Source organism: Emys orbicularis, chromosome 16, assembly GCF_028017835.1.
Source record: "Emys orbicularis isolate rEmyOrb1 chromosome 16, rEmyOrb1.hap1, whole genome shotgun sequence".
Classification (NCBI taxonomy): domain Eukaryota; kingdom Metazoa; phylum Chordata; order Testudines; family Emydidae; genus Emys; species Emys orbicularis.
The window spans coordinates 3,131,793-3,401,659 of record NC_088698.1 but is presented as its reverse complement, the minus strand read 5'-3'; the positions used below and the strand labels follow the sequence as shown (position 1 = coordinate 3,401,659).

Genomic DNA, 269,867 nt, shown 5'->3' with positions numbered 1-269,867 from the left:
CAGGAAGGACTGGCAGGGGAGAAAAGGTGGAGGAGTTGCACTGTATGTAAGAGAGCAGTATGATTGCTCAGAGCTCCAGTATGAAACTGGAGAAAAGCCTGTTGAGAGTCTTTGGGTTAAGTTTAGAGGCAAGAGCAACAAGGGTGATGTCGTGGTGGGCGTCTGCTATAGACCACCAGACCAGGAGGATGAGGTAGATGACGATTTTTTGGACAACTAACAGAAGTTTCCAGATCACAGGCCCTGGTTCTCATGGGGGAATTCAATCACCCTGACATCTGCTGGGAGAGTAATACAGGGGTGCACGGACAATCCAGGAAGTTTCTGGAGAGTGTTGGGGACAACTTCCGGGTGCAAGTGCTGGAGGAGCCAACTAGGGGCCGTGCTCCTCTTGACCAGCTGCTCATTGTTAGAGGGCTGTCCATTCACTCTCCCACTTCCCTGGTTCTTGTCACGCAGACAGCAAGTAGCAAAAGACCAGAAGTCTGAAGCGCAGACAATGTGATGTTTATTGGGGTTAGTTTCCAAGCAAGCATAATCCGAAGCCCTTCACACCAGTCGGGCTTATCTCTATTCGCCCATAGAGTCTGTTCCCCAGTGTTCTGTTCCCGGCTCCAACGCCACAGCGCGTTTACCCCGCGTCCCCATTCCCGGCTTCAACGCCGCAGCGCGTTTACCCCGCGTGCCCCTTCCCGGCTCCAATGCCGCAGCACGTTTACCCCGCGTCCCCCTTCCCAGCTCTGACACCGCAGAGCGTTTACCCTGCATCCCTGTTCCCGGCTCCAACGCCGCAGCGCGTTTACCCCGCGTGCCCCTTCCCGGCTCCAATGCCACAGCACATTTACCCCGCATCCCCCTTCCCAGCGCTGACGCCGCAGAGCGTTTACCCCGCGTCCCCGTTCCCGGCTTCAACGCCGCAGCGCGTTTACCCCGCGTGCCCCTTCCCGGCTCCAATGCCGCAGCACGTTTACCCCGCATCCCCCTTCCCAGCGCTGACGCCGCAGCGCGTTTACCCCGCGTGCCCCTTCCCAGCTCCAACGCCGCAGCACATTTACCCCGTGTCCCCATTCCCAGCTCTGACACCGCAGAGCGTTTACCCTGCATCCCTGTTCCCGGCTCCAACGCCGCAGCGCGTTTACCCCGCGTGCCCCTTCCCGGCTCCAATGCCGCAGCACGTTTACCCCGCATCCCCCTTCCCAGCGCTGACGCCGCAGAGCGTTTACCCCGTGTCCCCCTTCCCGGCTCCGACGCCGCAGAGCCTTGCCTATGTCCCTGTTCCCCATTCCCTGTTCCAGTTCCCCCCCCCTTAGCAAACATGATTCCAATTTCCCTTCCCCCCACTTCCTGTTTGACCCCATTTTATATAGTAATATTCTCAGCTATACCTTAACCAATCATTTTACTGAAATTTAACTAACCAATCCTAACATATTGTAACATAATTCTCTAACCAATTATATCCCACGACCCTAATTAACTTACACCTAGCAAAATTAATTATAAAGCAGACAGAAACAATTAGAGAACCAGACAGATTAACAATAAAAAAGTGGGGGCCATAAAGATAAAACAATACAAAAATGAGGTTTCACAACCACAGCCATTGATAAGTGATTTCTTGCCAGACAGGATGCTATCAAACCAAGTTTTCTTTAACCATCTGAAGATCTGTTTCGTTATCTGGTGGTGATGGGCACTATCAGGACAGGATCGTCTTCCTAACAGCCCACTACCACCTTATTTCAGTGTAATTGGTTTGGGATGTGAGGATGCGACTGGTCGCTTCCCAGCTTATCGCTGCCCCTGCTGCTTAGCCAAAGGCCTGAGTCTTAAGAACAAGGCCTCAGACTCTCCTAGGGAGAGAAGGCCCAGACACAAGGCCGACTGTGATTTTGATTCTTTGTTTTACACCCCTGTAACTAGCTAAGTGATAAAAATACACCTAAGTTCTTAAAGTCTAGGCTTTACAGGCAGGCCTGAATATCTATATCCTAACACTCACAAACAGGGAAGACTTGGTAAAGGAAGTAGAAGTGGGTGGCAACCTGGGCAGCAGTGACCATGAGATTGTCAAGTTCAGGATCCTGACAAAAGGAAGAAAGGAGAGCAGCAGAATACAGACCCTGGACTTCAGAAAAGCAGACTTTGACTCCCTCAGGGAACTGATGGGCAGGATCCCCTGGGAGGCAAATGTGAGTGGGAAAGGAGTCCAGGAGAGCTGGCTGTATTTTAAAGAAGCCTTATTGAGGGTGCAGGAACAAGCCATCCCAAAGTGCAGAAAGAATAGCAAATATGGGAGGCGACCAGCTTGGCTTAACAGAGAAATCTTCGGTGAGTTTAAACTCAAAAAGGAAGCTTATAAGAAGTGGAAATTTGGATAGAGGACTGGGAGGAGTATAAAAATATTGCTAGAGCATGCAGGGGTGTAATCAGGAAGGCCAAAACACAACTGGAGTTTCAGCTAGCAAGCAATGTGAAGGGTAACACGAAGGGTTTCTACAGGTATGTTAGCAACAAGAAGGTGGTCAGGGAAAGTGTGGGACCCTTACTGAATGGGGGAGGCAACCTAGTGACAGATGATGTGGAGAAAGCTGAAGTACTCGGTGCTTTTTTTTGCCTCGGTCTTCACAGACAAGGTCAGCTCCGAGACTGCTGCACTGGGCAGCACAGTATGGGGAGGAGGTGAGCAGCCCTCTGTGGTGAAAGAACAGGTTAAGGACTATTTAGAAAAACTGGACATGCACAAGTCCATGGGGCCGGATACAATGCATCCGAGGGTGCTGAGGGAGTTGGCTGATGTGATTGCAGAGCCATTGGCCATTATCTTTGAAAACTCGTGGCAAACGGGGGAGGTCCCGGACGATTGGAAAAAGGCAAATATAGTGCCCATCTTTAAAAGAGGGAAGAAGGAGAATCCAGAGAACTACAGACCTGTCAGCCTCACCTCAGTCCCTGGAAAAATCATGGAGCAGGTCCTCAAGGGCCTTTAAATAGCCGCCGGAGCCCTGGGATAGTGGCGGTGGGGCTCCAGCGGCTATTTAAAGGGCCGGGGTGGTAGAAGCAGCGGGAGCCCCGGACTTTTTAAATAGCCCCCGGAGCCCCGCAGCCCTACCCCAGGGCTCCAGCAGTGGGGCTCTGGTGGCAATTTAAAGGGCCTGGGGCTCCATCCCCTGCTGGGAGCCCCAGGCCCTTTAAATTGCCCCCTGGGGAAACCGGGCCACCCCGGTACGGCGCACTGGCTCTTGCCGGTACGCCAAACCGGGGCGTACTAGCTTACTTTCACCTCTGGGTAAGGGGGTGAGGCTGCAAGCTCCAGTGGCTGCGTGGCATCCTTACACAGCAGCATGGTAAGGGGGCCGGGCCGGGGCTGGGAGGAGGGGTTGGATAAGGGGCAGGGAGCGGTTGGAGGGGGCAGAGGTTATGGGGGGGGCGGTCAGGAGACAGGAAAGGGGGGGTTGGGTAGGCACGGGAGTCCTGGGTGTCTGTCGGGGTGGTGGTGGATGGGGTTGGGGCAGTCAGGGGACAGAGTGGGGCAAGTTGGGTAGGGGTGGGGTCCTGGGGGGCAGTTAGGGTGGGAGGTCTTGGGAGGGAGTGGTCAGGGGACAAGGAGGGAGAGTTGATGGGTTGCAGGTTCTGAGGGGGGCAGGACGTGGGTTGGGGTCGGATGGGTGGGTGGCGGGGGGGAGACAGGCACGTGGGGCTTGTACTCACTGCACGGTTCTCTACCGGGTCTTCGGCGGCACTTCAGCGGCGGGTCCTTCACTCGCTCCGGGTGAAGGACCTGCCGCCGAAAACCCAGAGCGAGTGAAGACCCTCCTGCCGCCAAAGTGCCACCGAGGACCCGGTAGGGAACTGGTTCTTAGGATTTGGGGAGCTCATCACTGAGTATTGCATCCAGTTTTGCCCCCAGAAAGGGTGTGGACAAATTGGAGAGAGTCCAGCGGAGGGCAACGAAAATGATTAGGGGGCTGGGGCACATGTTTTACAAGAAGAGGCTGAGGGAACTGGGGTTATTTAGTCTGCAGAAAAAAAAAGTGAGGGGGGATTTGATAGCAGCCTTCAACTACCTGAAGGGGGGGGGGGTGTCCAAAGAGGGTGGAGCTAGGCTGTTCTCAGTGGTACTAGATGACAGAACAAGGAGTAATGGTCTCAATAATGTAGTTATTCTTACAATATAAGGGCCTTACAATAACAGTCTTCAAATACATAAAAAGTTGTTAGAAGGAGGAGGGGGGAAATTTGTTCTCTTTAACCTCTGAGGACAGGACAAGAAGCAATAGGCTTAAATTGCAGGAAGGGAGGTTTAGGTTGGTGTCGTGGGGTAGATACACCCCATTGAGGGGTGTTGGGTCGAGGCAGACAATTGAAGGGTTAGCTCAAGCAGTGAGAGTCACTAGGGTGTCCCGTCTTTAGGGTAGTGTGGCCTAGTGGCCAGGGTCCTTAAAGCTGCCCTTGCTCTCAGGATAGCGTGACCTACCAGCCAGTCACACAGTAGCCCAGATTCCCTGCGGAGTCAAGCTATTGTCGCCACCAGGAACTCTGGGCCCCTACACGGTGTGAAACAAATGGACTGTCTATAGTCCCTCGGCCTCCTGGCGGGGGCAAACAATAGCCATTCAGGGGCCCTGACCCCCTTGGGCTGGGCAGAGCAAACAGTCGATAGCCTCTTGCTCTCTCTATGGAAGGAACCATAGACTGTAACTAGGGCCCTTTGTTTTCGGTTTTTATTTTATTTGTTTTTCCCAGGAATGTATTGGTGCTTATTACTACAGCAGCAACAACAGCTGAAAATCAGTGCAAAACTCAATTAATAATTTTTCTGGGTAAATATCGTGGTTTATCTTGGTGGATAGAAGGACAAGCGGAAAAACTATTCAGTAGATTAATGCTTTGATTAATGGAATTCGATGTGGTTTGCTGCAGAACTAAAACAGAACTCAGAACACAATGCAAACAGCGTGAGATTCACAGATTGCATGAGTGCCTGTTTGTTTACTGGGTGTATCTTACAGATTAATATATAGTCTTACTTCAACAAGCTACTTCGCATATACACAGAGACTATTATCATAATGCATAGGAAAATACAATACATTGCATGAGACATAATAAAACAAGTTCTTTTTTATATATTTGAATGATATAAAAGTAAGGTGAAAATTGGAAAAACACAAATAATATTTTTGTAAAACCTGGGATTCTTTTTGGTAAAAATTGGTTTAAACTGAAAATGAAGGGGCTTAACAGTAACTCATTTGTGTATATACGTTGCCTGCTCTAACCTGTAAATAACTCATCTCTTTTTCCTAGTTAATAAATCCTTAGTTTACTATAGGATGGGCTACAAGCGTTGTCTTTGGTGTGAGATCTGAGGTACAAATTGACCTGGGATAAGTGACTGGTCTCTTGGTACTGGACACAACCTGAATACTTGTGATTTTTGGAGTAAAGCGACTATCATCACAGAGTTGAGCTTGCCTGGGTGGCAGATAGACTGGAATGCCCACGGGGACTGTCTGTGACTCCGGGGTAAGGCTGTTACAGTGCTTTGGGAGTTCACATTTGTTACTGGGCTGGTGAAATATAATTATAGACCATACAGCCAGTTTGGGGTCTCTGCCCTGCTTCTTGTCAGTCTGCCCTGAGGTTGGCTCTCACGCTCATGAATCACTCCAGACAGCCTCAAAAATAACAGGAGTACTTGTGGCACCTTAGAGACTAACAAATTTATTAGAGCATAAGCTTTCGTGGGCTACAACCCACTTCTTCGGATGCATATAGAGTGAAACATATATTGAGGAGATATATATACACACATACAGAGAGCATGAACAGGTGGGAGTTGTCTTACCAAGTCTGAGAGGCCAATTAAGTAAGAGAAAAAAAAAAAAAAAAAACTTTTGAAGTGATAATCAAGATAGCCCAGTACAGACAGTTTGATAAGAAGCAAGTGTGAGAATACTTACAAGGGGAGATAGATTCAATGTTTGTAATGGCTCAGCCATTCCCAATCCCTATTTAGCCCTGAGTTGATTGTGTCTAGTTTGCATATCAATTCCAGCTCAGCAGTCTCTCGTTGGAGTCTGTTTTTGAAGTTTTTCTGTTTTAAGATAGCCACCCGCAGGTCTGTCAAAGAATGGCCAGACAGGTTAAAGTGTTCTCCCACTGGTTTTTGAGTATTATGATTCCTGATGTCAGATTTGTGTCCATTAATTCTTTTGCGTAGAGACTGTCCGGTTTGGCCAATGTACATGGCAGAGGGGCATTGCTGGCACATGATGGCATATATCACATTGGTAGATGTGCAGGTGAACGAGCCCCTGATGGTATAGCTGATGTGATTAGGCCCTATGATGGTGTCACTTGAATAGATATGTGGACAGAGTTGGCATCGGGCTTTGTTACAAGGATAGGTTCCTGGGTCAGTGTTTTTGTTCAGTGATGTGTGGTTGCTGGTGAGTATTTGCTTTAGGTTGGGGGGTTGTCTGTAAGCAAGGACAGGTCTGTCTCCCAAGATCTGTGAGAGTAAAGGGTCATCTTTCAGGATAGGTTGTAGATCTCTGATGATGCGCTGGAGAGGTTGGCCTCTCAGACTTGGTAAGACAACTCCCACCTGTTCATGCTCTCTGTATGTGTGTATATATATCTCCTCAATATATGGTTCACTCTATATGCATCCGAAGAAGTGGGTTGTAGCCCACGAAAGCTTATGCTCTAATAAATTTGTTAGTCTCTAAGGTGCCACAAGTACTCCTGTTATTTTTGAGGATACAGACTAACACGGCTGCTACTCTGAAACCTGTCATTATGCAAGGCACTGCATTTAGCCGTATGGAGTGGAAATCCATCAACTTCATGAAAAAACTCGTACAGATACAGACAGACATCATCTTCCTTTCCAAATGCAAACAGATGGACATCATACCAAAAGGACTAAAGGTAAAAAATCCATTACAATCTACATATCACACAGACTATGCTGAGAGACTGTGTCACACACTCTCAAAGAAACTGCGAAACCACCTGATCAGCATCCTATACAACAAACAGGGAAAGATTAAGAATGAGCTCTCAAAACTGGATACTCTCATAAGAAACCAACGTTCCACACAAACTTCCTCATGGATAGACTTTACAAAAACTAGACAAGCCATTTACAAGACAAACTTTGCCTCTCTACAAAGGAAAAAGGACACTAAACTATCTAAACTGCTACATGCCACAAGGAGCCACAACAGTAGTTCCCTTAACCCACCCAGCAATATTGTTAACCTTTCCAGCTATACTCTTAGCCCAGCAGAAGAGTCTGTCCTATCTCGGGGCCTCCTACAAGACAGGGCCAACAAAGAAAATAACAGAACACCACTAGCTGTCACCTTCAGCCCCCAACTAAAACCTCTCCAGCGCATCATCAGAGATCTACAACCTATCCTGAAAGATGACCCTTTACTCTCACAGATCTTGGGAGACAGACCTGTCCTTGCTTACAGACAACCCCCCAACCTAAAGCAAATACTCACCAGCAACCACACATCACTGAACAAAAACACTGACCCAGGAACCTATCCTTGTAACAAAGCCCGATGCCAACTCTGTCCACATATCTATTCAAGTGACACCATCATAGGGCCTAATCACATCAGCTATACCATCAGGGGCTCGTTCACCTGCACATCTACCAATGTGATATATGCCATCATGTGCCAGCAATGCCCCTCTGCCATGTACATTGGCCAAACCGGACAGTCTCTACGCAAAAGAATTAATGGACACAAATCTGACATCAGGAATCATAATACTCAAAAACCAGTGGGAGAACACTTTAACCTGTCTGGCCATTCTTTAACAGACCTGCGGGTGGCTATCTTAAAACAGAAAAACTTCAAAAACAGACTCCAACGAGAGACTGCTGAGCTGGAATTGATATGCAAACTAGACACAATCAACTCAGGGCTAAATAGGGATTGGGAATGGCTGAGCCATTACAAACATTGAATCTATCTCCCCTTGTAAGTATTCTCACACTTGCTTCTTATCAAACTGTCTGTATTGGGCTATCTTGATTATCACTTCAAAAGTTTTTTTTTTTTTTTTTTCTCTTACTTAATAGGCCTCTCAGACTTGGTAAGACAACTCCCACCTGTTCATGCTCTCTGTATGTGTGTATATATATCTCCTCAATATATGGTTCACTCTATATGCATCCGAAGAAGTGGGTTGTAGCCCACGAAAGCTTATGCTCTAATAAATTTGTTAGTCTCTAAGGTGCCACAAGTACTCCTGTTATTTTTGAGGATACAGACTAACACGGCTGCTACTCTGAATCCAGACAGCCTGACACTGGCCATAGTCTTTCCGCTAGGTGTCAAGCCCCACTACAAAATGGCTGCTCTAGTCCCCAGAGGAGGTTGCAGTACGACGGTTACAATACAAAGGGGCGGCTGTAGCGGGGTGGTCACCCCGCTCTGGCCCGGAGGGGGTTAAAGCAGCCCTGGAGAGGGCTGCAGCGGAGAAAGCTGGGCTGATTGGGAAAGCAGCCACAGCTGTGGTCAGCTTAATCAGGGCCCAGCTGGGCCTTATAAGAGGGCTGGGGCCAGAAGCTGAAGACAGACACTCTCTCTCTAACTTCTGAGAGAGAAGGACCCGGCTGTCTGGGAAGCTGAGGAGGGTACCTAGGGTGGAGCAGGGCTGGGGAAGGGCAGAGGGAGCTGGGGACCTCCAGCCTAGCAAAGCCCCAGGCTGCAGGCCAAGCTAAGGGCCCACAAGAGGGTACTGGGGCTGCAGAGGGGCAGCCCAGATATAGGCAGAGGCAGCTGGTCCAACCTCCCTTGCCGATGAGGAGTGGTTTATAGACTGCGTCCGCCCCAGTGAGCCGGGGCTAGACGACGACTGGCACTAGCCACTGAGGCAAGGTGGGGATAGAGGGTTGGGGGTTCTCCTAGATGGGGAGACCCAGATTGGGGGTTGCTGCTGGGGGCAAAACCTGGAAGTAAAGGGCACCAGGGTCTGGGAGGGACACGGGGGCCAGTGGCAGGCGAGGCACCGGCCTGCAGAGGGCGCTCCGGGCTGGAAGAGCTAATTCCCAGGACGACCAGCAGGAGATGCCGTGCCGGTGAGTTGTCGCCCCGCCACAGGACCCCTGAAGCCAAATGGCATTTACAAAACAATTCGTGACACAGACATATCCCCACTCGGTCACAGCCTCACACGTCCCCCAACCCCACACCACAAAGCTGAGAGATGCAGCAGCAGCAAGATGCCCTCTAGCACAGGGGTTCTCACAACAAATGTTTTGGTGGCCACAGAGTGCGGCCACCAACTCTTGCTGGTGGCGGCTCTGACAATTTTTTCTAAAATATTTAATTAACTTTAGGAAAAACAAATAAATATGCAAATATCCATGTCCAAATCATTGTCATTTATTTGTGTAGGGTTTTTTGCAGAGTCAATAATAAAAATAATGTACAGCTGTATTTTGGTGTCCTCGGCCCCCACTGCCTCCCCTGGCTCCGCGCCCATCGCCTCTGGCTCCTGATGCCTCTTCCTACCCCCCACAGATCCCCCACTGCCTCTCCATCATCCCCAGGACCCCATTGCTTCCCCCACCCATTGCTTCGAGCTCCCTTCCGTGGCCTCGCACCTCAGGCTCACCCCATTCCTTGCCTTTTGACCACGGCACTCAGTAACGCCAGCGCTGCTGAAGCCCAGAGCCAGAGCCCCACAGCTGGATCTGGGGTGGGGATGGGGGGCTGTAGCCTGGAGCCCTTCAGCTGAAGCTGGGGGAGAGCACTGAAGCATGGATCCCACTGCCAGAATCCTGTCTACTGCGACCACTGTGAATAGGAAACATAGGGTAGTGGTGGTCGGAGACTCTCTTCTGAGGGGGACGGAGGCCCCCATCTGTCGCCCTGACATTTCATCTCGGGAGGTATGCTGCCTGCCGGGGGCCTGTATCCGAGACATTATGGAGGCATTGTCGAGGATTATCCAGCCCTCTGACTACTACCCCATGCTATTCATCCATGTGGGCACAAATGATACTGGGAGGTATGACACTGAGCGGATCAAGAGTGACTACAGGGCTCTGGGAGTACGGGTGAAGGAGTTTGGAGCGCAGGAGGTATTCTCTTAGATTCTTCCTGTCAAAGGTAGGGGCCCGGGCAGAGACAGGTGCATCATGGAAGTGAATGCCTGCCTGCGAGGATGGTGTCGCCAGGAAGGCTTTGGCTTCCTCGACCACGGGATGCTTTTCCAGGAAGGACTGCTAGGCAGAGATGGCGTTCAACTTTCGAGGAGGGGAAGGACCTTATTTGGACACAGACTGGCTAACCTAGTGAGGAGGGCTTTAAACTAAGTTCGACGGGGACAGGTGAGCAAAGCCCACAGGTAAGTGGGGAACATGGAGACCTGGGAGATGGGTCGGAAACAAGAGGGAGTGTGGGCTATATCGGCAGAGAGAAAGGGGGGTCAGAGCAAAACTGGGAGGCAAGATCAAATCAGTATCTTAGATGCCTATATACAAATGCGAGAAGTATGGGTAATAAGCAGGAAGAACTGGAAGTGCTAGTAAATAAATACAACTATGACATTGTTGGCATCACTGAAACTTGGTGGGATAATACACATGATTGGAATGTTGGTGTGGATGGGTACAGCTTGCTCAGGAAGGATAGAAAGGGGAAAAAGGGAGGAGGTGTTGCCTTATATATTAAAAATGTACACACTTGGACTGAGGTTGAGATGGACATAGGAGACGGAAGTGTTGAGTCTCTCGGGTTAGGCTAAAAGGGGTAAAAACAAGGGTGATGTCATGCTAGGAGTCTACTACAGGCCACCTAACCAGGTGGAAGAGGTGGAGGAGGCTTTTTTTAAACAACTAACAAAATCATCCAAAGCCCAAGATTTGGTGGTGATGGGGGATTTCAACTATCCAAATATATGTTGGGAAAATAACACAGCGGGGCACAGACTATCCAATAAGCTCTTGGACTGCATTGCAGACAACTTTTTATTTCAGAAGGTTGAAAAAACTACTAGGGGGGAAGCTGTTCTAGACTTGATTTTAACAAATAGGGAGGAACTCATTGAGAATTTGAAAGTAGAAGGCAGCTCGGGTGAAAGTGATCATGAAATCATAGAGTTCACAATTCTAAGGAAGGGTAGAAGGGAGTACAGCAAAATAGAGACAATGGATTTCAGGAAGGCGGATTTTGGGAAGCTCAGAGAGCTGATAGGTAAGGTCCCATGGGAATCAAGACTGAGGGGAAAAACAACTGAGGAGCATTGGCAGTTTTTCAAAGGGACACTATTAAAGGCCCAAAAGCAAGCTATTCCACTGGGTAGGTGTGACGTTATTGATATAATCTGGAACCATATAGATCATTGTTGCAACCAAGGTCCTGTAGTGGCACCCAAATCTTGTATAAAGGGGGTCAAATGGGGTGTCTAAGACAAGGTTATGGATTACTGGTTATAATTATGCTGTCTATATGTGTGTATCAGTGTTATAGTTGAAGTTATGAATATTGGCTCTATACTGTCTGTATTGCAAACTTATGCTATGCTTCTGGGTGACATCCCAGACAAGCTGGTGTTAGCTCTGCCTAGCCTGCTTGATGGCCCATTAAGAACCATCAGCTATACAATGGACTCATTGAGAAAAGGCAAATATGCCTCGAGACTCAGCAAAGTATGCAGGGACTGGCCCATGTGACTCCAGACTCCATTTTGCTGTAATTTTCCACAGTAAGAACAAAGGGGTGTTCCTACACCTGGAAAAGACTATATAAGGCTGATGCCTCATCTCCATTTGGTCTTCAATCCTGCTTCATACCTCTGGAGGAACTTTGCTACAAGCTGAAGCTTTGAACAAAGGACTGAGGACCCATCCCAGCGGGGGATGTACTCCAGAGACTTGATTGGAACCTGCAGTTTATTCTATCGCTGCTGCAAGCCTGAACCAAGAACTTTGCCATTACTGTATGTAATTGATTCCATTTAACCAATTCTAACTCCCATCCCTATCTTTTTCCTTTTATGATTAAACCTTTAGATTTTAGATTCTAAAGGATTGGCAACAGCGTGATTTGTGGGTAAGATCTGATTTGTATATTGACCTGGGTCTGGGGCTTGGTCCTTTGGGATCAGGAGAACCTTTTTCTTTTACTGGGGTCTTGGTTTTCATAACCATTTGTCCCCATAACGAGTGGCACTGGTGGTAATCTGGGAAACTGGAGTGTCCAAGGAGATTGCTTATGAGACTTGCGGTTAGCCAGTGGGGTGAGACCGAAGTCCTCTTAGTCTGGTTGGTTTGGATTGCCTTAGAGGTGGGAAAACCCCAGCCTTGGACGGTAACTGCCCTGTTTGAGCAATTTGTCCTGAGTTGGCACTCTCAGTTGGGTTCCGCCAGAACCGCATTGTCACAGTGGCGTAGTCGTGCTTGGATCCACAGAACCAGGTCAATTAAGCTTTGGGTCAGAACCCCACGCTATCCAAATTTGAATTTTGGGATTGAGAGTTTGGTTGGTTAAAGAACAGTTGCAATGGCTGAGCAAAGAGCATATGAGGCCTTGACAAAAAAGCCCTGGAAGATTTGTGTTCAGAAAAGGGGATAAGCTTTAGAAAGAAAGCTACAAACCAAGAACTGAGAGAGCTGTTAATGGCCAGTGATCAGAGGGCAGGAGATGCCACAGAAGCTGCAGAAGCAATTGAAATGCAAAAGGCAGCAAGTAAACTGCAACTTGAGCATGAACAAAGACTGGCAGAAATTCGATGGCAGGAACTAGAAGCTGAGGCAAAAGTGCAAAGACTTCAGCTCCAAGTCCAAAAAGCAAGGGAAGAAAAGCAGAAATTGTATCCTCTTGAAAGTCCAGTTTATAACAATGTTGGTATGTTGTATAACTCGGAGCAGTTGTCTGGGTGTAACCAAATGTACCCCAGCGCTGCCACCTTTTATGTAAATGCTTTTACTGTGTGTTCAGTAGAGGGTGGCTCCACAACTTGTGCCAATGCTCTGTATGGGAGTGGTAGTGAAAAATTCACAGAGAATGTAAAAGTCAATGGGAAAAGCTGTTTAGGGCAAATTATGGCTTCTAACATCACTCTTGTTAAAGCAGATCTTGTCAAAGAGGAAGATTATTTACCAAATCAGAGTGTGAATGTTGTAGTCCTCTATGAGTTTACTGTAAGTGTGCCTTTAGCCAGAATCCACCTTGAATGGAATGGTGCTAAGCATGAGGTTATAGCTGGCGTAAGGAAGTTATTGCCTAAAGATCTTTTGATTGGGGAAAATGTTAAAGCTTTGTTCAGTCCAGGTAGTCAGTCACAGGACAGGAATGATCTTAAACCTCTGTCTATTGTGGGCAATGATTTGCCTGGGGAGGGTTGCTCCAAAGGTTTGTCTGAGAAGAGCTATTTGTCTGTAAATGAAGTTTCTGAATGTCGGTCTAGTGTCTCAGAAGTGAATCTGGAGTTAAATCAAGAGCAGCAAAATCTTATTGGGCAGGAAAATGTTTCTCTGGAGCAGATTAAAGTGGATGGTCAGGTGGAAGCCCTAACTGAGGAAGGAAAGGGTGGATTTTTGATGGGTGATGCATTGGTGGCTAGTACAGCTTGTAAAAGTGAACCTGAAAAGGGTAACTGTGATTTGCTGGCCGTGGCTCAGTGTAGTAAAAAGAGCAGTTTATCTGTTGGGAGTGGCAAGGTGCCTGGTAAGGAAGCTGCCCCACTCTCCCAGTCTTTGTCTGTAATCAGCCCTGTGTGCTGGGACAAAGGAGAGGAAGGCAGGAAAAGTTTGGAGGAGCCAAGGCAGCCTTGTGAGCTGATGGCTTTGTCTAGTCAGCAGTTTGGGAAGGCAGGGATAGTGGAAGATGAATGTCCCTATACCTTACCTGTTTCCTGTGTGGAGAATACTGATAGTGAAGGAAATGTGCCTGTATCTGTCAGGGGTATTGACTTGCCTATGGAGGAAGCTACCTCAGTCTCCAAGCAGTTGTCTGTGAACAGCCCTGTGTGCTGGGACAAGGGAAATGAAATCCCGAGCTGTGTGTCTGGTAAAAAAGGTGTCTCCAGCTCTTTTTTGTCTGTGGAGCAGACCGAAGGTGCCTTTCAGCCTGTGATGGTTGAGAATAGTGCAGTTGTCTCAGAGTTGGTTCTGAGTTCAACTAAAGCCCAGGAAGGGAATGGTCCTAAGTCTGTATCTGCTGGGGAGAATGGCACTGTAACTAAGTTGCATCCAGTTAGTGTCTTAGCAAAATCCCAGAGACCAGACAATTCTGGTGCTTATATTTTGCCTATTGCTAGTGTGTGGTTGGTAAAGGATGTAGCAACTCTGTCTGATCAGGGTAATATCCTAGCCAGGGCACAAGGAGAGCATGAAGGTGATTCGGTTGTGTTACCTACTGATGGTGTGGAAACTTGTAGCAAGAAGGAAAAGATTCCTGAACTTGTGTGTGGCAAAGGGAAGGGAAATGTTTCTAACCTTTTATCTAGGAAGTCTATGGGTTGGCCTGAAAGGGGATTGTGTAGAAATCTGCCTGATGGGCCAAAGGTGATCCTGGATGTAAGTAAGACCCAGAAAAAGTCTGTTGTTGCTCAGGGAAGTGTTCCTTTAGAGCAAGCCCTAGGTGAAGAGGGTAAGGGCAAAATTTCTGTGAGGGGTGATTTGCTGCTTAGAAAAGCTCCTGGGGAAAGGAATCCTCATGGTAATCTGTGCAAGCAGTTCCCTGCAACTGAAGGGTGTGAGAGTGATTTAATCAAGGAAGTTTCAGTTCCTAACAGCCAGAAATTTTCTGTTGTGAATGGATCCACTGACTTTCCTTTTGAAAGATCCAGTGTGGGTAGCTTTGAGAAGGTCTCAGATGGAGTAAGAGCTGTTAAGAAAGTTAAGCAGCCCTATAACCAAGTGGCTGTGTGTGGCCAGCTTGTTGGGAAGACAATGGTGTTGGGACAGGACTGTCTCCATGCTAATTCGTTAAGTGAGCAGTCTGTGCCTCAGGGTCTGAGGACAGATTTGGTTATTGGTGTTTCAAAGCAGAACAGTCTTATGGCCGAATGCTTGAGGATGCAGGGGGGAGCAAGCAAACTCTCACCCTCAGACTCTTTGGATTTGTGTGGTATCTCTTTAAGACAGAGTCCAGCCTTGGAAATGATAGCAGTTAAGGATATGAAAACTGGTGGACTGGCTCCTGTCTGTGGTAATGCAAATTACTTGTCTGGCTGGGAGAGGAAGGACTTGCTAATAGCTGTTAGCACAGAGAGCCCACCCCATCAGCCAGTGAATTCTGTTAAGCAAGAGAAATCAGGGTTTGATCCTGCAGGACAAGGAGGAAAGAGAAAACTGAATTTTGCAAAGGGAAGCAACAGGTTAACCCTAAAATGCCCAAATTCCAATGGTATTGAGCCAAAGCTGTGGCATGACAACCATGATTGTAGATGGACACTTGCAATGGATTTGTTGTTAATGCTAATGGTGATTTTGTAACTAATGTGTTGCTATTACCAAGAACTGTAAGAATGTACAATGTTCCTAATCTGTTGGAAAATCCCTTGAACATGTTAAAAGGAATACATGAGAACACACTTTATGTTAAAAGGCCTTGTTATACTGATGTTTCACAGTTGATGCCTGTAAACAGTATTGGAACTTTTCACAGGAGAAAAGACATTCCAGACCTAATGTGCTGTATGAAAAGGGAAACTGAGGCACACTACCATATTGCTTTCACGGCTAAATGCCAAGATTCCTGAACTATGAACATCATTAATATCTACATTGATTTAATGTTAATTGGGTTCCAAACATTTGCCAGAGCTTGTATGGATAAAGTAGCTGTTTTCTTTAGCTCTTGGCAAGATCACATGAGACATACAGGAACCATGCTGCAAGAGCAGATCCAATCCACTATTGTTCTAACCAAGTTTTACCTTGAGTTTGTAAAGAGGTTCAATCATGTTGTTGAACATAATTTTGATAAACCATTTCTGTTATACTCTGATATTGCTTCTAACCCCAATACTAGCTGTAGTGAGACAAACCCAAGGATGGGGAGCTCTTGGGATGCAGTCAGGGATGTTTGTGTCATCCCTTCCTGCATCAATTTTGCGTTGGGGGTGTGACGTTATTGATATAATCTGGAACCATATAGATCATTGTTGCAACCAAGGTCCTGTAGTGGCACCCAAATCTTGTATAAAGGGGGTCAAATGGGGTGTCTAAGACAAGGTTATGGATTACTGGTTATAATTATGCTGTCTATATGTGTGTATCAGTGTTATAGTTGAAGTTATGAATATTGGCTCTATACTGTCTGTATTGCAAACTTATGCTATGCTTCTGGGTGACATCCCAGACAAGCTGGTGTTAGCTCTGCCTAGCCTGCTTGATGGCCCATTAAGAACCATCAGCTATACAATGGACTCATTGAGAAAAGGCAAATATGCCTTGAGACTCAGCAAAGTATGCAGGGACTGGCCCATGTGACTCCAGACTCCATTTTGCTGTAATTTTCCACAGTAAGAACAAAGGGGTGTTCCTACACCTGGAAAAGACTATATAAGGCTGATGCCTCATCTCCATTTGGTCTTCAATCCTGCTTCATACCTCTGGAGGAACTTTGCTACAAGCTGAAGCTTTGAACAAAGGACTGAGGACCCATCCCAGCGGGGGATGTACTCCAGAGACTTGATTGGAACCTGCAGTTTATTCTATCGCTGCTGCAAGCCTGAACCAAGAACTTTGCCATTACTGTATGTAATTGATTCCATTTAACCAATTCTAACTCCCATCCCTATCTTTTTCCTTTTATGATTAAACCTTTAGATTTTAGATTCTAAAGGATTGGCAACAGCGTGATTTGTGGGTAAGATCTGATTTGTATATTGACCTGGGTCTGGGGCTTGGTCCTTTGGGATCAGGAGAACCTTTTTCTTTTACTGGGGTCTTGGTTTTCATAACCATTTGTCCCCATAACGAGTGGCACTGGTGGTAATCTGGGAAACTGGAGTGTCCAAGGAGATTGCTTATGAGACTTGCGGTTAGCCAGTGGGGTGAGACCGAAGTCCTCTTAGTCTGGTTGGTTTGGATTGCCTTAGAGGTGGGAAAACCCCAGCCTTGGACGGTAACTGCCCTGTTTGAGCAATTTGTCCTGAGTTGGCACTCTCAGTTGGGTTCCGCCAGAACCGCATTGTCACAGTGGCGTAGTCGTGCTTGGATCCACAGAACCAGGTCAATTAAGCTTTGGGTCAGAACCCCACGCTATCCAAATTTGAATTTTGGGATTGAGAGTTTGGTTGGTTAAAGAACAGTTGCAATGGCTGAGCAAAGAGCATATGAGGCCTTGACAAAAAAGCCCTGGAAGATTTGTGTTCAGAAAAGGGGATAAGCTTTAGAAAGAAAGCTACAAACCAAGAACTGAGAGAGCTGTTAATGGCCAGTGATCAGAGGGCAGGAGATGCCACAGAAGCTGCAGAAGCAATTGAAATGCAAAAGGCAGCAAGTAAACTGCAACTTGAGCATGAACAAAGACTGGCAGAAATTCGATGGCAGGAACTAGAAGCTGAGGCAAAAGTGCAAAGACTTCAGCTCCAAGTCCAAAAAGCAAGGGAAGAAAAGCAGAAATTGTATCCTCTTGAAAGTCCAGTTTATAACAATGTTGGTATGTTGTATAACTCGGAGCAGTTGTCTGGGTGTAACCAAATGTACCCCAGCGCTGCCACCTTTTATGTAAATGCTTTTACTGTGTGTTCAGTAGAGGGTGGCTCCACAACTTGTGCCAATGCTCTGTATGGGAGTGGTAGTGAAAAATTCACAGAGAATGTAAAAGTCAATGGGAAAAGCTGTTTAGGGCAAATTATGGCTTCTAACATCACTCTTGTTAAAGCAGATCTTGTCAAAGAGGAAGATTATTTACCAAATCAGAGTGTGAATGTTGTAGTCCTCTATGAGTTTACTGTAAGTGTGCCTTTAGCCAGAATCCACCTTGAATGGAATGGTGCTAAGCATGAGGTTATAGCTGGCGTAAGGAAGTTATTGCCTAAAGATCTTTTGATTGGGGAAAATGTTAAAGCTTTGTTCAGTCCAGGTAGTCAGTCACAGGACAGGAATGATCTTAAACCTCTGTCTATTGTGGGCAATGATTTGCCTGGGGAGGGTTGCTCCAAAGGTTTGTCTGAGAAGAGCTATTTGTCTGTAAATGAAGTTTCTGAATGTCGGTCTAGTGTCTCAGAAGTGAATCTGGAGTTAAATCAAGAGCAGCAAAATCTTATTGGGCAGGAAAATGTTTCTCTGGAGCAGATTAAAGTGGATGGTCAGGTGGAAGCCCTAACTGAGGAAGGAAAGGGTGGATTTTTGATGGGTGATGCATTGGTGGCTAGTACAGCTTGTAAAAGTGAACCTGAAAAGGGTAACTGTGATTTGCTGGCCGTGGCTCAGTGTAGTAAAAAGAGCAGTTTATCTGTTGGGAGTGGCAAGGTGCCTGGTAAGGAAGCTGCCCCACTCTCCCAGTCTTTGTCTGTAATCAGCCCTGTGTGCTGGGACAAAGGAGAGGAAGGCAGGAAAAGTTTGGAGGAGCCAAGGCAGCCTTGTGAGCTGATGGCTTTGTCTAGTCAGCAGTTTGGGAAGGCAGGGATAGTGGAAGATGAATGTCCCTATACCTTACCTGTTTCCTGTGTGGAGAATACTGATAGTGAAGGAAATGTGCCTGTATCTGTCAGGGGTATTGACTTGCCTATGGAGGAAGCTACCTCAGTCTCCAAGCAGTTGTCTGTGAACAGCCCTGTGTGCTGGGACAAGGGAAATGAAATCCCGAGCTGTGTGTCTGGTAAAAAAGGTGTCTCCAGCTCTTTTTTGTCTGTGGAGCAGACCGAAGGTGCCTTTCAGCCTGTGATGGTTGAGAATAGTGCAGTTGTCTCAGAGTTGGTTCTGAGTTCAACTAAAGCCCAGGAAGGGAATGGTCCTAAGTCTGTATCTGCTGGGGAGAATGGCACTGTAACTAAGTTGCATCCAGTTAGTGTCTTAGCAAAATCCCAGAGACCAGACAATTCTGGTGCTTATATTTTGCCTATTGCTAGTGTGTGGTTGGTAAAGGATGTAGCAACTCTGTCTGATCAGGGTAATATCCTAGCCAGGGCACAAGGAGAGCATGAAGGTGATTCGGTTGTGTTACCTACTGATGGTGTGGAAACTTGTAGCAAGAAGGAAAAGATTCCTGAACTTGTGTGTGGCAAAGGGAAGGGAAATGTTTCTAACCTTTTATCTAGGAAGTCTATGGGTTGGCCTGAAAGGGGATTGTGTAGAAATCTGCCTGATGGGCCAAAGGTGATCCTGGATGTAAGTAAGACCCAGAAAAAGTCTGTTGTTGCTCAGGGAAGTGTTCCTTTAGAGCAAGCCCTAGGTGAAGAGGGTAAGGGCAAAATTTCTGTGAGGGGTGATTTGCTGCTTAGAAAAGCTCCTGGGGAAAGGAATCCTCATGGTAATCTGTGCAAGCAGTTCCCTGCAACTGAAGGGTGTGAGAGTGATTTAATCAAGGAAGTTTCAGTTCCTAACAGCCAGAAATTTTCTGTTGTGAATGGATCCACTGACTTTCCTTTTGAAAGATCCAGTGTGGGTAGCTTTGAGAAGGTCTCAGATGGAGTAAGAGCTGTTAAGAAAGTTAAGCAGCCCTATAACCAAGTGGCTGTGTGTGGCCAGCTTGTTGGGAAGACAATGGTGTTGGGACAGGACTGTCTCCATGCTAATTCGTTAAGTGAGCAGTCTGTGCCTCAGGGTCTGAGGACAGATTTGGTTATTGGTGTTTCAAAGCAGAACAGTCTTATGGCCGAATGCTTGAGGATGCAGGGGGGAGCAAGCAAACTCTCACCCTCAGACTCTTTGGATTTGTGTGGTATCTCTTTAAGACAGAGTCCAGCCTTGGAAATGATAGCAGTTAAGGATATGAAAACTGGTGGACTGGCTCCTGTCTGTGGTAATGCAAATTACTTGTCTGGCTGGGAGAGGAAGGACTTGCTAATAGCTGTTAGCACAGAGAGCCCACCCCATCAGCCAGTGAATTCTGTTAAGCAAGAGAAATCAGGGTTTGATCCTGCAGGACAAGGAGGAAAGAGAAAACTGAATTTTGCAAAGGGAAGCAACAGGTTAACCCTAAAATGCCCAAATTCCAATGGTATTGAGCCAAAGCTGTGGCATGACAACCATGATTGTAGATGGACACTTGCAATGGATTTGTTGTTAATGCTAATGGTGATTTTGTAACTAATGTGTTGCTATTACCAAGAACTGTAAGAATGTACAATGTTCCTAATCTGTTGGAAAATCCCTTGAACATGTTAAAAGGAATACATGAGAACACACTTTATGTTAAAAGGCCTTGTTATACTGATGTTTCACAGTTGATGCCTGTAAACAGTATTGGAACTTTTCACAGGAGAAAAGACATTCCAGACCTAATGTGCTGTATGAAAAGGGAAACTGAGGCACACTACCATATTGCTTTCACGGCTAAATGCCAAGATTCCTGAACTATGAACATCATTAATATCTACATTGATTTAATGTTAATTGGGTTCCAAACATTTGCCAGAGCTTGTATGGATAAAGTAGCTGTTTTCTTTAGCTCTTGGCAAGATCACATGAGACATACAGGAACCATGCTGCAAGAGCAGATCCAATCCACTATTGTTCTAACCAAGTTTTACCTTGAGTTTGTAAAGAGGTTCAATCATGTTGTTGAACATAATTTTGATAAACCATTTCTGTTATACTCTGATATGGCTTCTAACCCCAATACTAGCTGTAGTGAGACAAACCCAAGGATGGGGAGCTCTTGGGATGCAGTCAGGGATGTTTGTGTCATCCCTTCCTGCATCAATTTTGCGTTGGGGGTGTGACGTTATTGATATAATCTGGAACCATATAGATCATTGTTGCAACCAAGGTCCTGTAGTGGCACCCAAATCTTGTATAAAGGGGGTCAAATGGGGTGTCTAAGACAAGGTTATGGATTACTGGTTATAATTATGCTGTCTATATGTGTGTATCAGTGTTATAGTTGAAGTTATGAATATTGGCTCTATACTGTCTGTATTGCAAACTTATGCTATGCTTCTGGGTGACATCCCAGACAAGCTGGTGTTAGCTCTGCCTAGCCTGCTTGATGGCCCATTAAGAACCATCAGCTATACAATGGACTCATTGAGAAAAGGCAAATATGCCTTGAGACTCAGCAAAGTATGCAGGGACTGGCCCATGTGACTCCAGACTCCATTTTGCTGTAATTTTCCACAGTAAGAACAAAGGGGTGTTCCTACACCTGGAAAAGACTATATAAGGCTGATGCCTCATCTCCATTTGGTCTTCAATCCTGCTTCATACCTCTGGAGGAACTTTGCTACAAGCTGAAGCTTTGAACAAAGGACTGAGGACCCATCCCAGCGGGGGATGTACTCCAGAGACTTGATTGGAACCTGCAGTTTATTCTATCGCTGCTGCAAGCCTGAACCAAGAACTTTGCCATTACTGTATGTAATTGATTCCATTTAACCAATTCTAACTCCCATCCCTATCTTTTTCCTTTTATGATTAAACCTTTAGATTTTAGATTCTAAAGGATTGGCAACAGCGTGATTTGTGGGTAAGATCTGATTTGTATATTGACCTGGGTCTGGGGCTTGGTCCTTTGGGATCAGGAGAACCTTTTTCTTTTACTGGGGTCTTGGTTTTCATAACCATTTGTCCCCATAACGAGTGGCACTGGTGGTAATCTGGGAAACTGGAGTGTCCAAGGAGATTGCTTATGAGACTTGCGGTTAGCCAGTGGGGTGAGACCGAAGTCCTCTTAGTCTGGTTGGTTTGGATTGCCTTAGAGGTGGGAAAACCCCAGCCTTGGACGGTAACTGCCCTGTTTGAGCAATTTGTCCTGAGTTGGCACTCTCAGTTGGGTTCCGCCAGAACCGCATTGTCACAGTAGGAAAGATAGAAAATGTGGCAAAAGACCAGCTTGGATTAACCACGAGATCTTGCATGATCTAAAAAATAAAAAGGAGTCATATAAAAAATGGAAACTAGGACAAATTACAAAGGATGAATATAGGCAAACAACACAGGAATGCAGGGGCAAGATTAGAAAGGCAAAGGCATAAAATGAGCTCAAACTAGCTACAGGAATAAAGGGCAACAAGAAGACTTTTCATCAATACATTAGAAGCAAGAGGAAGACCAAGGACAGGGTAGGCCCACTGCTCAGTGAGGAGGGAGAAACAGTAACAGGAAACTTGGAAATGGCAGAGATGCTTAATGACTTCTTTGTTTCGGTCTTCACCGAGAAGTCTGAAGGAATGCCTAACATAGTGAATGCTAATGGGAAGGGTGTAGGTTTAGCAGATAAAATAAAAAAAGAACAAGTTAAAAATCACTTAGAAAAGTTAGATGCCTGCAAGTCACCAGGGCCTGATGAAATGCATCCTAGAATACTCAAGGAGCTAATAGAGGAGGTATCTGAGCCTCTAGCTATTATCTTTGGAAAATCATGGGAGACAGAAGAGATTCCATAAGACTGGAAAAGGGCAAATATAGTGCCCATCTATAAAAAGGGAAATAAAAACAACCCAGGAAACTACAGACCAGTTAGTTTAACTTCTGTGCCAGAGAAGATAATGTAGCAAGTCATCTGCAAACACTTGGAGGGTGGCAAGGTGATAGGGAATAGCCAGCATGGATTTGTAAAGAACAAATCATATCAAACCAAGCTGATAGCTTTCTTTGGTAGGATAATAAGTCTTGTGGATAAAGGAGAAGCGGTGGATGTGGTATACCTAGACTTTAGTAAGGCATTTGATACGGTCTCGCATGATATTCTTATCGATAAACTAGGCAAATACAATTTAGATGGGGCTACTATAAGGTGGGTGCATAACTGGCTGGATAACCATACTCAGAGTAGTTATTAATGGTTCCCAATCCTACTGGAAAGGTATAACAAGTGGGGTTCCGCAGGGGTCTGTTTTGGGACCGGCTCTGTTCAATATCTTCATCAACGACTTAGATATGGGCATAGAAAGTACGCTTATTAAGTTTGCAGATGATACCAAACTGGGACGGATTGCTACTGCTTTGGAGGATAGGGTCATAATTCAACAGAATGGGAAGAGACTGTCTAGGACGGAGTACGGCAGAAAGGGATCTAGGGGTTATAGTGGACCACAAGCTAAATATGAGTCAACAGCAGAGGCGTAGCGAGCGCCCTCCGTACCCTCCGACCGGAGGGGGCCCCTCAAGGAAGGGGGCCCCTAAACGTGGCAAAATAAATACCGCATTCCAGTTTCTGCATTGTAAGGGGCCCCGCCCGGACATATGTTCGGAGGGGGCCACCGTTCGGAGGGGGCCACGTTCTTTGTTGCTACGGCCCTGGTCAACAGTGTGATGCTGTTGCAAAAAAAGCAAACATGATTCTGGGATGCATTAAGCAGGTGTGTTGTGAGCAAGACACGAGAAGTCATTCTTCCGCTCTACTCTGCACTGGTTAGGCCTCAACTGGAGTATTGTGTCCAGTTCTGGGCACCGCATTTCAAGAAAGATGTGGAGAAATTGGAGAGGGTCCAGAGAAGAGCAACAAAAATGATTAAAGGTCTAGAGAACATGACCTATGAAGGAAGGCTGAAAGAATTGGGTTTGTTTAGTTTGGAAAAGAGAAGACTGAGAGGGGACATGATAGCAGTTTTCAGGTATCTAAAAGGGTGTCATAAGGAGGAGGGAGAAAACTTGTTCACCTTAGCCTCTAAGGATAGAACAAGAAGCAATGGGCTTAAACTGCAGCAAGGGAGGTTTAGGATGGACATCAGGAAAAAGTTCCTAACTGTCAGGGTGGTTAAACACTGGAATAAATTGCCTAAGGAGGTTGTGGAATCTTCATCTCTGGAGATATTTAAGAGTAGGTTAGATAAATGTCTATCAGGGATGGTCTAGACAGTATTTGGTCCTGCCATGCGGGCAGGGGACTGGAGTCGATGACCTCTCGAGGTCCCTTCCAGTCCTAGAATCTATGAATGCACCCCTGGACTCTGGGACGTCACTAACCTCTGACAGCAAACCCTGAGTGGGGTGCATGCAGCAGAGGATGGGGGAAGTGATGTGTTAAAGGGATATTTGTCCATGGGACTTGCACACCAGCTGCTGGGGAAACTGAGGCAAAGGAGTACTGCCCAAGACACTGTGGGATTGGTGATTTACTATTTGCATACTTTTGAGCAACTGTTGCTGTGTTTTCCCAAATTATTGCTGTATTTCCCCCCCCACACACACACACACACACTCACACCCCTTAATAGAAGTTTTCTTTGTGTTATATACAAGCGCAGTGCTGGCGAGTGGGGAAGGCACCCTGGGGAAGTATTTAATTTTTCCTGGGTTTCTGTGGGGGGACTTGGGATGGTTTTGGTTTGTTATTTTCAGAGGATCCCCTCAAGCTTCAACCTGGTCCTTGTAGCTGCCGACACCACCGGGCAGAAGAATTAGGTGAGGGATCCAGTACAAGCCCTGGGCCTAATCCTGGAGACCTGGCTCAAGCAAACGCCGCAGAAGTCAATGGGTCTGGGTGGCAGGATTTGGCCCCAGCATGGAAAGTTTACCGAACTTTAATGAAGTGTCCAAAATCCTATACAGCTGATGGAGAATTAATGTCACTGGGGCCTTCCCTCTCCTGCCCCTGAGCCAGAGGTGTCTGCAGAGCGCCCTGGGGTCCCCTCTGGTAGCCAGAGCTTCAGCATGATTGTGCCACACCAGTGTCCAGGATACAGCCTCTGGCAGACTCTTATTCCTTGCAGTGCTCAGAAGGGCGGAGTAGGAGTGGGGGAACCAGCGCTAACTAGGGGAGGGTGGGCTGAAGTCTGTGGGGTTACTGGAGTGAACTCGGGTGAGGTCACTATGGCGGGTCTGACTCCTATTAGCCTGTCGCCACGTTACACTGAACATTCACGGAGCTGTGTTCCTTGTAGGCTGTATCTACCCTGCCAGCAGAGGTGTCATTTTCAGCTCATGTAGACAGGCCCATGCTAGCTTTAATCTCGCTAGCTCACTAACCATAGCAGCGGAGCCATCAGTGGGGGCTAGCAATGCGAGTACATATGCAGCGGGCCGGTGGGGGCTAGTACAAAACAGATCAGAAACCTGTGTCACCTCACCCTCTCTGCTATGGTTAATGATCTAGCTAGTTTGAAGCTAGCACAGGCATGTCTGCAAATCTCACCTCTGCTCACCGTGTCGACATAGCCCTAAATACAGTTCTTAAGGGGCGCGCTCGAGATGTGTCCATGTGGACATCCCCCTTTTCCAAAATCACATGGGACCAGTACTGGTATCAACCCTTCACCCGCAAGGGCACCCTCCAAACACTGAGTGTAATAGCTCCTTCCCTCTCTGCATCACAGCTCAAACAAAAACCCTGGGCCAGTTCACATGCCACTTACCTTAGGAGCTAAAAGACCCAGAGAGAAGTGGAGGCTGATTCCCTGACTGCACCTTGTCACCAGAGTTCTAGTCTCCTGGGGATTTCTGAGCCCGCCCTGTGTATCTACCCCCAAAACAAACATTTGCAAGGTCATTGGGAGAAGGCTGCATTCCAGATGTTAACCACAGCAATCCCAACGGGTGTGGCCGGGGGAAACACTTAACCCTTAAATCCCTCCATTCCATAAGAACATAAGAACGGCCATACTGGGTGATCCATCCTGTCCAGTATCCTGTCTGCCGACAGTGACCAATGCTAGGTGTCCTAGAGGGAGTGAACTAACAGGTAATGATCAAGTGATCTCTCTCCTGCCATCCATCTCCACCCTCTGACAAACAGAGGCTAGGGACACCATTACCCAGAGGCCAGCCAAGTGCTAACCTAACAAACACAATACCTGCTGGGCTGGCTGGCATACAAGGGATCCAGTGTCACAGATGCTATGAGGAAACCCATAATATTGCTCAACAGTCTTTGCTCCAGGATATGGTGTTGCCACGTGAGAATTTCCCTATTTCCTCATTGAGGATGGGGAGGGGCACCCGGGGAGGGAAGGTTGCTCAGTCTGAGGCTGTGCTTGAGCTATAAAAGCCCCTGGACTGCCCCAGCGCAGCCACTGGGAGAGCTCCCATTGTCGAAGTTGTGCCGAGAAGATGATGCTCTGGGAGTTCCTGCTGCTGCTGCCCCTGCTTGCAGGGAGCTCAGGTACGTGGGAACAGAGATTCTGTCAAAGGGTTTGCAGACGGCTCTGTGGGTCTCTCAGCCCCACTGCAGGACTGAGTTTGGATTCACTGCCACATTTTGGGGAATTGTTTTCAGGCAGATGCTCGTGGGTTGGGGACCAGATTTTCCTCTGCACGTGGCCTGCACCTCGCACATTCTGGCCCCTGCAGTCTGAACCAATGACAGTAACACAAACACTGATCATCTGGTTTTTGAAAGGGTCTCACTGAGTTGTCTGTTGCCCGTCCATTCTGCAGGAGCTCTGTGCCCTGACTGAGCCCGCTCCCTGCTCCCACCTTCCCAGCCCTGCCCCCAGGCTCAGCCCAGCCGGGTAGTTTGACTTCTATATTTGGGGGGCGGCTCCAGTCAAACCAACGGGGCCATGCATGGGCGGGGGGGGGGGGGGGAGGGGGCAAATTCTGTGCCGGCTCACAGGGGCACCATTTCAGATTTGGGGGCGGCGGGGGGGACTTTAACCGTGATTCCAGGGGCTACTTAGGCAACTGAAAACTCTCATTTTTTTTCCAGATAATAACTTAGAAATCTCTGACAGGAGCATTGTATCTAATTTCTATATCTAGAAAGAAAATTAAATAAATATTCGACCCACTCAGCTCTAATACTAATGTGTTCTGACATCTTGTGGCAAGTCACTTATGGGACACTGGTTGGGTTTCAAATTGTAATGTACCTTCTTACTCAGAGACGCTTACTAAAGTCAGAAGGGACCATCGTGATCATCTAGTCTGACCCCCTGCAGCCACAGAACCTCCCCCACCCACTCCTGTACTAGACCCCTGAGCTCTGGCTGAGTCACTGAAGTCCTCAAATTATGTTTTAAAGACTTCAAGTTACAGAGAATTCACCATTTACACTAGTTTAAACCTGCACATGACCAATGCCCCATGCTGCAGAGGAAGCGAAAAACCACCAGGGTCTCAGTCAATCTGACCCGGGGGAAAATTCCTTCCCAACCACTAATATGGTGATCAGTTAGACCCTGAGCATGTGGGCAAGATCCACCAGGAAGATACCGGGGAAAGAATTCTCTGTAGTAACTCAGAGCCCTCCCCATCTAGTGTCCCGTCTGCAGTCGTTGGGGATTTTTGCTCCAGGCAATCGCCAATGCGCCATTCACCATTATAGGCAGTCCTGTCATACCATCCCCTCCATAAACTTATCAAGCTCAGTCTTGAAGCCCGTTTTGTTTTTTGACCCCACTGCTCCCCTTGGGAGGCTGCTCCAGAACTTCGCTCCTCTGATGGTTAGAAACGTTCACTTAATTTCAAGCCTAAACTTGTTGATGGCCAGTTTATATCAATTTGTACCTTAAATAACTCCTCTCCCTCCCTGGTATTTATCTCTCTGATGTATTTATAGAGAGAAGTCATATAGCCTTCCTTTGGTTAGACTAAACAAGCCGAGCTCTTTGAGTCTCCTCTCATAAGACAGGTTTTCCATTCCTCGGATCATCCTAGTAGCCCTTCTCTGCACCTGTTCCCGTTTGAATTCATCTTTCTTAAACATGGGAGATCAGAACTGCGCACAGTACCCCAGAGCGTGAGCCCTTTGGGCTCTGGGGCTGACAGAAGCCACGACACACAGGGTGGGGCAGGAGGCCGGGCCCATGGGGACAGAGCACGGTGTTGCCCAGCCTGCCGGTGGAGAGGTCGGGGGTGAAGGGAGACAAAGCCATGGGCTCCTCAGTCCTGCTGCCCAGACACCATGAGCTGCCAGGTCCTGTGGGCACTGCAGCACCCCCGCCCCATGCAGGCACGCCCAGGCCTGCTCCCTGGCCCTCGTTGAGCCCAGCCTTGCTGCCCCGGGGCTGTGGGAAGGAGCGGGATGGTGATGATCCTAGTGCTGGCCCTGGTTGGCTGAAAGGCACCAGCTACCTACTCTCTAAGCCAATCAGAATCCAGCAGATCCAGAGCCATCCATAGACAAGGCACCATTGTCCCTCCCCTGCTCCAGTGCCCCCCAAGTGGCTGGAGCTAGGTCTGAGCCACCCGACCGGCCCCTGGGACAGCACACCCTGGGGACAGTGCACCCACTGACGGCCCCTTTAGTGCAGCCCCAGGGCAGAGCTGACACATTACCAGCAGGAGAAGCACCAGTGCGTGCTGATGGCCCATGGCTCCTTCACCAGGGACCCCCACAGAAATGGACTCCTTCCGGTGGGGCAAAAAGCGCACACTTAGTTACCCAGCTCTCAGACCCGCTCCCACCCTGCCGAGGCAGCATCCCCCTGCACCGGCTCACAGGGCCTGGATCCCCCTGCACCGGCTCACAGGGACTGGCAATCTATTTAGCTCACCAAAAGAAGCTTAAGGGGTGACTTGATTAGTACCTACATGGGGAACAAACATTGGATAATGGACTCTTCAATCAAGGAGAATTAACAGGGACGGTAATTAACCATTGGAACAATTTACCCGGGGTCATGGTGGATTCTCCATCACTGACAATTTTCAAATCAAGACTGAATATTATTCTAAAAGCTCTGCTCTAGGGATTATTTTGGGGCAGTTCTTTGGCTTGTGTGATACAGGAGGTCAGACTAGATGATCACAATGGTTCCTTCTGGCCTTGGAATCTATGAATCTATGAAACTGGGTCTGCCTGCAGCTGCTGTGAACATTTAAATTGCAGGCAGCTTCTTGATGGGTACAGTTTGAGACCTTCCTGAGCAACACATGGGGTTTCCATATGGAGCAGAATGGAAGAGCCCCCCTCACTTCTAAACAAAGGTGTTATGGAAAAAGCTCTCAGGCTATCTCAAATACCCCCAGAGAGGAGATCTGCTCTTGTGACCCCATAACTGACTTACACAACTTCGTGGGTGGCTCTTCGGACTGTTCTCTCTAGGGGATGTATCCCGTAGGAACAGAACAGAAATCCCAACAGAAGCAGGAGGGCCTTTTCCATCTTGAACCCTGAGCATTTGTTTATGTGACGTCAGCTCTGGTGAAAGATCCCCAGCTCTGGAGCCATAAGCCCTCTGTTAATCCCCAGTGCTGTCTGGGTAGGGGCAGGGGCAAGGGCAGGGGAAGCTTCCCCCATAATGTGGCTCAGCTCTGACCAGGAGGGACCACCTGTAGTGGTGAGACTGGAGCTCCGTCTCTGTGGTCGATATAATCCTTGGCCTTTCTGTTGCGGATGGCAACAGGGAGCTAATTAGCACCAGCTGTGATTCTAATACTTTGGGAACTAGAATAGGACACCCAAACTCATTTCACATGGGCCTCCAAGCAGATATTAGGTGGTAAGAACATTGGGCCACCACCCTCATATTCTGGATTCAGACCAGTGAGGGACGTGTAAGCAAAGGTCTCTACATTAATGATCTGGAGGATGGCGTGGACTGCACTCTCAGCAAGTTTGCAGATGACACTAAACTGGGAGGAGTGGTAGATACGCTGGAGGGTAGGGATAGGATACAGAGGGACCTAGACAAATTAGAGGATTGGGCCAAAAGAAACCTGAGGAGGTTCAACAAGGACAAGTGCAGAGTCCTGCACTTAGGACGGAAGAATCCCATGCACTGTTACAGACTAGGGACCGAATGGCTAGGAAGCAGTTCTGCAGAAAAGGACCTAGGGGTTACAGTGGACGAGCCCAGCGCTGGGGCGGCAGGGGGTGCGGGTGGGGGGGACAGTCCAGGGCTGGGGCGGCAGGGGAGTGCAGGGGGAGCCCAGGGCTGGGGTGGGGGGCAGCCAAAATTTTTTTTGCTTGGGACGGCAAAAAACCTAGAGCCGGCCCTGTCAGGCACCCAGACCCCAAGCTCTCTCTCTTTTGTGGCTATTTCTCCTGCTTGCTAACAAGTCCACGTGCATGAACATTCTCAGTCTGCTTTTCAGCTCTGGACTGCATTGAGATACCGGGGTCATTAAAGCAGATTGATGCCAGTAATGGGCATGTGTTTGGAGTGAACAGCGCAGGCAACATTTACACGCTGTATGGAGACAGCTGGGCCCAGCTGCCAGGCTCCTTGAAACACGTCACGGTTGGTCCTGCCGGAGTCTGGGGTGTGAACAACAACAACAACATCTACAAGCTGGTGGGAGGAAGCTGGCAACAGGTCACAGGTAACGTATGAGCTTTGATATGTCGTGGGGACGACAAAATTAGCCTCTGTTAGGATCCTGTGCCCAGTTCCAAACTCCGACCCCATGTGGTTGTCAGAATTCCCACCAGATGGGCCACTCTTAGGGTCTGACTACAGCTTGCCTGTATCGTTACATTGGTACCGGTTTTGTACCATGAACTCTATAGGGAAGCTGATCTAGTTGAATTGGTGCAACCTCCGAGTGTAGATGCAGTTGCACAGGTATGAAGGTGCTTATGTCCATACAGATTATTTTGGGAAATGTAGTGAAATAAGCGATGCTGATATGAGCCCCTTGTTACTGGTCCAATTGTGTGTTCACTGGGGGGTGGCATTGCTTTCATTCTATGTGTTTCCAGACTGATACAAAGCAGTACAAAAACACGCGTAGTCCAGTCCTTAAACTGAAATCAGAATGTTCACACAGGCCTGTCTGCACATGGTTTGTACACCAGTCTGACTATGTTGGATAGGAGTGTGATTTTCTACCAAAATAGCTACATCCATATAACTTTCTACACTTGGTGTTATATCCATATAAAGGTGCCTTTTACCGCATATCCTCTGGGTATAAGCACCTTCAGACCGGTGCTAGTAGCTGAAAGCCCAGGCTATCACACAGGTGTGGCAGTAGGACCAAGTAATCTGTGCAGTCTAGATGTTCTACGCTTCAGAGTGACACATTGAGAGGTGACAATCCTGAAATCTTATTATATAGATAACTGAGCCCACAGTAGAGGCTTTGTACTACAGGGGTTTACACTGGCTTCACACCATTGGTTAAAGCAGTGCAACCTTCTTGTGTAGACAAGGCCTAATCGACTTAAGGGAAATGAAATCAGATACTCTTAAAGCAAACTAAATGTCCTCACAGGCTTTGGCAGCAGTTGAATTAAATTAGGGACATTTAAACTGGTGCAATGTAGTGTGTACACACACCCTGACACTCACAAGCCCCCTGTAAGGCGGGAACATTTATTGGCCCCATATTCCGGGCACTGAGAGATTAACGTCCATGTTTCCAAACCTGAGTGCACAAATGTTAGCACCTAACTAAGACGTCCTGATTTCCAGGGGTGCTAAGCACTGACGACTCCCACTGGTGTCAATGGGAGCTCTCGGTGCTCAGTACCTCTTAAAATCAGGCACTTGTTGCCCTAAGTGACTTTCCAAGGGCCATTAATCAAGTTGGGAGAGGACTGGCAACCAAACCCAGGAATCCTGATCTCAGGCCACTGCTCCAAACACTAGACCCCACGTCTTTGACTGATTTCTCTCTCTCCTCTCACCCCTGGTGTCTAGTTATATTTCTGGCTGAGTTCTCAATAGGTGGTTTACTTCCTTATTTTCTCCATGCTGCTCCAGCCCTGCTCTTTCCTCTGAACATTGTTTTTCCCTTGTTTGTTTTTAGGGCTGCTCAAGCAAATTGACGCAGGTGGAGACATGTTTGTCGCTGGTGTCAACACGAATGATGACATCTACTGTCTGTCTCGTCCAGCAGTGGTCTCTGCGAACGGTGCCTCTGCCTTGCCCTGGGTCAATATTGCAGGAAAGCTGAAGTACTACAGCTGTGGTTTGTGGGGCTGCTGGGGAGTTAACTCAGCTGATGATATCTATTTCCGGTTTGATGTCACCCCGGATCCTTGTGCAGGATCCAGGTGGGAGCAGATTCCAGGCAAGCTGTCCATGATTGAGGTCGGGACCGAAGGCTCTGTCTACGGCGTGAACAGTGCAGGACAAATATATCGCAGGTACAGTGGTACAATGAGGGATCAGTGCCATTCATACCCGTCACTAAGAGCACAGAGAGAACAGGATGTTGCCTGATGCTGTGGAGCAAGCCGACTCCAGTGCCTGATGTTCGCTGATTGCCTAATGAGCTGATTCCAGGGCTCTCCAGCATCCCAATGACCACACAATGCGGCACCCACTGTTGCCTAATTGAGAGGACTCCAATGCTAACTAGCAGGGAATCAAAAAAGGGAGTGAGGCACACTGCAGAGGTTCTGCTGTCTTGGGGAACTCTTGGAAGCCTGAGCTCTGCATATTATAGGTAGCACAGATAGTCCTGCTCATTCCCGTCACAGCGCCTCTGCGCACCCAAACTGCGCATGTGCCATCCCCACAGAGTGATGGAGCATCCTCCACCCTAGGGTTGAGAACATAAGAATGGCCAGAATGGGTCAGACCAAAGGTCCATTTAGCCCAGTATCCTGTCTTCCAACTGTGGCCAATGCCAGATGCCCCAGAGGGAATGAACAGAACAGGTAATCATCAAGTGATCCATCCCCTTGTCACCCCTTCCCAGCTTCTGGCAAACAGGGGCTAGGGACACCATCCCTGCCCAGCCTGGCTAATAGCCATTGATGGACCTATCCCCTATGAATTTATCTAGTTCTTTTTTTAACCCTCTTATAGTCGTTTTGGCCTTCACAACATCCTCTGGCAAAGAGTTCCACAGGTTGACTGTGCGTTGTGTGAAGAAACACTTCCTTTTGTTTGTTTTAAACCTGCTGCCTATTCATTTCATTTGGTGACCTCTAGTTCTTGTTTTATGAGACGGAGTAAATAACACTTCCTTATTTACTTTCTCCACACCAGTCATGATTTTATAGACCTCAATCATATCCCCCCTTAATTGTCTCTTTTCTAAGCTGAAAAGTCCCGGTCTTATTAATCTCTCCCCATATAGAAGCTGTTCCAGACCCCTAATCATTTTTGTTGCCCTTTTCTGAACCTTTTCCAATTCCAGTATATATTTTTTTGAGATGGGGCAACCACATCTGCACGCAGTATTCAAGATGTGGGCGTACCAGGGATTTATATAGCGGCAATGTGATATTTTCTGTCTTATTATCTAGCCCTTTCTTAACGATGCCCAACATTCTGTTTGCTTTTTTGGCTGCTGCTGCACATTGAGTGGATGTTTTCAGAGAACTATCCACAGTGACTCCAAGATCTCTTTCTTTAGTGGTAACAGCTCATTTAGACCCCATCATTTTAAATGTATAGTTGAGATTATGTTTTCCAATGTGCATTACTTTGCATTTATCATCATTGAATTTCATCTGCCATTTTGTTGCCCAGTCACCCAATTCTGAAAGATCCTTTTGTAGCTCTGCCTGGGACTTAACTATCTTGAGTAGTTTTGTATCATCTGCAAATTTTGTCACCTCACTGTTTACCCTTTTTTCCAGATCATTTATGAATATGTTGAATGGGATTGGTCCCAGTAGAGACCCCTGGAGGACACCACTATTTACCTCTCTCTATTCTGAAAATTTATTTATTCCTACCATTTGTTTCCTATCTTTTAACCAGTTACCAGTCCATGAGAGGACCTTCCTTCTTATCCCATGCAGGGCCGGCTCTAGGCACCAGCCCTCCAAGCATGTGCTTGGGGCGGCACCTGGAGGGGGGCGGCGCTCACCCGGGGAGAGCGGGGCCGCAGCCGGGCTCGCCGCCCTCCCCCGGCGCTCTGGCCGGTCGGGGAGAGCGGGGCCGCCCTCCTCCGGCGCTCTGGCCGGCCGGGGAGAGCGGGGCCGCAGCCGGACTCGCCGCCCTCCCCCCGGCGCTCCGGCCGGCCGGGAAGAGCGGGGCCGCCCTCCCCCGGCGCTCCAGCAGGCCAGGGAGAGCGGGGCCGCGGCCGGACTCTCCGCCCTCCTCCCAGCGCTTCGGCCGGTCGGGGAGAGCGGGGCCGCGGCCGGGCTCGCCGCCCTCCCCCCGGCGCTCCGGCCACCGGGGAGAGTGGAGCCGCGGCGGGCTCGCCGCCCTCCCCCGGCGCTCTGGCCGGCCGGGGAGAGTGGGGCCGCCCTCCTCCGGCGCTCTGGCCGGCCGGGGAGAGCGGGGCCGCAGCCGGACTCGCCGCCCTCCCCCCGGCGCTCCGGCCGGCCGGGAAGAGCGGGGCCGCCCTCCCCCGGCGCTCCAGCAGGCCGGGGAGAGCGGGGCCGCGGCCGGACTCTCCGCCCTCCTCCCAGCGCTTCGGCCGGTCGGGGAGAGCGGGGCCGCGACCCGGCTCGCCGCCCTCCCCCCGGCGCTCCGGCTGGCCGGGGAGAGCGGGGCTGCGGCCGGGCTCAGCGCCCTCCCCTGCCACGCTCCCCGCCGAGGGGCGGGGGGCGGCGGGAGGCTTTTTTGCCTGGGGCGGCAAAAAAGCCAGAGCCGGCCCTGATCCCATGACAGCTTACTTTGCTTAAGAGCCTTTGTTGAGGGACCTTGTCAAAGGCTTTCTGAAAATCTAAGTACTCTATATCTGCTGGATCCCCCTTGTCCACATGCTTTTTGACCCCCCTCAAAGAATTCTAGTAGATTGGTGAGGCATGATTTCCCTTTACAAAAAACATTTTGACTCTTTCCCAACAAATTATGTTCATCTATGTGTCTGACAATTTTGTTTTTTACTATAGTTTCAACCAGTTTGCTCGGTACTGAAGTCAGGCTTACCGGCCTCTAATTGCCAGGATCACCTCTGGAGCCTTTTTTAAAAATTGGCATCACATTAGCTATCCTCCACTCATTTGGTACAGAAGCTGATTTAAATGATAGGTTACAGACTACAGTTCGTAGTTCTGCAAGTTCACATTTGAGTTCCTTCAGAACTGTTGGGTGAATACAATCTGGTCCTGGTGACTTATTACTGTTTAGATTGCAATTGCTCCACCTGGCAGCAGGGGTTCCTGTGGAGCCAAGCACAGGAACTCAATGTCCCCCCGTGGGCCCAGGCAGGTGGAGGAAGACACTTCCAGACTGGAATGGAGTGGGAGCAGGGGAGGGAAGAGAACTGCCATTCCCGGGGGGAGCTCTGGCATTTCCCCCTGCAGCGCTGTGGGATTCCCTTGGTGTTCTCTAGACCGCTCTCTCACTGGCTTTCATTCCATGTCACCTGCCAAGACAGAGGAAAGGCCCCATGTAGTTTTGAAGCAGGAATGTTTCCCTGGAGAGGATGTTCCCTGCCCTTCTGCCCTCAGCCCACACCGCAGGGAGATGAAGCTTGCAATGCTCAGCTCTGATCCTGCCATCTTAATAGGGTCTAGCCAGACACTCGTGTAGGAGGATGGGTGCTGCAATGCAGGGCCGTGAGTGGACAGCAAGGAGAAACATGTGCTGGGGCTACCCTCTGGGCTGCACTGAGAAGCTGCTCTCCACAGGCTGGGATAGAGGCAGAGTCCTTCTCTTAGCAGATCCGTATTAACACCAGTCCTGTCAACTTCCTTTCAGGGATGGAATCACTAAAAGCAACCCCATCGGCACCACCTGGACCCAGATGGCCGGTTTCATCTGCAACTGCAAACATGTGTCCTATGACCTGGGCCAGCTGTGGCTTATCACTGACCAGGACAAGATTGTGAAATGCCGGACCTAAATGAGACTCCCACCATCTCAGCCTCACAGTGATTAACAGTATCCATTTAATCTCTCTCTCTCTCTCTTCCCTCTCTCCCCTCCTCCCCCCCCCCCCCCAGTGCTTAATTTGTACCAGCGTCAGCTGAGCCCCGGCACCTCTGGGCTTGGCAGTTCATAGTCCCGGCACCTCTGGGTTTGCCGTATCAGTTATGAAAGTAACAAATTGCTTGAGCCGCAGCACCTCTTTCATTACAAATTAAGCCCTGCTCCACTGCCTTGTCCAGATTTTCTACATTCCTTCTCCAGCCAGTGGTATGAAGCTTTTGTTTGAAGGGTAAAATCGAATCCCACAAAATAGAGCCACGAAGGTTCATCATTACCTGCTCCTTCGCTGCCTCTGCTGCCCCCGCCCCCACCCCCGGACGCACATACTTCTCTGATAAAATTCAATGGCTGGAAACTGAACACAGCAAGGTCCAAGCTGAAAACAAAGGGCAGTGTTTTTAGCTATGAGGGAAGTCAACCATACGAACAGATCCTCAAGGGATGTGGTAAATTCTCCATCCCTTGGAGTCTTTCAATCAAGACTGGATGTCTGTGTAAATGCTCTGATATACTCTGTATCAACTGCATGCTGTTGGGTGCGATGCAAACGTCACTGCATGTCATCTGTGGCCTGTGTTCTGTAGGCAATCAGACTAGACGGTCATAATTGCCCCCTTCTGGACGTTATAGTTATGACTCTAACGGAGCCCATTGCATTAGCAACACACAAAACTGAGCTAGGGCATAGGAAGAACTTCCAAGAGAACCAGAAAGAAAAACATAATTGAAGGAACCCCCAAGTAGGTAATTTTCTCTGCCTTTCTGCAAACTTCACCGTCACCAACTGCCTGGTACAAGGTTCTCCCTCAGTTAGCCTGATTTCAGCCTCTCCACTTCAGAAGGTCCCGGCATGATCAGCTCAGAATAAGGAACCAGGGCCAAGTTATTACACACACGCTGTCCTGAGTTCGGTGCCAGAAGCTCTGCATATCCAGCCCTCTCCCCCTGCATTTCCATTCTGATAAATCCCAACTACCTGCATCACCAGATAAGAAAGAAGAGAGGCCACATGTATCCAACAGGATGGCTGTGGAGCCAGAGCTGCTCTCTCTAGGCTGAGCAGGAAAGGGCTGGTAAAGGTTTGAAGTTTCTGTCTTGCTCACTCTTGTTGGGGGAGCAGCTGGGATTCCCCTCTGCTTGGGGCTGTGTTTGTGCCAATAAAGTCTTGCAGCATCTCGTGCGCTCTCCTTGTCATTTTGTGCTCACTGGAATCGATACAACTGAAGTTTGGGGGAGTGCTGTGGTGCTGGGGATTCCACAGCCCAGAAACCAAGCGTGTTTTGTGGAAAGAGAAACAGTCTGAGCTCCACAACACACTAGCGCTGGTGTGTGCGACATCATTATCTCCACTGGCCTCTCAACCCTCCCACTCAGCTAGTCTTCCCCCTGCTCCCCCACAATGCTCACTCGAGCAGTCTATGTTGCCCTGCTAATCTGTTCCTCTCCTTCCCTCACCTCTGACACACGCTGCCAGGGAGAGGAGACAAGGGCGATCAAGGGTGAGCTAGTCATTCTGCCTCACACTGGTCCCCCTCTCCCTTGCCATGTGCCCCATGTACAGTCAGGAGTCCTGATGAGTCGCCTGACTGAGCAGGCGGCGTTCTGCAGGTGGGCAGAGCTCCCACCTTGCCATCGCAGTCAGAGAGACGGGCAAGTGAGAACCAAAATCCACCTCGCTACAGTCTGTGCAATCCTCCCCAACACTGAGAACACAGCCTCGGGCTGGGCTTTGTAGCCAAACTCGCCCCTTTAGCCTGAATCGGAACAATGAACCATGGCTAACTGAGAGGTCTCAATAAGAAGTCGGTCCAATAAAAGATATTACCTCACCCACCTTGTCTCTGATATCCTGGGACCGATCCAGCTACAACAACCCTGCTGCTCTCAAAATGTAACTGTAACTGGGGAATCTTCATCGAATGGGTGGGTTTCTAGTGGGACTCCGCAGGGACTGGGTTTTGGCCCGACACTATTTAACATTTTTATCAATGACCTGGAAGAAAACATAAAATCATCACTGATAAAGTCTGCAGATGACACAAATCAGGGGAGTGGTAAATAATGAAGAGGACAGGTCATGTATTTCATTTTCAGTTCCTCTTCGGAGATGTTCACTCATCACTGTGTCAAATGAAAAAAAGCGCGGGTCGGGTCGGGTCTGGCCCGGTCGGCGCGGCTCGGGTCGGCTCTGGCCCGGTCCGGTCCCCGCGGCGCGGCTCCGGCCCGGCCCAGTCCCCGCAGCGCGGCTCCGGCCCGGCCCGGTCCCCACGGCGCTGCTCGGGTCCAGCCCGGCCCCGGCCCGGCCCCCGCGGCGCGGCCCTGCTCCGGCTCGGCCCGGCCCCCGCGGCTCGGGTCTGGCCCGCGCCCCGGCGCGGCCCCCGCAGCGCGGCTCGGGTCCGGCCCGGCCCCGGCGCGGCTCCCGCGGCGCGGCTCCGGCCCGGCCCCCGCGGCGCGGCTCCGGGTCGGACCCAAGCCCGGCAACCCCGGCCAGAGCACGGCTCGATTCCTGGGGGCGGGGCTTGCAGCAAGCCCCGCCCCCAGGAATCGGGCCCCGCTCTTGCTAAAGCCGGCCCTGCACGCTGACTCTTCTGCTCTTGCCAAACCTGGGCTTGTCTCCCTGCCTCCACTGTCTCCCCATTGCCCTGAGCAACAACTTCAGTCCCTTTCTCCTCCCTTCAGGCCCTGCAGCCCTCTGCCCATCCTACATCTCGGACTTTGGCTCCTGACGTTTTGGCCCTTCCAGCTCCACTCAACCATCCAGACTGGCCTTGACACCTTTGTTCCATTCCCGCTCCCAGCTCTGACTTGTCCATGCTGGTCCCTCTGCATGGTACGTCTTCCCCATCCTCGTCTAACACTGTCTCCTCCTATACACCCACTTCTGCAGGGCGCCTACAAGCAGTGAGTTAATTCACCCCATTCCAAACAATTCCCAGTTATATGGAATGGGGCCATCGAGATGGGCAGTTGCTAAAACTGAGCACCTGTGCCAGCTGCTCACTGGAACCTTTGTCTTTGCTCACCCCAATTTCCCCCTCCCCCATTGCATCACATCTGCAATCAGGGGTCAGCAATCAGGAGCAGAGACCATGTCATGCCATGATTTGCTCAGTAAAGCACCTCCAACATGTGAGCGCTGTGTGTTAGGAGACAAGGCTTGTGTGGGGATCTCGCTCTCATTTCTCAGCTATTTGATAGACATCAGCTTCCTTGATCCCCCGGATCTCACCTTTTCCTGCTGGAGCACAATACTGCCAAGGCTTCGCAGACTGAGCCTACGTATAATAGGATTTGCGTCTTTGGTCCATTCCATGAGCTGCACCCAGAGGTCTGATTCAGTCAGTGTCGTGGTAATGGAAGGACTCTGGAGAAACTGGAAAGAGACAAATTAACATCAGGTTGAGGAGCAGAGGTCTTACTGTGGGGTCTGTTCCCTGGACAGTCATCTTTACCAAATGGCCACTTACTCCCGTACAAAGTCTCTGGTGTGGAAGGTGGTGGCTGGCTGCAGGCTGCAGCCCAAGCAACAGGGGCTGGATTGGAATGCTCACACACAGCTGGCTGGGCTGGGGATAGGGTGACCAGGTAGCATGTGTGAAAAATCAGGACAGGGGGTTGGGGTAGGGTGAGCAGATGTCCCACTTTTATAGGGACAGTCCCAATTTTTGGGTCTTTTTCTTATATAGGCTCCTATTACCCCCCACCCCCTGTCCTGATTTGTCACACTTGCTGTCTGGTCACCCTAGCTGGGGAGCGCGTCTCTCCCCCGGGCTGGCAGCGATCCCTCTCATCCGGGGGGAGCTGCACAGGGCAGGATGAGCTGCGGTGGCTCCGTGGGTGCCCCGTCCCTGAGATCAGATGCTGGGCTAACTTCACCATGGTCCGGTGGTGCCACGCTGCACCCCAAGAGGTGGATTTTGGGGTCCTGCAGCTTTCCACCTATCTGCTCCTCTACTGCAGCTGTGGGTCCAGCAGGCTGGGGGTGAGCCAAGCATGAAAGCAGGACTGTGTTGCCATTTAGACTGTCATTTAACAACTTTGTTTGCCAAAAATGCTTGCTAACAATCCTGAATCCAATTTCAATACTTTAAAAAAATATATCAATATCTTAGCCAAAAACAGACAATTAAGTTGTTGACAATTATTTGTGACAAGTTTGGTTTGGGGCAGGGAGTGGGCCAGTTTTCATTAGAGAAACAAAAAAAGGTTGACTGGCTTTCCTATAGCCCTGTTACTGCTAAATAGAGCCCTCCAACAACTGTAATATGCTCATCTCCTTACTAGCGTATAGAGTGACCATATGTTGTACTAAGATTCTCTTGCTTTTTTTCCCAGTTAGTCAGTATAGCGTTTGCCAGCCCAGAGGTTGGGCAGTCAATGTCTTACGTTTTCACAATGTTTTGTCCAACTTTCATAAAGTAAATACATGGTTAATATGAGTTAAAAAGGCCAGGGACACTTCCTTGTGAAGAATCTGTGCAGCAGATCATGCTGGAGCTGTGAAAATGTCAGTTTTTGATGGAACTTTAGAGGCAGTGATTTATCATGTATTTCTGGCAGTGCCCAAAATGTGCTGCTATTGCTAACGTCTTTCCAAACAAAAATAAGGCTGTAGCGGGGTGGTTACCCTGCTCCTGCCCTAAAGGGCTTAAAACAGCCAGGGAGCAGGGCTGGGGCAAAGGAAAAGCTACTAGGCTGATTGGGGAAGCAGCCGCAGCTGGGCCACGCCCCAATCAGGCCTCAGCTGGCCCTATATAAGAGGCTGGGAGCCAGGTGCTCAACAGTCTCTTTCTGCGTTCAGAGAGAGACGGGCCTGGCTGCAGGGAGCTGGAGACAGGGTACGCGAGTGGAGCAGGGCTGGGGAATGGCAGAGGAGCTGGGGAGCTCCAGCCTGGAAAGCCCCAGGCTGCGGCCTAGCAGAAGGCCAAACAGGTACTGGGGATTGCAGAGGGCAGCCCAGGGGTAGGCCAAGGCAGCAGGTCCAAACCCTCCTTGCCAGTGATGAGTGGCTGATACTGCAGTCTGCCCCAGGCGTGGGGCTAGACGATGACTGGCAGTAGCCTGATACTGAGGCGAGGTGGGGATAGTGGGTGGGGGTTACCTGGGGAGGGGAGACCCTAAGACTGAGGGGTTACTGCCAGGGGCAGCACCCCAGGTACAAGGGCACTGGGGTCCAGGGCGGGACATGGGGGCCAGAGGACAGGCGGACCACCGGCCGGACGCTGGAAGAGCTAATTCCCTAAAGTCACCAGCAGGAGGTGCCGCAGGGGTGAGTCTGCTCCTCTACACAGGCACAATAGGACTTCTGTAACATTTCTGTGCTACCTTAATCTATATGAGATGATTCTGTGCTGACTTCATTTTGGTCACTTTGTGCTTTACCTAGGAATAAAACTAGGGTTATATTTTCCCACTGCTTGGAAACCCAGCTTATTAAACTGGATAATGCCATTGATCTATTTACAGTATAAGGTTGATATAGAGTTGTAACTAACATTAAGACTGATGCCCACTATACATTTAAAACTAAAAAGTGGCTTGGTAAAAATGACCTGGGTTTCCAACTCTACTGTGTCTCAGTCAGGGTGGAGCACCTTGTGAGGTGTCTTCACACTAACTCAAGGTCACAGGCTCACGGCTATCCTATATTAGTTATTTTAAATAATATTTCTGATAATCTGACAATAATGTAAACAGTTATTTCTTTAAAAAACACCCTTATAAGTTATGTCGTATCGAAAACAACTTTCCGGGTCACAAAAAAGTAAACGGAAAGATGAAATAGGATTAGCTATACAAGCACAGAAGGGTTCTATACTTAAGTTTGTACGTCATGAAAACAACAAAGTTGATCAAGACCATCAAGTAACTGCCTAAGAAAATTTTTATGCAGACGAAGCTCAAGAAACGCAACAACACACAGAACAATCATTTGAAACAGATGCAGACACAAAACAAGAAATTACAACAGTTGAAACTGTACTAGCATGAGATATAGATGACATTGGCACATGGCCGCAATCTTTAAACAACGAATTGCGTGCCATTATACTTGAGACAGGCCCTGTGAGAATAAAAGGTCTTGAATATCCTAAAGACATTAGAGGTAGGAAATTCACAGAAAACAGTTACTACAAAAGGCTTTCTAACGGTGAAATTGTCAACAGACGGTGGCTCGTGTACTCTAAATGCAAGGATGCTGTATTTTGTTTCCCATGCAAGATTTTCAATAGTTGCAATTTTAAGATAGCAACTCTGGGTATTAATGATTGGAAAAATCTTAGTCACATATTACCGCAACATGAAAAGGCACAACACCACATTGAATGTATGCACACCAAATGGTGTGAGCTGAGTGTAAGGTTAAAAAATCAGACAACTCTTGATGCCGAAAATCAAAGATTGTTGGAGTCAGAGAAGCAGCATTGGCGTTGTGTTCTTGAACGTCTATTATCTATTGTTGAATATCTATCAACAAACAATCTTGCTTTTAGAGGAAGCATTGAGAAATTATTCCAGCCCAAAAATGGCAATTTTTTATCCTTGTACAACTGCTGGGAAAATTTGACACAGTGATGAGTGAACATCTCCGAAGAGGAACTGAAAATGAAATACATGACCACTATTTGGGATCAAGAATTCAAAATGAACTGATCATGCTAATGAATGATAAAGTGAAAGACAAAATTGTTTTATTGGTTACTTTGGCAAAATATTTTGCCGTAATTCTAGATTGCACTCCGGACATAAGTCATCAAGAACAGATGTCGTTAGTAGTGAGATTTGTTGACATTAGTGATTCAGCACAGATTACAGTTAAAGAATCGTTTATCACATTTTTAGAAATCATAGAATCATAGAATATCAGGGTTGAAAGGGACCTCAGGAGGTCATCTAGTCCAACCCCCTGCTCAAAGCAGGACCAACCCCAACTAAATCATCCCTCAAAGCAGGACCAATCCCCAACTAAATCATCCCTCAAAGCAGGACCAATCCCCAACTAAATCATCCCAGCCAGGGCTTTGTCAAGCCGGGCCTTAAAAACCTCCAAGGAAGGAGACTCCACCACCTCCCTAGGTAACGCATTCCAGTTCTTCACCACCCTCCTAGTGAAATAGTGTTTCCTAATATCCAACCTAGACCTCCCCCACTGCAACTTGAGACCATTGCTCCTTGTTCTGTCATCTGCCACCATTGAAAACAGCCGAGTTCCATCTTCTTTGGAACCCCTCTTCAGGTAGTTGAAGGCTGCTATCAAATCCCCCCTCATTCTTCTCTTCTGGAGACTAAACAATCCCAGTTCCCTCAGCCTCTCCTCATAAGTCATGCGCTCCAGACCCCTAATCATTTTTGTTGCCCTCCGCTGGACTCTTTCCAATTTTTCCACATCCTTCTTGTAGTGTGGGGCCCAAAACTGGACACAGTACTCCAGATGAGGCCTCACCAATGTCGAATAAAGGGGAACGATCACGTCCCTCGATCTGCTGGCAATGCCCCTACTTATACAGCCCAAAATGCCGTTAGCCTTCTGGGCAACAAGAGCACACTGTTGACTCATATCCAGCTTCTCGTCCACTGTGACCCCTAGGTCCTTTTCTGCAGAACTGCTACCTAGCCATTCGGTCCCTAGTCTGTAGCTGTGCATGGGATTCTTCCGTCCTAAGTGCAGGACTCTGCACTTGTCCTTGTTGAACCTCATCAGGTTTCTTTTGGCCCAATCCTCTAATTTGTCTAGGTCCCTCTGTATCCGATCCCTACCCTCTAGTGTATCTACCACTCCTCCCAGTTTAGTGTCATCTGCAAACTTGCTGAGAGTGCAGTCCACACCATCCTCCAGATCATTAATAAAGATATTAAACAAAACCGGCCCCAGGACCGACCCTTGGGGCACTCCGCTTGAAACCGGCTGCCAACTAGACATGGAGCCATTGATCACTACCCGTTGAGCCTGACGAACTAGCCAGCTTTCTATCCACCTTACAGTCCATTCATCCAGCCCATACTTCTTTAACTTGGCAGCAAGAATACTGTGGGAGACCGTATCAAAAGCTTTGCTAAAGTCAAGGAATAACACATCCACTGCTTTCCCCTCATCCACAGAGCCAGTTATCTCCTCATAGAAGGCAATTAGGTTAGTCAGGCATGACTTCCCCTTGGTGAATCCATGCTGACTGTTCCTGATCACTTTCCTCTCCTCTAAGTGTTTCATAATTGATTCCTTGAGGACCTGCTCCATGATTTTTCCAGGGACTGAGGTGAGGCTGACTGGCCTGTAGTTCCCCGGATCCTCCTTCTTCCCTTTTTTAAAGATGGGCACTACATTAGCCTTTTTCCAGTCATCCAGGACCTCCCCCGATCGCCATGAGTTTTCAAAAATAATGGCCAATGGCTCTGCAATCTCATCCACCAACTCCTTTAGCACCCTCGGATGCAGCGCATCCGGCCCCATGGACTTGTGCACGTCCAGTTTTTCTAAATAGTCCCGAACCACTTCTTTCTCCACAGAGGGCTGGTCACCTTCTCCCCATATTGTGCTGCCCAGTGCAGCAGTCTGGGAGCTGACCTTGTTTGTGAAGACAGAGGCAAAAAAAGCATTGAGTACATTAGCTTTTTCCACATCCTCGGTCACTAGGTTGCCTCCCTCATTCAGTAAGGGGCCCACACTTTCCTTGACTTTCTTCTTGTTGCCAACATACCTGAAGAAACCCTTCTTGTTACTCTTAACGTCTCTTGCTAGCTGCAACTCCAAGTGTGATTTGGCCTTCCTGATTTCACTCCTGCATGCCTGAGCAATATTTTTATACTCCTCCCTGGTCATTTGTCCAATCTTCCACTTCTTGACACTACAGGTTTTGGACTTCTTCAAGTTCTCCTTGATGAACTAAAACAAATGGGATTGTCCGTAATGAACATTAGAGGACAAGGCTATGATAATGGTGCCAATATGAGAGGATGCATTTCTGGCGTGCAAGCTAGATTGCTGGCAGAAAATCCACGAGCCTTTTTTGTTCCGTGTGCATGCCACAGCCTTAATTTGATTTTGTGTGATATGCCCAAGTCTTCTGTAGAAGCTATATCTTTTTTTGGTTTGCTGCAATGCATTTACGTGCTCTTTTCAGCTTCCACTCAACAATGGCAAATATTCAAAGCACATGTCAATGGTATTACCGTTAAGCCTCTATCTGAGACACGCTGGGAAAGCAGAGTAGAAAGTGCAAAAACATTGAGATACCAATCTGAGGAAGTTTACGAAGCACTGGTTGCTATTTCGGAAGAAGCCAGAGATCCAAAAGCTAAAAGTGAAGCATAGTCATTGGCCTCTGAAATATCCAGCTTCAAGTTTCTAACATCTGTCATAATCTGGTATGACATTCTTGTTAAAATCTCAAGTGTAAGCAAAATAATGCAGAGTCCAATGATGCAGCTTGATTCAACACTTACCTTACTAAACAACACACAAGACTTTTTAGTGAAATACGGAGAAAATGGATTCAAAGAAGCACAGGTTACAGCAAGAGAGTTTGCACAGGCACTCGGTGTAGAACCAAAATTTCCATGTCTGAACGTGACACGAGTTTCTAGGAGAAAACGGCAAGCGGAATATGAAGGAGCAGATGAGCCCAGATGATCCAGAAAAGAAATTTGAGGTTGAATTTTTTAATGTTGTGATGGATAAAGCAATATCTGCCGTTGATGAAAGGTTTAATACCTTATGAGTACACCATGAACAGTTTGGATTTTTATATGACATAACTAAATTCAACGAAATAGGAAAACAAGAGCAGCAAATGACAAAGTGCAAGAACCTAGAGAGCCTCCTGAAGCATGGTAATAGTTTTGATTTAAATGGACTTGAGCTGTACAAAGAATTGACTACATTGTCATCAATGTTGCCACATGCAAAATCGGTGAGACTAAACAATCCCAGTTCCCTCAGCCTCTCCTCATAAGTCATGCGCTCCAGACCCCTAATCATTTTTGTTGCTGGATAGCAGCTATCCAGATGAGCTGACGTACCCCCTGGAAGACTCTGCGTACCCTTGGTTGAGAACTACTGATCTAAGTTATAAGCACCTAGTACAAGCCCTCTCCACCAGTGCCCATTCATAGCCAGGAGGTGGCGTCTTTGAGTTCCGCGGGGTAAGGCTGGTGGAGGCAGCAGTGTATTCCTGTGCTCTGAGCAATACGGGGTGACAGCCAGGGGCTGCCCCCGGGCAATATCCCACCGCAGCCCCGAGCAGGGGGGCAGCAGCGTCTCTTGGCTGGGCGAGCTAAGGAGAGAGAGTGCCTTTCATCTCGTGAGACAAGAAAAAGGATCTGCCTCTTTCAGAGTCTAAAAAAAATAAGGGGGTGGGAGGGTTAAAACTTCTTTTCTTGTCCGGTGAACAAAGCGAAACACCATCTCTCTGCAATTTCTCTCGTTCACACACAGCCGACTTTGTCTGAAGGGTTTTTTTAAAAACCCTCCCATCATATTATCAGAGCTTCTAAATGATTCAGGCAAACCATGTAAAGTCTTTTAACTCCCATATTAGTTAACTCCGAATTCCAAACAAACACACAAGGTTCTGTAGCTAAAATCAGAAGAGATTGGAAAATCTATAAGAAGGAAAGACCTCTCTGAATCACCTATAAAACATTTCCCCATTCAGTTCGTTTCTTTGCCCACAAGGGGGCGCTGATGTATCAATTGATACACGCAGTGTTGGGTCCAGGATATTATGGAGCCATGGTGGGTGAGGTTGTATCTTTTATTGGACCAACTTCTGCTGGTGAGAGAGACGAGCTTTCCAGTAAGATGGATTGACCAGCAGAAATCCTTGTAGCAGATATATTCTATTTAGACTCATTTGGGGAAGGTGGTATTGTTGTTATTATTAATAATGTGTTATTTGAATTACCAGAGCACCTTGGAGCCCAAGTCATGGACTATAACCCCATTGTGCCAGGCTTTCTACAGACAGAACAAAAATAGAGTTTACAATCCAAGAGACAAGTGGATACAGATAGACAGAGCGGGAGTACAACAAAATAGAGACATGATCATCAGTGGCCTCAGCAGTAGCCTACCCCTTGCCAAGTTTTGTGTGGGCAGCACAACACAGGAGAGTTTTAAGGAGGGATTCGAAGGAGAACAATGAGGCTGTTTGTGGAAATATTTGTGGGGAGTTCCTCCCAAGAGTGGGGGACGGAATGCTAGAAAGCTTGAAGATACTGTTTTTTAGATCAAGATATGCAGGTTCATAGAAGGAAGTCATCAGGGATATACCCAACATTAACAAATGACATAGCCGTCAGGGACATTCCCTTTCATAGAGAGAGGTATTTTGTCCCTTCCCCCACAGAGCTAAACTGTTTTTGGAGTGCCTGAAAACACCAAGCTGGAAAGAAGTCAGACCCCCTTAATTGCTGAGGGTTGCCCAGCTATGCCTGAGGCCTGGTCTACACTACGAGTTTAGGTCGACTTTAGCAGCGTTAAATCGAATTAAGCCTGGACACGTCCACATGACAAAGACCTTTTTTTCGACTTAAAGGGCCCTTTAAACCGGTTTCTTTACTCCACCTCCGACGGGGGGATTAGCGCTAAAATCGACCTTTGCGGGTCGGATTTGGGGTAGTGTGGACGGAATTCGACGTTATTGGCCTCCGGGAGCTATCCCACAGTGCTTCATTGTGACCACTCTGGACAGCGCTCTCAACTCAGATGCACTGACGAGGTAGACAGGAAAAGCCCCGCAAACTTTTGAATTTCATTTCCTGTTTGCCCAGCGTGGAGAGCACAGGTGACCAGGCAGAGCTCATCAGCACAGGTAACCATGATGGAGTCCCAGGATCGCAAAGGAGCTCCAGCATGGACCGAACGGGAGGTACGGGATCTGCTCGCCATATGGGGAGACGAATCAGTGCTAGCTGAACTCCGTAGCAGTAAACGAAATGGCAAAATATTAGAAAAAGTCTCAAAGGCCATGAAGGACAGAGGCCATAACAGGGACGCACAGCAGTGCCGCGTGAAAATTAAGGAGCTAAGGCAAGACCTTTCTGGCTTCAAGATTAGGCTTGATAAGTTTATGGAGGGAATGGTTTGAAGGGATAACGTGATTTTAGTCAATTAGGCATTAACGTGCCATCGCGGATAAAATGAGGGTCCGGCTGTAGAATCTTGCCTGTATGCTCGGGGTTCTGCTGATCGCCATATTTGGGGTCGGGAAGGAATTTTCCTCCAGGGTAGATTGGCAGAGGCCCTGGAGGTTTTTCGCCTTCCTCCGCAGCATAGGGCAGGGGTCACAGGCTGGAAGATTCTGTTGTGGGTGGGTCAGCTTTTGTGGCCTGCATCATGCGGGAGGTCAGACTAGATGACCATATTGGTCCCTTCTGACCTTAAAGTCTATGAGTCTATGAGTCTATAAGCCTACCACAAAGCCAGAGAGGCAAATGGAAGGTCCGGGGCAGAGCCGCAAACATGCCGCTTCTACGCGGAGCTGCATGCCATGCTAGGGGGTGCAGCCACCACTACCCCAACCCTGTGCTTTGACTCCATCAATGGAGAATCACGCAACACGGAAGCGGGTTCGGGGTACGCGGAAGATGATGATGATGAAGATAGCTCACAGCAAGGAAGCGGAGAAACTGGTTTCCCCAACAGCCAGGATATGTTTATCACCCTGGACCTGGAACCAGTAACCCCCGAAGTGGGGAGGGGAGGGTGGTTAGCTTACAGGGAAGTAGAGTGAACTGGGGGGTGGGAGGGTTCAACAAGGAGAAACAAACAGAACTTTCACACCGTAGCCTGGCCAGTCACAAAACTGGTTTTCAAAGCTTCTCTGATGCGCACCGCATCCTGCTGTACTCTTCTAACCGCCCTGGTGTCTGGCTGCGCGTAATCAGCGGCCAGGCGATTTGCCTCAACCTCCCACCCCGCCATAAATGTCTCCCCCTTACTCTCACAGATATTGTGGAGCGCACAGCAAGCAGCAATAACAATTGGAATATTGGCTTCGCTGAGGTCTATCCGAGTCAGTAAACTGCACCAGCGCGCTTTTAAACGTCCAAATGCACATTCCACCACCATTCGGCACTTGCTCAGCCTATAGTTGAACAGGTCCTGACTCGTGTCCAGGCTGCCTGTGTACGGCTTCATGAGCCATGGCATTAAGGGGTAGGCTGGGTCCCCAAGGATAACGATAGGCATTTCAACATCCCCAACGGTTATTTTCTGGTCCGGGAAGAAAGTCCCTTCCTCCAGTTTCTGGTCCAACAGACCAGAGTTCCTGAAGACGCGAGCATCATGTACCTTTCCCGGCCATCCCACATTGATGTTAGTGAAACATCCCTTGTGATCCACCAGGGCTTGCAGCAGCATTGAAAAGTACCCCTTGCGGTTTATGTACTCGGTGGCTTGGTGCTCCAGTGACAAGATAGGGATATGGGTTCCGTCTATCGCCCCACCACAGTTTGGGAATCCCATTGCAGCAAAGCCATCCACTATGACCTGCACGTTTCCCAGAGTCACTACCCTTGATATCAGCAGGTCTTTGATTGCCCTGGCAACTTGGATCACAGCAGCCCCCACAGTAGATTTGCCCACTCCAAATTGATTCCCGACTGACCGGTACCTGTCTGGCGTTGCAAGCTTCCACAGGGCTATCGCCACTCGCTTCTCAACTGTGAGGGCTGCTCTCATCCTGGTATTCTGGCGCTTCAGGGCAGGGGAAAGCAAGTCACAAAGTTCCATGAAAGTGCCCTTACGCATGTGAAAGTTTCGCAGCCACTGGGAATCGTCCCACACCTGCAACACGATGCGGTCCCACCAGTCTGTGCTTGTTTCCCGGGCCCAGAATCGGCGTTCCACGTCATGAACCTCCCCCAGTAACACCATGATTTGCACATTGCTGGGGCCTGTACTTTGTGAGAGGACTATGTCCATGTCAATTTCCTCATCACTCTCATCGCCGCGCTGCAATCGCTGCAATCGCCTCCTCGCCTGGTTTTGCTTTGGCATGTTCTGGCTCTGCATATACTCCAGGACAATGCGTGTGGTGTTCATAGTGCTCATAATTGCCGCGGTGATCTGAGCGGGCTCCATGATCCCAGTGCTATGGCGTCTGGGCTGAAAAAAGGGCGAAACTATTGTCTGACGGAGGAAGGGAGGGAGGGAGGGAGGGGCGAGTGAGGAGATGGCTTACAGGTACAGGGAATTAAAATCAACAAAGGTGGCTGTGCATCAGGGAGAAACAAAAACAACTGTCACACAGAATGCCCCCCCCCCCAAAGATTGAACTCAAAACCCTGGGTTTAGCAGGCCATTGATTTCACGGAGGGAGGGGGAAGCAAATGAATACAGAACAAATCTGGTCCAACTATTTTTTACATCTTAAGCTGGCAGCAGACGGTGCAGCATGACTGATAGCCATTGGCATCTTCTGGGTGCTTGGCAGAAAATGATGTACTACGACTGCTAGCCATCATCGTCAAGACGGTTCAATAGGCCAGGAGACAAAACATGTCTGCCCAGGTGCCTCTGATTGAACTCACTGAGGAATACGACGATGACGGATACCAGTCGTAATACACCATCCACTGCCAAAAGGCAAGGAGCTGCTGCTGTGTAGCAATGCAGCCCCACGTCTGCCAGCACCCAGATAGCCGATGACGGCTACCAGTCATACTGCACCGTCTACTGCCAAAAGGCAAGGAGCTGCTGCTGTGTAGCAATGCAGTACCACGTCTGCCGGCACCCAGATGACATATGGTGACGGTGAGCTGAGCTGAGCAGAGCGGGCTCCATGCTTACTGTGGTATGTTGTCTGCACAGGTAACCCAGGTAACCCAAGTAAAAAGGCGCGAATCGATTGTCTGCCGTTGCTCTGACGGAGGGGGAGGGGCCTGACGACATGTACCCAGAACCCCCCGCGACACTGTTTTTGCATCATCAGGCATTGGGACCTCAACCCAGAATTCCAATGGGCGGCGGAGACTGCGGGAACTATGGGATAGCTACCCCCAGTGCAACGCTCCGGAAGTCGACGCTAGCCTCGGTACTGTGTACACGGTCCGCCGACTTCATGCACTTAGAGCATTTTATGTGGGGACACACACAATCGACTGTATAAAACCAATTTCTATAAAACCGGCTTCTATAAATTCGACCTAATTTCGTAGTGCAGACGTACCCTGAGAGTCTACAGTGATGAGTGCAATAGAGGAGCCTGTATAGAAGAGAAAAAGACACACGCAACCCCTTCTCCAGATACTATAATCTCACATCAAGGCTGAGATTTTTCAAGCTGCCTGAGGGATTTGGATGCCTACTCCTGATATACTGTTTAATGAGGCTTGGACATCCAATCCTGCCATTAGGAACTAGCAGGACACCCAGCCAGATCTACATGTATTTTAAAATTTTCCTTTTCTAATTTTCCAGTGGATTAAGTGCCATCCAGCACTCAATCACTCTTTCAAATGGGACCTAGGTTCTTCAGTAACTAAGGTGGCTTCTGAAAATTTTACTCTTAGGTCAATTTGATTCCCAGACTAAGTGATTTGTCCAAGATCACACAGAGAGACTGTGGTAAAGCCAGGAACTTACCTCTTAAGTCTCATGAGTTTCAGTCCAGGGTCGTAAGCACAAGATCATCCTTCTCCTTGCTTTTAATTTTAAAAAGGGAGAGGAAAATATTGAGGATGTCCTATGTTTCTCTCCATCTCCTTTGGCACGACAATGAACACAATGTACCAGAATGACTTCAATGGAGCTTTGCCAATATACAGCAACTGAAGGTGTGGCCCAATCGACTCTCCAACAAACCTCAGACCTCCAACTGGGCGCCTGCTCTCGCTTTTCATTCATGGGCTTTTCTCTTGTGATTTCAACCTCTCAGGCTTTCTCTGTCAATGCTCACTGAGCTGGTAGTAAACGCCTTGAGAGTGGGGTCCCAGTCTCTTCCCCAGAAAATGTCTCTCATGAGGGGAGTGACTTTGCTGCTGACATTATGTGAGTTTCCGTATTCGAACTATTTAGGAATCTGGAAGAGAGATGGTGAGACCAGACCCCGGTGGTTTGCCTCTTACCTCACTCAGTTGGGATGTGTACTCTGTGCTGGGCCAGAGGGAGAGATTTATGTTTGCTGTTAGTGGAATGTGATACTAAGACACGCTGGGGATGGGTGAGTGTTGTAAAAAAACCCTAAAGATAAGGTTGCTAGCTAGCAAGCTCCAATCAAAGCTAGCCAGGGTAGCTTTGCTGTAAGTGGAAATCACACCTTCCACATCCAATGGAGACATACACATAGATAGACGGATAGAGAGGTTGTGGAATCTCCACCACTGAAGGTTTTTAAGAGCATATGGTGGGGCGGTGCCCCACCCCCTGAGGAAAAGGGCTGAACCAGGCCCGAGAGGCTGCGCAGACCAGCACCCAATCAGCCAAGGCTTGGGGAGAGCCAATCAGGGCAGGGAAAGAGGCAGCCAATCAGGGCCGGGCTAGGTCCTATATAAAGGCTGTCTAGCAGAGGAGTAGTCAGTCATTCCCTGACTAGGAGGGAGAAGGACTGGCTCCTGAGCTAAGGAGCAGCACCTTGGACAGAGCAGTGCTGGGCAGGCCTGGGGGAGCGGAGCGGAGCGGAGCAGAGCAGAGCGGAGCAGAGCAGACCAGAGCAGAGCTCCGGCCCAGATACCTGCCAGGCTGCAGCACTTGCTAGAAGGGGTCGAGAAGGTGCATAGGGCCAAAGGGGATGTGACCCAGGGAAACTAGGCAGATGAGAGGGGAGAGAAGGAGGACAGAGGGAGGCTGCCGCTAGAGGGTCCCTGGGTCGGGACCCAGAATAGCGGGTGGGCCTGGGTCCCCCCTTTTCCCCCTTGCATTGCCACTGGCCACGAAGGAGAGAGGCCGAGACAGGCCACAACCGGCCCCTGAGACGAGGGGCTAGACCAGGGGTAGGCAACCTATGGCACGCATACCGAAGGCAGCACGCGAGCTGATTTTCAGTGGCACTCGCACTGCCCGGGTCCTGGCCACCGGTCCGGGGGGCTCTGCATTTTAATTTAATTTTAAATGAAGCTTCTTAAACATTTTAAAAACCTTATTTACTTTACATACAACAATAGTTTAGTTCTATATTATCGACTTATAGAAAGAGACCTTCTAAAAATGTTAAAATATATTACTGGCACACGAAACCTTAAATTAGAGTGAATAAATGAAGACTCGGCACACCACTTCTGAAAGGTTGCCGACCCCTGGGCTAGACGCTAGGGTTGTGGTTGGCCACCGAGGCTGGGATAAACAGAGGGACTGCTGTTAACAACGGCCCCCCGGAAGCGGGTGAGACCAGAGTAGTGGGCACTGCCGGAGGGCAAAGTCCTGAAGCGGATGAAGATTGTCCTGAAGAGGACACCGCTGAGCAGGGAGCAACACGGGTCCCAGGGCAGCAGAATGGAGACAACGGGCGAGCTACCACGCGGCGAGGACGCCCCGGAGCAGTCAAGAGCTAATTCCCGGAGCGACTGGCAGGGGGCACCAGCGGTGGTGAGTTGGACCCCGTAACAGAGCAGGTCAGACAAACCCGGTCAGGGGTGGTGAAGACGATACTTAGTCCGGTCATCAGTACAGGGGACTGCACTAGAAGACCTCACGAGGTCCCCTCCAGTCCTATGATAGAATCTCCAGTGTTCCCATGCCACAGTATGAAACTGGAAGCAGGACCCAATGACTATGGAATGAGCTCTCTGAAATTATTCCTCTCTCTGTTAAGCTGCTTAGTAGGGATCTTTGTGTGGTTAATGAGAGCTACCTAAAGGATGAGGAGAAGGGTCTGGGGTGTTCACACTAAGGTCCCTTATACATTACATGCCCATGAAATGCATTCTCTGCCTTGTCTCCTTTCCTACGTGCCCTGGGCAGAACTGATATCAATCAGCCAGTCTCTGCAGAAATGTCTGATGGAGACCTGAACCTGAGTAGCACTCACCCTTCAGTTACAGATGACTGGATTTTCTGGTACCAGCAACTCCCTAGGCAGCGACTTCAGTTTATAGTTATGGGATACAGCTAAACAAGTCCAAGCCCCGAGCCTGAGGGAGCTTTGCACATCCCCGAGGACAGAAAATCCAGCCCCCTGTCCCTGCGCAGGGTGAGGCTGGCAGACACAGCTGTGCATTACTGTGGTCTGAGAGACCGTGTGACAGCCAGGGGCTGTCCCCAGGCAATTCATATCCCACTCCGGGGCTGAGCAGTGAGGAGCAGAGAGGGGCAGAGGGATCCCGGCGACAGAGGTGAAATGACTCAGGTATTTAAGGAACAGAAGCAACAAGGAGTCTGGTGGCACCTTAAAATCTAACAGATTTATTTGGGCATAAGCTTTCGTGGGTAAAAACCTCACTTCTTCAGATGCATCTGAAGAAGTGAGGTTTTTACCCACGAAAGCTTATGCCCAAATAAATCTGTTAGTCTTTAAGGTGCCACCAGACTCCTTGTTGTTTTTGTAGATACAGACTAACACGGCTACCCCCTGACACATAAGGAACAGAAGGACACTTACAAAATCCACATATAGATACACAAACTCTCCCCCCCCCCCACAGCCAATCCATTGCTGAGTCAAGCTCTCAAATCTTCAGCCCTGCAGATGGAAGTCTGCCCGTATCCTGATGGGTACAATACACTCAGGCCGTATCAACACCAGGAAGTATTATTAGTTTCACCACAGGTGTTATTTTTTAAGCGATTTAGTTAAACCAGTGCAGGTGTGTGAAGATACTAAAGGTGGCTACGCAACACAATTCTCACACTAAGATATATTGTATACGCCATTCCCCACAAATCTACCCGCATTTCCCATCAATACACCCTATTTCATATCACTATATCCAATTTTTCCCATCACCACAACACTATTTCCCATCAATATACACCTACTGCCCATCAATTTACCCTATTTCTGAACAATATATCTTATTACCATCAGTACCCTCATGTTTCCCACAAATATACTCCTATTTCCCATCAATATACTCTATATCCAATCAATGTATTCCCATTTCTTATCAATGCATTTCCCCCCAACAAAATACCCTATTTTCCTAGCGATAGACTCAATTCCCACAAATATCTCCTATTTATGATCAATATATCCCATTCCCATCAATATAAGCCTATTCCATCATGACACCCCTGTTCAGTGGATGCCTTCAACCACAAGGAGTATCTGTTTCATCTTCACAATAAGATTTCATTTCTGCATGACCCACCCTTTCTTCTATCCTTTGGTGTCTTATGAACCCAGCCTCTTGCAGTCCAACTCCTCCTCTTTCTGTTCAAGCCCTGTTTAAAATACTGTCATTGCAGCTCAAGGAAAAGGTCAGCTCTGAAGGAACCACTCACTCAGGAGGCTGTTAGCACCCACACAGGCAGCTGAACGGAAACTGTAGAGAACCACCCCGTGATTTTAGGGCTTTACTCTGAAACAGACACAGTTTGGTAGCTGTGGGAGATAAAAAGGCAGATCCCTTCCTCATAATTGTTTTTTTGGGGGGAGGGGTGTGATAAGAGCAGTTTGGACCAAGAACCATTGATTTCCTACCATGTTCTTCACCTCGGGGTCAATTATTTTGTTGGCTGCGATTTCAAGTGAGTAGCATTTTCATTTGTCCAGCTTGAAATACTTTCTATTGTCATTTTGCAAAATCCAACCACTCTTAAAAAACCTAGGCTCAGAAAGGGGCTGGATGCAATTAAGGTTAGGATTACCCCAGATAATGGGGTATAGGCATCTAAATCACTTAGGCACCTTTAAATATTCTCACCCTAAGATTATAGTGTTTAGAATAAATATCTGTTCTTTTTTCCCCCCATAAGGGACCTTTGGAGACTTGGTCACACAAACTGAAGGCACAGCTATTGTCAAAGAAGGAGCACCTTTGGTTATTGAGTGTACCGATGAGTCTACCCTATTCCCTTATCTCTGGTGCTTTATTGGGGTGTTGACTATACCAGAGAAGTTTTGGCTGAGAGATAAAACAACAGGGGGTGGCCAAGATGAAGGGGACAAGCAGGGTTTTTTTGCTGACCATGTCCAAGACAAGAAATCCTTCCATTCGAAGAAAAGCTCCAGTGAAATGAACGACTCTGAGGTCTATTACTGCGCCGTCAGAGACACAGTGATTGCAACCAGCAGGGGAGCTGAACAAAAATCCACTGAAGCACAGAAAGTCCAAGACTTCTGTCTTTGGGGGGAAAAAACATGTTATATTTTCATAACTTGACTTCATTGTGGTATATAAGTACTGCACCTTTTGGGGATATGGTACAGTATATTAAATATATATATTAAATATAAATCCTTGTATTGCATATTTTTGATTATTTCTCCCATGTCTGCTTTAATGCAGGCTTTTCTCTGGTTTTTAAAATGATGTTTAAGGTCATAACCCCCCCCCCCACACACACACACACACACTTTAAATAAAATTAGGGAATGGCTTAAACTGGTTTAAATGCACATGCCTGCATGGTAGAGTCAACGGATCTGCAACACTCCACACTAGCTGAGGATTTAGCCCATAAACATGGCAGTTCTGGAAGGGACCCATAGTCCATTTGTGACATTAAACATCATTTTAAAACCAAAGGAAAGTCTGCATTAAAGCAGGCAGAGGGAAGAAATAATCAAAAATATGCAATACGAGTGGAAGAGGAGGCAGCCTGTGGGTACTGTCAAGGTTCCTTCCCCACTCTGAACTTTAGAGTACAGATATGGGGACCTGCACGTGAACCTCTAAACTGAATTACCAGCTTAGATCTGGTTTTGCTGCCACCACTCCCAAGTACTAACTCCCTTCCCTGGGTAGCCTTGAGAGACTTCTTCACCAATTTCCTGGTGAACACCGATCCAAACCCTTGGATCTTAAAACAAGGAAAAATCAATCAGGTTCTTAAAAAGAAGGCTTTTAATTAAAGAAAGAAAGGTAAAAATCATCTCTGTAAAATCAGGATGGAAAATAACTTTACAGGGTAATCAGATTCAAAGAGCCCAGAGGAACCCCCTCTAGCCTTAAGTTCAAAGTTACAGCAAACAGAGGTAAACCCTCTAGCAAAAGGTACATTTACAAGTTGAGAAAACAAAGATAAACCTAACACACCTTGCCTGGCTGTTACTTACAAGTTTGAAATATGAGAGACTTGTTCAGAAAGATTTGGAGAGCATGGATTGATGTCAGGTCCCTCTTAGTTCCAAGAGCGAACAACCCCCAAAACAAAGAGCACAAACAAAAGCCTTCCCCCCACCAAGATTTGAAAGTATCTTGTCCCCTTATTGGTCCTTTGGGTCAGGTGTCAGCCAGGTTACCTGAGCTTCTTAACCCTTTACAGGTAAAAGGATTTTGGAGTCTCTGGCCAGGAGGGATTTTATAGTATTGTACACAGGAGGGCTGTTATCCTTCCCTTTATAGTTATGACAGGTACCGATCAATAGAGGGAGGATACAAAGGAAACAATGAAAGGATATTGGGAAAGAATTTGGTCTCAGCACAACAGCTGCCTAACCCGGCTCAACAGCACATCAGGCAGGTTTTACAGTTGGCTACTATAGCTGGAGCGTTGTAAAAGAAACCGTGGCAGCGGCAGCGGCAGAGGGGAACTGCCTCAGCGGCATCTGAGGCAGTTCCCCTGCAGATGTACCACAAGAGGGCTCTGTTTTACCAGCCACTCACCCAAATGCAGAGCGGTCATTTCACAGCCTGCTGCTTCATGTGGTCTCGGATTCCCCCCGCAATTTCTCCTCCCCCTTCCTCTCAGACACCGTGCAGAAGCCAGGGAGCCTAGTTCAAGGGCAGTAGCAGGCTGCTGTGTGGTTGGCACCCTAGGCACTCAGCAGAGGAGAACAGCGCCGCAAAGAAACCGGGTGGATCTATATTTTTAAGACATCTTTCCCCACTCTTCCTCCTCACGGCTGGGGAAGGCAAGGGAGAAGCTTCCCTCTGCATGTTGGGGACAAGGTTCTAGCCCACCTGATCCCCGGAAGATGTTCCTCACCTGGGCTTCAGTTGTTGAGATATTTTCCACGCTCGGTGAGCAAGATTTCAGGTCTACTGGGCCAGATCCTCAGCTGGTGTGAATTGTCACAACTCCAGGGAAGGCAGTGGAGTTACATGTCCCATGAGATGTGGAGTTAGCTCTAATTTCGGATTTACAATCCACCCGTTTATAAACCTTCATCCCCCTACCCCCAGGTTTTAGAAGTTTGGAAGTTTGATTAACATCCCAGGTTCAAGCCAAGAGCCGTCTGTATGCATGTGATATTTTATTTTTTCCAGAAAGGGCTGATGGAGAGCCAGTGACCCAACCTGATGACAGAGTGACTGTATCCAAAGGGGAACCAGTGCTTCTGAAATGCATCTATGACCCAACCCAGTATCCAACGCGCTGGTGGTGCACTACCCAGTGCAATCTGCAAGGATGGGCCTTATGTTGTCCAAGGTAAATGAACACACAGTAAATGTAGCACTTCAATGACCAGATTCAGTCATATTCCTACATAAAAATGGTTAACCTTGTCTAAAGAGAAAAATACTTTATATATTTCAAACCGTAATTATCCCATATTTAACTGGTGTCCAAGTGGGCCTTAAAACAGGTCTTTGAATAAAAAAGGTTGTCCAAAAATTGTGTAATTGTATAAACATTAGAGAGCTTTGCTTATTGCTTAAAAACAAGTTCAATTTGAAATGAACTTTATAAACAATTTACTAATAATTTGGAGCTTCCCTGAAAGTTTTATTACTGGGGGCATGAATAATTAACCATCAAACCCAGGGTCTTCACTTTAAAGTGTTTGTTTCCACATTATTCTGAATACTGGGGATTTTCGGCCACATATTTATATATTTACTATGAAACAAGCGATTTTTGTCCTTATGGAGCATTTGTGAGCTTTGCCATAGGGATAAAGCTATTGAAAAAGAAAAGCAAACAGGGTGAGGCAGTGAAGTAGCTGTCTACTCTGTAAAGCCTCCATCACATACACCTGCTGGTATATGGCGACTGGAAAAAAAATCTGTTTCCAAGTTTGGAAGTGAAGACGCTCCGGTAAGCGCTCTATTAGAGTCCAACCGGGAACAGTGAGCAGAAGTTAAGTTACCTCCCATTCTATAACTGATGGGGTGGGATGGGGTGGAGGCAGGGACTAGAGGCATTGAGAATGGGGGTGCCTGACAGGCGTTGGGTGTGGGGTTCCCTGCTGCAGCTCCGCAGGCTGGAGCCTGCACCTCCTGTGACAGGCAGGGGCTGGTGCAGAGGGTGGCACAGCAGGGAGACGACACCTCCCATAACAGGGGGGCCCTTTCACAGCAAGGACGGCACCTCCCTGCGGAAGCACGGACCCCACCTGCTCCTCCTGCTTTCTCCTGACACCAGCACCACCCTTCCTGGCACCGCTTCATGGCAACTTCTGCTTCCGGACTCGCACCGGAAATGGGAAGTCTGGGCCGGGCCTGGCAGCGTCTGACAGGAAATCAAGGCAGGAGACACGACCACTCCCTTGGTGCCACGGGGCCTGCCGTGGCTGAGCAGAGATAGAGGCAGTGGGGGGGAGGGATAGCTCAGTGGTTTGAGCATTGGCCTGCTAAACCTAGGGTTGTGAGTTCAATCCTTGAGGGGGCCATTTAGGGAACTGGGGTAAAAATCTGTCTGGGGATTGGTCCTGCTTTGAGCAGGGGGTTGGACCAGATGACCTCCTGAAGTCCCTTCCAACCCTATAATAGTCTATGATTCCTCTATGATACTACATCTCCCACGGGGCCCGCCGTGGCTGAGGGGAGATGGACCCCCGGGGAGATGCTACATCTCCCACCGTGCATTGCTTTACTCTTCTCTCCCCGCCCACCCTGCTTCTCATTGCAGGGGCAGCCTCAACCCCGTTACTGAGTTTGTGGACCCAGGATTTCTGCTCCCCTCCCCGGAGCAGGCCACCCCCCAGGCTCCGTAGGGTTTGCAGGTGGCAGGTGGGGTGCCCCCCGAAGGGTTGGGGTAAGGGTCCAGGGGAGGTTTGGCAGATGAAGGGACCTGGTGGGGTTTTGCCTGGGTGGTTTGGAGAGCAACAGCGAAGGGGAAGTTGGACACTTGCCAGAATACCAGGGCGACAAAACAGGTGAGGTAATACCTGTTATTGGACCAGCTTTGGAGCCACACAGGGCTCTTCTTCATGTCGGGGAAAGGTGCCCAGAGCATCACAGTTCAATACAAGGTGGAGCGCTCTGCCCCGAGCACCAGACATTCCCGTACATCCTGGAACACTGGGAGCTTATCCCCACTGGCCTATAGACAGCCCCACTGTCTAACCCAGAGGTAGCTGCATCTTAGCACCAAGACACCAGTGGTCACTGCTCCAGTGAAGATGGTACACACAGGCCACTGCCCTATATGGCCACCAGAGGTCACAGGCTCCCTTAGCTGCCCACCACAGGTTACTGCCCCAAGAGGTGAGGTACACACAGGCTAATACTCAAACTAGGCACCAGGGGGTCACTGTAGCAATGGCTGGGGAGAATACATGCAGAGCACTGCCTCACCTGGCCAGCAGGGGTCACTGCTGCAATGCTGGTGGTGGTGGGGGAATGATAAACAGGCCACTACCTGAAGTGGCCACTACCACAATGGTGTGTGTGTGGGGGTGGGGGGAATACAAATAGGGCACTGCCACACCAGGCCACCACAGGGATGTCACTGCCCCAATTAGTAGAGATACACATTGGGTAGTGCCCCAACTGGCCAGCAGGGGGCACTACCTTAGAGAGAGACAGAGAGAGAGAGAGAGTGTGTGTATGGAGAGAAGAGGAAATCAAAGGCCACTGCCTCACTTAGCCAGCAGGGGTCACTACCCCAATAGGGGACACACACACACAGGGCACTGCCCCAGTTGGGGGATATACAGAGGGTATTGCCCCACATGGATGCCAGGGATAAGTGCCTGCCATACCTGGCCACAGGGGGTAAGGGTGGGGGGGGGCTACCCACAGGGCACTGCCCCACTTGGCCACCAGTGCACATTCCTAGTGGGGGAGTGACACACACCAGGAGCAGGGCTCACGGCCACAAAGGGGTTGGAACATACCCAGGGCACTGCCTGACCCGGCCACCCAGGCCCCCTGCCACCTTGGGGGAGGTGAAGAACACACATAGGGCACTGACTCATCTGGCTACCAGTGGTCACTGGCCCAATGCAGGGGTTGGGGGGAGTAAATACACACAGGGGACTGCCCCACCTGGGCAACACGAGTCACCAAGATGAGAGTGGGATACACAGAGGGCACTGCCCCAATGGCTGATATACATACAGGACCCTGCCTCACCCAGCCACCAGCGCTCACAGTCGCAATGGTAGTGGTGGGGTCCCATAGGCAGCTGCCCTCAGTGGCCACCAGGGATCGCTGCAGCAACGCTGGGGGGGGATACATGCCAGGCAGTGCCGCACCTGGCCACCAGGAGACACTGCTCCAACAAGAAGGCACTGACAGGGCACTCCTGTGCCTGGCCAGCAGGGGTCACTATCACAGAGTTGGGGGGTTACACATATGGCACTGCCACACCTGGCCTCGAGATGATACACTTAGGGCACTATCCCACCTGGCCACCAGGGGTCAGTGCCCCAAAAGGAACAATAATCACCATGCACTGCCCCACCTGGTCCCCAGGGGGCCCTGCACCCTGACACCTACCCACACATATCCCCGGTGAGCAGGAGTGTGCCTGTGTGTTATTCTGCACTGTAAGAAATGAGGCAAAGGCTAATTTTACTTAAATTTCTGCTGAAGAAAGCTCTAAGTTACAACCCTACCTTGCCAAGCACCTGCCCAAAGCCAGAGCAGTATCCCTGCTGACAGCAGAGACCCCAGAACACAAAGCAGCTTTTAAGTGAAGCAATGACAGACTCCGGGGAGGGGCTATGGGGAAGCAGAGAAAGAGCAACTAACTGCAGTGGGGAAAATCATAATCTACCGGGGAGAAAGAACGGACTCCGCTAGGATATCACACCAACTCCAGCCAGGCTGGATACCAGCAATTCAGGGCTGGAGCAGCTCCAGCTAGAGGCTGGGCGGAGGCAGGTGACCTCAGTCTCTGTGCTGAGCAGGCTGCTTTGGCTGCGAGGAGGGACAAGGAACCCCCCGGCCAGGGTCTTGCTGCCCAAGGGGGGGAGATCTGTGGCAGTCTTTGGAGTAGCTGGTTCAGCAGCCATGAGCCCGCCCGGTTGGCCATGCCTGGACACATTATGCACAGGTGTACGCACTGGATGTAGGCACCAGTGTAACGACAGGGCCAGACTCTGCTGAGTGCTGCCTGCAAGAGACAGGGGCAGAGTCAGACGGGCATATGGGGGCAGCAGATGACAGGGCCAGCGGCCATGAGCTGAACCCATCACACTTCCAGCCTTTGACATCACCATCCATCCCTGCAGCCCTCCACCTGTCCCGCTGTCCATCCAACCCTCAAGCCCCCCATCCATCACCACTATATGCCACACACACCCCTTCATCCATCTGCCTCACACACTCATCTATCTCCTCATACATCCCGCTCTCCCTCTGGTTGTCCATGCAGTGCCCAGCACAAGGAGGCATGGACCCTGAGCGAAGCTTTGGGTGATGCAGTAATGGAGCTAGGGGGATCATAAGGGGGGTTCTAGGCATCTCTAATGCCACCCCACTTCTCCTGTGCCCAAAGCCATGGCCGTGAGCCCACCCCTCTCAGTCTCAGACCCCACAGCCCCAAAGACATGACTGGCCACTCACGCTGTGACCCAGTTACAGGAATGAAGTCTCCGAAACTCTCTAGGAAGATAGGGGTGGGAGGAGCAACCCCTTAGCCTGGTAGGCAGTAGTACGCATCCTTCCCAGTATGGCAGAGACCATGCCCATAGGCAGATAGACCCAGCCTAGCCCATAGGAGACTGGGGGAGGGGGAGCAGAGGAAGAGGATGCAGGCAACTGAACATAACAGGTGTTCATGAAAGGAGAGAGAGAGTGTGAGAGTGTGAGTTGGCCAACACAGTAGAGAAAACAGAGAGAGAGAGAGAGAGAGAGAAACCTAGGAGGAAGGAAAGAAACTCAGAACAGGGAGTCACCCTCATGGATCCAACATTCTGCTAGGAGCTGGCCAGAGAGATGAGCAGCCCCGCAAATGGCAACATCATCTCCCTTGAAGCCACAGCTAGTCAGGAAACTTTTTTTTCTTGTTTTGTTTTTTTTAAACAAACCCACACGCAGCTAATGGGATGTCCCTGCCTGGAGCCAGGGGGACCGTGACCAGAGCCCTCACCAAACCAGACACTTATCTCACTGACAGAGACAGCTACTCTCATCCCAGCTGGACAGGTCTTGCTTGGCATCAGCAGTATTCATGCTGTCACTGCTCTCGCTCACTTTCCATCTCACTTCGGGGCTGGACTCTGTCCTCACGACTTCTTTCCCCTTGGTATTAAACACAACACAAGAGGAAAAGAAAAAGCAATGGTGGCGAGGCTCTTCTTCTTGCTACTCCCGCACCCCAGGGCTCTGGCTTCAACCCTCCTCCCATTATGCCATCACAGCTACAATTAGAAATCACCCCTTTGCACCTGCACCCAAAGGAGTCACTCTGCACAGGAGCCTATTGTCTCTTCCCCTGGACTTAATACCACAGAGCTCCATGCCCAGCTTGCTCAAGTCCTCTGAAGAAAACTAAACTGGGAAGAGCTGAGGAAGTGAGTGCCATCACCGCTGACTCACACCCAGTGCTGTGAAAGGCAGAAAGCTCAGGACTGTTCACCTCTGCTTAGATGGATGTCCAGGCTGCTCAGGTCCACTTCTTCCCACTTCTCCTCTGGCTGGGGCTCCTTGACGATTCATCTGAAAGCGCAGGAAATAACTGATGAGTGAGCATCACTGCCCACAGCTCTATTGGTGCATGAGAGCTCACCCTCCCTCCATCTCCCACAGGCTCTAGAGCAGCCCCACTCGATGAAGAGACAGAGCCAATGGGTTGCTTGGCCAGTCACCCCACCTCCACCACTGTAGTATCCAGTACGATTCTCTTTCCTCCTGCTAGATGGTGCAGGCTCTCGAGACCAAGCCTGTGGGGATGAATGCACACTTCACCTGCCCATGTCCTATGGTAGGAGACAGTACAAAGAGAGAGAGAAGGTGTGTTGGCCAACACAGTAGAGAAGACCGAGAGAGAGAGAGAGAGAGAGGCATAGGAGAAATTAAAGTAACTCAGCGCCTGGAGTCACCCTCCTGGATCCAACCTTCTGCTGGGGTTGGACACACCACTGCCACCAAGAGAGATGAGCAGTCCCCAAACCAGACACTTATCTCACAGACAGTGACAGCTGCTCTGCTCCCAGCTGGACAGGTCTTGCCTGGCATCAACAGTGCTTGTGCTCTCGCTCGCTTTCCATCTCACCACCGAGACGGACTCTGTCCCCGCCCCCCTCGCCCCCCAACACACACACACACACACACACACACACACACACACACACTTCTTTTCCCTTGGTGCCAAACACACCGCAAGAAGGAAAATTATCATCACAATCTGCCGTGATGGCCAGGCTCTCCTTCTCGCATCTCACACACCCCAGGGCTCTACCCTGAACCCCCTTCCCATTATGTTGTCAGAGCTACAATTAGAAAACACCCCACTGCACCTGCACCCAAAATAGTCACTCTGCACAGGAGACTCTTGTCCCCTTGGGCCCAGCTTTTTTTTCTTTAGTACTGGGGCTCTCGTCCTCTCCTTCCTATCCCTCTTGGACTCCATCTGTGAGAGAGGACAGGGAAGTGTTACAAACACAGACACCCTCCCTCTGTGTGCTGGGCTCACACCTGGTTGTCTCCCCAATCCTTGGCGTTGTCCAGCATGTCTCCCTCCACAGAAGTCACCTGGCCTCGTCTTAGATTCCATCTTCATATCGCTCTTCTCCCTCCCAGAGCTCCTGCTCTGCTCCTCAGACCTGTCTGTCCTCAGCTCTGCAAGCAGAGGGGAAGGGGCATCATGGGAACACACACGCCCCATTCCAGACACCACACAGCATCCACAGGGCTACCAAACCATGTCACCTTCAGCAGGGAACGGGCGTGCCCTGCATTCACTGGGCGGGGGGAAGTGGAGCGACCCAGACCCAGCCCACTCCGCGTCTCCGGTGAGTGCTGGGGGTTTCCCCCCTGCCCCCCAAGCCTGGGGAGGAGATGGGGCAGTGGGGAAGGGGCATGGGATGGGGAAGAGAAGGGGATGGGGGAAGTGGGGGCAGGGGAGAAGAGGCAGTGGGGAAGGAAGGGGGTGGGGTGGGGAGGAGATGGGGCAGTGGGGAAGGGGCATGGGATGGGGAAGAAAAGGAGATGGAGGAAGTGGGGGCAGGGGAGAAGAGGCAGTGGGGAAGGAAGGGTTTACGATCAATTAGCTCAAATTATAACAGGACCACCAACTCTAGTCTAGACAAAGCCGAAGCATGAGTCCCCCAGGCTAGACAGGACATGGATTTTTAATATAAAAGGAGGCAACATAAATGTATCTTCTCTCCCCAAAACAAACAAAAACAAACATACAAACAAACAAAAAAACACCTAGGCCCCCAAATCTTCATGCCTTCTTTACACATCCGAAGAAAATCAAACAAAGGCACAGTATCAGATATTGCCCCTTTACAGATCAACTTTAAAAATGAAATTATCCTTTCCATTCCCAATTCCCCAAAATCAGGGTAACTGCTGACTTTGTGAGGGCTGAAAGACTGGATCTGGTGAAAATTTGTCCCTTTCCACCGTTGCAAGTACATATAGAACAGAGTGCTGGGAGCACAGCAGAATAGGGTAGGGTAAGAGAAAGCTGCTTAGGGGGAAGAGGCCCTCAGAAAAATCTTGTCTTGAAAATAGCCACAGGATTGGTTTAGTTGTCAAGATTTTTGAGGTTGTTTAAGTGAGATACAGTCCCACTAAAATAATCACGTAACGTCCACATTTTATACTACTTATGACTTTTTTTTTTTTTTTTTTACATACTTGGGGCTCAAACTATGGCTCTAGTCCTGATATTACTCTCTCAGGATCAATTGTGGATAATTTCCACCACCACTTCCCTTTTGGGGAAGCAATAATTAAAAAGCTATTCAGGGACTGGGGTAGAATTTATGGTGCAAATTTAGGTCATTTGATCAAGAGGTTCCCAATATATAATGATTTAGTTGGGGATTGGTCCTGCTTTGAGGGATGATTTAGTTGGGGTTGGTCCTGCTTTGAGCAGGGGGTTGGACTAGATACCTCCTGAGGTCCCTTCCAACCCTGAGATTCTATGATTCTATGATTCCCCCTGCATTATGAGCTGCTTTTAATTTTCAAAGTATTCTAAAATCCACATGCATAATGAGATTATCTAAGATATTGGTATGCCACAACAGGGGCAGTGGTGCAAGTTTGGAATAATTTGGTTCAGGCGTTCCTCGCATACTGTCCCCTCTCCCCCAATAAGAAAATGTTAATATTCCAGTTGCTCTAAAACTGACCTGCATAGTGAGATTACCTTGAACAGTGGTATTCCACAACTGAAACTGAGGTAGAGGGGAACTGCCATTGAGATGAATGGGTCATTTCACACCACCCAGAGCTATTGGGTTAGGGCTTGGCTACACTTGCGAGTTACAGCGCAAAAAAGGAGCCCTGAGCACACTAGCTCACTACCTGTCCACACTGGCAAGGCACGTAGAGCGCTCTGACTCCACGGCTACAGCGCTGCTGGTTCTCCACCTCGGCGAGAGGAATAACGTTTGCTGCACCTCGGCTACAATGCCCGGGCATCAGTGTGAACGAGGTGTTGCATTACTGCGCTCTGATCGGCCTCCAGAAACGTCCCATAATCCCGTTAAGTCAAGTGGCCACTCTTGTCATTGTTTTGAACTCCTGTAGGAATGCGGAAATGCCCTTTCAAAGCTCCGTTTCTGACAGCCGACATGCAAACCATTACTGTGGAATGCTGTGTGTGTGTGTGTGTGTGTGTGTGTGTGTGTGTGTGTGTGTGTGTGTGTGTGTGTGTGTGTGTGAGAGAGAGAGAGAGAGAGAGAGAGAGAGATGGGGGGAGGGGGAAGTCTGCTGCTGTCTGAACTTACAAGACAGCATGCTGACATCCTCTTAGCCCCCCAAAAACCCACTCTCTCTCCCCCCACATACACACAACACACTTCCTGTCACACTCCCCCCCCCCCCCATTTGAAAAGCATGTTGCAGTTACTTGCATGTTGGGATAGCTACCCATAATGCATCGCTCCCAATGCCGCTGCAAGTGCCGCAAATGTGGCCACACCAGTGCACAAGCAGCTGTCAGTGTGGACAGACTGCAGGGCTTTCGCTACTGCGCTCTCCGAAGGCGGGTTTAACTCACAGCACTCTACATCTGCAAGTATAGCCATGCCCTTAGACTATTCATCTCTCTGGAGCATCTTAATTCATCTGAGCACATCCCACTGAGATGAATGGGCCATTCCACACATCAACAGCACTCCTGTACTGCAGAGGGCTGTACAGAGCCCCTTCCTTTGCACTAGCTCCCTGAAGTAGATACAAAGTCTGGGGCTCCCTGCTATTCATCTTGCTGCCTCCAGCTGGTGGATGTGCTCATCACAGCCCATCAGTTACCATCCTCCTTTCTTCCCATGGCCCTTCCAGCCCTACAGGGGGCATGGTGGGCCAGGAGGAGGGCAGAGCTGGTAGTTAAAGTGGCAGATCATTCCTCTCCCAGAGGTGCCCTCCAATCATGCCCCCTCACTAACACCTCTTCCTCAGGAAACAAGGGAAACTAACTGCCCAAAACCATGGTTAATGCAGGTCTTGTTTACACTACAGTGCCTTTGCCAGTATAGCTATGCCAGCTAGACTCACCCCTTAGTACCTGTGACGATGCGGTTCTGGCGGGACACAACTGAGAGTGCCAATTCAGGACAAATTGCTAAAACAGGGCAGTTACAGCCCAAGGCTGGGGTTTCTCCACCTCTAAGGCAAACCAAACCAGCCAGACAAAGAGGACTTTGGTTTCACCCCACTGGCTAACCACAAGTCACACAAACAATTCCCTTAGACACTCCAGTTTCCCAGTATCACCACCAGTGCCACTCGTTATGGGGACAAATGGTTATGAAAACCAATATCCCAATATACACAAAAAAGGTTCTCTCGATCCCAAAGGACCAAGCCCCAGACCCAGGTCAATATACAACTCAGATCTTTCCCACAAATCACGCTGTTGCCAATCCTTTAGAATCTAAAATCTAAAGGTTTATTCATAAAGGGAAAAAGATAGAGATGACAGTTAGAATTGGTTAAACGGAATCAATTACATACAGTAATGGCAAAGTTCTTGGTTCAGGCTTGCAGCAGAGATAGAATAAACTGCAGGTTCAAATCAAGTCTCTGGAATACATCCCCAGCTGGGATGGGTCCTCAGTCCTTTGTTCAGAGCTTCAGTTTGTAGCAAAGTCCCTCCAGAGGTAAGAAGCAGGATTGAAGACAAAATGGAGATGAGGCATCAGCCTTTTTATAGTTTTTCCAGGTGAAAGAACACCTCTTTGTTCTTACTGTGGAAAATTACAGCAAAATGGAGTCTGGAGTCACATGGGCAAGTTCCTGCATACTTTGCTGAGTTACAAGGCGTCTCTCCATGGGTCAACTGCATAGCTGATGGTCCTTAATGGGCCATCAAGCAAGCTAGACAGAGCTAACACCCACCTGTCTGGGAGGTTTCCCAGAAGCACAGCATAAGTTTGAAATACAGACAGTACAGAGCCAATATTTATAACTTCAACTACAAAAATGATACACATATCTAGGCAGCATAATCATAACCAGCAAACCATAACCCTGTCTTTGACACCTCATTTGACCCCCCTTTATACAAGATTTGGTGCCACTACAGGACTTTGGTTGCAACCATGTTCTATATGGTTCCAGATTAAATCAATAACGTCACAGTACCCTCTTCAACTCAAGAAGTATGTTTCAGATTCCTGCTGGCACTGCCAGTCTGACATGCCTTCTCTGGCCTGTCAGATTGGGTTTATATCTGCTGGTGATATATTAGGCTGCTTCATTAGTTTTATATCAGTATAACTCCACTGATTTCCTTGGGGTTGCTCCTGATTTATACTGCTACAAGTGAGGAGAGAATCAGGAATAGGCACTGACTCTGCAGGTGCTCCAGGGCTTCAACACCCATGGAAAAAAATAGTGGGGGTGGTCAACTCCCACCAGCCACAACTGTTCAGCTGTTCGGCACTTGGCATGGGGCCTCGGGGGGAGAAGGCGGAGCAGGGACAGGAAGAGGCAGAGCAAGGATGGGGCGGTGGGGGTGCGGTGGGGCAGAGCACCCACTGGGAAAAATAAAAGTCAGCGCCTATGCTGGGGGGAGTCCTTTCTCCCCACCACAGCCCTAGGGCAGCCTGCACCCCAAACCCCTCATCCCTGGCCCCACCCCAGAGCGGGTACCCCCAGCTGGAGCACTCACCCCAACCCTCTGCCCCAGCCCTGAGCCCCCTTCTGCACCCTGAACTCTGCCCCATCCCAGAGCCTGCACCCCCAGTTGGAACACCCCCCCCGCATCCTGAACCCCTCATCCCCAGCCCCACCCCCGAGCCTGCACCCCCAGCTGCAGCCCTCACCCCCTGCACCCAATCCTCTGCCCCATTACTAAGCCCCCTCCCACCCTCCGAACCTCAGCCCCTCTCTAGCCACACTTCACCTCCATATTGGTGCACATAACAAAAGTCATTCCACACATGGATGGGAAAAATGAGAGGGAACGTTGCCCTTCACAGAGGAGGATGTAGGTTAACACTGAGGAGAAATGAGCTACTGGGGAGGGGAGATGAGCCACCAGTGAGGAGATTCTGAGGCCTGGTCTACACTAGGAGGTTATGTCGAATTTAGCAGCGTTAAATCGAATTAACCCTGCACCCGTCCATACAACAAAGCTATTTAGTTCGACATAGAGGTCTCTTAAATTCATAGATTCATAGATTCATAGATTCTAGGACTGGAAGGGACCTCGAGAGGTCATCGAGTCCAGTCCCCTGCCCGCATGGCAGGACCAAATACTGTCTAGACCATCCCTGATAGACATTTATCTAACCTACTCTTAAATATCTCCAGAGATGGAGATTCCACAACCTCCCTAGGCAATTTATTCCAGTGTTTAACCACCCTGACAGTTAGGAACTTTTTCCTAATGTCCAACCTAGACCTCCCTTGCTGCAGTTTAAGCCCATTGCTTCTTGTTCTATCCTCAGAGGCTAAGGTGAACAAGTTTTCTCCCTCCTCCTTATGACACCCTTTTAGATACCTGAAAACTGCTATCATGTCCCCTCTCAGTCTTCTCTTTTCCAAACTAAACAAACCCAATTCTTTCAGCCTTCCTTCATAGGTCATGTTCTCAAGACCTTTAATCATTCTTGTTGCTCTTCTCTGGACCCTTTCCAATTTCTCCACATCTTTCTTGAAATGAGGTGCCCAGAACTGGACACAATACTCCAGCTGAGGCCTAACCAGAGCAGAGTAGAGTGGAAGAATGACTTCTCGTGTCTTGCTCACAACACACCTGTTAATACATCCCAGAATCATGTTTGCTTTTTTTGCAACAGCATCACACTGTTGACTCATATTTAGCTTGTGATCCACTATAACCCCTAGATCCCTTTCTGCCGTACTCCTTCCTAGACTGTCTCTTCCCATTCTGTATGTGTGAAACTGATTTTTTCTTCCTAAGTGGAGCACTTTGCATTTGTCTTTGTTAAACTTCATCCTGTTTAACTCAGACCATTTCTCCAATTTGTCCAGATCATTTTGAATTATGACTCTGTCCTCCAAAGCAGTTGCAATCCCTCCCAGTTTGGTATCATCCGCAAACTTAATAAGCGTACTTTCTATGCCAATATCTAAGTCGTTAATGAAGATATTGAACAGAGCCGGTCCCAAAACAGACCCCTGCGGAACCCCACTCGTTATGCCTTTCCAGCAGGATTGGGAACCATTAATAACAACTCTCTGAGTATGGTTATCCAGCCAGTTATGCACCCACCTTATAGTAGCCCCATCTAAATTGTATTTGCCTAGTTTGTCGATAAGAATATCATGCGAGACCGTATCAAATGCCTTACTAAAGTCTAGGTATACCACATCCACAGCTTCTCCCTTATCCACAAGACTCGTTATCCTATCAAAGAAAGCTATCAGATTGGTTTGACATGATTTGTTCTTTACAAATCCATGCTGGCTGTTCCCTATCACCTTACCACCTTCCAAGTGTTTGCAGATGATTTCCTTAATTACTTGCTCCATTATCTTCCCTGGCACAGAAGTTAAACTAACTGGTCTGTAGTTTCCTGGGTTGTTTTTATTTCCCTTTTTATAGATGGGCACTATATTTGCCCTTTTCCAGTCTTCTGGAATCTCTCCCGTCTCCCATGATTTTCCAAAGATAATAGCTAGAGGCTCAGATACCTCCTCTATTAGCTCCTTGAGTATTCTAGGATGCATTTCATCAGGCCCTGGTGACTTGCAGGCATCTAACTTTTCTAAGTGATTTTTAACTTGTTCTTTTTTTATTTTATCTGCTAAACCTACCCCCTTCCCATTAGCATTCACTATGTTAGGCATTCCTTCAGACTTCTCGGTGAAGACCGAAACAAAGAAGTCATTAAGCATCTCTGCCATTTCCAAGTTTCCTGTTACTATTTCTCCCTCTTCACTAAGCAGTGGGCCTACCCTGTCTTTGGTCTTCCTCTTGCTTCTAATGTATTGATAAAAAGTCTTCTTGTTCCCCTTTATTCCCGTAGCTAGTTTGAGCTCATTTTGTGCCTTTGCCTTTCTAATCTTGCCCCTGCATTCCTGTGTTGTTTGCCTATATTCATCCTTTGTAATCTGTCCTAGTTTCCATTTTTTGTATGACTCCTTTTTATTTTTTAGATCATGCAAAATCTCGTGGTTAAGCCAAGGTGGTCTTTTGCCACATTTTCTATCTTTCCTAACCAGCGGAATAGCTTGCTTTTGGGCCCTTAATAGTGTCCCTTTGAAAAACTGCCAACTCTCCTCAGTTGTTTTTCCCCTCAGTCTTGATTCCCATGGGACCTTACCTATCAGCTCTCTGAGCTTACCAAAATCCGCCTTCCTGAAATCCATTGTCTCTATTTTGCTGTTCTCCCTTCTACCCTTCCTTAGAATTGCAAACTCTATGATTTCATGATCACTTTCACCCGAGCTGCCTTCTACTTTCAAATCCTCAACGAGTTCCTCCCTATTTGTTAAAATCAAGTCTAGAACAGCTTCCCCCCAGTAGCTTTTTCAACCTTCTGAAATAAAAAGTTGTCTGCAATGCAGTCCAAGAATTTGTTGGATAGTCTGTGCCCCGCTGTGTTATTTTCCCAACATATATCCGGATAGTTGAAGTCCCCCATCACCACCAAATCTTGGGCTTTGGATGATTTTGTTAGTTGTTTAAAAAAAGCCTCCTCCACCTCCTCCACCTGGTTAGGTGGCCTGTAGTAGACACCTAGCATGACATCACCCTTGTTTTTTACCCCTTTTAGCCTAACCCAGAGACTCTCAACACTTCCATCTCCTATGTCCATCTCTACCTCAGTCCAAGTGTGTACATTTTTAATATATAAGGCAACACCTCCTCCCTTTTCCCCCTGTCTATCCTTCCTGAGCAAGCTGTATCCATCCACACCAACATTCCAATCATGTGTATTATCCCACCAAGTTTCAGTGATGCCAACAATGTCATAGTTGTCCAGTTCTTCCTGCTTATTACCCATACTTCTCGCATTTGTATATAGGCATCTAAGATACTGGTTTGATCTTTCCTCCCAGTTTTGTCCTGACCCTCCTTTCTCTCTGCCAATATAGCCCACACTCCCTCTCTCTACAGAAATTCGATTTCTGTACTCCTCCCCAACGAGGGGAGTAGCGCTAAATTCGACATGGCCATGTCGAATTAGGGTAGGTGTGGATGGAAATCGACGCTAATAGCTCCAGGAGCTATCCCACAGTGCACCACTCTGTTGACGCTCTGGACAGCAGTCCGAGCTCGGATGCTCTGACCAGCCACACAGGAAAAGCCCCGGGAAAATTTGAATTCCTTTTCCTGTCTGGGCAGTTTGAATCTCATTTCCTGTTTGGACATCGTGGCGAGCTCATCAGCACTGGCAACGATGCAGAGTTCTCCAGCAGAGGTGACCATGCAATCCCAGAATAGAAAGAGGGCCCCAGCATGGACTGATCGGGAAGTCTTGGATCTGATCGCTGTGTGGGGCGATGAGTCCGTGCTTTCGGAGCTGCGCTCGAAAAGACGGAATGCAAAGATCTACGAGAAGATCTCAAAAGCCATGACAGAGAGAGGATACAGCCGGGATGCAACGCGGTGCCGCGTGAAAATCAAGGAGCTGAGACAAGGCTACCAGAAGACCAAAGAGGCAAACGGACGCTCCGGATCCCATCCCCAGACATGCCGTTTCTACGAGGCACTGCATTCCATTTTAGGTGCGGCCGCCACCACTACCCCACCACTGACCGTGGACTCTGAGGATGGGATATTGTCGAGGGCCGCTTCCTCGGAGATGTTAGCGGACGGGGAAGATGAGGAAGGAGATGAGGAGGACGAGGCAGTCGACAGCGCTTACAACGCTGATTTCCCCGACAGCCAGGATCTCTTCATCACCCTCACAGAGATCCCCTACCAACCGTCCCCAGGCGTTAACCCGGAGCCAGAATCAGGGGAAGGATCAGTCGGTAAGTGTTTAAAACATGTAAACATTTATTTTGAACAGAACAGGAATATTAACAATATTAACAATGGGTTTTTCATGATTAGTTTGCCCTAGGCGCTTAACGTTTTAGTCCTTGGCAGTGCAACTACTGCAAAAGAATCAAACAATGTCCGGTTTATGATTAGTTTGCCCTAGGCACTCTACTTTTTAGTCCTTGCCAGTGCAGCTACTGGAAAAGAAGGTCTATATGTCCGGGGATAGAGCTAAAATCCTCATGGGACATCTCCACGAAGCTTTCCTGGAGGTAATTGGAAAGCCTTTGCATGAGGTTCCTGGGGAGAGCGGCCTTATTGGGTCCTCCGTGGTAGGAAGCTTTTCCACTCCAGGCTATCATCAAGTACTCCGGGATCATTGCCTTGCAGAGCATGGCGGCATACGGCCCTGGTTTTTGCTGGCTTTCACGCAGCATGCGGTCTTTCTCTGTCCCAGAAATCCTCAGCAGAGTGATGTCGCTCATGGTGACCTGCTTTGAATTAGGGGAATGTTACTGTTGGGACTGCTTGAATGTTCCTTTACAGAACTGTAACCGGCGGTTTACAGCCACGCGGTGGAGGCGGGAGAGGGGCAGCATACAGGGATCTTTCCCGGGGACAGCCGTGAGGGGGTGGGACAGGGGCAGAGTTCATGCTTGCCGGATTGCCGGCAGCAGGAACTGGCCAACGTTAGGAGCATTGCTTTGAACGTGAAAGGAGGGCACTGCTATAATTTAAGTTTTAAGCAGCCAAAAGTCTACGGCTTACCATGTCAGCCTGCTACCCGAATTCCGCTGTCCTGCCCCGCTTGTCTGATCTCCACTGCAAGACCCCAGGCACTGAATGCGAAGGCCGAAAATTCGACCTTGTCCTGAGTGCGCATGTGATAGGTGCTGTGCATGGTCTTCTTCACAGAGAAAGACTATGTTCATTGTTCACAAAAAATTATCTTTGTGAGGAATTCACTCCCTTTTTCACATCCCACAGCTGCGACTGTCTCCCGACCTACCTTGGCATCCCCCTCCCAGAGGCTGGCGCAGATTAGGCGGAGAAAGAAAAGGACACAGGACGACATGTTCTCAGAACTTATGGGCTGCTCCCGAGCCGAGGCAGCCCAGCAGACCCAGTGGAGGGAGAACATGTCCCAAATCCATCGATCACACATTGAACGGGAGGAGAGGCGTCAGGAAGACCAGCAGGCGACTCAAACGCTGCTTGGACTAATGAGGGAGCAAACGGACATGCTCCGGCGCCTTGTGGATGTTCTGCAGAACTGGAGGCAGGAGGACAGAGCCCCGCTGCAGTCTCTCTCTAACCGCCCTCCCCCGCCACAAAGTCCCATACCCCCCTCACCCAAAGTCCCAAGAAGGAGGGGCGGCAGGGGCCGTGAACACTGTCACTCCACCCCTGCAGACTGCTCAAGTAACAGAAGGCTCTCATTCCCCAAAATTTGATAAGTCCTTTCCTTCCCACCTCACCCAAGCCCCCGGCCCAGTTTCATCCCCTGTTTAGTTGCTAATAAAAAATATGTTTCTTTTAATTACTGTTTCCATCATGTTCTTTTAGAGGACAGTGTGTTTGAAGGGGGGGAAGGGGATTGGTAATTGGACAGGACAGTCACCTTTACCAGGGTACAGACAGGGGGGCATGTTCAGCAGCAGGTCACACACACATTGCAGTCACTAGGCACCCTGGTCAGTCTGGGAGGTGGTTTTTATGTTCTGTGTGGGGGGGGGCTATGTGAGTTTGTGGCGGGGGAGGGCGGTTAGAGATCTTATGCAGCGGTCCTTATCCTGGATCACAGAGCCACACAGCAGCGTCCTCCCCCGCCACAAAGTGACATAGCTCCCACACACAGAGTCCCGAAAAGGAGGGGTGGCAGGCTCCGTTGAAACAACCAGTCCAGCACTGCGGACCGCTCTAGGAGCAGGAGCCTGTCATTCCTCGAGTTTATAAGCGTTCTTTCCATCACTACGCCCGCTCCCCACCACAGTCTGCGTCCCAGTTTCAACCCTTTACCGCGAAACCCGTAATAAAGACTACAGTGTTCATTAACAAAGTTCCATGTATTTTATTTTTAAACGTGTGTTGGAAGGGGGGTGACGGGGTGAACGGGGTATGTAGCTGCAGAGGATAGTCAACATAAACTGGGTAAAGAAACGGGGGCAGGTTCAGCTTCTCTTTAAACAAAGTTAATAGTCACAGGTTACCCTGCTCACTGAGGAACCTAGCTTTCAAAGCCTCCTGGATGCACAGTGCGTCCCGCTGGGCTCTTCTAATCGCACGGCTGTCTGGCTGGGCGTAATCAGCAGCCAGGCTATTTGCCTCAACCTCCCACCCCGCCATAAAGGTCTCCCCCTTGCTCTCACACAGATTGTGGAGCACACAGCAAGCTGCAATAACAATGGGGATATTGGTTTCGCTGAGATCAGAGCGAGTCAGTAAGCTTCTCCATCTCCCCTTGAGACGTCCAAAAGCACACTCCACCACCATTCTGCACTTGCTGAGACGGTAGCTGAAGAGTTCTTTTTCAGTGTCTAGGGCACCTGTATAGGGCTTCATGAGCCAGGGCATTAGCGGGTAGGCTGGGTCCCCGAGGATCACTATAGGCATCTCCACATCCCCAACAGTTATTTTGTGGTCCGGGAAGTAAATACCTTCCTGCAGCCATCTAAACAGACCAGAGTTCCTGAAAACACGAGCGTCATGAACCTTGCCCGGCCATCCGACGTTGATGTTTGTAAAACGTCCCCTATGGTCCACCAGTGCTTGCAGCACCATTGAAAAGTAACCCTTTCGGTTAATGTACTGCCTGGCCTGGTGGTCCGGTCCCAGGATAGGGATGTGAGTTCCATCTATAGCCCCACCGCAGTTTGGGAATCCCATCGCGGCGAAGCCATCTATGATGACGTGCACGTTTCCAAGGGTCACTACCTTTGACAGCAGTAGCTCAACGATTGCGTTGGCTACTTGCATCACAGCAACCCCCACGGTAGATTTGCCCACGCCAAAGTGGTTCGCGACTGACCGGTAGCTGTCTGGCGTTGCAAGCTTCCAGAGGGCTATGGCCACTTGCTTCTGGACAGTCAGGGCTGCTCGCATCCGGGTGTCCTTGTGCTTCAGGGCAGGGGACAGCAGCTCACAAAGTTCCAGGAAAGTTCCCTTCCGCATGCGAAAGTTTCGCAGCCACTGTGATTCATCCCAGACCTGCAGCACTATGCGGTCCCACCAGTCCGTGCTTGTTTCCCGGGCCCAGAATCGCCGTTCCACAGCATCAACATGACCCATTGCCACCATGATGTTCACGGCGCGGGGTCCCGTGCTTTGTGACAGGTCTGTGCCACTCTCAGACTTCATGTCCTCACCGCGATGCCGTAACCTCCTCGCCCGATTTCTCAGCATCTGCCTCTGGAAAAGGTGGACGATGAGGTGCGAGGTGTTGACAACAGCCATAACTGCAGCGACGGTCGCAGCGGGCTCCATGCTCGCAGTGCTGTGGCGTCCGCGCTGTCACTCACCAGAAAAGCGCGCGAAATGAAATGATTGCCCGCCGGCGCTTTCAGGTAGGGAGGGCGGGACTGACGGTTGGATGACGACAGTTACCCAAAACCACCCTCGACACATTTTTTCCCCCAGCAGGCATTGGGGGCTCGACCCAGAATTCCAATGGGCAGAGGGGACTGCGGGAACTGTGGGATAGCTGCCCACAGTGCACCGTTTCCAATGTTGACGCTTGCCCCGTTACTGTGGACTCACAAAGTCGAATTACTGCCCTTAGTGTGGATACACACGTTCGACTTTGTAATATCGATTCCACATATTCGATTTAAGTAAAATCGAACTACTCTCATAGTGTAGACATACCCTGAGACTGTTACCCAGGCGTCTGTGAGATTTGAGCTGGCAACCCCTGTATTCTGACACTACTGCTCTAACCCTGGGAGCTCCAGAACTTGGCAGATGGAGGCAGTAGGTTAACGCTGAGGAGAGACGAGCTACCTAGGAAGGGGAGATGAGGCACCAGTGAGGAGATTCTGAGTCCAAGACGGCTACCCAGGCCCCTGCGACGTTTGAACTGGCGTTCCCTGCAGTCTGAGCCAACTGCTCTCACCCCCTGCGCTATGGCGCTGGGCCCCAGGTGCTCTTGGCAGAGGGAGAAGGTAGGTTAACACTGAGGAGTGATGAGACCTCTGCTCTAACCCCCTGAGCACATGCAGCTGGCTGGGTCCCCACTGGGCTGCCAAACAAGGTCTCAGCCACATAGGATGGGCTGGCCTTGACCTTGTAGCTACTCTGGCCCTTGCGTAGGAGCTGAATAGCCTGGATTCCAGCTCCATCCAGGGCTTCATTGCCAAGCTGACTCCGCAAAGCATCTCGGGCCAGGGTCCATGTCCAGCAATGAACCCTGCCTGAAGTCCAGGAGAGTCCGGTAAGGACCTGCAGAGAGGAGCAGCAGGGCCAGCTCCCTGGGGGTTCCTGTGACGTGGGGCAGACGAGGTGTCCAAGCTGCAGACTCAGGTGTAGACGCGAAGGAGAACCGAGCAGAGAAGATGAGAAGGACAAGAGAGAAGATCCGATACAGGAGATCCCTGGGGCGGAGACGGGAGAAGGTAGCACACGCACAGGGTATTTTTAGGGCTGGGGATTTGCCATTGTTGGGGCTCTGAGGGATCCTTCCGCAGGGAGGGGAATTGTCAAAGGCAAAAAACCCCAGTGTCTCTTGGCTGTGACCCGGGCCACCTAGGAGCTGGGCCCGCAGCCTGGAGCCCGCGGGAGAGGGTCAGACCGCCCCGCCCCCATCGCCCACCCCCGCCAGAAAGCGCCTCCCCCTCCAGCTCCGCGCGGCACCCAAAGTGCCCAGGGCCCCTCCCACTGAGCCGCGCTCCACCCCGCCCCGCCCCGCCCCGCCCCGCGAGCCCCGCCCCGCGCTCTCCGGCCGTCTCCCGCGCAGGGCTCTGCGGGCCATACCATCTCTCCAGCCGGGGGGGACGGGAAGTGCAGCCCTGTGTTCCCCGCTAGAGGTCGCGGTGGTTCAATCCGTCCCAGGGGCGGGGCCCCACGGCGTGTCGGAGTCCGTCGCGTGCTCTGCCCTCAGCCCGACCCATAGCCATGGCGCTGCGCCGCCGCCGGCCCCCTCGGGGCCGCGAGCCCGAGCCCGAGCCGGGCGAGCTCCGCCCGGGGCCTACGGAGGGGAGCCCGGAGCGGCCGGTGAGCGGGGCGGGGGGGGCGAGCGGCCCGAGCCCCGGCAGGCGGGGGGGGGTCCGGAGAGGGGCCCGGCCGGGCGCTGCCTGCACGTGGTGCCCGGCCCCGGTGCAAGGGGGGCCCGACAGGCCGAGGGCGGCGGGGGGAGGTTACGGGACACCTGCGGCTTTGCCGAGTGACCAAGTCACGGACCCAAAACGTCCGTTGGCCTCTGGGCCAGGCCCGAAGGACGGACCGCCCCGCCCCGCCCCGGAGGAATGAGATTGTAAATGCTCTGGGGCTCCCCCCGCCCCGGTACAGGGCCCAGCACGGCGGGTCCCGGTCCTGCCTGGATCTCCTGCAGCACAAATACCGAGTAATGCTCGCGGGTAGCGACGCCGAGGAGTTCCGTGTGCCAGGCAGGGAACGACTGGAGTTGGCTGGGGGTTGGTCTCCCAAGGCAGGAGTGGAAACCCCTCTCTAGGGCAGTGGTTTGCAAACTGCCGGTCACGACCCAGTACTGGGTCGCAGCATGTCAGGCACTGCGTCGCTCGGGTCAGCCGACCGGGCTGTTAAAAGTCCCGTCAGTGCTGCTGCCTGGCTAAGGCAGGCTAGTGCCTACTTGCCCTGGCACCACACTGCACCCTGGAAGCAGCCAACAGCAGGTCCGGCTCCTAGGCGGGGGGACCACGGGGCCCTGTGCGCTGCCCTGCCCCGAGCACCAGCTCCGCACTCGCATTGGCCAGAAACCAGCCAATGGGAGCTGGGGGGGCAGTGGCTGCAGCTGAGAGCCGCGTGGAGTCACTTGCACGACTCTGCCTAGGAGCCAGACCTGCTGCTGGCCACTTCCGGGGTGCGGTCCATGGTGCCAGGACAAGCAGAAAGCCTGCCTTAGCGCCACCGCTGACCGAGAGCCCCCCAAGCTAAACCTGTGCCCCAACCAGTGATGAGCTCCCAAAATCCTAAGAACCAGTTCCCTACCGGGTCCACTCGCTCCAGGTTTTCGGCGGCAGGTCCTTCAGCCAGAGCGAGTGAAGGACCCGTCGCCGAAGATCCGGTAGGGAACCGTGCGGTGAGTACAAGCCCCACGTGCCTGTCTCCCCTCCCCCCCCATCTGACCCCAACCCACGTCCTGCCCCCGACTGCCCCCCTCAGAACCGGCAAGTTTCTCCTCCCTCCCTCCGCCACTGGGGTAGCAGCAGCAGCCCTGGGCTCTGGGGGCTATCTAAAGGGCCGGGGCTCCCCTGCTTCTACCGCCCCAGTCCTTTAAATAGCTGGGAAAGCAGCGGGGCTCCAGTGGCTATTTAAAGGGCCGGGGCGGTAGAAGCAGTGGGAGCCCTGGACTTTTTAAATAGCCCCCAGAGCCCCGCAGCCACTACCCCAGGGCTCCAGCAGTGGGGCTCTGGTGGCAATTTAAAGGGCCTGGGGCTCCAGCCACTGCTGGGAGCCCCAGACCCTTTAAATTGCCCCCTGGGGAAACTGGGCCACCCCGGTACGGCACATCGGCTCTTGCCGGTATGCCAAACCGGGGCGTACCAGCTTCATCTCTGCCCGACCCCATCCACCACCACCCCGACAGACCCCCGGAACTCCCACCCTACCCAACCCCCTCATTCCCCGGCCCCTGACCGCCCCCCCAGAACCTCCGCCCCCTCCAACCGCTCCCTGCCTTATCCAACCCCTCCTCCCAGCCCCGGGCTGGGCAGTGTGTAAGGATGCCGGGTCATGCCGCGGGGCTCGCTGGAGCTCGCAGCCCCCCCTCCCTCCCTCCCTCCCCCGCTTACCTTGCCGCTCAAAGTGGCAGAAGCTGAGCTGCTCAGAGCGCTGGCGCAGGCGGCTCAGCACGCTGTGGCTCGGGGGGGGGGGGAGCCTCGGCCTCCCCAGCTGGGAGCTCAGGCGGGGGACAGGATGGTCCTGCGGGCCAGAGTTGTTTGTCCACCTGCCCGCCCCTTTAACAGCCGGTTCTACACTGGCTTCTAAATTTAACAACCGGTGGGAACCGGCTCCAGCTCACCACTGGCCCCAACCCCACGCCCCAATCTCGTGCCCCAGCCCTGAGCACCCCCCCCAACCCGGAGCCCCTTCCTGCACCCAAAACCCCTCATCCCCAGCCCCACCCCAGAGCCTGCACCCCCACCCCAGAGCCCTGACCCCTTCTCACACCCCAACCCCCTGCACCAGCCCCCCCAAACCTGGAGCTCCCTGCACCCCAAACCCAGAGCTCCCCTGCACCCCAAGCCCCTCATCCCTGGCCCCACCCCAGAGCCTGTACCCCCACCCCAGAGCCCTGACCCCCTCCCGCACCTCAACCCCCTCCCACACCCCAAACCCCTCATCTCCCATCTCCGTTGGGTCGTGGGCATCAACAGTTTTCTTCAACTGGGTCGCCAGAAAAGAAGTTTGAAAACCACCAATCTAGGGAGTTCTAAAATAAGACTGGACAGATCAGGGAAAATAGGCTGTAAGGACCACTCCTGTCCTGATTGGGCTGGATGATCTTTTGCATGTGTGCCCTTTCTCCATCGTCAGCAGGCATCCAGTAAGATCTTACCAGCCTTTCCAACGCCTGATTACTCCTCTGACATGGAGCCAGACACTAGAGAGATGGTACGAGCACAGAACAAAAAGAAGAAGAAATCTGGGGGCTTCCAGTCTATGGGTGAGTGAAATGGGTGGTCATAAATCTGAGGGCAGAAATTGAATTTTGATTAACATGGGGTGCTCAAACTTAGCTCGACTCAGGGCCACCTCAGCAGCTGGTCAAGGCCTGAGTACCAGGCAGAGGAGCACATTGCAGGTGTATTCAGAAGAAATCGCGTGTACCAGCATGCATTGAGGCTCATGCTTGGATCAAAATTGGGGTTCTTTTTCTTTGCCTTCTGGAATTTGAACCTCTAAGTCACATTTTTGAGCTTTTTATCTGCAACTATTAGAGTAAGAAACTTTTTTAATGAAAGCTGAGGTTATTCTCTAATCACATGACTCCAGAAGGTGGGATTTTAAGTAAAAAACAATAATATTGTGAGACTTGCACTAAAATAGTTGGTAACACTGCACCCTTGTTATCCAAGGGCCATTTAATATTGTGATCATATTTGTCTTTTCTCGTAGGCTTGAGTTATCCTGTATTCAAAGGGGTCATGAAGAAAGGCTACAAAGTGCCTACGCCAATCCAGCGAAGGGTAATGGACAGGCTCTCATTGCTCCAGTGTAATTTTTATGGGGTGTATGTTTGTTAAAGGTCATGGGGGGGTTCCATAGGTAATTTCTGCAGTGCTTTGTGGGGTTGAGGTGGGAGGTGAATCTCACTGTGCTGGTGAGCCTTAGCCACGTCTGGCATGTGGATTCCACAAGGCCCAGTGTTAGCAAAGTTTCCCGAACACCCCTGTAACCTACCTGTGGAACTCATTGCCACAAGATACCATTTAAGCTAAGAATTGTAGCAGGGTTCCCAAAAGATGTGGATGTTTATGTGGATTATGAGAACATCCATGGATACCCCAGTGATTGGCACAGGATAAGAATCCTCCAGCTGGATTGGAGCAGCATCTGTTCTTGTCTTGCAGACCATCCCTGTGATCCTGGATGGGAAAGACATCGTGGCCATGGCAAGGACCGGCAGTGGGAAGACGGCTTGTTTCCTCATCCCCATGTTTGAGAAGCTGAAGGCGCACAGTGCCCAGACGGGAGCACGAGCCCTCATCCTCTCGCCAACCCGCGAGCTTGCCTTGCAGACTATGAAATTCACAAAGGAGGTAGGGAGTCGAGGAAGCAGCATCAGCTGATCAAGGAGACACTGGGACTGGAGTAGCTGGGAGCTCTCTCACAGATGTGACTTGAGAGCATGGTACATGGAGCTTGTGTTGATATGGAGAGGCAATATAGTGCAGTAATTGCTAAGGGACAGTTTCTTGCATGACATAACTAACCTGTGGAACTCATTGCCACAAGGTATCTTTAAAGCTAAGAATTGTAGCAGGGTTCCAAAAAGATGTGGATGTTTATGTGGATTATGAGAACGTCCGTGGATACCACAGTGATGGGCACAGAATTCTTGTCCTTCTTGAATAAGAATCTGAATAGAATAGAACTAGACATGGTAAAAAAATGAGGGTGAGATCATCAGGCTTCAGGACATAAGCCAACTGGCTGAGGTTAGGCAGATGATGTGCTTGTAGGCAGGTTATTCCATACTTGTCCACTAGAAGGTTCTTCACACCTACCTTTGAAATATTTGGTCCTGGCAAGAGACTAGACTGGGGTGGGCAAACTTTTTGGCCCAAGGGCCACATCTGGTTTGGAAAATTGTATGCAGGGCCATGAATGTAGGGCTGGGGCAGGGGGTTGGAGTGTGGGAGAGGGTGCAGTGTGCAGGAAGGGGCTCAGGGCAAGGGGTTGGGATGCAGGAGGGGTGCAGAGGCCGCAGGGACGTGGTGCCAGCCGCTTCCGGGAGCAGCGTGGGGCCAGGGCAGGCAGGGAGCCTGCCTTAGCTCTGCTGCACCATGGGGCTGGCAATCCCACGGGCTGGATTGAAAGCCCTGAGAGGCCGGATCCGGCCCACGGGCCATAGTTTGCACTCCCCTGGACTAGACAAAGAGCAGATGGATCTTGGGTGTGATCCAGTCTGGCTGCACTCCTGTGGTTTAGCTCACAAGGACAGAGCTTCAAACAGAGCTGTGGTCTGTGCATGGGTACTTTCCGTAACGCTGCAGGTTGAACAAGTAGCAGCAGCTGCTGCACTCTGTCTTTTGAGCGCTGATGGCTGGGTTGCTATGTGGGCCTCCTGCTGCCCCTATGGAGAGCCCCCGACATCACTGGTATTGCGGGGTTAAAAACGGAGGCAGGTTGTACAAAGGGAGAAGCAGCCGGATCCAAAGTCTTAGCAGCTTCAATGTGTTCATCCCTCCTGAGACAGCCAGGCCTCTTGCGCTGGGGTAGCCCTGGCAGTTGAGGTGAAGGGTCCCATGGTTGGGAATGAGGGGAGTGGGGAGCTGGAGGCAAGATTAGGATTGACAGTAGATGCGGTGTGTTTTGTCCTGCAGCTGGGCAAGTTCACAGGCCTGAAGACTGCGTTGATTCTGGGAGGAGAGAGGTAAGCCAGTTGCAGTCTGCCCCTAAAGTGCCGGCGGCTGCAGCAGATTGCAAACCCTTGTGAACGTTTTGTCAAATGTATTTTTCCCTAGAATGAGTCAATGACAGTAGAAACTTGTGAAATATTGGCTAGCTTAATGCCCAGATGAAATATTGACCTGGCTCAGTGACACTGCAGTGGGTGGAAACATCACACCTGGGTCTAGAGCCAGATTGCCAGGACTGAGTCTGGGCCCTTCAGGGGGTTCCGTAAATTTTAAATGAATTTTTATAAAAGTATATTGGCTCCTTTCAGCATCGGGACCTAGTCCCAGCTTTTGGCCCAGCTACTTGTATTTATGCTCCCCCGGCGGGCTGGTGCGCGGCGGGTGGTTACCGAGACGGGGGTGGGTTGGTGGGCGGTTACTGAGACGTGCGCGGCAGGCGGTTACTGAGACGTGCGCACATGGCGGGTTGGTGCGCGGCGGGCGGTTACCGAGACGGGGGTGGGTTGGTGGGCGGTTACTGAGACATGCGCACATGGCAGGTTGGTGCGCGGCGGGCGGTTACTGAGCCGTGCGCACATGGCGGGTTGGTGCGCGGCGGGCGGTTACCGAGACGGGGGTGGGTTGGTGGGCGGTTACTGAGACGTGCGCGGCGGGCGGTTACCGAGACGGGGGTGGGTTGGTGGGCGGTTACTGATCCGTGCGCACATGGCGGGTTGGTGCGCGGCGGGCGGTTACCGAGACGGGGGTGGGTTGGTGGGCGGTTACTGAGACGTGCGCGGCGGGCGGTTACCGAGACGGGGGTGGGTTGGTGGGCGGTTACTGAGACGTGCGCGGCGGGCGGTTACCGAGACGGGGGTGGGTTGGTGGGCGGTTACTGAGACGTGCGCACATGGCAGGTTGGTGCGCGGCGGGCGGTTACCGAGACGGGGGCGCGGCTGCTGTGCATTGGGCTCAGGAAGGGTTTCAGAAGCATGGCGCAGATGAAGGCCCCCATTGGGCAGCTTGCTGCTCTCTGGCCAACCTGTTCCTTTAGAACGATCCCTGGGAAGCTGGGCTCAAGGATCAGGCTCCGTCTCAGCCTCTTTTGCAGAAACCAGGTTGAGGGCATGAGGTGCTTGGCAAAGTGCATGTGGCTCAGTGACTTACCTTGGAGCTTGTTGTCACAAGGGCTGTGTTATGGCTCCCCCTGCTGATCATTATTACCAGCACCTCCGATTCTCTTTCTCCCCTAGGATGGAAGACCAATTTGCAGCTCTGCATGAGAACCCTGATATGTGAGTCTTAATGCTGAGGGGCAGCGACTGTGTTCTCCAGATGTGGGCAGGGGGGGAAGGGTCACAACAGGGGATGGGGCTCATGGGTGGGTTTTTTCTTCTTTCTTTGGAGCATTGAGACCCAAGACACATCCCACACAATCCATCCTCTAGGACTGCCCTGCTGCCTTTTTCTCTTCTGTAACTGACCTGGAGTATCTGTGATTGGGAGAGTTGGGTTAAGCTGTCATGACTTTCCTTTCCCACCCCCCAGGCAGCATAGTCTCACCTGTATTATTTCATAGACTCATAGTCTTTAAGGTCAGAAGGGACCATTATGATCGTCCAGTCTGACCTGCACAACGCAGGCCACAGAGTCTCACCCACCCACTCCTGTAACAAACCCCTAACCTATGTCTGAGCTATTGAAGTCCTTAAATCATGGTTTAAAGACTTCAAGGTGCAGAGAATCCTCCAACAAGTGACTAGTGCCCCACGCTGCAGAGGAAGGCGAAAAACCCCCAGGGCCTCTGCCAATCTGCCCTGGAGGAAAATTCCTTCCCGACCCCAAATATGGTGATCAGCTAAACCCTGAGCATGTGGGTAAGACTCACCAGCCAGACACCCAGGAAAGAATTCTCTGTAGTAACTCAGATCCCACCCCATCTAACATCCCATCACAGGCCATTGGGCATATTTGCCGCTAATAGTCAAAGATCAATTAATTGCCCAAATTAGGCTATCCCATCATACCATCCCCTCCATAAACTTATCAAGCTTAGTCTTGAAGCCAGATATGTCTTTTGCCCCCACTACTCCCCTTGGAAGGCTGTTCCAGAACTTCACTCCTCTGATGGTTAGAAACCTTCGTCTAATTTCAAGTCTAAACTTCCTGATGGGCAGTTTATATCCATTTGTTCTTGTGTCCACATTGGTACTGAGCTTAAATAATTCCTCTCCCTCCCTGGTATTTATCCTTCTGATATATTTGTAGAGAGCAATCATATCTCCCCTCAGCCTTCTTTTGGTTAGGCTAAACAAGCTGAGCTCTTTGAGTCTGCTTTCATAAGACAGGTTTTCCATTCCTCTGATCATCCTAGTAGCCCTTCTCTGTACCTGTTCCAGTTTGAATTCATCCTTCTTAAACATGGGAGACCAGAACTGCACACAGTATTCCAGATGAGGTCTCACCAGTGCCTTGTATAACGGTACTAACACCTCCTTATCTCTACTGGAAATACCTCGCCTGATGCATCCCAAGACCGCATTAGCTTTTTTCTCGGCCATATCACATTGGCAGCTCATAGTCATCCTGTGATCAACCAATACTCCAAGGTCCTTCTCCTCCTCTGTTACTTCCAACTGATGCGTCCCCAGCGTATAACAAAAATTCTTGTTATTAATCCCTAAATGCATGACCTTGCACTTTTCACTATTACATTTCATCCTGTCAAGTATCAGAGGGGTAGCCGTGTTAGTCTGAATCTGTAAAAAGCAACAGAGGGTCCTGTGGCACCTTTAAGACTAACAGAAGTATTGGGAGCATAAGCTTTCGTGGGTAAGAACCTCACTTCTTCAGATGTAAGTCATCTGAAGAAGTGAGGTTCTTACCCACGAAAGCTTATGCTCCCAATACTTCTGTTAGTCTTAAAGGTGCCACAGGACCCTCTGTTGCTTTTTACATTTCATCCTATTACTATTACTCCAGTTTACAAGGTCATCCAGATCTTCCTGTATGATATCCCGGTCCTTCTCTGTATTGGCAATACCTCCCAGCTTTGTGTCATCCGCAAACTTTATTAGCACACTCCCACTTTTTGTGCCAAGGTCAGTAATAAAAAGCTTAAATAATATTAGTCCCGAAACTGATCTCTGAGGAACTCTACTAGTAACCTCCTTCCAGCCTGACAGTTCACCTTTCAGTATGACCCGTTGTAGTCTCCCCTTTAACCAGTTCCTTATCCACCTTTAAATTTTCATATTGATCCCCATCTTTTCCAATTTAGCTAATAATTCCCCATGTGGAACCGTATCAAATGCCTTACTGAAATCGAGGTAAATTAGATCCACTGCGTTTCCTTTGTCTAAAAAATCTGTTACCTTCTCAAAGAAGGAGATCAGGTTGGTTTGCACAATCTACCTTTTGAAAAACCATGTTGTATTTTGTCCCAATTACCATTGACCTCAATGTCCTTAACTACTTTCTCCTTCAAAAAATTTTGTAAGACCTTGCATACAACAGATGTCAAACTAACAGGCCTGTAGTTATCCAGATCACTTTTTTTTTCCTTTCTTAAAAATAGGAACTATGTTAGCAATTCTCCAGTCATATGGTACCACCCCCGAGTTTACAGATTCATTAAAAATTCTTGCTAATGGGCTTGCAATTTCATGTGCCAGTTCCTTTAATATTCTTGGATGAAGATTATCTGGGCCCCCCGATTTAGTCCCATTACCTTGGATGTAGTAATATCTGCCTCCATATCCTCATTCCCATTTGTCATCCTACCATTATCCCTAAGCTCCTCATTAAAGACTGAGGCAAAGTATTTGTTTAGATATTGGGCCATGCCTAGATTATCCTTAACCTCCACTCCATCCTCAGTGTTTAGCGGTCCCACTTCTTTCTTCTTTGTTTTCTTCTTATTTATATGGCTATAGAACCTTTTACTATTGGTTTTAATTCCCTTTGAAAGGTCCAACTCTACAAGGCTTTTGGCCATTCTCACTTTATCCCTACATTTTCTGACCTCAATAAGGTAGCTTTCCTTGCTGATCCCTCCCATCTTCCACTCCTTGTAGGCTGTCTGCTTTTTCTTAATCACCTCTCTGAGATGCTTGGTCTACAACTCCTGCCTATGAATTTTTTCCTCTTTCTTGGGATGCAGGCTTCTGATAGTTTCTGCAACTTTGACTTGAAGTAATTCCAGGCCTCTTCCGCCTTTAGATCCACAAGTTCTTCAGTCCAGTCCAATCCACTCCCCTGACTAATTTCCTTAATTTTTTTAAGTTAGCCATTTTGAAATCAAAAACCCTAGTCCCAGATCTATTTTTGTTTATCCTTCCATTAGTTTGAACTGAATTAGCTCATGGTCGCTCGAACCAAGGTTGTCCCTTACAACCATTTCTTCTATGAGGTCCTCACTACTCCCCAAAACCAAATCTAAAATGGAATCCCCTCTTGTTGGTTCAGCAACTACACCTCTAACCTGATATAACACTGTCCTCGGGAGCCAAAAAATCTTACCATGTTATAGGTGAAACCGCATTATATCGAACTTGCTTTGGTCCGTCAGAGTGTGCAGCCCCACCCGCCCGGAGCACTGCTTTACCGTGTTATATTCGAATTCGTGTTGTATCGGGTCGCGTTGTATTGGGGTAGAGGTATTTGATGAAGGAATCCATCAGCTATCACATCCAGGAAAATCTGAGCCCTATTATTATTACTAGCACTTGTTCTCCAGTCTATATTTGTATTGTGGTAACACTCAGGAGCTCTCGTCAAAGAGCAGAGCCCTATCCACTGGGCACTGCACACACGCAGAACAGGCTCGCAGGTGCTGCACACAGTGGGTCTGATTCTGCACTCGCGATGTAAATGGGAAGTGACGCCACTGAAGCTGATAGAGTCACAACCTGTAAATCCTGTGTGCTGAGCAGAGTCAGACCCAGAGCCTCTGGGTGTTTCAGTGAGCATCAAGAATAGCATCCAATGGGGGCTGCCTGCTACTCCACACCTCTTAAGAGCATCTTCCTATGTGTATTTCTGGGGGGAGAGCAGAGACTGGAGATGGGTCTTCCTGGAGTGGACCTGTCATCTGAATGTCCTTCTTGGCCTGGCAGATTTGGGCTGGAGAGGCAAGTGGGATGGGAGGGGGTTGGTTGGGAAGAGCTGCCTTGTCCTATTTTTCACCAGAGTGGAGAGCTGCAGCTTCCCCAGCTCCATCTCTCTCCACCAGGACAGGTGGGTGCCTGGGTGTGGGTAGCACCTTGGCCCTGGCATGGAGTTGTGGGCAGCTGGGTGCCTGCTGCCCATTGGTGTCTGTCATTCCAGAATCATTGGCACCCCGGGGCGCCTGATGCACGTGGCTGTGGAAATGAACCTGAAGCTGCACAGTGTGGAGTATGTGGTGTTTGACGAAGCTGACAGGTCAGTTCATGACATTGCCGTAGCTGAGATTTCACCTTGGGGCATTTGTCAGCCCCTCTGTTCCCAGGGGCTCCCAGTAGGACCCTCTGTCAGCCAAGTGTGACAGCTGCACCACCAGGGAGGAGATGGGGCTTGGTGCCGTGGCTGCATCCCGTGGACACAGAGGTGTGAGTGTGGATTCCCAGTGCCACAGATGGGGAGAGCACTCAGCTACGACAGGCTCTGAGCGCCTGATGAGTGAGATGTGAGGCCAGTGGGGGAAAACAGACCAGGTCAAGGATCTTGGAAAAGCAACCAATTGGTGCAATGATGCCCTTTCTTATCGGCTGATGCTGGGCTAGATCTTCTACTTGCAGGGCCAGCACAGGAGCTGGCATGTGGGATTCTAGGGCTCCTGGGTGTTGGATTTAAGGGCTCGTCCTGGGAGGAAGCAGCTTGTCCCTGTGCATGGGGATATGCAGTCCCCATGCGAACACTGCTTTCCTGGGTGCTGCGTGGGATGGTAGGGCCCCAGCTGTGGGGGTGGGGTGGCTTGCTAGGTTGTGTGGCTGCTGACTTTGGTGGTGTTGGCCCCCCTCAGGCTCTTTGAGATGGGGTTTGCGGAGCAGCTGCAGGAGATCATCGCCCGGCTCCCCGAGAGCCGCCAGACCCTGCTTTTCTCTGCCACGCTCCCCAAACTGCTCGTGGAGTTTGCTCGGGCCGGTAAGGAACATCACCCACCCAGCCCCACGCGAGAGAGATGGGGGGCTAGATGGACAGGGGGTAACAGGCTGAATGGCAGGTGAGCTGAGTAGTTTTAGCTGTGCTGACCTGTCCTTTTGGGGGAAGGGAAGGGTTACCCACCTGCTGTTGCCCCGTTCGCCCCAGGCCAGGTGCATCCACGCTGCCTGTGTCCCACCTACTCCTTTCCTCTTCAGTTCAGGGGACCTTGCCCTGTCTCTTGCAAAATGCATTTTAGTGCTTGTGAGAGCAGGCAGCTAATTAAAGCTGGGGCATGGCATGCGGGCAGGGCTCCAGCTCCTCCGCCTTGGCTCCACTGGCACATCCCCCCTGCTGCCCAGTCCAGTATGCCTTTCAGAAGCTGTGATTGCCCCACTGTACGTGTCTACCCGTGAGTCTGCTACCTTGGCCTGTTCTTATCCAGTGTGAATTCAGGCGCCCCTTGCCCTGGGCTCATGTTCTCCTGCCTCATTCACAGGTCTCACTGAGCCAGTCTTGATCCGGTTGGACGTGGAGACCAAGCTCAGTGAGCAGCTCAAGGTGAGATGCGCTTGGGGGTCTTCAAGGCTATTGAGTTTGGGAGGGCTGGGGTAGAGGATATTGGGGCCGTCTCTTGGTTCTGGGCCTGTACAGCACCTAGCAACATGGGTTCCTGGTCCATGTCTGGGCCCTAGGCTGTAGTGCAATACAAATAACAACTCCCCGTTTGTCTGAGCTCATCCCAGCAGAGCTCTCAAGCTCCAAAGAGCACTGCTGTCGGCTGGCACTGGGGAAGGAGGTGGAGGACCAGCAGTATGAGTTGTATGGCCCTTCCTCCTCAGCCCCTGCTGGGAGGGCCCTGTGTGTATATGCGCCTGCCCTTCTCTGGACTGCTGCATTTCACAGCTGCAGGCAGTGTGCAGCGCCCCCTCCTGGGGCTAGTAACTGACGCGAGGGTGGATGAGGTGCTACCGTGAGCCTGATCCCATCAGGAGCCTCAGTTAAGTGTGATCCTGACAGCATTAGCTGGTGTTGGCACCTGTAGGCAGACTCGGGTAGAACTTGAGCCCAGGTGAGGCAGACGGACTTTCAGGGTGGTTCCCCCAAGCCTCCAGGGAACCAGTTTAGATTGGAGGGCAGGGGAAACCTTCCATCCCTTCCCATTAGCCCCAAGAGGTGCTTTCCAGACAGGGCCAAAGAGCTGCCCAGCCAGAGATGCCAGACAAACCGAGGGTGCTGGGCTGCAGCACAGGGCTGTGTTATTTCACTGGTAGCCTCTAGAAGCCTCGGTGGTGGATCAGGACACCGTGGTGCTGGGCGCTTTACAGCACCTGCCTCAGTCAGATTGAAGAGAAAGCACAGCCTGCGTTGTTAGCCCCAGCGTCTCTGGCTTGTGAAGCTTCCAGGGGGGTCATTGAGGGGGCAGAGAGGGACTTCCCACCTCACCCCTCTCTCCGCTGGCAGCTGGCCTTCTTCCATGTGCGCGCAGATGACAAGCCGGCCGTGCTGCTGCACCTGCTGAGGAGCGTGGTGAGGCCTCAGGATCAGACAGTCGTCTTCGTGGCCACCAAACACCATGCGGAGTACCTCAAGGAGGCAAGTCGGGGAGCCAACACGCCATGGGCCCGGCCCTACCAGTGTTGTGCAGGCTGCTGGGCAGGGGGTGGGGATACATGCAGTGCTGAGACCAAGGCAGAAGGGGCATCTCTCACTAAACCCTGGCAGAGAAGGGGGAGCTACTGGGGGTGCTGCTTCCCCAAGGCAGGGAGGAGGGGAAAGGAGCACTCTGCTTCTGTGGCTGCTACAGGCCTCTGGCTGAACTGGTGCCTGAGCAGCATACAGCAAGGTTGGTGTGCTGGGGGGCCCCTCCTGCCATGCACCAGGTGGCAGGGGAGAGCTGGGGGCTCATCACCTGGGTCTAGTTCTCTGTGTGTGTGGTCGGAGTCGAGCCAAAGTTTCCTTCCCAAGACAGGCCCCTGCCTGAGCTTCCACTGATTGACTCCTGTGTCCAGGAGATGCCAGGGAGTGTCGGAGGCTGGTGTTGGGCTGCCAGAAGGAGGGGCATTGCCGATGGACATTACAGTTCTCCAGGAGGGTGGCGTGGAGAGGTCTAGCATGCTGCTGCTTGGCCAGCCTAGTACATGGAGGAGGCAGGGATGCCGAGGGGAGGGAGGGGCAGCCTATCCTGAAGCTGCCAGATGGAATCGCTCCTTCCTTGGCTCTGACTTACGTTGAGGTCCCCTGGTCTCTGGGGTTGTTCTCCCCTGCTGGGGGCCCGGGCGCTGACCTCTGCTCCACCCTCCTCCTCCCTCCAGTTGCTGACAGCGCAGGGCGTGAACTGCACCCATATCTACAGCTCCCTGGACCAGGCAGCCCGGAAAATCAACATCGCCAAGTTCGTGCACGGCCAGTGCGCAGTGCTGATTGTTACCGACGTGGCTGCCCGCGGCATTGATATCCCCATGCTGGACAATGTCATCAACTACAGCTTCCCTGCCAAGCCCAAGCTGTTCCTGCACCGTGTCGGTGGGTCTCTGGGGCTGGCTGGGCCGCGGGAGGGAGCTGGGCTCTAGGGCACAGCCACCTCTCCTGCTTCAACTGATCTGCTCCCTCCCGCCCTGGTCACAGCTCCGCCAGGCTGGTAAATGCCATGGAAGAGGGAAGCCTCTCCGCCCCCAAAAATCCTCCCCACTGCCCCCGCTGGGCAGCCACGTGCCATTGCCGGGAGCCATTGCTGCAGGGCGTGGTGTTAACACCTGTCCCAGCCTGGACTCCCTGCTGCTGAATGCTGTCTGGGCTGGAGCCCTCGTCCCGGGGCTGGGCCCTGCCCAGGACACTGGGGGAACGCAGCATTTCAGGGAGGGGCACAGGAAGGTCTCAAATCTCAATCTGCGGGGCAAGGCCCAGGTAGCCAGCTAGGCCAGGCCCAGTGGGAGGGGGTGTGCAGTTTGGGGGCTATTCCCATTAGTGGCACGGGCACCATTTGCCGGATCCCTTGAGAGCAGCGGAGTACATGCTGAGATTCACCATCTGCAGTGGGCACGAGAGGGCGAGAACACCGTGCCGTCGTCCAGCCCTCCCCCGGATGAACAGCGTGATCCCTGCTGAGCGTGGGGGCCAAGCTTGGCTTCTTGGCCTCAGTCCCCTTAGCAGCTTCCCTGCCCCCAACCAGAGTAGGCACATTAGCCAAACCCTGAGTCGGTGGCTGTGGTTCCTAAGAGTGGCTCCACACTGGCTGAGCCAGGGCCAGCAGCCCTGGAGTTAACACAGAGCTATTCTGCCTTGCTTTCCCTCCCAGGCCGTGTGGCCCGCGCTGGCCGCAGTGGCACCGCCTACTCCCTGGTGGCATCGGATGAGACCCCATATGTCTTTGACTTGCACCTGTTCCTGGGGCGCCCGCTCACCCTCGCCAGCCCCCACGAGAAACCCTCAGGTAAGGTCCATCTGGGCACTGGCCCCTCGTCCCCAGTGGGGGGGGGGGGAGCTCTCCCTTGGCATTCCTGCTGGGGCCGGGCTTGCCTGGGGAGAGCCACGCCATGGCTATGGTGATGATACGGCCAACCTCGCAGGAGGGCTGGGTCTCACTCCCCAGGCTGGGGTGAGGAAGCACCTTGTCTCTTACAGGCCTAGATGTCTGTGCTGGCTAACAAAGGGGTGATGGGGAGCTCTGGCAGCGACACCGAGCTCCCCTGCATGGCAGGATGTGCTGATGGGAGGGTGACTCTTGCTGCCAGAGGCCCTGTCTGCAGATACTCCACCCTGGCACAGGAGTGGGAAATCTGGGACTTGGAGACCATAGGCAGGAGATGCTGTGGGTGGAGGCAGGGTGTGGAGAAGAGATCAGCTGTGTATGTCTTTAAAGGTTCCAATTGCTCCACCCCTCTTAGCCTGTGCCTTGTCCCAGTGGGGCCCAGCCCCCCCATTGCAGAGTGCTGCTGCAAAGGCCACTCTCCAGGTCCCTGAACTGGGTGCAATCTCCGTTCTCCCCATCCCAAGTGGACACATGGGATGGGCTGACGCATGGGACCCCTGGGGAGAAGCTGCAGGTCCCGAACCCCTTCTGTCCTGTTGCAGACGGGGATGGGGTGTTTGGCAGAGTCCCCCAGAGCGTCATCGACGACGAGGAGTGTCTGCTGTTCACTGACCATGAGAGCTCGCTGGATCTGCAGAGCCTGCGCAAGGTGTCAGAGAATGCGCACAAGCAGTACCTGAAGTCCCGTCCTGGCCCCTCGCCCGAGTCTGTCAAGAGGGTGAAGGAGCTGGACTTCTCCCTGCTGGGCATCCACCCGCTCTTCAGTGAGTGCCTGTCTCTGTCTGCGCCCTCCTGGCACGGCGGGAGCTGCAGCGGGGCCCATTGGGTGAGGCTAGGGCAGGAGCTGCTCCTGCACTGCTCCCTACCACACTTCCTGCTGGAGCAGTGGGGCGCTCCCCATAGCCAGTGCTCGTCCAGCATTGCCTACAGCACCCCCTGCTGGGGGAGACTGGGCCTGGAACAGCTGAGAGAACGCTGGCGTTTCCTGCTGGGACTGGGAGCTTGGATATGTATTAGGCACTCACTGTTCTGTGTGTCCCTTCCTCTCTCTCTGGGCTCCTGGCTCGAAGGTTCTTGCTTTGGGGAGGATGAGCTGGAGAGACTGAAGTTCGTGGACAACATTAAAACCTACAGATCCAAAGCAGTGAGTACAAGCCGTGATCTGACACCAGGCCCCGTGCCTATTCTGTGGGGAAGGGAGCTCACGCCAAAGGTACCAGCGGCATTGCCTCGTGTCAAAGCGAGGGGGCTGGCCTTTGCTAGCCCCTGACTTGGGCGTGGTGCCAGGGGCAGCGACCCAGCCAGAGTGCCACTGAACTGAATCTTGTCCATCCACCTTGGCAGCCCAGAGAATGAGGCTCACCCCTGGGGGGGAGGGGTAGCATTAACCCTCGCAGCACCTCTGTGGTGCAAGGGAGTGTGCTTTAGGGATCGCTGCCCCTCCACTGAGATGCAGCTGCCCAGGAGTTTAAGGTGGGAACCAAGGAAGCTGGGACTCAGCTGCAAGTACTGCTCCTCAGGCTCTGGGAAGGTGCTTCCTACCTGCACCAGGGTTGCTGGGATGCTGCTGGGCCTGCTCCCTCGCTGTGTTACAGGTGCTGAATGAACAGTTCCACCAGCCCCTGGGACCAGAGACCGCCAGGTTGAGCTGCGAGCCCAGCAGACAGCTCCGCTCGCCCCCAGGGAGAGCGAGGGGAGGGGTCTCCCGGGGTACGCGTCACTCACGGGTTCCATCTCTCCGACCAGACCATCTTTGAGATCAACGCCACCAACAAGACCCTGGCCAGCGATGTGATGCGAGCCAAGCGGAGCCGCGACCGCAGCCTCATCGACAAGTACCAGAGGGGGCAGCAGGAGAGACGGGCTGGGGCTGCGCTGGGGGGCCAGGACCCAGCAGTCCCTGCCCCTGAGGAGGAGGAAGCAAACCTCCAGGTATGGACTTGGAAGGTGCCAGCTTCTCAACCACATCAACCACAGGGCCTGCCTGGGGACTCTGGGAAGCATCCTGCCTGGCTGGCCCCGAGCCCTGCACTGTGTAGTGTCAGCCCATGGCTGGGGGCATCAAAGGGCTGGCTAATGTCATGGTCCCGGTAACACTTGCCGGTCTGTGTGTTGAGATGGGGGCTGGTGTGACTGTGCCGGGGGCAGGGAACAGTTTGCACAATTGGTAGCATTGCACAGCGGCAGGGGTTGGGTGGGCATCTGTATCCAAGGCACCAGCTGGGTAAGCTGGCTTAGCGGGTCCTGCCTGGAGAGTAGGGTGGGGGGTTGGCTGTGCACCTGGCCCTCCTGTCTGATCTGTGTCCCAGGAAGTGTTCTCCACCGTGGTGGGCAGGAAGCGGAAGCGGCACCAGGTGGGAGAGGGCGTCAGGAAGAAGCAGCGGCATGAGGTGCAGCGAGACGAGGAGTTCTACATTCCCTACCGGCCCAAGGACTTGGAGAGCGAGCGGGGGTGAGTCACTTTGACCAACGCCCCCAGCGGCGGGATCCCCTGCTTCTCCCAGCTCCCCGAACTCCTCTGACCTCTGCCTTTCCCCCGTGTCCAGACTGAGCATTGGCGGGGAGGGCAGCGCCTTTGAGCAGCAGGCTTCTGGCGCCGTGCTCGACCTCCTGGGGGATGAGACCCACAACATGAGCAAGACCAAGCAGCTGCTCAAGTGGTAAGTGCCTGACCTGTAGGGGGCAGCAGCAGTCCAGCGAGAGAAGGCTCCTGCTGCGGGGAGGGCCATGGGGACAGCTGCCCCTCACACAGAGCACTCCCCAGCAGGCAGCACCAAATGGTGGATTTTGCCTGATCACCCTGTCCTTGCTCTGTTGAGGGCTGGGGGTGTGAGTGCCACGGTGCCAGCTGAGGGTGGGATTCTCTCCACCAACCAGTTGGGCTGGGGCTTGATTGCTTGTGCCCCTGGGGCTTGGGGGGAGAGCGCTCAGTCTTCCAGGTGGGGCTGATGGATGAGCCCCCATTTCTCTCTCCCCCGCAACACCCTTCCACCCCGCTGCCCTGCCTCCACTCCAGGGACCGCAAGAAGAAGCGGTTCGTGGGGAAAACTGGCCAAGAGGACAAGAAGAAAATCTGCACAGAGAGTGGCAGGTACATCAGCGGCTCCTACAAGAACAACCTGTATCCTTCCAGACTGGGGCTGGGCTGGGGGCACTCCTGACAGGCCGGGGCGGAGGCAGGGCAGGGAGTGACGTGTATCCAGCCATGCCCGAGGGGCTCTTGCTCTCTGTCCTCCCAGGACTTCCTGACTGCAGGGCAGCATGGTGACTGCAGAGGGTGCGTGTCTGAATGGCAGGGAGCAGCTGTTTCCAGCAGCAAGGGGCTGGGCACTTCTGTGGCTGCTGCAGAGGGGCAGAGGCAATAGCAGGATGGCGTGGCTGCCTGCTGGCCACTGCCGAGCTTTGCAGCTGGGGATCTTATGAACTGGGGAGCTAGGAGCCTGGGCTTCCTTCCAGGAAAGTCTTCTGCCGAGGGAGAAACAGAGCAGTAGCAGGCACAGGGGAGAACGCTGCAACTGCCAGCCCCAGCCTGCAGGGCCCTCTTCCTTCCCGATGCCTTGGGGCCCCGAGCTTGAAGAGGGGAAGCGCAGGGATTGGGATTAAGGTGAGGGGAGAAGTCGCGGAGGGCTTGCCCCCCAGCCCTTTCCTTAACCCGCTGCCCCCAGCTATGAGAAGTGGAAGAAGAAATACAAAGTTGAGGAGTGGGACTCTGAGGAGGAGGCGGGGAGTGAGCCAAGAGGCGGGGCACATTGCAAGGGCAGAGGTGAGTGCCTGGGGGTGACGGCCCTGCCCTGTGCAGACATTGGTGCCTGGGGGATCCAGGCAGGCTGAGACCCAACAGGTGGCTGATGTGCAGGACAGCGTCCACATCACTGCTGGCTAGAGAACTGCTACCACCCCAGAGCCCAGCTGGCTGTGCGGGGCTCCGCTCTGTGTGCCAGCCCCTGTTCCCCGCTAGAGTCCATTCCTCTTGGCATGGCTCTCTAGCTCAGTCCCTGACCCAGCGTCCTGGCCCCAGGGCTTAGGTGCCTGTCGGGAGCTGAGCAGGGGGAGCACTCCTGGGGAGGGTTTTGAGTAACTCATTCCCCCGGCAGGAGGCAAGCGGCTGGCGCCCTCCCCCGGGAAGCACGGCTCCCAGCAGGGCAAGGTGCACTCAGAGCTGAAGAGCAAGCAGCAGATCCTGAAGCAGAGGAAGAGGGTGGCCAAGCAGAACTTTCTGCAGAAGGGCGGCCTGAAGCGGATGAAAGGCAAGAAGCGGCAGCGGGTGCAGGAGCTGCGCCGGACGGCGTTCGGCCGTGGTGCTGCCAAGAAGGGTAAAATGAGGAAAAGGATGTAAAGAATGGAGCGTGGGAGGGCAGCAGGCGAAGGGCTGATTCCGAGCCATCTCCCCTTTCTGGGGGGTGAGCTGCCCCGTGCACACTCCGCCCTGGGCAGGCACCATTAAATGACATTGGTTGGTTTTCAGTTTCTGTTGGAGGTTTGTCTCGAATGCAGCTCAGGGGCGGGGGGAGATGGCGGGAGTGCTGGCCAGGGAACAGAGCTGGGCAGGGGCAGGTCAGGCCTGGCTGCCTGTCCCTCTAGTCAGTACCTCCTGAAAGTCTCCAGCAGAAGCTGTTACGGTTGCTGAAAGATGGCCCTAGTCTGGACTGGTTTTCACCAACTACTCACCCCTTAAGAACATAAGAAAGGCCGTACTGGGTCAGACCAAAGGTCCATCTAGCCCAGTATCTGTCTACCGACAGTGGCCAATGCCAGGTGCCCCAGAGGGAGTGAACCTAACAGGCAATGATCAAGTGATCTCTCTCTCCTGCCATCCATCTCCATCCTCTGACGAACAGAGGCTAGGGACACCATTCTTACCCATCCTGGCTAATAGCCATTTATGGACTTAGCCACCATGAATTTATCCAGTCCCCTTTTAAACATTGTTATAGGGGGGACTGGATAAATTCATGGTGGCTAAGTCCCTTCTCCCAAAGGATGTTCCTGGCATTGCATGAGGCTGCTTTTAAAAGCAGTTTCTGATCATCACACCTTCCCTCCCCCTCCCCTGTGGACAGCAGCAATGCTTGCTGCTCCCTGATTTCATTTGTTCCTGGAGAGCCCACTCTCCAGAAAGTGTAAGCTAGACCATGCATGAATTTGACCTCAAAGCCCCCTGTGCAGACAGGTAACAGAGAGGGGTTTCAGAGAAGAGCACTCACTTTCTGGGCCTGGCTGCAAAATGGTATTTATGTAATAAGAGCTATAGATCTCTGAGTGCATTGCAAAGGAGGTCAGTATTATCCCCATTTTACAGATGGGGAAACTGAGGCACGGACTTGCCCAAAGTCACCCAGCAGGCCAGTGGCAGAGCCAGGATTAAAGCCCAGTCGGAGTCCCAATCCTGTGCACTGTCTAATCATTCCTGTCCAGCTGTATTCACCTGGTAATTCTATTTCTCTGCCTCTAGCCAGACAGATCCTTAGTCTCAGGGCTTAGCTCCTTACCCAGCTGCGGATACTCCCCTGCCTCTTCAGCTATGTGACCATTGGTGGGAGCAGTAAGTGTCCTCCAAGCTCCCTGTTGCCTGTGCCACACCATCCCCTCCCAACTATGTCAGTTGTGTGGGAGGCAGCGCTCCCACAAAGAAAAGCCAATGCTAGATCAAGAGATGATCGGAAAATCCATCTTTTAATAAAGAACCCCCCAAACTGTTGGTGAGAACCTGCACATGTGCTTTCTACAGCAAAGCATGGGGGTGTTTTTCTCCTCTGATAATACCAGCTGTGCAAGGTCCTCCACTCTTGGCACATAAAAAGATGGAGGGATGTCCCCCAAAGGAAAATGAATAAAGGTGCAATGGGCAGCCACAACATGGCCAGTACAATCTGGGACAGTTGAAGATACTTCTGCAATCCAGTATCGCCTATAACAGTGCAGGTGGCAACAGGCAGTATGTGCAGTCCCTGAGCCAGCCACCTGCAGTGAGAAAACATCACTTGCTTGAGACTTTAAGTGCTTCCTGGGTCCCCTCAGCTGTTCTCTCCTGCTCAGGGCTGCGTGGCAGTATGCAAAGTGGGGAAATTGAGCAGAGTTTGACTTGCTTTTAAAAAGGGGCCTTACTTTTTTTTCAGCCTAAATTGAACTAAGCTTTGTATCAAAAGTCAATGTAAATAATGGCCTGCACTTTTTTACTCCAATAAACAATTTTTTCTATTGTCTTTCAACCTCCTTGCTGTGCGTGCAACACAGACAACAGCCTAAGGGGACATTGGCTGGAGAAACTGACCCAGGCTAGTTTGGGCCCAGCTGTTGTGAATGCACACAGTTTGGATTTTGGAACCTTGTTTAACTAAATCAAGGAGGTGATGAAGTGTTTTAAACTGGGTCAGGTTTTAAACTTGCTGCTTTAATCCCTGCATTGCTCAAGGATGGAGCAAAGTATTTCCCCAGAGGGGCTGCGCATTCTCCATCAGTCCTGATGTTACAGAAGAAGGTTGGAAGACTCCAGACCTCGGGGTTAATGGTGCATCAGTAGGCAGAGTTGATGGCTGGAAATACCTGAAGATCACTGCCTTCTGTCCCATGCACTTCAGGAGCCTTCCCCTAGGCAGCAACGTCCTGATGCTTGGGGCTGTCCATAGAAGTGGCCATAGCACATGCAAAGGCTGCAGGTGCGAGGATTCCATGGGGCAGCAGGAGAGGAAGCTGCTCTGACAAAGGTCTGGTGGTTGTTGGCACAAGGCCCTGGTCCAGCTGCCATGGAACGGAGAAGACAAATGGATGCTGTAGTGCAGGGGAAGCGGCAGCCAGCTCTGCCTTCCAGTTGCCCTGTGAGCCCACCTGGCTTAAGCCCTTTCTACCACACAAACAATGAGGCTTAAACACAGCTGGGATAGGATCGTGTTCCAGCATGGTTTCTTTTTGCCAATGTGCACAGGGCTAGGATCAAAGACCCAGCCTGTAGTACCAGGTATACAGACATGGTTATTGCTCCACAGGCAGGAACCACATGAGGTGTAGAACAGGGTCTAGCCCAGGGGTCAGGATGTATCATAGCTGTGTGCCCCTGAGCCAAAGCAGATAGGAGTCCTCCAGCTTGGGCCCCTTAGCTCAAGATGGGGCCCCTTAGCTCAAGGTGGAGCCCACCTGTGTTCAGCTCCAGAGGGTTCCAGTTCAGTCACGGGGATGGTGGCCATCGCACAGGCTCACAATCATGGTTGAGTTTTTCGAATACAGGCTTTGTCCACAGTGGAACCTCCCACCGTTTCACTAGCACCAGGGTGGGGCTCAGTCAGCCTGCAGCACAGCTCCCCAGACTGGTGGTGCCAACACAGCTGCAGCCTGGGCTCGGTGCAGGGTATGGGGTGAACTGAGGCTGGAATGAGAAGATGGTTTCTAGCCATCAGAGGAGGGAGGTTCTGGACCAGCCCTCCCGCATAGGAGCAGGGGCTCAAACAACCAAACTCGTTTGAAGCGTGAGCTCTGGAAGTTTATGAATGGGCTGATGTGCAGGGGCTGCTGCACTAGCAGGGCCGGGACTCCGTGACCCAGGGCCCATCCCGGCCGCTGGAAACATGGGAGGAGCTGGCAGCTCCCAGCCGTGGTTGAGCAGGATCGACTGCAGCAGGTTCCCTCAAACACAGGCATTCAGGAGCCATAGCCCAGTCAGCCCCTGCCCATGGTTCCTGCAACCCCAGCCGCTATGGTCAGTGGGGTGGGTTTGTTAATTTCAGGCAGGACACCCCCCAGCATCTCCCTGCCCGCAGGATCCGGCTGGAAAGAGCAGCTGTGAGAGTGGTATCTCCCCCAGTAAAAAGCAGGGTCACAGCTGTTTAGTGGGTAATTTGTAGGACATGAACTGTAGGGGGAGGCTCCCCAGTGCCTGCCCTCTCCCTCCATCCACCCATTGGCCCATCTAACGCGGACTTTGCTGGTCTCTGCACAGATTGGCAAGTGTGTCTGTGATCTTTGCATAAACTAAGAGGTGTAGGTGGGGAAATGGTGCATTCATTCCAGCCTAGATCAGGCTGCTGGGCTGGTGCTTTGAGCCAACACAGGGTAAACTCCTTTGGGGCAGGAGCTGTAGGTGATTAGGAGGATGGTGAGTCAGGGATATAATGAGGCTTAGCCCCCTGGAAAGCAGCAGTAAGCCACATGCCTGATTTCATAACACAAGGTGCAAGCTACATTCAGGCAGGTGGGGGAAGAGGGTGGAAATCAGGGCTGCCCAAAGCCAGCTCAGCAGCAAACTCACAGTGGAGGTGGTGCAGCTGGGAGGATGCTGAGTGACTTAGCTGGCAGCAGCAGGCGAGGGTTGTATGGCAGGTGCGGGCTCCCCTTTGCGGAGGTCAGCAAGGATGTCAGCCAGGTCGAGCATGCAGAGCTGAACCTGATGGAGACAGAGCACGGTTGCTTTAGGAAGGAACTTTACCTGGATCCAGCCAGTGATGTCCTGAAAACACAGCGAGCCTTAAAAGGAGAAATCCCAGCAGGGGCTGCTGTAGCAAATAGTATGGCCCTGTAGGAGCCTTGGGTACAGAGGGGCTCACAGCTACTAGGCCTGGCCTGTCCCAGGAGGGGCACTGTAGGGAGCAGGACAGGAGTATTGGCTACTCCAGTCCCAGCCTCTTCCAGTGGGAGGCGCTGTACAGGGTGGTGCAGAAGCATTGGCTGTAGGCTGTGTTCTAGCCTCCAGAGCGAGCATCTCAGAGCATAGGGCTGGGGAAAGCCAAATGCCGTGAAGAAGAGCGGGCAGCTGCATGTCTGACCGTGTCAAGCTGGGTTTCCGTGTCCTCCAGGGGGACGTCCACCTGCAGCTTCATTTGCTTTGTCGCCAGCTGGAAGAGGTTGAGGGCAGCCATCTTGATCTGCCCCAGTTGCAGGGTCTTCTTGGCGGCTGTGCTCTGGATCTCAGTCCACTTGGACTCCTGCATTGAGAATGGAGCAGAGGGTTATGGGATGCCTTGACACAGGCACTGCATCCCACTCCGCATTCCCGAAACTGCCTGCCCCAGCCAAGCATCGCATCTGCCCTATACCACTGGAGGAGACCAGTCCTGGAGGGTCTCAGCACCCTCACTAGAGCAGTAATACCCAGCCAGCAATCTCCATGCACCAGGACTGGATTAAGGCCACACAGCCCAGCGATAGTTGTCCCCGCTTTGGGGACAGATGAGGCCCCTCCCTCACTGATTGGGCCCTCATCTTCCTCCCGCAGCAGATTCTTTGATCAGTTGCTCCATCCCCAGCAATGCTGCCTCATGTTCCTCTTTGTTCCCTCTGACCACGGGGCTCCTGCCTTCATTCCCCCTTGGCAACGTCCCCAGCTGTGAACTAAGCCTCGGCCCGGCCCTGGGAAGTAGGGATGGATTATCCCCACTTTGCGTAGGGTGGAAGGGGACAGCTTGCCCAGGACCAGTCCGCACACCTGCAGCAGAGTTGAGAGCAGAACCTCAGCATCCTGGCTCCTACCTGGCTGAGCCCAGCTGTCCACTTGCACTTCCAGTCCTGTGGGCATGGCACCCTGCAGCAGCACCCACCACATAGCCCCATGGCACCAGCTGTGAGACAGAGCAGCCTCCAGCTGGGGCATGCACGTGTTCCTACTCTGCACTCTGGCAGTCCTGAGTTCAACTCCTCAGAGGGGCACAAGTGCCAATACCTGGGGTGACCTCATTCTAGTGCAGCCCACAGGGCTGTGCCTGGTGAGTAACGGAGACCCCACCCCCTGCCCAGTGGACAACAGGGAGCCACTTCAGCTCACAGGTCCCTCGGGGGGGTCCACAGACAGAGCCTGCCCAGAAGATGCTTTTGATGCTAGAAGCTGGCATGACAGAGCCTGATCTGCACTGCCCCCCTCCCCAAAGGCTCCTGAGGGGGGGATGTTGCACCCTGCAGGCTCATGCCTAGGCCTAGCACAGGAGTTATAGACACACCAAGTCGGTCTGATCTTACCCCTGCAGTGTTTGCGCTGCACCTGCTGCACCCCCATCCCTCCCTCAGCACCCTGCTCGCAGGGGCTACATCACCAGCCACCCTGCTCTCCAGCCTGCTCACTGGAGGCACCAGCATGCTGCATGGGCGAGCTGGAACCGGGCCCAGCCCCCCCCGGATTCACACATGTTCTCTTTAGGGAAAGTGAGGGGGAGGGCAGGAGCCATTCTGGACGGACTGCCAGCCCCGCCGAGCTGGCAGCAAGCAAGGGCCCAGCTGGGGAGGGACGGCAGAGCAGGGCTGTGGCCAATACCCCCTCCAGCTCAGGGTAGGTCAATGCGGGTGGGTGGTGGCCTTCAGGCAGCAGGGCCCATCATGGAAGTGGTGGAGTCACTGGGGCCACTGACGGAGGCTGAGAGCGCCCCGGGACTTGGCCACACATCCCTGCCCCACAAGGCCGAAGGAGCCCCTAGGAAACTGCCCCGTGCCCCAGTTTCATAGGGCCAGTGGAGCCTCCTGACAGTCCCCCACCCCTCTGCCCCTGGCATGCTGGAGGGCTACAGTCTCCCCACTTACCCACTGGTGCACCTTGGCCCGGGCCTGCTCCTGCTGGGCCTGCAGCAGGGCCAGCTGGTTGTTGAGCTGCATGATCTCGTTGTTGCTCTGCTCCAGGTACTGCTGGAGCTGGGCCCGCTTCTCCGCCATCGCCTCCCGGCTCCCCAGGTCCTGCTGCACCAGCACCGCGTTGGTGGCAGTCAGCGTCCTAAAGCGGTCAATCAGCGCCTGGATTTCCTGAAACTGCCCGGGGAGGGGACGGTGGGGGAGGCCGAGGGTTAAGGGTGCTCATTCAGGACAGAGGGGCAGGCCTGCAGCCTGGGAACTGAGTCCCTTTCACAGGTGGCGCAAGAGAGGGGTTACGCTGGATTTGAATGAGCAGGGCTGAACCGTTGTTACACCGAGTGCATCTCTACTTCGGGTCAGGGACCTCCCCCACCCTGTGATGCTTCGTTCCCTGCCTGCCCCCTGGTGCACCAGCACCCCCTGTGCATCTTGCTCTAGCAGGTTTGGGTGGAGTGTCCAAGTCACCGTGGGTCACTGGGATCTGAGCTAGAACCAGCCGCCTCCCACCCTACTCCTTGCACTGGGGCCCCTTCCCCACAGACGAGGTTACTGAGTGGCTGGGTCGAGCCTGAGGGGCCTAGAGGCTTTCCTAGAGCAGCTGCCGCTGCAGGCAGAGCATGGCATGTTCCAGCACCGCTTATCCCAGGGGATAAGCGGTGCTGGAACATGCAGTTTCAGGCTACAAACATCCTCAGGGGCATCAGCTGGGGAGGGATCAGAGCACTTGGCGGGGGTGGGGAGGCTGCTCTGGCTGAGAGGACCAGGGCAGTTGTGGTGACAGGTGCTGCAGCTCTGAGGAGTGGCGGGGCAGTGCTGTGGGGGGGTGCTGGGGCCTTGAGGGGGCACAGGGCATGTGGGGGAAGGGTGCTGCGGCCATGAGGCGGTGCAGGGCAGTTGTGGGGAGGATGTTGCCATCCTGGGGGGCAGTTATGGGTGACGGGTGCTGTGGCCGTGAGGGGCATGAGGCAGTTTGGGGGGAGGGTGTTGCAGTCGTGGGGAGCAGTTGTAGGTGACGGGTGCCACGGCCGTGAGAGTACGCGGGGCAGTTGTGGGGGAAGGTGCTGTGGCCTTGATGAGGCACAGGGCAATTGTGGGGGATGGGTGCTACAGCCATGAGGGGGCATGAGGCAGTTGTGGGGGGGTGCTGCGGCTGTGAGGGGGCATGGGGCAGTTGTGGGGGGAGGGGTTCTGCAGCCGTGAGACGCACCTGTGGTTGACGGCTGCTGCGGCCGTGAAGGGGCACGGGGCAGTTGTGGGGGATGGGTGCCATGGCCATGAGGGAGCACAGGGCAGTTGTGGGGGGGGGTGCTGTGGCCATGAGGGGGCACAGGGCAATTGTGGGGGGGGTGCTGCGGTTGTGAGGGTGCATGGGGCTGTTGTGGGGGGGCGTGCTGCGGCCCTGAGTGGGCGCAGGGCAATTGTGGGTGACGGGTGCTGCAGCCGTGAGAGGCACCTGTGGGCGATGGCTGCTGCGGCCGTGAGAGGGCGCAGGGCACCTGTGGGGAGGAGGGGGAGGTGCTGTGGCCTTGAAGAGGTGTGGGGCAGATGTGGGGGACGGGTGCCGGGGCCGTGAGGGAACACGGGGCAGTTGTGGGGGAAGGGTGCTGCATCTGTGAAGGAGCACAGGGCACTTGTGGGTCTCGGGTGCTGCAGCCAGGAGGGGGCGCGAGGTAGTTGTGTGTGTGTGGGGGGGGGGTGTGCCACAGCCGTGAGGGAGTGTGGGTCAGTTGTGGGTGACGGGTGCCGCGGCGTGAGTCAGTTGTGTGTGTGTGTGGGGGGGGGGGGTGCTGCAGCCATGAAGGGAAGCTATGGGTGAAGGGCGTGCTGTGGCCATGAGGGAGCGCGGGGCAGTTGTGGGTGACGGGTACTGTGGCCGTGAGGGGGCACGGGGTACTGGAGTGGGGGGTGCTGCAGCCATGAGGAGCAGTTTTGGGTTGCAGGGTAGTGGTGGGGGCATGGGGTGCTGTGGCCGTGAGAGGGTGCGGGGTAGTGTGTGGGGGGGTGCTGTGGCCGTGAGGGGACAAAGGGTAGTGGGGTGAGGGGTGCTGCAGCTGAGGGGAGGTTGTGGCTGACAGATGCTGTGGCCCGGAAGCAGGACTCAGGTCCTGCAGCCGTGAAGAAGCGAGGGGGAGTTGTGGGTGTGTGGGGTGGGGTGCTGCTGCAGCCATGAGGGGCAGTTGTGGGTGGGGGTGGTGCCACGGATGTGAGGGGCACTTGTGGGTGACGGGTGCTGTGGCCGTGGGTGGGTGGGTGTGCTGCAGCCGTGAGGGGTCGTTATGGGCGACGGGTGCTGCAGCTGTGAGGGGGCATGGGGTAGTGGGGGGGTGCTGCAGCTGTGAGGGGCAGTTGTGGGTGACGGGTGCTGTTGCCGTGAGGGGATGCGGGGCAGTTTTGGGGGCATGGGGTGCTGTGGCCGTGAGAGGGTGCGGGGTAGTGTGTGTGTGGGGGGGTGCTGCGGCCGTGAGGGGACACAAGGTAGTGGGGTGAGGGGTGCTGCAGCTGAGGGGAGGTTGTGGCGGACGGAGGTTGTGGCTGATGGATGCTGTGGCCCGGAAACAGGACTCAGGTCACTTGTTGCTGGCACTCAAGGTCAGGGTGGCTTGGTAACAGCAGTGGGCCAAGGCATTGGGGGGGCGTGGCACGGGAACCTGGGAGGGGAAATGCCAGCACTTGAACTGCCAGGACTTTGGCAGTTGGGGAGGGACTGAGCACTTGCAGGGGGTGTCAGGGTGCTTTCCAGCGCAGGGAAGGTCAGTAACTGGGAAGGGGCCAGTGCAGAGCTGGGGAGGGGAACAGGTAGACAATGGGGAGTGGGGAAGTTGGCATGGGGGCATCTAGAGGCGGGTAGTGCCCCCTGCTCCTGACCCTCCTTCCCCCCCCCCCCAGCAGCTCCCTGCAGAGTCCCCCCTCACCTGCTCGGTCTTCTCCAACACCCCCTGGAGATAGCTCCGGAAGATGGCATGGGCTTCCAGGCGCCGCTGCAGCCTGTCCCTCTCCACAAGCAGCCGGGCAATCTCCTGGCGCAACCGCATGGCCTCCACAACCTTCTGCACCACCTGCTGTCGCTGCTCACTCACCTTGTGCAGCGCCCGGCTCCGCTTGGAGTCATTGTCCTGCCACCCACAACACAGGGAACCAGGTAGTGTCAAAGGGCAAGCGCCCCACCACGCTGAGCCCGCATGTTTGGTGTGTAGCACTGCTGCCACACCAGAGGGCTCTGTGTTAGCAGGGTAACAACCTTCTACTGACACCTTGGTGGAGAAGCTGCTCCTTTAGCTCGAGCTGTTGGAGCTTCTGCTTTAGATCCCTGATTCAATCCCCACTGATAAGTTGCACTGTCTGTGTACGTTAGGGAATCAGAAATGGGCAGAACCAGAACCCTGGATCCAAATGCACCTAGAGTCTGGAACCAAAATGCGTGGCTGAGAGCAGAGCCCAAACTGGATCCTGGTAGCTGCAAGACTCTGTGGCTGAGGTCATTAGTGGTGCCTGGATGTGCTGAGGAATTTGGATGATGAGGGAAAATGGGGAAATGGCAGACGTGCTAAATGACTTTTTTGTTTGTTTTCACCAAACAGGTTTGTAGCAATTGAACATCTGACATCGTGAATGCCAATGAAAACAAGGTAGGACCAGAGGCTAAAATAGGGAAAGAACAAGTTAAAAATTACTGAGACAAGTTGGATGTCTTCTAGGATGGAATTCATCATTCACTTGAACACTCAAGGAGCTGATTGAGGAGATAGCTGAGCCATTAGTGATTATCTTCAAAAAGTCATGGCAGATGGGAGAGATTCCAGACAACTGGAAAGGGCAAATCTAGTGTCTATCTATAAAAAGGACAACTCGGGGAATTACAGACCAGGCAGTTTAACTTCAGTACCTGGAAAAATAATGGAGCAAACAATTAAGCAATCAATCTGCAAACATCTAGAAGATAATAAGGTGATAAGTAACAGTCAGCATGGATTTATCAAAAACAAATAGCTTTCTTTGACAGGGTAACAAGCTTTGTGGGTGGGGGGAAGCGGTAGACGTGGTATATCTTGATTTTAGTGAGGCTTTTGATACTATCTCGCATGATCTTCTTATAAACAAACAAACTAGGGAAATACAACCTAGATGGAACTGCTATAAGGTGGGTGCATAACTGATTGGAAAATCAGTCCCAGGGAGTAGTTATCAGTGGTTCACAGTCATGCTGGAAGGGCATAACAAGTGGAGTCCCACGGGAATCAGTTCTGGGTCTAGTTCTGTTCAATATCTTCATCAATGATTTAAATAATGGCAGTTTGCGGATGATACCAAACTGTGAGGATTTGCAAATGTTTTGGAGACAGGATTAAAATTCAAAATGATCTGGACAAACTGGAGAAATGGTCTGAAGAAAATAGGATGAAAGTTAATAAGGACAAATGCAAAGTACTTCACTTAGGAAGAAACAATCAGTTGCACACATACAAAATGGGAAATGACTACCTAGGAAGGAGTACTGGGGAAAGGGATCTGAGGGTTATAGAGACCCACAAGCTAAATAGGAGTCAACAGTGTAACACTGTTGGGGGGGGGGGGGGAAGCAAACGTCATTCTGGGATGTATTAGCAGGAGTGTTGTAAGCAAGACACGAGAAGTAATTCTCCCGCTCTACTCTGCGCTGAGTTTGGTTTCAACTGAAGTATTGCATTCAGTTCTGGGCACCACATTTCATGAAAGATGTGGACAAATTGGAGAAAGTCCAGAGAAGAGTAACAAAAATTATTAAAGGTCTAGAAAACATGATCCATGAGGGAAGATTGAAAAAATTGGGTTTGTTTAGTCTGGAGAAGAGAAGACGGAGAGGGGACATAACAGTTTTCAAGTACATAAAAGGTTGTTACAAGGAGGAGGGAGAAAAATTGTTCTCAATCTTTGGGGATAAGACAAGCAGCAATGGGCTTAAATTGGGGGAAGGGCAGTTTAGGTTGGACATTAGGAAAAAGTTCCTAAGTGACAGGGTGGTTAAGCACTGGAATAAATTGCCTAGGGAGGTTGTGGAATCTCCATCATTGGAGATTTTTAAGAGCAGGTTAGACAAACACCTGTCAGGGATAATACTTAGTCCTGCCATTAGTGCAGGGGACTGGACTAGATGACCTCTCGAGGTCCCCTCCTGTCCTATGATTGATTCTATGATCCAGTGGAAATGGATTTGACACACACCTGCTCTGCAGTTTAGTTTGGCAAGAGCAATACCTTCCAGGTACAGTCCATCTCCACCCCAGCCAGCAGGCTTTCCTCCCGGCCCCGGGATCTCCATGTGGGACTTGTACCTTTAGGAACTTGTCAAATTTGAAGATGGCCTCCTTGAGCTGCCCCTCCTTGTACTGAAGTTCCTTCCGGCGCTGCTGCAGGCTCTCCATCTTCATCTGGAACTCCTACAGGAGGCCAGGACAAGGCCAGTCAGGAGGTGGGGCCAGCCCAAGCAATCCTTCCTGAGCCTTCACCAACAGGGGGGCAAGAACCCTCAGAGCACCTGGGCTTGGGTGAGGGGGCTCAGCATCTGGGAAGAGAGGGCTTCAAGGCTGCATCCCCTGCAGTGCTGGAACAGTAGCAGCAGGTCTGCCTAATGCTGAGGGCAGGTCTTCACTACGGGGTGGGGGGGTCGATTTAAGATACGCAAATTCAGCTACGCGAATAGCGTAGCTGAATTCGACGTATCGCACCCTTCTTACCCCGCTGTAGGGACGGTGGCAAAATCGACCTCTGCGGCTTCCTGTCGACGGCACTTACTACCACCTTCGCTGGTGGAGTAAGAGCGTCGATTCGGGGATCGATTTATCGCATCCCATCGGGACGCGATAAATCGATCCCCGAGAGGTCGATTTCTACCCGCCGATTCAGGCGGGTAGTGTAGACCTAGCCTGAGTGTTCTGTAGAGTGAGGGTAACATGCTGCCAGAATGTGGGCCTTACGGTCTCCTTCTAATGGCTTGTCCACATATAAGGATACAAGCCTACTAGTGCTACCAACTGAGGGAGTTAGCCCTTCAGCACAAGCAGCAGAGAATCATGCTTTTAGCACTGAAGGTCCCAGGTTCCTGCCTCGCTATCAGCCCAAGTGGCAGCAGTTAAACAGAACCAAGGAGTGGAGTGCTGACTAAATGCTCTGTGCAAAGCCCTCCCTGGCACTCTGGTGGACCTAGTCCCTGTTTCCTCTTAATCCCCTGTGGCTCCATGTCCAAAGGATTGGCCAGCGTTATCAGGGCTGCATGGGTATACCAGGGCACCACCATTGTCACTGTCCCTTGGGTCAGCCGTAGCAGTCACAGTGGAGCTGAATATCAAGCTGCATTGCCTGCTAGACTGGGGGCTTCCATGGGAATTAGCCACCTAAATACTTTTGAGGATCTGGACCATTGTTAGTAACAATTATTTGTATTGTGGTAATGCCTAGTGGACCTGGACCCCACTGCTAGGTGCTGTATAGTCACAGAACAAAATACAAAGAGCATGTATGGGAGTCCGAGGGGTGGGGAGCCTGGGGACAGAGTGAGGGGCCCTATGAGTCAGGACAAACCCCTGTTAAACAACATACTAGGTTCCATCCAAAACATTTACGGACACACTTGATCTAATACTGAGGATCCAGTGATGGCCACTGCTGGTGCAGGGGCCTTCTCCTCTGCAGCAACTGCCATCTCATTAACTGACTTGCCAACTCTTAAAATCTCATCTGAAAGCTTTTTCCCCTTGCCCATCTCTTAGTCCCTCTCCCCTGCCACTGCTCGGCCATTACATTAAATATCTCTCTATATTACACAATTCTCTAAGTGTCCTGTTTGATTGTTCTCTGCTCATTATTTCTGTAACTATTATTACATCGCCAAAGTGTTTTGTACTCTTCTCTCTCTCACTACGTACATACTTGGCCACACTGTGGCATATCAGATTAATAGGCCGATCAATGCTGGGCAAAAATCACATTTATTGTAATCAACACTGGTACACCAAAGTAACCCATAGTGCTTTACAAACTGCAGCATCATTTTTTGTTGCTAAACTTTTCAGGTTTGGGCCAAAATCTTTTGGTTATTTGAATTTTCTCTGAACAATTGCAATTTTCCATGGGGAGGGGGGAGGCGTGGGGAAGCATTTTTCCCAACCAGCTCCAGTCGTGATGTTGGGTTTCTTTAAAGCAGGAGTTTTCTCCACTGATTGTATTGTGCCTCTCTCATTCTGCCCTTGAGCCCTCAGGAAGTGACCAGCCACTCCCCACAGTGCAGCCCAGTGACATGAAAACAGTAAGGACTCGCTTTCCATTCTCAACCTCCTTCGAGGCCCTGATGCCCCACCCCAACCCCTCGCCCATCCAGGGACCCCACCATTTAGGAATCATGAACCTCAAGTTAACAGGCACAGCCCGGGCAAGGCCCTGTGCAGCTGGGTTTACCTCTTTCTGTGCCAACAGGGCTTGTTCCACCTCTGCCAGCTCCCTCCTCTTCTCCAGCAGGCGGGTGGCAGGGGTCAGGTAGTCGTCTTCTCTTTCAGGCATTTTCCTGCAGGGGAGGAACAAATGGGAGAGTGGCAGCGCCGCACCTGGCCCTGGTGGAACTCTGCTAACTCCTCTTCAGCCTCCATTGCCATCAGTGGCACCCGGGATGCCGAAAGGGGTATGCCGGACTGGGTACGGAACCCTTGAGATAACAAGTGTGGTGCCCTTGTCTTACTGCAAATGCCACGTTTACTTGGACCCCCTGTCATGGGCTGGGCCACTGCAGCTCCACACGCCAGCACTTCTCCTCAGTGGCCACCACCCTATGCTCCAACTGGAACACTTTCATGTCAAGGGATGTGCAGTCAGCAGGCAACCGAGCTAATTTCAGGGCTGGCCTTGGGGGAACAGAGAGCCATAAGTACTAGCTTTTCCCCCAGTTCCACCCTGATCTATCCCAGAGGATGAGCTGAAAGTGGTTTCTAATCCAGAGCCTGCCTGGTGCCCAAACAGAGATTGTGGTTTCACAATCACAGGTTTCCAATTTGTTTTAAACGAGTTTTTTCTCCCCCATGTTAGTGTTAGAGAAACGACAGGGAAAAGTGACTCCTTAACGAATGTGCAGGGCAACAGCAAGCTCGACTGGGCCCAAAGCAACAAACTGAAACCAAAAAAGGTGAGAGTTCTTTTCCCAAATCGCTTCCAATTTGTCACCGGGTGACTGGCCCTTTAAGAAGGAACAGGTCCAGTCCATCTCCAGCAAGGGCCTGAGTGCAGGGTTGCCAACTTTCTAATGGCACAAAAAAACAACACCCTTGCCCTGAGGCCCCACCCCCACTCACTCCATCCATCACTCGCTCTCCCCACCCTCACTCACTTTCACCAGGCAGGGACAAGGGGTTGGGGTGGGGGCAGGCTCCAGGATGGGGCCAGAAATGAGGGGTTCAGGGTGTGGGAGGGGGCTCAGGGCTGTGACGGGGGTTGGGCTACAGGAGTGGGTTTTGACCTGAGACAGGGGGCTGGGGCGCAGGAGGAGTTCAGGGTACGGGCTCTGGCTGGGCAGCGCTTACCTTAGGTGGCTCCCAGAAGCGGCCAGCCTGTCCGTCTCCTAGGCAGAGGGGCCAGGGGGCTCTGCGCACTGCCTGTACCCGTAGTTCCTAGCCAAGGTGAGCTGCCGAGCTGGCGCTCAGGGCAGGGGCAGCACACAGAGCCCCCGTGGCCGCCCCTGTACCTAGGAGCCAGACCTGCCAGCCGCTGGAGCTGCGTGGAGCCAGGGCAGACAGGGAGCCTGCCTTAGCCCCGCTGTGCTGCTACCTGTACTTTTAGCAGTGCTGACCAGAGCTGCCAGGGCCCCTTTTTGACCAGGTGTTCTGTCGAAAACCAGACACTTGGCAACCCTGAGTGAGAGCACCTGGCCACTCTTAGGAGCCAGGCAGCAGCTCAGCGAGGGGAGCAGGAAGGAGCAGTAGTTGAGTGCTAGCAGGTGAGAGCAGGAAAAGCCTGTTGAATAGCTGGCTCCTGCAGAGGCACCTTGGTAAAGGGAAAGAACCAGCTCAGGCAGAGCAGGCCAAGCCTGGATTTTGGAGGGAGATTCCTATGGGCAGGGGTAGGACTTGCAGGCAAAGGGACTGGGCAGTGGAGGGATACCGGGAGCCCTCTTACAAGGACATGAGGGCTGCAGGAGAGTTGTAAGCAGCACAGACAATTGCCAGAGGTGGGGGCCCTGGAATATGGGTGGGGCTGGAGAACTGCTGCATTTTTACTAATTATGTTCTGAGGGGTAGAATGGTCTGACTTTGAGGGATCTGCTGGAGGCTGGAACTACTAAATTATGCCAGGCTGCAGGGTTTGTATTAGCCTCTGAAAGGGACAACTGTCTTTTCCCGGGCAGAGAAGGTAACCATTGGTCTGGTCTGTGGTGGAGAAGTTGGGCAACTCAGTTGGTGCTGGGCACTATTGGGGAAACCAAGGAAGGACTTGCTTGTTGCACTGTGGTCAGCCACAGAAGGGTGCTCTGGCAGGCAAGCCCTGCTTACACAGTCATAGTCCTTTTAGGTGTTATTTATATCAAAGGAGGTCAGACAGAGGAGTGATTACTAAGTTGATGGTGTTGCTTTAAAAAAAAAAAGTCTCTAGCACTTTTGATGGCAAAGAATGTGAACCAACGTGGTGCCATCTGTCTGAGTCTGCAGGCAGCCTGAAACAATAGCTCTGAGGCATGTAAACGGATCCCACTCCTTGCGATCTGGGTGTTAACTCTGATACCTAATGACAATTTAAATGTCAAGATTACTAATGACTTTACACCTAATCAAAGTGTGTGTTACGGGTCCCTCCCTATGTCCAATCCATAGGAGATATGAGTCTGTTACTGCCCCAGCTAAGAAGATGTAGCAGCTCATGCTTTTAGCACTGGAGGTCCCTGTTTCAATCTGATGTACTTGCCAAGATAGTGGCTGACACATAAGTGTGCACACACACATGTGCACACACAAAAGAGGAACAATCCTAGTACAATGCTCCCCACAAGATAATGTGGGTGGCTCCACAGGCAGGCAGAGCTTACGAGAGTTCTGTCACTTAGATTCTTTAGGGCTACCATACGTCCGGATTTCCCCGGACATGTCCAGCTTTTCGTTCTTTAAATAGCCGTCCGGGGGGGATTTTAAAAATCTAAAAATGTCCAGGATTTCCCCCCGGTCGGCTATTTATAGACCGAAAAGCGGCGGCCAAGCGCCACTCAGCAGCCAAAGCCCTTTCCCGGCTCCCCCCATCCCCTGCACCCTTAGCATGCCGCCTGGCCCCGCAGCTGTCCACCCCTCCCCCAGCTCACTTCCCCCTCCTCCCCTCCCCTGAACGCTCCGCCCCCCTGCTCCTCCCCCTCCCCTGCTTCCTGCGAATCAGATGTTCGCGGGAAGGCTGAAAACAAGCAGGGGCAGGCAGGCAGCAGCAGGTAAGCTGGGGTGGGGGAGGACGCGAGGAGGAGGGCTCGGAGGCGCGGCGCGGCCCAGTCTGGCCCTGGCCGAGCGGCTCCCTCCGGCCCCGGCCAAGCGGCTGTAGACCCAGCGGCTCCGGCCCGGCCCGGCTCGGGCCCCAGGGCACCGGCCCCGGTTCCAGCTGAGCGGCCCCGGCCCCGGCGGCTCCAGCCCCAGCGGCTCCAGCCCGGCTCAGCTCAGGCCCCGGGGCACTGGCCCTGGTTCCGGCCGAGCGCGCCGGCCCCGGCCCCAGCGGCTCCGGCCCGGCTCGGGCCCCAGGGCGGCGGCTCCGGTTCTGGCCGAGCGCACTGGCCCGGCCCCAGACGAGCACCTCCGGCCCGGCCCCAAGCCCCGCGACCCCGGCCGGAGCTCCGGCTGGAGCGCTACCCGATTCCTGGGCTCTTGCTAAAGCCAGCCCTGGTCAGGGGACAGGGAGGGGAGGTTGGATGGGTTGGGAGTTCGGGGGGGGCTGTCAGGGTGGCAGGGGTGTGGAGAAGGGTTGGGACAGTCAGGGACAGGGAGCAGGGGGGGTTAGATGGGTCGGGGGTTCTGGGGGGGCTGTCAGGGGGGCAGGGGTGTGGAGAGGGGTCGAGGCAGGCAGGGAGCAGAGGAGGTTGGATGGGTCAGGTGTTCTGGGGGTCCTGTCAGGGGGCAGGGAGTGGTTGGATAGGGCGTGGGAGTCCCGGGGTTCTGTCTGGGGACGGGGTGTGGATATGGGGCGGAGGTGTGGATAAGGGTCGGGGCAGTCAGGGGACACGTAGGGTCCTAGGGGGGCAGTTAGGGTGGGGGGGTTCTCAGGAGGGGGCAGTCAGGGGACAAAAAGCAGGGAGGCTTAGATGGGGGTAGGGTTCTAGGGGGCAGTTAGTGGCAGGGGTCCCAGGAGGGGGCAGTCAGGGGAGAAGGAGCAGGGGGGGGTTGGGTGTTCTGAGGGGGGCAGTCAGGGGGTGGGAAGTGGGAGGGAGTGGATGGGGCAGGGCAGGGGCGGGGCTAGAGCGGGGCTCCTCCACCCCCCGTGTCCTCTTTTTTGATTGTGGAAATATGGTAACCCTAGATTCTTCGAATGTCACCCCACGGCCACCAATTTCAGAGAGAGCAGTTTCATGTGCTATAAAGTGGCATGAACCTAACCAGGGTTCCCGCTGCAGCGGGCAAGAGTTTAGAAATTACAAGTCACTCCTGGTGTCCCTCTGTTTTAAGAGCCTGCTCTCAGTGCTTGAGATGGGAATCACAGCAAGTGTCGTTTACAAATTATGCCCTAATTGGGTACCGTAGCAGGTTAGAAGGAGAAGCTAATTGTTTGTTTTTCCCATGAACAGAAAACTGGTGGCTATGCACTCCCATCTGAGTCCCTATAGAACTGACTCAACTCAGTGAGACTTGATTGGCTAGACAAATGTGGCCAAACTGGAGAGGAAAAAAAAAACCCCAAACTTTTCAGGACTGGGTACCATGCAAAGAATACAGTTACGTAATGTTTGGGGGTTGAGCTGTGTCTATTTGTCTTTACTACACTCAGATGTGTTTGGGGGCTCTTGTTACAACACAGCTGTCTGCCATGCTGGAGGTTGGACTGGCAGTGTAGATTCACTCGCCAGGAGGGATCACTAGATCATCTAGTCCGATTTCCTGTGTAACACAGGCCAGAGAATTTTGCCCAGTTACCCCTACCCTGATCCAATAACTTGGCTGCCTAAAGCAAATCTTCCTAAAAGGCTTCCAGTCTTGAGATGGAGATTCCACCACTTCCCTTCGTAGCTTGTTCCAATGGACAATCCCCCTTGTTGCTAAAAATGTGTCTGGCTTCAGCTTCCAGCCATTGGTTCCTCTTCAGCCTTTCTCCACTAGATTAAGGAGCCATTCGTACCCAGGATTTTCTCCCTGCAAAGGTCCTTAAACACTAATCAAGTCACCCCCAATCTTCTTTGTGATTGAGCTCTTGAAATCTCTCGCTGCAAGGCATTTTCTCCAGGCCACAAATCTTTTTTGTGGCTCTCTTGCATCCAGGGCCGGCTCCAGGTTTTCTGCCGCCCCAAGTGGCAGGGGAAAAAAAAAAAAAAAAGCCGATCGGCGGCACTTCGGCGGCAGCTCAATTGCGCCGTGCCATTCTTCGGCGGCGGGTCCTTCACTCCCTCTCTTCCTCTTCAGCGGCACTTCGGCGGCAGCTCAAAGAGGAAGAGAGGGACTGAGGGACCCGCCACCGAATTCCCACCAAATTCCCGGACGTGCCGCCCCAATAGCGGATGGAGTGCTGCCCCTTTGTATTGGCCGCCCCAAGCACCTGCTTCCTTAGCTGGTGCCTGGAGCCGGCCCTGCTTGCACCCCTCCTGTTTTCCAACATCCTTTTTAAAATGTGGACACCAGAACTGGATGCGGTATTCCAGTATTGGTCTCATGAAAGTGACCTGGGCTTTACTAAGCTGTGTTCCCAACAGGTGCAATGTAGCTGCAAGTCTCACTATCTTTAGTATATTTCTTAAAGCTGCAGCTGCTGGAGTCATGAGATTGCCTGAGAATCCAGATTTTATTTTTTTAAATAAAATTTTTAATTAAAAAAAAAAAAAAATCCTAGCCTTTATGGCTGCTGAGAAAAGCTTGAAAATGTGAAGCAAGTGTATCCTAAAGGCTCAGACACCAGAAAGCAATTAGGAAGGGCCCAACATTAATTGGCTTAAAATCACAACGCCTGACTCCTGGTTTTTGAATGCTTGGGCTGGCAGTGTTGCACCAAAGAGAGGCAATGTGATTGGGTGGACAGGACACCAGACTGGGAACTAGGTAACAAAGGTTCCAGTCTAGATTCTGCCATTAACCTGTTGCATGACCTGGGGTAAGCAAGTCCCTTCACTGCTCTGGGCCTTCGTTTACCAAGCTGTAAAACGAGGGCCGTGATACTCCCCCTCCTTGCTTTGACATACATGGATGTACAATATGAAGTGTGGGCATGGCTTAGGGAATTGCTTAAAATACACCACGGTACAGCCAAGGGAAGCGTATGCAGGCAGCAGATGGGATCATCACATGCTCCTAACCTGTGCTGTAATTTTTCTGTAACCAGGCCTTCTGATTTCTGAGTGCAGACAGCAGCTCTTTTGGTACAAGATCAAATGTTCACCACATCCCCAGGAGCAGGAAGCAACACTCCTAGAAAACCCTGATGAAGCTTTGTTTGCGCTTTTCTGTGGAGTGCTTCTACTGCCCCATTTTCACTTCCTCTGACCCTGGTTCCAGCTTCAACTTTGCACCCCCTGTGCTGCCAACCCCAAATGTTTAAAAAGCATGAGTCAGGCTCACCAAAAATCATGAGACTGGCTTTCAAATCATGAAATTATGTAAAAGTAATAGGTTTGGTGTTCTTTTTATTTGCCTTCTGCTTTTTGAGCCTTTAGGGTGCACTGGGGTCACATTTTGAAGCTTTCTCCACAGCCACAAGGGCTTGAAATTTACTTTTTCTATAAGAATGAAGGCTGAAATAATCACATATCCACTTGACTCCAGGAGCTGGGGCTTTAAGGAAAACAATAATTATCATGAGACTCATGACAAAATCATGAGAGTTGGCTGGAAAAATTCAATAACTGTGTGGAATTTGCTGATTTGGCTAAGTTGGAATGCTTTGCAGAGCCAGTCTGATTACACCAAAGTACCGAAAGCACCCAGGCAGGCTTCCAGCAGAAACCTGCCTGGTTTCCTGCTAACTAAGTCCAGGCTTCCAGGGTTCACCACCCTGGAGCAGCCAGCCATGCAGACTGCTGTGTCAGGTGGAATTTCAGGACTTTGCAGGGTCTGCATCTCCAGGGCAGCCAGACAGCCCAGCCCCCTGCCACAGGGCCAGGTCTCCAGGGCTTCCAGGGTTTGGGGCGCTGTGGCAGGGCTCCATTCACTTTCATAAAAAGCGACAAAGAGTCCTGTGGCACCTTATAGACTACCAGACGTATTGGAGCATAAGCTTTCGTGGGTGAATACCCACTTCGTCAGATGAATGTAGTGGAAATTTCCAGAGGCAGGTATAAATATGCAGGCAAGAAACAGTCTAGAGATAACGAGGTTAGTTCAATCAGGGAGGATGAGGCCCTCTTCTAGCAGTTGAAAGTTCACTTTCATGGGGAACTTCAAAGCTGTTGGGGTTTTTGTTCCGAATTGGAATGAAACCAAATTCTGTAATATTGAAATCCTCCACAAAACAGAATCTGCTTTCTCCGCACAGCTCTACTTGGGACCCTGTGGGGTGCTGGCAGAGTTCCAGCCCTGATCAGCAAGCAGGGTTAGAACAGGCTACCGAGAATCACATCAGGAAGCATCTGTTAAGTGTTTTCTTGCTGGCACAAAACCCAAGAATTAGCCATCCCTCCAGCTACCCAAATAAAGACACCCACTGCCATTAGTATCAGCAAGAAGTCTACTTCCCTGAGGGCCTGAGCCAAAAGCGGCCTACCCCACCATGCTTCTTGCGCAGAGATGGGCCAGTGCCTTCATAGCTCTACAGAGGGCCTGGCTCTACAAATAATAATAATAATGAGCGTTATGCGGGCTCCCACAAGCGGAGAGGTGCCCAGTGCAGCCCCCTTCGCACACAAGCAGCTACCTGCAAGTAGGGGGGAAAGGATCTTACTCACGGCAGCAGCAGCTTGTCCCGGAAAGCTGCCCGCAGATATTCTTCCAGTTCGAAAGCCATCGTGGCCCAGCCCCCCGCAGGGACCCTCGGCTCAGGGAATGGGGAGCCGTGGGCCCCCAGCTGCCGTCCCAGCGCCTGCAAAAGGGCAAGGCAGGGAGCAGCGCCCGCCCGTTGCTAAGGAGACAGTCAGCACAACGTTCTGTTGCCATGGTCACGCGTTCGGAATCCCGGAGCCCTTTAAAGTTTCCCTTCCACGCGTCGCTGCAGGAGCGTCTAGAGAACATCTCGTGCAGGGAAGGTGGAGCCAGGAGACCGTCCCAACCATGCGGATTTATTTGCAGGAGGGAGGCAGCAAGGGAAAGCCTAGCCCCCTGTAAACGAGTCTGTTCCTTCCCCTGTCCGGGGGGCTCCCTCTCCTCTCTTCTGTCTGGTTTGCATGGTTGTTACAGCACCTGGTTTAACTTAGGCTGCAGCTGCAGGACCTTGTGAGTGGCTCCCTTGTGACATGGCCCCCGCCTCCCCAGCGTGCCATAACACCAGGTGCCCCCATTGGACTCTTATGGGCAGATAATTTCTGAAAGAGTGGAAGGTGCCCAGACACTACAGAAACTGGAGGCATAGATAGGTCCTGCAGTCAGATTTGTGTGGGCAGAGCCCTGTGTGCCAGTACTGAAGTTAATGGGGCTCTGGTCTGCCGTTGAAATGTGATCCTAAGATCTGAGCCCATTTCTCTGGCCCTTACTACTGGATTATCTAGGGAACTCACAATCTTCCACGTACACCCCAGTGAGGCAGTGCGGTGCTGTTATCCCCATTGTACAGATCACACAAGGAGTCTAGTGGAACAGGGAACTGAACCTGACTCGCAGCCTAGTGCCTTAACCACTGGGCCGGCCTTCCTCCCATAAATCACTGGGATAAACTAACAAGACTGGCTCACTGCTGGCTTTGGTATTTATTATTAATTTGTGGAGATGGATGGCAGGAGAGAGATCACTTGATCATTACCTGTTAGGTTCACTCCCTCTGGGACACCTGGCATTGGTCACTGTCGGTAGACAGGATACTGGGCTAGATGGACCTTTGGTCTGACCCAGACTGGCCATGTAGTAATATTACCATAGGCATAGAAGCCCCAGTCATGGACCAGGGCAAGCCACGGTATTGACTCATTGGAGGTCTATGGCTGCATCCCTAGCCCATCTTAAAAATGCAGAGTGCTGTTAGCCGATTGCTTTTTAAAGATTATTTCTACACCTGGAGAATGTTTGTTTGATTTAGAACCCATCCTGCTATATATTGTGACATGTTAAGGAATCCTCATCCCTTGTTCTGTATTACATGGCATACTTGCATGCACAAATCTTTATCTGCACTGATCAGCCAATGCCTTCTCATGACTGGGTTGTCTCAGTTAGAGATACTTTCCACTTAAAAACTGCATTTCTTTCATTTTGTTTGCTTGGTGCACTTACAAAAGATCTCAGTTTTGGGGCACTCAACCTGATTCAATCTGAGCCTGATTTTTCAGACATTCTGGGCATCCGGAGCTTCTGTTGATTTCTGCTGCAGTTGTAGGAGCTCAGGTCTAGATTCACAAAGGTATTTAGGCTCCTAACTGCCAAAAAAGGTGCCTGGAATTGGTAGCCACTTTTGAAAATCTGGGCCTTTGTGTATAATGACCTGGGCTATTTTGCTATTGGCGATTTCATCTCACTTGTGTGTCCTTCTTCTAGAAAGTGGGGAAAATACAAAACTTTCTTAAAACAGAAAATGTGATTTATAAAGCCACAAAAATTGGCAGGGGGAGATCCAGTGCAATGAAACAATTAATTTTTTTTTATTAACTAGATTTCAAGTGGCTGGCATCCCTGCAGCTGCGCTAGGGATGACTGTCAGCACAAGTAGAATGTGCTGGGTCCATTACAGCAACCTGAAGATGTGAGCTGTATGCTGGGGATTGGGGCTGACAGGGGCCGAGGGAGGTGTAAGGTCCACATTTTCAAAGATAGTTAAGTGCCTAACTCCCATTGATTTCACCTAAATACCTTTGAGAATCAGAGCCTAAATGACTCCAGGTTAGAGCTATCTCTGAATTTGGCTCTCTGACTTTAGGAAAGGAATATACAGCAGGAGGGAAGGAAGAAACAAACATCCTGTTTCATGCTTGGGTCCTTAGTCATAATTAATTACAATGTTAATTGCAATGAGCATAAAATGCACTCTGGAAGAGTTGCTTTTGAAAGAAAGATTTGTCAGTTTCTCATATAGCACCTGCTACCCATTCATAGACTTTGCTCTGTTTTATTCTGCATCATTGCTGATGCAAGATATCTGTGTGTAAATAGTTGTAATCTCTTTATATCCGGATTGCTGTAGTCACACAGTGGCATACCAATCTAAGGTGCTGTATTACCATGGTAGTGAACTGAAATGTGCCAAATGCTATTGGGAAATCACTGGGCTGGGCTACTGACTGACAATGAAAATACATCCACGGCTGACTTCCAGGAATTCAGTAGGGAGACAAATAAGTTATGTGTGTTTAGTCCAGGCACACACAAAGAACAGCCATGTGTTTTTAGTCTAAAAAACTTCTCTAGGTAGAGAGAGCGCAGTGTGTGCATCTCCCGCAGGAACACGACTGCTGTCTCCAAAGACAGAGTTCTTAGCAATTTAAAAGTGCAGGACACAGAAACCCACGGTGTTGCCAATTCATAGCTCTACACACTGTAGTACAAGGGGCCAATCCTTATTCAATAGTCAGAGGAGTACTACTGAGTCAAAAATATATGTGGGCCTGATCCCTGCCATCAGACTGCAGCTGAGGTTGTAGGGCTGGACTCTCAGTGGAGCCATGCTGTCAGGGTGGGATAGGGCCCTGACAGCAAAAGAAGGCAAGTCTTTCAGCAGGACCCATCCCCATGGATTCTGGTGATGTGTGGGGATGGGGGAGTTGCATCCCAAATGCCCCTTGGGATAAGGAAGACACAAGATGGACTCAGTTGTTACGAATACGAAGGGGAGGGAGGATGCTTGTTGAGGCTACTAGAGACACAGACCCTCTGGTTCTCTCTGGCTCCCAGAATGACCAACACAGATGGTGCTGCTTGGTGGCTCCAGGCATTGTCTCTTGAAGTCTGTTCTGGGTCACAGCAGCAGAGAAGGGGCTTGGGGGTAGCCTGCTACACCCCTTGCAGTCTCCACAGGCCCCTCTATCCTTCTTCCTTGAGGAGAAACTCTGCCAGCTTAGCTCCTCAAGGTTTCCTGCCCCCACGGGAGGGGACAATCTGTCCCAGTAGCAATTAGCAATGACAGTGAAATCTATGGGACAGAGGAGTAGGAGTTTGAGTAGCTCTTCTAGTATTTATTAAGGTCTCCCCAAGACTTGGCAGGGGGTTCCTTAATTAGGGGTTTGCATGGGGAAGGTTTAGGTTGCACGGGGAGGTTTAGGTTGGATATTAGGAAAAACCTTTTCACTAGGAGGGTGGTGAAGCACTGGAATGGGTTACCTAGGGAGGTGATGGAATTTCCTTCCTTAGAGATTTTTAAGGTCAGGCTTGACAAAGCCCTAGCTGGGATGATTTAGTTGGGGATTGGTCCGTCTTTGAGCAGGGGGTTGGACTAGATGACTTCCTGAGGTCCCTTCCAACCCTGATATTCTATGATTCTATGGCAGACAAGATTGATATGAACTTCTGTTGGGCTGATCTGTCCCTGGCAGAGTTGGGTTTCTGACCACTGGTGTAATTTGCCACCATGACCCTTGCCCCTGTATTAATTTGGGGCCCACTGGAGCCAGTGGGAGCCTTTCTATTGACTTCAATGGACTTTGGATCAGGCCGTTGACAGGGTACTTGTAGAAGCTGCCTATTTATCCAGCTTCCATTCCCAGCACACACGCTATATAACGTCCCCCCCTCCCCCCGTTTTGCAGACCTGATGTGGGGCAGGAAGCATTCAGGAGATAAAAATCACATTGAGACACAGGGCTGATTCTCTCCCCTGGCCTGCTGCACCTCAGCATGACTCCAGTAACTCCAGTGGAGTTACTCCCCACTTACAGCAGGGTAAGCTGGCACTGAATCAGAGTCCACCTGTCATCACTCAGCTCCAACACGCGGCAGATGGCAGAGCGGGCTGTGGAGGTGGGCAAAGGAGCTATTCTTCTGGTAGATTTATGAGTATCAGGTGCAGAGGCAGAGCGTAGGGCAGTGAGAGCTGCAGCAGAAACACTGGGACGGTGCACCCCAAGGGTAATAACCCTCCCACTCCCTCATACACACATCCCTGGACTTCCTCCATCATCATCATGGCCAATCTCGGCTGATCGAGAGCCATCCGGATTGATCTCTAGCTAGGGCCTTAAGGCTGCACATTCCATCTGTGTCCATCACTGGCGAGCTTATCGCCCCACCAAAGCTTTTGGTGCCCACATGATCGCTGACTGCATAGCAGTGTTCTTCAATAAATGCACCTGGGCTTCCTCCCTCCTGGACCAAATTCCATCCTCAGCAACTCCTGGTTAACGCAGCAGGAGCTTTGCTGGGATGACTCCAGTGCAACCGAGGGCAGAAACTGGCCCCTTTTTTCTTGCAGAGAGGATAGTTTGTGAATAAGGTCTGAGCTGGGGACCTGGGTTCTGTTCCCAGCTCTCCCACTGCTCTGGTGGGTGACCTTGGACAAGACATGGCCTTGTCCTGTGCCTCAGTTTCCCCATCTATAAAATCGGGATACTGATGCTGCACAGAGGGCTGTGGGGCTTCTTTGTGTGTTTATAAAGCAGCTTGAGTTCCCTGGGGGGAAGGTGAGATGAAGTGGCATGGAATTAGGCAGTGCCCAGTGTAATGGTGCCCAGGGAGACCCGAGAGGGGATGGGAAGAGCTAATTAGTGTTTTGCTTTGCCCGGCTGGGGTGGCATTTGGGACTTTGTTAATCCCTTTCAAGGGTAATTAGTACAGTGCCAGCTTGTCTCAAACTCTCGGCTGGCTGCCAGCACCCAGGTGAAATGCTGGTGTGATGGCAAGCACAGTCCCAATGCAAACTGCAAGCCTGGGAGTGGGGCAGGTGAGTGGGCAGAGAGATGGAGGCGAGCAGTCCTGCTACCAACCTGGCTCTGTCATTTTAAACCTGGGTGATTCCCCAGCCTTTGGAATACAAGCCCTGGTTCTACTTAGTGAGCCAAGCCCAGACACTTGTCAGGGAAGAGGCTCGTTTGCAGGCAGGTGCAGCTTGAAGTGCATGTTAATTCACTGAAGCTGACGTAGGAGGGTGCAGAAGGGGACCGCTGCCCCTCGCTCCCCCTTTGGCCGGGAAGGGCGCATTTCCCCTGGCTGCAGCTAGGAGGCAGGGGAGCGCCACTCTGCCGGCTTCCGCCTCCTTAGCGGGTGTAGCTCTCCCCGGGCAACCTGTGGCTGCAGACACGATTCTGTCGCTGCCAGAGCGTTTCTCTGATCCTCTAGCAGCAGCTCGCGCTGTCTGCCGCCACTAGTGCCTGCTCGGGCAGCCTGCTCGGACGCTGGGGATGCACAGAGAAGCCGCATGGGCGCTTTGAACTGAAACTGACACCGCGACTGGAGGCTTTGGCACGGGCTGGTCGGTTTCACCTGCCTGGCGTTGCACTGGCAAGACACGTTTCTACGCGAGCCTTGATTTTTTGCTAAAGCAGCTGCTGTTCTGCTCGGAGCCAGGCAGAAGCCAGAAGAGAGGCAGGAGCAGAGCGCCCCGGGGCACAGAGCCCCACCAAACTCCCCCGGCGAGAGAGACAGACAGGACCCCGGATCCGAGCCGATCCGCCGCTGGGAGGCTGGGCGAGCCGATGGTTCCGAGGGACGATCAGCCCCGCCGCTGAGAACAGACCCAAGTTTGGGCTGGGGATGGCCCGGAACACGTCCCTGCATTTCAGAGTGGTGGAAGGACGGGGCCTGCCCGCCAAGGATGTGTGAGTTGGATTCCCGTGTGATGTCCCATCGCAGGGCGCTCAGCTGGGTCACGGCGCTCGCCTAGCGCTCTGGGCGGTCCTGGCTGAGGCAGGGGCCAGGGCTGCTCCGCCGCAGGGGCATCTCCCACTGCCGGCACCTGTGGTGCTGGCGGAGGAATTTGGCCCCAAAGAGGCTTGACTTGGGGTGTACAGTAGCTCTCGCCCCTCCCTGAGAGCATCTGGCTGATGCCTGGACTCCATTTCCATGCAGTCCAGTAAACGGACATACTCCCCGACTGCTGCCCAGTGCCTGGGGGCGGTGGGGGGCTCCTGGCTACCAGGAGTAGATGTTAGCTTGTGGAGAGCCAACCTATTGGCTCAAGACTCCCCCTTCCTGCACTTTGGCCTGGGGGACCCCCGGACTCCCCAGGCTGCCTCCCAGGGAGGAGAGGAGGAAATGGGCAGTCCAGGCTGGAGGCGACCAGGTGCATGTCCAAATATGAATTCTGGGCTTGCTCGTTAGCACTCTCCTGTTCCTTGGTTAATGTTGGCCTGGGTCAGAACCACTCCCCCAGATCTGAAGGTTGACATTTGAATCCCTATTTGAATTTTGAAAATGGCCTGAGTTACTAACGGGGTGACCCTGACCCCTCGACCTGCAAGGCAGTGTGTACCAAAACCAGATCTACATTTGGCAGCTGGTCCCATCTCTAGGCGTGTGTCACTTCCACTGATGTGAGGCCACCGCCTCCTGCTGCTAGATTTTAGCTTTGGAGCAGGGCTGGGTGTGGGGAAGGGAAAATATGATTTGGTCCAGCAGTCTCCATCCTGAGCTCGATTTACTGTTATCACTTATCCAGTTACTATTCTGATTGATATCGATCAATACATAATGAGATTGCAGCTGGCAGGCATCAGCATGGTGATACGTCACAGAGTGGCACTCCCTGGTGCTCACGGATCCCAGCCCAGAGGCAGAGCAGGAGATGGGCTTCTTCCCCAGGGTCTGTCCAATGCTTGGCTCCCAGGCTGCATCTTTGGTGTGCAGATGTTGTTGGGATGATGCTGACTAGAGGCAGTGATGTCTAGTAATTAGAATGGGGAGGCTGGGATTTGGGTTCTATTCCCAGCACTGCTACTGGGTCATTCTGCTCATGTCACTGTGCCTCAGTTTCCCCATATGTAAAAGAGAGGTAATGCGACTGCTCTACATCACAGGGAGGCTGCAAGTATGAATTAATGACTGTCCAAAGCTTGGAGTGTTTGTGCTCCTTGGCTGGATGGCAGCAGAGAGATATACAATGCCACACGCACTATTCACATTTCTCCATATACCCTGACACTTTCCACTGCCGAGCTCTCTTTTCATAACTCAGCTGGAGAAACTCCTGACCTGGATTTTGGCATGAAGTCTCAAGGCCACTGCGGCATAGAGGTGATGCAGTTCCATTGGGGTAAATTAGGTCTTCAGTGCATGAGCACTTTTCACCAAGCAGTTTCTGCACTGATTAAAGCCCAGCTAGGTCTGTGTGCTAACTCCCCAAATGGTCTCGCCTGTTTCTGAAGCACAGTTTAGGACTGGGAGTGTCTCTGGTAGGAGAATGGGCAAGCTCCCTAGTCTGTATTGCACTGACTATTCTTTGTATTCCAAAATCTGCAGGTCTGATTGTCCCCTGCCTGTCCTTTGCATGGCCATTTATTCCCATGTAAATTGGGGTAAACCTGCTCCCAGCTCATAACTCTCCAGCTATACACTTGAAAGGCTACAGTGGCACAACTGCACTGCTGCAGTGCTTTGGTGTAGACATTACCTACACCAGCAGGAGGGGTTCTCCCGTCACGATAGTAGCTCGATCAATGGAAGAATCCTTCCGTCAACCTCGCGCTGTCTGCACAGGGACTTAGGTCAGCTTAACTATGTCACTCGAGGATGTGGAATTGTCACCAATTGTCTAGTGTAGCCCAGCTCTTAGACTGCTAACCAACAGTGGACTTATTCCCCTCTTGTTTACACTCATCTAAATCTGGAGCTACAACCCTGCAGTCTGAGAGCCCGATTCTCCATTTCCTAGTGGGTGTTAACACGAGTGGGAAGTCAGCAGAGTGGGTACAGAAAGCCATCATTTGGATTTGGGAGCAATTTTCATTTTGTCAATGCTCACAATACTTGATGTTTTTGGATTTTGTGGGGGGCGGGGGTCTTCAAGCCCCAGCTTCTGGAGTCACGTGAGAAGACACTTTCATTTAAAAAGAAAAATCAGTTTATATCCTTTATGGTAGTGGAAAAATCTTGTCAACATAGTGACAGCACAACCTAGCAGCTCAGAAGCAAAAAGCAACTTAGAACCACCCCAAAAATGTAAGGGGGGTCGTTTGCTTATTCTCATGATTTTTGGATGCTTGGAGCTGACCATATTCTGCTGCACACCCACAGTTTCCATGGTTCCAGATATCTGGCTAAGGGGCAGGGCAATGGGGAACCAGGGGCTATGCAGTGAAACTGGTGTGAGAAGAGAATTAGCACAGTGACATTTACAAAACCTACCTGTCTATCTGAGGCCTGGCCTACACTTAAGATTGACATAGGGCTGGTCGGCACTAGACAATTAGCTCCACTCAGCTATGTTGCTCAGAGGTGTGAAAAATCCACCAGAGCGCTGTAGGTAAGCTGCCCTAAGTCCCCATGTATACAGTGCTAGGACAATGAAAGAATTCCGTCCATCTAGGTACTGCCTCTCGGGGAGGTGGATTCCCTGTGCCAAAGGGAGAAGCCCTTCTGTTGGCATAGGTAGTGTCTACACTGAGGTGCTGCTGTGTCACTGTAGCATTTCAAGTATAGAAAAGCCCCTAGCTATGTTGCTCGGGGGGGTGAAATCCCAAGTGATTCAGCTGTGCCAACCTAAGGGTACGTCTACACTTACCTCCGGGTCCGACGGCAGGCAATCGATGTTCTGGGATCGATCCCGGAAGTGCTCGCCGTCGACGCCGGTACTCCAGCTCGGCGAGAGGAGTACGCGGCATCGACGGGGGAGCCTGCCTGCAGCATCTGGACCCGCGGTAAGTTCGGACTAAGGTACTTCGAATTCAGCTACGTTATTAACGTAGCTGAATTTGCGTACCTTAGTCCGAAGTTGGGGGTTAGTGTGGACCAGGCCTAACCCTCAGTGTAGCCACAGCCGGGTCGACAGAAGAATGCTACCACCACTCAGGGAGGCAGTATTCCTACAGCCATGGAAAACCCCTTCTGTCACTGTAGGCTGCATCTACACTAGGGGCTTAGTGCGGTGTAGCTATACTGCTGCAGTCCCCACAGTGCAGACAAACCTTTAGGGTTTTATCCTGCGGCCCATCACCGTAGTATCTGAACGTTTTCCACATAAACTCCATAGCAATAGCCAAGTCCCTAGTGGACTTTGTGTTCTCTCTGGCCCTTCTCCCTTTATGGGATCACAACTCTGCTTGCGGTAGGGTTTGGGTGTGTTAGGTTGACTTGTTTCACAACGTTTTTGTTGGTTCATTGGTAGGGGCTTGTTAGGAAGGAATATCAGTATTGGGGTTTGAGGGCAGAAAGGGGGGTCAGTGTTGGGGATTTATTGGGTAGAAGGGGGGTGATAAAGTGGGAATCTTCTGTAATATTTTTATGACCCCAGTGTGTGCCTCGATTTCCCCTATATTTTCCATGGCTACCTGGCAGGGTGTGGGGGAGGACTATTTGTTCTCACAGCATGCTAAAGCCTGGTCTACACTAGAAACTATGTCGCTATGGAGTGAGAAAAATCCACACCCCTGTGCGGCATAGTTAAGCCAACCTAAGTTCCTGTGTAGACAGTGACAAAGCCCTGGCTGGGATGATTTAGTTGGGAATTGGTCCTGCTTTGAGCAGGGGGTTGGACTAGATGACCTCCTGAGGTCTCTTCCAACCCTGATATTCTATGATTCTATGATGGAAGAATTCTTCCGTTGACTTAACTATCAACTCTTGGGGAGGTGGATTACCTACGCCAATGGGAGAACCCCTCCCATCGCCACGGGGAGTGTCAGCAGTAAAGCTGTGCTGCCGTCGCATTTTAAGTGTAAACAAGCCCTAAGAGACTCAGGCCATGCCTACCTACAGAGTGAAGCCGACTTACGTTACATCGACGATCATAAATGGCTGTAATTACATTGCTTGTGCATGTTCACACCATGCTTCTTGTGTTGGCGGAGCGCGTCCACAGTTGGTGCTCTAGCACTCACAGAGAGAGCAGTGTACCATGGGTAGCTATCCCACCGTGCAAATCACCACCTTCTCCCGCTAGGCATCCTGGGACGGGATCACCGCCCCCATGATGCATTTTTCCCCAGACCATAATTCCAAGGACTTCCGACAGTTTCGTGCTGTTTTTCAACTGCCCCTATGAACTTTGTGCCCGCCATCTCTTCCTAAAAGCATGGATCCTGCACTGCTCTCCAGTTTTGTCATGAGTGTTATGAACACAACACGGCTGATCCTGCAGTATTTCATGAGCTGTGACTCTGAACAGGAATCCATGGTGCTTGCCCTGCTGTGTGCCATGGAAAGAAACAATTCAAGATTGATGTTGGCATTCACAGAGCAGCTGCACACAGCGAACCGTCGCTACTGGGCTTGGGAAACAAGCACCGAGTGGTGGGATCGGATTGTAATGCAGCTCTGGGATGACGAGCAGTAGCTGCAGAACTTTCATATGCGCAAAGCCACTTCCTTGAACTGTGGGCGGAGCTCACACCCTCCTCCTGCATCCCTGGCACAAGGAAACCAAAATGAGAGCTGTCCCAACAGTGGAAAAATGAGTGGGGATCACTGTGTGGAAGCTGGCAACTCCAGACTGCTACAGTTGCGAATCAGTTTGGAGTTGGGAAGTCCACCGTGGGGGTTGCGTTCCCGCAAGTGTGCAGGGACATTAATCACCTCCTGCTACGAAGAACCGTGACTCTTGGAAATATGTGTGAAAGAGGGGATGGCTTTGCAGCAATGGAATTCCCTAACTGCAGCAGGGCAATATCCCAATTTTGACCCCCGACCGTCTTGTGACAGAGTACATCAACTTCTTTATGGCATTGCAGGTGCTTGTGGATCACCCGAGTCGTTTCACAGACATCAATGCGGGATAGTCAGGGAAGGTGCATGGTGCACTCTTCTTCAGGAACACTGGCCTGTACAGAAAGCTACATGCAGGGGGATGTTGAAATGCCTATAGTGATCCTGGGAGACCCAGCCTACCCTTACTCCCATGGCTCATGACGCCTTACAAGGAGCACTTCAACAATAGTCTAAGCAGGTGCCAAATGCTCATAGAATGTGTGTTTGGCAGATTAAAGGGTCACGGCCTTTTAGGCAGGTTGGACCTCTCATGGTCATAGCGGCCTGCTGTGCTCTGCATAAGATTTGTGAACCCAAGGGTGAAAAGTTTCCCTAGGGGTGGAGCGTGGAGGCAGATTGCGTGGTGGCTGATTTTGAGCAGCCAGACACTAGGGCTATTAGAGGGGCTACGTGGGGTGGAGGGTGGGAGGGGACTATTTGAATCAGGGAGGCTTTGAAGCAGCATTTTGACAATGAGCCCCAGTAATGGGTCTTTCTGTAATGAATTAAGCCAGGTAGTCTGCCACTGTGTTTGACTTTCTGTTGCAACTACCCTATGCAGATCACCAATAAAGAATCACTGTCTTGTAAGACTCAATTTTTATTAAACAATAAATGTCCCTGGGGTGGAGTGCAAGGGGTACCGCAAGAGGCTGGGGATGTGAGAGGAATGTGTATGGGGAGGTTGGGAAGGGCAAGGAACGCAGTTCTGTATGGGCTGCAAGGGGGCGAGGGTCGAACATGCATATGTTCCGCCTGCAGTGCAGTTAAGGACCTCAGCATCTCTGTTTGGTCCTCCATGAGCTTTATTATCTGCTCCTGGCCCTGTCTCCTGTCCTGGCCCTGTCTCCTCTCCTGGCTATCCATTTGTAGTTTATTGTCTCTCTCCATGCCCTGTGATCACTATCAGCCTGATCTGACGATTGCAGAAATTCCTGAAAAATATCCTTACTGCTCCTTGTTCACCTCCTTAGCTAACGGAGGCGCTCCATCAGTGCGTAGGAGCTGGCCCTCAAGGGCACATCTGCAGAAGCAAAAGAAACAACGCACAGAGTCAGTATTGTGTGTGCACTCAGTATTGAATCATAAAAGTTACATAACCTCTTTCTCGCTTTCCTTTGGCCAGCACGCAGCACAGCCAGAGCTCTAAACATGGTGAGTTCAGCCTGGGGCGGGGGGTGCAAGATGAGACAGGGTCTGGGTGGTTTCAGAACGGGATCAGTACAAGCACCTGTGGTCACTATTCTGAATACTGGCACCATTTTCCACAGGCAGGGGTGATCAAAGTTGAAATCACACTACTGAGAATAATGAAAGATGCAAGGGAGCATCTCCTGCATATGTGCGGCTTCAGACCAGGTCTGTATGCTGCTCGCCCATGTGCTGCTTTGGTTCCTGCACAAGTAATTGCCGATTGGCACAGCAAAGTTTCCTACAACGGGGGAAGAAACAAAGCCGCTCTGCCAAGGAACCTTTGGCAGAGGATTGCAGAGTACCTTCAGGAAAGTTTCCTAGAGATCTCCTTGGAGGATTCTCAGGAGATCCCGGTGTCCATTAACAAACTCTTCTGCAGAGCCCCCACTGCGTAACTGCACAGGGGAATGTGAAGGAGATGCAAATAGTACCTTGTGTTTATTTCAATCTCTTCTCCCATGTGCATCACGGAACAAAAAAAAAGAACACCTCGACCTCATATAAATCGTGCACTATCAAAGAAAAATGAGTACTTACTGGAGTCCCTCTCCTGCTTCAGGCACACCAGAGCTGGACTGCTGGGACTGGCTAGACCCCTCCAGAGTCAAAAAGAGGTCCTGGCTCACCATGACACCGGACGAGCCTGTTGCACGTCCTCTTCCAACGGGACCTCCTTGTGGGGCTCCACAGGTGGGGCCTGCAGTGCACCTGGCAGTGCAGGTGGGGTCGCCGCCAGGTTCTGGTGTACAGCTCCTTGTAGAAGCTGCATGTTTTCGGTGCCACACCAGAGAGCAGGTTGCAGAGTGGCAGCTGTGTTAGTCTGTATCAGCAAAAAGAACAGGAGAACTTGTGGCATCTTAGAGACTAACACATTTATTTGGGCATAAGCTTTCGTGGGCTACAGCCCACTTCATCAGATGCATGCAGTGGAAAATACAGTAGGAAGAGATATATACAGAGAACATGAAAAAATGGGTGTTGCCATACCAATTCTAACGAGACTAATCAATTAAGGTGGGCTATTATCAGCAGGAGAGAAAAAACTTCTGTAGTGATAATTAGGATGGCCCATTTCAAACAGTTCACAAGAAGGTGCCTATACACAAATGCAAGAAGCCTGGGAAACAAGCAGGGAGAACTGGAAGTCCTGGCACAGTCAAGGAATTATGATGTTATTGGAATAACAGAGACTTGGTGGGATAACTCACATGACTGGAGTACTGTCATGGATGGATATAAACTGTTCAGGAAGGACAGGCAGGGCAGAAAAGGTGGGGGAGTTGCATTGTATGTAAGAGAGGAGTATGACTGCTCAGAACTCCGATATGAAACTGCAGAAAAACCTGAGAGTCTCTGGATTAAGTTTAGAAGTGGGAGCCACAAGGGTGATGCCGTGGTGTGAGTCTGCTATAGACCACCAGACCAGGGGGATGAGGTGGACGAGGCTTTCTTCCGGCAACTAGCAGAAGTTACTAGATCGCAGGCCCTGGTTCTCATGGGAGACTTCAATCACCCTGATATCTGCTGGGAGAGCAATACAGCGGTGCACAGACAATCCAGGAAGTTTTTGGAAAGTGTAGGGGACAATTTCCTGGTGCAAGTACTAGAGGAACCAATTAGGGGCAGAGCTCTTCTTGACCTGCTGCTCACAAACAGGGAAGAATTATTAGGAGAAACAAAAGTAGATGGGAACCTGGGAGGCAGTGACCATGAGATGGTCGAGTTCAGTATCCTGACACAAGGAAGAAAGGAGAGCAGCAGAATACGGACCCTGGACTTCAGAAAAGCAGACTTTGACTCCCTCAGGGAACTGATGGGCAGGAGCCCCTGGGAGAATAACATGAGGGGGAAAGGAGTCCAAGAGAGCTAGCTGTATTTTAAAGAATCCTTATTGAGGTTGCAGGAACAAACCATCCCAATGTGTAGAAAGAAAAGTAAATATGGCAGGCCACCAGCTTGGCTTAACAGTGAGATCCTTGCTGATCTTAAACACAAAAAAGAAGCTTACAAGAAGTGGAAGCTTGGACAAATTACCAGGGAGGAGTATAAAAATATTGCTCAGGCATGCAGGAGTGAAATCAGGAAGGCCAAATCACACTTGGAGTGGCAGCTAGCAAGAGATGTTAAGAGTAACAAGAAGGGTTTCTTCAGGTATGTTAGCAACAAGAAGAAAGTCAAGGAAAGTGTGGGTCCCTTACTGAATGAGGGAGGCAACCTAGTGACAGAGGATGTGGAAAAAGTTAATGTACTCAATGCTTTTTTTTTTTTTTTTTGCCTCTGTCTTCACGAACAAGGTCAGCTCCCAGACTGCTGCACTGGGCAGCACAGCATGGGGAGGAAGTGACCAGCCCTCTGTGGAGAAAGAAGTGGTTTGGGACTATTTAGAAAAACTGGATGAGCACAAGTCCATGGGGCCGGATGCGCTGCATCCAAGGGTGCTAAAAGAGTTGGCGGATGTGGTTGCAGAGCCATTGGCCATTATCTTTGAAAACTCATGGCGATCGGGGGAGGTCCCGGATGACTGGAAAAAGGCTAATGTAGTGCCCATCTTTTAAAAAGGGAAGAAGAAGGATCCAGGGAACTACAGGCCAGTTGGCCTCATCTCGGTCCCTGGAAAAATCATGGAGCAGGTCCTCAAGGAATCAATTCTGAAGCATGTAGAGGAGAGGAAAGTGATCAGGAACAGTCAGCATGGATTCACCAAGGGCAAGTCATGCCTGACTAACCTAATTGCCTTCTATAATGAGATTGGCTCTGTGGATGAGGGGAAAGCAGTGGACGTGTTATTCCTTGACTTTAGCAAAGCTTTTGATATGGTCTCCCACAGAACTTCTTGCCAGCAAGTTAAAGAAGTATGGGCTGGATGAATGGACTACAAGGTGGATAGAAAGCTGGCTAGATCGTCGGGCTCAACGGGTAGTGATCAATGGCTCCATGTCTAGGTGGCAGCCGGTATCAAGCCGAGTGCCCCAAGGGTCGGTCCTGGGGCCGTTTTTTTTTCAATATCTTCATTAATGATCTGGAGGATGGCGTGGACTGCACTCTCAGCAAGTTTGCAGATGACACTAAACTGGGAGGAATGGTAGATACGCTGGAGGGTAGGGATAGGATACAGAGGAACCTAGACAAACTAGAGGATTGGGCCAAAAGAAATCTGATGAGGTTTAACAAGGACAAGTGCAGAGTCCTGCACTTAGGACGGAAGAATCCCATTCACTGTTACAGACTAGGGACCGACTGGCTAAGCAGCAGTTCTGCAGAAAAGGACCTAGGGGTTACAGTGGACGAGAAGCTGGATATGAGTCGACAGTGTGCTCTTGTTGCCAAGAAGGCTAACGGCATTTTGGGCTGTATAAGTAGGGGCATTGCCAGCAGATCGAGGGACGTGATCATTCCCCTCTATTCGACATTGGTGAGGCCTCATCTGGAGTACTGTGTCCAGTTTTGGGCCCCACACTACCAGAAGGATGTGGAAAAATTGGAAAGAGTCCAGTGGAGGGCAACAAAATGATTAGGGGGCTGGAGCTTATGACTTATGAGGAGAGGCTGAAGGCACTGGGATTGTTTAGTCTGCAGAAGAGAAGAATGAGGGGGGATTTGATAGCTGCTTTCAACTACCTGAAAGGGGGTTGCAAAGAGGATGGATCTAGACTGTTCTCAGTGGTACCAGATGACAGAACAAGGAGTAATGGTCTCAAGTTGCAGTGGGGGAGGTCTAGGTTGGATAGTAGGAAAAACTTTTTCACTAGGAGGGTGGTGAAGCACTGGAATGGGTTACCTAGGGAGTTGGTGGAATTTCCTTCCTTAGAGGTTTTTAAGGCCTGGCTTGACAAAGCCCTGGCTGGGATGATTTAGTTGGGAATTGGTCCTGCTTTGAGCAGGGGGTTGGACTAGATGACCTCCTGAGGTCTCTTCCAACCCTGATATTCTATGATTCTATGAAGGTGTGAGTAATAGTAGGGGGGAAATTAGCATGGGGAAATAGTTTTTACTTTGTGTAATGACCATTCCACTCCCAGTCTTTATTCAGGCCTAATTTGATGGTGTCCAGTTTGCAAATTAATTCTGGTTCTGCAGTTTCTCGTTGGAATCTGTTTTTGAAGTTTTTGTTGTTGAAGAATTGCCACTTTTAGGTCTGTAATCGAGTGGCCAGGGAGATTGAAGTGTTCTCCAACTGGTTTTTGAATGTTATAATTCTTGATGTCTGATCTGTGTCCATTTATTCTTTTACGTAAAGACTGTCCGGTTTGGCCAATGTACATGGCAGAGGGGCATTGCTGGCACATGATGGCATATATCACATTGATAGATGTGCAAGTGAACGAGCCTCTGATAGTGTGGCTGATGTGGTTAGGTCCTATGGTTCCCTTGAATAGATACGTGGACAGAGTTGGCAACGGGATTTGTTGCAAGGATAGGTTCCTGGGTTAGTGTTTTTGTTGTGGTGTGTGTGTGTGTGTGTGTGGTTGCTGGCACAACAGAGAGACAGTTGGCCTCCCTTGCCTTCTGGTACGCCTGCCTCAGCTCCTTTATCTTGGCACAGCCCGGCTGCGTGTCCCTGTCCCCTTCTCATCCATGCCCTGAGCAATCTGCTTGTAGGTGTCTGTCACGGAGTATGGGGGACTCAGGGCCCTGCACCCCCGGCATCCTGCGACTCTGCCTTCAGCGACCCCTCCCACAGCCTTTGTTCAGTTTCCGGGGCAAAGGTGTCACCTCGCCTCTAACCCCTTCCTGGGTTCTCATGTTACATGCTCAGGTATTCTCCGTCGGTCAGTCTCCCATCCCCCAATGCAGACCATCCTAGCCACACTCCCCTGTCAGCATTCAAAGCCCACAGTAAGAACAGTCCCAGTTCGTCACAGTGTCAAAGATCCTATGGCTGGATCAGCTGCTACTGCACAGCCTCCTCTCCCCACATACCCAGCAACTCTGGTGTACTCCAGGCGGGAGCGTGTTTGCTGTGGAGAGCTGGCATGGTCAGCTGGGAAGATCAATGTGAGCTGTCCAGGCCAAGCAAACATGAAGAGGAATTTCAAAAATTCCCCGGGCTTTAAAGGGGGAGGAGCACATGCCTGTGTATCTGGCTGAAGGGCAGCGGAGTAGAAACTGCTGACCAGAGCGGTCATGATGGGCATTGTGGGACACCGCCTGGAGGTCACTTAGGGTGACCTAACCAAGCACACTGACACTGCATCGCGCTAATGTTGTCACAAAAAGCTCTATGCTTCTCGTCGAGACCGAACTGAGCGGGGTCACTTTAACCAGTGACCCGGGGAAGTTCGAACCTACCCCCGTTCCCATGGATGCCCCAGCATCCCTCCCATTCCTTGGTGAGAATTACACCAGGCCCCTCCAGTTTCACGCCCCCCCTTAGGTCGGGGGTACTCGATGGCACTCGCAGTTCGCATGTCTGAAGGTTTATGCGGCCTGTGCCCTTTTTCCACCCCAATACCCCTGGGGTTCCAACTGGGCTGGGGTCTTTTCCCAGCGTTCCAGTCTGGAGGTCGGTGATTCGGGCTCTCTTGGTTCAGAGCCCCCCTTTGAACCTTGGCCACCCTCTGGAAAGGCTCCTCTATGCTGGGCAAGGGTCCTAAAGCCGTTTTCCCCTTGCCCCGGGCCTTCCTCCCCCTCTGACAGGGGTCACAGGATCGGCAGTACTGCCGGACAGTAACAAAGACCCCAGGCCAGTAAAAGCTCCGTAGCAGCCTCTGCTGGGTACGCCAGGTTCCCTGGTGCCCTGAGAGGGGGGTGTCATGGGCCCGGTACAGCAGCTGGTGGCGATACTTCTGGGGTACCACCAGTTGCCTCCTGATCCCCCCGACTCCATTTTCCCTGGGGGAGCCCATTCTCGGTACAGGAACCCCTTCTCCCACAGGAACCTTTTCCGGCCACCTCTCCCCATGGTCTGTACCGCACTGAGGTCGGCCAGGTCCCTTATCTTCCGCAAGGAGGGATCTTTCTGCAACTCGGCCTGGAACTCAGCAGCTGGGACAGGGATGGCCACCTGCTCTTTCTCGCCGGCTGGGTCTGAAGCTGCAGCCTCCCTGAGCCGTGTCCCTGGGTGTTCCCTCCCCACCAGGTTAGGGTCCTGCGCCTCGGGCAAGGCACCCTCTCCAAGGTCAGGGCGCAGTGCCCCTCGCCGGTTCTGACTACGGGTCACAACCAGGGCACCCTGGGGGTTGCTTGGCCAGTCCTCCTGGTCCTCCCCCATCAACACCTCAGTGGGCAAATACGGGTGTACCCCCACATCCTTGGGGCCCTCCTTGGCCCCCCACTTCAGGTGTACCCTCACCACGGGCACTTTGACTGGTGTCCCACCCACCCCCGTCAGGGTCAGGTAGGTGTTGGGCACCACCTGATCTGGGGCCACCACCTCGGGCCGGGCCAGCGTCACCTCTGCGCCCGTATCCCAGTATCCATTGACCTTCCTCCCATCCACCTCCAGGGGAACAAGGTACTCTCTCCGGAGGGACAGCCCCGCGCCCACCGTATAAACCAAAAACCCTGAGTCTGGAGCATCCAGCCCCCCAGAGGAGCTGGCCTGGAGCTCTCCTCCCTCCTTAGCAGGTGGTACTCTGCCAGCCCCCCTTCCCTGGGAATGCTGCCTCTCGCCCAGCTGGGTCTCTGCCCAGTCAACCCTCTGTGGGTTTGGTCTGCTCAGTCTGTCCCTGAGCCTGGGGCACTGGGCCCGTATGTGGCCTCTCTGGCCACAGTGATAGCAGCCCATGTCCCATGGGTCCCCTCGAGTGGGTCGGATGGCCCTGACGCCGGATGTTCCCCTTTGATGGGGGTTTTCCGTATTTTCCCGCTGGGAGGTCCCATGGTGACTCTCTCTCTGCGTTGTGGTGGGACTGTTCCTTTGGGACTCCTCCCTGTTATCCCCTGACCGGCTCTTTACAAACTCATCGGCCAGCCGGCCTGCATGTCGCGGGTTCTCTGGTTTTTTGTCCCTCAACCACAGCCTCAGGTCAGATGGGCACCGCTCATACAGTTGCTCCAGTACCAGCAGTTTAACCAGGTCCTCCTTCGTCTGGGCCCCATCTGCCCACTTGCTGGCGTATCCCTCCATGCGGACGGCTAGTTGCAGATATGAGGTCTCAGGGGTTTTATCCTGACTCCGGAACCTTTCCCGGTACATCTCAGAAGTCAGCCCAAACTCACGTAGCAGGGCCTTTTTGAATAGTTCGTAGTCCCCTTTCTCCGCCTCTTCCAGTTGGCGGTACAATGCCACGGCTTTGGGGTCCAGTAAGGGGGTGAGAACCCAGAGTCTGTCCGCAGGATCAACCTGGTGCAGCTCGCAGGCCGTCTTAAAGGCATCCAGGAAGTCATCCATGTCCTCCCCCTCCTTACGTGGGGCCAGGATGCACTTATCAAAGCTCCGTGCAGTCCTGGGTCCCCCCTCACTCACCGCAGCTGGGGTCTCGCAGCCCCTCAGCCTCGCCAGCTCCAGTTCATGGGGCCTCTGTTTCTCTTTCTCCTCCCGTTCATGCTGTCTCTGTTGTTCACGATCTGCCAGCTCTCTCAGTTTTAGCTCTTTCTCCCATTCCAGCCAGTTCCGCTCCACGGATGCCGCGCGTCGCCGGGAGGATCCCCTGCTGGCCAGCGAGCGTCGCCGGGAGGATCTCCTGCTGGCCGGGGGGGTCACGGCGCCCTCGGTATTTGCTGGGCTCCTCCCCACCCTTCCCCTAGGCATAGGAAGGAGGGGTCTCGGGAAGCCCTCAGCAGCCGGCTGACCACTCCCAGCTGGGACAGACACTGGGGCCTGCACTGCATTTGCCAGGCTGCTTCCCTCAGAGACAGGGATCAGTTCATTCGAGCAATCTCCCTCCTCCAGCTGGGCAATGAGCTGTTCTTTGGTGAGCCTCCCACTGCGCAGCCCCCTCTGCTTGCACAGCTCCACCAGGTCGCTCTTAAGCCGCTTGGCATCCATCTTCCTGCTGGCCACTCACAGGCCTGGGTGCTCACCGCTCCCCACAGTTTCCAGGGGGACCCCTAGTGTGCCAGCCCTTCTCGAGGTCACCACCTCTCTGCCAGGGTCGAGCTGCAGACTCCTCCGCCCCTGGGACCGCTCACTGCAATCCCCCCGGGGGACCCTGTTACTGCAAAAGTCCTTCTCGCTGGTCACACACTCCCAGGGGTGATAACCGTCTCTCTCTGACTCTTCAGCATGCCTGGTCCCCGTCAATCCCCCTTCGTTTTACTGCTCCCCAGTCACTTACTGCAGGAAGCGCCGTCCACGTGGTGCAGTAGATCCCACCGCTGCCACCAGTTGTCACGGAGTATGGGGGACTCAGGGCCCTGCACCTCCGGCGTCCTGCGATTCACCATGACTCTCAGCCAGCCAGTAAAGCAGAAGGTTTATTTAGACGACAGGAATACAGTCCAAGACAGGTCTTGCAGGCACAGACAACAGGACCCCCCTCAGTTAGGTCCATCTTGGGGTCTCAGGGCACCCTAGCCCCCTTTGGAGGTCAGAGCCCTGTCTCCCTCCCAGCCACATCACCAGCCAGCTCCTGAAACTCTGCCTTCAGCGACCCCTCCCACAGCCTTTGTTCAGTTTCCGGGGCAAAGGTGTCACCTCGCCTCTAACCCCTTCCTGGGTTCTCATGTTACATGCTCAGGTATTCTCCGTTGGTCAGTCTCCCATCCCCCAATGCAGACTATCCTAGCCACACTCCCCTGTCAGCATTCAAAGCCCACAGTAAGAACAGTCCCAGTTCGTCACAGTGTCAAAGATCCTATGGCTGGATCAGCTGCTACTGCACAGCCTCCTCTCCCCACATACCCAGCAACTCTGGTGTACTCCAGGCGGGAGCGTGTTTGCTGTGGAGAGCTGGCATGGTCAGCTGGGAAGATCAATGTGAGCTGTCCAGGCCAAGCAAACATGAAGAGGAATTTCAAAAATTCCCCGGGCTTTAAAGGGGGAGGAGCACATGCCTGTGTATCTGGCTGAAGGGCAGCGGAGTAGAAACTGCTGACCAGAGCGGTCATGATGGGCATTGTGGGACACCGCCTGGAGGTCACTTAGGGTGACCTAACCAAGCACACTGACACTGCATCGCGCTAATGTTGTCACAAAAAGCTCTATGCTTCTCGTCGAGGTGGTTTTATTACGTTGGAGCAGCAGGGGAGTTACATCAGCAGGAGGGGCACTGTAGTGCGTACACCTCCACTGTTTTGTTGATGAAAGCTGCCTTTTGTCGACAAAACTGTGTAGTGTGGACAAGGCCATAGGTATGAATGTTGCCTGGCTGTATGAGCCTGAATGGATCATTTAAAAAAAAAAAAAAAAAAAGTCTGGCAGAGGTCTTGAGAAGACAATGGAAAAGCCAGTCACCAGGACACTGACACCTAGTAATCAACAACCCAGAGGGCGATGCCTTTCCCCACCTCTCCACAGGGAAGCTGAGCAAAGACCCCAGCTGGAGAACAAAGGCCTGGGAAGGCATGAGGTAGGGAGATAAGAGATGGCTGCTGGAGGGAGGTTGGGGCTCTCTTGCCTGGGAACTGACAGAGATCAGACCGAGAGAGAGACAGAGCTTGACCAATGGGGTTCACTGCAGCTCTGCGCTAATTGGACTGGGCTGTGCTGTGCTAATCTAAGGACTGCCTAGGCTGGGCTCCAACTGAGTAATAAACCCACCTGTTGTGACAGTGCTGTCAGTGCAAACCTTTGAGGTGCATTAATCTCTGCAGAGTGGACAAGTATCTCTCTCAGCTGGACTTGCTGAACAGAGCTCCTGGTGTGCTGAGTCTCTGAGATTCAGTCAAAGGAGACGGTGAGGTCGCGTGGCCTACCCAGGAGGATGAATGGGGTCTGGCACGGCGAGGGGTTCCTCCTAGAGACTGTTCCAAACCTGGGGATGTGGCACCAATCCTGTGGATGCTTGGTGAGAGGGCCAGTGGTGGCGGGTTATTGGATAGAAAGGGGGTCAGTGTTGTGAATTTCATTCTTAAGGTGGAAAGGCCTCTTCAAAAAAGAAGGATTTGCAGCTTTTCCTAAAAATGGTCAGACTCTGGACTTGCCTGATCTCCAGAAGTTTGTTCTATAGCTGGATCCCCTCAACTGACAGTGCTATGTCCCCAGCTCTCCTATCATAGAATCATAGAATCTCAGGGTTGGAAGAGACCTCAGGAGGTCATCTAGTCCAACCCCCTGCTCCTGTGCTAGAAAAGTGCCACTTTAAAAAAGAAAGCTGAGTGTCCCCATCACCTGACTCTGGGAGCAGCAGATTTTCAGAAAAAACACCCAATATCATGAGACTGGCAATAAAATAATGAGATCTGGCAACCCCATGAGCCCGGTGTACAGCCCCACTAAAGCCAAGGGGCTCCCAGAGTTGCAGGGATATGCTCACACATGGATTATTGCAGGATCATGCCCTATATTTCACAGACTCATAGATTCCAAAGCCAGAAGGCACCACTGTGCTCATCTAGTTTGACCTCGCGTATGACACAGGCCATAGAACTTGCCCAAAATAATTCCTGTTTGAACTAGAGCAGATCTTTTAGAAAAATCTGTCTTGATTTAACAATTGCCAGTGATGGAGACTCCACCACAACCCCTGGTAAATTGTTCCAGTGGTTAAATACCCTCAGTGTTAAAAATTCACACCTTAGTTGCATTATATATTAACATTAACCAGCTTTGAAACAACATTAGGGTGAAAACAAGCCCCCTCCAGCGCGCACGTGGGTCAGAGTTAAGGGGAGTGAGTTATAATGAAATTGACAACTGTCTAAAACTGGTACAAATTCTGAGTTTGATTGTGAACATGGAAAACATGGCAGCTTAGATTCAGTAAGTGAGCTGGTCCATCAGCAGCCCTACATTGCCTTGTCAGGTGAGTTCCTCACTGACTACAATTCACCTAACTGAGGCCAATTGTCCCAATGCTGCTTATTTTCTCCTTTTGTGGAATTTTGAAACTCACTGAAAAGATGAATCCTGAGAGAGAGAAAGTCCCCTCTTATCTCTGAATGCAGTGCAGAGGGATGTTGTGTGAAAGAAACCAACTGTCAAGAATATACGAACAAATCTAACCCCTTGGGTTAGATCTCAGCCAGCAAGTTCCACGAAGGTTAATGGAGCTACGCTGACTTTATAGCAGCTTTCTCTGGCTGCTGCTGTGTATTCCCTGTCCAGGCCTGGTTTAGAGCAGTGGTTCTCAACCAGGGGTCCGGGGCCTCCTGGGGGACCACGGGCAGCTTTCAGGGGGTCCTCCAAGCAGGGCCAATGTTAGACTTGCTGTAGCTCAGGGCAGATAGCCAAAGCCCCACTACATGGGGCTAAAGCCTGGGACCCTGAGCCCTGCCACCCGGGCCTGAAGCCAAAGGCTGGGCAATTTAGGGCAGTGACTCCCCAGTGTGTCTGAGGGCCTTGCCCCACCTGATTCTCCAGGGATTGTCTTAATTAGGAATGGTGACAGGTTTCAGAGGTAGCTGTGTTAGTCTGTATCAGCAAAAAAAAAACGAGGAGTCCTTGTGGCATCTCAGGCCTGGTCCACACTAACCCCCCACTTCGGACTAAGGTACGCAAATTCAGCTATGTTAATAACGTAGCTGAATTCGAAGTACCTTAGTCCGAACTTACCGCGGGTCCAGACGCGGCAGGCAGGCTCCCCCGTCGATGCCGCGTACTCCTCTCGCCGAGCTGGAGTACCGGCGTCGACGGCGAGCACTTCCGGGATCGATCCGGGATCCATTTATCGCGTCTAGACAAGACGCGATAAATCGATCCCAGAAGATCGATTGCCTGCCGCCGAACCAGGAAGTAAGTGTAGACGTACCCTTAGAGACTAACAAATTTATTTGGGCATAAGCTTTCGTGGGCTAAAACCCACTTCATCGGATGTATGAAATGTCTCCCTACTGTTACTCACACCTTCTTGTCAACTGTCTGTAATGGGCCACTCTCTTACCACTTCAGAAGTTATTTCTCCTCCCTTGGTATCCTGCTGTTAATTGATTTATCTCGTTAGACTGACCTAACACTTGGTAAAGCACCCCCCATCCTTTCATGTATTTATACCTGCTCCTGTATCTTTTACTTCATACATCTGATGAGGTGGGTTTTAGCCCACGAAAGCTTATGCCCAAATAAATGTTTTAGTCTCTAAGGTGCCACAAGGACTCCTCGTTTTTTTTAATTAGGAATGGGGGACCACTGGCTAACCACCCAAAACTTTCTTCCTCCTTGCCACCCCTCACTCTTACTATGAAGCGATGTCTATTTCGAGATCCAAATTTTTGTATCCAATCCTGATCCCAGCCAGGCCCTGCAGCCCCCAAATACCATGCACAAAGCAGTTCCTCTGGGATTCCTCTTCTAGTCTGCAGGCCTGAGGGGTTTGGGAAGCACCTGCACTGAAACCTGTGGAGCGCTGGCCCAGGTGAATAAGTTGCTCCTTTGGCACCTGTCCCCATGCAAGGCTTGGCCCCTTCTTCTGTGCTGCCCCCTGCCCACCCCAATATGCCCCGGACCCACGGTTTCTGCTCAGATGCCTCCTGAAGAGTCACTTCTCCTTAGAGCCACAGAATCCTAGAGCCATAGGGTTAGAAGGGCCCGCAAGGATCATCTAGTCTAACCCCTGCCAAGATGCAGGAGTTGTTGTGTCTAAACCATCCCAGACAGATGGCTCCAGCCTCCTTTTGAAAACCTCCAGGGAAGGAGCTTCCATGACCTCCCTGGGCGTCTGTTCCATTGTCCTGCTGTTCTTACAGGTAGGGAGTTTTTCCTGAGCTATGGGGCATGGCTACACTTGCAGATGTAGAGCGCTGGGAGTTAAACCAGCCCTCGGAGACCGCAGTAGGGAAAGCACTGCAGTCTGTTCACACTATCAGATTCAAGCGCACTGGCGTGGCCACATTAGCAGCTCTTGCAACGGCCACAGAGAGCAGTGCATTGTGGTAGCTATCCCAGCATGCAAGTGGCTGCAACATGCTTTTCAAATGGGGGGGGTGGAGTGTGACAGGGAGTGTGTTGTGTGTATGTGGGGGGAGACAGAGTGAGTTTTGGGCGGCTGAAAGCATGTCAGCATGCTGTCTGGTAAGTTCAGACAGCAGCAGACCCCCCCTGCCCCCCGCCGATCTCTCTCACACAGCATTCCACACTAATGGTTGCTTTGTCCCGGAGCAGATAAGCAGCCGGTTGTCAAACAGAGCTTTGAAAGGGCATATCCGCATTCCTGCAGCGATTCCAAAACAATGACAAGAGTGGCCACTTGACTTAAGGGGATTATGGGATGTTTCCGGAGGCTGATCAGAGCGCAGTAATTCAACACCTCGTTCACACTGACGCCCGGGCGTTTCAGCCGAGGCGCACCAAGCGTTATGCTTCTCACCAAGGTGGATTACCAGAAGCGCTCCAGCTGCAGAGTCCAGGCGCTCTAAGTGCCTTGCCAGTGTGGATGGGTCATGAGGAGGGCGCCCGGGGCTGCTTTAATGCACTGTAACTCGCAAGTGTAGCCAAGCCCTTAATCTAAATCTGCTCTGCTGTAGTTGGAACGCATTGTCGCTTGTCCTGCCCTCTGTGGCAAGAGAGGACAAGTTTTCTCCTTCTTTCTTGTTGCAGCCTTTCAAGTATCTGAAGACCACTGTCGTGTCCCCCCTTAATCTCCTCTTTCCAAACTAAACATATCCAGTTCCTTCAGCCTTTGCTCCTATGGCTGCATTCCAACCCTTTGGATCACCTCTGGATCTTTTCCAGTTTTTTCACGTCCTGTCCAGGGGTGGCGAGTTATATGGGCCCATGGTGCCCATGCTCCAGGAATATTCAGGGCCTGGGAGCCCAGCTCCACCAATGTTTGGGGCCAGGTCTCTCCCCCGGCCCCGCCTGCTGCCCCCGCGCGCCTCCCCCAGAGTGTCTCCCAGCCCCGCTTGCTGCCCCCGGGCGATTTAAAAGGGCCCGGGGGCCCCTGGCCGCCACCGGCAGCACAGTGGGGCTAAGGCAGCTTCCTGCCCGCCCTCACTCTGCGCCACGCCCAGAAGTGGGTGGCATGTCCCTGCGGCCCTGGGGGTGTGTGTGCTCTGTGTGCTGCCCCCACTCCGAGCACTGACTCCGCAGCTCCCATTGGCTGGGAACTGTGGCCAATGGGAGCAGCAGGGGCACGCGGAGACCCCCAGCCCCTCCACCTAGGCGCTGCTGCCAGGGGGTGTGCGGGTCACTTTTGGGAGCCGCCTGAGGTAAGCGCCACACACACGCCTCACCCTTTCCTGCACCCCAACCCCCAGCCCAGAGCCCAAACCCCGCACCCAAACTCCCTCCTGCACCCAAATTCCCTCCCAGAGCCCGCATCCCTCCTGCACCCAATTTCCCTCCCAGAGCCTGCACTCCAAACTCCCTCCTGCACCCAAACTCCCTCCCAGATTCCACACCCCTCCTGCACCCAAACTCCCTCCCAGAGCCTTAGGCAGGTGTGTGAGAGGGTGGGTGGGTGGGGACTTTGAGCCATTTTGTGCACCACCAAAAATTATACAAACCTGCTGCCCCTGATCCTGTCTATACAGCGGTGACCAAAATTGGACACAGTAATCCAGCTGAGGCCTAACCAGCGTCGAGTAGAGTGGTACTAACACCTCCCATGACTTGCAGGTTATGCCTCTGTTAATGCAACCTGAAATCGCATTTCCTTTTTTTGTAACAGCACCACATTACTGACGCATGTTGAGGGTGTGATCCACCACAACTCCCAGATCCTTCCCAGCAGTGCTGCTGCCAAAGCAGCTATCCCCCAGTCTGTATTTGTGCATTTGGTTTCTCTTCCCTAAGTGTAGCACCTTCCATTTGTCTTTGTTGAATTTCATTTTATCATCTGTAGCCTAGTTCTCCAATTTATCAAGATCACTTTGAATTTTATTTCCTTGTGATCCAGACATCAGTGAGCGAGCCTCCAAAGAGACCTGCCAGTTCGCCCCACCCTTTGGCTCTCCCCAGGTTCCCCACATTGTCTGCCCTGCTGGATTGCAAGCTCCTGGCAGCATGGACTGTGCTTTCCCCAGGGCTCTGTTGGCAGGAGCAGGAGTAGTGATCCTTAGCAGCACGGCCTGGAGGCCCAAGGGGAAGGCAGTGTTGCTGTCTCTGGTGGGCCTGGCACCAGAGGATGTGAAGAGCCAAAGCAGTGGTAACTAGGCCATGCAATGGATTGTGGGGAGAAGGAGTGGAAGGGGATTTTGGGGATGGGAAGTGGGGAAAGGGAGCTCGTGCTTGCCTGCCTGGGCTTTCACTGGGGCAATGCCATGGCAGTGGGAAGCTGTGCTGATGCAGTGCATTGCCTCTTACGGCGCCCAGCAGACCTTCAGTCCTTAAAGGACCAGGGCACAGGTCAGCCTAAGCCTGATGTTCCCTTGGGAGCGCTACCCCACGCCCCGGTCAGGCCCCCCGATGGAGGGAAGCAGCGGTGCCCTTCAGGGTGAACCCCAGGGGTTCCTGGGGATCTTGCTGGTGTGATGGAATGCCCTCTCCCCTCCCCCACCAAGGCTGAGCGTCTGGCTGCCTGTGCCATGCTCTATGATGCCTGCTACAGGGTGCTGCGCACCAGCTCCCAACTAGAGCCCCCCACAGTATCTAGCTGCTGTCTTTAAATGCTCTGCAAACAGGGCTCGCCCTGGTGACCCTGGAGGGCTGCAGAGTCCTGCGGGAGGCGCTCTGACAGCATGGATACCAATGCCCTGCTTAATACTAATCTGCCTGCTTATTTGGTTTCCCTCCCCAGGTCTGGCACCAGCGACCCCTACTGCATTGTCAAAGTCGACAACGAGGTGGTAGCCAGGTGAGTGTGCCATGCTGGGGGCCCTGGGGATGGGCCAGGCCAGCACAGCCAAGGAGGGGCATTTGCACTGCCGGGGTTCAATGCCGGGTGACGTGGCCCAGTGCCATACAGACTGATGTACAGAGCAAAGCGCTGGTCTCCGCTCACTCAGCTGTCTCTGCAGGCGTTGATTTCCTGGGGCATCTGCAGGACGTGGCTCTGCGGCCTGCACCATTAGGAGCTGTCAGTCGTATCAGCACATACGTGCCAGCTGTGCTAGCACCCAGCATCTGCAAACTTAGGTCATAGGCTGAGTCTAGTCCCAGCCGCATGGCAAACAGCTGCCAAGATAGGAGGCCTGGAACTCACCCCCCACCCTGCTGAGAAGGGCCCAGCCCTTGCTCATGGCTTTAGTGTATTTGGGGACAGGGTTAAATCCCATTGCATCCCATCTCCACCAGGGGATGGAGCCATATTGGCGCCTGGCCGCCTTCCCAGAACATGGTTACCTTGGCAGTGCCGATGGGGTCTCTGGCTGGCTGCATTGGGGCGGATGTACTGTTTGTAGGGCTCACACCTCCGGCCCACCTGTTGCGGGAGGCAGCCTTTAAACTGGAGCCTTACCCATGCTCTAGCCTCACTGGAGTGAGCCAGCCAATGCCTGGGATCACGTGACCTAGCAGGAATAACATAGAACCATGGTCCTTAACCACTGGGCGGAGGCCAGCCCGAAGGGGGCTGGGGTCTCCAGCCACAGAGACTTGAGAATCTCATCCACGCCAAGGGCTGAACAGTTACCTGGCCCACCCTGCATTAGGGGAGGGAGCTGCTAGCTCAGCTGTTTGTCCTGCTGCTATCAGCAGCCTCCGGCCCAGCACTGAGTGGGTCACGTCAGCCGGGTCTCCCCCATCGTGCCCTGAGAAGGGGTGAGTGAGATACGTCCTGCAGCTCTGGGGGTCGGTTGTAATCCAGCCCTTGAGGGGGAAATGACAGGACCCAAGGAGCGAAGGGTGATCTTGTGGATAAGGCCCAGGGCTGGGACTCAGCAGTTCTGGGTTCTAACCCGGGCTCTGTCGCTGACACACTGGGCAAGTCACTTACGGCAGATTTTCAAAAGTGGTCACATATTTCGGTGCTCGATTCTGGGTGCCCAATTTGTAACACCTGGAGCCTGCTTCTCAGAGGTGCTGGGCCAAGCAGTCGCCTCTGGAAAGCTGGGGCCTGCATTACCTCCAGTAGTCAGGCCCTGAGTGTGTTAGATCGGGCAGCCAAAAACTAGCTGCAACTTCTGAAAATGTGGGTCTGTGTTGCTCTGTGCCTCAGTTTCCCCATCTGTGGAATGGGGATGATGACACTGCCTGCCTCCTGTTCATTAGCCTGTGCAAGGGGCTTTGAGATTCTGGGATGGGAGGTGCCAGAGCGTGAACAGTGGGGGAGCTCTATAAGCTCAGCAGGTGCCTTTCTCCCCAGCCGTGTCTGGTCAGGCCAGAGAGGACCCCAGGAGGTCCAGCGTCACATTGCACAGAGGAATCACCTTCAGGCCCAACCTGTCTCTCCTTGTCCCCCTGCCCTACCCCATGCCCTAACTCTGCCTGTCCTAGGCTGGCTGATGACTCCTTTCTCTGTGCTCCCCTACCCCATACTGCGCCTGCCTGTGGGGTGGAACCCTTTCTGCTCTCCCACTTGCTGGGTGGGAAGGGCAATGGGGCTGCAGCCACAGGTGGGGTGGCAATGCTGTGCCATTGCGTGAGGCCATCGGGTGGTCCCAGTGCTGGCACGGGCGTGGTCGCTTGAACCAGCCCTGGTTATAGCTGGCATTTGGGGGTTTCCAGCTGCACATAGCCCCCTGCTTGCTCTCTGGCCAGAGGAGACTCTCCCCCATGATCCCCTGGGGGCGGGCAGCATCCTCCGGGCTGGGCTCGCTCCCCTCTGGTTCTCCACCCTGCCCCTGTGGTTGCCATGGTGCTCCAAGTCCCGCAGCAAGTCCCACTGCTCTGGAGCTGGCCAGTGATGAAGTGGTTACTATGGAGAAGTCCATAAATTATTCCCCCTTCTGGAGAGATGGTAGCATCTCCCCCTTTCCAGCCAGCTGGCCGGGTGCTCGCTGGAGGGGAGGGAGGGAGTATCTGGCCAGAGGTGTGGGGGTGGGCTCAGGAGAGCAATACAGGGTCAGGGGCCTGGGTCCTCCCAGCTTCATCCATGGTCCCTCACACAGCCCAGCACATCTCCCTCCCTCTCTTCTCTTCCACTCTGTCTCTCCCCTTCTTCTTAATCACTCCCCTGCCCCTCCCCTGGCTTTCATTTCCTGAGCAGTCCCAGACCTGGCCCCGGCTCATGGCCAGTCCTGCTGCCACCGCACTGTTCTCCCCACTGGGAAGCCACCCCTTGTCCTGCTCATAACGCCAGGGGAGAATGAAAACCACCTCCTGCTCCTTGGAGCCGCCACATCCCGGCCAGGGAGGTGCCCCGCCACAGCACTGGGACTGTGTCTGCGGGGAAAGCTTAGTCCAGGAATGTCTTTCGGGGGGTGGGGCGCTTGCAAAATCTGGATCCAACCTTTACGGGCCTTTGGAAGTGGGAGTCTGTTCCCGGCCCAGCACCAAGGCTGCGTTCCTCATTCGCTCGGGCACCGTGGAGCTCTCCTGGAAGCTCTCCATCCATGCACAGCCAGGCAGCTAGCTCCTCTCTTTGCCTGGAAAGGACAATTTTGCTCCGTGTGATGAGGTTGGGGACTGGGATTTCCATGGTGTGGGGCTCACCCACTGGAGGCCAGCACAGCATCTCCCCCCTGCAGGGTGCAGCAGTTGGTTTCCCCTGAATCCGATCCGAAGGCTGCAGAATCTCCAGCATGAGGTCACTGAGCAAGGGAAGCCAACTCCCCTAATCAGCAGTGAGTTAGATGCCTTCATCTCCTCCTGCGCCCAAGGCCTGAGAGCTCAGCTCCTGCAGCAGGAAGAAGTGGTAGGGAAAGCAGATGTACTGGGGTAGGTAGCAGAGGGGGTCTGTCCCCGAGATGGCCACCGCTGCACCCCGGCTCCAAACCCTCCCCGTGTGGCAGCCCCTGGAGCTGGTGAGCTGCAAGCTGCGACCACAGGGAGAGGCAGCAGCAAACAGCTGGGAGCTGAGGGTAAGGAGGGGCGCCCTGGAGGCGGGGGCGTGACTCAAGCTGTTGGGGCAGGAGTGGATCTTTAAATTGTACCCACCCCAACGGCGTGCCTGGGGAGGGGGCGTAGCAGAGGTGAGCTGGGATGGAGAGCTGCCGCACGGCTCCCTGGGCCGGGGGGGGGAGCTGCCGCGGGGGAGGAGGGGTGCCTCAGGGCAGGGGGGGGAGCTGCCATAGGGCTCCCCACCCCAGCTCACCTCTGCTACGCCCCCTCCCCGAACACGCCGTCGCTGCTCCACTTCTCCCGCCTCCCAGGCTTGCAGCACCAATCGGCTGTTTGGCGCCGCAAGCCTGGGAGGGGAGGAGAATTAGAGCGGGGGCGGCATGCTCGGGGAGGAGGCGGAGCAGAGGTGAGCTGGGGTGGGGAGCTGCCGCACAACTCCCCAGGTTGGGGTGGGGTGGGAGCTGCCGCGGGGGGGAAATTGGGGGCACCGCTTTTTGGTGCCCCCAAATCTTGGCGCCCTAGGCAACCGCCTAGTTTGCCTTAATGGTAGCACCGGCCCTGGTCCTCCCTCTCAACTGCCTACTAGCCACCCTTCGTAGACCCAGGGTAGCCCAGCCCTCTTTAATTAGCTGGACTGGGCTCCCCTGCTCCAGTCCAGGGGCTCTGAGCACAGAGACCAGCTCCTGGGGCCCACAGTCTGGGAGGATCCCTCTTGCAGCTCCCACATGCAATGTAGCTGAAATGCTTGAGCACAGCGTTTCCTTTTGCTAGCTGAGAGGCTCTGGAGCTGCTTGTTCTGAGTTTGAATCCCCAAGCCCTGGGAAATGAGATGGGGAGCTGGGAAGTCATGAGCTCTAGCCCCAGCTCAGTCACCCACTTGCTGTGGTGGGCAAGTTGGTTAATCTCTCTGGGCTAAATTAATTCCTGGCTGTGTTTTCATGAACCACAGCAGATGGGTTTGGCCCTCTGTGCCTCAGTTTCCCCATCTGTAAAATGGGGATAATGATGCTTCCCTGCTGCTGGGGGGCTCAGGAGGGCTGACAGGCTCATGTCTGCATGGCACCTTGATGCTGGAAATTGCTGCAGAGGCACTGAACTCTGTTGTTTTACTCTTACTTTCAGTGGGGTTGAGCCAACTGCAGCATCCACCTCGCTGCCTCCCCTTCCCTCCACTTGGGACTGACAGTAGTGTGGTGAGGGCACTGAAGCCAGCCAGTGCTGAGGTTTCCTTGGGTATCAGGGCCTTGCTGTTGCTTCTCAAAGACATTCAGATGGGTTTGAAGAGAGACTGAGCTGAGAGGATTTCTCCTGGGCCCAGGAAACTATGAACTGGGGTGGGGAGGGTGCACAGGCGCTGGCGTGGCAAAGGTGATTTTACAGTCTTCCCCAGCTCACGCTCCCCCTGCCGCGCTGGAACAAAGCAGCAGTAAACGCCAGCCCCAGGTCTGGAAGTCCCAAGGGGTGTGTGCCACATGCAATGCGTGCCTTGGGCCAGCAGCCTGCTGTAGAGAAGGAGGCTCTGAGATATACCGCACAGGGAGCGTGCAGTGGGACTGCCAGAACCGGGAGCTGGAGTTCGCTTGAGCCATGCCTTACCGGCTGTGTGGGTTTGATCTCTGGCAAATATGGCAGGCTTGTGATGCTGCATGGGCTGGGCAGCCTTTGGGTGGCTGTGCCAGGACTGTTGCGTGCGCCTGGCGCTGTACATGTTGGCAGTATCTGGGTGCGTGTGCTCGTGCGTTGGCATTTGTGTGGCTGTGTGTGTTGGTGGGGGCTGTGTGTTGGCAGTAGCTGCGTGACTGATTGTTGGTGACATTTACGTCCCTTTGGCTCTGTGTGTGCTTGTGTGTGTTGGCTGTAGTTCTGTGCATCAGTGGACGCTGCATGCCTCTAGCAGGGGCTGTGTCCCCCTCTGTGCGTTTGGTGGGGTCCATGTGCGTGGCACATGCTCTTGATTCTTGGAGCTGTGGGGTCCGGATGGAATCCCTGAGCAGGGCCTGAGCCTCTGCCTCTCCTTCCAAAGCCCTTGGGATAAAGCAGCAGAGTAATTCTGCCCCAGAGGCCCCCCCAGGGGTAGAGACTGAGCCTGTAGTTCCCCCAGTGACGGCTGGGTCCACCAGCTGGGATCCCTCTCACAGCCCCTCTCCACTGCTCCACGACCCACCATGCTGGCTCGGCTCCTGCAAGCCTCATCGCCTCTCGCAGGGGGTGGTCCCGGCCACTGGCACTGACTTCACCCGCCCTGTGCTCTGCTTGCAGGACCGCTACCGTGTGGAAGAACCTGAATCCCTTCTGGGGGGAGGAGTACACCCTGCACCTGCCCATGGGCTTCCACAGTCTCGCCTTCTACGTGCTGGACGAGGACACCATTGGGTACGAGGGTGCTGGGGAGGGCATGGGGGGCTGCTTCTGGGCCTGGACAGGACCCTGGGTCTGGCTGGGGCTCAGAGCACTAGTGAAGGGCAGTGGGTCTTACTGAGCCAGGCTCTGCTTGGAACAATGGATCTGCTCCGGGCTCTGGTGCCACGCGCTGGCCCAGCCTTTCCCTGGGGCTGGCCCTCTGCCAGCCATGCTGACTCAGCAGCAAACAGGCAGCAGGATTATTCCAGTATTTACTTTCCCTAATTCCCTCACAAATACCCCTCCCATCCCCCGCCCGAGGGCTCCTCCACAGTCTGGGCCTCTGAGCTTGGGGCTGGCTGGGCCACTGGCTTGCCTCAGGGCTGGCTGTGGGAGAAGCCCATGAGTGAACAGCCATGGAGGAGGAATTCTCTGCTTCCCAGGGCTGGTTTTTCCAAGACCTTGTGGACAAGGCACAGGATGGGCCTCAGGAGATGTAGGCTGGGGATTGGTCCTGCTTTGAGCAGGGGGTTGGACTAGATGACCTCCTGAGGTCCCTTCCAACCCTGATATTCTATGATAGGCTCTCTGATGCTCCAGTGAGGGGCTCCCTACTGTAACTACGGCCATAGATAGACATTGGACAGTTGGTTTCCTTGGTGGAGCTGTGCAGAGCAAAGCGCGGAGGGAATGAATCCCTCCCTGAACAGCTGGGGTGATGCGAGGAAGCCCGTTGAGGTGGATTGGCCCCTGGATACCCTGCTCCTTGGCCGTGCAGGGCAGTTAATTCCAGGCACTCTTTGCCCAGACCTGGCTCTCTTTCCTTGCAGGCACGATGATGTCATTGGCAAAGTATCACTCAGCAAAGAATGGATTTCGTCTTACCCGCGAGGTAGGTGCTGGGGCAGTGGAAGGAGCACTGGGGCTGCAGCAGTGTCTTATGAAGACCGTGGCTGGGTCACAGCTGACATGCAGGGCAGCAGGCACTAAATTGGCAACTTATGGGCCATTCCGCAAGGCCTGGGTTTGCCAATTTTTAATTTCAGAAAACCAAAGACCCTCGCCCCGCTCCCTGTCCCGCCCCTTCCCGAGGCCCTGTCCCTGCTCACTCCATCCCCGCTCCTCGTCGCTCGCTCTCCCCCACCATCGCTCACTCGCTGATTTTCACCGGGCTGGGGCAGGGGATTTGGGTGCGGGAAGGAGTGAGGGCTCCGGCTGGGGGTGCACCTGGGTTGGGGCCGGGGATGCGGGGTTTGGGGTGCAGGAGGGGGTGCCAGGCTGGGGCCAAGGGGTGCGGGAGGGGGTGTAGAGTGCAGGATCTGGGAAGGAGTTTGGGTGTGGGAGAGGGCTCCAAGCTGGGCCAGGGGGTTGGGGCATGGGAGGGGGGTTGGGGTGCGGGCTCCGGGAGGCACTGATGTCAGGTGGCCCCTTAAATAGCTGCTGCACCAGCGCTGCCCTAGCATTTCCTGGGCCTCAGAGGCTGCTCGATCTGCCATGAATCCTGGACATGTGGCTCGGCCAGCGCACCGAGGACAAACGTCTTTTCTGTTCTCTGGAATGCGGGGGGAGAGAGGGGGGAGAGAATTCCCCACAAGTCTCACACACACACACACACACACACACACACACACACACACACACACACACACACACACACACACACACACACACACACACAGCCCCTCTCCTTCGTCCCCCCCCAGTCTGGCCACTGGCTGGTGCCTCCACACCCAACTGCTGCTCGACTCTGCTCAGACCCGTTCCCAGGGAGAGCAGGCCAACTTTAGCCCCATGCTTCTGCACTGCCCATTCATCCCACGAGGAGACTGACCAGCCCACAGCCCCTTACCGGCTTGCCGCATGGTCCCGAGACGAGCCTGGCGCAGCAGCTCCCGTGAAGTGGGCTACTGGACCTGGGGCAGGCAGTGGCGGCTTGCCCTGGCCCCCTCCCCTACCGGTGGCTGCATGTGGCCCCTGGGGAGCTGGGCTGGCTCCTCTCTCCACTTCCCCCAGCTGGGGAGCAGCGGGCTAGGTAGGGAGGGGGCTGAAGGCACTTCCTAAAGGCCACAAAGCCCGCTCTGCAGGGAGCCCCCAGCTGCCCTGGCGGCTGCTGCCCGGGGTTAACCCTGCCGGCCCCAGCCCGCAGCTGGGTGCCTTTCCCAGCCCCTCCGCAGGGATCCACCCCCTGCCCGCCAGGGCTCACACCGCCCCCGAGCTCCACAAAGAGAGCTGCTGCAGGCCTCATCCCCCCCGGCACCAACCGGACTTTTAACGGCCTGGTCGGCGGTGCAGACCGGAGCCGCCAGGGTCCCTTTTCAAAAACCGGACGCCTGGCAACCCTAGCGAGGCCTGGCTCAGATCCTAGCCTCCCCCAGCCAGCAGGGCCGTGGCGTGTTGCCAACTTAGCTAGTTTGTCACTAGATTTAGTGACTTTTTGGTTTCCCTAGCGAGAAAATAAGTGACCAGTGAGAAATCTAGCGACTTTCACTGCCAATGACAGTGACATTCAGAGAAAGACGTCACCAATATGTATAGTCACCAAACCATTCACAAGCAGCTCGATAGTGTTAATAAAATCCATTCCACGCTCTTCTTACTACGTTCTGTTGCACACCCAGTCAATGTCATTATGTCTCAATGGAGCATGTCCTTGGAAGGAATCACATTCCAGGGCTTCTCGGGCTGAGATCACTATAATCTGCAGGCGAGGGAAATACATTTGTGGAGGCTAATTAAATAGTTTGCTAAAGCCAGGCGCGCTTTGGAGAGAGCACCAGGCCCGGGACTTGTTACCCAAACGTGTCCTTTCTCGCTGCTCCGTAGTAAGTCGCACAGCCTGTGATGCAGGGTACGATGGCTAATGAAGCGGGCTGGGTGGGGAGGCAGGTTAGCCAGCGAGGAGAGCCGCACGGCTGGAAGGTGGGGTGGGATGAGACAGGGCCAGGTGCCCCAATGGGGTGGGGGAGCGCTGTGCCTCCAGGGAGGAAGCCCTTACTGCAGGATCAAAGGTGGAGCTAGCGTGTTTTCAGTTCCCCTTTACCCCTTCCCCTGGCTTGGCCGGGGTTAGCGGCCCAGCTGTTTTCAGAAATGAACCCCTGGAAGCGGGGGGGGAAGGGGTCCGGCTGGTGGACTTCTGTTTTTTAAATCTACTTTCTTGGCTCCCTGCAGCGTGAGCTCAGGTGAGGCGAATGCCCTCTCCCCCCCCCCGGCTCTGGGCTCTCCCTTCCACTAACCTGTGGGCTCAAATCCAGGCGGCAAGGAAGGGAGGCTCAGCTGAAATTAACCAACCCCAGCCGTGCTGGGCTGCCGTGTACAGAGCACCGTTCCCGCTGAGCAGGGGGCTGCAGTTTCCCTCCCAACGAGCAGAGGGCGCCCTCCTGACGACGACGGTGTACTGTTGTAGTTGCTTCTGGTGTGCAACAGAATGTAGAAGAAGAGCCTGGAATGGGTTTTAGTAACACCATCGAGCTGCTTGTGAATGATTTTGGGACTATACTCGCCTGTGTGTGTATATATGTATGTATATACAATTCTCTGTTGAATTCTCTGGACATTTTGTTTGGTGACATTTCTGATTCCTTTTGAGTGCTTCAACAGCTATATCTGGCGACTTTTCAGGGTTTGTCTGGTGACTTCCTGCTTTGTGGAGTTGGCAACACCCCCCCCAGCAGCACAGAGTAGCGGGGTATCAGCAGATGGAGAGGGCAGGTCATCTGGCAGCATTGTTCCAGTGTTGCTGACTCTCAGGATGTTGTTGTGATTCTCTTGCTGTTTGGCATCCAAGTCCCAGCTCTTGGAGTCATGTGGTTACGAAAGAATCTCAGCTTGCCTTTTCAAAAGAAAAGTGGTTTTCTAGCCTTTGCTGCTTTGGGGAAAAGGCTGCAAGTGCCACCCACGGGCACCCAAAAGGCGAGGGAAGAGATCCCCTGGCTATTGTGATAGTTTTGTAGATCTCCTGATTTTAAGCCAATCTCGTGATTTTGGGGAGCTAGGGGGCTGACTTGTGATTTTTGACAGTTTGGGGCTGGCCATTCTGCGGATAACACCCTTAAGGTCCAGGGCCGGTGCAAGGAAGTTTCGTGCCCTAGACGAAACTTCCACCTTGCGCCCGGCCCCCCGTGGCAGCTAACCCCGCCCCCCACCCGGGGAGCCCGCCACTCCCCCCCGCCCGGGGAGGGCCCCCCCCCGCAGCAGGTACCCCCCCTCCATGGCAGCTAACCCCACCTGGGGAGCCCGCCCCAGCTCACCTCGGCTCCACCTCCTCCGCTGAGCATGCCGGCGCCGCTCTAATTCTCCTCCCCTTGCAGGCTTGGGGCATCGATTAGAGGAGACTTAGAATGGGGACTGTGTGCTCAGCGGAGGAGGCAGAGTGGAGGTGATCTGGGGCGGGGAGCGGTTCCCCTGTGCATCCCCCCCTTTACTGCGGGCGGCCCTCCCCGTGCCCCCCCCCGCCCCAGCTCACCTCCACTCCACCTCCTCGCCTGAGCAGGCTTTTAGGTGCCCCCAACCACTAGGCGCCCTAGGCGGCCGCCTAGTTTGCCTAAATGGTTGCACTGGCCCTGCCAAGGTCTCTGCCGTGGCATGGGGTGGGGGGCTGCGCAGGGATCACACGTGGCCAGCATGGCAGCTGGCCTGCTGCGTCAGCACTCGAGGTGGGTGGGGCAGGGAGAGCCAGGGAGCTAGTTACACAGACTCCTCCTCCATTGCAGGGATTGACAGCTGGATCAACCTGACGCACGTGGACCCCAATGAAGAGGTTCAGGGCGAGATCTGCCTGGAGCTGAAAGTGCTAGAGGAGCCCCAGAGGAGGGCCCTGTACTGCCATGTCATTGAAGCCAGGTAGGAGTAGATGGCTCCTGTCTCTGCCACCCTCCTCTCTATCTTCCTCCATAGTGGTCTCCCCTTTCCTCCCTCCCCTCCCCTCCCCTCCCCTCCCCTCCTCAGCCCAAGTGCCTCTCCAAGCCCCAGCAAAGAGTTCTCCCTTCCAGGATGGAGCGACAGGTGCCTGAGACAGGCCCAGCTAGTCACTTCCCTCCAGGCAGGAGACATGGTGCTGCAGGCCAGCTTGTGGGACCAAGGCTGGGGGCAGGGGATAAGATGACAGGGGGTTGCCAAGCTCTATGCCTGCTTCAGTTCCTTTGCTCAATGCCACGGCCCTTCCCCCTGCTCTGGGTTGCACGACGCCACCCCACAGAGACACCTGCTGTCCTCACTTCATCCTGGGGGCTGGCAGCCTGAGACCAGGAGTCCAGTAAACCCCAGGCCAGTGCGACTCCTCGTGGCTTTAGGCTGAGTTGAGACATTAACGCATCTGTCTATCTGATGTCTGTCACCCTGGCATCTGGGCAGTTTGGCATGGTGCCTGGATGGCACGGCAATGGGCGCACACGAGTGCATGGAGATGGATGGCGATTCCCACAGAATGACGCGCCTGCGTGTGGTGGGCGGTGACCCATTCTGAGGTTATCCCGAACCAGCCGGCAGTGAGGGCGGGGCTTGTTAGCCAGCTGGGGGTGGGCAGGCACATGTCTCACCTCCTGTTAGGGGAGGAGGGGATAGCTCAAGAGAGAGTGAGACCGGGGCGAAGGGAGGTGTGCCCAACACCCATCTGCCACTGAGCTGCCAGGGTGAGCTCTCCCTGATCAGTGGCCATGGGGACTCACGCCCTCCTTCCCACACGCGTGCTCCCTGCCCACTTCTCAGATGTGGAATGGTGCCAGTGGAGGCTGCTGCACTGGCACTGATGGGAGACAATGGGCAGCGCGATCCAACCCAAACTTAACAGCACCACCTCCTTCCACATGGTGCGTCAGCTGTACTGCGCTGCTGCTCTGCTCTGTTCTATCCTCATTCAATACAGTGGAATAATTGGGGTTGAAATTCTTTTCCTTCCTCATCCATCTGGCACAATTCCTAGAGCAAGAGTAAAGACCCTGCTTCCCTTCTGCTGGCAAGTATTGATATTCCTGTAGCCCTTAAAGACCCCAGCCGAGATCATAAGAACGGCCAGACTGAGTCAGACCAAAGGTCCATCAAGCCCAGTATCCTGTCCTCTGACAGTGGCCAATGGCAGGTGCCCCAAAGGGAATGAACAGAACAGGGAATCATCAAGTGATCCATCCCCTGTTGCCCATTCCCAGCTTCTGGCAAACAGAGGCTAGGGACACCATTCCTGCCCATCCTGGCTAATAGCCGTTGATGGACCTATCTTCCATGAATCTATCTAGCTTCTTTTTGAACCCCGTTATAGTATTGACCTTCACAGGGGGAGTTCCAGAGGTTGACAGTGCGTTGTGGGGAAAAATACTTTCTTGTGTTTGTTTTAAACCTGCTACCTATTAATTTCATTGGGTGGCCCCTTGTTCTTGTATTATGAGAAGGAGTAAATAACACTTCCTTATTTACTTTCTCTATACCACTCATGATTTTATAGACCTCTATCATATCCCCCCTTAGTTGCCTCTTTTCCAAGCTGAAAAGTCCCAGTCTTATTAATCTCTCCTCATACAGAAGCCATTCTATACCCCTAATCATTTTTGTTGCCCTTTTCTGAACCTTTTCCAATTCCAGTGTATCTTTTTTGAGATGGGGCGACCACATCTGCACTCAATATTCAAGGTGTGGGCGTACCATGGATTTATATAGAGGCAATATGATATTTTCTGTCTTATTATCTATCCCTTTCTTGATGATTCCCAACATTCTGTTCGCTTTTTTACTGCCGCTGCACATTGAGTGGATGTTTTCAGAGAATGATCCACAATGACTGCAAGATCTCTTTCTTGAGTGGTAACCACTAATTTAGACCCCATCATTGTATATGTATAGTTGGGATTATGAGATCAGGGTCCCACTGTGCAGGGTGCTGGCTGTTCACATAGTGAAAGACAGTCCCTCCTAAAGAGCTCACCATCTAAAGATAAGGGGGAAGGGATAGCTCAGTGGTTTGAGCACTGGCCTGCTAAACACAGGGTTGTGAGTTCAATCCTAGAGGGGGGCCATTTATGGAACTAGGGTAAAAATCTGTCTGGGATTTGGTCTTGCTTTGAGCAGGGGGTTGGACTAGATGACCTCCTGAGGTCCCTTCCATCCCTGATATTCTATGATTATCCCTGTTTTACAGATGGCAACACTGATTAAGTGACATGCCCAAGGCCATGCAGAACCCATGGCAGAGCAGGGAATTGAACCTAGGGCTCATGAATGCCAGGCCACAAGCCTGACCTTTCTCTCTAAAGCATTTAGGTCGTGCATAGACAAGAACCAGGTGCCCCACTAGGAATGGAGAGGAAAGGCTTTTATTGATGTTGTTTAAATCTCTCTCTAAAATCCCATTCTCGCTGTGAAGCTGACGAGAGGTTCTTGCCTGAGCTGTGCTCTTCGGGAAGTGGCGCTGGGACATGTGAGGGCCCTGTCTGAGCGGGTGAAGAGATGAGATGATGGGAGAGAAACAAGTCAGTTTCATAAATGTGAAAGAGGAAAAGATCCTCCCCCTATCTTGCTCCCAGCACCAGCTGATTTAGAGCTCAGGAAAGGCGGGCACTGCCGGTGCATAGTGTGGGCAGGAGTTATGCAGACTTTCCAAGCACAGCTGTGCCAGTGCCCCTGGTGTTGCCTCCTAGAGGTACCAGCATTGTGAGGCACCTCGTGACCACCTGCCCTTGATGTGAGGAAGTCTTGCCTATGCCTGCCAGAGGTCAGCTCCCCGACTCCACCAGCCTCGGGCAACACAAGCCCGCCCCTCTCAGCCTTCACAAGTTCTGCTGTCCCTCCGCAGGTTAGCAATAGGCACCCGCCAGCCCCCGAGCCCTCTGAGTGCCCACCCGGAGTGTCCAGCTGCTGTTCCACTGGCCACTCTCTGTATTCACAGACTCTCTGCTCCCAAAGGAGCAGTGCACCACAGCTTGCCAGCTACACCTGAGATCACAGTTCTGCTCGACTCTCAGCACTTAGATATGTTTATAGTGTAAACAAGCCAAGTCTAGCAAACAAAGAGTAGAGATTTCAAATAATTGCAAGTAGAAGTAACTGGAAACAAATGGTTACATATAAAATAAACTCATAACATGCATTCTAGAAGCTTAACTTAACGAACTAGATATTCTCCCCAAAGTCCTGCCAGTGCTTTTCAGTGAGGGTTCGCTGTGATCTTTCTAACACGAGACAAGTCACACTGTCAACTTGCTTCCTTGGTGAAAGATTCATAGGGTTACCTCTGCCCTCCCCCCACCCCCCAGCTATACTCCAATGACCCATTGTCATTACTTGTAAACAGGATGCCCCCTGCTGGTTGGTTTTTCCTATATGCTTCTTTCTTGTAGATTTTTGCAAGCTCTTGATTAGGACCTGGTTCCATATGCAAATAGACCTCTAATGTGAAGCGAACAATGCACAATGCCCAGACAGGGAGTCTGCCCAGTCTATTAGCCCCTGCCTGAAAGGAACCTCTACTGTTTATTTGCCTTAACTCCAAGGCTTTGAGAACATAATTGCCAGTGATCATAACAATCATTGCAAAATGTACATATGGATAATATTGAAGGAGTTGTGTGTCTATACTGGGATACTGGCTCTTAGTGGAGACCTCACAAGCTGCCCTTTGGTGAACTGTTATGCCTACACCTGACCCTAGGGGTCCCTGTGAAACCCCAGGCATTACTTGTGCCCTCTGCCTGTTGGCATCAAGAGGTCTCTGGGTCACCCCTACCCCCTTACATTGATGCGGTAGGGTCAGCCGCTGGCTAATCCTTATGTGTCATCTCAGAACCCTCTTGCCTCTTGCCCTTAATATGTACAATTTCCATCTCATGTTCCCAGAGAGCTGTACTCCAGTTGGTATGTTTGGTTCTGTGTAGGCATACCCACAGAGGGTAGTGTGTTAGGGCCCTGAACTTCCTGTTAAACAGATTGACTTAACTGCTTGACTGCCCACACAATTGCATGACATTCTCTTTCTATGACAGAGTAATTCTGTTGTAGGAGGGGGGGCAGTTTTTTACTTAAGAAAGCAATAGGATGCTTTTTATTGCCTTCACCTGCTTGCATTAGTATTGCTCCCAGGCCTGTGTGAGATGTGTCCATGCACAGTTCAAACCCCTTGTCAAAATCAGGACCAGCCAGAAAAAGTTTTCTCACAGAATTTTCTCTTCCCCACCAAAGATTTTCTGACAGGCTGCCATGCACACCACTTTGTTGGACTTTTGCAAAAAGTCAAAACCTGTGATAGCAGACACATTGACACTGAACCCCACCCAGCCTGCAGGAATAATTAGCCAAGCCTATAAAAGTTGAATTTGCTTTTGTTTTTGTGCACAGGCCAGTTAACAACTGAGTCCACTTTCAAGGTATCCAAGCAACTCTGGCCTCCTCCTACCCAATGACTTTGGACGCCCCTATTTGACACTTTGACTGAGACCTGCACCCTCAGCGCAATTCTCAAGTGGTTTTTAAGTATCAGGGGGTAGCCGTGTTAGTCTATATCCACAAAAACAACAAGGAGTCCGGTGACACCTTAAAGACTAACAGATTTATTTGGGCATAAGCTTTCGTGCGTAAAAAAACCCCGCACTTTTTCAGATGCATGGAGTGAAAATTACAGATGCAGGCATTATTATACTGACACATGAAGAGAAGGGAGTACCTCACAAGTGGAGAACCAGTGTTGACAGGGCCAATTCAATCAGGGTGGATGTAGTCCACTCCCAATAATAGGTGGGGAGGTGTCAGTTCCAGGAGAGGCAAAGCTGCTTTTGTAATGAGCCAGCCACTCCCAGTCCCTATTCAAGCCCACATTAATGGTGTTAAATTTGCAAATGAATTTTCGTTCTGCTATTTCTCTTTGAAGTCTGTTTCTGAAGTTTTTTTGTTCAAGAATAGTTACTTTTAAATCTGTTATAGAATGTCCAGGGAGATTGAAGTGGTCACCTACTGGCTTTTGTATGTTACCATTCCTGATGTCCGATTTGTGTCCATTTATTCTTTTATGTAGGGACTGTCTGGTTTGGCCATTGTACATGGCAGAGGGGTATTGCAGCCACATGATGGCATATATCACATTAGTAGACGTGCAGGTGAATGAGCCCTTGATGGTGTGGCTGATGTGGTTGGGGTCCTCTGATGGTGTCGCTAGAGTAGATATGGGGACAGAGTAGGCAACGTGGTTTGCTACAGGGATTGGTTCCTGGGTTGGTGTTTCTGTGGTGTGGTGTGTAGTTGCTAGTGAGTATTTGCTTCAGGTTGGGGAGCTGTCTGTAAGCGAGGACTGGCCTGCCTCCCAAGGTCTGTGAGAGTGAGAGATCATTTTCCAGGATAGGTTGTAGATCGTGGATAATGCGCTGGAGAGGTTTTAGCTGGGGGCTGTACGTGATGGCCAGTGGTGTTCTGTTATTTTCCTTGTTGGGCCTGTCCTGTAGTAGGTGATTTCTGGGTACCCATCTCGCTCTGTCAATCTGTTTCCTCACTTCCCCAGGTGGGTATTGTAGTTTTAAGAATGCTTGATAAAGATCTTGTAGGTGTTTGTCTCTGTCTGAGGGGTTGGAGCAAATTTGGTTGTATCTTAGGGCTTGGCTGTAGACAATGGATCATGTGATGTGTCCTGGATGGAAGCTGGAGGCATGTAGGTATTTGTAGCGGTCAGTAGGTTTCCAGTATAGGGTGGTGTTTATGTGACCATCACTTATTTGCACTGTAGAGTCCAGAAAGTGGATCTCTTGTGTGGACTGGTTCAGGCTGAGGTTGATGGTGGGGTGGAAATTGTTGAAATCCAGGTGGAATTCTTCAAGGGCCTCCTTCCCATGGGTCCAGATGATGAAGATGTCATCAATGTAGCGCAAGTAGAGGAGGGGCGCTAGGGGACGAGAGCTGAGGAAGTGTTGTTCTAAGTCAGCCATAAAAATGTTGGCATACTGTGGGGCCATGCGGGTACCCATAGCATTGCCACTGACTTGAAGGTATAAGTTGTCCCCAAATCTGAAATGGTTGTGGGTGAGGACAAAGTTACAAAGCTCAGCATCAGGATATGCATCAGGAACCGTGACCGCATTAAATTTCTTGTAATCAACACAAAACCTTATGGTCCCATCCTTTTGGGGGCCCATAACAATACAAGAAGCCCAGAGACTGTTGGATCCTATAATTATTCCCATGTCAGCATGCTAGATATCTCCTTACTAATGTTCTCCTGCATTTGACCAGTTGTAAGGCATGCTCTGCTGAACGCATGTTGTGGACCCACAGTGTTAATCTTATGGACCATTTTGTGAGTCAAGTCTGGTCGTCTGGACAACACCGAGTGATGCCTTTGCAGCACAGCCAAAATCTCTGCCTTTTCATACTTTGCGTAGATCAGTGCTCTGTAGTGAGATGTCACTATGGCATTCAGTCATCAAATCAAACAGCAGATCATGTTTCCAATGGTGTCACGACTGTGATATGTATTTAACCTGTTTCTATGCAGTCTACAGCACAGCCCTGCTGTAGGGCCTTCGTACATTGTAGGTGACATGGTTAACCCTATCTATCACCTCACAAGGCTCTTCCCATGAGTTCTGCATTTTGTACTTTTTTTTTACAGGGAGTAACACCAGTTCCAGATCCCCTACATCAAATGATTGGTCAGGGGGTTGTGATCATACCATTCCTCTGAGCTGCGTGGCTTGTTAAGAGGTTTTGCTGCACCATCACCATCATAGACTGTTACAAACACTTAAAATCTATAACATTCAGGGGAGAAATGAAACCTAGATCCCAAATCCCACCCCTTTTTTTACAGGATTAGACCCTTCCGTGTCTGTCGCCGGGTGTATTTAAAATCAAACCTGACAGGTAAATAACGTAAAGCAGATAACATTTATTACCCTAACCCCTTAATAACAAAGTTAATAAGTTTGGCGGTTACCAAGTCCTCAACTAACAAATGATAGCAGCAGGGATAAAAGAGGAGAGAAAGAGAGGAAGGGGCTGGGGGGAAGGTTTCACAATCACCAGACTTCCCAGATCCCGACGTCTCGATGTCCAGGTACAGCTGGGCTCCGGTTCCTCCGGTCGACCTCAGGTGGCTTGACTCGATCCCTTCACCAGGTAAGTCTCTCTCCTAGTCTTCTGTTCATCTTCCCGTGATTGAGCAAACTCCCCCGCTGGGCAGAGTGAGTGCGGTGTGCTGCCACTATCACGGGCAGGCGAGTGAGGACGTGCAATTCAAGGGCTTAGTCTGCCTGTGAAGTGGTGGGGGAGATGCAGCTGCCCGAGCTCTCCCTGAGCGGCGATCTACGAACGGACAGTGACCTGACAGCCCACGGACATCCAACAACAGTGCCGCCCACGTGTGCTCCCCCTGCACGCTGCTCTTTGCCCCCGGCCCACTTCTTGGGCTGCACACGGCACCAAAAGGGTGGGGTCTCTCTCTGTTACTAGGCAGAATAGAGATCATAGGACAACCAAAGGTTACACAGTACAACTCATGGGAAGCAAGGGAATGGACTTATTGATAATGTGTGTGAGTGAGGGGGAGGGTATTATTCCTACATTCCTCTCCTTGGTATCGGGATACCTTCTTATCATGGATACCACACTTAAACGTTGGGTAAGAAACATATATTGGTTTCTTGGTTGCCTGGGATACCTTCGATCATACCCAGCACACTGAAACAATAATAGCTACAATAAAAAGAATTACTATAGGATGCAACGATATGTACCAAGCTTCCTTTAAACTGACAGTTGGGGCAATACGTTTTCCCACCAGTGTGCTGCAGTGGTTTCTTGCTGCACTTGCTTAAGGATCTTTTGAATGTTTGATGATGCATGGTGTACTGACACCATTACCTCCTTAGCTTGGGTTTTCATTTAAGGTGCTGTTGCAGCCCTGGATGCCTTAATAACTGTTTTAGTGTGGAAACTTCCACTCCTAGACTTATAGGGGCTACATGACTATACCACTTGTAATAGACATTAATATTTTGTACACTAATATCATGAAAAACAAAATGTATATTGGAGCCTTTAATGGAATACACTAAACAAATGCATATATTTTCATAAGGGCTGTGCTCGATTCTGAAATAACTACATACAAGAAACCAGTTACACCAGCTTCGGAGGCAGATGCCGTGTGCCTTACAGTAAGCAAAGCCGAGAAGTTGGAGTCTGAAGGTTTTAGCTGGTGGTGGCACCAGCCCTCGGAAGGCTTTAGACAAATGTGGTCTTTTTCTATTAGCCCTGAGCCACATGAATTCCCTAGCCGTTTTTCTACAGTCCAAGAGTCTATATTTACACTATTCTATTGGTTGCCTTTTTAATGTACCCATTTTGGCAACTCAATGGGAAACAAAACAGAATTGTTGATGTTTAAACCTTAACGGGTAAATGAACTGTTCCTCTCGAGGTCCCTTCCAGTCCTAGAATCTATGAATCTATGAATCTATAATTGTTAAAACGTAGCTCATAATGCTGTGGCTTCCTTGATCATACAAAAAGTTAAACATTTTCCACAAGGCTTGATGGGTTTGTTCAAACGTGGTGGCCCTGTCCCAAATTTCTTTTTGCAGTTCTATAGGAATGATCTATAGTGTTGATGTTTAAACCTTAATGGGTAAATGAACTGTTCCTCTCGAGGTCCCTTCCAGTCCTAGAATCTATGAATCTATAATTGTTAAAACGTAGCTCATAATGCTGTGGCTTCCTTGATCATACAAAAAGTTAAACATTTTCCACAAGGCTTGATGGGTTTGTTCGAACGTGGTGGCCCTGTCCCAAATTTCTTTTTGCAGTTCTATAGGAATGATCCCATTCCTTCCTTCCCTAATAATGTCTTTGGCTACGTTCAGAAGCCAGTCTTGCGCTTGGATACATGCAAGTGCTATGGATAAATTTGCTTGCATTGTGTCTATGGTGGTGGTAATGTGGATGTGATCTATTTCTTGTAACTGTGGCCAGCCCGGGAGTATTTTAGCTATATTGTACTCCATGGTACTAAGTTGGTTTAGGGCAGACATTAGTGGATTGGACATGGATGCGATGTCTTGGCCCAAGGCACTGATCCTGCTTGCTAGGAGGTGCTGATCTACTGTATTAAGCACCCCTAAGCTTGTGCCTATGCCTCCCAACAGGGTTGCTAGTAAATCATGTTTTGATTTAGGTGGAGAGGGAGATACGCTTTTAACCCAAGCCTTCCATTCTATTAAGGCAGGGCTGGTATATAAGGCACATTCTGGCTGAGTATTCACTAACCTGATTTGTAAGGGCATATGAACTGTCTTTAGGGAGTATAGAGGATGTATTAACACAAGTCTTTTAAAATCTTTCTTTACAACCATAGGACCTATAGGGCTGGTGTATGGTTTAGGGACTATGGCCTATATTCTTTTTGGCCTATATTCCCTCCCCCCCCCCCCGCCCCCAGCCTGTAGCCTGATTTGGGGTGTGTTAGTAGTGTTGATTTAATTTATCCACTTAATTTAATTTTATTTAATTAATTTTAGTGGATAAATTAAATCAACACTACTAACACACCCCAAATCAGGCTACAATGGTTACATTATATGAGGCTTAAATCCCATATAGACAGGTTATGGTCCAGGTGCCAGTGTTATTTAAGGTTATAGTTACAGGAATTTTCCCAAAACAATTCTATTTTTACCCCTTATTGATATTTGTACAGTTAACCGTCTTTGTACTACTGTAGCATTTCAAGGATGTTGTAGAGGTCTAGGAGGGCGCATATACATTGACGTTTATAAATGGCAATACATATGATTAAGGCTAAGATTTTGTCCCAGATATTTTTAGTAAAAGTCACGGACAGGTCACGGGCAAAAAAGAAAAATTCACAGAAGCCGTGACCTGTCCATGACTTTTACTAAAATATCCATGACAAAATGGGGATCTGTGGGTCCCCACACTGCCTGAAGCAGGCAGTTGCACAGGGGCTAGGAGCTGCCTGCAGCAGCTGGGGACTGCGGGGTACCCCTGCTGCCTGCAGTTCTGGGGGTCTCCGTGGCCGCCTGTGGGGGCCGGTAGCTGCAGAGTACCGCTGTTACCTGCAGCTCCGTGGGGCCACCGCAGCTGGGAGCACCGGGGGGGTTCCCTGCCTCCTGCACTGGCCAGGAGCTTTGGGAGGGGGGTTCCCCCATCTCCCAAGCCATCTGGGAGCTCAGGGGGAGTTCCCCCGCCTCCCGTGCTGGCCAGGAGCTCCGGGGGGGGGGGGGTCCCCCAGCGCTGCCAGCAGCCAGGAGCTCCAGGGGTATCCTGTGGCAGCTGGGAGCTGTGGGGTACCCAGCCACTTGGAGATCCGGGAGCTGCCAGAGGCAGTGGGGGTATCCCATAGTTCCCTGCCACCACGGGCAGCAGGGGACCCTGCAGATCCTGACCACCGCAGGCTGAAGTCACAGGGGTTGTGACTGAAGTCACGACCTCCGTGACTAAATCGTAGCCTTACATATGATACATGCATAACAACATTGATGGTGAGCATTCCTAGTTTGACTTGACTAGGTACATTGGCAGAGATACATCTGCACTTAGAACCCTTAATTCTTTGTTTTTCCACTGGAACATTTATTTAACGATTCGTTGTTGTACTCCCATTTATATGTTCTTTTAAACTTTTTAACCTGCATAAACTGCTCTTCGGAGTCATCTCCCCCTATTAATTGCTCACTATCAGTAATGCTAACGCCATTAGGGAATGGTTACTTCTCACCATATTCTCCTACAGTGTAAGAATAAATGGAGATATTTCCCCTAACTACTGAATTGGGCAGATCATAGTCTTCTCCATGCACTATCCTTGACCATTGATCACTATAGCTTTGGTTGACTGTACAATAATAATGTTCACCTTCCTTAATGATTAGGAAGTGGTATATGCAAACATAACACAATAAGATACATAGTTGTGGCGATGGATGAGAATTGATTTCTGCAAACAGGTTAGGATTAGTTTTCATTTTACATTATTTACCCAGACCTTACCTGCTAATTTAAGTGACAAAGCCTTTCCACTCTTTAAGTCGAGTGGAATGAAACCACTTTAACTGCTTAACCCTTTTTCCTTTTCCCTCCACCTGGTAGACTGTAGGTGAGGCTTTGTTGACAATTGTCACTGATCCAACCCATTTGGGGCTCAAACTATGGCCATGGTCAGAATAGAACTTATACAGAACTTTATCCCTGACGTTCCATTATACGGTGCGCAAATTGTCTCCAAGTCTCTTCTCCATATATTTGGAGTTGGATTTAAGCTGTTATGTGACTTGTTTCTGAATGGTACTGATGGTAGTTGCTGCATATATTGATCTATGAGGACTCGTGGTTGATAATTGTCAGGCGGCACACCACTGAGCCACCAATGTTCAGGGGTGCGCATAACCCTTCCCGTGAAAGCCTCATGTGGTGTATGTCCATGCGATGAGATGGTTGATTTGAGGGCCTGTCATAACTATAAAGGGAAGGGTAACAGCTCTCCTGTGTACAGTACTAAAATCCCTCCTGGTCAGAGACTCCAAAATCCTTTTACCTGTAAAGGGTTAAGAAGCTCGGGTAACCTGGCTGACACCTGACCCAGAGGACCAATAAGGGGACAAAATACTTTCAAATCTTGGGGGGGGGGGGGAAAGGCTTTTGTGTGTGCTCTTTGTTTTAAGGGGTTGTTCGCTCTTGGGACTGAGAGGGACCAGACATCAATCCAGGTTCTCCCCATCTTTCTAAACAAGTCTCTCTTATTTCAAAATTGTAAGTAAAAGCCAGGCAAGGCGTCTTAGATTTACTTTGTTTTCTCAACTTGTAAATGTACCTTTTACTAGAGTGTTTATTTTTGTTTGCTACACTTTGAACCTAAGACAGAGGGGAGTCCTCTGAGCTCTTTAAGTTTGATTACCCTGTAAAGTTATTTTCCATACTGATTTTACAAAGATGATTTTTACCTTTTTCTTTAATTAAAAGCCTTCTTTTTAAGAACCTGATTGATTTCTCCTTGTTTTAAGATCCAAAGGGGGTTTGGATCTGTATTCACCAGGAGTTGGTGAAAGGAAGGAGGGGGGAAGGGTCAATTTCTCCTTGTTTAAGATCCAAGGAGTTTGGATCTGTATTCACCAGGGAATTGGTGAAAGGTTTCTCAAGGCTTCCCAGGGAGGAAATTCTTGAGATGGTGGCAGCGGACCAAAGCTAAGCTGGTAGATAAGCTTAGAAGTTTTCATGCAGGCCCCTACATTTGTACCCTAAAGTTCAAAGTGGGGATACAGCCTTGACAGGGCCATTGATATTATTGGGAGTTTGGCATCCCAGTTTTTGCCCATGCTGTCTATGACCTTCCACAATGTGGTCTTTAGAGTCCAGTTGGTCCTTTCAACTAATCCACTACTTTCAGGGTGGCCTGCAATGTGTCGGCATTGTCGGATGTTTAATGCCTGACACAAAGACTTGGTCACATCTCTCATGAAATGGGGACCCTTGTCGCTGTCCATTTCGTCTGGTAGTCCAAACCTAGCGAAGGTTTGTTCTAATAAAACTCGAACTGTTGTCATGGCTGTACAGTTCTTTGCAGGGTAGGCCTCTAGCCATTTGGTGAAACTATCAATGACTACCAAACAGTACTTGTGCCCTTGTGCTGTACATGGAAGTGGGCCTACATAATCGATGGATTGATGTTGCATGGGTCCCTTATTTACACGATCAGGATTATTTTTGGCACAGTTTAAACAATTATATACCCGGATTTCAGTATCTTTGCTGACATTTGTCCACCAACCGATGGAGGACAGTCTTTTTAAGCTTTTTTCTAATCCAAAATGTCCTTGGCCGTGGGCTAATCCTATTAACTCTTGTTTTAGGCAAGTGGGCACCACGAGGACTGGTGTTACATCAGCTGGATCCTTTTTTATAGGCGTAACAATTCCATACCTGTTTTTGAATATAGTGTGGTCTTTACACTCCTTAGCTAGCAGCTCTTGAATTTCTGGGTCTAAATTTTGCAAAGCGACTGTCATACTGCGTGTTTACTTCTATTTCTTTAAGCTGGACTTTATACATTTTGGCGTCTGATTTTGTCCATTGGTATTCATCAGGTCCAAACTTTCTTCATTTCATTCAACCTGCCTCAGAAAAATCCTCCATATCTTTTGGCCCAGAACAATCTCAAACCAAGATCTATTGACACAGTGCAGCCAAGAGGATTTGAGCACCATCATTGCCAGGAGGCGTTGGAGATGGATCGGTCATGTGCTTAGGATGGAAACTGATTCCATCACCAGAGTAGCAATAATATGGACACCTGAAGGCAAGCGAAAACAAGGCCACCCAAAAACAACATGGTGAAGAGCTGTGGAAGCCGAGCTGAAAAACCTGGGGCACAGCTGAGGAACCATTGAAAGACTTGCCAGAAACAGACAGGAGTGGAGGAGCTTCGTCACTGCCCTAAACACCAGAGGCATAATAGGAACATGATGATGATGATTGATTCATTAGGTAAGAGGGCTCCCTGTTTTGCTAAGGCGTCCACTTGGTTGTGAATTTTTGACACTTCTAGATGATCTTTTCTATGTGCCTTTACTTTGTTCAGGTATGTCTTTCCAGTTCTTGATTTTTGCAAAGCTCCAAGCATGGAGAAGATATTTGGCATGCGTGATACTCTTTCCATCTGCTGATGTCATTTGCCTGCACAACCATATCAGCATCCATTCTGAGAGAGCTCATATTACCCATTCCGAATCTATACATATACAAAGATCTTCCTTTTCTGATACGTGGTCTGACACAGCCACCACTGCCACTATCTCTGCTGCTTGGGCCGAGTGGGGCTTTACAAGTCCGTGAATGATAGTATCCGTGTTGGACTGGTGGCAAGTGTACCCAGTATATGGCTTGCCTTCCTTGTAGTAGCTACTGCCATCTACTATCCATATATCCAGATGTTCCTTGGCATCCACATAATTTGTTATGATTTTGAATGGTGATTCTTCATGATTTTGTTGTATTGTTGAGAGCGGACAATCATGTTCCTTACCTTCAGTTAACAGAGTGTACAGGACTGCTACGAGTTATGGGGTTCCTGCTAGGCGTGGACTTGATACACAACCCTCGTTAATTTTTCCCGATAAAACATATTTGACAGGGGAGTATGATGTACGTAGTATGATGGGCGACATTCCTGTCAAATATTCCCAATGGTTGAGAGCCCAGGTAAGCGCCAAAACTTTTTTCACATGGCGTGAACTGCTTTTCGACTTCTGTTAGTGTTCTGGCCCCATAAGCAATGGGCTTTGGTCCGTTTTTTGCAGCCTGCGACAGGATGGCGCCTATTCCTCCATCAGCCGTTGCCAGCTGCAGGTGGTACGGCAATTCTGGCTTTGGGCATGCTAGTGCAGGTGCATTAAGCAGGGCTTGTTTTAGCTGAGTGAAGGCAGCCTGCTGCTCCTCTCCCCAATTCCATATTGAATCCCTTTTAAGCAGACGGTATAGGGGCTTAGCCTTTTCCACATAGTGCTCCACAAATTCCCTTAGAAAATCCTGCGAGACCAAGAAAGGATCTGAGTGCCGACACATCTTCTGGGGCTGGAATTTTACTAATCAGTTCCATCGGCTGTTGGTTAGGGCATCGACCTTCTTGACCTAATACCACGCCTAGATAGGTCACTTCTTGATGAACCAATTGAGCCTTACTTGGATTCATTTTGAATCTGGTGTCTTCTATTTGTTTGAGGATGATGTCAAGTACCTTGAGGTTTTCTTCTTTTGTGGATGTTGTCACAAGTATATCATCCACATAACTAAGTATTTTGTTGTTACCCAAATGTGGAACGCTCTAAAGTGTGACACTTTGGTGACAAATGCTGGGGGCATTGTGAAAACCCGGTGGGACTCGAGTGAAAGTTAACTGTTTTTGTTTAAAGGTGAAAGCAAATTTGTGAAATGAAGAGGGATGCAGAGGTATACTGAAAAAAGTATTAGTGAGGTCCAAGACTGAGAACCATTTAGCGCCTGCTGTAATAGCGGCCATGATCTCATTATATTTAGCGACTACCAGTGTGAGCCTAGGTGTTATACGGTTCAGTTCCCTGAAGTTCATCCTTTGGACCGGCCATATGGGCGCCTTACACACGCTTTCAATTTCTATTAAGACTTCTTGTTGAAGGAGCACATCTATGGTAGGCTGTATCCCTGCTTTAGCTTCCAATGGGTATCAATACTGTCACATTGGCTTTGGGTCAGGTCCTTTGACGATTTTGGTATCAATCTGTCCACATTCTAATTTATGGGTGGCAACGGCTTTCTTATGTTTGGATGCAAGGGATGCCACTTCTGGTTCCCACTCCGGTATAACCCATTTTTCAGGTGCCTTGATGGCAGCCACCATACGCGAGGCTGGAATGACACAGTGTTCTTTATTCTTTGTGTCTGGGATGAGCTGCTTGTTAGGCAGATCTACTGTTATACCTAGCGTCATCATTATGTCCATGCCTAGTATGCCTAGGCTATCCATAGATTGTATGCCAAAAGATGCAGTTGTTGTAATACTATTTATGACACAGTGGAGAGGGTGGAGGAAGGGAGTGATTGACTCCTTTCTCTTGAACCCCTCCAAGGCTCTTAGTTCTTTGACTGGCAATGTTTTTAATAAAATGTTCCACCTTTATACATAGTAAAGAAATGGCAGCACCCATATCTAATAATAGATCTTGATTGACTTTACCAAACTCTCCCTTAATGACTGCTGATGTTATGGGTCATCCCCATGTGTCATGTCTAATTGGTGCTGTGTTTTGGGGAGAAGCAGGAGCTTGGTCTCTTCATGATAAGTCGGGTTTTAACGGTTGAGCTTCATGCTTTTCTTGTCTCTTTTCATGCCAAGCCAATTTTTGCATCAGTTCTTCTGTAGGCATTCTATCAATGGCCTCTCTTTGTTCATATTTGAGAAGTCTTTTCCAAATACAATTTCTGAACATCTTTTCTTCCTCCTGAGGGTTTGGATGCTGGTATCCTCTATGTTCCTTACTGTATTTCTCATTTCCTGGAGGGTTCTTTCCCTTGTTATGCTGTGGTTTGTTTTCTGTGATGGCGGACACCTTTTTTTCCTGAATCCAGGTGTGGGGAACACTTCCCTTTGAATTTCGTATGCCTCACAAAGGTGTTCTTCTAATTCATTCTGGGAAATGGTTTGATGGTCTATCATACCTATAATTACTTTCAAAGTAGGGGTGAGACCCTGAATCAGATTCCCAGAATTCAGGTGTGTCCGCTGATACTGCACCAGCTAGCTAGTATAGCAGTTTTTTCCAATTTACATATTTTTCTGGCCTTTCATTATATTTTTGTCGTTCTGAATAGAACCGACCAATTAAATTGTGGTGTGGGAAAGAATTTAAAAATCCCTCACACAACTTAATTGTAGTTCCTGTATTTCCAATTTGAATATGGCTGGGCAAGGCCCCATATTCCTCCTGGCTCATGCACTCTCTTGCCAAGGATGCAGCATCCTCCTGGTAAAAATGTAACTTTGGCTAGCCAGTCCACCGCAGTTTCTTGGGTGAGGGGACCCATGGCCTTCTCCATCGCCTTTGCTTGTTCCACCGTATAGATCTTGTTCTCATGACGGGTCTCGGCAGGTCTGGTTAACCCTGCTCCAAAATTAACTACTGTGGTAGTAATTGGTCTAAGGGGAACAGCTTTACCGTTTTGCTGTTCCTCATTTATCGTTGAAATATTGTTTGTCTTTAAAGCTTCTGCAACTGCTGGTTCTGCTGCTGTGCTGCTTATGTAAACTTGCTGTTTTGTTGCTGTTTCAGCAGGCACTGGCATGGCTTTCTGTTTCTGTTGAGTCTCGGAAAGCTTACTGGTTGCTGAACAGAAAGCTTCATCAGATGAAGATAACCTCACATATGAGATGAGGAAAGTATTTCTTCTTGAATCCTCCTCATTGCCTTCGGACATATGGCAGATAAGAACCCTTGAGTCTGCTTTACCTTCTTTTTCAGTTTTTGTACTTTGCATAGACATGCTGCTATGTGATCATTCTGTTTGCTTTGGTTATAGCTTAGCTCTTTCATTAATTTTCGTATGGCAGCTTGTGAGTCTTCTCTTTCTGCCTTCAGTTTAGAAATTTCCTGATCTTTCTCTTGTAAGAGGGCATCTAAATCTTGTAAGCTGATGTATGCCTGACTCCAGGGCCGGTGCAAGGAAGTTTCGCGCCCTAGGCAAAACTTCCACCTTGCGTCCCCACCCCCAGCCCCGCGGCAGCTCCCCCCCCCGGCCCTGAGGCACCCCCCCCCCCCCGTGGCAGCTCCCCCCCCCCGGCCCGGGGAGCCGAGCGGCAGCTCCCCACCCCAGCTCACCTCTGCTCCGCCTCCTCCCCGAGCACGCCGCCCCCGCTCTAATTCTCCTCCCCTCCAAGGCTTTCGGCGCCAAACAGCTGATTTGCACCGCAAGCCTGGGAGGCGGGAGAAGTGGAGCAGCAACCGCGTGCTTGGGGAGGGGGCGTAGCAGAGGTGAGCTGGGGTGGGGAGCCCTGCGGCAGCTCCCTCCCCTTCCCTGAGGCACCCCCCTCCGCAGCAGCTCCGCCCCCGGCCCAGGGAGCCGTGCGCCAGCTCCCTACCCCAGCTCACCTCTGCTACGCCCCCTCCCCCAGCACACCATTGCTGATCCACTTCTCCCGCCTCCCAGGCTTGCAGCACCAATCAGCTGTTTGGCGCCGCAAGCCTGTGAGGGGAGGAGAATTAGAGCGGGGGCAGCGTGCTCGGGGAGGAGACGGAGCAGTGGGGAGCTGGGGTGGGGAGCTGCCGCACGGCTCCCCGGGCCGGGGGGTGGGGAGCTGCCGCGGGGGGGAAATTGGGGGCACCGCTTTTTGGCGCCCCCAAATCTTGGTGCCCTAGGCAACCGCCTAGTTTGCCTTAATGGTAGCACCGGCCCTGCCTGACTCCATTGGGTTCCATATGCAGCATTCTCTTGCTCAGTCAGTGCCATCCAGTTTGGCTTGCAGTTTTTCAGTTTGCGTGATCTCTAATTGTCTCTTTCTTTGGAGGTGGCTCCTTCTCTTGGTTGTTAACATATTCATGAAGTGCCTCCACCACCAGAGCCAAACCATAACTTAAAGCCCTTTTCTTTGTCTTTTTCGATGGTCTGGGTTTGTCATTTAAAAATCCCTCCCATTTTGGGGTCAAAATTAAGAAAGCATCTCCCGCAAAATAAATCTCCGGACCATGGATTAGCTCCCTTCCCAAACAAATTGACACACTAAGGCAATGAATTTTTGTTGACTTCTGGTTGCCATCCTTCCCTCCAGTAGGTGTGGGTATTCATGGCTCTTTGCAGTTGTGACCTGACTTAACCAGATCAAAACTCCTAAATAGGCACACTCACTGCCTTTTCTCAAATGCCACACCCGGTATCTGTACCAGCCAGGACTGCAAGAGCACGCTTAGCTCTGCATTATAGATTCTCCCAACTAAACGAACTGGAGAACGGGTCTCCAGAACACTTTTGTCCCTACTCATCTGGCAGTGACAGCAGAATCCTGTTTGATCAGTCTGAACAATGCCCCCAAACAATCAACCTTGGGCCGTAGTGCCGCAAGTCGTGATCGCTGGGCCTTAATGCTTCGAGTCCCTTATGAGACTCCGTCGGCCTCAGCGACTGTCCTGGACACTCTCTCCAATGAGAGACACCAGTTGCTCCTTGGCACTTAAAGGGCTTTACTGATCCAGGCCTTTAGTTGGCCATGATGCTGGGCACCTTATCATAGAAGATAAGGGTTGGAAGAGACCTCAGGAGGTCACCTAGTCCAACCCCCTGCTCAAAGCAGGACCAATCCCCAACTAAATCATCCCAGCCAGGGCTTTGTCAAGCCGGGCCTTAAAAACCTCTAAGGAAGGAGATTCCACCACCTCCCTAGGTGACCCATTCCAGTGCTTCACCACCCTCCTAGTGAAATAGTGTTTCCTAATATCCAACCTAAACCTCCCCCACTGCAACTTGAGACCATTGCTCCTTGTTCTGTCATCTGCCACCACTGAGAACAGTCTAGATCCATCCTCTTTGGAACCCCCCTTCAGATAGTTGAAGGCTGCTATCAAATCCCCCCTCACTCTTCTCTTCTCTTCAGAGTAAATGAGCCCAGTTCCCTCGGCCTCTCCTAAAAGTCACGTGCCCCAGCCCCCTAATCATTTTGTTGCCCTCCGCTGGACTCTCTCCAATTTGTCCACATCCTTTCTGTAGTGGGCGGCCCAAAACTGGACGCAATACTCCAGGTGTGGCCTGACCAGTGTCGAATAGAGGGGAATAATCACTTCCCTCGATCTGCTGGCAATGCTCCTACTAATCAGCCCAATATGCTGTTGGCCTTCTTGGCAACAAGGGCACACTGCTGACTCATATCCAGCTTCTCATCCACTGTAATCCCAAGGTCCTTTTCTGCAGAACTGACACTTAGCCAGTCGGTCCGCAGCCTGAAGCAGAGCATGGGATTCTTCCGTCCTAAGTGCAGGACTCTGTACTTGTCCTTGTTGAACCTCATCAGATTTCTTTTGGCCCAATCCTACAATTTGTCTAAGTGACTCTGGATCCTACCCCGCCCCCCAGCTTTGTGTCATCCGTGAACTTGCTGAGGGTGCAATCCATCCAGATCATTAATGAAGATGTTGAACAAAACCGGCCCCAGGAGCAACCCCTGGGGCACTCCACTTGATACCAGCTGCCAACTAGACATGGAGCCATTGATCACTACCCGTTGAGCCCAATGACCTAGCCAGCTTTCTATCCACCTGTAGTGGGGTGGACTGCCCCACTCCCTGAGAGTGTGGGCTGCAGCAGGCCAGTGGGCCTGCGCAGACAGGGAGCCAATCGGAGGAGGGCTTATTGGGAGCCAATCGGGGCCCAGATTGGAGGCAGCCAATCAGGGCCAGGCTCATCCCTATAAAAAGGCTGCTCAAGGAAAGAGCCGTCAGTCTGTCCCAGGCCTTCGAGAGGGGAAGGTCTGTCTCCAGAGGGGGAGACTAGCACCTGGGACAGCGCAGTGCTGGGCAGGCCTGGGGGAGCAAAAGGGAACTCCAGCCCGGTGTCTGCCAGACTGCAGGCCCTGAGGGGAAGGGCTTAGCCGGTGCGAGGGGCCGTAGGGGAAGTGGCCCAGGGATGTGGACAGACGGAGGGGAGAGGAGGAGGACAGTGAGGCTGCCACCAGAGGGTCCCTGGGTCGGGACCCAGAGTAGAGGGCGGGCCTGGGTCCCCCCCCTTGCAGTACACCCAGCCATCGGCCGTAGGGAGCGGCCATTATAGACTACGCCAGAACTTTAGGGTGTGTAGTTGTACATGGTGGCTGGGGCGTAGAGACTGCTGATCGCCCCCCCCCCCCCCCCCCCCGGAAGGGGGTGTGGATGGACTGAGGGGCACTGCCGGAGAGCAGTGGTCTTGAAGAGGACACCGCGAGCTGGAGAGCGACGCGGGCTCAGACGCCAACCAAGGGCAAGACAACGGATGGGACATCACCGAGAGAGTGCGCTCCACTGGACAGAGCTAATTCCCGGACACATCCAGCAGGAGGCGCCAGGTGGTGAGTCCCAACCTGTTACACCACCTTATAGTCCACTCATCCAATCCAAGTATCAGGGGGTAGCCGTGTTAGTCTGTATCTACAAAAACAACAAGGAGTCTGGTGGCACCTTAAAGACTAACAGATTTATTTGGGCATAAGCTTTCGTGGGTAAAAACCTCACTTCTTCAGATGCATAGAGTGAAAGTTACAGATGCAGGCATTATATACTGACACATGGAGAGCAGGGAGTTACTTCGCAAGTGGAGAACCAGTGTTGACAGGGCCAATTCAATCAGGGTGGATGTAGTCCACTCCCAATAATAGATGAGGAGGTGTCAATTCCAGGAGAGGAAAAGCTGCTTCTGTAATGAGCCAGCCACTCCCAGTCCCTATTCAAGCCCAGATTAATGGTGTTAAATTTGCAAATGAATTTTAGTTCTGCTGTTTCTCTTTGAAGTCTGTTTCTGAAGTTTTTTTGTTCAATGATAGTGACTTTTAAATCTGTAATAGAATGACCAGGTTGATTGAAGTGGTCACTTACTGGCTTATGTATGTTGCCATTCCTGATGTCCGATTTGTGTCCATTTATTCTTTTGCGGAGGGACTGTCCGGTTTGGCCAATGTACATGGCAGAGGGGTATTGCAGCCACATGATGGCATATATCACATTAGTAGATGTGCAGGTGAATGAGCCCTTGATGGTGTGGCTGATGTGGTTGGGGTCCTCTGATGGTGTCACCAGAGTAGATATGGGGACAGAGTAGGCAACGAGGTTTGCTACAGGGATTGGTTCCTGGGTTGGTGTTTCTGTGGTGTGGTGTGTAGTTGCTAGTGAGTATTTGCTTCAGGTTGGGGGTTGTCTGTAAGCGAGGACTGGCCTGCCTCCCAAGGTCTGTGAGAGTGAGGGATCATTTTCCAGGATAGGTTGTAGATCGTGGATAATGCGCTGGAGAGGTTTTAGCTGTGGGCTGTATGTGATGGCCAGTGGTGTTCTGTTATTGTCCTTGTTGGGCCTGTCCTGTAGTAGGTGATTTCTGGGTACCCGTCTTGCTCTGTCAATCTGTTTCCTCACTTACCCAGGTGGGTATTGTAGTTTTACGAATGCTTGATAAAGATCTTGTAGGTGTTTGTCTCTGTCTTGAGGGGTTGGAGCAAACTCGGTTGTATCTTAGGGCTTGGCTGTAGACAATGGATCGTGTGATGTGTCCTGGATGGAAGCTGGAGGCATGTAGGTACGTATAGCGGTCAGTAGGTTTCCGGTATAGGGTGGTGTTTATGTGACCATCACTTATTTGCACTGTAGTGTCCAGGAAGGGGATCTCTTGTGTGGACTGGTCCAGGCTGAGGTTGATGGTGGGGTGGAAATTGTTGAAGTCCAGGTGGAATTCTTCAAGGGCCTCCTTTCCATGGGTCTATATGATGAAGATGTCATCAATGTAGCGCAAGTAGAGGAGGGGCACTAGGGGACGAGCGCTGAGGAAGTGTTGTTCTAAGTCAGCCATAAAAATGTTGGCGTACTGTGGGGCCATGCGGGTACCCATAGCAGTGCCACTGACTTGAAGGTATAAGTTGTCCCCAAATCTGAAGTGGTTGTGGGTGAGGACAAAGTCACAAAGCTCAGCCACCAGGCGTGCTGTGGCCTCATCAGGGATACTGTTCCTGACAGCTTGTAGTCCATCCTCATGTGGAATATTGGTGTAAAGTGCTTCTACATTCATGGTGGCCAGGATGGTGTTTTCAGGAAGAACACCAATGCATTGTAGTTTCCTCAGGAAGTCGGTGGTGTCTCGAAGATAGCTGGGAGTGCTGGTAGCGTAGGGTCTGAGGAGAGAGTCCAAATAGCCAGATAATCCTGCTGTAAGAGTGCCAATGCCTGAGATGATGGGGCGTCCAGGGTTTCCGGGTTTATGGATCTTGGGTAGCAGATAGAATATCCCTGGTCGGGGTTCTGGGGGTGTGTCCATGTAGATTTGTTCCCGTACTGTAGCTGGGAATTTCTTGAGCAGATGGTGTAGTTTCTTTTGGTATTCCTCAGTGGGATCAGAGGATAGTGGCCTGTAGAATGTGGTCTTGGAGAGTTGCCTGGCAGCCTCCTGTTCATAATCCAACCTGTTCATTATGACTACAGCACCTCCTTTGTCAGCCCCTTTGATGATAATGTCAGAGTTGTTTCTGAGGCTGTGGATGGCATTGCGTTCTGTACGGCTGAGGTTATGGGACAAGTGATGTTGTTTGTCCACAATTTCATCCAATCCAGACTTCTTTAACTTGCTGGCAAGAATACTGTATCAAAAGCCTTGCTACAGTCAAGGTATATCAGGTCCACTGCTTTCCCCATATCCACAGAGCCAGTTATGTCTTGGTAGAAGGCAATCAGGTTGGTCAGGCATGACTTGCCCTTGGTAAATCCATGTTGACTGTTCCTGATCACCTTCCTCTCCTCCAAGTGCTTCAAAATGGATTCCTTGAAGACCTGCGCCATGATTTGACTTGCTCCTGCCTTGACGCAGGTCAAACCTGATCCCCACAGGGTATCAGCAGCCGGATTGGATGCCCTCCCCAGCAGGAGACTACCAGCTGTAACTTCTAGTACTCCAGGACACACAGGTCCTCGGAGCACCAAACCAAACCAGACCCTTCCTGGATACACAGCCAGGCAGGAGCAAATGGCAGGAGTAGTTCCTCCGCCTCTCAGGACACATATGGTCATTTACTAAATCCACTGGTGTTGGTTACACACCGTCTCGGCCTTTGGGCCTCCGGTAACCTTGCCAAACAGATTGTGATTTCTACCTTTTATAAACAATAGAAATTAAATACACACCAGGGTCCTGCCATGGTTGTCAGAACTGTTACAGACAGGCCACTTAAAATCTATAACATTCAGGGGAGAAATGAAACCTAGATCCCAAATCCCACCCCTTTTTACAGGATTAGACCCTTCCGTGTCTGTCGCCGGGTGTATTTAAAATCAAACCTGACAGGTAAATAACGTAAAGCAGATAACATTTATTACCCAAACACCTTAATAACAAAGTTAATAAGTTTGGCGGTTACCAAGTCCTCAACTAACAAATGATAGCAGCAGGGATAAAAGAGGAGAGAAAGAGAGGAAGGGGGTGGGGGGAAGGTTTCACAATCACCAGACTTCCCAGATCCAGACGTCTCGATGTCCAGGTACAGCTGGGCTCCGGTTCCTCCGGTCGACCTCAGTGGCTTGACTCGATCCCTTCACCAGGTAAGTCTCTCTCCTAGTCTTCTGTTCATCTTCCTGTGACTGAGCAAACTCCCCCGCTGGGCAGAGTGAGTGCGGTGTGCTGCCACTATCACGGGCAGGGCGAGTGAGGACGTGCAGTTCAAGGGCTTAGTCTGCCTGTGAAATGGTGGGAGAGACACAGCCGCCCGAGCTCTCCCTGAGCGGTGATCTACGAACGGACAGTGACCTGACAGCCCACGGACATCCAACGACAGGGTGTGCTCCCCCTGCACGCTGCTCTTTGCACCCAGCCCACTTCTTGGGCTGCACACGGCACCAAAAGGGTGGGGTCTCTCTCTGTTACTAGGCAGAATAGAGATCATAGGACAACCAAGGGTTTCACAGGGCAGCTCATGGGAAGCAAGGGAATGAACTTATTGATAAAGGGGGGTGGAGGGGTATTATCCCTACAAGACTTTGAATTTTCCCTAAACCTTTGCACATATTCAACCACTGGTTCCCCCTCTGCTTCCCCCTCCCAAGAGTCTCGGACCTTTCTCCCATATAGGAGGTCAAATGGGGTGAACTCTGTGGGCTCTTGGGGCATCTTCTGTAAGCAAACAACAGCTAGGATAACATTACATCCCAGTCACTGGCCCTGCAGTTTACCTAGATTTTGGGGTCAGTTGAGCCTCTCAGCTAAACCATTTGTTTCTGGGTGATGGGGACAAATTTCAGCTGTTTTAACCCGAACTCCCTCCATAAGTCACTAAATAGCTGGGACATGAAATTTGGCCCCAAATCTGATAGGATCTGGTTTGGAAAGCTTGCCCCGCTGAGTATAGAGAATAGTGCCTTGGCAACTGTCTCAGCTTGCACATTAGACAGAGACTGCTTCTGGGTACCTGGGCGCAAAATCCACCACAACTAATAGACATCTTTTTCCTCTGTGCGTTGGGCTGGCTAATGGCCCTGTGATATCCATGGCAACCCTGAAAAATGCTTCTTTGATCACTGGTAATGGGTGCCCAGGATTCTTGCAGTGTCCTGCAGACTTTCCCCGCTTCTGACATGAGTCACGCGTTTTGTAGTGTTCCTTCACTTCATTTGGACACTAGGCCAATAGATGTTTTTCTTTAACCTTTCCTATGTCCCCAGGTGATCAGCAAAAGGGCAGTCCTGGGCTAATAGCACTAACTCCGCCCCATGCTGATGGCACAATGACTTGTCTGTAGGTCTCCCCAGGACTTCTGTTTTCCTTCACCCTGCTTCCACCTATGGCTGTCCCTCCCCTCTAAAGGACCTCCCCCATTCTCTCTTTCTGGGGCATTCCTGAGGACTCCCTTGTTCTCCAGGGAGGTGTCTGCACTCTGTTCTGTAGCAAGAGCCATTTGGCTTTTGCTGGCACTGACCATGGCTGAGGTCAGAGGGGTGACTCCTCATTCCCCTGCCCAGAGGACATATTGCTGCTGCTAAGGTGCATGCAAGTCCAGCTCCCCAGCTGTTCCAGTGCTGGGAACTTACACCCAGCTCTGCCGGTGCCTCTCAACCCTGCCCTGCTGCACCTCCGCTAGCCCAAACTGTGGGGATGCCTGGTGAGCAAAACAGCCTTGTGATGCAGCTGGATGTTCACTGCTCCTCCAGCGGAGACGTGCCCCCCGCCCCAGTCACATCACTCTTTGAAGCAGGGCAGGCTTTGAATGGAAGGGGAAAGGCCAGTGTCCTTTACCTTCTGCCTGCAGCACAGGTCATTTCAAAGACAGTGATTGCTAAAGTGACTCGGTAGCTTTATACCCCAGTTCCGGGCCCCTCTCCTTTTTGGTAACAGCCTAGTGGTTATAGCTCAGCATCCAGGACTGCTAAGATTCTCATCCAGGGTATTAATAGCATAATAGCTCTTATATAATGTTTATCATAGGGCTCAAAACGCCTTACAAAGGAGGTCAGTATCATTATCCTCATTTTAGAGGTGGGGAAACTGGGGCACAGAGTGGAGCAGTGACGTGGCCAAAGTCACACAGGAAGTCTGAATGAGCAGGGAATTCAACGCAGGACTCATGAATCCTGGTGTGCAGGGCCCCCTTCTTCTCTGCAACTTTTAGGCCGTGTGGAGAGAAGAACCATGTGCCCCACCAAGAATGGGGAGGAATGAGTTAATGGTTTGTTTGGGGCTTTTTATTTATTTGGTTTAACTCTCTCACTGGAATCCTATTATCACTGGCAAGCTGGTGAGAAGTTCTTGCTGGGAAGTGTGAGGGCCTGATTTGTGCGGGTGAAGAGATGAGGTGTTGGGGAGAGAAACAAGACAGTTTCACAAAGCAGTGGACACCCCCCCCACACACACACACGCCTCTCCCAGCGTGAGCCAGCTCAGAAAAGGGAGGGCGTGACAGTGCAGAGTGTGGGCAGGAGTTACACAAGCTTTGTTGGTGTCCCTCAGTCCTGACCTCCAGACCTGCCCCTGCTAGTCCAGTCCTGGGCTTTCCAGACAGCCAACTCTGCCATGCCTCTCAGTCCCAACCCATAGCCACATGCTGTGCTAGTCTTGAGCGTCCCACACAGCTCTCCCAGTGCACTTCAGGCCTGCCAGGCAGTCCCCTGCTTTTCCAGTCCTGGGCTTCCCACATGCTGAGCTCTGCTGATGCCCCATAGTTTCAGCCTCCCCTCCCCACCACCTGCTATTCCACTCCAGCTCCCCTACTGTTCCAATGCTGGAGGGGTGCGGGCTCTCTCTGGGAGGGAGTTTGGGTGCTGGGTGTGGGCTCTGGGGTGGGACAGAGGGTTGGGGAGCGGGAGGGGGTTTGGGGTGCTGGGACAGAGGGTTGGGGTGCGGAAGGGGGTTTGGGGTGCTGGGTGCAGGCTCTGGGCTGGGACAGAGGGTTGGGGTGCGGAAGGGGGTGTGGGGCATGGGGCTGTGGATGAGGAGTGTGGGGTGCAGTAGTCAGGCTGCCCCAGGGCTGGGGCAGGGAGCCACAGAGGAGGAATCCCCCCTGCCCTCTCCCTGCCGGCAGCAGCGAGCTCCGTGGGAGGTGGGGCCCCAGCCCCCCCGGCACAACATTCACCCAAGCCCCCCCCCCCCGGCTGCTGCTCAGGAGGTCCAGCCAGGATAATTCCCCCCCACCGCCCGGAGTTGCCTGCTGGGGGCGGGGGTGGCTGCCATGCACCTCCTTCTCCGCAGGTGCAGCAGCCGCCTCAACGTGACCCCAGCTCCGCTCCCTTGGAGCCGGCAGCGCCGCAGCTGGCAAGGGATCACAGTATGGAGCTGCAGGGGGCAGTCGCCTGCTGCCCAGGGCAGGTAGGGACGCTCCAGGGGAGAGACCTGGCCCTGAACGTTGGTGGAGCCGGGCCCCTGGGCCCTGAATTTGCTGGAGCCCGGGCACCATGGGCCCATACAACTCACCGCCCCTGGCTGGAACCTGTGCCTGGCTCTGCCCACGCCCCTCCAGCCTGTCCTGCAGCACCCCCTCGCTATCCCAGAATGAGGCTTGGAAGGACAAGATATTTATTGGTAAAGTTGGAAAAAACATCCATTTCCCCATACACCCCCCCCCCCCGACAAAAAACTAGCTCCAGCACCAATAAATCAACATTTGCAGCTAGGCAACATAAGAAAAATGCTGCCTGGGAATTTATGAGAGTTTTATTTATGGCTATTTCCTTGGTATATTTTGATTTGTGTTTTAATGGTTCTAAAACTTTTGCCTTTCAAATCTCAGTGTCTGCTCTCATTAATACTGTTAGTCTGACTCTCCCCAATAATTTCTTGCAACTGTTCACATTTAAATTGATTACAAATAAAAAAAGCTTAAAAATAAACATATCTGTCAAAATTATAAAAGAAATATCCGATTCTGCCAGGTCTACCCATCACTGTGGTGTTGCCTGTTGGGCAAAAACTTCTTTTGATGCAGCTGGATGTTCATTGCTCCCCAAGCTGCGACGCATCCCACCTCCAAGTGGTGACAGTCTTTGAAATAGAATTGTAGGACTGGAAGGGACCTCGAGAGGCATCTAGTCCAGTCCCCTGCACTCATGGCAGGACTAAGTATTATCTAGGCCATCCCTGACAGGTGTTTGTCTAACCTGCTCTTAAAAATCTCCAATGACGGAGAGTCCACCAACCTCCCTAGGCAATTTATTCCAGTGCTTAACCACCCTGACAGGAAGTTTTTCCTAATGTCCAAACTAAACCGCCCTTATTGCAGTTTAAGCCCATTGCTTCTTGTCCTGTCCTTAGAGGTTAACGAGAACAATTTTTCGCCCTCCTCGTAATAACCTTTTATGTGCATGAAAACGGTTATCATGTCCCCCCTTCAGTCTTCTCTTCTCCAGACTAAACAAACCCATTTTTTTAAATTTTCCCTCATAGATCATGCTTTCTAGACCTTTAATCATTTTTGTTGCTCTTCTCTGGACTTTCTCCAATTTGTCCACATCTTTCCTGAAAGGTGGCACCCAGAATTGGACACAATACTCCAGTTGAGGATTTATCAGTGCAAAGTACAGTGGTGGGAGGGATAGCTCAGTGGTTTGAGCATTGGCCTGCTAAACCCAGGGTTGTGAGTTCAATCCTTGAGGGGGCTACTTTAGGGATCTGGGGCAAAATCAGTACTTGGTCCTGCTAGTGAAGGTAGGGGGCTGGACATGATGACCTTCCAGCTCTATGAGATAGGTATATCTCCATATATTATATTATTAAGAATTACTTCTGGTGTCTTGCTTACAATACTCCTGCTAATACATCCCAGAATGATGTTTGCTTTTTTTGCAACAGCGTTATACTGTTGACTCATATTTAGCTTGTGATCCACTATGACTCCCAGATACCTTTCCGCAGTACTCCTTCCTAGGCAGTCATTGCCCATTTTCTATGTGTGCAACTGATTGTTCCTTCCTAAGTGGAGTACTTTGCATTTGTCCTTATTGAATTTCATCCTATTTACTTCAGACCATTTCTCCAGTTTGTCCAGATCATTTTGAATTTTAATCCTATCCTCCAAAGCACTTGCAACCCCTCCCAGCTTGGTATCATCTGCAAACTTTTTAAGTGTACGGTCTATGTAGCCCACAAAAGCTTATGCTCTAATAAATTTGTTAGTCTCTAAGGTGCCACAAGTACTCCTGGTCTATGTACTCTCTCTCTATTATCTAAATCATTGATGAAGATATTGAACAGAACCAGAAGTGATCCCTGCGGGACCCCACTCATCATGCCCTTCTAGCTTGACTGTGAACCACTGATAACTACTCTCTGGGAACGATTTTCCAACCAGTTATGCACCCACCTTTTAGTAGCTCCATCTAGGTTGTATTTCCCTAGTTTGTTTCTGAGAAGGTTGTGATGGGTTCCCCCCCTTTCCAGGTTGCCACCTGATGTACTGGGGTCCTACTGAGCCTGCCCATTCCACCAGCCTTGGCTCCCTCATCTTGTCCTGCTGTGCCCGGCCCTCAAGCCTCCTCCAGCGCGCGCGCGCACACACACACACACACACACACGCACGCACACACACGCACACTCTCTCTCTCTCTCGACTCAGCTGAAGGATTGCCCAGCACTCCAGTGCACCCCCAATTGTGGTGCAAACTCAAGATTATATTGTCTTGTGTTGCACAGAGATCTGTACAGCTCATGAAATCCGCCCCCTCCCTCAATGTGGTGTTTGCCCCTCCCCCCATTATGAATTACACAAACTGGTTATAGAATAAACAAAAACCAAGTTTGTTATCTACAAAAGGTACATTTTAAGTGATTAGAAGGGATAGCAAACAGATCAAAGCCGATTACTGAGCAAATACAATAAACATGCAAGCTAGGCTTAATACACTAAAGGGGGGGGGATAGCTCAGTGGTTTGAGCATTGGCCTGCTAAACCCAGCGTTGTGTATTCAATCCTTGAGGGGGCCACTTAGGGATGTGGGGCAAAATCAGTACTTGGTCCTGCTAGTGAAGGCAGTGGGCTGGATTCAATAACCTTCTAGTTCTAGGAGCTAGGATAGGAAATTGGCTACAAGTAGTAATTTCTTACCTTAAATGTTGTTTTAGGCAGGTTGCAGAATTTCTTAAGGACAAACTGCTCTTGCTTGCAACTTAAAACTCCAGATATTTCTTTCACAGGCCAGACCCCATCTAGCTTGGGTCCAGTTCTTCCCCAGTTCAGTTGTAGGTGTTTCCAGCAATCACCTTGGGCTGGAATTCAGTGGATTAACTCACTCCCCAGCCTTAAATAGGATTTACATATGGCAGGAATCCTTTGTTTCCCAGTTTGATCCCCACCCCCCTCCTAGTGGGAAAAATACCAGCAGTCCAAGATGGTGTCCAGTACCAGGTCACATGATTACATAACCCTGCAGTGTCAAAGTAGCATCTCAGGAAGGTGGGGAGATTAGCATCTTCAAAGATCTATTGTCCTTCCTAATGGTTTATTGACTAACCAGCCAGACTGATTGCATTTTGTCTGGTGGGGGTTCCCCAGGTGCAAACACTTTTGCAATTGATACAGAGTTAATATTCTCAATTTCAGATACAGAAATGATACATGCATACAAATAGGATAATCAAATTCAGTACATCATAACCTTTCCAATTATATCTCACATGACCTATCTTGCATAAAATACATCTTACTTACGCCACATTCATATCATAAGCATATCTCTGTGAAGAATATGGGGCATAATGTCACAAAGGCCATGCAAGACAGTATCAAAAGCCTTACTAGAGTCAAGATAAACCACATCTACCACTCCCCCCCTCCACAAGGCTTGGTACCCTGTCACAGAAAGCTATTAGGATAGTTTGACACAATTTGTTCTTGACAAGTCCATGTTAACTGGTACTTATCACCTTATTAAGTGTTTGCAAATTGATTGCTTGATTATTTGCTCCGCTATTTTTCAGCAGGATTTGAACCCAGGAGTCCCAACAGGAAAGGGCCAGTATCCTTCAGCTGCTGCATCACAGACCTTTTCAAACATAGTTACTGCTAAAGTGACTTGGTAGCTTTAGTCTTCAATTCCAAGCCCCTCTCTTTTTTGTTGACAGCCTAGTGATTCCTTATAGCTCAGGTCCCAGCCCCACACCCCTTACATGTAGTGCTAAGATTCCCTTCCAGAGTGTTAATAATGCCTAGCTCTCATCTAGAGCTTCAAATCTTAGATCTCAAAGTGCTTTACAAAGGAGATCAGTATCGTTATCCCTGTTTTACAGGTGGGGAAACTGAGGTCACCAGTGGCAGAGCCAGGAATAGACCCCAGGATTCCTGAGTTCTGGGTCTCAGCACATGGAGCTAGGCACAGGATGGGGATTCCCTCCATGGGGACACGAAAGTGCAGTCACGTGGCTCTGGCTGCAGCCCCCCTGCTTTGGGGGCACAGGCCAGAGTGATCGGTAAGGTAGTGTAGGGGCCTGGCCCCATTGCACTGGAGCCAGCCAGCCAGGAGGCTTGGCAGAGAGCAGCACGATGCAGAGAAGGCATCCTAGCAACCAGCGCAGGCTCCTAGGCAACACTGTGGCCATGGAGAGTGCTCAGGGAGTGGAGATGGGCTGAGCCAATGCAGCAGGCTCCATCTTCCAAGCATTCTTCTGCAGAGGGGCAGGCAGGAGGGGGTGGGTCAGTCCCTCCCCCTTCTTGTGGGGCAGGAGAGTTCCACAGCGGTTCTCCAGGGAACTAGGGGAGCTGCTGTCCCTTCCCTGTCTGCGGTGTCTGGCATTCCTGAGGCCCAAGGAGGGCTAGCTGGGGGCCCTGCTGGCTCATGATGAAAGCACCAGGCAGGGCTCTCCACGGGGCAGTGAGCCTCTCCAGGGGGGTGAGAGAACATGGTCGGGACTGGAACTTGTGTCCTTGGCTCGCCCCTTCTGCTGCCTGTGACTTGCCCCAGCCATGGGGCAGGGCCCCCCCCGAGCAGGGGAGGAGGCTATGCTACTAAACCTGGAAAGTAGCCATGGGAACAGAAAGTGTTGGCTAAGGGACCCTGGTATGTGTGTGGGGGATGGGTGGAGTCGGGGAGAGTGTGACCGGGGGGTGGAGGGGAAAGATGGTGAGAGGGAAGAAGACATGGGGGGTGCAGTAAGAGAGCTCTGAGGGGTGGGCTGTATTCCCCTTAAAGGGCCATGTTCATTTTCCCTTCCCCTCTCACTCTCAGCCTTCACCCACAGCTCCCCAGGGCTTAGGCAGGGGAGCTCTGGCTCTCCTGGCCTTTTCTTTCCCCGGGGGAATACTCTCTGCTCTCACCTCGATCACCCACTTGGGATGTCCCCAAATGCTGAGCCCCTGCCAGGCTGTCCTGGGGCTTCTCCAACTCCATAGGTGCTTTCCAAGAGCTCCTTCGGTTTTCCCCGCTTCTCCCCATCCCACTCCATAGTTCCACCCTGCAGGAGTGAGATGCAGAGTGGGGAAGCCCTGCAATTTTCGGGTGCATCCCCACCCACTCCAGCTCGTGCCGCTGTCTGAGAGGTGATGGAGCAGCTGGATCTCCCAGTGCAAAGCCAGCCTGTGCACCGGCTCGCTGGTGTCCTGCGTGGGGAGGAGAGGGCCCTTCCTGTGCCGCTTTCCATGCTGCAGGAGCAGGGCAGAGCATGCTGCACTGAGGACTGGGAGAAGGGGGGAGGATTTTGTCTGTAAAGCTCCCAATCAGCGCCTCAGGGTTTAACCTCCTGGCCTTTCAGAGGGTTTATTTTCTCCTGTGTCCTGGCTGTTGTTTGTGTTTCGTTAGTGCTTGAAGCTGTCCCGGGCGCTGTCCAAACACAGAACAACAACAGGGCTTACAATGCCACCTGGCCACCCTGGGGAGGCCAAGTCAGCCCCTACCATCCCCTGCCTCTGCCCTATCCCCTAGTCACCCAGAAACCCACCCCCATCCTCCTCTTCTTGTCCTCTCCCCCCAGAGACCTGGCCCCGCGGGACATCTCCGGCACCTCGGATCCCTTTGCGCGAGTGTCCTGTGATGGCCACGCTTCGGAGACAGCTGTGAGTAGAACGGTCCCAGGCGGAAGCATTCTCTCTGGCCTGGCTGCATGGGGGCAGGGGACAGGACAGGGCTCCTTTTAGCTGCAATGCCAGTGGCGCAAGAGGAGGGGCTCTGGGAGGGACAGACAGACCCCCCCACTTCTTTCACTGGGACTCCGGGTGGTTTGCGTTGTGTGCTAGTGATAGCTGAGAGAGGGGTGGGAAGCCTGCCTGTGTATCTCCAACCCATCTCTGTAGGATCGGAGCCCTGAATCCATCAGACAGCCATGAAGGGAGCAGGACACGTGTGACTTGGGCTGGGCTGGGCCGGGCCCTTGGAGCAGAGAGAACATGCTGCCCTGCACACAGCAAGCGCAAGGAAAGGGCTTAGGGCCAGCCCCCGCCCCCCAGCTGACACCTGGGGGGGAAGTAGGCTGACCAGATAGCAAGTGTGAAAAATCAGGACAGGGAGTGGGGGGTAATAGGAGCCTATATAAGAAAAAGCCCCAAATATCGGGACTGTCCCTATAAAATCGGGACATCTGGTCACCCTAGGGGGAAGAGCTCTCTTCCCAGACATATCTGTAGGTCAGGAGAGATGCAAAGCTGCAGGGGAGTGTGGCCTACCCCAGCCCCCCTTGAGCTGCATTAGGTGTTATGGGGATGGGAAGCCTGGGGCATCTTTGTGCTCTTGCTCAGTCCTTTGCCTCTCAATGCAGTGGCAAGGAAATTGGTGCACTTACCTTGGCGTGCCCAGAGCCCCGTCAGGAGCTGTGCGGTTTGGCCCATTACTAAAGAATGCTGCAGTTCTTGTTTATAAGGGACGCCTTCTCTGGCAAGAAAACACTGGCTCGCCTCACTCTTACCCGCAGCTGAGTTTCCGTGCCCATTTCACACCAGCCAAGTGTTTACCAAACAGCCTTTGTTTTTGTTCCCAACATTGTGTAACGCTGATAGGTTCCAGTCATCGGCATCGAACCTGGGACCTCGGGAGCGAAATGCATGAGCCTCTACCACATGAGCTAAAAGCCACATGGCTGTTAGTTAAGGCTGTAGTGCAAACTCATTAATCTCTCTCTAAGTGGTCTCGGTGCCACTAGATGGGCCAGAACACCACACCCAGGAGGTGTGTGGGTTACAATTGCTCTTGGCTTTTGCCAGAGCCCTGTGTGTTCATGCTGGAACAAATCTTCCCCACCTGACTCCCCGTTCCTCTCTGCCATGCCACCTTTCTCTCTCCCCTTGCAGATCATTAAGAAGACTCGCTTCCCACACTGGGATGAGGTGCTGGAGTTTGACCTGGAGGAGGGGGTGCCCGGAAAGGAACCCAAGGGGTCCCGTGTGAGCGTGGAGGTGTGGGACTGGGACATGGTGGGGAAGAACGACTTCCTGGGATGGGTGAGCAGCTCCGGCCATCTCCTCAGTGCCTCCAGCGTGGGGGCTGGTGGCTCTGATCAGGGTGGGGGATGAAGAGGGGATTGGAGGGGGAGAAAGCCAGTGGCACACAGGCCTGCTGCAGCCTCAAATCTCCTGCTGACTTGTAAGGAGAGCGGATCCCTTTCTCAGCTGGTCAGTTTGATGCAGGGGGAGGCAAAATGACCTACCAGGCTGGGTTCTCAGTTCCTCTGTTGCTGCGCTCGGGGGCGGGGACAGGACGGTGTGTATGTGTGAGGCTGGTTCTAAGCCCTCCTTGCACTTGCTGGATTCTGCCTGGCCTCTGGTGTAAATTAACATTGTCCCAGGGCTGCTCTAGCTTATGCTTTGCTTTCCATGCCCCCTCCCCCATGGCTCTGCGAATAGCTGGAGAGCAGCGCTGAGCCCTGATCTGCCCTTGTGTCCGTGGGCTGAGAGCAGGGCTCGTGTAGGTTACTTATACCAGTTCTACTCCAGCAAGGGGGCATCTCTGGGGCCCTCCCCATGCTCTGTGTAGTCTGCCAGAGTGGCACAAGGGACCTTAGGGTGACTGAGAATCAAGTCCAAGGAGAAGAGGTCAGAGAGAGAGAGAGGAAAATGCTCATGAATCATTGAGGACGAAGGGTACAGCTTGGAGATATGTGCAGGGTGCGTAACGCTGTGTCCTGACACCAGCCAGAACGAGCCGGCAGCTGGGACCTGAACCGGCTGCTCAGTTCACTTGATCCCCATGTCACGGCGGTTCTGTCTGGCAGGGGAAGCAGAACCTGTCTGATTGCTATTCCACCGGGGGGTGGCGGCTCAGCAAGGCTTGGGCCAGCCTCCTGCCAGAAGAGCCGGGCAAAGCAAGTGGGGAGAGAGGACTTGTAACGATGCTGCCTTTAGTGGGACACTTCTGAGAGTGTCAGTTCAGGACAAATTGCTCAGAGCAGGGCAGTCACAGCCCCAGGTTGGGGTTCCTTTGCACACCAAGGCACCAAACCAGCCAAACAGAGAGGACTTCGGTTTCACCCACTGACTAGCCACAAGTCACACAAGCAATTCCCTTAGACACTCCAGTTTCCCAGTATCACCACCAGTGCCACTCGTTATGGGGATGAATGGTTATGAAAACCAATATCCCAGTAAAAGGTTCTCCTGATCCCAAAGAACTAAGCCCCAGACCCAGGTCAATATACAAGTCAGATCTTACTCACAAATCACGCTGTTGCCAATCCTTTAGAATCTAAAATCTAAAGGTTTATTCATAAAAGGAAAAAAAGATATAGATTAGAGCTAGAATTGGTTAAATGGAATCAATTACATACAGTAATGGCAAAGTTCTTGATTCAGGCTTGTAGCAGTGATGGAATAAACTGCAGGTTCAAATCAAGTCTCTGGAATACATCCACAACTGGGATGGGTCATTCAGTCCTTTGTTCAGAGCTTCAGTTTGTAGCAAAGTCCCTCCAGAGGCAAGAAGCAGGATTGAAGACAAGATGGAGGAGATGCAGCTGCCTTTTATAGGCTTTCTCTTGTGGGTGGAAACCCCTTGGTTCTCCTGTGCAAGATCACAGCAAGATGGAGTTTGGCGTCACATGGGCAAGTCACATGTCCACGCATGACTCAGTTCTTTACAGGCCGATGCCATTGTTTACATGTTAGGTTGAACGTTCCCAGGACAGCTCAGATGTGGATTGGCGTCTGCCAAAGTCCATTGTCAATTAAGTGTTTCTTGATTTGGCCCTTACTGAGACTAGTCCCTTCTCCAGAAGCTGACCAAATGCTTCACTGAGGCTACTTAGAATCAAACACATTGATATACAAGTACATAGCCAATATTCATAACTTCAACCACAAAAATGACACACCCATACAGACAGCATGATCATAATCAGCAAATCATAACCTTTCCATAGACACCTCACACGGTAACCTTTGTACAATATTTGCTGCAAATATATAACAGTGGTTGCACCAATGATCTATACGGTCAATAACGTCACAGGGCTTAACAGCTTTGTGAAAGGAAAAGGTTTTGCAACTGTTCTTGGTGCGTGTGCTTGCGCTTGTGGGTGCCTCTGCCCTCCTGCCCCCTCTAGTGCCTGGGCCCCCAAAGAGGCTAGGGATCTATCACAGCTGCCAGGTGTAGACAGACTCAAGGGGCATGGAGCAGTTTGCGGCTGGCAGCCGCGGTTTCTAGGTATCTGAGCAGCTCAGCAAGGGAAGCTGGTGTAAAGCCTGGTGCCAGGCGGGGAGCCCTCGGCCTGTGTCTGGGCCCTACTGTGCGTCTTGCTTGGGTTTAGGCCCCTTCAGCCCCAGGAGCCGCTGCAGGGAGAACTGCATGCCTGACCCGGTAAACAAGCCCCATTTTAATTTGGGGATCCCCTGTTTTGGTGCTGTGGGGTAGGGGGAGTATAAGTGGAGGGTGGAATCCATTCAGCCTCCTGCTTCCAGGGCTGGAGCACGTCGGCTCCCCAGAGGGGCCCGGGGCTGGAGCACGTCGGCTCCCCAGAGGGGCCCGGGGCTGGAGCACGTCGGCTCCCCAGAGGGGCCCGGGGCTGGAGCACGTCGGCTCGGCAGAGGGGCCCGGGGCTGGAGCACGTCGGCTCCCCAGAGGAGCCCAGGGCTGGAGCACGTCGGCTCCCCAGAGGGGCCCGGGGCTGGAGCACGTCGGCTCCCCAGAGGGGCTCGGGGCTGGAGCACGTCGGCTCGGCAGAGGGGCCCGGGGCTGGAGCACGTCGGCTCCCCAGAGGGGCCCGGGGCTGGAGCACGTCGGCTCCCCAGAGGGGACCGGGGCTGGAGCACGTCGGCTCCCCAGAGGGGCCTGGGGCTGGAGCACGTCGGCTCGGCAGAGGGGACCGGGGCTGGAGCACGTCGGCTCCCCAGAGGGGCCCGGGGCTGGAGCACGTCGGCTCCCCAGAGGGGCCCGGGGCTGGAGCACGTCGGCTCCCCAGAGGGGCCCAGGGCTGGAGCACGTCGGCTCCCCAGAGGGGCACGGGGCTGGAGCACGTCGGCTCGGCAGAGGGGACCGGGGCTGGAGCACGTCGGCTCCCCAGAGGGGCCCAGGGCTGGAGCACGTCGGCTCCCCAGAGGGGCACGGGGCTGGAGCACGGGGCTGGAGGGGTTCTGGGGCAGAGCCACTGCAGCGTGAAGCTGGAAGTGCTCTAAGAGTCTGGCAGGGAAACAACTGGGGATGAACCACAGTGGCAGCTAATGTGAAGGCTGGAGTTTCCCCCCTATATCGCCAGGGGCTGGGAAATTGGGAAGAGGTTCCCCCAACACTGCAGTACTGCCCCCTGCTGGCAGCTCCTGCCCCCTTACTGTCCCTCTCTTTGTGTCCCACACAGGTTGAGTTCTCTCTGGACGCCCTTCAGAGATCCCCTGCCAAAGGCTGGTTCAGGCTCCTGCCCTTCCCCACTGCTGAGGAGGATGCTGGGTAAACAGTCAGCCTTGAGCTAGGGGCCATCAGTAACCCCTGGAGGAAAGAGAAGGAGTGAGCATGGCTCCTAGTCCCAGCTCTGGGAGAGGAGCGTGGAGCAGTGGTTACACCAGGCGCTGGGAGTCAGGACTCCTGGGTTCCATTTCCAGCGGGGAGTGGTGGTGTGTCTAGTGCTTAGGTCAGGGGGCGGGGGTTCAGGACTCCTGGGTTCTATTTCCAACGTGGGGAGTGGTGTGTCTAGTGCTTAGGTCAGGGGGCGGGGGTTCAGGACTCCTGGGTTCCATTTCTAACGTGGGGGGTGGTGTGTCTAGTGCTTAGGTCAGGGGGCGGGGGTTCAGGACTCCTGGGTTCCATTTCCAACGTGGGGAGTGGTGTGTCTAGTGCTTAGGTCAGGGGGCGGGGGTTCAGGACTCCTGGGTTCTATTTCCAACGTGGGGAGTGGTGTGTCTAGTGCTTAGGTCAGGGGGCGGGGGTTCAGGACTCCTGGGTTCCATTTCCAACGTGGGGGGTGGTGTGTCTAGTGCTTAGGTCAGGGGGCGGGGGTTCAGGACTCCTGGGTTCTATTTCCAACGTGGGGAGTGGTGTGTCTAGTGCTTAGGTCAGGGGGCGGGGGTTCAGGACTCCTGGGTTCTATTTCCAACGTGGGGAGTGGTGTGTCTAGTGCTTAGGTCAGGGGGCGGGGGTTCAGGACTCCTGGGTTCTATTTCCAACGTGGGGGGTGGTGTGTCTAGTGCTTAGGTCAGGGGGCGGGGGTTCAGGACTCCTGGGTTCTATTTCCAACGTGGGGGGTGGTGTGTCTAGTGCTTAGGTCAGGGGGCGGGGGTTCAGGACTCCTGGGTTCTATTTCCAACGTGGGGAGTGGTGTGTCTAGTGCTTAGGTCAGGGGGCGGGGGTTCAGGACTCCTGGGTTCTATTTCCAACGTGGGGGGTGGTGTGTCTAGTGCTTAGGTCAGGGGGCGGGGGTTCAGGACTCCTGGGTTCTATTTCCAACGTGGGGAGTGGTGTGTCTAGTGCTTAGGTCAGGGGGCGGGGGTTCAGGACTCCTGGGTTCTATTTCCAACGTGGGGGGTGGTGTGTCTAGTGCTTAGGTCAGGGGGCTGGGGTTCAAGATTCCTGTGTTCTATTCCCAGCTCTGTCATTGACTTGCATGTGCACCTTGGGCAAGTCAGGCCCCTGCTCCGTGCCTCAGTTTCCCCAACTGAAAAAGGAGGTTTAGTGATGCTGCCCTTCCTCAAAGGCAGTCGGGAGGGGTTTGTTCATCCACCAGGTCACCCCTTGCCACCTTCCCGTATGTGCACTGAGCATCTGCAGGGTGCTGAAGGGGTTAAGGGGCTGTCTTTAAATGGAGTTAACATGGGCATTTTATTCCCTGCCCGGGTCCCTTGGGCTATAGTAACACAAAAGCAAAGTGCCCAGAACTAGAGTGCTGGGGCTCCCCACTGAGCTCTCGCTTCCCTCCCAGCACACCAACAGGGCCCCTCGCGAGCTCTAAGATGAGCCCGTGGAGACTGGGGGCTTTGAGTCTGGGTGTGGATCAGGCACAGGAGGCACTGGGGCAGCAGAGGGATCCTCTGTAATCGGGGCAGCAGGTTTGTAGAAATTTTGGTGGTGCCCAGAAGGCCCAGAGCCCGCTCCCCCCATACTCCGCCCCCCACCGGACTAAGGCTCCGGGAGGGAGTTTGGGTGGGGGGAGGAAGTCTGGGGTGCAGGCCCTGGGCCGGGGCAGGGGATTGGGGTGCAGGCTCAGAGGGAGTTTGGGTGCAGGACAGGTGAGAGGTTGGGCTCTGGGAGGGAGTTTGGGTGGAGGGGGTCTAGGGTGCAGGCTCTGAGACAGAGTTTGGGGGCAGGAGAGGGTGTGTGGGAAGGCGGTGGGGTGCAGGCTCTGAGACAGAGTTTGGGGGCAGGAGAGGGTGTGTGGGAAGGCGGTGGGGTGCAGGCTCTGAGACAGAGTTTGGGGGCAGGAGAGGGTGTGTGGGAAGGCGGTGGGGTGCAGGCTCTGAGACAGAGTTTGGGGGCAGGAGAGGGTGTGTGGGAAGGCGGTGGGGTGCAGGCTCTGAGACAGAGTTTGGGTGCTGGGTGCAGGCTCTGGGCTAGGGCAGGGGATGAGGTATGCAGGCTCTGGGACAGAGTTTGGGTTCAGGCTCCGGGCTGGGGGTGCAGGCTCTGGGAGGGAGTTTGGGGATGGGAGGGGCTGGAGGGAGGGGGTGCAGGCTCTGGAACAGAGTTTAGGTGTAGGCTCTGGGCTGGGGCAAGGGGCAAGGTAGGAGGGGGGAGTGGTGCAGGCTCTGGGAGAGCATTTGGGTGCAGGAGGGGGTGTGAGGGTGGGAGGGGGTGCGGAGGGAGGGGGTGCAGGATCTGGGAGGGACTTTGGGGGCAGGAGGGGTGTGTGGGAAGGGGGAGGGGTGCAGGCTCTGGGAGGGAGTTTGGGGGCCGGAGGGGGTGTGTGGGAAAGGGGTGGGGGTGCAGGCTCTGGGAGGGGGTGGGGGGTGCAGCGCTTACCTGGGGTTCCTAGGCAGGGCAGGCTGGGGGTCTTCGCAAGGTGCTACCCCAGCCACTGCCCCCGCAGCTTCCCATTGGCCGCAGGGGCGCTTGGGGCGAGACACCCCACCCAGTGGCCGAAGAGGGGCCGGCAGCCACGTGGAGCGAACAGGCAGGAAGCCGCTCAGCTCCGCTGCGCTTCCGGTGGTGAGTGGGTGCCCTGGGCTGTATTAAATGGCCTGGGGGCTGCGCGTGGGGGCTGCTGGTGGTGAATGGGTGCCCTGGGCTGTATTAAATGGCCTGGGGGCCGTGCAGGGGCGCCCGGGGGTGGAAGGCAGGGCCGAGGTGCCTGGGCACCAAGAGTATTCCTGGTCCCCAGGCACCACAGGCCCACAGAACCTGCTGCCCATGTCTGTAATGTGCTGCAATATTCCAGCTCTGGGTGACCGCTCCCCGTATTGCCATTCAGCCTGCCTTGAAATAGGAGCTTGGAAGGCTTGGCCGGATGGATGGAAAGGTCGCTGGATGCGCTGACGCCACAGGGCCCGTGCCGAGGCAGAGCAGTGGTGGGACAGGAGCACACCAGTGCCACGGGGTGGTGCTGGGCGGGGCGCTGATCGCAATAGGCACAGCCCCGTCAAGGGAAGGCTGAGGTTTTACCCCGTGCCACTGGGCTGGAAGGAGAGGAGAGCAGCAGAGGGGAGAGGTTAAGGAGGATCAGGCTCATCTTGGGAGTTCTTGGCTCTGGGTTTTTGCTGGTACTAGCTGTAGATCCTGGTTGCTGTGCTGGAGGACTGAGCTGGCTAGAACCAGGTTGCACGTGCTGGTTTGCACTCATTCCACGCACGCTTGCCCACGTGGGTGGTGTCTCGGGTGTTGTTGCAGAGGAAAGCTGGGGGCTCTGCGGCTGAAAGTCCGACTGGCTGAGGACAGGATCCTGCCCTCCATGTACTACCAGCCCCTGATTGAGCTCCTGGTGGAATCCATTCTGTGCCCTGCCGAGGTGGGTACCAGCCGCCTAGCTCGTAGTGCACGGCCACCTGACCGTGTCTGCGTCCAAGCCACATGCGGACAGCACACGCGAGGAGGAGGGTTGGGGGCGGATGGCAGGGCCGGGATGGGGGAGATGCGGGAAGGAGGGGAATGGGGGGTGGGGGAGATGGAAGGGAGGAGGGGAAGCAGTGGGCAGCCTCAGTTTACTTTCTAGTTCCCAAGCCCCTCACTCATGCCACCAGGGGGATGTGAACAGTTCCTTGCTGCTGCAGTGTCTGTCCCCCAGCAGTAGGGTTGCCAACTTTCTAATCGCACAAAACCGAACACCCTAGTCCCACCCCTTCCCTGAGGCCCCGCCCCCCACTCACTACATTCCCCCTCCCTCGGTGGCTCGCTCTCCCCCACCCTCACTCACTTTCACTGGGCTGGGACAGGGGGTTGTGGTGCAGGGGGGCGGGTTGAGGGCTCCAGCTGGGGGTGCGGGCTCTGGGGTGGGGCCAGGGATGAGGGGGTTAGGGTGCAGGAGGGGGCTCCAAGCTGGGGGGTGGGGCAGAGGGATTCAGAGTGTGGGAGGGGGCTGTGGGTTGAGGCAGGGGGTTGGGGTGTGGGAGGGGGTGAGGGCTCTGAGGTGGGGCTGGGTATGAGGGGTTCAGGATGTGGGGGGGCTCTGGGCTGGTGGTACAGGCTCCGGGATGCAGGAGGGGGCTCCAGGGTTGGGGGGGCTCAGGGTTGGGGGGTTGAGGTGCAGGAGGGGGTATGGGCTCTGGGCTGGGGGTGCAGGCTCTGGGGTGGGGCCAGGTATGAGGGGTTCAGGGTTTGGGGGGCTCTGGGTTGGGGGTGCGAGCTCTGGGGTGGGCTGAGGATTTGGGGTGCAGGGGGGGCTCAGGGCTGGGGCAGGGGGTTGGGGCTCAGGGTTGGGGTGCAGACTTACCTCGGGCAGATCCTAGTCAGCAGCGCAGAGGGGCTAAAGCAGGCTCCTGCCTGTCCTGGCTCTGTGCTGCGCCCCGGAAGCAGCCAGCAGGTCCGGGTCCTAGGCGGGAGGTGTGGAGGCAGGAGGCTCCATGGCGTGCGCTGCTCTCACCCGCAGGCACCGCCCCCCCACCAGCTCCAGTGTGGAGCCAGTGCCCAGGCAGCGTGCGGAGCTCCGTGGCCCCTCCGCCTAGGAGCCGGACCTGTTGGCCACTTCTTAGGCGCAGGGCGGTGCCCCAGAACAGGTAGGGACTAGCCTGCCTTCCTCCTCAGCACCGTCGATTGGGCTTTTCATGGCCTGGTCGGCGGTGCTGACCGGCGCCGCCAGGGTCCCTTTTCAACCGGACACCTGATCACCCCACCCAGCAGTTGTGCCTGAGCCCTCTATAGCAGCGCCTCTGCCCTGCAGGCCTGCAGCATTTCCTCCTTAGCCTGCACTTCATCACGTCCTTCTGGGACCTGCAACGATCTGTCCCTTGTCATCCCTGTGGAGCCCTGGTAGCACTGAGCCACCCACCAGCGCTGCCCAGGGACCTTTGCAACGGCATCGCCCCAGATGGCTCCGCAGGAGTGGGGTAGCACCCGACAGGCATGTTAATCTGAATGAAGATTCAAGCAGAGAGCAGCTGTCCCCCAGCCTGTATGCATGTGCATGTGCACATGGACATGTGCATGTGTGCGGATGTGTGCACGTGCGTGTGTGTGTGCACGCAAACTTTTGATGGGTCAATGCTTTGAAGCCGCAGTGGCAGGCAGCTGAGGCCCTGCCTGGATGGCTGGTCACCGGCTGCGTGTCACTGCCTCTGGCCAGGGCCTGTTGGGACCTGGGGGCCGTCAGGGTGAGCGGGAGGGCGGGGTCTGGTCCGTGGGTTGCTATTGACGCTGGGTTGTTAGGACAGGTGGCAGAGATGGTGCAGGAGGTTCAATAGCCAGTGGCAGTGAGTCTGGGCTTGCCCCCAGCCACGATTTCTTCACGGGCTGTTCTGATTTCGCTGGCCCCACCCGTGCCCTGGAGTCATGACACCCCTCTGGCGATGCAGCAGCCAGTCAGTGACGGGGCAGCCTGGGGGGGCTGTGAGCTCTCTGAGACGCCAGTCCCCTCTAGCCTGCTGGTAGTGCAGGCCGTGTGCTGGGGGTTGGAGGCCAGAGCTCTAGGTGGGCTCGCTCTGCAGGCTCCAGCCCTTGGTGGCTGGGCTCCGGGGCACGCCCAGGTTCTGAGTACAGCAGCCAGCTCTCCTCGGGCTGCCAGGTGCTGCGAGCCAGGCTCAGTGACAAGCCCAGCCCAGCCCTAGGGGCCGTGCAGTGCAGGGGTAACAGTGGCACAGCCCCTGGGTGGGCTCCTCAAGCCACTACCCTGTGTTCTGCCAGCAACAGGCTTCAGCCCTGGCTCTGGGGCTGCCCACTGGCCAGCCAGCTTCCCGGATGCTGGGTGCCCTCGGAGGTGATGGAGCCTCCTGCTGGCGTGATGCTGGGCTGCCCAGAAGCCAGTAGGACACATCGGGACCATACACCTCTGTAGCACCCTGGCCTCACCAGGGCTACCCCGGCCATGGGGTGAGATGTGCCCTCTGCCCTGCCCTGCAAGCCGTGGGAGGAAGGGAGAGCGCTGCTGGGGGCAGGAGGCAGTTTCAGGAGGGGCAGGCGTTAGCTGGCAGCAGGCGGGCGCTCGTCCCAGGGGAAGGTGGAGGGGGTGCCAGGCAGTAGCGTAGCTAGTGGGGTGCAGGGGAAGCAGCCGCTTCCCCTTAGCACATTTTCCAAAAGCGGAGCCCACGCTCCGCTCTGAAGCTTGGTCTGTCCGGCGGCGCTGGGCTCCTGCAGGCAAGGGAGGGCAGCACGCCTGGAGGAGCCATGGGGAGGGGGCGGCACGGCCGGAGGAGCGAGGGGGGCGCAGCATGGCGGCCTGCAACTCCCCCACCCCCTGCAGACAACTTTGATGCACTGACCGGGTCCCGGGGTGCCCCCGGGGCAGGGAGGGTCTCCCCCGCCTCCTCGCGGCAGCCACACCGGGCGGACCCGCGGCCGGTCACTCCCAGCAGGAGCCTCGGCGCCGCCCTCAGCTCACCGGAATAAAGCTCCACCAAGGAGGGGAGAGCGCTTCCCCCCTCCCGCCGCGGCCTCTCAGCGCGACCCACCCACAGCCAGGCTCCGCCAGCAGCCCAGGGCAGGGCAGCGCCCCCGGGCTGAGCGGGCGAGCCTGGCTGCAGCTCGTTCGAACCGCGCCTGGCGGGGCTCGCTGCCTTCTGCCCCCACCCCCCAAGGGGTAGCGCCAGCGCTGAGCCTGGGCTGGCGCTGCTCGCGGCGAGCCCCTCCGAGGCAGTGACAGCGGGGTTTGCTGCTCTCTGCTGCTGGCTGGGCCGGGCCTAGCGGCCGGGCCCCGGAAAGAAGCAGCGGAAGGGCAGGCAGCAGACTCCCAGGCTCTCCCGGTCCCGGGGGCAGCTCCAGCCCCCTCTGCACAGAGAGCCCCGGGGACCCCAGCCCACGGCACTCCCATCCCCGGTAACCCCTCCCCAAGCTCCATACCCCATGTACCCCTCCCATGTACCCCGTGCCCCTGCTTTTCCCTCCCCTTCACCTCCCCTCGTACCCCCGTCCTCTGCCACCCTTCCTACATCCTCCCCTCCACCTCCCCTCAAGTCGAACCCCCTGTCCCCCTCCCTCCACATCCTCCCCTTCACCTCCCCTCGTACCCCCGTCCTCTGCCACCCTCCCTACATCCTCCCCTCCACATCCCCTCAAGTCAACCCCCCTGTCCCCCTCCCTCCACATCCTCCCCTTCACCTCCCCTCAAACCCCCTGTCCCCTGCCACCCTCCCGCTACATCCCTCCCCTCCACCTCCCCTCAACCCCCCTGTCCTCTGCCAGCCTTCCTCTACAGCCATGGGGGGGCAGCGCGGCCGGAGGAGCGAGGGGGGGCACAGCATGGCCGCAGTGTGGCCGGAGGAGCCAGCTAAGGGGGGGCACGGTGTGGCCAGAGGAGGAGCCGGGGGGGCGCCTTTTTTATGTTTGCTCCCCTTGCTCTTAGAACCTGGCTACGCCACTGGTGCCAGGAGTAGGAGGAGCCCAGGCTGGAGCTGTAGGCAGGGTCCTGTCCAGGGCCTTGGGGGAAGGGACTGGCTCTGCTGCAGAGGGGCAGGGAACTGGGGAAGGGGCGGGGTGCTCAGCTGAGCCTGTGGTCCTGCAGGTTCAGCCTGGCCACGCGATCGGAGTGGCCTGTCAGCTTCCATCCCCGCTGCACCCCACACCTGTCTGAAAGCTTCCGGGCCTCCTGGGATGGGGGCCAGAGACAGACCCTCCTGGTGTGTGGGGGCACAGCGGGTCCGGGGGGAAGAGAGGATCTCCCTGTGTGAGGCAGAGGGGCCCCGCTTGGTGTGGGGCAGAGAGGGCTCTGGGGTCGGGGGATGCTGAGGGGCCCCTCTTGGTGTGGGGCAGAGAGGGCTCTGGGGTCGAGGGATGCAGAGGGGCCCCTCTTGGTCTGGGGCAGAGAGGGCTCTGGGGTCGGGGGATGCTGAGGGGCCCCTCTTGGTGTGGGGAAGAGGGGGCTCTGGTGAGGGGACTCTGGGGGTCTCCCTGGCTGGGGCAGATGCACGCTGGCCAGACAGCATCGCTGCCCTGCTGTGCGGCAGGAGGAGGATGTCAGCCCGCTGGCCTTGCTGGAGGAGATCAGCTCGGTGGAGAGCCGGCAGGACGTAGCCACGAAGCTGGTGAAGATCTTCCTGGGACAGGGCCTGGCGGTGCCCTTCCTGGACTACCTCAACCTGCGGGAGGTGACCAAGACCAGTAAGTGCTGCCCCACAGGCCTGGTGGCAAGAGCCTGGCCCAGTGCCTTCCCCAGGGGCCTGCTCATCATTGGCAAAGCTCATGGCACTGGGCATTGCTGTGGAGTGCCAGGGCCTGGACTGAGGGAGCTCCCAAAGTGATCTGGAGTGCTCCATATGGAGGGCACCCGCTGCTGCTTGCCTGGTGTTGCGGGGGGGTTCTCCTGTGCCACACCTAGACCAGGAAAATCCGGGGGGGGGGTAATTGAACACTCGTTGAGCCCATTTTCCACACCTTGCCTAGCACCCAGGTACCAGTTAGTATCGATACCGAGATACCGGTGACACTAGTCCCAGTCAGCGATGGTACCGATGGTACCTGCCTCCCCCTGCGCATTTCCCTGGGCACTCATCTCTTGGGCCTGAAGTGAGCCCATCCTCCGACACTGAGACAAGCTTCTGAATTCAGACTGGCCTTGGGGGGCAGGAACTCCCACCCCCTCTATCCAAAGGGCAGGGCCTGCTTCCCCTTCTCCCTCTCCTGATCTCAAGTCTGCAGTCACATGGCGGCTGGGGAGTGGTGGTGGTGGTGGTGGTGGTGGTGGGTGGGGGGCAGCTACCAAGATCTCCTGCCCCCTTCCAACCCTTCCAGGCCACAAATAGACCTTGCTTCAAACTGTGAGCCAGTCACCTGGGTTTCCTGGCATAACTCCCTGATTGGCTCCTCTCCTCACCGTAGCATCCTTCTTTTGGTCCTAATGTACCATTGTGTTTCCATGGAAACCCCAGGCTGCCTGGTTTGGAGGCAGGAGGTGGCAGGAGAATGGCATATGGGCCAGAAATGCTCTGATCAAACATGGGTTCTGACACTTGGCAACATTTGGGAGCTGGAAATGGGGAGGTTTGGGGCAGCAGCATAAGAGATAGGTATCCACATTGAAACTCAATGGGGCAAGGAGAGCGAAGGGTCAATATGTGTCAAAGGTACCCCTGGCCCTGGATACTGGTGGGGATCGGCATCTAAGGTCCCCAAGGCCTTGGATACCGGTGAGGATTGGCGTCTGAGGTACCCCTGGCCCTGGATACCGGTGGGGATCGGCGTCTAAGGTCCCCATGGCCCTGGATACCGGTGGGGATCGGCGTCTGAGGTACCCCTGGCCCTGGATACTGGTGGGGATCGGTGTCTAAGGTCCCCGTGGCCCTGGATACCGGTGGGGATCGGTGTCTAAGGTCCCCGTGGCCCTGGATACCGGTGGGCATCGGCGTCTAAGGTATCCCGTGGCCCTGGATACCGGTGGGGATCGGCGTCTAAGGTACCCGGGGCTCTAGTACCAGTGGTATTGGTTCCACCAGGTCTAGCATGGGAGCTACTCCAAGGGCAGTGCTTCTTGTCAGAGCAGACGTGGTGACTGGGGCGTGCCTCTGGCTGCCTGCCTGTACCTACAGGAGGAAGCAATGGGGTTGGGCTTGGCCCAGCTCCAGCACCAATGCAGTGAATTGCTTGGCATCTGCCCAGGTCTGAGCTCACGGCCTGGCTACGTGGCGGGGAGAGAGGCTGTTTAGAGAACCCCTCGTGGTGGGAATGGACTAGATTAAAGGCCGAATTCCCAGTGAGTCCTTTCCTGCCCTTGGGGCAGGGATAGAGGGGTGGGGTAAGGTGACTTTAAGCTATCTTTGGGCTCCCTGTATTCTGGAGCCTGCCCAGCTCCCAGTGCAACCATGGCAGCCAGTGCATAGCCACAGCCCTGGCCACCCTGCTCACCCCCCCTAAGCCAAGAGCGGGGCCCTTGTAGCCCTTATGCCATCCTACATGGTCAGGGAGGCCACATAAGCAGGGGAGTTCTCAGGCTTCCTCCCCACTTCACACTATCAGAGCCCAAGGGCTTTAGTGTGGCCGGGGATAAGGCCCTGGGGCTCTTTCCTGGGACCAGCCTTCCAAGGTAAGAACCAGGGCAGGGTTCTAGTCTCCATTTGCTATCCCCTCGCCTCTTGCTGGCTCTCCAGGGCATTGCCCCCCTTGCACGTGACATGGCTCCATCTCTGCTGGGATCCTCATGCATGTCTCCCCCACTCTCACCTGAGGGGCAGCCCCCAGTCCTATGCTCCCCTGACCCCGGGCTGGCCCCCTTGACTCCAGAACCCTTCCTGCACATGCAGAGAATAGCTGCTCCATTTCCCCACCGTGCTCAGGATCCAGCATTTGTCTCTCCACCGCCTTCTGCTCCTCACAGCCCCAGCCTCTCCTCTGTCTCTGCTGGTGTGAGCGCCTTCTCCCCCGCAACTCCTGCTGCCTGAAGCAGCCTGACTGTCTCCACCCCCTCTTCTTCCCTATCTCCCTTGGAAACCCATCTGCTCCCTGCTGCTGGCACCTCAGTCTCTCTGTCCCTGTACTGCTGGCCAGAGGGCTGAAGGCTCTGACATCTTTGGACCTACCCCCGTGCTGTGTCTAGCTTATGCCATGTGCTGTTCACTGTCTGGTGCTGTTTTGCCCCGCAATGCACTGTGGGATGGAGGCTGTGTGAAAGGCACTGTGAAAATGCAATGTGGCACAGGTCCCGGCTGGGTTATAAATCCATTTTCTTTGCTTCCAGCTGATCCGAACACACTCTTCCGCTCCAACTCCCTGGCCTCCAAATCCATGGAGCAGTTTATGAAGGTGAGTGTGGTGGAGTGTCCCAGTGAATTCTGGGAAAGCAGGTGTTAGCAACTCTGATCTGTGCCATACCTCAGTATGCTAAGAGCCCTCTTCCATCCTCCTCCCTGTGCGGCCTGTGAAATAACACCATGAGAAAAGTGACATGCTGGTCCGAGCACAGAGCTGGAAGCCAGGAACTTCAGATTCCAATTGTGGTGGCCTTGGGCAAATCTCTCTGTGTTCTTGTCTGTGGGATAGGCGGTGGATGCAGGGAGCTGGTTGTCTGCTAATATTGATCTGCCAGGAGTGTGCACTGGCCATGAGAAGAGCCCCAGAAGGGCTAAATTTGGGGGGTTGTCTTCACTAGACTCTTGTGTCTCCAGGTAAATGATTGCCAATGAGTTTGGGGTAGTTAACACCTTTGTGAAAACACCCCACACATTTCATCCCGGCTACAAATGTTTGTTCTTTACCCCAAGGATCACAGGGCTTAATGGGCAACATGTCTCGTGAAGATATACCCTGAAGTGTTTATTAAGGGCTTATCTACACATACAGCTGCATCACTGCAGTGCGTCTGGTGACCATGCTCTCTGCTGAAGGGAGATCAGCATAATAAACCCACCTCTGCCAGGGGCGGGAGAAGCTGTTTTACCCTGAGGCCACCCTCGGAGGGGTGTAGCGTGCTGATCTGTGTTGAGCACTATAGGGGCCAGGATTCCCTGGTGAGGTAACCATCATGCATCAGTTCCCCCCTCTCTGGCAGTGAGAACAAAACTGTTCTCTCCCTCCCCACTGCCATTCACAAAGAGAGCTGTGGCACCCCTTTCAGTGGCATTTACTGCCCTAGTTTCCCCTTCTTCCTGGTGCTGTCTGTGCCCCTGGGATCCCCTTGCAACCAGCTTTCTCCACCAGAGGATGGCAAGCACCGTTCCTTACAGCTCCAAGAGGGGGTGCTGAGAGTGATGGGAGGCTACAACAATCCCCTGGAAGGCAGGTTAGGGTCAAACCTGGGGCTTGTCCCTTGGGTCGCAGAACCTGTAATGAGTGGCACTCTCCAATCGCTCCTCCTCATCTCTCCTGTCTGTATTGTTCATCCTTTCTAAATTAGCTGTTACCACTCAAGAAAGGGATCTTGGAGTCACTGTGGATAGGTCTCTGAAAACAGCCGCTCAATGTGCAGCAGCAGTCAAAAAAAATGAACAGAATGTTGGGAATCATTAAGAAAGGGATAGATAATAAGACAGAAAATATCAGATTGCGTCTATATAAATCCATGGTACACCCACACCTTGAAAGATGTGTGCAATTCTGGTTGCTCCATCTCAACAAAGATATGTTAGAATTGGAAAAGCTGCAGAGAAGAGCAATTAAAATGATTAGGGGTGTGGAACAGCTTCCACCCAATGAAAGAGAAAAAAGTGGGATTGTTCAGTTTAGAAAAGAGACGATGGGAGGTGGGGGGAGGATTTGATAGAGGTCTATAAAATCATGCCTGGTGTGGAGAAAGTAAATCAGGAAGTGTTATTTACTCCTTCTCATAACACAAGAACTAGGGGTCACCAAATGAAACTAATAGGCAGCAAGTTTAAAACAAACAAAAGGAAGTGTTACTTCACACAACGCACAGTCAACCTGTGGAACTCGCTGCCAAAAACGAAGGCCAAAAGTGCAACTGGATTAAAAAAAGAATGACATAAGTTCCTAGACAGATCCATCGATGGCTATTAGCCAAGATGGGCAGGGTGCAACTCCATGCTCCAGGTGTCCCTAAACCTCTGACTGCCAGATGCTGGGACTGGATGACAGGGGGTGGATCACTCGATAATTGCCCTGTTCTGTTCACTCCCTCTGAAGCATCTGGTATGCCATTGCCAGAGACAAGATACTGAGCTAGAAGGACCATTAGTCTGACCCAGTCTGGCCTTTCCTTCTTTCTTTCTTTCTTTTTTTCTTCATCTCCGTTCCTTCCCTTTATCCTCCTTCTCCCATTCCCGAGCTCTTCCTTCCTTCTTGCTTCCCGCATTCTCTCTCACCTCTTCCCACTCCCCTCCATCATTCCTCCATTTTCTGCTGTCTCTGCAGGTGGTTGGGATGCCCTATCTCCATGAGGTCCTGAAGCCGATCATAAACCGGATCTTTGAGGAAAAGAAGTACATCGAGTTGGACCCATGTAAGATTGAGCTGAACCGGACCAGGTGAGTGTGAGAGCAGCGGGGATCCATGCCAGGGCCTGCTGGGATAAATCTGGAGTGACTCCAGTGGCTGCAGCGGAGTGGGTCCGTATCCGCAGTGCCAGACCTGAGACCAGGATCTTCCCAAAGCACCATCCGTTCAGGGGGAAACGCCTAATGTCACAAACCAAGTTGTTTGCAGATGCTTTTCCATAGCAAGAACTAGCTGCTCAGAGGGAAACCCCAATGCACCCTTCCCCAAACAGTACTGATCTCCCAGGAGAGGCAAACTGCTAAAGGTAAATCTCACACATCTAATTGGGTCTGGTCGAGATGAGGACATTGCCTAGTGAGGTGCCAGCTGGCACTGGAAGCCTTGGGGTGCTGGCAGCATCCTGCCTGGTATAGGACATTCTCTCTTGACTGAGCTGAGTGACTAGATCAAGGCGGCATTCTGAGAAAGCGAGGGGCTAGGGATGCACACGGTCCCTCACTGCAATGCTGGCGATCTCTAGTGTGAGTGCCGCACTCTGAGCAACCTGATGCCAGTGTGGGCCTGGAGGGAGGGAGGGAGGAGCTTGAGAGCTCCTTCTGGGCTGGGATTTATGTTAGCAGCGAGCCCTCTGCTCCCTGTGCTGAGATGGGAACATGTGGGCTCGGGCTGCGGCGTAGGCCCTCCTTTATCATCTTGCTTCTAGCCTCTCTTGTCCCACACACATTCCCACGGGAGTCCCCCAGGCTGGGGCCTGCCAAGCAGCAGATCTGGCATAGGGATCTATTATTTCACAAGGTGGAGAAAGCTGCTGGGGGGAGGCTGTTCTAGATTTGATTTTGACAAACAGGGAGGAACTGGTTGAGAATTTGAAAGTGGAAGGCAGCTTGGGTGAAAGTGATCACGAAATGGTAGAGTTCATGATTCTAAGGAATGGAGGGAGAACAACAAAATAAAGACACTGGATTTCAAGAAGGCAGACTAGCAAACTCAGAGAGTTGGTCAGTAAGATCCCATGGGAATCAAGTCTAAGGGAAAAAACAATTGAAGACAGTTGGCAGTTTTCCAAAGAGACATTATTAAGGGCACAAGAGCCAGGGCCAGCTCTAGGTTTTTTGCCGCCCCAAGCAAAAAAAAAACCAAAACAAAACAAAACAAAATCGGCAACTGCCGAAGCAAAAAAATAAATAAAAGATGTCTGGAATGCCGCCCCTGAAATTGTGCCGCCCCAAGCACGCGCTTGGTTTGCTGGTGCCTAGAGCCGGCCCTGACAAGAGCAAACTATCCCACTGCGTAGGAAAGATAGGCAGTATGGCAAGAGAGCACCCTGGCTTAACCAGGAGATCTTCAATAATCTAAAAATCAAAAAGAGTCCTATAAAAAGTGGAAACGTGGTCAAATTACAAAGGATGAATATAACAAATAACACAGGTATGTAGGGACAAAATTAGAAAGGCCAAGGCACAAAATGAGATCAAACTAGCTAGAGACATAAAAGGTAACAAGAAAACATTCTACAAATACATTAGAAGCAAGAGGAAGACCAAGGACAGGACAGACCCGTTACTCAAGGGTGAGGAGGGGGCGGGAAACAATAACAGAAAATGTGGAAATGGCAGAAGTGCTTAATGACTTCTTCATTTCGGTTTTCACCAAGAAAGTTGCTGGTGATTGGACGTCTAACATAGTGAATGCCAGTGAAAATGAGGTAGTATCAGAGGCGAAAATAGGAAAAGAACAAGTTAAACATTACAAATTAGATGTCTTCTAATCACCAGGGCCCGATGAAATGCATCCTAGAATATTCAAAGAGCTGACTGAGGAGGTAGCTGAGCCATTAGCGATTATCTTTGAGAAGTCATGAAAGACGGGAGAGATTCCAGAAGACTGGAAAAGGGCAAATATAGTGTCCATCTATAAAAAGGGAAATAAGGGCAACCCGGGGAATTACAGATCAGTCAGCTTAACTTCTGTACCCGGAAAGATAATGGAGCAAATAATTAAGCAACCAATTTGCAATCATCTAGAAGATAATACGGTGATGAGTAACAGTCAGCATGGATATGTCAAGAATAAATCGCGTCAAACCAACCTGATAGCTTTCTTTGACAGGTAACAAGCCTTGTGGATAGGGGGAAGCGGTAGATGTGGTATATCTTGACTTTAGTGAGGCTTTTGATACTGTCTCGCATGACCTTCTCATAAACAAACTAGGGAAATACAACCTAGATGGAGCTACTATAAGGTGGGTGCAAAACTGGTTGGAAAACCATTCCCAAGGAGTAGTAGTTATCAGTGGTTCAGTCATGCTGGAAGGGCATAACGAGAGGGGTCCCACAGGGATCAGTTCTGGGTCTGGTTCTGTTCAATATCTTCATCATTATTTAGATAATGGCATAGAGAGCACACTTATAAAGTTTGCAGATGATACCAAGCTGGGAGGGGTTGCAAGTGCTTTGGAGGATAGGATTAAAATTCAAAATGATCTGGACAAACTGGAGAAATGGTCTGAAGTAAATAGGATGAAATTCAATAAGGACAAATGCAAAGTACTCCACTTAGGAAGGAACAATCAGTTGCACACATACAAAATTGGAAATGACTGTCTAGGACGGAGTACTGCGGAAAGGGATCTGGGGGTCATAGTGAACCACAAGCTAAATATGAGTCAACAGTGTAACGCTGTTGCAAAAAAAGCAAACATCATTCTGGGATGTACCAGCGGGAGTGTTGTAAGCAAGACACGAGAAGTCATTCTTCCGCTCTACTCTGCGCTGATTAGGCCTCAACTGGAGTATTGTGTCCAGTTGTGGGTGCCACATTTCAGGAAAGATGTGGACAAATTGGAAAAGGTCCAGAGAAAGCAACAAAAATGATTAAAGGTCTAGAAAACATGACCTATGAGGGAAGATTGAAAAAATTGGGTTTGTTTAGACTAGAAAAGAGAAGACTGAGAGGGGACATGATAACACTTTTCAAGTACATAAAAGGTTGTTAGAAGGAGGATGGAGAAGAATTGTTCTTCTTAACCTCTGAGGATAGGACAAGAAGCAATGGGCTTAAATTGCAGCAAGGGAGGTTTAGGCTGGACATTAGGGAAAACTTCCTAACTGTCAGGGAGAGTAAGCAGTGGAATAAATTGCCCAGGGAGGTTGTGGAATCTCCATCATTGGAGATTTTTAAGGGCAGATTAGACAAACACCTGTCAGGGATGGTCTAGATCAGGCCTGCACAACTCGTAAAGTGGTGAGGGCCATATTACTCCAAAGAAAACAGCTGAGGGCTGACCCTCCCCCCCCCCGCCGCCGAAACACCCCTGCCCCGAGCCCCCCCAAAACACAACACACATACCCCAGCACTGCCCGCCCCGCGGAAACAAACCCTCCTTCCCCAGCACCGCCCCGCCGAAACAGCTGTGGGCCGAAAAGGAAGGTTTTGGTGGGGGGGGGGGTGATACTTTATTAAGAATTTTTCAATTAAAGCAAACAATTGTATGTATGGCACACTAGGAAAGCACTGACAGTGTGTGGAAGCCTGTAGTGTAGAGGGGGAAAGAAACGGCGTGCATAGGGTGACCAGATCACAGCAGTAAAATAGGACCCACCCCCTCCCCGCTCAGCCCCACCGTCACACCCCTCTTCACCCCCTAGCCCTCCCCCCCCCCCGCTGGCATGCTGCATCCCTCCTAGTCAGTCCCCCACCCACCACTCACCTCCTTTCACCTCCTCCCTCCCCTGCCGGAAACCTGCATGCCCGCCCGTAGAACCACTGCTGGCTCACTGCTCGCCTCTTTGCCCACCCGCCGCTTGCCCACCCGCCGCTTGCCCACCCGCTTGCCCCCAACTCGCCGCTCGCCCCCCCCCCCCCAAGTATAAAGCCCCATTCAAAGACCCAGGGGTCACTATATTACTGCACACAGCAGTCAATCAATGCAGTTGTAGATAAATCTCTGCATTATGCATTTTTGTATAACTTTTATATGACTTTGTATTGAACCTTGGTAATATGTTATAGCAGGCCCCTGAGGTAGTATAATTAAGGTAAAAGAAAAATGTCTTTTTGCTAGAAGTAGAATAAGATCTTCTCCCCACTTTGTAATTGATTGCCGTGTTGAATGAATGAGGTGTGAATGAGGAAGGTGTGGAAGGCAGCACCTCCAGACAGCTGCAACCCTTGGAGAGGGGGTGGGAGCCAGACCAGATCAGGCCCAATGCTGCTCGCTCACCCGGATGTAATGGGCCAGTGGTAGCCACTCCATAGTTGAGACTGATCCTAACTTACAACTAAGATCCATTTTTAACTTCCATCTAGTTCCCCTGAGCTCTCCTTGGCCAGGTAGGATTTGTCTGGGAGGTTTGGTAACCTTCAGAAAAGGGGTTTTGCAATTAAGGTATTTCACAAATATCCATCATTCCCTTTCTGAACATTTTCCTAGCTTCCTACCCCCAAAATGGCTTGGCCCCAAACACCAGGTGTCTGGCTGAGTCGGACGGGGGCCTCTGGGTGTTCCTGGGGGAGAGCTGGGGGATCACAAAGACCTGTGTCATGTTTATAACATCGACTCTGTAAATTATTTAAACTGCCCTTCTGCTGAGGCTGGCTCTGCGGCAAGGGCTGCTCTGCAGAGGAAGAGGTGGGGGCCTGGAGCGGGTGGGATGTGGCTAGGATTCTTGGGGGCAGGGCAGGGCAGGGGGGATGGTGAGGAACAGGGAAGAATGATATGGCTGTGGGGTTGGATCCCTGAACTGTTCATTTCTAGACTGACCAGCCTTTGGGTTTTTAGGGAAGCTGTCAAGTATTTGTAAGTGAGATTTGTTGATGGGCTTTTAACTGGGCTCCTCTAAAATTTACAGCTTAACTCTTCAGCTAACGAAGTGGTTCGGATTTATGTGCAGTATGTCATAGTTCTCTCTTCTCTAACACGGGGATGGACATTTGATTTGATCCTGTCCTCACTTTGCCTTTGCACTGCTGGGGACAGACTCGGCTGCATAGGTTCCCAAAGTGTGGTGGGATTGAGTCCAGAGAGCTGGGTGTGTGCACATGGGGCCAGCTTCTTCTGACTGCGAGATAGAAAGAAACTAAATATACATTTAAACGTCCTCCTAAGGTAGGGTTACCATATTTCAGCAAGCAAAAAAGAGGACGGGAGGAGCCCCGCCCTAGCCCCGCCCCATCCTGCCCTAGCCCCGCCCCTGCCCCTCCCACTTCCCCCCCTCAGAACCCTCAACCCTCCCCCCGCTCCTTGTCCCCTGACTGCCCCCCAGGACTCCACCCCCTACCTAAGCCTCCCTGCCTCTTGTCCCCTGACTGCCCCCTCCTGAGACCCTCCCCCCATCCTAACTGGCCCCCTAGGACCCTACCCCCTACCTGTACCCTGATTGCCCCAACCCTTATCCACCCCCCCACCCCCAGACAGACCCCTGGGACTCCCACGCCCCATCCAACCACTCCCCACCCCCTGACAGCCCCCCCCCAGAACTCCTGACCCATCTAAACCCCTCTGCTCCCTGTCCCCTGACTGCTCCGATCCCTCTCCCCACCCCTGCCCCCTGACAGCCCCCCCCAGAACTCCCAACCCCCCCCCTCCTTGTCCCCTGACTGCCCCCTCCTGGGACCCCTGCTCCTAACTGCCCTCCAGAACCCCACCCCCTACCTAAGCCTCTCTGTTCCTTGTCCCCTAACTGCCCCCTCCTAAGACCCCCCACCCTAACTGCCCCCTCCTGAGACCCTACCCCCTACCTGTACCCTGACTGCCCAAAACCTTATCCACACCCCCACCCCCAGAAAGCCCCCCCCCCCGAACTCCCGACCCCCCCGTCTCTTGACTGCCCCCTCCAGAACCTCCCTGTCCCTTCTCCGACCCCCTGGCCCCCTTGTTGTTGGCCTTCGCCTAATGTCTCTGTGAGCTTGCTCAGGAACGGCCTGAGCCGTTCGTCCCGGCACTCTGGGGAGCGGGGAAGGAGCTCCAGACTGCCGGAGGCGATCTGCGAATGCAGGGAGGGAGGGAGGGAGTGATCTCAGCTGCAGGGGAGAGGAGGAGGGGCTCTCTCTGGCTGTCGGAGCCCCATGTAAGTGGCACCATCCGGCCGGCTGCCCTGTTAGCCGTGCGCGCTGTGCATGGGGGGGGGGGGGGGGGGGGGGGAGTCCGGACATTTACAAATCCCCCCGGACACTATTTTTAGCTCAAAAAGCCGGACATGTCCGGGGGAATCTGGACGAATGGTAACCCTACCTAAGGTGGCTTTTCCATGGAAGCAGTTCCTGCAGTGACAACAGGCACATGAACCCATGAGGCAGTCCCTGCATTAACCAGTTTTCCACACTATGAAAAAGTTGAAGAACCCCTGATCCAAACACAGCAGCCTGTCTGGTCCTGGGATTAGCAGTGGTTCCCCCCAGAGACTGTCAAGCCTTAATGACCCAGTTTTCTTTACCACCCTGGGGCAGTTACTTGAACATTTGGGACCTTCAGGGGCATTCTGCCATTTCCCTCTCTCAATTGCCCCCCCCCACTGCCCACCTCCTCGCCCCCCCCCCCCGGCTCACCTACTCACCCTCTGCCACTGCCCACCCGCTCGCCTCCTCAGCCCCCCCTCCCCCACCGCCGGCTCACCTGCCCCCCCCGCCACCGCCCCGCCCGCTCGCCTCCTCAGCCCCCCCTCCCTCGCCACCGGCTCACCTACCCCCTCCCCCACCACCGGCTCACCTGCCCCCCCACCAGTGCCCGCCCGCTCGCCTCCTCAGCCCCCCCCCCCCGGCTCGCCTACTCACCCCCCGCTACCCGCTCGCCTCCTCAGCCCTCCTCCCCTGCCACCAGCTCACTTCCCTGGCCTCTTACCTTCTGCCGCTGCCCCCGCCTCCTGTCGCTGGCTCACCCTCACTCTCCAGCCTGCCACTGGCCCCTTCACCACCCCGCCCACCCACCCACCGGCCAGCCAACCGGCCGTTGGCTTGCCTACTCACCCCCCGCGGGCCGCACAGTGAGCCCACCTACTCAGCCCCCCCCGCGGGCTGCACAGTGAGCCCACCTACTCACCCCCCGCGGGCCGTATGTTCTGCAGGCCTGGTCTAGATGATACTTAGTCCTGTCACAAGTGCAGGGGACTGGACTAGAAGACCTCTCAAGGTCCCTTTCAGTTCTATCATTCTATGATCTGTCAGGGGGAGCTGTGATTGGTGCTGCTATGGGGCCTGGTGTGTGGGATTGGGGGCCACGCTGCATCAGGTTAGGATAACCACTGTGGGGACACTGCCATGGTTGCGTGGCTGGTGGAGGCACCATGGTTGCTCTAGGCCAGGGGTTCCTGCTGTAGTCTTAGGGCAAGTATGGACCCCAGAGCAGAGCGAAGGGGCTGGGATGGGGCCGGGCGGCTGTGCTGGAACATGTGAGTCCGGCGATGAGTGAGAGGACGGGGGGAACTCGATGCCTTGGATGCTCATGGTGTGCGCATGGGGGAGCCGGGTGTAGCTGAGAGGAGAGCACAGGGGCGAGCGGTGTCGCTGGCTCGGGTGTGGGTGTGGGGTTGGGCGCGTTCCAATTAGAAATGGCAAATCAGGAAACCAGTGACACATGGAAGCTGCTGTAATTCACAGTTCGTTTTTCACACTTAACAGTGCTAATTAAAGCACAGAAAAGTGAGTCTGAGAATGATTTATGCCTCTAAAAATAACCCAGTAGCATGTGAATGGCCTCGGGGGGCCATACACACAGGCAGGGCAGCATCCCCCCAGCCAGGGAATTGTGATGGATTCTTGGGTTGCAACTTTGAGGTCACCTCACTCCCCCTCTTCTGCTGCCATGCTGAGACTGGAGGGGGAAGGCGAAGAAATTAACCCTTTGTCCTCCAGTGCCTGTGGCATGAACTCCCCTTCTTCCAGAGGGCCATCCAGGTGACTCAGGAGGGGCCCACGTGGCGCAGATCGACCAGAGCAGCTCCCGCCCCGAGCGCTGGCCGGGGGAGTTCAGCCTTTCTCCGGAGGGGAAGGCGGCTCTGAGCAGGCTGCAGCAGCGCTTGCTGGCATGTGTTGCATTGTCAGGATGCTGCTCTGTCCGGAGAGGAGATGGGTGCTGGGTTCTGCCCAGCCGTCCTTTCATCCCGATCCCTGGGCTGCTGGCTCAGCCCTTCCCAGCTCAGCTGCAGCCTAGTGGCCTGTCTGAAAGGAGCAGGCAGGTCTCAGCCCAGCCACTAGAGGGCAGGGCTCCGCCGTTATCAGTAGTGATCAGCCTCCCCCCAGAGCTGGGCTGGGGGAGTGGGGCAGTGGGTGGGGGAGTTCGCCCTGCACCTGCCTCTGCTGCATCTGGTCTTGGTAAACTGCCGTTTCTGCTTTCCGGCGCCATCAGGCGAGCACTGAATTGACTCCGCGCCCATGCGAGGGGCCTGCCAGGGGCAAGCTGCTGGGGCGTGGAAGGAGCTGGGTCTCTGGAGAGCTGAGTGATGCTGAACCAGCCCAGGGACCACTGCTTCTGGGGAGAGGTGAAGGGCAAGGGGTTGCCAGCACAGGGCAGCAGCCAATCACATGCCCTAAGAGGGGGGCACGGATCTCGCCGGCTGAACACCTGGCTGCTGACTGCAGGGTTATCAGGGGATGGTTCTCCTGATAAAAATGGCCCCCCAGCCCTATCCCCAGACATGTCTGTCCTGTGGGGAGGACTCACCCAGCCCCATTGCCATGGGGGTGGGGGGCTGGCGCAGGAGCGGGGTTATTGTGGGTATTTAGGGTGTGCTAAGCACTGATCAGCTCTAAGTAAAGTCATCCCCTGCCCAGGGGAGTGTCTAAGCCACTCACCCCGCAGCATGCTGGGTGGCCTCCAGCACCCCAGAGCCTGTGGAGGGAGCGGCTGAGCATTTTGAATAACAAACTGCATCTGTGCGTGAGCAGTTCTCCACCAGCGAGGGGCACAGGCGGGTCTGTAGATTATCGACTCCCACAATCTGCCCAGTGTGGTGACCCTACCTCAGCAGGGGAACTGAGTCCAGCAGAGTCTCGCTGCACCTGAGCCAGTGGGATCCTACAGCATCCTCACCCCTGCCGGCCTTCCCAGATCCAAACCCAAAGGCATCATGCTTGGCTTTCCCTGTGCGACCCCAGCTGTCCCTGGAACCCCACAAGCCAGCCCAGTCCTCCTCCCAGGAGTCAAGACAGTGACATTCCCAGGAGAGAGACAGCTCTTGCTGGTTGCTAAGCAACACCATGTCAGGGATGCTGGAGCAGAGAGGAGGCTACTCGCCCTTGATGAATGGTGCACAAGGACTGTGTCATCAGGGAGTTGCCCCTCCATGATGAGTCTCCATCTCTGAGCTGTGCTGGCCACACCCAGCGGGGTGTTTGTGTGGGGATGTGGGCTTAGGGGACTCAGGAACAAGGCCCTTAGGGCATCCAGAGTACGTTCTTAGTGACATCAGTATGAATGGACTTCAGCCACGTGTGCAAGGCACATGCCAATGACAGTCTTGTGCCAGTGACACGATGGAGTTTGCTGAGCTGGGTGTGGCCCTGAATGGCGTGCTGGTGGGCTAGCTGTACAGACACAGTGAGAGGCAGCAGGCAGTCCCTGCCCCCCAGACAAGACAGGATTGCCCCAGTTTAGCCAAGAAGCTGCACTGCTTTGCCCAAAGTCACACAGGAGATCTGGAGTCAGCTGCTGGCTCTGACTCCCAGCCCAGTGCCTTGCTCCCTCTCTCAGGGTCAACATTGCTTCTGATGATCCATGGGCCAGCCAGGTGGGAGGGGCCAGCTGGGGAGAGGAGTTGCTGGGGGTCCCTGCTTTGATCTCTCAAAATGGACGGTGAAGATGAGCCGGGCCCAGGCAAGCCCTTGGAGTTTGAAGCCACGATTTGCAGCGCCCAGCTTCGCTCTAAGCAAAAGGTCACTCTGACCAGGACGCTGCAGGCTGGGACTGGCCCTGGGAGCTCATTGTGCTCTGTGTTCTGCACTAGCAAGACAAAAGGGTTTCCTGGCCTCGGAGCTGCTGCATGCTTGAACCTGGCCGCCAGGAAACCCAGTGCTTAGACCCTGCCTGGGTGTGTTTTGTGTCCACAGAATTCCCCCTTCCCAGGTCAGTGGGCTCCAGAAGCCTATGGTTTTTTTTTTAAAGAAAAGCCTTAATTTCAGAGGTGCCGAGCGCACGCATGCAGGCCCCCCCCCCCTGCCCCCCGATCCGCTAGAGCGAGCTGTGAGCACTCAGCACCTCTGGAAACACATTTGTGAGTTTCTAGCTCTTACGGTTGCAAGGAAAACCTTCCAACCAAGAGTACCTGGTGCAGTGCTGCCCTCCTCAGTCTGGAGCCTGAGACCCAATTTTTCAGACAGCAGCACAGTGCCCCATGCATCCCAAGCCGGCATTAACACTGAAACCTAATAATGGTGACCCAAATGTCAACTTGTTCACTATTTCACAGCTGATCAGCTTTTTAGCAGAAGCATCCAGCTGATGTGCTTATCCCACCATTGCAAATTGCCTTCCCCATGCTCAACTATCCCCTCCCCCACTTCCCCCTACCTGAGAGTTATGCATCGTCAATCCAAAAATCTACAAGGAGAAAAAAAGCCAGGGGTGACATTTGATGTGGAATAACACAGGAGCCCCTGCACTGACTTCAGTAGCCACATCAATATTCCAGTCTGCAAAATCCTCCATTTAAAAGCAATGGACCTAAATCTGACCCTGCAGCCTTTCAGCCCGGCCAAGATATGGAATGTTGATTGTATGCCAACAAAAGCAACAGTGCGAGAGAGCTAGACTGCCCAGCACAGGCTCACGTGGATTGGTAGCTAATGTGCATTTCTCTGGGTTTCTCTCCAGGAGGATTTCCTTCAAGGGCTCCCTGTCCGAGGCCCAGGTGCGGGAGAGCAGCCAGGAGCTCCTGAAGGGCTACCTGAGTGACATCATGGAGTCCATCATCGGCTCAGTGGAGAAGTGTCCCGCTATCATGAGGGTGGCCTTCAAGCAGCTGCACAAGAGGGTAGAGGAGCAGTTTCCAGAAGCAGAGCATGAGGTCAGGCAGTGGCACCGGGTGAAAACTGAAACAAAAAAGTCATTTAGCACTTCTGCCATTTCCGTATTTTCTATTATAGTTCCCCTTCCCCACCCTCATTGAGTAATGGGTCTGTCCTGTCCTTGGTCTTCCTCTTGCTTCTAATGTATTTGTAGAATGTTTTCTTGTTACCTTTTATGTCTCTAGCTAGTTTGATCTCGTTTTGTGCCTTGGCCTTTCTAATTTTGTCTCTACATACCTGTGTTATTTGTTTATATTAATCATTTGTAATTTGACCTAGTTTCCACTTTTTATAGGACTCTTTTTGATTTTTAGATTATTGAAGATCTCCTGGTTAAGCCAGGGTGCTCTCTTGCCATACTTCCTATCTTTCCTACGCAGTGGGATAGTTTGTTCTTGTGCCCTTAATAATGCCTCTTTGAAAAACTGACAACTCTCTTGAAATGTTTTTCCCCCTTAGACTTGCTTCCCATGGGATCTTACCTACCAACTCCCTGAGTTTGCTAAAGTCTGCCTTCTTGAAATCCATTGTCTTTCTCATGCTGTATTCCCTCCTACCATTCCTTAGGGCATGTCTACACTGGCAGAGTTACATCACCGGCAGTTACAGCGCCGCTCAGAGAGCACTGAAGGGAAACCGCTGTTGTGTGTTCACACTGGCAGCTGCCTGCGCAATAGCGTGTTCACACTTGCGGCACTTGCAGTGGTATTCGGAGCGGTGCACTCTGGGCAGCTATCCCACAGAGCACCTCTTTCTCTTCTGCCGCTAAGAGTTATGGGAACATGGAGGGGGGTCGTGGGGCATCCTGGGTCCTGTCCCAATGCCCCGTGATGCATTGCTTCACATCCCAGCAATCCCTGTGCTTCCGTCCGCATATGGCGCCATCTTTCAATGGTTTGTGTACTGCGCGTCCTGCCTCTTCGGGCTGCAGGAATGGATCCTGCATTGTTGACAAATATGCTGCTCGCTCTGACTAACACGTGGCATTGGCAGTGGAATTACTCCTTAAACTACAAAGGCAAGAGGAGTGCGACATTGATCTCACCACACGTAATAGCTACGACACTAGATTGCTTGTGACATTCACGGAGGTGCTGACCACACTGGAACACTGCTTTTGGGCTCTGGAGACAAGCACTGAGTGGTGGGATCACATCGTCATGCACGTTGGGATGACGAGCAGTGGCTGCAGAACTTTCGCATGAGGAAAGCCATATTCATGGAACTGTGTGATGAGCTCGCCCCAGCCCTGCGGCGCAAGGACATGAGAATGAGAGCTGCCCTGTCGTTGGAGAAGTGCGTGGCGATTGCACTGTGGAAGCTAGCTACTCCAGACTGCTACCGATTGGTCACTAACCAGTTCGGAGTGGGAAAGTCGACCATTGGACTCGTGTTGATGGAAGTGTGCAGGGTGTCACGGACTCACAGACCGTGCCCACTCTTGGCCCCGTGCGGTCCGTGGGGGGTGCCCCTTTTAGTGAGACAGCCCTTCTCGGGGGTCCACTCTCTCTCGGGGTCAGGCCCCGTGCGGTCCATGGGGGTGCCCCTTTTAGTGAGACAGCCCTTCTCGGGGGTCCACTCTCTCTCGGGGTCTGGCCCCTCCACCTCCTGGATCCGCACCTCTCTGAGCCTTAGCACGTCTGTCTCTGCCGTGGGCCCCCTCAGGGAGTCCACTCGCTCTGGACCCCCAGGGCCTCCACCCCCGAAGGGGTTGATGCAACCCTGTTCTCTAGACCGGAGTGACTCTCAGCCAGCATGAAACAGAAGGGTTTATTGAGAGTTGAACACAGCACAGGAAACTCTCTGACCCTCAGGCCTGGCCTCCCTCAGCCCAGCACATCCCAGTCTCTCTGCATCCAGGTGGGCTCTGCCTGCTTCCCCTCTCCAGCCCAGAGCCCCCCTGCTTCCCAGCTGGGCCTCTGAGATCACCGGCCCTAGGCCCCGCCTCTGTCCATTGTCTTCCCTCCAGGTGAACAGGGTCGTAAACCGGGGCCTCCTCTCCTGCTTCTCCCTCTGGCTGGAACCGGTTGGTTAGGTCACTGGGTCCTCACTCTGCAGCCCATTGTCCTCCCACTGGCCAGAACCGGCTGCGTCTCCTCAGCTGGGCCTCCGGGTCACCAGGTCGTCAGGTCACCGGTCGCTGGGGTATCCATCCTCCCGGCCACCGGCTGGGTCCCCACGTCCTCTCTCCGGTCCTCTGCAAAACACACTCCCTCTCCCCTCACCTCGTTAAACCAGTAACACCCAGGGAAACTGAGTCCCACCCCCTCTGCATGCAAACCATTGAAACTCCACAGAAAACAAGAAACCCCCCCACTTCGTCACATCTCGCCCCCCTTCGAGGCTGAACGGAGCAGGGTCACTTAGCCAGTGACCTGGGGAAGTTCAGGGTCCCCACCCCGCGATAAAGCATCCGCTATAACATTGGCACTCCCCCTCACATGGACCACCTCCATGTCATACCCCTGGAGGAGCAGGGCCCACCTCAGCAGCTTGGCATTAGCCCCTTTCATTTGGTGCAGCCACGTCAGGGGCGAATGGTCGGTGTACACGGTGAAGCGCCGCCCAAATAGATATGGCTGCAGTTTGTTAAGGGCCCACACCATGGCCAGGCATTGCTTCTCTATGGCCGCATAGTGCTGCTCCCGGGGCAGCAGCTTCTTGCTTAGGTACACAATGGGGTGTTTCTCCCCCTTAGTATCAGTTTGCATCAGTACCGCCCCCAGCCCTGTGTCCGAGGCGTCAGTGAACACCAGGAAGGGTTTGTTAAAATCCGGGTTTACCAGCACCGGGCCCTGGATAAGTGCCCCCTTCAGCGCACAGAGAGCCCTCTGGCACTGCTCGGTCCAGACCACCTTGTCCGGCTTTCCCTTCCTACACAGCTCCGTGAGGGGAGCTGCCAGGGAGCTAAAGTGGGGCACAAACCTCCGGTAGTACCCTGCCATCCCAACCTTGCACTTTTCCGCTTTTATGGTCAGTCCTGCATCCTGGAGGCGACCCAGCACTCTCTTCACCTGGGACACATGTTCCTCCCAGGTCTGGCTACAGACACAGATATCATCAGTATACACTAGTGCAAAGCCCTCCATCCCCCTTAGTACCTGATCCACCAGGCGCTGAAGGTGGCAGGTGCCCCCTTGAGGCCGAAAGGCAGGACCAGGAACTCGAAGAGCCCTATTGGTGTGGTGAAGGCGGACTTCGCCCTGGCCTCCGGGTCCAAAGGCACCTGCCAGTAGCCTTTGGTAAGATCCAGGGTAGTGAGGTACCGGGCACCCCCCATCTTGTCTAAGATTTCATCAGTCCTGGGCATGGGGTAGGCGTCGGACACAGTAATGGCATTGAGCTTCCGATAGTCCACACAGAACCGGATCGACCCGTCCTTCTTGGGGACCAGCACCACGGGTGAGGCCCAGGGACTGGCGGACGGCTGGATCACCCCTAAAGCCAGCATGTCCCCGACCTCTCTCTCCAGGTCCTGGGCTGTTTTCCCAGTGACCCTGAATGGGGAACACCTGATGGGAGGGTTGGTTCCCGTCTCCACCCGGTGGACAGCCAGGTTAGTGAGCCCAGGCCGGCTGGAGAACAGCTGCCGGTATGAATGCAGCACGGCTCTGATCTCTGCCTGCTGGGCAGGGGTTAGCTGGTCTGAGAGGGGAATTGATTCTAGCGAGGGGTTAGCCCCAGCCTCAGGGAGGAGTCCCACCAGGGGGTCCTCTCCTTTCTCCTCCCACTGCCCACACACAGCCAGCACCAACTTCTCCCTGTCCCAGTACGGCTTCATCATGTTGACGTGATACACCCGGTGGCTCTGAGCCCGGTTGGACAGTTCCACCACATAGTTCACCTCGTTTACCTGTCTGATGACCGTGAAGGGGCCGTCCCAGGCCGCTTGCAGCTTGTTCTTCCTCACGGGGATGAGGAGCATCACCTGGTCCCCGGTAGCATATGAGCGGGCACGTGCTGAGCGGTCGTACCAGACCTTCTGCTTCCTCTGGGCCCTTGCTAGGTTCCCCCTAGCCAAGCCCGTGAGCTCCACGAGCTTTTCCCGGAAAGTCAGGACATACTCTACCACTGATTCCCCATCGGGAGAGGCCGTTCCCTCCCACTCGGCCCTCATCAAGTCCAGGGGACCCCTCACCCTCCTTCCGTACAGCAACTCGAACGGGGAGAACCCTGTGGATTCCTGGGGCACTTCCCGATATGCGAACAGCAGGTGGGGTAAATACTTGTCCCAGTCCTGTGGGTGCTGGTCCATAAAGGTTTTCAGCATCCTCTTTAGGGTCCCATTGAACCTCTCCACTAGCCCGTTGGACTGAGGGTGGTTGGCTGAGGCCCAGGTGTGTCGGACCCCACACCTCCCACAAGCACTGGAGCAGGGTCGACATGAAGTTAGACCCCTGGTCTGTAAGGACCTCCTTGGGGAACCCCACTCTGCTGAAGATGGTCAGCAGCGCGTCTGCCACGGTGTCTGCCTCGATAGAGGACAAGGCCACCGTCTCGGGGTAGCGCGTAGCAAAATCTACCACCACCAGGATGTATTTCTTCCCTGACCGGGTCACCCTGCTGAGGGGCCCCACTATGTCCACGGCCACCTTCTGGAAAGGCTCTTCTATGATAGGCAAAGGTCTCAGCGGGGCTTTACACTTATCCCGGGCCTTTCCCACCCTCTGGCAGGAGTCACAGGTCCTGCAATACTGTAGGACAGCGTCAAAGACCCCAGGCCAGCCTCTGCCTGGTGCGCCGAATGCCCTGATGCCCCGAAAGGGGGATATCGTGGGCCAAGAACAACAGTTTGCGGCGGTACCTCTGGGGAACCACCAGCTGCCTCCCGCCTTTCCAAGGTTCAGTTCGCCCTGAACCAGTCCATTCCCGGTACAGGAATCCCCTCTCCCACAGGAATCGCTCCCGGCGGTCCTCCCCCTGGGATCCTGCACTGTCGTGGCTAGCCAGGGCCCTCAGTTTCTCCAGGGAGGGATCCACCTGCAGCTCCGTTTGGAATTCAGCTGCTGGGTCTGAGGCTACAGCCCTGGCTGGTGGCGCCTCAGTTTCCCCACCCTGGGACGGAGGCTCCGGCCCAGCCCTGTCGAGCCCTACCCTTGGCGCTTCAGCCCCCCCCCTCGGGAGGTCCCGCGCCCCTCGCTGGCTCTGGCTCCAGGTAAGGACCAGGGCGCTATGAGTGTCATCCGGCCAATTCTCCAAGTCATTACCCATTAGCACCTCGGTAGGCAGGTGGTCGTGCACCCCAACCTCTTTGGGTCCCTCCTTAGCCCCCCATTTCAGGTGTATCCTCGCTACAGGCACCTTGACGGGGGCCCCAAACACTCCCCTCAGGGTCAGGTAGGCATCGGGCACTAGCTGGTCTGGGTCCACCACCTCGGACCGCGCCAGCGTCACCTCTGCACCCGTGTCCCAGAACCCCTGGACACGTCTTCCCCCCACCTCAATGGGGATGATGTGGCGATTGTTCCCCGGGGCCTGTCCCACGCTCACCCGGCGGATTGGGTACGGGTGCTCTGGATCTGGGGCCCAGCCTTCCCCTGCTGGCCTGGCCTGGCGGTCCCCTCCCCCTGGCACGGCCCTCTCGACTGCAGCCCCTGGGCCCGGCGGTGCCCCCTCTCGGTGGGCTTCCACCCAGTTAACACCCCGCGGGTTCTGCTTGGCTCCCATTTCCTTCATCGTCAGGCACTGGGCCACCTTGTGCCCCTTTAGGCCACAGTAATTACACCTCATGTCCCTCAAGTCCCACGAGGGGGTCGCCCCACCCCGGCAGTCCCGGGTACCCCTGAGTTGGGCTTCCTGGAGTCCCACCTTTGAGAGGGCTCAGGGTGACTCCCCTTATGAGTCCCTGATGTGGGTCTCCCCCCTACCCCCGATCTACTGTCCATGAACTCATCTGCCAGCGCCCCTGCACGGCGCAGATCTTTGGGCTTCCGGTCCACTAGCCACATCGTAAGGTCCGGAGGGCAGATGTCCTACAGCTGCTCCAACCCAACCAGGTTATACACATCCTCTGCGGTAGTGGCCCCTGCGCCCTTCCCCCACTTGCGGAGATATTCCCCCAGCACGTTGGTGACCTCCTTGTAAGAGACACCTGAGGCCTTGCGCACACCCCGGAACCGTTTCCTGTACGCCTCGGGGGTCAGTTCAAACTTCAGCAGCAAAGCCTGTTTGAACAGGTCGTAGTCCCCCATCTCAACACCATCCATTTGGCTGAACGCCTGTATGGCTTTGGGACCCAGCAGGGGGGTCAGCCAGCGAGGCCTGTCTGCGGGGTCAATCTGGTTCAGTTCACAAGCCTTCTCAAAGGCTGTGAGGTAGGCATCAATATCCCCCCCTCCTTGAACTGGGGCAGCAGTTTGGTGTCTAGATTCCCCACACCACTGGCGTCTCGGGGCCCTTCCCCACTTACCCCGTGGCAGGCCCTCTTGGCCCGCCTCTCGTCCATCTCCAACTCATGCTTCCGCTCTTCTACACGGTCCGCTCGTTCTCTCTCTCTGTCCACCAGCCTCCGATCCTCTAGCTCCAGCTCCTTTACTTTCAGCTGCAGCTCCAATCTCCGCAGCTCCTCTAGGGAGGAACCCGACGGGGGTCTCCCTGTACTGACTGGGGAGTCAGGTCTGACCCACTCCCGGTCACTACACAGACTGCCCCCACGGCTACTCCCCGGCTCTCCGGGCACCCCGGGAGCCCCCCCGGGGTCTGGAGCCTGCGCCTCAGACGGGTCATTCTCTACAAGCTGAGTAATCAGCCGCTCCTTAGTGAGCCTCCCCACGCTCAGCCCCCTCTCCCTGCAGAGATGTGCCAGGTCGCTCTTACGGAGCTGGTTCTAGGCCATTTCCAGGCTGGTTCCGTTCAATACCCTCGTTCTATCGCTGGCAGCCACTCACTGCAAAGCGCCTGCGCCCGCAGCCAACGTCTACAGGGTGCATCCGCGAAACATCCCACTTCTGACACCACGTTGTCACGGACTCACAGACCGTGCCCACTCTTGGCCCCGTGCGGTCCGTGGGGGGTGCCCCTTTTAGTGAGACAGCCCTTCTCGGGGGTCCACTCTCTCTCGGGGTCAGGCCCCGTGCGGTCCATGGGGGTGCCCCTTTTAGTGAGACAGCCCTTCTCGGGGGTCCACTCTCTCTCGGGGTCTGGCCCCTCCACCTCCTGGATCCGCACCTCTCTGAGCCTTAGCACGTCTGTCTCTGCCGTGGGCCCCCTCAGGGAGTCCACTCGCTCTGGACCCCCAGGGCCTCCACCCCCGAAGGGGTTGATGCAACCCTGTTCTCTAGACCGGAGTGACTCTCAGCCAGCATGAAACAGAAGGGTTTATTGAGAGTTGAACACAGCACAGGAAACTCTCTGACCCTCAGGCCTGGCCTCCCTCAGCCCAGCACATCCCAGTCTCTCTGCATCCAGGTGGGCTCTGCCTGCTTCCCCTCTCCAGCCCAGAGCCCCCCTGCTTCCCAGCTGGGCCTCTGAGATCACCGGCCCTAGGCCCCGCCTCTGTCCATTGTCTTCCCTCCAGGTGAACAGGGTCGTAAACCGGGGCCTCCTCTCCTGCTTCTCCCTCTGGCTGGAACCGGTTGGTTAGGTCACTGGGTCCTCACTCTGCAGCCCATTGTCCTCCCACTGGCCAGAACCGGCTGCGTCTCCTCAGCTGGGCCTCCGGGTCACCAGGTCGTCAGGTCACCGGTCGCTGGGGTATCCATCCTCCCGGCCACCGGCTGGGTCCCCACGTCCTCTGCAAAACACACTCCCTCTCCCCTCACCTCGTTAAACCAGTAACACCCAGGGAAACTGAGTCCCACCCCCTCTGCATGCAAACCATTGAAACTCCACAGAAAACAAGAAACCCCCCCACTTCGTCACACAGGGCCATTAATCACATCTTGCTTTGAAAAATCGTGACTCTGGGCAACCTGCATGACATTATGGATGGCTTTGTATTGTGGATGGCTTCCCTAACTGCGGAGGGGCGATAGATGGCACACATATTCCAATTCTGGCACCAGACCACCTAGCCACTGAGTACATTAATCAGAAGGGGTATTTCTCTATGGTTCTCCAGGTGCTTGTGGATCACCATAGGTGTTTCACGGACATTAACGCAGGCTGGTCCAGAAAGGTGCATGATGCCCGCATCTTTCAGAACACTGGCCTGTTCAGGAAGCTGCAAGCTGGGTCTTCCCTGACCAGAAGATCACCGTAGGGGAAGTCGAAATGCCCATTGTGATCCTGGGAGACCTGCCTACCCCTTAATGCTGTGGCTTATGAAGCCATAAGGAGTGGTTCAACAACAGGCTGAGCAAGTGTAGAATGACTGTTGAGTGTGCTTTTGGCCATTGGCGCTGCCTATATGGGAGGCTGGACCTGGCCGATGACAATATTCGTATGCTTATAGCTGCGTTCTGTACGCTCCATACTATTTGATAAGGGAAGGGTGAAGGCTTCACTCAGGGCTGGACCGCTGAGGCTCAACGCCTAGAAGCTGAATTTGAACAGCCAGAGACCAGGGCTATTAGAGGGGTGCAGTGCGGGGCCATAAGGATCAGGGATGCCTTGAGGCAGCAATTTGAAGCTGAAAGCCACTAATATTTGTTGCTGTGCTCGGGAGTGCAGTGCTTGTAATGCTAGGAAGTGATTGTGATTGGTGTAGATGATGCACTATGAAGGTTTAAGAAAATTGCCTGTTGTTTTGCAGGGCTCTGTTTGCTTTCAATTAATGGAATAAAGATTGCTTTCACACCAACACAATTCTTTTATTAAAAAACAACACCGGAGGAGAGAGACAAACAAAAAAAACCACATCTGCATTGTGGGAGATGGGGAAGGGAAGGTCCCAGGAGGAGGTGGGGTTCCAGGACAGTTAAAGATTTGTAAAAATAACGAGGAGTACTTGTGGCACCTTTGAGACTAACAAATTTATTTAAGCATAAGCTTTCATGGGCTAAAACCCACTTCATCGGATGCATGCAGTGGAAAATACAGTAGGAAGATATATATACACAGAGAACACGAAAAAATGGGTGTTGCCATACCAACTATAACGAGTGTAATCAGTTAAGGTGGGCTATTGTCAGCAGGAGGAAAAAAGCTTTTGTAGTGATAATCAGGATAGCCCATTTCCAACAATTGACAAGAAGGTGTGAATAACAGTAGGGGGAATAGTTCTACTTTGTGTAATGACCCATCCACTCCCAGTTTTTATTCAAGCCTAACTTAATGGTGTCTAGTTTGCAAATTAATTCCAATTCAGCAGTTTCTCATTGGAGTCTGTTTTTGAAATTTTGTTGTTGTAGTATTGCCACTTTTAGGTCTGTAATTGAGTGACCAGGGAGATTGAAGTGTTCTCTGACAGGTTTTTGAATGTTATAATTCTTGACGTCTGATTTGTGTCCATTTATTCTTTTGCATAGAGACTGTCCGGTTTGGCCAATGTACATGGCAGAGGGGCATTGCTGGCACATGATGCCATATATCACATTGGTAGATGTGCAGGTGAACGAGTCTCTGATGGTGTGGCTGATGTGGTTAGGTCCTATGATTGTGTCCCCTGAATAGATATGTGAACAGAGTTGCAACAGGCTTTGTTGCAGGGATAGGTTCCTGGGTTAATGTTTTTGTTGTGTGGTGTGTGGTTGCTGGTGAGTATTTGCTTCAGGTTGGGGGGCTGTCTGTAAGCGAGGACTGGCCTGTCTCCCAAGATCTGTGAGAGTGAGGGATCGTCCTTCAGGATAGGTTGTAGATCCTTGATGATGCGCTGGAGAGGTTTTAGTTGGGGGCTGAAGGTGACGGCTAGTGGCGTTCTGTTACTTTCTTTGTTGGGCCTGTCCTGTAGTAGGTGACTTCTGGGTACTCGTCTGGCTCTGTCAATCAACTGCATTTGCTCCAACCCCTCAGACAGAGACAAACACCTACAAGATCTCTATCAAGCGTTCTTACAACTACAATACCCACCTGCTGAAGTGAAGAAACAGATTCCCCACCCTCCCATCCCCCTTGCCTGTCCCTCTTCAGGGACCCCTCTCACAGGCAACTTCTCATCCAGAAGGTCCAGGCTCTCCTCGCTCTAGGAGTGGTGGAGAAGGTCCCTCAGGAACTCACAGGCAAGGGTTTCTACTCCTGATACTTCCTCATCCCCAAAGTGACTGGGGACCTCAGGCCCATTCTGGACCTGTGGGAACTCAACAAGTTCATAGTCAGCTTGAAGTTCCGCATGGTCTCCCTAAGCACAAACATCCCTTCTCTAGACCCGGGAGACTGGCACACCTGCCCTGGATGCTTATTTTCACATATCTATCACCCTGGCTCACAGACAGTTCCTCCGCTTCATAGTGAACAAGGTGCATTACCAGTTCAGGGCCCTCCCATTTGGGCTTTGCACAGCACCTCGCGTCTTCACCAATTGCATGGTGGTTGTAGCAGCTTTTCTCCGCCGCCGCCACGTACATGTCTACCCTTACCTAGACGATTGGCTCCTGGGGGACCGCTCCTGTCAGCAGGTGGAATCGCAGGTGAATATAGTCAGAGACACATCTGAGCAATTAGGTCTCATACGCAACGTCAGCAAATCAGTGCTCACCCCAACTCAAAGGATAGAGTTCATTGGAGCTGTTCTGGATGCGACTCAAGCGAGAGCGTTCCTGCCAGAGACGCGTCACCTGGCCCTCTCGCAAATAATCAGCAACCTTTGCAGCTTCCCTACCACCACGGCGAGGCAGTGTCTCAGGCTGCTAGGCCATATGGCATCCTGCACATACGTGGTTCAACACGCCAGGCTGCGACTCAGACCCTTGCAAGCGTGGCTCACATCTATGTATCACCCGGGCCGCAAGAGTCTGGACATAGTGCTGGCCATCCCTCGGCACACCCTCGACTCCCTACTGTGGTGGCTGAATCCCCGCGCGGTAGGCGCTGGGGTTCCTTTTCACCCGCCCCAACCCACCCTGACCTTAGTCACCGATGCGTCCGCGTTGGGCTGGGGAGCGCATCTGGGAAGCCTGACAACTCAGGGCCTATGACAAGTAGAGGAACTGGCTCTGCATATCAGCGTCAAAGAACTCAGGGCGATCCGCCTCGCCTGCCAAGCTTTTCTGACTCACTTGCAGGGCCATTGCGTAGCGGTGATCACGGACAACACCACGGCTATGTTTTATATAAAGAAGCAGGGCGGAGCCCGCTCGTCTCCTCTCTGTCAGGAAGCCCTCCTACTGTGGGAATTTTGCCTAGCCCACTCCATTCTCCTCCAGGCTTTGTACCTGCCGGGCGTTCAGAACGTGCTGGCGGACAGTCTGAGCAGACGTTTCCTCACACACGAGTGGTCGATTCGCCCGGACATCATCCACTCTGTCTTCTGTAGTTGGGGGTTTCCCCAAATCAACCTGTTTGCCACACAGGTCAACAGGAAGTGCCCAACCTTTTGCTCCTTCAGGAGCAACAGCCCAGGCTTGGTCGCAGATGCATTCATGATCCCATGGTCCGGGCAGCTGCTATATGCCTTCCCACCATTTCCGCTGATCCACAAACTGCTCCTCAAAATCCGCAGGGACAAGGAGGACATCATTTTGGCGGCCCCAGCCTGGCCTCACCATTGCTGGTACCCCACCCTCATGGTCCAGTCACCAATATAGCTACCTCTCACTCCCGACCTCATTACACAGGACCAAGGTTGCGTCCTTCACCCAGACCTTCAGTCTCTCCACCTCACGGCCTGGAGAATCCATGGCTGAATCAGGCAGAGCTTGCCTGCTCGTATCCAGTGAGGCAGGTGCTTCTGGAAAGCCACAAACCATCTACTAGGGCCACATACAGGGCAAAATGGAAGAGATTCTCCAGCTGGTGCGCCCAAAGGCAGGTGCTCCCATCCCAGGCTCCCATTCCTTGTATCCTGGAGTATCTTATGTACCTAAAGGACCAGCATCTGGCATTTGGTTCTCTCAAGGTCCACCTCGCGGCCATCTCGGCCTTTCACCCAGCCGATTCTGGGCGTTCGGTGTTCACTAACCCCATCGTGGGATGTTTCCTGAGAGGTCTGGAGAAAATACATCCCCCAATAAAGCCCCCCATCCCGGCCTGAGACCTTAACCTAGTCCTCTCCCGCTCATGGGCTCTCCTTTTGAGCCCTTAGCTTCTTGTTCACTCCTTTACCTCTCTTGGAAAGTAGCTTTTCTGGTGGCTATCACCTCGGCACGACGCGTGTCTGAGCTGCAGGCCCTCACCTCTGAGCCCCTGTACACGATTTTTCATAAAGACAAGGTACAACTTAGACCTCACCCAGCTTTCCTTCCTAAGGTGGTGCCCCACTTCCATATTAGCCAGGACATCTTCCTGCCAGTCTTTTATCCAAAGCCACACAACAGCCCTCAAGAACAACAGCTGCACTCGCTGAATGTTAGGAGGGCGCTCGCTTTCTATATTGAGCGCACAAAGCCATTCCGAAAGACAACTCAGTTGTTCGTTGCTATAGGGGAGCGGATGAAGGGATTGCCAGTCTCTTCCCAGCGGACCTACCCCTGGATCACAGCTTGTATCCGCACCTGTTATGACTTGGCGAAGGCTCCTCCGCCTGCCATCACGGCTCAGTCCATGAGGGCTCAGGCCTCATTGGCAGCCTTTCTAGCCCAAGTACCTCTCCAGGAAATCTGCAGGGCTGTGACGTGGTCTTCTATGCATACTTTCACGTCGCACTACGCCATCATCCACCAATCTAGGAACGATGCGGCCTTCAGCAGAGCAGTACTTTGGTCGGCAATACTCCGACCCCACCTCCAAGGTAAGGCTTGGGAGTCACCTAACTGGAATTGATATGAGCAAGCACTCGAAGAAGAAAAAATGGTTACTCACCTTTTGTAACTGTTGTTCTTCGAGAGGTGTTGCTCGTATCTATTCCATTCCCCCCCACCTTCCCCTCTGTCGGAGTAGCCAACAAGATGGAACTGAAGGGGGGTCGGGCCGTCAGGGTCGTATATAGCGCGCCATACCAGCGCCAATCCAGGGGGCTCCACAGCTGGCCCGATGGGTAGCTGCTAGGGAAAAGTTTCCGACAGCCGTGCATGCGGTGCGCACACACCTAACTGGAATAGATACGAGCAATTTATCTCGAAGAACAACGGTTACAAAAGGTGAGTAACCGTTTTTTCTGCCACTCAGACTAGGCATGTTGTGGTACACGCATCATACAGACACAAGCCTGCTTTCTGTAGTCCTGCCCCCCAAAACTCAGTGATTCCCAAAATCAAATCCACTTACCAGGGGCCTCCTCTCCTGTTTGCGCTTCGCCAAAATCCGACTGCTGTGACTGGCTAGGTTCCTCTGGGGTAGAGAATTGCTCCTGGCTGCATTCATCTCTGACCTCCGAGTTGTCCTCTGCCTCTGGGTCCCCCTCCACATCCTCGTCCAAGATTTCCTCCTCCTGGTTCAGTCCACTCTCGACTGGCACGCGAGCCACCGAAGTATCCACAGGGGCCTTCGCAGTGGAGGTGGGGTCGCCACTGAGTATCATGTCCAGCTCTTTGTAGAACCAGCAGCTCGTGGGCGCAGCGCCGGAGCGGCGGTTTGCCTCCTGCGCCTTGTGGTAGGTGTTCCGCAGCTCCTTCACTTTGACCCTGCACTGCAGTGTGTCCCAGTCATGGCCCCTTTCTGTCATGCATCGTGAAATCTGTCTGTAGGTGTCATAATTCCTACGGCTGGAGTGCAGCTGGGACTGGACAGCCTCCTCTCCCCAAATGCTGATGAGGTCCAGCAGCTCAGCATTGCTCCAAGCGGGGGATCGCCTGGTGCGTGGAGCAGGCATGGCCACCTGGAAAGATGCGCCGAGACCACTGCATGCGTCACCGAGCAAACAGGAAGGGGACTTTCAAAATTCCCAAGGAATTTAAGGGGTGGGCTTACGGTTGGTCACCTGAGGGCAGAGCAGTGGAGTTTAAACCAATGACCAGAGAGGCAAGAACAGGCATTGTGGGACACCTCCCGGAGGCCAATGGCAGCACTGTAATTGCCACGGTGTCTACACTGGCGCTGTACCCCCAGCGCAGAAAGCTGTACGCCTCTCGCCGGAGTGGTTTTTTTACAGCGCTGCACCTGCGCAGTTTCTGCGCTCTAAGTGGCTGGGCAGTGTGTAACCTCGCGAGTTACAGCACAGAAAGCTGCTTTCCTGCACAGAAACTTGCCAGTGTCGACAAGGCCTCAGAATCATGAACTCGACCATTTCGTTATCACTTTAACCCAGGCTGCCTTCCACTTTCAAATTCCCAACCAGTTCCTCCCTATTTGTCAAAATCAAATCTAGAATAGCCTCTCCCCTAATGGCTTTCTTCACCTTCTGAAGTAAAAAATGGTCTCCAATACATTCCAAGAACTTGCTGAATAATCTGCGCCCTGTTGTGTTATTTTCCCAACAGGTGTCTGAGTAGCTGAAGTCCCCCATCACCACCAAGTCCTGAGCTTTGGATGATTTTGTTAGTTGTTTAAAAAAAGCCTCCTCCACCTCTTCTTCCTGGTTAGGTGGTCAGTAGTAGACCCTACCATGACATCACCCTTATTTTTTATCCCTTTTATCCTTACCAGAGATTTTCAACAAGTCTGTCTCCTATTTTATCTTAACCTCAGCCCAAGTGTATAAGTTTTTGATATATAAGACAACATCTCCTCCCTTTTTTCCCTGCCTGTCCTTCCTGAGCAAGCTGTACCCTTCTATACCAATATTCCAGTCCAGTCTCTATGATGGGAAAGACCCTATTTGGACACAGAGTGGCTAACCTAGTGAGGAGGGCTTTAAACTAGGTTCGACGGGGACAGGTGAGCAAAGCCCACAGGTAAGTGGGGAACATGGAGACCTGGGAGATGGGTCGGAAACAAGAGGGAGTGTGGGCTATATTGGCAGAGAGAAAGGAGGATCAGGACAAAACTGGGAGGAAAGATCAAACCAGTATCTTAGATGCCTATATACAAATGCGAGAAGTATGGGTAATAAGCAGGAAGAACTGGAAGTGCTAATAAATAAATACAACTATGACATTGTTGGCATCACTGAAACTTGGTGGGATAATACACATGATTGGAATGTTGGTGTGGATGGGTACAGCTTGCTCAGGAAGGATAGACAGGGGAAAAAGGGAGGAGGTGTTGCCTTATATATTAAAAATGTACACACTTGGACTGAGGTGGAGATGGACATAGGAGACAGAAGTGTTGAGAGTCTCTGGGTTAGGCTAAAAGGGGTAAAAAACAAGGGTGATGTCATGCTAGGAGTCTACTACAGGCCACCTAACCAGGTGGAAGAGGTGGATGAGGCTTTTTTTAAACAACTAACAAAATCATCCAAAGCCCAAGATTTGGTGGTGATGGGGGACTTCAACTATCCAAATATATGTTGGGAAAATAACACAGCGGGGCACAGACTATCCAACAAATTCTTGGACTGCATTGCAGACAACTTTTTATTTCAGAAGGTTGAAAAAGCTACTGGGGGGAAGCTGTTCTAGGCTTGATTTTAACAAATAGGGAGGAACTCGTTGAGAATTTGAAAGTAGAAGACAGCTTGGGTGAAAGTGATCATGAAATCATAGAGTTTGCAATTCTAAGGAAGAGTAGAAGGGAGAACAGCAAAATAGAGACAATGGATTTCAGGAAGGCGGATTTTGGGAAGCTCAGAGAGCTGATAGGTAAGGTCCCATGGGAATCAAGACTGAGGGGGAAAACAACTGAGGAGAGTTGGCAGTTTTTCAAAGGGACACTATTAAGGGCCCAAAAGCAAGCTATTCCGCTGGTTAGGAAAGATAGAAAATGTGGCAAAAGACCACCTTGGCTTAACCACGAGATCTTGCATGATCCAAAAAATAAAAAGGAGTCATATAAAAAATGGAAACTAGGACAGATTACAAAGGATGAATATAGGCAAACAACACAGGAATGCAGGGGCAAGATTAGAAAGGCAAAGGCACAAAATGAGCTCAAACTAGCTACGGGAATAAAGGGAAACAAGAAGACTTTTTATCAATAGATTAGAAGCAAGAGGAAGACCAAAGACAGGGTAGGCCCACTGCTCAGTGAAGAGGGAGAAACAGTAACAGGAAACTTGGAAATGGCAGAGATGCTTAATGACTTCTTTGTTTCGGTCTTCACCGAGAAGTCTGAAGGAATGCCTAACATAGTGAATGCTAATGGGAAGGGGGTAGGTTTAGCAGATAAAATAAAAAAAGAACAAATTAAAAATCACTTAGAAAAGTTAGATGCCTGCAAGTCACCAGGGCCTGATGAAATGCATCCTAGAATACTCAAGGAGCTAATAGAGGAGGTATCCGAGCCTCTAGCTATTATCTTTGGAAAATCATGGGAGACGGGAGAGATTCCAGAAGACTGGAAAAGGGCAAATATAGTGCCCATCTATAAAAAGGGAAATAAAAACAACCCAGGAAACTACAGACCAGTTAGTTTAACTTCTGTGCCAGGGAAGATAATGAAGCAAGTAATTAAGGAAATCATCTGCAAACACTTGGAAGGTGGTAAGGTGATAGGGAATAGCCAGTATGGATTTGTAAAGAACAAATCGTGTCAAACCAATCTGATAGCTTTCTTTGATAGGATAACGAGTCCTGTGGATAAGGGAGAAGCTGTGGATGTGGTATACCTAGACTTTAGTAAGGCATTTGATACGGTCTCGCATGATATTCTTATCGATAAACTAGGCAAATACAATTTAGACGGGGCTACTATAAGTGGGTGCATAACTGGCTGGATAACCGTACTCAGAGAGTTGTTATTAATGGTTCCCAATCCTGCTGGAAAGGCATAACAAGTGGGGTTCCGCAGGGGTCTGTTTTGGGACCGGCTCTGTTCAATATCTTCATTAACGACTTAGATATTGGCATAGAAAGTACGCTTATTAAGTTTGCGGATGATACCAAACTGGGAGGGATTGCAACTGCTTTGGAGGACAGGGTCATAATTCAAAATGATCTGGACAAATTGGAGAAATGGTCTCAGTTAAACAGGATGAAGTTTAACAAAGACAAATGCAAAGTGCTCCACTTAGGAAGGAAAAATCAGTTTCACACATACAGAATGGGAAGAGACTGTCTAGGAAGGAGTATGGCAGAAAGGGATCTAGGGGTTATAGTGGACCACAAGCTAAATATGAGTCAACAGTGTGATGCTGTTGCAAAAAAAGCAAACATGATTCTGGGATGTATTAACAGGTGTGTTGTGAGCAAGACACGAGAAGTCATTCTTCCGCTCTACTCTGCTCTGGTTACGCCTCAGCTGGAGTATTGTGTCCAGTTCTGGGCACCGCATTTCAAGAAAGATGTGGCGAAATTGGAGAGGGTCCAGAGAAGAGCAACAAGAATGATTAAAGGTCTTGAGAACATGACCTATGAAGGAAGGCTGAAAGAATTGGGTTTGTTTAGTTTGGAAAAGAGAAGACTGAGAGGGGCATGATAGCAGTTTTCAGGTATCTAAAAGGGTGTCATAAGGAGGAGGGAGAAAACTTGTTCACCTTAGCCTCTAAGGATAGAACAAGAAGCAATGGGCTTAAACTGCAGCAAGGGAGGTCTAGGTTGGACATTAGGAAAAAGTTCCTAACTGTCAGGGTGGTTAAACACTGGAATAAATTGCCTAGGGAGGTTGTGGAATCTCCATCTCTGGAGATATTTAAGAGTAGGTTAGATAAATGTCTATCAGGGATGGTCTAGACAGTATTTGGTCCTGCCATGCGGGCAGGGGACTGGAGTCGATGACCTCTCGAGGTTCCTTCCAGTCCTAGAATCTATGAATCTATGCCAGCTATGTCATAGCTGTATTTATTAACTAGCATTTCAAGTTCTTCCTGCTTATTCCCCATACTTCTCATATTAATTTACAGACATAAGATACTGATTTGATTTCCTCCCTATGTTCTTTCTGGTCTTTCCCTTATTCCTGCTATAACAGCCCATGCTCCTCACAGACTCCGACCCTTCTTCCAGGTCTCCATGTTTTTGATTTACCTGTGAGCTTCTGTCACCTGCCCTCATAGAACCTAGTTTAAAGCCCTTCTCACTAGGTTAGCCAGTCTGTATCCAAATATGCTCTTCCCCTTCCTGAATAGGTGGATCCCATCTCTATCTCTGTTTATCAGTCCTTCTTCCTGGAACAGCATTCCATGGTCAAGGAAGCCGAAGCCCTCCTGGTGACACCATCCTCGCAGCCAGGCATTCACCTCCAGGATGCATCTGTCTGTGCCTGGGCCCCTACCCTTGACCAGAAGGATCAAAGAGAACACCACCTGCACCCCCAACTCCTTCAGCTCCTCCCAGAGCCCTGTAGTCACTGATGATCTGCTCAGGGTTGTACCTCCCAGTATCATTAGTGCCCACATGGATGAGTAGCAGGGGGTAGTAGTCAGAGGGCCGGATGATCCTCGACAATCCCTCCATAATGTCTTGGATACGGGCCCTAGCAGGCACCATACCTCCTGGGATGCCATGTCAGGGTGACAGATGGGTGCCTCCATCCTCCTCAGAAGAGAGTCACCAACCACCACTACCCTACGTTTCCTCCTGGGAGTGGTGGTTGCGATCCTCCCAGCCTTGGGGGTACATGGCTTCTCCTTCTCCGCCTTTGGGGGTGATTCCTCATGGGTTGTTACCAGGGCAGCATAACAGTTCTTCATCATTATGGTGAGTGGGTTGGGAGAAGGGATGGAGCACTGCCTGCTGCCAGAAGTAACCAGCAGCCAGTGTCCTCCTTGTGACAGAGCCATGTCCTCCTCCCCCGGTGGTGTGACAGCAGTCCTCTGTAGCTGGATAGCTTCCTCAGCCTTGGAGGTCTCCATATGAATACTCACAATGAATTCCTCATGGGCATGGATGCTCCTCAGCCTAGTCACCTCCTCCTGTAGCTCTCCCACCTGCTTCCTGAGAGATTCCACCAGCAGGCACCTCTCACGCTGGATGGTCCCCCCAGCCTGACTCTCAGAGTGGGAAATGCAGGCCACAGGATCTGGGTAGAGGCATCCATGGCTAGGTTCTCGGTCTCAATACAGGTTCAGGTGGAGGAGACAGGAGCAGCGTTGGCACAGGCGAGGTGGCACTTCCTAAGCATTATATTACAACTCCCTTTCAAACTCCCCTGTTCTCTAGCTCCCCTTGGTCGCTCAGCTTCTGGCTTTTAAGCTTTCTCTCCTAGGTCAGCCCTACCCCCTCGTTAATGACACAGGGGAGAGTGATCACAAGGCTGATTGAGGCTGATCAAGGATGATCCAGGGAACAAAGGCTCGAACAGTCCCCAGACCCACAATCCCAACTGACCCGCTACCAATGGTGAAGGCACCCAGATGCTATAATATATAGCATATATAATGGGGCCATATTAAACACACTGGATAGATTTTGCAAAAAGAACAGGAGTGCTTGTGGCACCTTAGAGACTAACAAACTCCTGTTCTTTTTGCGGATACAGGCTAACATAGCTGCTACTCTGAAACCTGGATAGATTTTGTTCTCCAAGTTGCTCCCATATATTTTGGAGGAGATGCACATGACGTGCTCTCTCTCTCTCTCAAGGATACTTGACTTATGTTCTTTGTTGTTTTCCTAAATCTAAATCAAAATCCAACGTAGACTGCAAGCCAGCGGTAACTCTTTGCTCATGGAATGGTGTTTTGGAGGGTGGCTGCTGACGCTGGCGGTTGAAATTCTGATCCTCTCTTAGGATGTGAAGTACATTGCCATCAGTGGGTTCTTATTCCTCCGCTTCTTCGCTCCTGCCATCTTGACACCAAAGCTGTTCAACCTCCGCGACCAGCATGCCGACACCCGGACCAGCCGCACACTTTTGCTACTGGCCAAGGTACCCAGCAGGGTGGAAGGGTGGGGGAGGAGGGGGGAACCTCCTGCTTTGTGCTGAGTTTTCATGCTGTTTGACTGTGAGGCATTGCTGTAACATGTCAGAGTGCCTCTGATAGCACTCTCTCTTAGTGGAGAAATCCACAGAGGGCAAAATAAGCCCAAATCTTGTGGGCAGGGTTCTCAGCTGGTGTGAATCAGCACTGGTTTCAGTGGAGCTATGCCAATTTGGAAGATCTGGCCAAGATGTCCCTTGAATCGAGTTGTGACTTGGTTCCAGCCTCTAAGTACCCTCGTGGAGAGAAGATTCCTGGATCCTTTATGGATTCTAAAGGGTTCTTTAAGGTAGCAGAGAAAGGAGCAAGAACCAATAGCTGGAAGCTAAAGCCAACTTCACATTAGAAATTAGGCACCAATGTTTAACGGTGAGGACAATTAACCATTGGAACAAACTGCCAAGGGAAGTGGTGGATCCTCCATCTCTGGCTGTCTTCGAATGCAGCCTCGCTGCCTCTCTGGCAGTTGCTTTAGCCAACCCCCTGTACTGGGTGAAATGTAAAGGCCTGTGATCTACAAGAGGGTAGACTCAATCCGATGGTCCCTTCTGACCCTAAAGTCCATGACTCCCTTAAAAGAGGAACTCCTTGTGTCATACGAGCCATCATACCTGACACCGCCATATATAACCAGCCATCCAGCTGCAGATAAAGGCCTGGTCCAGCGCCCGTTCAGAACAAAGGAACGGCTGGGGTGGCCATTGGATTAGTCCACCAGAGCAGTTATCCAAATTGGGGGGGGGGGGGGGGGGCAGAATGAGCCCTGCCTGGGTGCATGGGCAGAGAGGGTTTGCTGCAGCTGGCGTATTTCTTAGCATTCGGCAGATGCTTTTTCTGCAGGGAGCCCTGGCCTGCTGGGTCTGTCCTGGGGCCTGTACCCAGAAGGCTGACAGCTGGTCGCACTCACTGATCAGCGCACCTGTGGGGAAGGTGCAGCGATTAGATGTGGTGGTGATTTCTTGGTGGAAAGTGTTTTACATCTTTTGGGGCAGACCCTCAGCCGGTGTAAATTGGTGTCGCTCCACTGAACTCACTGGAGTGGTGCTGCGCTGGGCCAGCCAAGGAGCTGACCCATTGTTTTTAATCACTGCATCGAGGTGGAAGAAAGAAGTGCTGTGTTTGGGAGGCCCAGGCCCCACTGCAATCTGGAGCTGCCCCACCCTGTGGGCTGGAGAAACCCCAGCGCTTGTCCCGGTGTTGTAAGGTCCAGTTGGGTTGACCCTGGAGCTGAGCCGCCAACATGGACAGTGGGCTGAGTGAGCTCACATGCACCTCAATCACCTGCCCTCCGTGAGGCCTCCCAGTAAGGAACCCCTGCCCCCAGGCCAGCTCCCTCTTACACACAGTCAAATCCACTCTGGGCTCGGCTGTGGTTGGCAGTTCGGCTGCGCCAATGCCACTGCATGCAGGTGGCTCTTCCCCCAGAGTAGGGGCTGGCACCCCCTCGTGCTGGATTGTGGCAGGGTGAGAGGTGGGGCAGGGGATGCTATCCAAGGCCAGACAGGACTTTTGTCTCATCCAGGCCATATTACTTCCCCGCCATAACCCCAGATAGATCTTTTTAAACAACATACAACCCTGATCTAAAAATTGCAGTGATGGAGAATCCACCCGACTCTCAATAAATTTTTCCCATGGTCAGTTACCCCAAGGAGTGGGAGTGAATGTTCCAGAGAATGAAGGAAGGTGGCAGCGGGGACAGGGCCGCCCAGAGGATTCAGGGGGCCTGGGGTCTTCGGCGGCGGGGGTCCTTCTGCTCCAGGTCTTCGGGGCACTTCGGCCGTGGGTCCCGGAGCAAGTGAAGGACCCGCCGCCGAATTGCCGCCGAAGACCCGGAGTGGAAGAACCCCTTGCTGCCGAATTGCCGCCGAAAACTCTCGTGGGGGCCCCTGAAAACTCTCGTGGGGGCCCCTGCAGGGCCCAGGGCCTGGGGCAAATTGCCCCACTTGCCCCCCCCTCTGGGCAGCCCTGAGCGGGGGTGGGGGAGATGTAGGGAGGGATGAGGGGGGAGGGTGATGTGAGGGGAAGGAGAGAGGAGAAGAAAAGAAGTGGGGGAGTAGGAGAACATAAGAGCGGCCAGACTGGATCAGACCAAAGGTCCATCTAGCCCAGTATCCTGTATTCTGACAGTAGTCAATGCCAGTTGCCCCAGCTTCTGGCAAACAGAGGCTAGGGACGGTATCCCTGCCCATCCTGGCTAATAGCCATTGATGGACCTATCCTCCATGAATTTATCTAGTTCTTTTTTGAACCCTGTTATATAGTCTTGGCCTTCACAATATCCTCTGGCAAAGAGTTCCACAGACTGACTATGCGTTGTATGAAGAAATACTTCCTTTTGTTTGTTTAAACCTGCTGCCTATTCATTTCATTGGGTGACCCCTAGTTCTTGAGTTATGAGAAGGAGTAAATAACACTTCCTTATTTACTTTCTCCACACAAGTCATGATTTTATAGACCTCTATCATATCCCCCCTGGTCGTCTCTTTTCCAATCTGAAAAGTCCCAGTTTTATTAATCTCTCCTCATATGGAAGCTGTTCCATACCCCTAATCATTTTTGTTGCCCTTTTCTGAACCTTTTCCAATTCCAATATATCTTTTTTGCGATGGGGCGACCACATCTGCATGCAGTATTCAAGAAGTGGACATACCATCGATTTATATAGATGCCATATGATATTTTCTGTCTTATTATCTATCCTTTTCTTAATGATTCCCAACATTCTGTTTGCTTTTTTGACTGCCACTGCACATTGAGTAGATGTTTTCAGAGAACTAGCCACAATGACTCCAAGATCTCTTTCTTGAGTGATAACAGCTAATTTAGACCCCATCATTTTATATGTATAGTTGGGATTATGTTTTCCAATGTGCATTACTTTGCATTTATCAACATTGGATTTCATCTGCCATGTTGTTGCCTAGTCACCCAGTTTTGAGAGAACCTTTTGTAGCTCTTCGCAGTCTGCCTGGGACTTCACTATCTTGAGAAGTTTTGTATCATCTGCAAATTTTGCCACCTCACTATTTACCCCCTTTTCCAGATCATTTATGAATATGTCAAATAGGACTGGTCCTAGTACAGACCCCTGGGGGACACCACTATTTACCTCTCTCCATTCTGAAAACTGATAATTTATTCCGACCCTTTGTTTCCTATCTAAAAATCTAAGTACATTATATCCACTGGATCCCCCTTGTCCACATGCTTGTTGACCCCCTCAAAGAATTCTAGTAGATTGGTGAGGCATGATTTCCCTTTACAAAAACCATGTTGACTCTTCCCCAACAACTTATGTTCATCTGACAATTTTGTTCTTTACTATAGTTTCAACGAGTTTGCCTGGTACTGAAGTCAGGCTTACCGGCCTGTAATTGCCGGGATCACCTCTGGAGCCCTTTTTAAAAATTGGCATCACATTAGCTATCCTCCAGTCATCTGGTACAGAAGCTGGTTTAAATGATAGGTTAGTAGTTCTACAATTTCACATCTGAGTTCCTTCAGAACTCTTGGGTGAATACTGTCTGGTCCTGGTGACTTATTACTGTTTAGTTTATTAATTTGTTCCAAAACCTCCTCTAATGACACCTCAATCTGGGACAGTTTCTCAGATTTGTCACCTAAAAAGAATAGCTCAGGTTTGGGAATCTCCCTCACTTCCTCAGCTGTGAAGACCAATGCAAAGAATTCATTTAGTTTCTCTGCAATGGCCTTATCACCCTTGAGTGCTCCTTTAGCATCTTGGTCGTCCAGTGGCCTCACTGGTTGTTTAGCAGGCTTCCTGCTTCTGACGTACTTAAAAAGTTTTTTACTATAAATTTTGAGTCTTTGGCTAGCTGTTCTTCACATTCTTTTTTTGACCTTCCTAATGATATTTTTACACTTCATTTGCCAGTGTTTATGCTCCTTTCTATTTTCCTCCTAGGATTTAACTTCCACTTTTTAAAGGATGCCTTTTTGCCTCTCACTGCTTCTTTTACTTTGTTGTTTTGCCATGGTGGCACATTTTTGGTTCTCTTACTATGTTGTTTAATTTGGGGGATACATTTAAGTTGAGCCTCTATTATGGTGTCTTTAAAAAGTTTCCATGCAGCTTGCAGGGATTTCATTTTTTGCGCTGTACCTTTTAATTTCTGTTTAACCAACTTCCTCATTTTTGTATAGTTCCCCTTTCTGAAATTAAACGCTACAGTGTTGGGCTGCTGAGGTGTTTTCCCCGCCACAGGGATGTTAAATTTAATTATATTATGGTCACTATTACAAAGTGGTCCAGCTATATTCACCTCTTGGACCCGATCCTGTGCTCCACTTAGGACTAAATCAAGAATTGTCTGTCCTCTTGTGGGTTCCAGGACTGGCTGCTCCAAGAAGCAGTCATTTAAGGTGTCAAGAAACTTTATCTCTGCATCCCGTCCTGAGGTGACATGGACCCAGTCAATATGGAGATAGTTGAAATCCTCCATTATTCTTGAGTTTTTTATTTTAATAGCCTCTCTAATCTCCCTGAGCATTTCACAGTCACTATCACCATCCTGTCCAGGTGGTCGGTAATATATCCCTACTGCTGTATTCTTATTATTAGAGCATGGAATTACTATCCATAGAGATTCTATGGGACAGTTTGGTTCATTTAAGATTTTTACTTCATTTGATTCTACGCTTTCTTTCACATATAGTGCCCCTCCCCCACCAGCACGACCTGTTCTGTCCTTCCGATATATTTTGTACCCTGGTATTACTGAGTCCCATTGATTATCCTCATTCCACCAAGTTTCTGTGATGCCTGTTATATCAATATCCTCATTTAATACAAGGCACTCAAGTTCAGCCATCTTATTATTTAGACTTCTAGCATTGGTATATAAGCACTTTAAAAACTTGTCACTTTTTAGCTGTCTGCCATTACATGATGTAATTGAATGGGACTTCTTTTCATTTGACTGTTTCTCATCAGATCCTACCTCTCTCTCTCTCTCCCACCTCCAAGCTGCCCAGACCCTCCCTGCGTCCCATCCAAAACCTCCCCTACTCCCCTTTCCTTTTGCTCTGCTGGGGGTCCGAGAGGAGGCAGGGGGAGGGGGGTGAACATCTCCCCAAATTTTCCACCTCTAAGACAATGCATGCCAGTTCTTGCTGCTAGTCTGTACTACTCAGAGCCAGTGCCAGGCAGGCAGGTCCCTGTCCCAAGGGCAATAAACAGGCAAAGGAAAGGCAGCATAGATGGCATCTGATCATCTCCATTCCAGTAGCCACTGGCCTGGTTTTCCCTGGGATGCTCCTGGCCTGGGATGGTACTGACCCTGTCCAGCAAAGGGTCCAAAGCCCTGGTGGGGCTTGAGCCAGGCTGGAGAGACGTCCTGCAGATCCCGTGGCTGCACTGTGACCCCCCTCACTGCTCCTCTCCCTGGCAGGCAGTGCAGAGCATTGGCAACCTCGGCCTGCAGCTGGGACATGGCAAGGAGCAGTGGATGGCTCCGCTGCACCCCTTCATCCTTCCCAGCATCACCCGCGTCAAGGATTTCCTGGACAAGCTCATCGACGTGGACAGCGAGAGTGGTGAGTCCCTGATGCGCTGGGCTCAGGGCCGCCCCCTTTCCTGCCCTGGGCTTGCTGCAAGTATTGATGCTGCCGGGTGCGGAGAAGGCGGCGCTCAGCACAAGGGGGCTCCGGCCTGGGTGGTGCCTCTGGGTGCCACCAGCGGGCAAAGGGAGAGGGATGTGGGGCCCACGTCAACCTGTCTCAGGCAGCGGGGAAGTCACGCCACAGAGCAGTGGCCTCAGCTCCCCGAAGCCGCATCGCGACCGCAGCTGGGCAGTCGGGTGCCGGCAGCACCTTTGGGAGCAGACAGGGTGTCCCTCCCATCCCCCAGCCAGAGCCACCAAAGTTGTTAGACTCCTTCTTCCATGGAATCTGTAGGACCCTAAATCCCTTGGTGGAACTGGCCCCTGAATTCCGAATCCTCTGTCCAATCAGTTTGCAAGCTAAGCTGTGCGTCTGTTGCCATTGGTCAGGTCAGGCACACGGCGGTGTTTCCGCTCTCTGACTGGACAACCATGGAAACGTTTCTTTGCCTCGAAGCTCGGTCAGTCGAGCGTTTGCTGGAAGCGGGTGCGATGGGGCTGGAGCACAGTCACTGCACTAGCAGGACAAAGAGGCGACCATCTCTCGCGTGTGACTGGCAGGATGTCACGGCAAGATACGTCAAACTGACACCCAGCTGATCGTCTGGCCCCTCACATCCCTCAGTCCTGCCCGGCTCTGGGCCAAACCTTGGAAGGGTTCAGGGCGTCCTAGGCGGTGTCTCCAGCCCACACTCAGCTCCAGCACCATTGCCCCTTTGGTGTCCCATCCCTGCGCTTCAGTGCGGGAGAGACAGCCCCATCTCCAGCCAGAGGGAAGGGGAGCTGGTCTGGGCCCCCGGGCGAGGTGTGGGAGTGGGCTGGGATCTGCTCCCCCAGCTCAGCGCGCTGACTCGATCCCATATGACAGCTGCACAATGTAGCCGTCAAAGCGGGTGAGTCTGCCGGGCTCGCTCAGGCGTGGGCAGGGGAAGAGCAGAGAGGGGCTCGGCAGGGAGGCTGGAGCAGAGCTGTGGTGACTGTCAGGGTGTGCAGGGGGCTGCCCCAGAGGAGGTAGGGCAGGGAGCCCTGCTAGCTGCTGTCCAGGCTCTGGAGAGGGACGAGCGCATGCAGGGCTCTGGATTGGGAGGGTCCCTCTCTCAGATCCCACAGCTGTGCAGGAGCCCAGGCCCTTGCCGTCTTCTTGCCGCGCAGCCCCGGCCTGTGACCTGGAGGAGCCGCTGGTCTGTCCTGGAGCCAGAGCGCTGGCACTCTCCCACCCTTGGGAAGGGGGATTCCATCTCCATGCTGCCCCACGCAGGGCCCTCAGTCCTCGCCCTCCCTGGGGCAACCACCGCTTCCTGCCCCTTGCCCCCCCTCCGCCTTGCCCCTGAGGAAGGGGGGAACTGAGTTTCCACCCAGGCCCTGCCACGCAAACCTGTGCTGTCAGCGGCGAAAGGCTTGGGCCGAGCAGCGCCAAGCACCTGGGGTGGATGTCAGTGGGAGTGGCCAGGTACTCAGCACTCCTCAGGATGGAGCCCGGAGTGTGCAGCCCTTGGTGGTGTTTCTCACCAGTTCCCTGCTCGTTTGGTATTTAAAGGGGATTCAAATCAGCAGTTGTTGCCAGACAGTGAGGAAGGTGATGGCTAGAAATCATCTGCTCTCTCCATGTTCCCTGGCCCCCCAGTGCAGGGTCTGGGGTCCCCAGGGCCAAGGGGGGGTTAGGGAGCATCCTCCAGGATTGGTAGGCACAGCTCGTCTCTCAGACTGAGCATGGCGTGGGGGGCAGGGCAGGGGCTAGAAGGAGAACGCTGTGAGGGACTGATCCAGGATTAAATGAGCATGGAGGCTGGATTCTCTGCCCTCCCCAGAGGTACCAGGAGACCAGCTGCTTCCTCTTGAGATCAACTGGGTTACCACGGCCTCACATGCCACCCCAGCCATGCAACTCCCAGTCATCTGGGGCCCTGTCCGTGCTACGAACAGCTCCTGTGTCGTGGGCCCCGGACACAACGCGATAGCGCCGGGCATGGGCTGATCTTGCAGCGGGCGCTGGTACCTGCACACTCTACAGCACCCCACCTTTACAAGGTGTAACTCGGTTAATTTAGGCACCTCCACACTTTCCCAGCTCCTAGGGCTCCAGGCCACCCTTACCCAGTTCCTAGGGCTCAGGGTGTAATTTTCTGCGGGTTTGCGGGGCCTTTTACCAGTGAAAGAGCCTTACGCAGTAATAACCTTATCCTCTATTTATTAACAGTTACCTAAGCAGAATACACACACTAAGCATACAGTGCTCACCACTCCCCATAATCAGACGGACTTTTCCTAGTGGCCAGCCAGGATCAGGTCGTCCAGAGACTCCAGCTTCTGCACGATGTAGTTGGCAGGATGTTGAGGTCTGGCAGCTCTGATCGTGGGCTGTGCCCTGGAGCCTCAAGAAATTCCTTTTGGACCCCAGTTATTATAGTGAAACTTGAGTCCTGCTTAGCTCTACTGTCACCAGCCATTGTAAACGAAAGTCCTGCAAACCAGCATTTTTCACCCAGTCCAGCCCATTACCAAACCACTCTTTACCCAACCACCCCCACCACCTGAGCTTATTTAAATCTTGCAAAATTAATGCTGCAACAGGCAGAAACGATCAAAGAACCTGACAGATAAACAATAGAGAAGCAGGGACCATGAAGGCAAAACAATAGAAGTATCGATTTCACAATCACAGCTGTTAGGCGATTCCTTGCCAGACAGAATGCTGTCAAACAACGTTCTCCCTAAACGTCTTACGATCTGTTTCTTTCTCTGGTGATGCTGGGCACTACTAGGGCCTGGTCTACACTACCCGCCTGAATCGGCGGGTAGAAATCGACCTCTCGTGGATCGATTTATCGCGTCCCGTCAGGACGCGACAATTGATCCCCGAATCGACGCTCTTACTCCACCAGCGAAGGTGGTAGTAAGAGCCGTCGACGGGAAGCCGCGGAGGTCGATTTTGCCGCCGTCCTCACAGCGGGGTAAGTCGGCTGCGATACGTCGAATTCAGCTACGCTATTCGCGTAGCTGAATTTGCGTATCTTAAATCGACCCCCCCCTGTAGTGTAGATGTAGCCTAGGACAGGAGCCTCCTTAACAGCCCAATATTACATTGTTTTGATGCAATTTAGATGGAATGTGAGGATGAGACTTTCTGCTTCTTAGCTCATGGCTGCTGCTCTCCTAATGTGGCTGGCCTCAGCCCGGACAGGACAGGACCCAAGTGTCCTAGCCAGGTTCCAAAGCCCAGCCCAGCGGCAGAGTCCCTGTGGCACAGCTAAGCACAGCTCAGTCCCAGCTCTGCACCAAGGCCAGCTGACAGTCTAACCATGCAGGGCGCTCATGGGCTGGCCATGGCCTGGCTGGTGGAGAACAGGGAGTTGTGCAGGACCAGGGGTGAGCACAGCGGGCAGGCGTTGTGGGCAGGGAGGACGTTAAAGGACCAGAGCCAGCCCATTCTCCATCCCGTACAGCACACCTGGGCCCTCAGCCCAAACCCCCAGTCAGGGGAACGACTCCCTGGACTTTGAGTCAGGCCATTAGAGGAGCAGCCCATGTCCAGTCTCTCTCACAAGAGTCAGACTGCAGCTCTGAGTCCCGTGAGCTCTCGCCAGCTCTGCCACTGCCCCTCAATCCCAGCCTCGCCCCTGCTGTCCTGGCACACCCAGCTCACCCACAGGTCCCAGTCAGTGCCAGATCTGCCTTTGCTCCTTTCCATTCAGCGGCTTCCCCTTCTGGACCCTTTCCTTAGGGCTTCTGCAGAGGCTCCGTTGTGCCCTTGTAGCCCCGCGGGGGCAGGTTAGGCTGAGACTGGAAGTGCCCCACACTGATCTGACGCCCGGAGCACCGCCTGGGTTGGGAAAGCTTGGCCAGCTCATGTGTTTGTGCCCCCCAGACCTGCTGGGCCCGTTTGGAAGCAGAGCAGCTGAAATCCCCTGCGATTGACTCCCAGGAGAGCCAGCCCGGGCAAGGGGTGCGATGGGCACCGCTCTCCCTGCCCAAAGTGCAGAGCTTTGGGGAGAGTTCTGTGTGGAGGGCTGGGATCAGCAGGAAAATGGCGCCCCCTTCTGGGGAACACTGTGTGTGCTTCGGCCATTGGAGAATGGGCCATTCCTGCCATTGAGCCTGGCTCTGGGAGGCCCAGGACAAGTGTGGATCTGAGTGACCAAACTGCCCTGAACGATTCCTGTGTGTGCCTCGGGTCTCAGCAGCCCCTCCTGCAAGGGCAGCCCCTACCCCAGCTCCACGGCTACTGCGCGCCAGGCCCGCTGTGACTGGGGTCAATGACTGACTGCAGAAATCGCCACTCTCTTGGTTGGGGGCTGGGGGTGCTGCAGGGGCAGATCACTCGGCCCCCTGGGAGGGGGTGGGCTGGGGGGCAGCCCCACTCCCTGTGCTTGGCCAGGGCTCGCTCTCCTCTGGGCTGGGCAGAGAATCCAGCCTCCCCATTCATTTAGCCTGGGTCTGCCCAGAGGGAGCCTGGCATTGCCTGTGGGTCATCGCCCTGGCCTGGGGTGGGGAGGAGATGCAGACCCTGGCTTCCCCAGCATGTAGGCACCAGAGCACACCTCTCCCCGGGTCCAGGGGGGTCGTTGTCAGGCAAAACCTGGCCTGGTGCAGGTGCTGGCGTTTCACCAGGCAGACGGACGCAGTAACCCCACTCTCTTCTCCACACAGCGGGCAAGGCCCAGCCCCGGACGCTCTTCCACCCCTCGGTCACCATCAAGGAGGGCTACCTGCACAAGCGCAAGGCCGAGGGGCTCCACCTGCTCCCGCGCTTCACCTTCAAGAAACGCTACTTCTGGCTGAGCAGTGAGACCCTCTCCTACTCCAAGTCCCCAGAGTGGCAGGTGTGTGTCCCCCCAGTGCCCTCGAGAACGGAGACCTGGGCGCTGCCACTCGCTAGGGCCAAGCTCAGGGACGGGAGGGTCATGCTAGCGGGAGGCAGGCAGAGCATGGACTGGGTCTCTGCTGTGGAGCTCTGCCGGCGCCCCTCAATCCCAGTCTGTCCCCCCCACCCGCTGCTACACCAGCCCTGGGCTACCCGCAGCTCTACCGGTGCCCCTCAACCCCACCCGCCCTGCTGCTACACCAGCCCTGGGCTCCCCCTCCCCCCAGCTCTGCCAGTGCCCCTCAATCCCCCCCCCGCTGCTACACCAGCCCTGGGCTCCCCCTTCCCCCAGCTCTGCCGGCGCCCCTCAATCCCCCCCCCCCCCCGCTGCTACACCAGCCCTGGGCTCCCCCTTCCCCCAGCTCTGCCAGCGCCCCTCAATCCCCCTCCCCCGCTATGCCAGCCCTGAGCTCCCCCCAGCTCTGCCATCGCCCCTCAATCCCCCCCCCGCTACACCAGCCCTGGGCTCCCCCCAGCTCTGCCGGCGCCCCTCAATCCCTCCCCCCCCCCGCTGCTACACCAACCCTGGGCTCCCCATTCCCCCAGCTCTGCCCTTGCCCCTCAATCCCCCCTCCCACTGCTACACCAGCCCTGGGCTCCCCCTTCCCCCAGCTCTGCCGGCGCCCCTCAATCCCACCCCCTGCTGCTATGCCAGCCCTGGGCCCCCCCTCCCCCCAGCTCTGCTGATGCCCCTCAATCCCATTGGCCCTCCCCCCGCTCTACCAGCCCTGAGCTCCCCACTGTTTCTTCGTGCAGGTTCGCTCCTCCATCCCCATCCAGCGGATCTGCGCCGTGGAGAGGGTGGACGAAAACGCCTTCCAGCAGCCACACATGATGCAGATCATAACGCAGGACAACGAAGGGCAGCTGCGCACCATGTACATCCAGTGCAAGGCGAGTTCCCGCCAGGGAGGGGGCCCAGTGCAGCGGGGCCCTGGCAGCGTGGTCACCAGTCTGCTGCCCAGGGTGCGCCTCTGGGCCAGCTCTGGGAGGACAGGGTCTGCCAGGACCCCCACTTGGGGGCCTTCCTGCTTTAGTTCAACCCATGGTGGCTCCTGGTGCGACCGCGGTGTCAGTGGGCCCCTGGGATTTGGAGCCCTGGGCAGTACCACCCAGCTGCCAGGTTGGACTTGTCGGGCGGTGGCAGCAGAGGGTCTGTTCCGTTGCTTTAACGAGGCCATTGCCAAGCTGCAGGGAGGGAGGGGGGGTGGGGGGGCGGGATTCTGGCTGGCCATGACATGAGAAAAGAAGGGGGGGTGAAAATCTGGATGAGTCGCATCCAATCCATGGATCACACTGCAGCCTGGAACAGTCTGTGCTGAGGTGTAGATGGGGAAACTGAGGCACCAAAGGAGGAGGGACTTGCCCAAGGTCACCCAGCGGGCTGGAGCCAGGACTAGAACCCTGGGGGTCTGGGTTGTATCCCTGGGGGCTAGGGAGGGGAAGCGGCACCATCCTTCCTGGCTGAGACCCCCCTGTCTCCAGCAGAATGTGAACGAGTTGAACCAGTGGCTGTCAGCCATCCGCAAGGCCAGCATCTGCAATGAGCGCATGCTGCCCTCTTGCCACCCGGGTGCCTTCCGGGGCAACCGCTGGACCTGCTGCCTGCAGCCCGACCGCACAGGTAACTGGCCCCTGCCAGCTCCAGGGCTGCTGCAAATTCACCCCACTGGGCTTTGGCAAGGGAAGGGGCTTTTTCAACCCAGAGACCTCTCTATGCTGCTGCTTCTCCGCTTGGGGATAGGTGGAGCTGGATAAGGGTCGGGAGCTCCAGGCCCCTTCCCCCTATAACACCCAGCACATTGCACCTGTACAGCTCAAAGTACTTCACACAGGACAGCACTAGCATTACCCCCATTGCACAGATGAAAAACTGAGGTACAGAGCAGGGGAATGACTTGCCCAAGGTCACCCAGCAGGCCCGGGAACAGAACCCAGGTCTCCCAAGCTCCACTCAAGTGCTCAATCCACTAGACCGCACTGGCGGAGCCCCTGGGGCTGGGGGAGGGTAGCAAAGGCCACACATCTGCCCCAAGCAGCTGTTAACCCAGCGGCCTGGTGGCAGAGCAGTAGTAGTGGGCCCTGGCGGGAGCCCTGACCAGTCCCCACTGGCTGGGAGGATGGATCTCCCTCACCCATGGCCTTGGGGGAGATGGGGGAGAGGGCTTCACTGGAGGCTGATTGGCTAGTCAGGAGCAACCCGCTCTGCTCCTAGACCCTTGCAGGCAGGGCCCCTGGCCCACCCCGTACCCTGCATGGCAGCCCCTCCTGCCCGCGCCTTGGGGCTCGTTGGAACAGTCCTCTCTGTCCTGCCCCCAGTGCGCGGCTGCAGCCGGACTCACTCTGCCATGACCCTGGGGGACTGGAGCGACCCCCTCGACCCGGATGCCGAGACCCAGATGGTGTACGGGCAGCTCTTGCTGGCGAGAGACAAGCTCAGGTCAGTGCAGCTGCGGGGCGAGGGCAGGTAACGCCGGCGGGGGCAGGGCCATGGCCAGGGGTTGTGCATGGCGGGGGCAGTGGTCACCCTGTGGCTGGCATGGTGGGGGGACTTGCCCTGATGAGTAGGGAAGCCATAGAGCCTGGGGCAGGGAGGAGAGCTTGGGCACTAGAGCAGGGGCTACTCCATGTCTGGGCAGGATCGGGGCCCCAGGGAGGGGCGCTGAGTTCTAATCCTGGGGCTCAGGGCGGGGGGGGGGGGGGAGCTGGGGTGGTCCTGAGGGGATGGGGCTGGTTTCAGATGCCCCCCCTTGCAGGGCTATTAACTGCCATCCCATTCCCCTTCCCCAGTCTCTCTGCCGAGCTGCTGGGGGGAGCCCCTGCCCCGCCTCCCGGGGAGCAGGGTTTGGGTTGCAGCTGGCATTGATCATTAGCCCAGTTATCTCAGCCTGCAGCAGTCACCACTTTCAACTGGGAGCAGCCCCTGCTCAAACACTTGTCCCCCCCATCCTCTTCCACCCCCAGTAGGGGGCAGCACCAACCTCCGAATAGGGCGTGAGCCGGACTGGCGTGCAGCCTCTGGCTTCACCTTGCCTGGCTTCCCAGGTCCCACCACCAGAGGTCTCCCCTCCCTAAATTGTTACCCTTGAGAAAGCCCTTATATAGTCAGCAGCTTGAGGAGGGTTACGGGTCTTCCTCCCATGGCCCAAGAGGCTCCTTGAACTGGGGGGATCCCCTGCACCCCACACGGGATCTTGGGATTCCTCCCCAACTGCCCCCTCCCTCTGGGGCTGGGGAGGAAGGTTCCCTCCAGTTCTGACCTGCAGGGATGTTGCCCTCCACCAGAGCTCCTACCCATAGCATCAGATGGGGGCATCCTGTGCTGTTGCAGGGGAGGCCTTGTCTACACTAGGGAAATTAGGAGCCCTAACTGTCCATTGGTGCTGGCAGCAAGGTGGAAACCGTAGTGTAGCCAGAGCTCAGGAGCTCTCAGTGTCGTGTTGTCTAACCCTGCTTGGAGCAAGTCAGGACGCTTTGGTGGTGGGCGCACCTGAGGAGACCCTGACAGATGTGCTAGGCCTTGCACCTGCTCCTCTTCTGGAGGGTTCTGGAGCACAGAGGCTCCGTCCGTCGGTAGCTCGCAGGCTTTTCAGGGCAGGGACCATCCTTCTGTTCGGTGTTTGCACCTAGCACAGTGGGGTCCCTGCAGATGCTGTCACAGGTCATGGGTGTTGATCATCGTTTCTGGGGGCGCGTCTGCCCGGTGTCTCCCCTGCCTGCATGCAGGGTCTCGGGCGGTCTCCCATCAGGGCAGCGTGAGCAGTGACGGGAGTGCTAGTGGGAAATGCTGGTTCTGTCACTGAGCCCACGCGATCTCCCCAGCACAGGGTGTGCAGGCCTCGAGCCTGTGCCACTGAAGAGAAAGGGGGGGCAATCGGGACAACACCTGGGGGAACTCCTGGGGAGAGCCGCTTCCATCTCATTCCAGCCCCGTAAATGGCCCCAAGGCGAGACTAAAAGGCAGGAGAACCAGTCAGCGACCTGGACCCCAGCAGGTTATGTGGGTTCCTGGACACCCTGCTCTAGTAATCTGAGCCTGTAACACCCCAGGGGAGAGGAGAGAGGGAGGGGTCCCAAGCTCTGTGCTCTGAACACCCCTTCTCACCTTTGGTTATTAGATCATTATATCAGGCGAGCTGGGCTGCGGCCCCATTGCCCTCATGGCTGTTCAGACTAGGTGGGACCGTACAGGCTGGGATTGGGGCAGGGGGCCATACGGGCCGGGGTGAGGGGGCCCTTGCATGGGGCCATCAGGACTGGGAGCCCCCTGCGCATGGGGCTGTACAGACCGGGGCTGGGGTGGGGGGGGCATACAGTCCAGGACGGTGGGCTCCCTTGCGTGTGGGGCTGTACAGACCAGGGCCAAGGCAGGGGGGCCGTACGGACCGGGGTGGAGGGTACGCTTGTGTGTGAAGCTGTACAGACCAGGGCCAGGATGAGGGAGGCGTACGGACCGGGGTGGGGACTCCCTTGCGTGTGGGGCTGTAAGGGCCAGGATGAGGGGTTGGCATACAGACCGGGGTGGGGGCTCCCTGGCACGTGGGGCTGTACAGACAGACAGTAGCTAATGCCCCTGCCCCTAAGAACTCATGTGTCTCCTCTCTCCGCAGGGAGAAGTACATTGAGTGTTCAGATGCGGGGCTGGCGCCGGAGCAGGAGAGGGGGCCTGGTACTCGTGCCCAGGGAGGTACGGAGCCCCCTCCCCACCAGAGCACTCAGCTAGGGATGCCAACTTTCTACTCGTACAAAACCGAACGCCCTTGCCCCGCCCCCTGCCCTGCTCCTCCTCTTAGGCCCCGCCCCTGCCCAGGCCCTTCTCCGAGGCCCCACCTCCTGCTCACTCCATCCCTCCCGCCCTCTCTTGCTCACTCTCCCGACCTTCACTCACTTGCTCATTTTCACCGGGCTGGCTCAGGGGGCTGAGGTGTGGGAGGGGGTGAGGGCTCTGGCTGGGGGTGCGGGCTCCGGGGTAGGGCCAGAAATGAGGCGGTCAGGGTGCGGGAGGGGGCGCCGGGCTGAGGCAGTGGGTTGGGATGCGGGAGGGGGGGAGGGCTCTGGGGTGGGGCTGGGGATGAGGGGTTTGGGGTGCAGGAGGGTGGGACCCCCAGTGCACTGCAGAGCTGCCCTGGGGGCCAGGGGTGGCAGGTCTGCGCTGCACTGGGGGCCGGGGGTGGCAGCTCTGCGCTGCACTGGGGGCCGGGGGCGGCAGGTCTGCGTTGCACTGGGGGCCGGGGGCGGCAGGTCTGCGCTGCACTGGGGGCCGGGGGTGGCAGGTCTGCGCTGCGCTGGGGGCCGGGGGTGGCAGGTCTGCGCTGCGCTGGGGGCCGGGGGTGGCAGGTCTGCGCTGCATTGGGGGCCGGGAGTGGCAGGTCTGCTTTGCGCTGGGGGCCGGGAGTGGCAGGTCTGCGCTGCGCTGGGGGCCGGGAGTGGCAGGTCTGCTTTGCGCTGGGGGCCGGGAGTGGCAGGTCTGCGCTGCGCTGGGGGCCGGGGGTGGCAGGTCTGCTTTGCGCTGGGGGCCGGGAGTGGCAGGTCTGCGCTGCGCTGGGGGCCGGGAGTGGCAGGTCTGCTTTGCGCTGGGGGCCGGGGGTGGCAGGTCTGCGTTGCACTGGGGGCCGGGGGTGGCAGGTCTGCGCTGCACTGGGGGCCGGGAGTGGCAGGTCTGCGCTGCACTGGGGGCCGGGGGTGGCAGGTCTGCGTTGCACTGGGGGCCGGGGGTGGCAGGTCTGCGCTGCACTGGGGGCCGGGGGTGGCAGGTCTGCGTTGCGCTGGGGGCCGGGGGTGGCAGGTCTGCGCTGCGCTGGGGGCCGGGGGTGGCAGGTCTGCGTTGCACTGGGGGCCGGGGGTGGCAGGTCTGCGCTGCGCTGGGGGCCGGGGGTGGCAGGTCTGCGCTGCGCTGGGGGTTGGGGGTGGCAGGTCTGCGCTGCGCTGGGGGCCGGGGGTGGCAGGTCTGCGCTGCGCTGGGGGCCGGGGGTGGCAGGTCTGCGTTGCACTGGGGGCCGGGGGTGGCAGGTCTGCGCTGCGCTGGGGGCCGGGGGTGGCAGGTCTGCGCTGCCCTGAGGTTGGGGGGGCGAGTGGGGGGTGGTTGCTGCATTGGGCGAAGGCCTGAGTCTTGCTGTGCTGGGGCTGGCGCGCCGTCACTGCTGCTCCAAGCCATTCTGATGGGGAGCTCTCCCCCCCACCACACGCTGTTTCCCTACCCACCCAGTGACCATGTCGCAGCCCAAGAGGACTGGGCAGGGGCTCCGTGCAAAGCCGCCTGTACCCCCTATGGAGAGTGGCTGAGCATTGCCAGTTGCTCCCTGTCCCTGCGAGCCTCTCCCACCCTGTCACTATCCGCCTGCTGGCTTCCAGCCCAGCCTCAGCCGGCATGGGGCCAGGTGAGGGCCAACGGGCAGGGCAGGGATCCGTCTGCACTAGCTGGCCCAGCCTGGCCTGGTGGAAGTGAGCCGAGCGGGGAGCTGGGCATGGGAGTGAGCATGTGGGTCTGACCTGAGCCCGGCCGGCCCTGATCTGTAGGGCCCGCTCCCATGCCTGTGCCTGCAGAGGGCACTGTGGGCTGGTTGCCCCTCTCCTTCACTACACTCCTCTCCCTCTGTCCTGCAGAGCAAGGCTGTTCCTGCCAGGACCGCCAGATGGCTGCTGCTGCCCGCCTGCTGAACGTCATACAAGACCTGGAGCGTGCCCACAGCGCCTTCGAGCGCCGGGAGAAGGAGGAGGCAGACAATGACTCTCACCACCCCTGAGAAGCCTCCTCCCCCTTCCCCACCCCATCCCTCCCTGGCACCTCTGTTGGACCGTGCCCACCCGACGATGGTGCAAGGGAGTGGGCCCTGGTGCTGGGAGACACTGGCTCACTTGTCACCGCGCTCTGGGCTGGGAGTGGCGATGGCAGTGGCCACGTGGCCAACCCACAGCTCAGGCCAGAGGTGATGGGCCACAGCAAGAGAAGGCACCAACAAGAGGTGGCCTAGCGCGTCCTGCTCTCCTGCCTCCCGGCGGCCTGCTGTAGCGCCCAAATCAACCATCAGATGGCGCTTGAAACCCTCCATGAACCACACCGTGAACGGCACCAGCCAACCTCCTTGCTGCCCTTTCCCCTGTGGGACAGAGCCAGGATCCGCAGCCTCTAATGCCAGTGCCTGGGCAGGTTAGCTGTGCCCATGCCCCAGTGCCATCCTCCTGCAGCTGTACCTGACCTTGCCACGCAGGGCCTTCCCGCTGAACCTCAGTCCATGTGCGCGGCCAGCCAGTGCCTGGTGTCCCAGAGGCGCATGCGGGTGGCAAACAGCCTGGCCCTGGCTCCCGAAGACAGCTCACACCCCCCACCCCCGTCGGTGCCTTTCCCACCCCACATTCCAGCCTTCGTGGCCACTGGGCGAGGGGAGGTGCTTCTGTGTCTGTAACTGATGGTGAGCCCCTAGCCATGATCCTCTGAACAAGAGCCGGGCTCTTGGGTGGAATAGCGTGTGAGCCAGACCGCGGCCCCACAGCACTCCTGGCTGTGCAGCAGAAAGCTGTCCGGCCTGCAGGCCAACCTCCGCCAGCCCGTCTCTCTCCCCCAATTCCACCTGCGCTGGCCCATGGGCCAGCCACCATGAACTTGGCTCTCCCCAGCACCTCCTGGGGGTGGGAAATCTAAGCTCTGCCATTGGAGGGTTAAACTCCTCCATCTCCCCAGGCGACGATGGCTTGTGCCTAGAGCGCAGTGGGTGGGGAGCCCACCTGGGCTGTGCTTGGAGGAGGAACCCAGGGCCCTGCATCTGCTGGGTGCTCCTTTAACTCACTGCCCTGACACTCCATCCACGTGTGCACTGCGTGGCTATCCACACAGCCCCACTGGGCACCCCCAGCCTGCCCTGTGTGCACAGGGCTGAGCCTAAAACCCAGCTGGACCCCTCTTTGCTTGTGCCAAAGTCCTGCTCGGGAAGCGAGAGGGGACTACTCCAGGGACGTCTCGCCCAGATCACCTGCGCGTGGTGGAGAAGCCTACATCACTCGGAGTAACTCTGGTAATAGGCCAGAACAGGGCAAAGAAACCAACTTGAAGCAGGCTGGACAAACAGACAGATCCTGGAGCAACGTGAGGTGTGATGGGGCCAGAGGGGGGTGAGTGCGGCTGAATGTGAGCGCCCGAACCAACCCAAAGCCCTGATGAATGTGAGACTGACAGTGCCAGCAGAGAGCTTCCCCCTCCCCTCTCCAGGGCAAAGCTCTGACCAAGGGGGCAACTGGTCCGCTCAGCTCGCTGCACCCCGTGGATAGCAAATGGGCACCCCCCGCCTGCATGTGCCATTGGGAACAGAACCAGTGTGCCCCGGCTGGTGCCAAATGGCCAGGCTGGGGTTGTCAAGGCAGGAGGCAGACATCTTGCAGACTGGCTCACTGGCTATCCGGGGCAGGGGGGCTTTGGAGTTAACCTAGATCAGTGGTTCTCATTTGTGGACCCCTTTGGAAATCAGTTGTCTGTATATATAGCTGAATGCTGTTAGTTTTCAGTCACAGTCTTTCGCGGACCCTTAGACATCGTCCACGGACGCCCAGGGTCCACGGACCACTGCCCTAGATATATTTGCACACTCCTCTCTGTCTATTGTGCATCTCTCTGTATATGTCACACACACAAACGATGTTAAAAGAACTGTAATAAAGTTGCCAAGTGAAGCACTCAAACATTAAGAAGCGCCGGAAGCAGGGAGGCCCAGGCACCCTGAATTCAGCCCCCCGGTGTGTATGTATTATGGGCCAGTCTGTCATTCCAGGGCCCTGTGCAGAGGGGGGGCCATGCTCACTGAAGGAGCAGTGAGCCAGTGCTCAGTGTGTGGTCCCAGCCATTATTCAAACCCTCTGGAGACAGACTAGTTTCTTCATGGGCGTTTTCTCGGCACTCCTGGCTATAGGATCAGTGCTTCACAAGCATTAATTCATTTCTCTTCAGCTAAGTGGGTACTGTGCTCCCTGTTTTACAGAAGGCAAACTGACGCGCAAAGATTAAAGTCAAAGGTGTCCACTAATTTTAGGTGCCCAATATAGGCGCCATATTCCCCTCTGCCCGGTGGGTGCTCGACCCCCCCGCCCCTGGCCCACCTCTCCCCCCCCTGCACCGCCCTCACCAGGGCCGGCTCCAGGGTTTTTGCCGCCCCAAGCGGCGCAAAAAAAAAAAAAAGCCGCGATCGCGATCTGCGGCGGCAATTCAGCGGGAGGTCCTTCGCTCCTAGCGGGAGTGAGGGACCGTCCGCCGAATTGCCGCCGAATAGCTGGACGTGCCGCCCCTCTCCGGAGCAGCCGCCCCAAGCACCTGCTTGGCAAGCTGGTGCCTGGAGCCAGCCCTGGCCCTCACCCCACCCTCATTCCACCCCCTTCCCCCAAGTCCCTGCCCCTGCCCTGCCTCTTCTCCACCTCCTCCCCTGAGCGTGCCGCGTCCCTGCTCCTCCCCTTCCTCCCAGAAAGTCCTAAGCGCCGCCAGACAGCTGTTAGGCGGCGGGGGGGGGGGGGGGAAGGCCTGGGAGGGAGTGGGAGGAGCGGGGCTGCGGTGCGCTCGGGGGGGGGGAAGGAGATGAAGAGGGGGGAGCTTTGCTGCTGGTGGGTGCAGAGCACCCACTAATTTTTCCCCGTGGGTGCTGCAGCCCTGGAGCACCCACGGAGTCGGCGCCTATGGTGCCCAATATGTGAGGCCTAGGACCTCATTTTTCAGAGTACTCGCTAGTATATCACACCTGATATGTTCAAAGCCCAGCGCCCACTGACTGCAGTTGCAGCTGGGAGTGCTCAGCACTGCTGCAAAGCCAACCCAGGGTCCATCCTATGCGCTGAATAAGGCAGGCGTGTTAGCGAAGATTGTACTTACTGCGTACACACAGGGCCACATTAGGGTTCCACTGGCATCCTTAATTCTGGCATTTCTTAACTTTTGAGCACTCGACGTTGGAACCTCAATGTTGTTGTAACGTAGGTTTTTGTGTGTAATTTCCTAACTTTTTAATAAAGCAAACTTCAAAAACAGATGGTCCATCATGTGACATCATACTGACATCCCCATGGCCCCGCAAGGTTGGAACCTTTAGATCCAACCCAGAGGCCTCTGCTACAGGAGTAAGTGTTAGCAGTAGTAGGTTGTTAGCCTCTGTAGACCAGCACTACCGGGGGGCGGCGGGGGGGGATACTTTGCTAGTAGCTTTCACAGCTATTTGCTGAGAGAAGAAGGATGAGATGCAGGAATCAGGTCCCATTCCAGGCACTGAGAAGGGGTGTTGTGGTGGACACAGACTTTTCTGCCCTCTTTTCCCAAGTGTGCCCATTTCTGTCCTGTCCCCTCCAACCTGTCCCTGTCTTGGTCCTGTCTCTTCCCTACCCCTGACTTCTTGTCCCATTGGCCATGCCTAGCCAGTCCTAGTCTCCATTCCTCAGGCTTCTCGTACCAGTCCCAGTTTCCTTGCCCAGCAAGTACCAGTCTCACCCCTCTGGACTCGCTGGCCCAGTCACCTCCCACTCCCATTTCCAGGCCCCGTGTCCAGCCAGTCCCAGTTCCCCACCTCCCAGCTTCTCGTCCAATCTGTGGCCCCCCCCCCCCATTTCCCATCGCCACTGTCAGTCCCAATCTCCCTCCCTGGGATACTGGTGTGTCCTCAGACAGAGTCCCCTCGTCTCTGCCCAGCCACTCCCAGGCTCCCACCCCTGGCTCCTCATCCAATCGCAGTCTCTCCCCCATCTACTGCCTCCCAGTCCCAGTCCCAGTCTTCCCCCAGCCCCAGCTCTCCCACTCTGCCAGCCTCCAATCCCAGTTTTGCCCCATCCCCCAAGCTCCTGTCCCAAATCTACTCCCTGCTACCCCCTCCCCGGTCCAGCCCTTGGCCCCTCTGCATTCAAGTTAGGCGGCTTCCTCCTCCATGTTGCCTGGGCACTGAGAGCCCAGAACAGAGGGTCTCCCTACTCCCAGTTCAGATGCTGAGCGCTGGACCTGGCACGGCCTAGAGCAGCCCAGAGCTGCAATTGCCAGGCAAGGGCTGCTCTGTGCCTGGTAACGATGGAGCCTTGGGGGAGTTTAGCTGGTAAGAATCCTCGACTGAACAGGTGCAAAGTGCAGTTTCTCAAAGGCTTTGGCCAATCTGGGGTGGGTATCCCGGGGGCTGGCGAACGGCACGTCCCTGACAGCCAGGGCAGCCCCCTGCCAAACGTCAAGTCTCTGCCCCAAAGCACGGGGTGCGAGCGCTTCCCAAAGAACCTGCTGATGGGATTCTGGAACACAGGCAGAACAATGTATTCGTCCCTCGCTTGCTTCTCAGCACGGCGCAGCTGGCTTGGCTGAGCGTGCCCAGATATTCAGCCTGAGCCAGTGTGGACAATGTTAGCCCGCACAGGTAACAGCTGGCAACGTTGTAAGTAACCGAAAACTGGGCCTTGTGCTTGGGCCTAGCCAGCACCACCAAGACTAGCGTGTTGGGTGTGGGCTAGGCTCAGCCGGGGCATGGAGAAGCCCAGGTTTTTGCCTGGTGGAGTTTGAGCACGTTTTGACCAGGCGATCTGCTGGGTTCCCTGAGGGTCACCACGCTTGGTGCTGAGCCGCATTCTCCTTGGCTGCTCAAAGCAGGCGGCCCTGTCAGTGTGAGCCTGTGGCCAGAGGGAGGGCACGCGCTACCCCCAGCTGGTGCAAAGGGAGCTTCATTTGCATGAGCTGCCTCCCCACAGTTCCTCTAGTGACATGTGAGACGTCACCATAACTACACAGGAACTGGAGTTGAGGGGGGAGTGGGCTCCCAGACAGGCTTGGGAAGGGGAAAAAGCTTGTTAGCTAGGGCTGTGGTCAAGGGTCTTAAGTGCACTGGGCTCCCCTTTCTGAAAGTGTCTCTGCAGGGGACTCCGTGTTGAGGCAATGAGGATTTTGCCTTGGGGCACAGCCCAGAGAACAGCAGCAGAGCAGGGTGGGCTCTGGCCTATGCAGGACCTGAATAGGCCTGACTCACTTGCCAGGTTGGGTGGTTGGTGGCACCTCCAGGCAAGCAGCTGCCATGGAACCAGAGCCAGCCCTACAGAGGCTCCTGGACTAATGCCCCCTGCTGATCCAAGATGTGAGATGGTCCAGGCAGGGACCTGTGGGAATACAGTTAGACGCATGACTGCCAAAGTATAGGTGTGGGGGCCGTACTCATAGGCGCGGGATTTAAAGGTGTGGGGGGTGCTGCAGCACCCTGGGCTCCCAGTCCCGCACCCGGGGTCTCGGTTGCCGGTCCCATGCCCAGGATCCTGGCTGCCGCCCCATGCACCCAGGGGCTCCGGCTGCCATCCTGCACGCCTGGGGTCTTGGCTGCTGTCCCATGCCCGGGACTCTGCTGCCACCCCATGCCTGGGGCTTTGCTCCTGGCCTCAGCTCTGTGCGCATGTCCACTCGGGGGGGGGGGGGGGGGAGGGAGGGTGTGTCTGTGTGTGGGGGGGGTTGTTTTGTTTTGTTTTTAATTTGGGGAGCGTGGGGGAGATGCAAGTAGCCCGAACTGGGACAGGGACAGGGACAGGGACAGGTTGGCGAGAACTGGGCAGAAGAGTCTGTGCCCACTAGAGCCTGGACTGGACCCAAGAGTCTCACCAGTCCTCTGCTGTCTGCAGATATCTGTGAAAGCCACTGAAAAGTGTCTCATCCCCACCTTGTGCTGGGCCACCTAGAGGCGGACAACCTTCTACTGCTCTCAATTACCCCTTGAGCTCAAGTGGCAGAGATCTGTGTGGTGGATCTAAAGGTTCCAACCCTGCTGATGACCCATGTGGGTGGCAATATGACGGAATTTTGGTTTTTAGTTTGCTTTTGTTTAAAACCTAGGAAATCACACACAAAAATCTGTTCAAAGAGGGTAATGAAAGTTGCAAAATCTAAGGCCTTGGCTACACTTGCGAGTTACAGCGCAATAAAGGAGCCCCGGGCGCCCTAGCTCACTCCCCGTCCACACTGGCAAGGCACGTAGAGCGCTCTGACTCCGCAGCTACAGCACTGCTGGTTCTCCACCTCGGCGAGAGGAATAACGTTTGCTGTGCCCCCCTGGTGCGCCGCAGCGCCAGTGTGAACGAGGTGTTGCATTACTGCGCTACGATCAGCCTCCGGAAACGTCCCATAATCCCCTTAAGTCAAGTGGCCACTCTTGTCATTGTTGTGCAATCGGCTGCAGGAATGCGGAAATGCCCTTTCAAAGCTCTGTTTCGGAGAAGCTGGCTGCTTATCAGCTCCAAGAAAAAGCAAACATTTACTGTTTGCTTTGAGCGAGTGAGAGAGAGGCAGGAGGGGAGGGGGGTCTGAACTTACAAGACAGCATGCTGACACACTCTCAGCACCCCAAAACCCCACTCTCTCTCCCCCCACATACACACAACACACTCCCTGTCACACTCCACCCCACCCCCCTATTTGAAAAGCACGTTGCAGTCACTTGCATGCTGGGATAGCTGCCCATAATGCACCACTCCCAATGCCGCTAATGTGGCCATGCCAGTGCACAAGTAGCTGTCAGTGTGGACAGACTGCAGCGCTTTCCCTACTGCGCTCTCCGAAGGCGGGTTTAACTCCCGGCACTCTACATCTGCAAGTGTAGCCAGGCCCTAACACGCAAACATTAGGAAATACCAGTATTAAGGTTGTATTGCAACCTTAATTCAGCCTCCTTATGCCTGGGCCTTGTGATACAGTCTTTAATGACATGAGCACATACTATTTTTGGCCCTAGGACCCCTGCCCAACTGAGTGCCCAGGATGGAGCTGTACTGGGAGGAACCAAAGTTGCTAGGGAAGGCGACTGGTGTCTGTAGGGCCCCTGCCTCACTGTTGTGAGTGAAGGAGACAGGGGCTTGCAGGAAGAGAAAAGCTGGTCTCCTGGTTAAGGCAGTTGACTGCTGCCCTGGAGAGCTGGACTCTATCCCTGCCTCTGCCACCGAGTGCCTGTGTGATTCTGGGCAAGTCCCAACCCAGACTTTCCACGTGAGCACTAAGTGTGCTCCGCATTTGTTTGGGTGTCTGACTCGGCTCCTGTGCTCTGATTCGCAGACGTGCTCAGCACGCACAGCTGCAGGCAATGGGAGCTGGGCTTTGACCACAGAGCCATGGAATGCTAAGAACTCTGAACAATCAGGTCCTAGGTGTCTCCACGTGGGCATCCAAAAGTAATGGCTACATTTGACTGGAATCTCTCAGTTTGCCCAGCTGTAAAATGGGGCTAATGGCAGCCCTCACCTCCTGGGGGATGTGACGATACATGCACTACTACTGGGAAAATGCTGAACTAATGCTGACCGCATTGGGGGGAAAGTCCATGAGGAACCTAACACCTCTGTCTCCGACCAGGGGCTCACTACAAGGCAATAAATAAGGCCTGGGCTACCCACGGAACAATGAGGAGCAAACAACTGATCGGTCAGTGAGCACCGTCTATCCTGGGGCTGGGCAATCTTCCCTTGAGGTTAGAGCGAGCCCAGAGCCCACGGCAGCCCTGGCTGTGCAGACAAATGTCGTATTCACTGTGTTTAGCACATTCCCCTCACCAGCTGCAAGCATCTGCTCCCAGGGGAGGTGCCGAACCCTGGGACGCACCAGCAGTATATAGCACATAAATCAGCTGGGTTACCTGCGTGGCCTCTTTGATGTCCACTGCTGGGTGTGCCCTCTTCCTTCCTGTCCCCGTCAGACATGGGGCTGCTCACTCTGGGGAGCGTGTTCCTGTCCCCAGCCCGGCCTTGTTTGTTTCCCACAGAGCTCGCAGCCTGTAGCCGGGAGGACAGGGGAAATGCCTGGAGATAAGGCACATTGTGTGTGTGTGTGTGTGTGTGTGGGGAGCCCCTTTTCTGGCCCCAAACCCCACACTTGCTGCAGCCAATCTAGCAGGGGTTCCTGACCAAGCAGCCAGCACCTGCCTCCGTTTGCTGCCAGAGACCCCTCGCTGGACCGCAGAGCCCGAGCAGCACAGGGCATTCGACTCTGCCCCCTGACAGGCACTGGGGCATTGCCAGGGCAACCAGGGGAAGGACATCGGCACTGCCTGGATCCTACATGCAACACCCCTGCAGGGGACTCTGTGCGCATGTCCACTCGGGCCAGGGGCTGCTGTGTGTGTTGGGAGGGTGAGGTGTTCCTGGGGGGATGAGTGTACAATTCCCCGTGTGCACATGCATGTGCATATCCCTCAGGGTGCACCCTGGGGCGCAGTGCTGCATGCATGCTCCCAGTAGCGGAGTCTGGGAAACCAATCCAGTTCAGCTGTCCCTCAGAGACTCCCTGCAGCCTTGGGAAGCCCTAGCTCCTCGGCCTGCAGGGGATGTGAGCTGGGCCAACCTTGCTGGGCGATTAGGCCTTTGCTGCAGCCCCATTCCAGGCCTGCGCAAAGCAAAGCATGAAAGATTGATTCCTTGGCACGTCACCCTGCATTGCACAGCGCAGTACTAGAGCAGGGGCTTCCGGCTGCCAGAGGGGCTGGCATCCAGAAACTACTGACCATGCAACGCTGGTTTTCTCCCCCCGCCAGCAATGGGGCCTGCAGAATGGTTTGCATGTGGGGAGCTCCCAGCTACTGCAGGCCCAGGCTCTGCTAGCAGGAAACGCGGCAGGGAAAGGTGTGGAACCCCTGGCTGTAGGGAAAGCCCCAGCTGCAGGGGATGGTGTCAGCCTGGGCTGCCTTGGAACTCTTACTGTTCATTCTGGGAACCCTGCGCCCGCCAGGCCCTGCCAACACCTGTTCCAGCTGTGGGTACCCTGCTTCCCTGGGAGCTGCAGATCAGATGCTAATTACAGCTTTAATCACCACCAGCTGGGTCAGTGCTGGGCCAGAGCCAGCGCTCAGGGCTGCCTGGAGACAGCTGACTCTGCACCAACCCCCTTCCCGTTAGTCAGGGCTAAGCCAGAAATCTCTGCCCCAGGTGCTTTAAAACGCAAGCCGGCTGGCCAGCCCGGGGGCACGATGCCCCAGTGCAAGCCCCAGTGGTGGGCAGGGCGAGTGATGAGTAGCGGCGGTGCCGCAATGCACAGGGTGCGATGCCTTGTGCTGCGTGATCGGGGGGCTCCCTGTAGGAGCCTGTAACTGACCTGGAGACCTCCCACCTCCCACTGCAGGGCCCGCGCTCGGGGCCGTCTGCCCACCCCATGTTGTACTGCTTCAGCGAAACTGGTTTCACCCGTGGTGGAGGCGCCGTGATACTGACATGAAGGAGCTCACACTTTGCCCCTACACTTAAAGGCCTATCTGCTGGCAAGCTGCTCACGTCGCCTACAATAACAGCATCCACCTGCAGCCAGTTTGGTATAAAAATCACACCTATACCCAAAAGCGTTTATACTGGTCTGAAAGCTGTGTGTGCACCAGGCTAAGAGCTTGTCCCTACTCTACGGGGGAGGGGGAAACTGAGGCACAGAGCCAGGCAGTGATTTGCCCAAGGTCTCCAAGCAGGTTAGCTGGCACGTCACCCTGACATGCCAGCTGGGATTAGCATGCATATTTCCAGGCCAGCGCTCTAGCCACTAGCCCTGCATTTGCCGCTCACTGACATCCCATTGAGCCCCTTGGCTCCAATGGAGTCATTCCGGATTTACACTGGTGTAGATCAGAGAGGACCGTGACCCAGACTAGGGAATGACGCACTCCTCTCGCCCCCCCTCCCCCGCCCACACACGCCAGCCCGGGCAGCAATGAAGACTCTGCACGCGGCCACGGCTGGTTTCCACATTTATTCAATAAGTTGTAAAGACATCAACACATGCTGAGCATGACAGAGGCGATTCAGACAAAGGAAATTACAAAGCCCTTAAAGATTCCCAGCGAGGCCCATACAGAGAGACAGGACATGGATCCCAAAGCACGGCTTTGGGAGACTACAGATCCTAGTATGCCTTGCTCCACCTTGAGGCCACGTGGCTTTAAGGAGCTTGGCTCAAGAGGGAGCAAGGCATGCTGGGCGTTGTAGTCTCTGCAGGCCATGTCTCTGTATTCAAGACAGCCAGCTAAAATGTGCTCCATTTTAAGCAAACCAGCTACAGCCCTGACCTCTCAGCGGGTTCCTGCAGCTGGTAGGATTTGGGCTCCTCTGGCTTCGGAGGCACAGCCACCCAGTCTGGCCACGTCTCAGGAGTGCTTCTATCGCCCCCTGGCAAAGCAGATGCATTGAGCGAGTCCTTCACTAAAGCGGTCTGCCTGCTCTTGCTGCAGAGCCGGGGAAAGCATCGCCTGTCCTAGGGGACGGGAGAGACATTCTGGGATTGTGGCTGGAGGGTGGGGGGATCCCGACGGCCTGCTGAGACGGGGACGCTGCCCTGAGTGGGGAGAGGATCCGTATTGCACAGCTGAGGGGCAACAACACAGGGTTGAGCTCCGGGCCAGCTCCCTTTCCTCCCACTCCCACCCCACCCAGGGCACGCCAGCCCCACTAATAAATGGGTCATTCAAAGGCCCCTCTTCATGGTCCTGGGGCAATGCAGTGGGACAGCGTGTTCGTGAAGTCTGGTCTGGCTGTAGGTGTTGGGTGGGGGAATGGGGGGGTCTGCTCTACCGCACAGCGCTGCGGGAGGGGTAAAAGTCAAGGGGGCTCTACAGCCCAGGGCAGAGGTAGAGCTGCCAACTTTGCAGAAAACTGAACACCCTTAACCCTGCCCCAGTCCTGCTCCTTCCCTGAGGCCCCACCCCTGCCCCACCCCATCTCTGAGGCCACGCCCCCACTCATTCCATCCCCCCTCCCTCCATTGTTTGCTCTCCCCCATCCTTGCTCACTCACTCATTTTCACTGGGCTGGGGCAGGGGGTTGAGTGTCCCCCTTGGCATGCCAGTGTTCTTCCTCTGGGAGACAAAGGGTTCCCCCCATACACAAGACCTATATAAGGCAGGGGAGTGACATCATTGAGGTTCTCCTCTGCCTCCCCAAACAAAGAGACACCGGGAAACACCTAAAAAGAAAAACTGAACGGCGGGGAAAAGAATTGAGCCCAGGCTCAAAGGTTGTCTAGCCTGTGAGTAATAATACCTGAAGTTTCAAGCAGCAGGCCACTGCAGCTGGCTTGCAAGAATCCCTGTAATCTATCTGTGACCATATTTAGGGTGAGAAATGATTATTTGTAGCCAATTTCTGTAGTAAATCAAGCTTAGTTTGAGTGTTTGTTTTATTTGCTTAGTAATCTGCTTTGTTCTGTTTGCTATCCCTTTAACCACTTAAAATCTGCCTTTTAGAGTTAATAAATTTGTTTATTATTAAACCCAGTTTGTGCAAATTCTAACTGGGAGGGGGGCAAGAAGTCGTGCACATCTCTCTTCACATTGAGGAAGAGGGCGAATTTTTATGAGTTTGTGCTGTGCAGAACTTTCTATACAGCGCAAGACAGTATTCTTTTGGGTTTATTCCCCAAAGGGGCTATGGGAAGGGGAAAGGATAGCTCAGTGGTTTGAGCATTGACCTGCTAAACCCAGGGTTGTGAGCTCAATCCTTGAGGGAGCCATTTAGGGATCTGGGGCAAAAATCTGTCTGGGGATTGGTCCTGCTTTGAGCAGGGGGTTGGACTAGATGATCTCCTGAGGTCCCTTCCAACCCTGAGATTCTATGTACACATGAGTGCTGGGTGAATCTGCTCACAGAGCTGACTTCAGGCTGTGTCTGCAGCAAAACACGGAGAGGGAATCCAGGCTGGTGAAACAGGAGGGGCTCAGTGAAACCCCAGTTGGCCTGGGAGCTAGGTGTATGTGTGTGAGGGAGCAGGTGTGCGTGCAGTGCATGTGTCTACAGTGAGTGTCCATGTGCAGTTTGTGCATGGTGTGGAGGAGCAGAGTGTGTGCAGTGTGTGTTTGTTTTGCCCGAGATTCTCAGAGTGGGGTGAGAGCTGCTCTCTGGCCTGGCTGAGTCCTGAGTGGGGGCTGGCTGTGGGATTTTGTGCTGCAGGCGTGTCAGGGGATACTATGGGGCCCTGCCTGAGCAGAGAAGGGTGCTGGCTCAAACACCCCACCAGTGTCCCGCTGGCTGCGACCGATGCTTCACGGTTGAGCCCTGGGTACGTGAGAGGTGAACGTGCCCCTGCCAGGCACAGCGCCCGCTCTGCTCAGCAGAGGGCCTGAGCTGACTGCTGCAGGGGGCCGGTGCCCGGCACTGCCAGGTACCCGCTGGCTGCCTCAGGCTGTCCGCTGAGGGGGCAGGACAAGCCATCAGGGCAATCCGTACCATACGGCCTGGGTGTCGTACCCCAGGGTGACGGGCACAATGGCCACTGAGAGCAGGGACTCCTGCTGCATGCGCCCCAGAGACGGGGAGGCTGGGTGCTGAGAGACGGGAGCTGGGCGTGTCCCACGGCTGTTAGTTAGCTGTACAGGAGCCCAAGTCATGTGGGTCTGGGGGAGAGGGTTTATGGGGGGTGGGTGCTGGGGTTCCGGCCCACATGTGGGCACTGGGGGGGGGGGGGTCTGCATGGCCGTAGGTACCCTAGCTGCTCACCCCGGCTTGCCGAGCTGGGCCTGCGGGAGAGGATGGTACGTTGTCCCCTGCCCGGGGAGGCGCCAGCCCTCTGGGCCCTGTCTAGATATTGGTGTCTGGAGCCCCTGGGCCTGGCAGCGGGAGGACAGACCAGCCACACTGGCCCACGGCTCCTCAACAGCAAGGCAGCAGAGGGGCTCTGCCTGCACCCAGTCCTTGGCCATGGGCACCGGCTTGCTGGACTCACCACCTTCTCCCTCTCTTTGCCCCTCCCTTACACCCCCCAGCCTTCCTCCCCCCCCCCAGCCTTCCTCCCCTCCCCCAGCCTTCTTCCTCCTCCCCCCAGCCTTCCTCCTCCTCCTCCCCAGCTTTCTGCCTCCTCCCCCCCCGCCCCCTGCCTTTCGCCTCCTCTCTCCCAAGTCTCACACCCAGCCAGACAGTCCCCACCTGCCGAAGGAATGGGACACTCCCCCAGCCGTCACCCCTTTCCCTGGCTGCAGCAGCCACACTCCTCCAGCCAGGGCTGAGATCCATGGGCTGCCTTGGGCGCTGTGAGGTGGAAGGGGGTGGGGGGCATTCCAGCCCGTTGGGGCAGCCTCGCTGTGTGCACCATGCAGCTTCCATGGCACGTGTGGGGAGCAGGGGGGACCCCAGCCTCTTCCACCCGCATCCGTTTGTCACTCTGCAGGGATCAGGGAGGTTAAAGGGCCTGTCTAGGCAACACCGTTCACATGCCCGAAAGGGGCGCAGCCCAGCAAGGTGTGAGCTCCTGCTGCAGCTAAGTATCTTCTTACCCAGAGCACAACGGCCCGGAGCCAAGCGGGGGCCGCAGCACGGAAGGTGGCGTGACCCCTACAAGGCTGGCTGAGCCCAAGCTCCTGAACAGCTAGCCCTGCACTGCCGCTCGTGGGTCCGTGCGCCCCAAAGCACCTCCCGCCAGCAAGTAGCGATTGCCCTCGGTGCAAGCCCACCCAACCGCAGTGTCACTGCTGGGAGGAGAGCGCTTTGCAGCTGACTGGCCATGACGCAGGTGCCCAGAGACTGGCTGCTGCAGACACTTGCCAAGCGGGAGAACCCAACCGGAAGAGCAGGTTTATTTCCCCGCTAAAGGTGTGCTACATACATGGGGAACAAACCCCAGCGAGAGAAC

The 269,867-nt window shown here is 53.1% G+C and overlaps 4 protein-coding genes across 4 annotated transcripts; 3 read left to right on the top strand and 1 right to left on the bottom strand.

Moving 5' to 3' along the window:
- The first annotated feature begins 26,075 nt into the window (after nucleotides 1-26,075).
- Nucleotides 26,076-36,664, top strand: LOC135890488 (fish-egg lectin-like). Its single transcript, XM_065417909.1, has 5 exons — nucleotides 26,076-26,201; nucleotides 30,080-30,307; nucleotides 31,739-32,078; nucleotides 35,542-35,714; nucleotides 36,612-36,664. Exons 1-4 carry the CDS (start codon nucleotides 26,150-26,152, stop codon nucleotides 35,684-35,686), a joined length of 765 nt encoding a protein of 254 aa, XP_065273981.1. The 5' UTR covers nucleotides 26,076-26,149; the 3' UTR covers nucleotides 35,687-35,714; nucleotides 36,612-36,664.
- A 42,018-nt stretch (nucleotides 36,665-78,682) lies between these two features.
- On the top strand, nucleotides 78,683-97,930 carry DDX54 (DEAD-box helicase 54). The gene is made up of 20 exons (XM_065417692.1): nucleotides 78,683-78,781; nucleotides 81,284-81,413; nucleotides 81,866-81,936; nucleotides 82,321-82,509; nucleotides 83,797-83,846; nucleotides 85,065-85,106; nucleotides 89,140-89,235; nucleotides 89,816-89,937; nucleotides 90,434-90,495; nucleotides 91,399-91,530; nucleotides 92,250-92,460; nucleotides 93,233-93,367; nucleotides 94,009-94,230; nucleotides 94,537-94,610; nucleotides 95,213-95,398; nucleotides 95,776-95,918; nucleotides 96,013-96,126; nucleotides 96,483-96,587; nucleotides 97,132-97,229; nucleotides 97,561-97,930. The coding sequence occupies exons 1-20, from the start codon at nucleotides 78,683-78,685 to the stop codon at nucleotides 97,800-97,802; spliced, it is 2,523 nt and encodes an 840-aa protein (XP_065273764.1). The 3' UTR covers nucleotides 97,803-97,930.
- Nucleotides 97,931-101,741: 3,811 nt separating this feature from the next.
- CFAP73 (cilia and flagella associated protein 73) lies at nucleotides 101,742-119,271 on the bottom strand. Its single transcript, XM_065418033.1, has 7 exons — nucleotides 119,060-119,271; nucleotides 111,434-111,539; nucleotides 109,315-109,419; nucleotides 106,918-107,118; nucleotides 103,961-104,182; nucleotides 102,220-102,378; nucleotides 101,742-101,840 (listed from the first exon to the last, which is right to left on the bottom strand). The coding sequence occupies exons 1-7, from the start codon at nucleotides 119,269-119,271 to the stop codon at nucleotides 101,742-101,744; spliced, it is 1,104 nt and encodes a 367-aa protein (XP_065274105.1).
- A 5,667-nt stretch (nucleotides 119,272-124,938) lies between these two features.
- RASAL1 (RAS protein activator like 1) lies at nucleotides 124,939-256,059 on the top strand. Its single transcript, XM_065417590.1, has 21 exons — nucleotides 124,939-125,003; nucleotides 146,994-147,050; nucleotides 152,396-152,509; nucleotides 153,307-153,368; nucleotides 157,186-157,315; nucleotides 190,070-190,151; nucleotides 191,379-191,528; nucleotides 194,873-194,961; nucleotides 198,328-198,445; nucleotides 203,028-203,181; nucleotides 205,751-205,815; nucleotides 207,880-207,992; nucleotides 218,768-218,960; nucleotides 238,642-238,779; nucleotides 244,246-244,390; nucleotides 249,103-249,275; nucleotides 250,073-250,210; nucleotides 250,805-250,940; nucleotides 251,636-251,756; nucleotides 253,927-254,003; nucleotides 255,920-256,059. The coding sequence occupies exons 1-21, from the start codon at nucleotides 124,939-124,941 to the stop codon at nucleotides 256,057-256,059; spliced, it is 2,460 nt and encodes an 819-aa protein (XP_065273662.1).
- Nucleotides 256,060-269,867: the final 13,808 nt, after the last annotated feature.

Coding starts and splice junctions, on each gene's coding strand:
- DDX54 (XM_065417692.1), top strand. CDS start 78,683: ATGGCGCTGCGCCGCCGCCGGCCCCCTCGGGGCCGCGAGCCCGAGCCC. Junction 81,937..82,320: donor CTACGCCAATCCAGCGAAGG/GTAATGGACAGG, acceptor CTTGTCTTGCAG/ACCATCCCTGTGATCCTGGA. Junction 93,368..94,008: donor CCCCCACGAGAAACCCTCAG/GTAAGGTCCATC, acceptor GTCCTGTTGCAG/ACGGGGATGGGGTGTTTGGC.
- LOC135890488 (XM_065417909.1), top strand. CDS start 26,150: ATGATGCTCTGGGAGTTCCTGCTGCTGCTGCCCCTGCTTGCAGGGAGC. Junction 30,308..31,738: donor AAGCTGGCAACAGGTCACAG/GTAACGTATGAG, acceptor GTTTGTTTTTAG/GGCTGCTCAAGCAAATTGAC. Junction 32,079..35,541: donor GCAGGACAAATATATCGCAG/GTACAGTGGTAC, acceptor ACTTCCTTTCAG/GGATGGAATCACTAAAAGCA.
- RASAL1 (XM_065417590.1), top strand. CDS start 124,939: ATGGCCCGGAACACGTCCCTGCATTTCAGAGTGGTGGAAGGACGGGGC. Junction 190,152..191,378: donor GCCACGCTTCGGAGACAGCT/GTGAGTAGAACG, acceptor CTCCCCTTGCAG/ATCATTAAGAAGACTCGCTT. Junction 250,941..251,635: donor CCTGCAGCCCGACCGCACAG/GTAACTGGCCCC, acceptor TCCTGCCCCCAG/TGCGCGGCTGCAGCCGGACT.
- CFAP73 (XM_065418033.1), bottom strand. CDS start 119,271: ATGGCAACAGAACGTTGTGCTGACTGTCTCCTTAGCAACGGGCGGGCG. Junction 102,379..103,960: donor GGGCCAAGGTGCACCAGTGG/GTAAGTGGGGAG, acceptor TTCTCAATGCAG/GAGTCCAAGTGGACTGAGAT. Junction 101,841..102,219: donor CGGAAACCCAGCTTGACACG/GTCAGACATGCA, acceptor TGTCTCCATCAG/GTTCAGCTCTGCATGCTCGA.